The sequence below is a fragment of the Sebastes umbrosus genome, chromosome 10 (assembly GCF_015220745.1).
Source record: "Sebastes umbrosus isolate fSebUmb1 chromosome 10, fSebUmb1.pri, whole genome shotgun sequence".
Classification (NCBI taxonomy): domain Eukaryota; kingdom Metazoa; phylum Chordata; class Actinopteri; order Perciformes; family Sebastidae; genus Sebastes; species Sebastes umbrosus.
In genome coordinates this window covers 19,164,465-19,419,904 of record NC_051278.1, presented here as the reverse complement: position 1 = coordinate 19,419,904, position 255,440 = coordinate 19,164,465, and the positions used below count along the sequence as shown (strand labels likewise).

The following is a 255,440-nucleotide window of genomic DNA, read 5'->3' as shown; positions in this document are numbered from 1 at the left end:
CTTCATGAGAAAGCAACAGTCAGTCTGATCCTATCTATCTATCTATCTATCTATCTATCTATCTATCTATCTATCTATCTATCTATCTAATTAAGATTTTGCACTGGTGGGGGCTGTTCTGTATGGAGGACGGAACCTAAATAATTAAATAAATAAATAAATAAATAATTAAATAAATAAATGTAGCAAAGATAATATTACAAATAAATGTAGCCATTAATTAATTGATAAAATGTGACATAAATTGATATTTCTGTTTAAATTTGCTTCTTTATTTTTTATCTTTGTATTTATGTATTTATTATATATATATATATATATATATATTAAAAAATAAATGCATAAATAAATGTATGAATAAATAAATAAATTTTATATATATATATATATATATATATATATAATAAATAAATGCATTTAAATATATATATATATATATATAAATTATAAAATGCATTTATTTATTCATACATTTATTTATGCATTTATTTTTTTTATTTTATATTTATTTTTCAATGTAAGTATATATGTATGTATGCATTTATTGTAAATCCAAAATTAATTACAAAAAATAATGAATTCAAATTAATCTATCCATCTCTCTATCTCACGCAGAGAAAGATGGTGAGTCATGGGTGAGTAACCTCCAGGAAACATGGCAGAGAGGTGTTAGATCCCCTCACACACACACACACATGCCACCTGACTGGAAAACGACTACATGTCGTCCGCAGAGTTTCTCGACACGTTTGTGTAAACTCATTATTGTAGAGAGAACTAATTAGCGCTATCCCTGCCTGTTCCAAAAGTCCGCCCACAGCCTTATCTAGACAGGTTTCTTAAAGGTCGTGTTCGTGAAATCATATTTCATGTCAAAGTGAGTGCCTGCCATTTTCCAAACGGTTCTTCTCGATGCACGTGTAACAGTGTCGCAACAGGGCAGCAGCCACAGTGTAAATAGAAACATACAGACTGTGGTTAATCATTGTACATCATCGAGAATCAGTTCCTTTCTTTGACATAAATACATAACCACCCAAACAAAAAAAACATCATGTCGATAAAAGTGGCTTTTATGTGATTTCACTCTTTCCAAAAGTGGATGATTGCGTTGCGCACAATGGTGCATCATCCCACAGGTGACGCCTCATGACACGACGCTGACCTTCCAAGGCAAAATATCAAACGAAAACCATAAATATAATCATTACCTCGGTGTTGCTTAGCCCACTGATTACAGCGCAATGACATGCCGTAGAGGTGTGTGTGTGAGAGTGAGTGTGCAGGGGTGAGAGCTTGATTGAAAGAGTGTGGGCTGAGAATGTCATAACCTTGCACACATAGGATGGGTGGAGACTCCAGACATTGTGGAGACAGAGGTTGTAAACTTGGGAAAGTCATTTATCACAAACACCATTGTTAGTCCACTTTTATAGTATATTTCAGTTGAGTAATGCTTTACAATATCACTCTGAGAAACCATACGTCTCAGTGCTTACGGGGATTACAAGTGATGAAAAACTGTAAAACACAGTTTAAACCGTCAGTATACTTACTCAGCAATTACAGTTATTTCCTGTCTTCATGTTGGGATGACTGATCAAGGCTACGAGCTGAAACGTGTTGGTCTCACAATACACTAAAGTTGTTTTGACCATTTACAATGAGGCCATGTCCCTTCTCCAGGCACCATGCATCTCTTGTTTTTATCAAACGAACTGTACTCTAAACACAACAGTGAATATTATTCTGAATAAAACATTTTCTTCACTTGTTCTTGGAGCAGTCAGGGCATTGAAACAAGGCAATAGCCTATAAATACCTGGCTCACATCTGTTTACTCAAGCACTGTACTCAAGTCCAAGTTTGAGGTACTTGTATGTTACTTGAGTATTTCCATTTTGTTCTACCTTTTACTTTTACTCCACTACATTTTCGAAGCAAATGCACTTTTTACTCCACTGCATTTATCTGACAGCTTTAGTTTAGTTTAGTTTGTTAGTTAGTTTAGTTACCTTGCAGATTTAAATTATTACTAAGGCTGTCAATCGATTAAAAATATTTAATTCTAATTAATCGCATGATTGTCCACAGTTAATTGTGATTAATCACAAATTAACCACAATTTTTTTTATCTGTTCAAAATGTACCATAAAGGGAGATCTTTCAAGTATTTAATACTCTTATTAACATGGGAGTGGGCAAATATGCTTGCTTTATGAAAATGTATGTATATATTTATTATTATGAATCGATTAACAACACAAAACAATGACAAAGATTGTCCGGAAACCCTCACAGGTACTGCATTTAGCATAAAAATATGCTCAAATCATAACATGGCAAACTGCAGGCCAACAGGCAACAACAGCTGTCAGTGTGTCAGTGTGCTGACTTGACTATGACTTGCCCCAAACTGCTTGTGATTATCATAAAGTGGGCATGTCTGTAAAGGGGAGACTCGTGGGTACCCAGAGAACCCATTTTCATCCACATATATTGAGGTCAAAGGTCAAGGGACCCCTTTGAAAATGGCCATGACAGTTTTTCCACCAATACCAATTTACCAATGGATTCCTTAGGTTTTCTTGTTTCATATGGTACCAGCATCTTCACTCTAGCTTTAAAACTCAGTCCGCTACAACCTAAAAAATTGCAAGTTGCGTTAATGTGTTAAAGAAATTAGTGGCGTTAAAATGAATTTGCATGAACGCATTATTATAACGTTAACTTTGACAGCCCTAATATGAATGCATTCATAGTTTAATCCAATAAAATAGCCTAATATATGATTCTGAAAAGAGCCATTCTGCAAAATAAGCACTTTTACTTTTGGTAACACTGTGATTTTATGTACAGTAAGTGAATGATCTGAGTATTTCTATTTTTTGCTTGTTTTACTGTAAAAAAAAACCTTTATGGGACTCTATGATATCCTGATAAGAAGTTCATTTATATTGCACTTCATCGTTCTGTCTCCATTGAGTTCAGCAGCTGAGCTGCTTTCATTGGCAGGCTGCAGTGAATCCATATATTGCAATGGCAGGAGGTGACCAAATCAATTGCACTCACTACAAATTATAACAATCAAATCACAATGTTAGCCAGTATTGCTGCCTATTTTCCCCCACGTGTGACACTCAATCTGTCTATCTGTCTGTCTGTCTGTCCACTGATCGGGCTTCTCCTGCAGCTCAGCTCTCGACTCTACTGATGTTTTCTATTGTGCAACTTCTCCACAGGTGTCTCTGTTCTGTAGAAATCATTAGAAGTTTTACCTTCAGGCATGGGAGAGAGCAGAGCTGCCAGTCGGGCCTGTTTCATTCTCCATCACTTGCTCATTACACACACACACACACACACACACACACACACGCCGCTGCTCCACCACACACAGTCAGAGGCAGGAATAATATTTTCACAGAAAGCTCCTTGCAGCTCTGCAGATGGAATAACATGCCACTATTTTTGCCAAACGGCCTCTTCCTGGAGGTAGCTGTTTGCGTAAGTCAGTCCTGGTTTTAGGAGGTCAGTCCGTTATGGAGCATGTCATCAATAAGGCGCAACAATAATTCAATTATACAGTCTCACTCTGGTGCTCGGACCAATTATAATCCATTTACCCACAGTGGATGATCAATGAGCTGATGGTTAGAGCGACTTTGATGTGTCTGAGAGAATTATGATTTGCTGCCCTCTCCTGCTTTATCTTCACATTACATCTATAGTTCAATGTATTCTGATATGTAACACAGACAGGCCCTTCTCTGTGGATACAGCATAGAGCCATCAATTACAACATTATTGCCTTCACTAATGGCTTTGACTACAGTAACAATTTCCCTGAAACTGATCATATTATCTTCACTCCAACAGTTATTGGCTTTGCCTTTTACGTAATCTAAAGATTGATGGAAAAAGCATTACGAGGTCTTCAAGAACCCAAGTGAACAAACCCAGAGGGAATGAGTGAAATGTATCCTAAAGGTGCTGTGAGCTCCTGCAGCACATTTCCTTCAGATAAGTATCGTAGCCTATATTTGTTTGTTATTGTTTTATTGTTCCTGTTTTTTTTCATGCAGCTGGTTTTATGTTTTATGGTGCTTTTATGCCGTGTGTTTTGTTATTGTGCTGTTACTTTTATCATTTTTATAACACAATTTGTTTCTGTAAGCTGAGCCACAACCCTGTTAATGAGGCTGCTGATATAAATTAATTAAGGCTGTCAATGTTAACGTGATAACAAGGCGTTAATGCAAAATTGTTTTAACGCCACTAATTTCTTGAACGCATTAACACAATTGAACTTTTTCAGAGGTTATAGCGGGCTCAGTTTTAAAGCTAGAGTGAAGATACTGGCATCATATGAAACTAAAAAGCCTACGGAATCCATTGGTACCAACCATATCATACTAGCTTGTGTGCGTGAAGGAGGTTAAATAACGCTGCAAACTTGCGCTAAATTTTGGCGAGGAAAAACTGTCATGGCCATTTTCAAAGGGGTCCCTTGACCTCTGACCTCAAGATATGTGAATGCAATGGGTTGTATGGGTACCCATGAGTCTCCCCTTTACAGACATGCCCACTTTATGATAATCACATGCAGTTTGGGGCAAGTCATAGTCAAGTCAGCACACTGACACACTGACAGCTGTTGTTGCCTGTTAGGCTGCAGTTTGCCATGTTATGATTTGAGCATATTTTTTATGCTAAATGCAGTACCTGTGAGGGTTTCTGGACAATATTTGTCATTGTTTTGTGTTGTTAATTGATTTCCAATAATAAATATATACATACATTTGCATAAAGCAAACATATGTGTCCACTTCCATGTTGATAAGAGTATTAAATACTTGACAAATCTCCCTTTAAGATACATTTTGAACAGATAAAAAATGTGTGATTAATTTGCGATTAATCGCGATTAATCATGGACATCATGTGATTAATCACGGTTAAATATTTTTATTTTGATAGCCCTAAAATGAATACAATTACTAAATTACTTATTGTCCCTTTAAACATTACATTAAATTTCATACTGAAAACTCATTTGGCTGCTTTGTGACTGTCAGGCATGGGGTTTGCTACTGATTATATTTCTCACCTGTTAATCGCACAGCAGCCTCAGTATGGCCTGATATCTTCCGATAGGTCTCTATTAGTAATTTCCATGTTGCGGCTAAAAGCCAGGAGGCCTTTTGTAATCATGTCGCGTCAACTCCTTTTTAATCTTATTTATTTATTTTTCATTAAACTTTATCTCTTTTATGTTCTTTTGTACAGCAACTTTGTAATATGTTTTTGAAAAGTGCTATATAAATAAAGTTATTAGTGTAATTATTACTAACAACAGTATGTTGTGTTTGTTGGTTTCTTCTTTTTAGCATTCTCTACAAATGGCCTGAGGCTGGTGTGGGGATGGTGGTCTTGGGTTTGAAGCTGGAAGGGGAAATGTCCCAGTCCGCTTTGAAAGATTGAGTGTGAAATTTTGCAGATGCCATTAGGAGCACCGGAGGACACAGAGGCCCATCATTATTTTCAGATTACCTGTCTCATGTACTGTCAGGATATAGTGACTGTTTTATAAACTTTTAAAAATCATATTTGCTCTAATGCTTCCTGCTACTGCTTTAATGGGGTCTTAATTTCTAGTTGGTGTGGGTTTATTTGTTGTTTTTGGCCTTGGAGACCCTGACACCTTATTTGCTTCTGTGATTTTCTTTGTTAATCATTTTTATGTTAATAAATATCACCCTTTGTTACACTCAAAGTCAGTCCCATCATTTTCCAAAGGTGGGGTAAACTTTGTTACACCTTGTGTTCCCCTATAGACATCATGTTAAGGTTGTAACACATGGCATTTAAATTAAGGATTTCAGTGAAACACTACTATTAACATTAAATCTTATAATAAATGAAGAGAAACATTTGTGATGTTTTGTTTGTCATTATTTAGATCAGGCTCACCCATGTTGGCATCAACAATGGACTTTCTCCATGCTGTTTCTCCATGCAATGTAAGTCCAACACATGAAACGCTCTCCATAATCACCATGCATCTGAGCAGGACAGGTGTACCAAACCAGGAACATTTATTAGATACTGTGTGTGCAAAATAGTGCCAAATATATACAGAGCTTTAAGTAGAGGTGGGTGAGAGGTGAAACGCTGACAAGGTTCACACATAACTTTTTTCAGCCACATATAGCTCAGGTGTAGCATTGTCAGCTTTTCAAACCAAATACTCACAGGGAAGCAGAGTGTATTCACACACTTCACAACATCAGTCCTTCATCAGAAGAGTAGAAGCTGAGGCTGAATGCACAAGTGACAGAGGGAGCTGTACATAGCAGAGTCGGTCATAATTATTCAGTTCATAGGTTAAACGAGGTGAGAAATGGCACGAAGACCCAGCCCTATCATTAAGTGTAGCAGGTTGGCCGAGTTAACTGACAGGTTTGGCCCCTTCAGTGCTGAAGGCAAAATGTCAGCACAATCAGAGGTTTAAACACCAGATGGGCTTTTTGCCAGGCCAACGTACGACTTTTTAATAGCAGCTGAACACGGTATACTACTTTCACACAGTTTTGCATTTTTTATGTACAAGTGGATAATTTAGTCCAATAAGGGACAGTATACGAAAGTTACCAAGGGGTGATGGGGGTCAGAAAAGGGGGATTTGGTATTTTATTTTTGCTGATGCGTTTGCAGTTTAACTTTTTTTGGGAGAGTGTGGGAGCATCTGTTATGTTTTTGGGCCTCATGCAGCAACACTCTCTTAAATTTCTCTTATATTTTCTCTTAACTGTCTGTTAAGAGAAAAAATAAGAAGTAAACTCTTACCCAGGTGTGCTGAATGATGAATCTCACTTGATCAGAAATTGGAGGCGTGTGGTCGATTGTTTATTATTAGCATAGGTAAGGCCCCTTTAAATACTATATAAGGCAGATGTTGTGCTATATGCAAATACTCTGGCACATGCCCAAGAATTGGAGACATGCCACCAAAGAAAGGCTGTAAGAAGAACTTCAACAGCAGTGAAATTGAGGTACTGTTAAATAAACTTAAACAAAGTAAACGTGATTTTCCAGAGTATCAGTACTGGTGTTACAGGAAAATCAACAAGCATCTGATGGTACATGTCCACAGCCTCCGTCCTTTCCACGCTTTCCATTCATTTTCTGTGTAAGTAGCCATGCAATGCATTCTGGTAGCGTGGCGACACTATTCGAGAGACAGGGCGTCACATTGGCCGCTCCTCATTTGCATAAAGTTGAGGGCTAGGATACTTTATGCAAATCAGGGGCGTCCGGCGCTACACGTCGCCTCTGGAAACTCCTTAGAAACTAAGAGTTGTCGATCCAAAATAAAGACTCAGCAACTGCATGGCTTATTTCTCGCATAAATTGTTTTCAGAAACACATTTCGGTGAGCTGTTTTTGTGATATAAGAGAAGAAAGTTTCCAAATGAGTCGCCATGTTGGTTCCGGTTTGAAAGCTGGGGGCAGCAGCAGCCCACGAGAGAAAGCGTTTGTCCAATCTGTGTCTTGTGGCAGCCCATCAAGCGTCCAATGGGAAGCGAGGCGATCACGATAGAAAACGCCCCTAAGAGCAGTATGTAAGCCATTCAGAAGCTGAACGCAGTAGGGTTTTATAGTCTTAATTGGGATCAACGGCTCAATAGTCCAATCATTATAATTGCCCTAAAACATATAATAATCTAAATTTGACAAATTGATATTCATGTGTTTTTTTTGTGTTCTTCAAATTTAAAACTTACGTTTCCTTACGTTGGATGAATAGTTTGTGGACTTTGAAAACAAGATGTTTTTTTCTTATCTTGTAAGATTGCTCTCGACCACTAGTAAAATGCTCTCTTACCTAAGAGAATAGCAAAAACAAGAAAACATTGGCAAATCCCAGAAATCGATGGGAACTAACAAAATAAGAACAAATCGTGGATACGAACAAAAATAAGAGGAAATTTGTTTGTATATCGCTTCCTGCCTGAGGCCCAATGGATCATAAAAATGTGTTTTGCGAAATGCAGAGAACAACCGTCAATACTATTATATTATTTTGAGATTTTAGGGGCGAGGGTGGTGTAGATGTAGGATTGTTTTAGAAAGTCAAACATAAAGTTCAGCTTCCCTTCGTACCCCAATAATTCTCTTACAGTCCCTACAGGACATGAGTGTCTTTGCTGAATTGAAAGCTAATGTGGAGAAATCATGTATTGCACAGAAAAGTACCATGATGCATATTTGACACTGCCTTCCTCGTGACTTCCAATCATTTTTCTACAGAGTAATAAGCTTCTCCAAATCTCCGCTGGAGCACCCACACGTGGCGAGCTTTAATGAAGACACATTTACACGACAACCTTGTACAACTCATCACCACACACATTGTTTAGAAAGTTATTTGGTCCAGCGTACACCAGTTATTTTACACACATTGTTCCATCCAACGGTAACATTACATGCACATACACACATCCTTCTGGCGCTTCTGTGAAACTAGATAACACTTAAGTACTCGACATCCTGCAGCCACTGTTACAAACCAGAATTGTATGAAGTGAATTAGTTCTACCACTTTGCTTTTGGTGCCTGGTAACATTAATATTTGTGACATTTTTATCCGTGAACTATATGACCCTGGTGTTCACTATTTGGTTGCTGAGCTCCCAACAACAACAACAAATCTAACTCTACTATTACTTGTACAGTGGTTTGATAGCACCTGATAAGGTTATAGAAGTCCATTTAGTGTATTATTTCAGTAAGTGAATATATCATACAGCAGTTAGTTATGAAACCCTGAGGTCAGCCATTTAGATTCTTAATCACATCCACAGTTAATGAGATTATTAAATATCTTTACTCACTCTTATGACAACAGTCTCACTCAACACAGACAGACTGTACAGAGATGGCACATACAGCACACCACATACATCGTATAAACCACTGCATTTGGTTACCACAGTGAGGGTGATTTATTTCACGGCATCTTCTTGCAAGTTTTTGACAAGTGATTTAAGGATCATCATCTGTCTGACAAAGCTGGATGAAAGACAAAAATATTTCTGTCACAGCGGTTGCACAGCACCTCGCGCCTTCCATCTGTCTCTGTTTACTCCCATTTGCACATCTGACATAAACGAATGAGCATAAATGAAAGATATCAGACGTGTCTGCTATTTGTAAAGGGAGACAAGGTGGAACATGGGGAGAAAAAACATCCATGCTGTTGTAACAAGACCCATCAAAGTGACATTTCTCTTCTGATTTTCATACTATTATTTGTTTTAAGGCCATATTTGGCGATGGGATGTTCTGATGTTCTTGCCTCTTTTCCTCCAAGATACAAACTAGGTTACCCATGTAAACAAAACATCCATCACTGGGATCTGCTGTCATCTTGTTTATCATTATCATGTTTTGTTTGGATTTGGTGTTTGAGATGTGTTAAAAACTCACATTAAAGGGACAGTGATTTGGCAGCATCTAGTGGTGTGGTTGCAGATTGCAACCAACTGAATACTCCTCCGCTCACTCCTCACTTTCCAAGACTGCGGTAACGTGAGCCACCGAGTGCAAAACCGTGGTAACGCCGTTTGCCTAAGGCCATCCTTACCATAATAACACTAATTTAGGAGCAACGGAAATCAGATAGCGGCTGGCGGCTCCGTGGTTTTGCACTCTGCGGCTCACGTTAGCGTAGTTTCACAAGCGTGTCGGAGAACTACAGCGGGCTTCAGGTAACCTGGATGTAGTGTTGACTCCAGTGGCACCACTTGTGTGAAAATGTGTTACTTGAGGTGAACCATTACAGCAACAGGACAAGGGCATAGGGCTGCATGAAACATTTGCAGCTACTAAAACTCTACTGTGGAGATTTATTTCTCTAGTTTCTATTATTCACACCATGCAGGACAGGATTTTACCATATTCATTTTTAAAATCTGTTCTAATCGTTCACACCAACTCCGTTTCAATACATCGACAACACCAAACCTCTGCAATGAAAATGAGTGTAAAAAAGGCACTATAGAAATATCTGATTCATGGCTGATCAATAGAGCCGGCTGGACGGAATAATTACTTTAGAGATCAACCTGAGAATTTAAAACGTAGCCATGTTTTTGATCTATATGGGCTTAACCCTCTTCTGAACTAAATGAACAAAAGCATCATAGGGGAGGATCCTGGGCCCTTCTCTTCTGATAGATGATAAGAAGGAGACGACGTGAAGCTGCTCAGCTCTCAGGCTGCATTTGGGGTGATAACGTGACCACATGGGCGGAAAGACTTCAAATACTACCCATTTTTCTCCCACTCCCACTCATATGCTGTATAATTTGTTGCCAAGTAACAATTCCTGGTGCATAATTCCTTCTCATTTCGGGTCTGAGCCGATCAATATAAGCACTACCTCTGTGGATGTCACACACATCCTTGATGATCTTGCCTCAGTCCACCATGAGCTGCAGATTGAATGCCCCATTTACAAATGCAGCTCATTTTTATACACGCCGGACACACTATAAAGGCTAAATTCAACCATCGGATACTCCCTAAGATGCTTCACCATTTTGGGGTTATATTGCTTTAAAGAGCTGGACTTTTTTGTTCTCACCCTGCCTCGTCTATTTCTGCTTCAGTTGGTGATGATTGCATCCATACCCCTTACTCAGACCACAACATGCCTTGCAGGCCTTCTGAGGTCAGTCTCGGTGGAGAAATTCCTCTGCCCTGTATGCGATGGATTTTTCTCCCCGTATGATGGTGGAATGAAATGAAAGCTCCTCTTTGTTTTTTTATTTTACTTTCTTTCTCATTGATCATTGATTTAGGAAGCTAAAATGATTCTTATATCAAATATCACTGAATTTGCACTGGAAATATGTCAGTGTAACATCATGCTTAGCCAGTTATTAAAGGTGCAATGTGTAACATGTAGCCACCTGGCCCAAAGAAATAGGGGTCAGCATTTCACTACTACTATCATGACGGAGTATTAGGGCCACATTGAGGGAAAAAAATAAAAGATTTCGAGAATAAAGTCATAGGTTTATGAGAAAAAAGTCGTAATATTATGAGAATAAAGTCATTATATTATAAAGTAGAAATTTTACGTGTTATTTTTGAGGGGAAATAGAGCAGCGTGCCACCTGTATGAAAATGAGAAACGTGGAGCATCTTGTGAAGTTATAGTTTAGTTTCACAAATAAGAAAGAACCACATGGACCTGGGGGAAATAGCTTCTTTTCTGGAGGAGGAAATTACTTTTTTTCTCGTAAAGTTATGACTTTATTCTCGTAGTATTACGACGTTTTGACAGACCTTCAGTTAGCTGCTACAGCTACAGCAGCTTACTACAAGTGGTATAACAAGACAGGATGGGCCGGGGCTAGCTGGTTAGCGTGCTCATTTCAGTAGATATCGCTGCAACACAGTACATAGACGTCTCTGACATAACTTCATCACTGTAACCTCCTCACATTCTGTTGTTCATTTTTTTATGTTTTAAACCAAAATTCTGGCCAGATCTTACACATTGCACCTTTCATGGGAATACGAAAAACACACCATCAAACAAGAATCGCACTGTGTGATATGGACTAGTTTTTCTGTAAAGAGCAACCTAACACCGTCTTGAAATGTTGTGTTTTCTGGCCTCCATGGGCTAACATCTCACCTTGCTGCAGTGATGTAGAAGTGTACTCCAGGGTGTGTCAGTACACTGTGAGCACACTTCTGACCACACTGAAATCCACTGCTATTCAGTGAGGTATTGCATTACTGTTTTAACTGTTTTAAGAGTTTTTTTCAAGAGTGCGGATATTTCTTTTAATCACCAATATGGGACATATGCAATCTAACGGGCAGGATGGGTTTGCTGTACTTCATTTCAATATTACAACCATGTCATTTTTATACTAAACGTGTGTGTAATTTGTCGACATCGAACATTAAAATCACGAGTTGACAATTACACAACATGACGGGGTGCCTCCTAAGATTAACAGTGTTACTTCGAGGTGAACAGTGATAAGACGCATGACGACAAGTGCCACAATGACAACAAAGATGCTTTGGATTAGTGAAAAAGTAAAAAAAAAAATCACAATCTTGAGTCTCAGTGATTATGGACATACACTCAGTACAGTAATTTGTAAACAAAATATACACATACATACTGTACCTTGTTCTCTAAATCTACAGTGGAAATCTTTTCTGTTTTGGTTATTTTCCATCTTAATTTCATTGGCTTATTTTTATATAATCCATTTCATTTATCTACGTATATTTACAGAACTTATTTTTTTTTTTTCTGAGAGCAGTTTATACTATCATTGGGTTCAAAACTAAAAGGATTATCTAGTAAACACGTTGCTAACTTTACAACTCTCCTCAAAGTGCGAGACTGCGATGGGAGAAAGTGCATGAGTCCTGCCAGCGAATCCCTCCACAACCAGCGTAAAGAACCATCATCTTACTGTAATATGTATTCACACATCAAACCATGCTGATTGAGCAAGCACACATCAAAACCTTTCACTTAGAATCTTCATAATTCCGGCATGACAACATCATATGGACTGCATAACATGTTAAGCAAAGCAAAGTGGACTGTAGAGTCCTCATTAAAGCTACAGACAGCAGTGTGGTGTAGTGATATAGTCTGGAGACAGTAAGTGCATTTTAATCAGATAAACGCTCGCCTCTCCACTCACACTTCAGTTGGCTGGACACGAGGTGGAACGTCTAAATCTGTTACTTGGCAAGAAATGTGCCACTGGAAGACAACAACATGTATCCTTGCTTCCATTTCAGAAGTTATTAGAGGATTTTTCTTAAAAACACATACAATAGAAAGTATATCCACAGGTATTATTACTTGCAAATAAATAGTATAACTATCGATATAAATTTATAATTGTTATTATTAAATTATGTGCCACTTTCTGGACTTCCTGATGAGATTTGGGCACCAATTTGAAGTCACAGCCCGAAAGCCGTCCATCTACATTAAGATTTGTTGCAACATTTGGTTTTCTGGGATATCGTATAAGCCACAAGAGATTCAGTTTTTACTTCCAGTATCTAAATCTTGCCAAGCAATATTATCCAAACCCCTGCCCACTTGCCTAGATTGTACTCATTGCTTAGCAACACCGGCTTACTTAACATTCAATCAAGGAGAACTTGTTGTGCCCTGCAAAGCACAGTTAACTACATGAGTGATAAAACAAATAAGATGAGTTTATCCGCCTTTGAAAGTGTTGGTAGTACAAAGTAGGCTGCAGATTTGATGGCATTTATTGTTAGATTTTTTTGTTAAAGACCCTGAAAACCTATTTCTCAATCTGTTTCTTTCTATGAGGGATGTGATCCTGCACGAGCACAACGTTTTCTGCCAAAGTTTCGGTGCAATCAATTGCAATTCATCATCAACTGTTTTATCTTAATTCAATTAGGATCAAACAGTTGTGGGGTCGTTACTTTATGTTGTCAATCAAATCAAAGGATCAAGCCACACCCACACAGTCCTGATGACGCAGATTAGCTGAGATTTTAAATGTTAACCTCTTAAAGGTCTTGTTGATAACATTTTAATGTAAACATTTTTTTTTTTTTAAAGTAATACATCCACAGAGCTTTTCGCAAGATGCCAAATAAAAGTATGGCTTTTCCTGAAAAAAATGATTATGACTGCGAATTAATCATTTTAAACATTTAGGCTTGTCCAAAATGAATGTTTTGTTTATCTCTGTGGAAGATATCTGATGTTTGGTTCCCACTTCTAACAAGGCTTTTAGTCAATAGTAAAACGACGCTGGTATCACGTGGTGTCTCTGTGTCGTCAGTTATTGTGGAAAAAACAGATAAACGGCTGAGATTGACAGTAAGTGCCCGGCAACGACTTGTTGTGAAGTGAATACAATGGAACAGGGGGAGGGAGAATGTGACATCTAGTGGCTGAAAGTTATCAATAGCACCTTTAATAATTAATAAATAAAACCGAAGAATGTTTTTTCCTCCCAAACTTTAATAGTTGCCTTTTTATATTATGTATATATATATATATATATATACATAATACTAAATTCAATATTGGAAACCACATTTTCAGGGGCTTTAAAAAAATCCAAGTCTGTTGTTTCAGCTGATTATAAATCTTATGATAATGTAATTGTAATAAGGTCATTAAATAGGCGTTATCGGTGGTTATTAGCTCCATAGATATGGGTCAGTAGGGCCCTGCTACACCCAATATTATCATCTATTCACATGGTCAATCACCGAAAGAAGGTATAAAAGAAGACAACAGCAGCCTCTAGCGACCTTAGTAATTATGACAGGAGCAGAAGGGGAAGTCAGGCGCTGTATGACACAAATTAGACCATGGACCCCCATCTGATAAGATTTTTGCTTTTAGATGTTTTATTACAGAAAGTGTATATTTTAAGCCGGAAAAAAAATGTTTTTGTTGCCTAAACCTAAAGAAGCTGTTTTGTTTGTGTTCAAAAGATAACGTTTAATTCAGTTTTACGTGTTAGAACATGTTGCTTTTAAGTTTCGCTTTCACTTTTACAATGTAGAAGGCGTAGTAGGCCCCTTCTGACCCACATCTGTGGTGCTTATAGCGTCCAATAACGCCTATTTAATGGCCTGATAACAGTCGGATCTGGTGTTTTTTTTAACATATTGTCTATGCTCTTTTGAAGTGGGAGGCTGGGAATTTGTGGCACACTGCTGTGTGTGGCTTTACGTCAACTGACAGTCTTCCTCTAGCGAGTACCGTATGCAGCAACACGACACATCTGGGTCACAATAGCCGTACATTTACATCCTCAGGCTCAATGTCGCGCTCACAAATGGCAGTTCCACTTGCTAAATACATATACACACACACACACACACGCGCGCACAAAAAAAAGTTTCAAAACCCAGCCGGACCAGAAATCATTTTCACACCGAACAAGAGAACATCACAATCCAGATTCTTTATGCATGCAGCGTGTGAACACACCATTGTCCTGGTTTACTAAGCTTTTGTTACAGGATCACAGGTGGCTTTGCAGAGTGTAAATATCGAGCTACGTGTAACCTTTTAGCCTGACGAGTACATGTTTTAACACTCACACGGGAGATTCAGGCTCATATCGATAACTTCACGCTTTGATAAGACTTGAAGGTGACATCATTTAAGGGCGAATTCGTCCCGGTTTCATTATTCCCGCCTGCATCTCTGCTTGTGAAATAGCTCCTGCTGACAAATCCTTAGTAAATCTGTGTGGTTAAAAGTTGCAGTTGAGGCATGTGAAGCGTCCCATGGCTCATGATTCTCTATTGTGAAGAGTGCAGTCGTGTGTTAACGAATATTTACAGTACCACAGACAACAACTAGAGGAAGAGAGACTTGGCAATGCTTCAGTACTATCACATAGACACAGACTGCGGAGTCTGTAATGAAGTGTAAATGTACGTGGGGGGATTGTGTTTGTGTTTGTGTGTGTTTTTCTTGTGCACTCCTGCTGTCCTCCTCCTCCTCACTGTGTGGGGGAGCAGTCGTCTAAATCCAGCAGCTCTTTGACCAGTCTCTCTCCAAACTGCGCTCGGCTGTAGCGTTTGACCGTGTAGGCGTCAGACATCTTGTAGAGGATGTACGCGTTGTTGATGGCGATGCTGATGCTCAACCAGAACACCTGCTGCCAGGTCTTGTTGGGTTTATGGAAGATAAAGTACCTGTTGGAGAAAAAGAGCTACTTACTCCAGGGTTTCTATTCAAAGATGTTCTACTATATGAATGAATAACTCCATTCTAAATAATATGCTTTAAAGCGATTCTGTGTACATTTTTGCTAAACATCATGTGAACATGTGATCAAAAACAGGATAATGGCAAATTCTCGCGAGTCACTACTTTAAAGACATCCTCTTTCGGCTGGAATGGATTGATTTGTAGTCTCGCCTATTTTTTACGTGTGTCGTGTACGATTCACAGCAAGACAGTGAAAATGAGCTTTTGACTGTATATTGACATCATACCAACAACATTACTTCAGTTTCAATGTCTAGACATCTGTAGAATATGTCACAGACAGTGAAAAAAGTAAATATTTATTTTTAACTCGGTACTTCCTGTTTCTGTTTCAGAATAAAAGCCCTCAAGTGTTTTTCTGTGGACAGAGTCCCTTCATTTGCTGACACAAAGCTTTTATTCTGAAATATTTCCTGGACAGTGTTGTGGAAAATGCAGAATGTTGAACGGCTCCATAAACTAAAAGAGTACCTGCTTTTAACTGTGGATTGTTATTATTATTATTTACAAATAAGTAAACGCTACTGAACCTTGTTCTGTCTAAAATAAATACGAATGACATTTATAATAAAATGAAATGGCCATTATGAACTCAATGTAGAAAGAAAGAATGAAATGGCTGGCAGCAGAAGCGCTGTCGGTGTGAACACCACAGGAGAGAGAGAATCAGCAGTTGCACCAAATCGGAGGAAAATGGAAAGAATGAATGGTATTTTTGCTTGAAAGATGCGATAAATTGATTATCAAAATGTTGTTTCTGTAAATCAACTAATCGATTAATTGACTCATAATTTGAGCGCTAGCTTGAATAGTCAAGAAATGATCAGAGGGAGGGAACGATTCTCCCAAATTTTTGTTAAAATATAGGATGTTTCTCTACATTGAGTGTCTGTTAGTCACCATAAGCCAATGGTCATACCAGACCAGGTAAGGATGTATCTGTTGCTTTAAAGCCAGAATATGTCATGTTACGTCTAAAATAGGACTGATTCAGGCAAGAAGCAGGTTAAAGACTACATAGTTATTGTATCATCTTGAATCGACTTGCTAAGTCGTACATACTTGCTGTACTTGTCGTCATATTTGCAGATGTAGCTGAGGTGCGCCGCAAAGGCCTCAACAGCCAGGGGACATGGGATCTCGCCACTTTTCCTCTTAATGATGATACCTGCCACAAAAACACACACAGACACACACACCACAAAATGAGAGACATACAGCAGTGATCCCAGTGAAGGGAATCATTTTCTCCAGACTCTGTGGTCAACAACCAGACAAGGGAGAGGAAAAGAAGCGCTCCTTTACACGAGGGAGGCTGCCCAGGTGTGCCTCGTCACTATTTCTGTTTTTAGCTGGTGTCTTCATTCTTTGCTCACTGCAGAGCTGCTTTATTTAATGGGCCTTTTTCACAGCAGGAAATGCAACTAATAACATTAACGATGGTTTCGCTTCATTGGAGTCCCAGTGAGCTGTGACAGTGAGCCAGCATGCACAATAACAGGTAGGCTATATGTAAATGTAAATGCAGCCATCATTAATGTGTGTAACTAATAACATTTCCTACATAACTGGTTGAACACTCCACTTTCTGGACTGTCATTGGTCTTTGCTTCAGTTTCTTAAACAAGAAAAAACAACTCAGATGTTCTGGGAACCTTAAAGGTGCAGTGTGTAGGATTTAGAAATCTAGCGGTGAGGTTGCATATTGCAACCAACTGAAACTTCTCCCGTGTGCCAAGCATGTTGGAGAACTACGGTGGCCAACACGAATGAAAACGTAAATGGCCCTATCTAAAGCCAGAGTTTGGTTTGTCCGTTCTGGGCTACTGTAGAAACATGGCATGAAGAAGACCCGCTCCCTTATGTAGATATAAACGGCTCATTCTAAGGTAACGAAAATACAACGATTCTTATTTTCAGGTGATTATACACCAAAGAAAACATACTTATTAATATGATATACCATTTATGCTAATAGATCCCTGGAAATGCTACACACTGTACCTTTAAATTTCTCCATAACTGTCTAGAAAAAAACACCTCCTGAGTAGATGCAGAATTATGCTTCACTTCTTATCACCTAGTTAAAATAGCAGTGAATAAATCTAGACTCATTATCATCATGATTATTATCATCGTTATCGTACAAAACGCTTGCTGATTACTCTTGTGGTAAAAACCAAACTTTGAAGATGTAGTCCTTGTGAGTGTGAAATAAAACTACAGATTTTATAAACAGCAATATTTCTATACATACATTGGTTAATGTAGGTAGGAGATAAAAATAAAATTGAAACATCTCCTCAATGGTGCCGTTACACCACGTTGTTTCAAATCAGATTTATCATTCATCATCATGTAGACATTTCTTAAGTTGCCATTGAGTTAATCATATAATATAATCACTAATCATGATAGGGTTTTATTGTATGTCTCATTATAAGAACAAAAAGTTGTAGTTGTTGATGGGATTGGCAACTTTTGCTCTCCTTTTTGTACAGAGTGAAAAACACTTGCAACCAAACACACACATGCCCACGCACACACAGAGGGGAGAGAAGATCAATATTGCATAATAACAGTTAAACTGATCCGGGGCTTCGCTCACACACTCTTCATTCAAAGAGCTCAAACACACTGCAGCGCTGCAACTGAGTATAAAACCTAACAAAACGGTTTCAGGGAGAGTGGATTACGCCATAAGAGGAGGGGGAATACCATGATCCTGTCGCCTCTTGGAAATGGATTATCATGGATTAGAACCTCTCATTGATTTTTCCTGACACGAATGCTTAACGATGTGTCAATTTCACCCTATGGTGACTAAAGCAAATTTTTTCACTGACATTACGGCATATTTGTGGTTTCCTACAACTATAAATACTATTTGTGCAGTAATGCATATTGTGTGTACCGTCTCCCGTCAGTGCTAAAATTCTAAAAATATTTATAATTCAAATCTAGTTTTAGAGTTTTAGTCCTGGGTGCAGCAGAGCACTGTTTACCTTGTTTTGTTGGGGAGTAACCGTTGGTGAGGAACCGGAAGTGTCCCTTGTTGTACCAGCTGATCAGTGACATGGTGCCTTTCATCATCACTCGTGATTGGCCGCGCTGCGCTGGCGTGGAGCTGCAGACCAGCATATTTTGCGGTAATCCTGTACAGTCGCTCTTCCTGGTGCTCAACAGACCACAACAGTAGATATCTGAGGAGGGATAAATAAAAACACATGTTAACATTTATATAAATAACTCCGCAACAGTCTTCTAGTATATACACTCATTGTGAGAAATATACTGTACAGACACTTATTTACTATAGATAGACTACTAACTAGAGATTAACTGATTAGTAGATTAATTGATGTTGTCGACTGACAAAATTAACTATTTTGATTATTAGTTAATCATTCAAGTTGTTGTCTTTTTTAATGCAAGGATTTCCTGGTTGCAGCTTCTCAAATATGAATATTTGCTGGGTTTCTAAGTCTTCCATGATATTAAAGCTGCAGTCGGTCTTTTTGAGCAAATATGAAAAAAGCTACTGTCACTATATCCTGACAGTAAGACAGAAAGTTTGTGACCCGGCCGCCCTGTTGAAAACAGTCAAGCCAATACCAAGCACCGCCCACCGACCGGAGCAAACTTTCTCATTTTACAGCTAAACAGTACACTACAAGATGTTTCTGAAAACAATTTACGTGAGAAATAGGCATTACAGTAACAGAATATTGATTCATTAACTCAAATAACCTTTTGTTATATTAAGTCAAAGTTACCGTCTGCAGTTTTAAACTAAATCTTTTGCACTGTTGGTCAAACAAAACAAGACATCTGAATATGTCAATTGCAATGGGTATTTTTTACTATTATAATCAACAGAAAATAACCAACAGATTAATCAAAGTTAGGTGCAGGCCTATTAACATAAATGACATAAAGCACCTAGCTGAAACGATGAGCCAATTATTCAGTTGATCGACAAACAATTAGACAATTATAAAAATAATTGCAGATTATTTTTTTAATAACTTATGATAATTTTTATTTAAGTTATTTTTTAAGCAAAAATCCCCCCGGTTCCAGCTTCTCAAATGGGAGTATTTGTTGATTTTCTTTTTCTTATGTGATTGTAAATTGAATACATTTGGGTCAGCTTGGGCTTTAGGAAATTGCGATGGCCATTTTTTCCCCCGTGTTCTGATATTTCATAGAACAAACGATTATTTGAAACTTGAATTGCAGTAACTCCTGAGCATTTATTGTGCTTTTCATGCATTCTGCTTCTGAGTTGAACCAAAACTCAGAGAACAAACTACTGTAGACTGTTTATCTCTCTCACAGCTGTACCACTCCTTCTCTTCTGCTCATGCCATCTCTGTTTTTCCACCCATTCAACTTCTTAATTTCTTACATGGATGAGCAGCGGCGAAACAATCATGTGGCTGAGTGCTGCTGATTTGTTAATGTTCTCTATTTGGAGAATGATTTCTATCTGTGTAGTACATGTATGTATGTGTGTGTGAGTCCACAGTAAGTGCTGCTGAGGTAATTAACTCGACAAATTAATCCAGTATGATAAAATTGAAAGAAAAATGTTGGACAATGCCTTCACAAGCATAGAGTTTTTTTTCTCAGCTGAATGCCTCATGGTGGCTGCGCCCAATTAGGATGACAGAATATTGATTATATCTCCGGACTGCGGCTCTGCCCGGTTGAGTTTAAAATGTCTCTCCTGTTATTGTTTAGTGAAAGAGTGATGACGAGAATGTAAAAACTTTTCAATTACCAAGTCGTGCTGATGAAATCGTCAAATAAGTCTGATCTGTTTTGCTGAATATTTGTTCTCTTCACTGATTCGCTCATTTTTACCCTTTTATGGCACGATGACATTGTCCCACATTTGTTATTATTACGGAAGAAAAAAACAGGTCACTGAAGAGAATGCAAATGTGACTCACCCTAACCACAACAGGATTATGCTTTCATAACAAAAGATGACTTTTGGTATAATGAGCATGAAAATCACTACATTCAATTTTGTGACTATTTCACAAACTGCTGTGCGACTGGGCTGCACATATTGAGAATATGGCGTGTCAGCTATTACAGTAACCGTAAGACAAAAAACCCTGTTTGGATTCAGAAGTTGTAGTTGTCAGGTGTTACAGTAAGTGGTCGTGTTTCTTTTAAGGGTCCACTTTATATTGATTTTTTTGAGCTGTGACAAGGCTAACCACTCCCCGCTGCATCTTCCATGATGTATGGTGCAAGTCAAAAGACAATTAAGTCTACTGCAGTAAGGACAGTGAGGACAGATGAAGATTAATCATTCTAGCAGCATACTGTAGTGCTGTCAAGTCTCATTTGAAGGTGAAATGCAACAGACTGTCTTCCTTCTTTGTGCTGCTTAGCCTGGAGACGCAACACGACGAAAAACAAATAAACAAATAAAAAATGCAAAGAGGGAGAGAGATGAGGAGAGAGACGACAATCTGTACACCAAAGCAGAAAAGGGAGAAGATGAAAGATGCCAGAGGAGGAGCAGGACCAATAGATACGATATATCTGCTGTTACAAGTTGTTTGTGTACCTTGTTTGCTGAATTCGGTGAAGAGGCTGAGGCTCGTGATGGACGGCCCGGTGAAGATGATGGTGTTCTTGCCGGAGATGTTCTGGCAGAGCTGTTTGGCCACAAGGCTGTGGAGCTGAGGCTTGTTCTTCAAGGTGGCCAGACTGTCTGTACCTTCCTTCAGATGGACTGAGATCTGCAGTGCGGGGGGAAAGAGACAGGACATAAAAGAGAATATAGAACCAGCAAACTTGATTTCAGCTTTAAGTACCATTTTATTGTCCTCTATAGGTTAGAAAATCCTGCAGCTACTACTGTATATAAGTCTTAACCCTCTGTAAGGCTGCAGTTTTCATTTTACAACATTGTGCGATGGAACAAACAGCATGTTGACAATTTTGTTAATCTTAAAAGGGGAACACCACCTAAATTAAGAATTCAAATATGTTATTTCCACGGCCTAGGAAAGTTCAATCAATATGTGTGAACATGAGCTGCTCTCTCCCAAAGCCAGAAACCAGAGAAGTCTCAAACTTGTGATGCCATCGGGTATAACATCTGGAGCTGCTCCATAGACAATGAATGGGAGACTGATTTTGTTTGTTTTATTTTTTATACCCAAATGAGCTTTATTCTATTGTAGTTCTCAGTTGTGAAACAGAAAATGTTCCCATATACTCATTTCCCTGGGTGCTCTCAGTATTATCTAGAACATCTTTCCCCATTCATTCTCTATGGAGCAGCTCCACCCGATGACATCACAAAGTTGAGTTTTAGCAATCTAGTTTTTGGATTTGGGAGAGAGTTGTTCAGGTTTACTAATATTTTTTGGACTGCCTTAGACCATAGGAATAACATTTATGAATTTTGAAAATGGGCGTAGTTCCCCTTTAAAGTCTCACCAGTAGGCTAATACCTTGTTCTGAGGTAGCGCTGGAGAAAAGGCCAAAGAGTTGCTGAAATCAAAATCTACTTGGATTCATGACTGCGTTTGGGAGATTTCATAGTGATATGCTGATATAATTTATGGGAAATAAGCGAGGTTCATATATACTGGAATTTTCCTTTAAGGCAGCAAACATAAAGTGCAACATCCCCAGTTTAAGTCCGAACGGAAACCATTGATTCATGTCATCCCCCCTTTCTTTCTCTCCTCTCATTTTGTGTCATCTCTCTGCTGTTGATGATCTCATAAAGGCATTAAATGCCTCAAAAAATACAGTTAAAACTAGAATTACCGCCTCACAGTTGTATGCCTCCGCCCACCAGTCAAGTTGCAGTTTACATCCATGTCTGTTCAAAATGTCATCACTACATCAGTTTATCTTGTTAGACATTTGTGTGAAATTGTCATAATTAGGATATGAATTATTGAGTTATGGCAAAAAATGTTTTTTGTGTGGTCACAGTGACTTTGACCTTTGACAACCAAAATTGAATCAGGTCATCCTTGAATCATAGTGGATGTTTGTGCCAAATTTGAAGAAATAAGCTCAAGGTGTTCCTGAGATATCTCTTTCATGAGAATGGGTCGGATGTAAGGTCGCAGTGACCTTGACCTTTGACCACCAATATCGAATAAGTTCATCCTTGAGTACAAGTGGCCGAATTTAAAAAAAAATCCCTCCAGACGTTTCTGGTATATCCCATTCACAAGAATGCAACAGATGTACGTACGTACAGACAGATGGACGACTGGACAACCCGAAAACATAATGCCTCTGGCCATTGCCATGGCTATCGCCGGTGGCGCGGAGGCATGAAAACTTACATTTTGGCCTGATGGTGTATAAGAAGAAAGCTCATAAAGTGTCTAAAATTAAAATAATTCATCCTCTGGAGCACATGAATGTGCTCAGTAAATGTTATGGTAATCTGTCATATAAGTTTTGAAACTTTAAGTTAGGCCCTAACTTTTGAAAATTTCCCAAACTCTCTTCAAACTGTTTGCGGATGGCAGAGTTGTTTTAGGAGCGCCCACTGGGGCTGAGAATATGAATATTTCATGACAATCTGGCCAGCAGTTGTAGAGATATGTTGCTCTGGATCAAGGCAGACTGAGCTGTGCTTCTTACAGCTCAACACACTGGTACATGGTGCCCCTGCAGATGCAAGTCTCTTCTTCAAAATATGAAGAAGAGCTTCCAAAGAAAGACATTATCAAATATATAGACACAGAAATGTACAGCCACAAACAGTCAAGTGTACTTCTTGCGAGCCGAATGGCATTAGCCTGATTAGCCAGCATCTACGTCAGGCCTTTAGCTATTACACTAAGTGGTCAGTCCATGGCTCCGTGTGTTTGTGTGCGCTGGCTAATGGAATCTCATCGATTCACTCCATTAACTCGTTTTATTTCTTAGATTTTTTTTTCTCTCTCCCTCGACACAATTCATTTAAAGAGAGAAGATCTCAAAGCAGACACACATCGGCGGACTGGTAAAGGTCGAGTGACTGCCAAATGGCCACCAGTCAGTGTGAATGCTAATGCTCATTTGTTAAATGGATGGGATAATGGGAAATGGCTTTAAATAATGGAGATGCTTCTCGCGCACAGCTCGTTTTACACAGGAGATTTGGGATTATGAGAAAAAATTATGAATTTATGTTATTTTTTTTGATTTGATATAAAGCATTGATAACAAAAAGAGAGAGAAAAAGGCAAATTAAAATTCTGATTGTGGTTGGTCCTCTCTCGACTAATGTAGTAATTCTGGACTACATCCAGGCTAAAGAAGGAAACTTCCCCTGCAGCGTTGTTTTAATATGCCTGAGATCTATTTATGGATTCTCTGCAGTGAAAAGCCTTTTCTTTACAATGTTGTATTATTGTATTGCTGTACTTCCTGCTTCCAAAAGCCTGGTAAAGTTTGTCATTGGGCAGGTCATTCTCAAACCTCAACAAGAAATGCTAGTATGTTATATACTGTGCTGGACCAGGTGTTTCTGTTAAAGAATTAAAGATTAAAAGATCTCTTCCCATTGTGCCTCCAATGCAATTGATGGGGAACAAAAATCCACAGTCTTTAGTCTGTGTAAAACTTAATTAAAAAGTGTATCTTTAGTTAAAATGAGGCTTCAGCAGTCTGAGACTAGAATGGATGAGATTAGACTATTCAAGTGGTTATCTTTCAAAGCTACAGCCTTTTTAATACAAAAGACACCCTCCACTGCAGCTCAACGCAGAAACCAAACAGGGATTTTTGTTCCAAAAAGACTGTAACTCTAGAAGATAACCACTTGAATTGACTAAACTTAGAGTGCTGAGGTCTCATAATAGCTAAATCTATTTTTCAAAAAACAAGAACTGTGGATTTTGTCTCCCATCACATTAAAAGTACATTAGGAAGGGATCTATTAAGGGCCAGTATGAACACGAGGAATGATAACAGCGAACAAAACCTGTTTCAATGTTCATATGGACACCTTACTATTGTTATAAAATAGACTTGAATTGTCAACTGACAGTATCCTTTAAGGTTAGGGTTAGCCATGTACTACATGATGTAGTTATGATTATTAAAGAGTTGGTTTACCCAAATTGAAAAAACAAACAAACACCACACACCACACATCACACCACAGACTGTATATAAAGATGGATGACATGACAGCTCCCTAAAAGTGACGCCAAAACATCTCGATCGCCCCCTGGTGGCTGGCTGCAGTATAGCTCATAAATCCCGCCCTCTCCATGTTAGCGGATGGGACAAACTAAAAAGTCAAAGTACACGTCAGATACATTTTTCCCAAAGATGATTTCTGTCATTTTAGGTAGCTCTTATCACGCTGATGTATGTCCAAGAGTTCATTTTTCTGATAAGTTTGGTTTAATTTAGTTATTTGATGCTATAAAAAGGGGATAAGACATCATGATTGACAGCTGCTCTGAGTGAAGTAGTCACGCAGCCGGAGACTCGGGAATTGCAAGAGGGAGGACATGTAACTTCAACTTTCCATAACTGTCACAAGTGTGTAATAGAGCATGTGTCCATTGGATCATAAATGTAGTTATAGAGATAGAGGCCACTGTTTCTGGAAAGACATGTTGAATTTTTGATGTAACATTTCATTGCTGTGAGCACCACAAACACAATTCCCTTCACCTTCATTGTATTGGTGTAGAGGTAGAAATTTCAGAGACTGATATCTCAAAACCTGGACAAATAAAACCAGAAGCATTTGTTAAAAAAGTCTAGCTGCATAGCTAGATACCACTGGAGGTAAATGCATTATGGCAGTGAAGGTCTTTTTCAGTAAAGCAGTGCAAACGTTTGTGTGTGTGCCTGCATGTGTGCGAGTCCTGCAAGATATTTATACAGTGATAAAAAAATCAATTTAACATCCTACTTTCTGGAGGAAAAATAAGTGCTTTCACTATACAAGCTTGGCATCCTGCTTCACAAATACTGGATAGTAGTTAGGAAGTTAGGAGGTTGCCTCCATCACTTGTCACCAATTTTAACAATACAGAATAAACTCTGTATATAACATCTTGCAGTTGTGGTTTTTAATGTTTTCTTCCTCCTCTGGTAATGGTATGGTTTGGTCAGGTCTGTCAGTCCTCCTGCAGTCCCTGGCATCAGTTAAATGGTGGTGTTACATAAGCAACCGGCGTAGGAGTGGAAGGTTGCGGTAAGGGCAAGGTTGTTAGTGAGCAGAGCAGCCCTGCCTGCCAGATCTAATCTTGAGCCAGCAGCTATTCAAATCTAAAAGGGAAATATGACAGCCAATATTTTTTCCCAGAAGGTATTTCTCATCTCAAGAGGAGTATGATCTGTTTTTAAAAATCAAACTTTGCGTTTTTATGCCCGCAAATGTGATTTTATTCTTCGTATTGCTGGCAAGTAATTGGTTGAATGCAAAATGATGCAACATCGACAACCAGAGAATGAGATTTGGTGAAGAAGATCAAAGTCTCTGGTGTTTTCAAGAGAGGCGTTTTGACTTCAGGCTGACTGAAGACTTTTTCTTGCATTTTTGATGTACAATATTAGATTTCTGCCATGAAGTTTGAAAGCAGCAAAATAAAATACCTTCAAAGCAAACACACAAACTCTCTCATCTCTTCACTCTCTCTTGCATCTTTTTCACACTCAAATCAGCAGGGCCAGCTCTAGCCCTTTTGGTGCCCTAGGCAAAATTCGGATTTGGAGCACTATTCGGAACCCTAACCATAGCCCCGTATACCGCAACACACATCAGACATCACAATGACAAAAATTAAGGTTTTTATTTCCATACATAACTGTATTTATTATAATATAAATAAACAGATGGTCCCTGATATTGTTGGCTAAAAAAAGGTTAAGTCAGTTTTACTACAATTTATACTTTTATTAATAAATAAGTGCGGCCGGGCGGATGAAAAAGTGTGAGAAAGAGAGTTACAGGGGTGAAAAGTGTGTTTCTTTCTTTCTTCGTCATTTGTTACCTCAATGCAGAAAATGAAGAAGGGTGCCCACCAGCATTTTATTTATTTATTTTATTTATTATTAATTATAAACTATTCCGATTTCTGAATCCTGAGCACACTGTATGAGTATTGCTTGCTGCTACTGTACCTGACAGATGAATCCGGTGGAGGTGCACTGTCGAACCCAGAGGCTGAACTTCCTCTTCTTCCTCTTCCTCAGCTCTCTTTCCGTACAGGTGGTGATGAACACCGGATCCTCGTCTATCAATGGCTCATGAAGAACCTGGAGACACACGGGCGATGTTAGTGTACACGTGAGTTTGTCTTGGTGGATTTTTATATAACCGTGTCACAAGTAAAGTACACAATGAGTTCCTGGAATAATAGCTGGCCTTGAGGAGGGAGATAAAAAAGCCTTTCTGTGCGAGGCATCAGAACGAGGTTGTGGATGATGTAACATTACAGCTAAGGGTTAGAGAGACAAGGCAGCCAATCGAAGATCCTCACAAGTCTTGTATGTGTATGAATACGATACTGTAGAGAGAAAAAAACACTGTTCAGAAACACTCAACTGTGCAGATCTGTCTGCAAAACCCTTCGGAAGAATGCCTTTCACTTGTTCTAATTGTTGCGTTTGTTATTCCCTTCTCTATTTCTTTCCATCTGTCTGTCTACATCTTTCTTTCCATAACCACTAAAAACCCAAATGAACAAAGCAAAGACAGTTCTTTTAATGGGGGGGAAAAACTCAAAGAAGTTGTCAGTGGTTCTGCTGTCTGCTAAGCATGGTGAGAATTGATGCTTTTATATACGATGGGAAATAAACACATCATTACTTCCATCTGGTCGGAGAAACAGAACACTGAGAGCTAGCTTCAGCAGGAGCTTTGTTCCTTCTGCAATAGCAGCCCTGAACAATCTGCCTCACTGACACTATTGTGAACTGGGATGAAATGAGAGCATTCATGAAGAATTTGTGAACTACTTATGTGTTATCTAATCTGTATATCTGTACGGGCTTTGTGCTGCTACTGTATGTGTATATTTGTATGTTTCTGTGTACTGGCTGTGGAAACAAATATCCCTTTTGGGACAAATAATCTTAGTATATTCTCCACCTTTAAAGCTGCAGTCGGGAACTTTGAGCAAATATGATAAAAAGTCTTAGGTTTATGAGCCTCTACCAAACGGTAGAAATGTTAATTTACAGTAAAAGTACACTTTTAACAATCTGCATTTATTTGTTTTGCCTATAAAACTGCAGTCTGTAACTTTGAACAAATATAATAAAATAGATATTTTTTATAAAATGGTCACTATATCCTGACAGTAGTGCATGAGACAGGTAATCTGTGAAAAAATCAGGTTCCTCTGCCTCCTCCTAGTGCTCCTAATGACAATTGCAAGATTTCGACGTGCCAGAAGAAAAACAAAAATCAGAGTTAAGGAGTCTCTAAAGCAGCGGTCAATCACTGCTCACGAAACTGGCGAACTCTGGTCAAAATATCGAACTAGGCAGCGATGATCAAATATGACTCAAGATTCTGTTGCTGTAATGCCTATTTCTCGCCTCAAATGTTTTCTGAAACATCTTGTAGTGTACTGTTTAGCTGTAAAATGAGAAAGTTTGTGACCCGACTGCCATGTTAAAAACATGCAACATGCAACACCGCCCAGCAGCCTGAGCACATTTTCTCATTTTATAGCTAAACAGTACACTAAAATATGTTCCTAAAAACATTTAAGACGAGAAATAGGCATTACAGTAACAGAATCTTGATTCATATTTGAGTTCACGAGTTTTGTGAGCAGTGACTGACAGCATCCCAAAGACTCCTCGGCTCTGATTGGTTGTTTTCCTTCAGGAGCAGTAAGATCTTGCTAATGCCATTAGGAGCACCGGAGGACACAGAGGAACATGATTTTTTTTCCACAGATTATCTGTCTCATGCACTACTGTCAGGATATAGCGACAGTTTTATAAAAATAACTTTCTATCATACTTGCTCAAAGTTACCGACTGCAGTTTTAAAACAAATACTCCAGAGTAAAGCTGAAACGATTAGTCAATTAATCGATTAGTCGATCGTCAGAAAATTAATCTGCTACAATTTTGATAATCAAGTAATCGTAATTAAAGCAAAAATTACAAAAAATAATCACGTTCCAACAGTTTTCCTTTGTTTCCTATAATAATAAACTGAATATTGTTGCGAAAAAAGTCACTACTGCCACTTGAAGGAATGTCAAGGTATATTTCAAAAGTAGGGGGAACTGTGCCATCTTTCTCATGTGCATTTATTATTTTCCGGGTCTGCTCACTGTCTCTAAATAGTTAGGATGGGTCAGATCAGATACTGAGGATGAATTTCCCAACGGGGATTAAAGAAAGTATTAAAAACTGGCACACATTTACAAATCCAAACACACACAAACAGAGGCATTAACTGCACACACACACAAAACCAAACATCATCGAACCCTTCCTAAGAGTACAATACACAAGCGCGGTACACCTAAAACCTGGCCAAATATTTCCCAGAGATGCTCTCAACCACACAACAAATATTTGCATTTCAAATGTCTCTCGGCTCTCCCTTCCTCCGGCGTCTTCCCCGCCTCCTCCTCCTCCCGCTCCGTCAGGATTTGACTAAAGCTGAGTTGAGCAGTGACCAACAGCTCTCTGCTGCTCTACGACAAAGAGCAACAAGTCATTTCCAAGTCAAATATGGAGTTATGGATTATACAAGTGGAAAATTAATGAGGCTATCTAGCCTCTGGATGGATGACATCACCAAAACCACCGTGGCCTTTTAAGAGATATCTCATCCTGTAGCTGCCACATTAAAACAGCGGTTAGCTACTGCAGCACGTTTCTAATGGTGACCAGATATTTCTGTGCACCTTATCGTAACAGCTGAGAACAAGGTGGTTACATTTGCACGCTTCAAGTTAATCATTTGCACGGGTTCACTAATCCTGTATTGGACAAAGAAAGGAGGAAAATCCATCCATCTACTTGCTGTCTTGCAGTGGATGTTCTGTGAGGACTGCGACAAATGCTCTCAGAGATTTTACACTTGCAAATCAATACAAAGCAGTGTCAACAGATCATCAGCGACTGCAAAACTGCCAGACTTGACACAGAAAATGTGAAGCGTCGCTGTCAAAAGGAGCCGGCATAACATGCTGATATTCAGCAGTGATGTTGTTCACACACGCACACGCATCATGTTGAATAATGCTAAGTGGTAGAAAAATCCAGGTCACACAGACTCAGTAGAGAAATATCCTGTATTCGAATAAAAATGTTTAGGAGCAGTTCCCTCTCTTTGTTAATTTCTTGTCAATTAAAAATAGAGCTGAATTGATTTGTTAATTAATTGATTAGTTGATGCAGAAATTTATTTAAGCAAAAAGATTATTTATTTAAGCAAAAATGCAGCAAATTTTCTTGTTCCAGCCTCTAAAACGGAGGACACCAGGGGGTCACAGAGGCACATGATTTTTTTCAGATTACCTGTCTCATGCATTACTGTCAGGAAATAGTTTTATTTTTATAAAAATGACTTTTTTAAATCACATTTGCTCCAATTCTACCTACTGCAGCTTTAAATGTGCAGATTACTTTCCATTGTCTGTGGAGCAACAGTTTCAGTCTGTGCCACTCTCACTATCTGGGCCCATTCTCTGCCCCTGGCACCGAAAACCAAGAGATAAAACAAACTGGCCTAGATACACATGCACTGCTAATAACGCACACATACGCTGTCTGACAGCCGGTTGGTCCTCATCGTCTCAGTTTAGTTGTTTTGATGCCTAAGTGGATAGAGAGCACTAATGTGAAACCCTTAATTACTTCACAATGAAATAAATTCATCAACGTATTTTGACGTATAAATGAATGAGATGTGGATGTGATATGAGGAGGAGGGGGGTTGCTGTTGCTGTTAAGAGCCCATATTCCTAAATGCATCACAGCACTGACATCATCTTTCACAATGAAGATGATGTTATAGCACTCATACCGCAGAAAATCAATCTAATCAACTACTTCCCAGAAATTCATTAATTTTTAAGAGCTTGACAGCCAACCCGGGTGCCCTCCTCCTTACCAGATGACATGATAACACGTTGCCAATTGAGAAAAGCCCTTCGATGAAGTGGTAGCAATCCTATGTCCTGACTTTTATGGCAACCATTTTCACGAGTCAGTGGTAAGTAAAAATGTAATAACTTGGGACATTTAGGAGCAAATGACATGCTATGATCTCTTTCGCTTCTGTGAATTGCCAGAATACTCTTCTATTAAAGGGATAGTTTGGGTGTTTTGAAGTGGTTTTGTATGAGGTACTTATCAATAGTCAGTGTCTAACCTACAGTAGATGACGGTCGGCACACCCCCAGCTTGGAGAAGCAGACGGGAGTATCGGCACAGGAGCAAAGCAATGTACTGTGTGGACGGGGCCGGCAGCATAACGTATATTAGCCACATAAAAGAAAGGCCCACCTAAAAAAAATCAATATCCATGTAATTGTATGCTATATTTAGAATATTTTCCCCACTTTATCTTGCTGTCAGACATCCCTTTCCAATGGGGAACTGAACTGAAAATTAAACTTATCTCTCCAAAGCCACCAGACTCCGTTGCGAAAAACAGTATAGATAAGTTTCACTTTCAGTTCAGTTCCACGTCAGAAAATATTCTAAATATATTAAACATAGCGTAAACTTAAACTGATTTGATTTTTTTTTAGGTGGGCCTGTCTTTTAGGTGGCTCAAATAAGTTTTGCTGCCGATCCCGTCCACAGCAGTACATTGCTTTGCTCCTGTGCTGGTACTCCTGTCTGTTTCTCCAATCTGGGGGCGTGCCGACCGCCATCTACTGTAGGTAATACACTGACTATATACTCATACAACCCCACTTCAAAACTTTCCATTTAATTACACACATTTTAAGCTTGGTTTTCATCAGGTTGAAGTAAACAAGGTTGAGTGATTGCTACTTTCTCTCTTTGCTCAAGAAGCGCGCATTTCTTTGTATTGTTTTCTTACAGTAATCAAGTTGAACAGAAGCATAGGAGTTTCTACTTCAATCAGGTTGTGTATTCACTGCTTCTTAAGATTCTGTAGTGCTGCTGTTCCATCTAAAGAAGGAAGTGAAGCAGGAGTTGAATAAACTCCAGCTTGCCTAAAATAGAGTAGCAAGACTGGCGCTCCACTGCCCCAGTTGCATAAATGTGGCTCTAATGCATACAGTGCAACTGAAAACAAGTTGAAGTGAGGCCTCCCCTGAGGGGAAGTCTGTTAAAAATGACTGCCTTACCCAAATACTTGCTGTGTAGACGGTTTTAAAACTGAGACTCCTTGCAGAAGCTACTTAGTTGGTTCACTTATTTTACAAGGTAACTAGAGAACTCCTTAGCTTCTGTTTTAATTAATCCTGCATGTATAAAAATATACCTTAGAGTGAAACCTACACTGATAACCAGAAAATAGTAATTAAATTAATTTTGCATCTCTTATGTCTTACATTTACACTTAAAATGTCTCTGAATATTTTGTCTACTTTTTGCCAACCTCTAGAAGTTTCCTACATTTCTTGGAATAGGCCTACTCTGTATTATTGAGAGATAATGAAAGGTATAATGCTGTACTGTTCAATCTCGCTGACCCATGACAGACAATGAAATTCTGGGTATCTCGGCTAATAAAAAGTATAATGTTCAAATATATTAATATATACATACATTTGCATAAGGCAGCATATTTGCCCACATATTGATAAGAGTATTAAATACTTGACAAATCTCCCTTTAAGGTTAATTTTGAACAGATAAAAAAAGTGCGATTAATCATGATCAAATATTTTAATGGATTGACAGCCCCAGTAGGCCTATATACTGTATATGCGGAATGTAGCACCTAGCTGTCAAAAGATATATAAGATGCTTTAGGGAGACCCAGGCCTGCAGGAGAGTGCACACACCTGTGTCTGTGAAGGTCTGAAGGTGCAGCTGAACGACTGCTGCAGCGAGTCCAGGAAGGGCTGGATCTTGTACAGGCCCTGGTTGCTTCCCTGTGATGGCCGGAACGCCACGATGTGGAAGTACTTGAGGATCTTCTCGAAGCGCGCCTGGCTCATCTTTAAGGCGATGCTCCGGTTGCTGAAGAAGCCCGAGCTCCAGATGCTGAGCACCGACTCACAGCGGTGCACACTGGTGGAGGTGACAAAACCCAGGAAGGCCTTCATCTCCTGGGTCGTGACGGGACGCCAGCCTTCGTCTGAGCCAAAGCGCTCCTGGAACTTCTTGGCGTACATGTTGGTCTGGGTGACCATGTTTTGGATGCAATTGTCCGGGACGAAGAGCTGGAAGAAGTCCAAGGCTGTGGAGGTGGCCGGCATCTTCTGAGCAGGGCCTGAATCAGGACAAGAAGGGGAAAAAAAAGATTATGATAGAGGAAAACAGACAGTTTGACAGATAAAGAGTCCCAATTGGGTTGACTCAGAGACACAACTATCACTTAATCATAGTTTTTAAACTTTGGCACCATGCCTACAACTTGATTGACTTATTAAAAGCTTTCTCGTTTGACACTGTAAGACACGATAAAATTAGATTTTGTGGAGCTGTCACTGTCAAGGCTGTGTGGGATGCACACAAACAGTTTCTTGCTTACATAAACTACATTGTCATCTCATAAGAAGAGAGGACACAGCAACAGAGAGAACATCCATAAGGTGCTTTTACATGGCATTATATCGTCAGAAGAATATACTACATCCACATCTAATCGCTGTGCTTTTCTCATGAGCCACAGAAGCCTTTGGTGTGAATGTCACAAGCCCAGGGCAGCGGTTAGATCATTTACACAATATGACAGCTGCCGCACTGTGACCCGTGTCACAGCGTGGCGTTTCTACGCTTTGCCGAAGGTTTCAGTGTCTCGTCGCTTTAGTGTTATGGCAGGCAATAAGTCAAAATCATGTTCTGATCTGATAGTCAGGTCAGAAGGGAGCCATGAATGAAAGGTGTCTGAAGTCACACTGTCAGTAAAGCATGAGCTTATGAGAGATGGGTTAAACAGCAATGTTTGCCTTTTCTTTTTTTTTTAAAACCAAATATGGATACACCTAAACCTGCTGATTTGCCAACACACATAGAGTATGCATGTAACATACCTTAAAGTAATGGATAACAGTTAAATGTGTGCTAAATTCCAAATTCAGAGCATTAATATAGCAGCAAACAACTACTTGCTGATCTAAAGATATAGAGTAAAGTCATCCTGAGCAGAGAATGAAGTCAACCTTCCTCTGTGCGCGTGCATGTTAGTGCATGTGAGTCCCTGAGTCAAAGAGTAGAGATGCAAAAAGATGAAACTCAGGTGTTTTTTTTTTTTAAATTGACTTTCACTTCTTGGCAATATACATCCTGATCCAAGGCGTCATCACGGAAGCTTAGCCAAAGAACGTATATTGCCAAGAAGTGAAAGTCAATTGTTTGTTCCATTGCAACATCAGCGCCCAGCAGCAAAGCTACGTTTCTGCCATTTTGGACTGAAAGCGACTACCAGACGCCAGTAAAACGTCCGGCTAAAAAGTGTGGTACAAAAGTAAAACAAAATTATTTCAATGCTATTGTCATAGTCAATGGAAATGGCCTGTGTTGAACAATCAAATATTATAAATATAATAAGCATTTTCAGTCCAAAATTGCAACAGCGGCTGTCGTAAAAAAAACACCAGAGTTTTGTCTCTCTGCCACCGGCTGAGTTGCGCCATGTTGAGAGCCTTACGGAGGCAATCCTTCAATCATAGATACGTCTGAATTTCGAATTTAGCACCTTTAAAATAGTTATCTTAAGGTAAAGGATAAATAGTTAGCTTAAGCTAATGGAGAAACAGTCAAATAATTAGCTGAAAGTAATAGATAAAGTATTAGCTTAAAGTTACGGATAAACAATGAATTATTAAGCTTAACATAATAAACAGAAAATAAGATTAGTTACTAGCATAAAGTAATGGATACACAGTGAAATAGTTAAAAGTAATGATAAATGGTGAAATAGTTGCAAATAATTATAATAGGCTAAATATTTGACTAAGTAGTGGATAGAATGTTAATATAGATAGATAGCTAAAATTAATGGATGAATGGTTGACATAAATGGCAGCGTCAATAAAGGGGTACCTTAGTTCACCTGACGGGTTCGGGAGTAAAACTGACAAAAAAATTTGGGAACCACTGGTCTGACCAACCTATACAGCTATTTTCCCTCTTTCATTTATTGTAATTTACTAGTTTACTGAGAGGAAGGTGACATTTACCTTCCATTTAAAAGTGCTCTGCGCATCAGCTTTTAGGTGTTGAATTGAAGCCACACAATCAATACACAATGCAAAGCCTGGCTTGACGTGTTTGCTTTAGTGAATTAGAGATTTTCTATAAGGTTGTTGGATCCGTGAGAGGGAATTTGGATGTCGAGCAGAACAACTTCAGGCTAAATTGAACAGCATGATCTCATTATCTCTGAACAGACTAGAACAAGGTTTTCCCTCTCTCTCTCTCTCTCTCCAGTCCTGAGTGGCTGCAACCACAATAGTGAAGGACTTTTGCTTCAGTCTTTTAATGCTGAGTTAAAGATAACATGTACAAACCTAAATGGTGCACTATTCAAGCATCATGTGGAGGAGAACAGGAAAAATAGACAGAGTACAAGCACGCCCACAAAGCTGATGCTCGCGGCCAAGACAGCAGAAGTAGCCGCCGGGCACGGCTCGAAATTCACTCATTTGCATTCCATTAGACTTGAAAGCTGAACGCAAAATCCAGCATGACTTCCTCGGAGCGAGCCACTCCTCCATAAAACCATCAGACATTCAGATGCAAGGTCCACTGAGGCAAAATGACTCACCTAATCTCATCTCAGTAGTAAGCCAAAAATACAACCTGGGGAAGAACTCATCATTTTTTATGGAAAATGGAATTGTTTCAATCTATTTTCTACGTAGTTCTTCTTTATACATCCCTGCCAGCTGATTTACAGTCCAGCCTACATCATGCTGATAAAACTGGAGCAAACATTTACATAATTCTTCTTTCAGACTAATATTAGCTAATGTTTCTCTGCAAGGGAACCTTTGAAATATCAATTTCACACATTACACATTACAAAACTCCACCTACGTTGCACCTACAGACGGAAGTATAATCCCTCATGATTATCAGCTGTTGTATTTCTACTGGCGGGAGACAAACATCTGTCTGCTGTAGCTTTTATAGCCATGGATTTAAGAATGAGAGATTACTGTGTAGCTGGGGTGGATAAACCCTTCATATAGACCAAACATGCTTTAAACTCAGCTTTTAGCGGAAATGACAGAAAGAGCACATGAGTTTTTTGAGAGCGATTTCTGATTATTTTCTCAGACAAATCCCAGCTGTGTCTGGGTAATATACTGAAATGAATACCACGATATTAATGGGGATTTTTTATGTCAATATACAGTATATTATATTTAGAGTGTAGGCCAAATTACATATACAATTATGTGTTCACTGCTGTGTATTAAATCAGAAAGAAATCTTCATGTGTGAAACAAAGACTAACTCATTGTGTTAAATAGTCAATGTGATCATATCAGTCCAATTTTCTTCTGTATTCTACAGTACTATAATGATTTAAGAGCATCCATTTTTTCTATGAAATAGCTCAACAAAACCATGAAATATTTTTTGTGCACAGATGATTAAAAAAAATGTAATTGTTGTGTTGCTGTGTTAACGTTGGCTAACTTAGTTCAAAAGCCTGGTAAAGAAGACAAGACGGCTTATTTAATCAGCATTTATTCTAATTCATCTAGTATTATACATTACAGTACATGTATTGTCAGCTATTATATACTGTATATATACAGTATATATATATATATATATATATATATATATACACACACGTGTATATACAGTATATACATATATACATATATGTATGTATATATGTATATATCATGCTATATATCATGCTATATATATGCTATTATGCTATATATATATATAAATATATAAATGCAAATTTCACTTTGTCTGTGTAAGTGTACGTTTTTTCCCCCCAACTGGCTCTGCAATGGTCGGAGGGAACATGCAGACAGCACAGTCAGAACTACAGGGTCAGGCAGGCAAACTGACATATGGAGAGTACGAGTAATCTACTGGACATGAATAAATAGCTCTTTAATTCCCTTCAACATCACGATAAAATGGTTATATAATCTGAGATGTGGATGTATGCTTCATAATCCTCGGCTTGGTCTTTGCCACAACCCCTCACACTGCAGGGGAAACAGTCCCTCGCTGAGATGAACATAACACATCACCTATAAACCCCAAACTTGGGTAAACCACATTTTCATGCAAGCAAACAACTCAGCGTGGTTTTAAACTTCTGCTACCGGTTCCAAACCAAGGAGGAGTTGCTGCTGTAACAGTAAACAAACGCAGAACACAAACCACTTGGAGGTCTTTGAGAGTTTGCATATGGTTGACTCGATGCTTTCTGACGGTGGCTGATAATTTATGTACGGGGTGCACAGTCTCAAAGGAGAGGAGCTGTCACATCGGCACTCTGTCTGTGTCAGCACCGTCACAGCTAGACAGTAAGACACACTGGAGACAGACAGAGAAATGGACAGGGAGACAGACAGGAAGGAAGGTGAGAAAAAGACAGCCGGACAGTTGTGCATATAGAGAAATCCTAACGTATGATAAAAATATCACTGATGATCCACAATGGGCTGACTTAGTGGCTTCAGCAGCTTCCCATCTCATGCCATTAAAATCGGTGGAGAAACATATTTATGTAGATATGCTGATGCAGTAAATCTTCACTATTCGGGCCGATAAAATCCGAGTACGCTCTTGGTCACTTGAGATCTGAAGTGTGATTATGCTCCCTGGCAGACTTGCTTCCATCAGGCAGCTCTTAATCATCTCAACCCTGATGCAAGATGGCGGGACCACACCCACACTGGCTGCGCTTGTGCAAACAGATACTAACTGTATCTTTACAAACCAGACCAGACTGTACAAAAGCAGACAGACACACCTGCTGCCTCCCAAGCTTAGGTCAACATAGCAAAAAAAAAAAAAAAAACGTCAGGATTGAGCTGGATGTGCAGAGAGTACAGAACATTGTGTGACCTCGCCAAAGAACCTCTTATGGCGCCCAAACTCAGCGCAGATTTGGTTCAGATTATTTTGGATAAGTGAAATAGACACCACTCCATATATGAGCCCCGTCTCACAAAGCAGGATTACTGAAGTTAGCTGGATAACCAGGCCGGCTGGAAACCTTTCAAATCTGGAACATGGACAGAAGGAAACAGAGCTGTTCCGGGTTTTGTTTGGTGTCCAGCTCGGTAATCCAGCTTTCTGGGAGAAGCCAATACCACCACCTTCAATTTGGGTGCCATACCAACAGCAGACACAAAAGACTTTTATCTCATGATCATATCAGGTCTTTAATTTTTAATTGGAAATCAATAAACAACACAAAACAATGACAAATATTGTCCAGAAACCCTCACAGGTACTGCATTTAACATAAAAAATATGCTCAAATCATAACATGGCGAACTCAAGCCCAACAGGGAACAACAGCTGTCAGTGTGTCAATGTGCTGACTTGACTATGACTTGCCCCAAACTGCATGTGATTATCATAAAGTGGGCATGTCTGTGAAGGGGAGACTCGTGGGTACCCATAAAACCCATTTTCATTCACATATCTTGAGGTCAGAGGTCAAGGGACCCCTTTGAAAATGGCCATGCCAGTTTTTCCTCGCCAAAATTTAGCATTATTTAGCGTCCTTGGTGACAAGCTCATATAACAGTATGTAGTTTGGTACCAATTGATTCCTCGGGTTTTCTAGTTTGATACGATGCCAGTATCTTCACTCCAGCTTTAAAAACTGAGCCCGCTACAACCCTAAAAATCGCAAGTTGAGTTAATGCGTTAAAGAAATTAGTGCCGTTAAAACAAATTTGCATCAACGCGTTATTATCACATTAACATTGACAGCCCTAATTTATGCATTTGCAATATGAATGTTCCAATGTGCGTTTCTCTATTATGAGACATAACAGCCATATGCTGGTTCACCTCCCAGGGTGCCACAGTGCAACACATGTCACAGGATGGATACAGCCAGGATGGCATCGCTGTGATGCTTCAGCTGAGGCAGAAGAGATGGGAGAGAGGAGGACAAATCCAAACGAAGCCTGACAGAAGGCGCTGCACCATAAACCCAGACCCCCACTCCCTGATGCATGCTAGTACTTAGTGATAGATAAATGGATAAAAACTGTTCCGTAGAAGAGACAGACGTTGCATGTACATGCTGTCTAGCAGCGGGGGTTTTAAACAGAAAGAGATGCTTGCTTTGGGGCATTTTATCACAAAGATATATGAGACAAAGAAAGACTGTGAGTGCACAGTGCTGTTTCACTGTCACGACTCACACACACACACACACACATTCAAAGAGAAAGTGTGCAGCCAGAATCCTTGCGCTTGTATCTTGTGCTAATAAAAGTTATGAGTTCTGGTGGTGCAGGAGGACAAAGGCCAGCATCACAGTACACCATGCTTTATGTAATGTGTGTGTGCATATGTGTGTGCATATGTGTGAGGGGAGACATCATGCTGCCCTGCCCTGCCCTGCCCTGAAACATGAACACACACACACACAGGACAGCATGTGTACCACAGCACCAAGGGGTGAATATCAAAGGCTTTTTGCCATTAACTTAATACAGCAATTAATGATGCAGTGACATGTGGTTCTCTAGCTGCCACTCACTCACTGGCTGGGATACAAAATGACACAAAGCATCCACTTGTTTCCAAAGCAATAGGCTTTTTGTGTGCAGACTGAGAGCCATGCACAGAAATGGCCTATAACCTGACCAGTGAAAACACATGAACTGCACTATTTCTTGTTATTGAATTGTTATGTTTGTTTTATGTCTGCAACCGTGTAACTGTGGTGCTGCCTATCTTTTTTTTTTTTTTTTTTTGTTATTTTTTGGGGTGATTTTTTTAAGTATTTTATTGATAGGACAGTGGATAGAGTGTTGGAAAGGGGGAGAGAGAGAAATGACATGCAGAAAGGACCACAGGCCGGATTCGAACCCAGGTCCACCGCTGCTAGGACTGAGCCTTGGCGATACATGGGCGCTCGCTCTACCGACTGAGCTAACCAGCCGCCCGTGCTGCCTATCTTGGCCAGGACACTCTTGGAAAAGCGATTTTTAATCTCAATGAGTTTTTTTTTTTTTTTTTACTCCTGGTTAAATAAAAAATGAAAATAAAAAAAATGTCTGTGTCTTCCATTCAATCACACACTTGCACATAATGACCTTAATCACGCATAGTCGTGCACCGTGCATCACTATATCTCTCACCATATGTCTCTTTGAACGGTGGCACCGTGACATCCTGCAGCGTCTCCGTCCAGCCCTCCTCCTCTGCCTGGCTCCGGGACAGAGAGCCAGGTGGACCGGTTCCGCCAAAGCCTCCGCCACCTCCTCCTGATCCCGCACGGTGCCCGCTGCCCTCCTTATCGCCTCTCTTCTGGTGGAGATGCTGCTGCTGCTGCTGCTGCTGCTCATCCACCTCGGCTATGTAGTTGTCTGAGTCTGAGTCTCCGGAGGTGCTGTAGAAGGGGTTATCGCTGCTGTCGTCTCCGGACTCGCCGAACACGTCGTCGGATATCTGCAGGCTCTCGTACCGGGAGCGGGCCGCTTCCAGGAGAGACAGCGCCTTCCGCCCGCACTCCGCCATCTCTCTCTCTCTCTCTCTCTCTCTCCTCCTCCCTCTTTCTCACCCTTTCCACTACGGCTTCAGTACCCCCTGGTCACGATCTTGCAAGAGCAGCTACACCTTCTTCCTCCTATATGATGAGTTATGTCCCCGCAGTGCCAGCCATCCATCCAGGCTGTGATGCTGATGCAGGAGGAGCGCCGGCGTGTTGGATCCGGTGGTTGGAGAGCTGTCCGCTTCAAGGGTACTGAAATGTTTACGCCCCCCCTGCGCACTACATGGGCAAAGTGTTGGCACAAGCAGCATCCGGGTTGAAAAGACCAGTGATTTCTATTCCACAATGAGAGGAAAATCATGGAGAGAATAGAGAGAGTATAGTGGCTGCTGATGCATCACCTGACACCCCTGTTATCCAATAAGATGCTCATCCAAACTTAGAGAGGATGATGGGAGCTGGTGGAGCTTTTAAATGTGGAAAAATTATGCTGATTAATGGTAATATAATGTTAGAATAAAAAATGCTGGACACAGGAAGTGATAGCATGTTCACCCTAAAAAGCAATAAAATCTAAATCATAAAACATAAGCCTAATCAGAATCAGAATCGTGTTTATTGCCAGGTGTAAGAGGTATACACTAGGAATTTGCTCTGGTTTTGTTGGTGCAAATAAACAGTATAATAACAAAAGAATAGATAAAAACGTTAGAATAAAATAAGAATTAAAAAATTTAATTTCTACCAATATACAATATACAAAATAAGATGCTCATCCAAACTTAAGGAGGATGATGGGAGCTGCTGGAGCTTTTAAATGTGGAAAAATTATGCTGATTAATGGTAATATAATGTTAGAATAAAAAATGCTGGACACAGGAAGTGATAGCATGTTCACCCTAAAAAGCAATAAAATCTAAATCATAAAACATAAGCCTAATCAGAATCAGAATGGTGTTTATTGCCAGGTGTAAGAGGTATACACTAGGAATTTGCTCTGGTTTTGTTGGTGCAAATAAACAGTATAATAAGAAAAGAATAGGTAAAAACGTTAGAATAAAATAAGAATTAAAAAATTGAATTTCTACCAATATACAATATACAAAATAAGATGCTCATCCAAACTTAAAGAGGAGCGGCTGATGGTGATGGGAGCTTGTTGTAGCTTAAATGTGGAAAAATTATGCTGATTAATGGTAATATAATGTTAGAATAAAAAATGCTGGACACAGGAAGTGATAGCATGTTCACCCTAAAAAGCAATACAATCTAAATCATAAAACATAAGCCTAATCAGAATCAGAATGGTGTTTATTGCCAGGTGTAAGAGGTATACACTAGGAATTTGCTTTGGTTTTGTTGGTGCAAATAAACAGTATAATAACAAAAGAATAGATAAAAACGTTAGAATAAAATAAGAATTAAAAAATTTAATTTCTACCAATATACAATATACAAAATAAGATGCTCATCCAAACTTAAAGAGGAGCGGCTGATGGTGATGGGAGCTTGTTGTAGCTTAAATGTGGAAAAATTATGCTGATTAATGGTAATATAATGTTAGAATAAAAAATGCTGGACACAGGAAGTGATAGCATGTTCACCCTAAAAAGCAATAAAATCTAAATCATAAAACATAAGCCTAATCAGAATCAGAATCGTGTTTATTGCCAGGTGTAAGAGGTATGCACTAGGAATTTGCTCTGGTTTTGTTGGTGCAAATAAACAGTATAATAACAAAAGAATAGATAAAAACGTTAGAATAAAATAAGAATTAAAAAATTGAATTTCTACCAATATACAATATACAAAATAAGATGCTCATCCAAACTTAAGAGAGGAGAGGCTGATGGGAGCTGCTGGAGCTTTTAAATGCAGAAAAATTATGCTGATTAATGGTAATATAATATTAGAATAAAAAATGCTGGACACAGGAAATGATAGTATGGTAGGATAGAGGTAATGGAAAAAAAATGTTTACCCTAAAAAGCAATAAAATCAATATATCAATATTCTATGTTTTTTCAGGATGCTATAATAATCACCACCATATCACCCATTTACAAATTTTAAAGGTCCCATATTGTAAAAAGTGAGATTTTTTTCATGTCTTTTACATTATAAAGCAGGTTTAAGTGCTCTTATAAACACTGTTAAACTATCAAAACGCTCAATATACGGAGAAATACACTACACACACAGCCTGTATTCAGAAATTGTGCGTTTGAAACAAGCCGTTAGGATTACCGTCCATTTGATGATGAGAGAGTATAGTGGCTGCTGATGCATCACCTGACACCCCTGTCATCCAATAAGATGCTCATCCAAACTTAAAGAGGAGCGGCTGATGGTGATGGGAGCTTGTTGTAGCTTAAATGTGGAAAAATTATGCTGATTAATGGTAATATAATATTAGAATAAAAAATGCTGGACACAGGAAATGATAGCATATGGCAGGATCGAAGTTATGATAATAAAATGTTAATAAAACATAAAACTAATCCTGCCTATTTTTTTTCAGGATGCTATAATAATCATCACCATCACCATCATATACATTGTGATCTGTGGTACCAAAAAGGCATGATATTGAGTAGATTAGACATAGAAAATGTGTGGCAACAAAGTGACAATCAATATTATTGAATAGATTCAAGCAACAATGTGTGAAAATATTAGTAGATATAATGTATTTTATTTAGTGAATCCAAATAATTTTTATCCAAATAATTAGTAAATATAAATCAATTTCTCCAAAATAATTTGTAAATATGAATCAATTTTACCCTGATATTCAATAAATCTAAATCAATTTCACCCAGATAATTAATAAATCTAAATCAATTTCACCCGATAATTAATAAATATAAATTCATTTCACCAAGATAAATAATTAATATAAATCAATTTCACCCAGATAATTAATAAATATAAATCAATTTCACGAAGATATTCTGTAAATATAAATCAGTTTTCCTTGGGAAATTAATTTGTATTTACTAATTATTTTTGTTTAAATGTAATTAATTTATTCAGTACTTTTTAATCAAATTTGTAGCAGTAAAATCTATTCAAATATATTACGTGTCACTTTGTTGCCTTAATTTTTTTAAGTAACCATTGGTCACATTTTTTAGGGTGTATTTACAAATTTTAAGAAATATTTTGCACACTGAGTCTTCACAAACACCTGCCATATTAAAACAAATAATCACAGGGTCTATTTAATAGCTGATCGGAGCTTTTGATGCTGCAGTATCACAAGATCTTCCTTAGCAGATAACATTTGCTCAGTTGTCATGGATCTTGACATGGATTTTTTAGGTCTATTTGACTCATTTTCAACTTGATTTCCCTAGGTCAAGAATGAACTTTCAGTGTCAACTTTTAAGCCAACAGGGGCGAGAGGTCCTTAAAGTCCTGAGATAAATAAAAAAAAAATGAAAATCTACTATACCACGACAACTGCACAAACTCAATCTGCTGGTGAAATTCATATGATAGGCCTACAATCAAAAGCTCCAGAAGAGCAATCGAATGGACCTTGTGGCGAGATTGTTTTGTCAACTATCCAAGGTCGAGAATGAACTTTCAGTCTCGACCTTTGTTATTGCTTGTCATTTTTTTCAGGTGTTTACTTTTGCAAATTTATTTTCACTGATTAGGCCCAGAGACCTTTATTTGTTGGACAGAGATTAAAGGGACTATTTGTAACTTTCAGAAATGCTTCTTAACAGCGACACCTGTGGCCGTGAAATCAACGAAAGTCAGCGTCGGGCTTGCGCTTGCTCGCTCTCAATATACCTGAACGAGCATCACTCAAAACAGTGAGGCGACACACGTCAGCTAAAAGCACAATATCACTCTATATTTCAGCTGCTTGGCAGTAATGTTAGCTGACCAGACGAAGTTCTCTCCATGAATCACTGCTGATCCTAGTGTTGGCATTTCCTGCCTAAGTGCAGGCTGAGGCAGCGGGGCTCTGCAGCGTGTCTCCCTGCTCTCTCCGCCCGCAGCCGGAGAGAGCAGAGGAGACACCGGCACCCGGTCGGTAACGAGAAGACAACGTAAATCTCTGTAGAGCTCCGTCACTTCACAAGACACGGAAAACCTCTGTTGGTCTGGAGGAGCTGCAGCAGTTATTTCTGCACAAACGTCCACTGTACATTCACTAGATATTCTCAGAGCTAAACTAACTCTTCTGCAGTGTGTAGTGAATGCACGTTCACGTCTAGAGGTGGAGCGAGCTGAGCTGTCTGAGTGAAGGCGAGCAGGCAGAGGAGGAGTGTACAGCGGCTACACGCGAACGCGCATATGCGAGCGCGCATGTGTGACGACCCGCTACATTTATGCGCGTACAAAGTTACAAATAGTCCCTTTAACATGTTGTTTTGGAGGCCCTAAACAATCCTCACACTTCTCTCTCAAAAAACAAAGCGGGTATACTGTATAGCCTATAACAAGCTACAAGGTCATAATATTACGAAAATAAAGTCATAACTTTACGAGAATAAAAGTTGTTATATAACGAGAAAAAAAGAAAATAACACGTAAAATGACTACTTTATAATATTATGACTTTATTATCATAATAATACTTTTTTTTCTCGTAAACCTATGACTTTATTCTCATAATATTATGTCTTTTTTCTCGTTTGCAGTACATTTACATATTCCTGCCTCTAGAGGGCGGTGTAGTATCACTGGAACCTGGCTAGTGGTCTTCTTCGTTGGTGCTCGTGCCATGTTTGCGGAAGTCTGGCAGCAGCAGCAGCAGCTAAACTAAACTAGCTCAGCTGGAGGCTTCTGACTTTATCTGTGTTTTATAATCCAACATGAATCTACCAAAGGGACCAGACTCTCTGTGCTTCGACAAGGATGTTTTTATGAAGGTAAGACAGTCTGTAGTTAACTCGACTTTCTCTCTCTCCATGTTCTGGGTGTTATCTCAATGTGTCTGTATGCTTCTGGTCTGTCTCTCTCTCTCTCTCTCTCTCTGTCTGCAGGATGATTTTGTCTGATCTTGTTGTCTCTCTCTCTCTCTCTCTGCCTACAGGATGATTTTGACGTGGACCAGTTCGTGGCTGAGTGTAGGAAGCAGGTCCAGCTGGAGGAGATGAGGGAGGACCTGGAGCTCTACTATAAGCTGCTGAAGACAGCCATGGTGGAGCTCATCAACAAGGACTATGCTGACTTTGTTAACCTCTCCACCAACCTGGTCAGTTCTTCCACCAGCAGCTTCTAGTCAACAGGGGAGGGTATTAATAAATCAATGTCCAGGTCTATTAAGAAATATGATCCTATAATGTCTAAAAGGCAAGCTTGAACTTTAACTGTCATGATGAGTATCAGCTAAAATATTTAGTTGTATGCTCTGGTCATTGCTTTTAGTTGATATAAAGAAATTGTAGTGCAGTAAACCACAGCAATACTATTTTTTTCTTAAAGGTCCTATATTGTAAAAAGTGAGATTTTCATGTCATTTTTATTATAAAGCAGGTTTAAGTGCTTTATAAATACTGTTAAACTATCAAAATGCTCAATATACGGAGAAATACACACAGCCCGTATTCAGAAATTGTGAGTTTGAAACAAGCCGTTAGGATTTCCTGTCCATTTGTGATGTCACAAATATACAATATATATATATAGATCATTTGACAGTTTTAAACGTAAACATTCTAAATGTGTCCCAGTTTATTTCCTGTTGCAGTGTATGTAAATAACATCAACTGACAAGAAGTAAACGTGGACCCAAACTGTTGCTTAGCAACGCAATTCCGTTGAAATGCACTAAAACGGAGCGTTTCAGACAGAGGGTAAATACAGGTATATTCAGGCCGACAGTATGAGGAAAATAACGTTGTTTTTTTTAACATTACAGCATGTAAACATGTTCTAGTAGAAACATAAAATACAAGTATGAACCTGAAAATGAGCACGATATGGGACCTTTAATTTGCGTGTGTATCTCCAGTTTGGAGAAGCAGGTGGAAAATACAGGCACAGGAGCTAAGCAATGTACTGCTGTGGTCGGGGGCAGCAGCAAAGCATATTTTAGCCAAGTCCACCTAAAAGATCAGTATCAGTTTAAGTGTACGCTACATTTAGAATATTTTCCCTTGCTTTACCTTGCTGTCAGACAGCCCTCTCTGATGGGAAACTGAAGCCGTAATATCCATCTGTGCTCTCTTCCAAGCCACCAGACTCCTTTGACAAAACAATAATTTTACCTCGCAGAACACAGGAGTCGCTGCCTCGATCGGTTAGTTTGTATTTGTTATTGTGTGATTTTCATGTTTTAAAGGAATAATTCGGATTCACCAAAGTCACACAATAATAAAAACAAACTAGAGACCATCTTGCGATGGGCTCACACCCGCCGCAACGTCCACTTTTTACCCCCCTACTTCCGGCACTCTTGCTCGGACCACACCCATCTTCAAACTCAACCTTCATTTTGATCTAAACTACACGCCTGTAAAGTTTCGTGACAGCATGTCACGTGGTTGTGACGCTATCGAGGTGACAAAATCTGTCCGCAGACAGAAAAATATAAACACCTGGCAACTCACACACAGACCCACAAGGTGAAAACAAAACCAGCGTCGCTGTCACGGCTGGTAACTGACCGATCGAGGCAGCGATAGACTAGCAACTTCCTGAGTGTTCTGCGAGGAAGAATTACTGTTTTTGTCAAAGGCGTCTCGTGACTTTGAAGAGAGCATAGATAACCACTTCAGTTCCCCGTCGGAAAGGGCTGTCTGACGGCAAGGTGAAAATATTCTAAATGTAGCGTACACTTAAACGGATATCGATGTTTTTTAAGTGGGCCTTTCTTTTAGGTGGCTACAATATGTTTTGCTGCTGCCCCCATCCACAGCAGTACATTGCTTTGCTGCTGTGCTGGTAATCCTGTTTGCTTCTCCAAACTGGGGGCGTGCCGACCGTCATCTATTGTAGGTAATACACTGACTATGGATAAGTCTCTCATACAACCCCACTTCAAAACATCCAAACTATCCTTTTAATGTGCTCTTGAAAAATGGAAGGGAGCACACCACATAGTTTTCATTTTTATAAGTAATCTGATAGTGTGAGATTAGACTGTTTCTAATCTCAGACCTCTGCTCCGCTGTCTCAGGTGGGGATGGACAAAGCCCTCAATCAGCTTTCTGTGCCGTTGGGACAGTTACGAGAGGAGGTTATGGTATGTATTCTGATTGTATATACTGTAAGCATTGATGAATTACTGCCACAGAGGGTTCATGCATGTTTCATGCTGTTATCTATTGCAGAGTCTGCGGTCCTGTGTGAGTGAGGTGATTCAGGCTATAGACAACCAGCTAACCAAACAGGAAGATCTGCAGAAAAAAAAGGTTTGGCTCTTCTTCTTCCTGTCTGAATTTGTCATATTTTGTATTCATCATTAAATATATTTTATAATCACCAGGCTTTACAATACTCTGTGACAGTCTAGCATGGCAGGTCCAGGCCAAATTGTGAACGTAATGTCGCTTTGACGAGCTATGTTTGGTGCCATAGAGATGATTAACCTGTTTTTAAATGATTTTTATAGCTATACTAGTTTTCTAACATTTAATGAAGAAGATAATGTGCAAAAAGTAGACAGTTGTGGGACGATCTCATTTAATTATCATCTTCCTTTTATTGTCCCATCCATCAGGTGTGTGTATTGAGGCTGATTCAGGTGGTTCGCTCAGTGGAGAAGATCGAAAAGATCCTCCACTCGCAGAACTCCAAGGAATCCAACTCCCTAGAAACCAGCAGGTGGGAAACTGACACGCTAACAAACCCACTGGCACAACTTGGTAGATAACTTAGTTGAATGTGGGCAGGTTATTTACCAAGTAATATTTGCATTTCAACATTCGGCCTAACCAGGTATCACAAATAGGATGTCTATCAATAGAGAAATAATAAGGAAGAGAAGGTCCTGGTTACAAATTTGTGTGTCCATTGTTTTTGGAGCTGCAGTGTGAAAAGCCATATTTCTATTTTGTAATCTTGAGCACACCAGAGGGTCAAATATTTTGAGCTTGATCCTGCAGGGATGTAGTATTAAGCCTTTGTGTCTGACGTCATGTCCGTCTGTCTGTGTACAGTCCCTTGTTAGCAGGTCAGATCCTGGAGAGGATTGCTACAGAATTCAACCAGCTGCAGTTCCACGCTGTGCAGAGCAAAGGCATGCCCCTACTGGACAAAGTCAGACCTGTAAGTGTTAATGGGTTCAATCAATCAGTCAGATAACTGGTAAATTAATAGCCACTCAGTTAATGAGTCAGTTTGTCTGTCTGGCTGCTCTTCTGTCAGTCCATCAGTCCTGTAATTAATTGACAAAGATAATCAGCTTCTGTGCAGTCTTTCTGGTAAGAGACAGAAAAGATCTCCAAAATAATTGATCCTAGTTTTCACATTGATTCCCTCTCGGTCTTTGTGTTTGCTGGAATATACTCCGTTGGGATATTTCTGATACTTGGTTGTGTCCTCTGCCAGCGCATCGCCGGGATCACCTCCATGCTGCAGCAGTCTCTGGAGGGCGTGCTGATCGAGGGTCTGCAAACAACCAATGTGGACATGGTGCGTCACTGCCTGAGGACGTACGCCACCATAGACAAGACTCGAGATGCTGAAGCCCTGGTAGGACAGGTGCTGGTCAAGCCATACATGGACCAGGTAAACACGTACCACACATATTTTAATAAACTGTAGATCCAAGAAAATGTCTGCTTTTTTTGAAGACATTAATTGATAATTTTGACAGAATATCCTCTCCTCTACTTTCCTTGTTTTAGGTGATAGTAGAAGAGGTGGTGAAGTCCAGTCCGAATGGCCTCCAGCTGATGTACTCTAGACTGTTGGAGTTTGTTCCTCATCATTGTAGACTGCTTAGAGAGGTGACTGGAGGAGCCATATCCAGGTATTCATATTATCATGGAGGCAAATTCATCTAAAGTTAATAAATAATTGCAAGTTGTGTTAATGCATTTAAGAAATTAGTGGCATTAAAATTAATTTGCGTTAACGCATTTTTATCGCGTTAACTTTGACATCCTAACATATTTTGAATGTGCTGATGTTCCCTCTCTCCTCAGTGACAAAGCTGACATAGTGCCAGGTTATGACTTCCTGGTGAACTCTGTGTGGCCAGAGATGATCAAAGGGATAGAGGAGAGGTTGGCCTACCTCTTCAACCCTGGAAACCCGGACATATTCTTCGAGGTACAGCCAGAGTGACACAGTTGGCATGTGTATGCATTCACTTAGTAAAAGTTGAGTAGTTTCACCCGTGTGTGTTTTCTGTTGACTCTTTATCTTCTTTTCTAGCGTTACAGCGCGAGTATGGAGTTTGCGCGGAGGTTTGAGCGTCAGTGCAGCTCGCAGGCCAGTGTGAAGAGACTGAGAGTGCACCCCTCATATACCAGCTTCAACAACAAATGGAACCTGCCTGTCTACTTTCAACTACGGTGCATATTACCTCAATATGATCTATACTCTAGATACTCCAGCCTATAGATTACACCCCCCTCATTGTGCCCGTTTGTCAATCTTCCTCCCGCCCCGACAAACACGCACATACACTGTAAAGATCAGGACATGTGACCTCATTTCACAACACAAACCTGCACAGTTTGGGTTTTTCTAGAAAGTCCATAATTTCCAACGCACACAGTGCAGTTTCAAGTCATAAGCACGTGCATATCAGAATTGATTAAGCTGATAACACATTGATTGTTTTGCCTTGTTTTTCCAGATACAAGGAGATAGCAGGGACTCTGGAGAACGCCATCAGTGATGGACTTGTGGCAGCACCAGGTAGGCATTTATTTATTATGAACGCCAGTGTTTACCTAATACTTAACCCGCACTAACTATGTGTCTGTTCATGTCCAGCTGGCAGTGTGTACCACCTGCAGGTATCTGAGGTGTTGTGGTCCTGCCTAATGAGATGTTGGTCAGACAAAGTCTACCTGTCACCTCTGGCTCATCGTTTCTGGAAGCTCACGTTGCAGCTCTACGCACGATATGCCAAGTTTCTTGACGAGGTAAACTTAAAATAAACCAGTGAAGGACTGTAATGATTTAAAGATCATTTTTAACAGCAGTAATTCCAACAAAGAAGTATGTAAATGAATAGCCACGCTACCATGACTTGCTCTTGTTTCTCATCTTGATCGGTGTCCGCACAGGTGTTGACGAAGACTCCAGCCCCTGAAGTGACTAAAGAGCCAATCAGGCCTCTGCCGAGCTCGGCCTCCTCCACCTCCAGCCGAACGTCAATGGATGAGGGCGGCAGTGAGAGTGGGAGTCCTGCCACCCTGTCCACCAAACAGCTGGTTTACATTGCAGCCGACATCCAAAAGCTGCAGGAGCAGGTGCACACACACAAACTAAATACATATATTTACATATGTTGTTCCAATTTTCTTACATCTATTACATTTTATACTTAAGGGGTTAACCACGTCCCTTTTTGATCATTTTTTCTAATGGTTTCCACTTGATTGTTTCCACACTGACAGCTTGCTCGTCTTTCTCTTAGATACCAGAGTTGTCAGAAATGGTCAGACAGCGATTAGAAGCCATCGGATTCAAAAACTTTGCTATTGTGGAAGGTAAGCTGGAAGTCATTTTAGCTTTTCTCTTCCTTCACAGTGTTTGCTTGATCTTACTCTGCAATGTTTTGACAGGAAATGAGTAAGAGGGAGGATTTCATGACAGTAGTATTTAACACCTGAAGCATTGAATGTTTCTCTGAACAGAAACTGTAATATTAGTGGAACTCCAATCATTTTGCAGGAGCTTTTGTTATTGGAAGGGATTATTGCACTATATCTGCTGTGGTCTTATTTTTATGGAAAACATGCCAAGAGACACAGAGCAATGAACACATAAATGCCAGTGATCACTGACATTTAAAAATGGAACCATTCAATCCCCAACAGGCTTTTTGAGCATGACATCTTCAAAGACAACATCTCAGTCACGGAATCGAATCGTTCCTTGACTCTTGGCTTCCGCGCTCTCTGCCCCCGGCTTTAGCACCAGGCTAACTCAGACCGTGTGTTTACTTTTGCATTTACTAGTGCTCTCTTCTGTTTCAGATGCTCTGACGGACTCCAGGACTTGCCTGTCAAGTAGCGTTCCCACTCTGAATACCCGGATGACCCAGCATCTGACTGAACGCAGTTGCCGCTTCCTGAAGAGCGCCTCTGAGGTTCCTCGACTCTACCGCAGGACTAATAAGGTCAGTGAAGCTGCAAACATGCACACGTACGTGTTTCTCCTATTTTTCATTATATAATACATATAATATTATACTCTCGTAACATATCTTGGAGGACACATTGGGAGCTCTTGGAGGGCTAATACACTTGGAGCCGTGTTGTGGCATCTAAATAGTTTTTACTGATGGAAATACAATAATTAAAGGTCAGAATTTAACCATTTGAAATGCATTGACTGGCCAGAATTTGATGATAATCAAGTCATGATTCATGTTAACACATAAATGGCATTCAATTTCAACATTATTATTCACTCTAACACAGCATACTAGTGAACTAAATGATGCTTCAGTATAAGGCTGGGCACATTTTAAAGAGATTTCTTGTATGTGAAGCACATCATTGAACTTAAATGTTCATAACTGACCTTGGAAATGGCAGTTTTACAAGAAAAGTCAAGGTCCACTTACTGGACTTCCTGTCCAGTTAGTTGAACTTGTGGCAAGAATTTATTGTCAACCCGTTGAACCGCCAACATTCAATTACCCACTCGAACCGCCAGGGGGGGAATTTGTTCCCCCTGCAGCAACAGATGCAAAGATGTAATTTCATGGAGCAGTTAAGTTGTTCATTTTCATCTTTCTCTTTAAATAATAAGTAAGACTTAACAAAATAACTATTTAAAATTCAGTTTATAGGGTATATCAATTTTAAAATTGCTTTAGGCTGCTTCATTACAGAATGAAAAGGAATAGTTTACATTTTAAAATTCATCAATAAACTGTAGGCTACAACAAACAAACAAACAAAAAAATTAATACATTTAAATAATGTAATTATGTAGAAGAAGGACATTAGGTCTCCGTAAATGTTCAAAACAAATTTTGGATAATAACGTGTTTTAGTTACGCTGGGAATAAAGGAACAGAGTGCTTGTTATTTATTAATTTTTATAATTGCTTTACCTCATTAAACTGTAAGCTACAACAAATAATAAACAACAAAATTAATAACAGAATAAAACAAATTTTGGATAATAAAGTGCTGTTTTATACTGGGAATAAAGAAACAGAGAAACGCTCTGTTTCTCTCTCTCATGCACACAGTGAGTGGTGGTGCTGTTGTGACAGAAAGGTTTGGACATCTTCAATATGAACGCTGAACGTCAAATTCAGTTTTCTACCAACAGCAATCCTTAGCACAAGCAAATTAAAACATGTACTGTACCTTTACTACCAACGTGTTTAGGATCTGCCGGTGCGGGCCTCCGCCTACATGGACAACGCCTTACGCCCGTTACATCAGTTGCTGACTGACTCAACGGGGCTGGTCACCCCCTCTACGGCACAAGAGTGGCTGCGAGTTGCACTGTCTGACTGCACACAGAGGTAAGATGCACACACCTGCTAACATAAATAGACCCAGATACATTACCAGTGTTTGAAGAATTAAAAAGTATGGCCTATGACGTTTACAGGATAAAGACTATTTCTTTCTGAGAGTTGTATTTATTTCATTTTACAAATCTTTCCAGCTGCAACCCACAAAGTTTGTTTCCCACTTTCATTCTCCATCTTGTTCAGGTACTATGAGACCATCTCAGAGGTGCTGAGCTCAGTGAGAAAGATGGAGGAGAGTCTGAAGCGATTGAAACAAGCCAGAAAAGGTGCGAGCACGACTACCACGGCAGGAGCAAACGGTGCACCCACAGATGACAGCAAGATCCGACTTCAACTGGCACTGGATGTGGAATACTTGGGGGAACAGGTAGGTGGCGTTCGACGAGTGTTCAAACACATGCAGACGTGTGTGGAGAGACACATACTTAAACATAGGGATGGGTATCATTAGGATTTTATGGATACTACTACTCTTATTGATACTCCATATCGGTTCGGTTCTTTATCAATACTCTTATCAGTTCTTTTTCATTACTAAATAATTGCTTTTTGTATATGTGTGTGTTCGGTACCCATCCTTTCTTAAACATGTGACAAACCATGCTCAAACAAACTGTAGACAAACACTGCTGAAGTAACTGCAACTAAATTTCAGTGTCATCTGAAATGCTTTGATTATCCTCCCTTACACTGCTCTGTACTGTTGTATGTCTCAGATCCAGAAGATGGGTCTTCAGCCAAGTGACATCTCCATGTTCTCCGCTCTGATGGACTTGGTGAGGGAGGCCCGAGAGCTCGCTGAACAGAACCAGTAAAATGTTGACTCCATAGAAAGTGAAACCCATTAACATGCTGCATTGCCTGAAGACTTGTGAAGGAAAAATAAACACGTCATGGCCTGGTAACAGTTTATAATAATTAAGAACCAACACTACTGGAATCCTTTTGTACAAAAACATCTCCATTTAATGCAGACTTTAAAGGTGCAATGTGTAACATGTAGCCACCTGCTCCAAAGAAATAGGGGGCAGCATTTCACCTCTACTACTGATTCCATTCAATCTGAATTTACAGTCATCAGTTATTAAAAAAACTGCTGAAACAGCAGAGAAATTACAGCGTGAGTGAGACTGGATCATTATTGGTTCTGCTGTCGGCAATGTGAATAAAAGGGACTGCATGGCACTATGTACAGGAAATGTTTTCCACAAAATGAGTGATACCTGATGCTGGTGATGTGCACTGATCTATAGAAAATTATTTTACAGTTCATTATATGTGTTGGGCCAGAATGTGGCACAACAAGAGTATCAAATCTGAGTTGTGAAGAGAGAATGTCAATCAAACAATATTGGTCTAATTTCAGCTACTTGGTGAAGGATTCATGTCAAATAAAGAAGTCTGTTAGTGTGTAACATGTACATTTTTGTTGAAATCAAAGTTGTATAATATAATTAACATAATTAACTCTCGAATAAAAAAAAGAACCTTTGATACAGTCTTGAATTTGTGTTTTAATATAAGGTCATTAGCTAGCTACAGGTTTGCACTGCATCCGTCTTTTCCCCTCGACTACCAACAAATGCTACAGATTGATGAACCACAAATATTTCTAAATCCAAGTCAACTGTGGTGTTTGAAAACTGAAATTAAGCCTTGAATAACTGGTTTTAGATTTTTGTTCCTCAGGTCATCAAAAGCAAGACCCCACTGACACTTGTAAAAAAAGTCATAGTATACTATGTCGAAAAAATAATAAAAATCATGGTATAGTATATCGAAAAAAATAAAAAAGGCATAATATAGTTTATTGAAAAAATAGCAAAAAGTCATAGTTTTATCATAGTCATAATCATCCCAAAAAGTCCCAAAGTCATAGTTTGCCAAAAAAATAAGTCATAATATAGTATGTCGAAAAAATAAAAAAAGTTATAGTATGTTGAAAAAATAAAAAAAGTCATAGAATAGTATGTCAAAACAAAATTATAGTATGTCAAAAAATTTCATGAAAAAAATTCATACTATAGTATGTCGAAAAATTTGACATGATATACTATGATTTTTTTTCATTAAATTTTTCTACATTCTATATTATCATTTTTTTCATGACATTTTTTGAAACACTACCATAACATTTTTTCATTAAATTTTTCGACATACTAAACTATAACTTTTTTTCATGACATTTTTCGACATATATATATATATATATATATGTATATATATATATATATATATATATATATATATTTATATAGTCACACATTTAAACTTGAGCACTAAGTACAGAGACAAACAGAACATTATTTTTATCCATTTGGCATGTCTCTGCTGCCCTCTGGTGTTTGAAGAGTAATGTGCTCCCAATGCTCTAGAAATTGATTTTTTTGTTGTTGTCATTTTAAGTGTCCCTGTCCAACATCAAAGGTCTGTTTGAAGGATACCAGTTGTGAATTATCTTATGGGGTTTCAGTTTTTTTTTCCAATACCTCATTCAGTCTGTACCAATGAATACTTACTATTGTCTCCTGTAGCCAGAAATGAGAGAAGGACTTGTTATCCTCCTAATCCTCTGTGGTATCATGTTCATTTGCAGGTCCATTCAGAATAAATCAGGAAAAGATGGATGTGAGAATATCCAGGCCTTTTTTCTGCTTTGAAACAATTCTCTGTTCAATTCATTAACATTTGAGTAGGTCCAGGCTGTACATACACCACAACTTATTTGATTTATAGCTTAAGATAGAAGTTGTTCATATTAACAAAATACTAATAGGACTGCCCTGGACCACAAAAACAACATATGTGAATTGTCAAATACACTGCCGTTCTTTAACTGATGGATGACTGGAAACAGTGAAACCTGATGTCCTCTAACTAAATACAATTACTCAAAGCAGTATCTAAGTACAATTTCAAGGCACTTGTACTATTTGAACTTGAGTATTTTCATTTTATGCTACTTAATACCTCTACCTAACCACATTTCAGAGGCAAATAGTGCACATTTTATACCACTACATTAATTTGACGGATATAGTACAAGTAGAATAAAACATAATACGAGTTACTATGTAGATTAAGATTTCATGCACAAAACACATGATCATCTTTTAAAAGAGGATGTATTATCATAGATCAAACTAACAGTATATAAAGAAGCAAATATTAGCTTCACCTCAACAAACTATAACATCAAGATATTGCTAAAATGTTGTATTAGTAACATTAAAATAGTAAAATATATATATTATAGAATAGCACTCTTAAAAACCCCGAGGCCTGTGGGATTGCGGGCGACCCGACCTACTTCACTGTCTAGAAAACTAGAAAAAATAAGCGATCCATTGGTAACATCCATGCCGTGCTAGCTTGTCAGGAAGGAGGCTAAATAATGCTCCAAAGTTGGGCTAAATTTTGGCAAGGAAAAACTGGCATTGAGATTTTCAAAGGGGTCCCTTGACCTCTGACCTCAAGATATGTGAATGAAACTTAGTTCTATGGCTACCCACAAATCTTCCCTTTACAGACATGCCCACTTTATGATAATCACGCGCAGTTTTGGGCAGTTTTTGAATGAAGTGAATAGGATAAACGGCTACAGATAATGGATGGATATTTATTTCTGATTTATGGATAGAATAGACACAGTGCTGAGCTGCATCTCAAATCAATCTTCAGGTTCCCAGCTTTCAGGTGATGTACACAACTTCTATTTGACATCTACTGCTGACCTACTACAACAAGATAAAGTAATATATTAAGTTGCTTGCTGGTCAAAGATGCGACTTTATTAAATATGCATTCCATCATTTCTGTTGCACTTTGGAACGTCCATCTCAAGAAATGATCCTCTGGTGATGAAGCTATTCACTCTGTTTGTAGATCACAATGTATGTCTTCCCACAACATCCTAGTGGTAAAACAAGGAAAAGGAAAGCAGCAGCAGGTAAGAAAGAGTCACGATTCTCTGAGTCCAGTGTCACAGTACAGTATGTGCAATATAACATGTACCGTCTTATGGCCTTGCTTGCTTTCTCTCTGTCTAGCACCATGTTGATGTTCTTTTCCAGATCCTGGAGGGGAAAAATACAGAGTAAAAAACATGACCCACTATTACATAGCAGGACATGCATTTAAAATCTGTAATATTTAAAAATGACGATATGGTAGGAAAGAGGTCAGACTCCCTTGCCTTGTTGGTGGTCTGCAGACGGTCATTTGAGACTATCAGTCTCACTATCTCTGCCTGGAAGCAAACAAAAAAAAAATGCAGGCATATGCATATTTAGCAATCACACTTCCTGCTTTCATTTTATTTATGAAAGAGTGTAAAATTGATGCTCAATCTGACGCAACAGTCAAGCTGTGCTGTTCATAAACTTGTGAGGAACAGGGCACAATATACGAGTATGAGCACACAGTTTATCTCTAAGCACCTTTAGGTCTTTGATGCATCCTTCAGTGGCCGTGATTGTATCAGAGGACACCAGCTTCTCCTTAATCTCCTCCTCCAGCTGTTGGATCTCCCGCCACGTGTTCAACACCTCCAGCCCCTTGGATTGGACACTGTCGGTGTGGCTGACGGCAGTTCCTCTGTCCTGCAGCCCTGACAGGGATGTATCTGTCCAAACACAGAAGAGCCTAGTATGAATGTACTATATGATGTATATGTACTTATACATACACAACCCTGCAGGCATTATAAAGTCACAGCTGACTCACTGAAACTACAAAACTGTCTTTATGCCTGTTGGCATGACAAAACATTATTTGTTCAGGCTGTCCATATCAGAGACACAGGACAGTTAAAAGTTAGCATGTGCTGCTGCCTGTGGGGGAATATACAGCAAATGCTTAGAAGTGGTTTACCAATGATTAGATCTACCAGGGTAGTCTTGAGACTTACTCTTCATGTCGCTGTCCTCTGGGCCTGTGATAGCTGGAACATTCTGTGATTCATTTTGGACTCTGAGGGTAAAAAGAAACAAACATGCTGAATATAATGAGACAGTACATAATTATATATACTTTTGTTTTGGTAGACAGATCCTTGCAGTACTGTTTATTCTCCTCCTGAGCTCTTCTGGCCTCCTGCTCCAGCCTGAAAACCTCTTTTACAGCATCTTCCAACTCCATTTGCTTTACTTTGCTACTGCCAAGATCTTTGAGTGAAGTGTCCAGCGACTGTAACAGAACAACAACAAAAACATATTAACACTTGTATTGTTTATGACAAATGCAAAAGACGCTCGAGAGAAATGCTTGTTCTGTGACTAAGTGATTATGACTGCAAAATGATTTGAGGCTCCAAGACAAACAACTCTCTGACCCCACAAACATATTGTGCAATGTCAAAAATACATGAAGTTATACTCTGAAAAAAGATCCCATTGCCAGCAGCCCAGAGGTCAGTTTCTAATGGACAAATACCATGAATATGAATGACAGGAACTGTGACAAGAGTTACTTTTGACCCTTTGAACTGTGACTTAACTATGTAGTGTTACATTACAAAGACTTTGTAAATTCAACTTTGCGCTAATGTTTCTCCTTTTAGAAGATGGAGACATTCTTACACAGTATGAAAAGCAATTTCCAGACTTTGAAAGTGCCTGAGCTTGATAATCCATCACAGTAAACATGAAGCCATTACTGTATGTTAAGCTCGCTGGTAATCAGCTGACACAAACAGAAGGGGAGTCGATGTTTTTGACAGGAAATGAGGCCAGAAAGTCACATCCATGTCTCAGATTATCTTCTTCTTATAGGTCTTGTGTATTTATTTGAATACATAATGAGCAGTGTGCTTTACCACGTCATGTAGTAATGGTTGAGAAGCCATCAAGTGGTTGACATACAAATCGTAATCTGTCTGGAAGAAAAAAGAAAACGTTATTTCAATCTTTGCACTTTTTTTTTAATGTATCTTTGTAGATGAAATTAAAACTGAAATAGTAGAAATAATAATATACTTTGATTTACTGCTCATGGGTTCGTCACACTATTTTAACCTACACAAGTGTGAGGAAACGCCAACTCTCTCACTATCTAGCCTTTTGTTAAGAAAGGTGGATCACACAGTTTTCTTTGTCTTCTTTATAGTTAAATAATACATTGACAAAGAATTGTACTCAGCATTAGAGTTAAGTTTATTTCTTAAAAATGTATGAAATGACATGCTGTAATAAAAATCATGACCTGTCAAAGTTTGAGGCCTTTCAGGAAGATTTTGAGTCCTTTGTGGAATCCATCTTGAGCTTAAAAACGGAGCGCACCTCAACAGTAGCTCTCTCATGTGGTGTGTGAATAGGCGGATTCTCAGGTTTGATTGGATATTGACTGTGTGATGAAATTATAGCTAATTAAGCTAAATGCTGGATTATGTACAAATAATTTGTTTCTTTTGAATGTACCGTATTTATGTCAATATACTGTAGGATTTATTGAGGCCTAGTTGGTAGAGTTAGTAAAGAAAACATTGCTGTCAACTCTCCGTTTTAAAGTTCTCACCTGATAGGCCAGTTTGAACTGGAAGGGAGGGCTCTCAGGTTATATCTTTTTTCAAAGAGCAGCACCAGAGCAGTTGTGAGCTTTGTGAAGACAGAGGATTTTTCCCTCCTTGTATTTTTCCTTTGTTTCATGTTTTTTGAGACTGAAAATAAAAGTCTGCCTTATTTTTTCCGCACACTTCCCTGCCAGCGCGATGTTTTGTCTTCCCTAACATCTCACCTTGCTATCCTGCACCTCACCTTACAACAACAAGCTTGCATTACAGCTGATGGTGGAAACTGTTGATATTTATTATAAACGTCTATCATACATATCCAGCTACTGTGTGTTAAATAATACACATTTTCCAAGTTACTGTAATATTTTAGCTACTGTTAAATCATTTGTACATATTGTGTTTGTGTCCTCGTACACGATAATCAAAAGTACTCATTCCTGTAGTTTTATGCTGTCGAATAATAAACCAGCGATTTCGGCTGCATGACAACCTCACTGTTCGCTCATTACAACAAATGATTGTCAAGCAATTATCGGTTTAATTTCTATTTTGTTATATATATATAATAGTGCAATGCAAAATTATGAACATGCAAAGCAGTTTTACTGACAGCATGAGCAAAGCTATGTACAAAAAAGAAACTCGAATGACCCTGAAACTTATGAATGAGCAGCAATGCAACCGTTGACCTCTGATGACCTGCCCCCAGACGCATCATGACCAGGTTCCAGCGGTTGCTCTACTTCCGCTCGCTACACCAGGGACTCACTCTCTTGGCTCTAATAGAACTGAAATGCGTCTGACGGCACATGCTAAAAATGTGCTAGTGGGTACAGAGGAAATGGAAAAACCTTAATTTCCCTCAGGATGCGTCCAAATACTGGTGAGCCTTCACATACATCATCAAAGACGTCACTGAACACCGCAAGGCGGTCTCTGCTGGGCCAGCTTTGCGCTGACAACCTCCTCAGCTCCTGGGTACGACAGGATCACACAAAACGTTAGATGTGAGTGAGAGTCTGTAAAATTGACATGTAAGAAAGACAATGTATAAAAAAAAAAAAGTGCAATTACATTGTCATGGTTTTTGTGGCCATTCTCACCTTTTGTAGTTTCCTCTCGTGCATTTCAGCAACATCAACTATGATTTGCCTGCCAAACCGTTGTTTCATCTTTAGCTGGCCTTCAGTATTCAGGCCTTTCTGGTCAGAATACTGCTTCCCCTCCGGATCAGATGGAGAGTCGGACTTTTTCTGGGCGAAGGCTCTCGGCTGGGCCGGCAGAGAGTTTGAGGACTGGTTAACTATCTTAGGTAGACTCATACCTTCAGGTTCGTCTGCATATGATGAGCAATCTGCAGCCTGATCTTGTCTTGACCTTGACCTTGAGACTTCAGACTCTCTTATCCGTGTCTGCCGGGGTGTCAGAGGGTTCGTGGTGTCTTCTAGGCTCTGAGGCATCCCCCAGAAAGACTGCTTTGTCTCCTCGTGAGGCTGACTCTGGTTCAGGCTGCGGGGCCCAAGATGACCTGAAGAGTAGGTCTCGATATCAGCCCTCTGACCTGCTTCAGCAGCCTGCAGCAGCCTGTGGATGTCACTCCTAAAGCACACAGACGTTGGCCTACTACTGCTGGACATGGCTATGACGGCACAAAAGAAATCATTGTAAAGTTTGTTGAAAGACACACAAGGTGACAATACATGTTCTATATTAAGCAGCAGAATATAAATAAATAAATATAACCCAAAATGACATTGAATTTCTATAAACTGCATTTACTTAGTTAGCGCTTTTATCCAAGGTGCTTCACAATTAGATAGATAAATAGATATATAGTAACTTTATTGATCCCGAGGGAAATACAAGTTTCCTGCAAAACATGTTAGTAAAAAGGCAGTAAAAAAGTTAGTAGTACAAAGTACAAAAAAATATACCAGATATAAAAATACAAGGTGATGAAGAAAACTGTTAAAACTGAATATAGTGCAGCTGTGTATCACAGCTGTGATACACGACTATTAAAAAAGTGAGAATAGTGCAGAAGAGATTGTTAAAAAGTGAATATAGTGCAGAACAGACTGTTAAAAAGTGAATATAGTGCAGAAGAGATTGTTAAAAAGTGAATATAGTGCAGAACAGACTGTAAAAAAGTGAATATAGTGCAGAAGAGACTGTTAAAAAGTGAATATAGTGCAGAAGAGATTGTTAAAAAGTGAATATAGTGCAGAAGAGACTGTTAAAAAGTGAATATAGTGCAGAACAGACTGTTAAAAAGTGAATATAGTGCAGAAGAGACTGTAAAAAAGTGAATATAGTGCAGAACAGACTGTAAAAAAGTGAATATAGTGCAGAAGAGATTGTTAAAAAGTGAGAATAGTGCAGAAGAGACTGTTAAAAAGTGAGAATAGTGCAGAAGAGACTGTTAAAAGTGAGAATAGTGCAGAAGAGACTGTTAAAAGTGAGTATAGTGCAGAAGAGACTGTTAAAAGTGAGAATAGTGCAGAAGAGACTGTTAAAAGTGAGTATAGTGCAGAAGAGACTGTTAAAAGTGAGTATAGTGCAGAAGAGATTGTTAAAAGTGAGTGTAGTGCAGAAGAGACTGTTAAAAGTGAATATAGTGCAGAAGAGACTGTTAAAAAGTGAGTATAGTGCATTATTATCTGTCCTGCAGACCGCCCTCCTTTGTCCCTAGAGATTAGGCCTAAATAGCATGAAATAGGTGAATAACAATGAACTCAGCAATATCTGAATAAGACTTTCCTGAAAAGAAAAACTGAGGTAAAGTAACATCAAACTAATATTATTCTTAATCCTAAAATCAGATTGCCACACTCAAGAGTCTTTGTGTCTAACAGTGCTTGATATTTAGCTTTTACATTATTTTAAAATATTGCTAAAAAGCTGTTTAAACTTGTGAACACAGCAGACATACAGAAAACCCTAAATAATAACCCACCTTGTTATTGTAGGTCTACTTTTGTGCAGTCACCACAAAAAACAAACTTTCTTCCTGACCACAATAGTCTCTTCTTGACTCGGTTGCCAAGGAGACCGACGCGCGTAATGCCTGCGTTGCGTTCAATGTCTTGATAATAATCGTACCCATGAGCTTTGAGGTGCTAGGTCTCATTTAGAGGCATAATGAGGCAAATAGGTGAAGTTAAAGGGTAGTAGGCCTATACAGTGAATATAGTACTCAAACTTTTACATTTGACACATTGTACGCTGCACGTTAAAGTCCATGTTTACAGAAAGCCAAGCATAAATAGATACGATGTAATACCTCAATCATATATCTTATACTGTATATATCCTAATATGCCTTGTACAAAGTATTTCCTTTTATAATTGTAATATAACTTATTATTTTTAATGGAGCTTCCCAGCAAAAAGCATTTCACACCATTTTACCTGTATTACCGGCGTGACAATAAACATCTTGAATCTTGAATTAAAATGATAAGCATTGAAATATTCGGGAATTAGCTTGCTAAGTCATAAAACAGTTGTGCCCCATTCATAAAAATTATGAAAATAATGTTTTGTCTTTCAATTATTTGAAATGAAAATATTAATCCTTGCAATTGATTACAAAGATGAAAGAATTCAACCAATCAGAGGAGGTGGAGTTAATTTTGAAATCCATAGTTTTCAAGTAGGAGTATTATCAACCGATAAGTTATTCACTTAGTTTCCATGTTTCCTTCCTCTGTTTTTTTTTCCTCTTGCAAACTGTCAATATATTAAGTACAAGTAGGCCTATAAACCAAGTGTACTTAGACTTTTCTGTATACTTTTCAGTATAAGCCAAGTATACTTATGTATACTTTTGTCAAGTATATCTTTGATAAGTACATAAAAAGTAAACTGAAAGTATACTTTTTTTTAAATTTAAAAATTCTATTAGCACATAAACTTCTTCTTGGTAAAGATGTAAAGATTCATTACAAAGCAGGGGCGGATTGGAATATTTGGAGGCCATGAACAGAGGCAAGCAATTGGACTTTCCTGAATCCCAAATCCCAACTCATGTGAGCCCATCTTTTCCATAACCCCATTCCACTTTATTTTGCTACCCTATTCATTACCTTAAATTCTTTACCAAGGTAAAAAATAAACTCCAACAAATCCCCCCTCTGTTTTTTTTTTATTTTGACATTTCAAAGTTTCCTGGGGACTGCCACAAATCCTTGCACTCAGTAACCCAATTACCAGACAAATCGTGTAAATTTGGTTATTGGGGAAATGTGGTTAATGCAAAACTCCTGTAAATGCTTTAATCAAACTATTATCTTAATCTGGTTATTCACTGTAATTGGGCTTTTGTGTGCAAGTAAACACACAGTAGTGAGTCTAATCTACAGAGCGAAAGAGAAGGAGGAGAAATGAGGAGAGTGAAACTCGGCCTCGGGGCAGGAACGGCCAGAATAGGAAAGCACCCAGATGGCAAAGCTGAGCATGAGGGAAGAGAAAGTGTAACATGTTATGCTTCATTGAAACGAATACGGCTATGCAATGGAGTTTGTATATATTTAAATTCTCGTGTCCAGTAGCGTTTGATGCAACGATGTTGAATAAAATGCAGTAGAGGATGGAAGATCAATTTATAAGAACTGGCACCGACACTGTGCAGCAAACTTTTTCATTGATGAGATCCTATATTCAAAGACAACAATATCCACCATATACAATTTTAAGGTATGTTTCATGTAGGCTACCCCTCAGATCCAAGCAAACTCAGAAATACAGTAGGCTACAGTGCAGCAGGGATTTCTGAGAAAATCGTTCCGCTGCATTTCCGTTGATCATAAGATAGAACAGGATGGCAGCAGTATTACTGTATTTCCTGAAGCAATGAATGGATAAACTAGAATTACTTTGTGGTTGTACGCCTCCGCCAACCAGTCAAGTTGCAGTTTACATCCATTTCTGTCCAAAATGTCATCACTTCATCACTTTATTTTCTTACTTTAGACATTTGTGTGAAATTGTCATAATTAGCATATGAAATCTTCATTATGGCCAAAAATGTCTTTCGTGAGGTCACAGTGACCTTTAACCTTTGACCACCAAAATCGAACCAGCTCATCCTTGAGTCAAAGAAGACGCTTGTGCCAAATTTTTAAGAAATTCCCTCCCGGCGTTGAGATATCCCATTCACAAGAATGGGCCACACATGAGGTCAAAGTGACCTTTAACCTTCAAAATCTAATCAGTTCATCCTTGAGTCCAAGTGGATGCTTGTGCCAAATTTGAAGAAATTCGCTCAAGGTGAGATATCACGTTCACGTGAATGGAATGAACGGATGGATGGACGGACAACCCAAAAACGAAATGTGTGCTATCACCAGCACGGAAGCATAATATAAAGAGTTATTAAGTACTAATAATGGAGGCTAAAAATGGGGCCAAAGTCATATTACAAATTTCTCAGATGATATTACATTATTGTATATTTTTTTAAAATGGGGTGGTGCTGATTTTCAACAACTACTCTGCATGTACAACATTCAGCACAGACTCAATATGTACAGTAGACTGCAGTCTTCTCAGTTTGTCCAACAAGAAATTAAGGGAGGATGTTCTCACTATTGTCAGTGATTTAAAGATCCCAATTCATATTTATATTTTGACTTTCATAAAAATGTATAAATAATTGACCTTGACTTATCTCTGTAATAATTAAACAAATGGACCTGATTAAGTGCAATAACGTGTATGCATCAACAGTAAAATAAATAGGTAATTCAAGCAGGAAATAAAGGATGATCTGGCACAGAGATGTATTTTTCAGGTATTTAATAAAAGTCATTTGGGCTACTGCTCTTACGTTTACAGTTGAGACATTCCGCAATTATGCTGGGTAACAGTAACATGTCTAGACCGTTTTGTTTATCTTAATGTTTACTTTGTACAAAACAAAAAGGCCAACATTATTTTTCTTTGTATAAAAAATATAAGTTAATTTAAATTTAACTCTAATTAAGAAAATAACAATAGTAATAATAGCAATAATAATAATCATCAATAATAATAATAATGGTAAAGATCATAAGCTAAACATAGTGCAGACAATGGTATATAACTGGTGCTGAAAAGTAGAAGGGACAGTGCAGTGTTATGGACTTAACCATGTTCTCAGGTGGGGTCGGGGTGGGGAAAGAGACAGTCAAAAGCTTTCTCTCACTCTCTCTACCACACATGCATACACACACACACGCACACAGTGTACACACCCAGTCTGAAAGTGCACAACCGCCATTCAGTTTAGCGCCATCAATCAGAGCATACAGTACATCTCAGTCTGTACAAACTAATTCCTAGATTGCACACAGTATACACCTATTACCGTATATGCAAAATTATATATAAACTTCAGTTTAGGTGCATGCTAACTTGTTGCTCTTGGTTGAAGCTTACTGGAAGCAATTCTGAAAAGTAAGACAGAGCACATCATGGAAATTGATGGCGCACTGAAACACAGGCCGCCACCGAGGATCTGCAATCAACAAAACATTCATCAAAATGTACATTCACACCATTGGGGGGGCCACAGTACCAGTTGTAAAACAAATTATTTGAGCGGTAATTTCAGTCTTGGAGGGACAATGTCCACTGGAATGACAGTTTCAGACAAAAAGAAATTGTCTTTTGGAAGATCTCGGAAACTCATTTTAAAGAGTCCAAATGTACCTCCTTGCATGGCGTAAAGGGGGATGATTTATTCCCTGCCACAGGCCATGGATAAGAGGGGAACTTCTGTTACACAACTGCAAAAAGTCAACCAAACATTCTTGAGTTGCAATCCCAGAGATAGACATATGATGCACTTTAGCTAAACAGGTTTGACATTATGGGAAAATATGACGCTGACCATTGTTGAGACTTCTCTTGAGCTGCTGTGCCCGGCATCAACAGCAAAAAGTGTTCAGTGTCATAAATGTTTCACCCTATACGGCTTTAAACCATAGACCGTATATAAAGATGGACGACACGACAGCTCCCCAAAAGTGAAGCCAAAACATCTTGATCGCCCCCTGGTGGCTGGCTGCAGTATAGATCATAAGTCCCGCCCCTAAGTAAAAAGTCAAAGTTCACGTCAAATAAATTTTTCCCAAAGATGGTTTCTGTCATTTTAGGTAGTTCTTATCACGCTGATGTATGTTCAAGTGTTGGTGAGACGTCATGATTGACAGCTGTGAGTCCCTCTCGCTGACCAGCTGTAGCGGTGCTCGGCTCGTGATTGGTTCTGCGATACAGCGGATCCACCGCCCGATCACTACTGCATAGACTCTGGCTCCAAATGACTTCATAATCTCAAGATGGCAGCTCCAATATCGGGATATTTTGGCTTCACTTCTGTACAGTTTGAGGAAGTGGAGATGCGTCGTCCATCTTTATATAAAGTCTATGCATTGAACCTGCGAGGATACCCGTCCATGTCAAAATTAGACCGTATAGTCTACGACTCATTCCACCCCTCACCCTATATTTAATTTATACCTCAATAATTCATCTATGCCTTAACCATGTGATATAAATTAGGATGCTGTCTAGACATTACATAAGGTAGTCAACATGTAAAAAGTTTGCTGTGTCACTGCAAACAAAGAAATCTTTAGAGAGTCCACTGGGACACTTAACCAACTTGTGCAGTATCCTCATTTTACTTGTGTTTTATTCATGGTTGTAGAAATTATTACTGATTAATGAGGAGAAACCAGATTGTTGTGTAAAATAATTCATGATGTGATAGTGGCGTGAAAAATGTTATGAAAATTCAATAGTATGCAGGCTTACGATACAATAAGCATGCATACTACTATACTATAACTGATGCTATTTGTGCATCTTCTTGTGACCTGCAAACTTAATTACTGCTGGCCTGGGGTCAGATCCTGTTAATCAGAAAGTAGATGTACTATGCAGCAGGTTCCTAAATGCCAGGAGGGGCCAGGGGCAGTGCTGCGGGGGTCCACTTCAGGGAGAAACATTGTGACTCTCTTGTGACTGTGTTCACAAGTGTCGACATTATCTAACTCTCTCTCGTCACAGTTCATCCACATTTTGTAGAACATGCTGCGGGGGGATTTCTCCACGTAGAATAGGCTGTATGTCTTTATTCAAGTACTGCAAAGGATTTTTGCTCAAAAAGTAATAAAAAAACATTCCGACTTCCACCTTCTCAGTAAGGTGGCATTAAACCATACATCTGCTCTACACATTCCTTCTGTCTCTGGAAATACCTTGCTGAAGTAGTGTCGCCTACGATAAACCTACCACAGAAGGCAAACAGTACCATTTCAAAAAAAGCCTGAACCAACAAGATTTCACATGTCTAGCCTGTGAAAGGTTCAGAGTAAGGCCTCTGCAAATACAAGACCATGAAAGAATCAGCTCATATAAAAAAAAAAAAAAATCATAACATAACATAAAATAGCCAAAATAAAACAACCAAAACAAGTCCATTCTACCAAATGAATTCCCAAGCTGAGTGGATGTAGAGTGACGGGTCGAAGTCCCTCCCCATCGGCTGTCTGTCAGTCTCTGGGATCGGTGAAACTGTCAGTGTTGACACCTCCGTCACCCAATGAGGTAACTGTGTGTTTTCAAAGTCAAGTCGCCTTTAGCTGATCCGTCTCCTGCTTACACAGGATGTGGGTTCCCCCCCCTCCTACCTAGTTCTAGGTCTGTGGCAGGATTCTAGTTGTATTCCTTTGGTGGGCCAGCAACCCCTTTGGTAGTCAGTTGTCAACCTTGACAGGGCCTGAATCACACGGTCGGTTGGGCACTACGTCCTGTGCTTCTCCCCGTGTTATCTTCTCCCACTGGCCCAGGTTATCCCTGCAAACACAATATATCTCTATCAGATTCAGACTCTGCATGTTGAAGGTTTACAATCAGGGCTGTGCTACTAATGCAGACATTTAATTTCTTAAAGGTGCTTAATACAAAATTTAGAGCATATCTATTGCCTCCACACGCTCTCAACATGGCGACGGAGGGTGGTTGCTACACTTCCGCAACGTCTTATTAGCTGTTTCTGCTGTATGAGCGCAGTACGGCAAGCTCACATGCACAAACATGCACCAAAAGGCATTCGTGACCGACCCGGCTATGTCAACAAAGCACAGAGACACACAACGCAGAGGGAGAGTGACTTCATTCTCTGCTCAGGTAGACATTACTCCACTTTATCTTTACATAGCAAATAGTTGTTTGCTGCTATAATAATGCTCTGGATATTGTATAGAGCAGGGGTTCTCTAACTTTTTGGGGCCAGGAACCCCTTACAGGGGAGAACATTTTCCAAGGATCCCCCTCATAATCTTAACACCGTTTAAGCATATGCTTACTAACATTTATACTCTTAGATGACATTGGAACTATTTATATTTTCAAACTTTTCAACCTAAATACCTCAGGCATGCTTCAAAGTGATAAACAGAAACATATATTAATTTAAATTATTTTAATACCACTTATATGCTTTTAATCGGAGGGTCATTTTATTTAAATTGCATTGTACTCAAACTTGACAGCCTACATTTCAAGTCATTGATCTTAAAAAGTTTCAGAAAATGAACAGTAGCAAGACTGGCATAGTTCTAATAAACCCAGCTATTTAAATTTACCAGTCTAAAGCTGACTTTCAGTAAGTGCTTCAACTTAAAAAATAATGAACTTATTGCTGAGTGTCACAATCATATACGAGTTTCTATTTGCCCAAAGCTAACGTGGGTGGGAGAAATGGACACAATATCCTTGTTTTATTGGTGCAAATGGTCCCCATCTGTAGATATACACTTTTTAATGATACAGCACAATTTTGTAATTTATAGCAAATTGTTTCGCGGAGCCCCTGACAGAGTGCCACAGACCCCACTTTGAGAATCACTGATATAGAGCACCTTTAATGCAAAAACATGGCTTAGAATCTGAAATAAGCGGATAAAATCATGTCAGCATGAATCAAAGACATTAAAAAACGTCATCGATAATAGGACAAATTATTTATGACAGTTATTTCAAACAAATGAATGAATGTAATCATATTTGTTTGTTGTTAAAATGACAATTAGATTAGCTAGTAATGGCCTTTTGATTTGATAAAGCTATCATCAGATGTATATTTGTTACTCATCCAGAGCTGTCAATCTGGAGTTGCCTTGTTTGAGTGAAAATTAAATGTACTACTGTAGCTACTGATGGGGCTAACTACTGTAGCTGGCACACACACACACACACACACACAAACACACACACACACACCAGTATAACACTTTGCTGCCACAAGGTGGTGCATCTGATGTTAATAATGGTATGGACATAATATTGTTAGAGACAGTCAGAACTTTAAAACAGATAGCTGAAATTACGCAACTGTAGCAATAATATTAAGACAGAAAGATCAGAATACCAGAATATAAAATTATTGTTCTGAAGAGATCCATATTAAATGTCAACAACAATACAAAAGCTGTATTAAACCAAACTGTATTAAACAACTAAACATAATTAATTTGTATTGGCAATTTATTCAAGAGAAAAATGTCAGGAATGATGCTAAAATTAACAAATGGTCAAACGCATGTCACCACAGCAAGTGTGATTCATTAGTCATCTGCAGTAGCGGTCCTATCAGGTCTTGTTGTCATAAAGGTAACCTCTCCCCCCTGCGCTATAATCAAGCCTGACACACGGGTGCAGAAAGTGCTGCCCTTTGCTACCGTTCACTTAGCCAGCCTGATACAGTTTACACGTCTGTGGCAGATCCCACAACAAGCAGCCGGGCTCCGCAGGGTCTAGGCCCGCTGCCCACCCAGGGCCCGGTGCTGACGTACAACCGGGGCTTAAATATTACACTGCTCACTTTGTTTGCATTCCCCGCTGATCAAGGTCACAAAGTTTTAAAGACCAGCGGGTTACCCCAGAGGGGCAGGCAAATGGACCATATGATCCTGTTCAACAAGCAAAAATCATACATATAAATACATTCATACACTCTTATTGAATGTGAAAAGCAGACACACATACACACACACTGATGCACCGTGGAAGAACAACCATGTCCTGTTAGTGCACTGCATTCTGTATTGAAATGTATCTATCTGAATATTTTTTTTCAGAAAGTTCTAGCACAAGTTATTTTAATCCAAATCAGTGCAGTAGCATGTGTGTTTTGTTTTTTCCTTGGAACTGTTGGAATGTGCACCTATACACACACACTCCTTATCACCTCTAATCTTATTTGTCTGGCCAACTGCTGCTAGTCAGACGAGGCCAGCACACACGTCACTTGTTGCACTTCAAGCTGTCAGCACATTTATTGGCCGTATCAGATGTGAAATCGGCATGACAATATTGTGTGAAGTAACTTTTTGATTGTTTTGTGTTTTTGACCTATTTCACAAAAAAAAGTATGAATTAAAACACCTACAATTATTTAGTTATTTAATATTTTGTTGCTAAATACATACCCTAGATACATTCTCTGTCACCTCAAAAGCTTAGTTTTTTGTCAAGGATGAGACTTTCCCTCATACTTTAAAACTGTAGCTTTGAATACTTACTTGCAGGCTCTTAGAAGAGGACTGGACGGAGGGAATAGCTCCGATAGTGTCGTGTAACATGGAACCGCAACAGCATTGTAGAATCCCACCTTAAAAAGGACAAAAACTATAATTACGGCTATCGCCGGTGCAGAGGCATAAAAACCCCAAACAGAAAAATTAACCAACAAAACAGAAATAATTAGGCAACAGAAGCAAGTTTGTATAGAGTCTGTACTAACATTTTCACAAATGTCATACATACATTAAAGTGGCAGTAGGCAGTATATTTTTGGCATCATTGGGCAAAAAATCCATAATAACCTTTCAGTATCTTTGATTTAAAGTAATTATTTAAACTTTAAGTCAACTACTGTACTAGTAACCCTACTTGAGCGAAACTTCAAACTTTTTGAGTGTGTGTAAAGTAGAGGGTGAGCCCGGTTAGAGACTCGTGAGTAAAAGTGCTGGTCTTACTTGTCCTTGGGGAACCTCGTCCTTCTTGTCTCTGTCCATCATGGGGATCGGCTGCAACCCAATCTTCTTCATCTCATCTCCCTGTGGAGGAACAAAATAAGGAGAGAAATTGCCTTTTATTTTTGCATACTGTGGCAAATCTTCTCACCACTAGACTGCACTATTTAGCACTTTACAAGTAGGACAGCTAGGTGTAGCAGCATTTCCAAGTATTAATAGAGTTCTGTTATACTGGAGGCACTAAATGACACTACAATTGTTTAAACTCCAGCAGTATCCCATTGTACCTCAGCCCAGAACTCAGCATAGATGTCGTTGGCTGTGAGTCGTGTGATTTGCCATTGCTTGGTTACAGAACACAGGTCACATGCTGTCATCATCAGACCAATCACACGGTCCCTGGAGGGGAGCAAAGCCTTGTTATAGCCATGAGGAAGAACTCAATGTGCCATTTATGAGAGCACCAGGTCCATGTGTGATGCTATGAGACCTGACCTGTGTAAGTGGTTGTCCAAGTCCAGCGCACTCGAGGTCAGCAGCTCCGACAGCTGCTGGTGGTTGTTGAAGTACAGGGCGAGATCCGTGGCGATGATGGCCTTACGGATGATCTCCAACACCTGCTCGTACTCGCTGGAATTCAGGTTGGAGAAAATATTGTGCCCTTCCAGCTATGAGAAACAAAGAGATCAATAAAAAAGCAAAAGCTCCACTTATGAGGCGTTCAGCTCAGCTAGACCACAACAGGTTGTAATCTCACGTTCATCTCAGCTCCACGCAGATCCTGGACGTTACAGAAGAGGACACTCAGAACTAAATCATATGATCAATAGATCTGTAATTGACAGATTGTGTGTGTTTGTGCGTGTGTGTGTGTGTGTGTGTGTGTAAGCATTAGATTTCTAGAAATTACATGTAAATGTAAGTTTCAAGGCCTTTCTGTGTGGAGTTTGCATGTGCTCCGCGTGTTTGAGTGGGTTTCTTCTGGGTTCTCTGGTTTCCTCCCACCATCAAAACATGTATCCCCCTCCCAGGCGCTGTAAATGAGGGGGTTGCATCAGGAAGGGCATCCAGTATAAAACCTATGCCAAATCAAATATATGGATCATAAAATCAGATCTCAGAAGACCCCTAACGGGAGCAGCCAAAAGACGAACAACATATGTAGATTTAAAGGAACAAGATGTAAGACTAACAGCTAGCGTTTTAAAGGGGTAACAGCAGTCCAAATTCAAAACATTGGAGCCGTGGCCTGTCCGCTCCTCCGGTGTGACTGATAGCAGTTAGCTAAAATTTTCGCAATTTGAGGGTTACCTTCTAGACAGGACCGCATTAGTCTCTGGCCAGCAGCAGAAGATGGAATCACTTCACCGGCTGTTCGTCTCAAATACTCTTGACTCTGCCTTGATAACCCAGCTGCACACGGACCACAGAGAGATGTGCCGAGGCTTTTCAGGTCGGGTTGAATCTAACCTGATGTTATCTCTGTTGATCCAGTTCATTTGCTTGCTTCCATGGCTGCAGAAGACTGTGTTAGCATGCCGATTTGTTTCATACGTGGCAACGGGGTGTTGATATGGGCAGTGGACGGGATCACACCGACCAAAAAAAAAACAGACGTTGTGGACGTAAATTTCAAAGAAGAACATAATGGTAGTATGTACCAGTATTTAGATTTAGCATGTTTCCTTAATCTCTGATGACATACCATGGTCATTCTATGATTTATTTCAGTAAATCTATTACATATTGGTCATTAATGTGAAAACTATCTGTTTTTCTTACAGAGAAAAAACTGCGATTGAACAAATAAAAAACAAAAAATGAAAGAGGTTGATTTTAATCTGCGTTATTTTAGTCTCTAAAAGTCATTTCTAAGGTAACTATGAGGTTTTGAAGCATTGTGTGTTTTTTCAAAATTTGAAGGCATTGTTTTACTATGTTTTAAGTGGCCAATCTTTCTTTTATGGTGACCTGCTATTGGCTTTGCTGATGGCGTTAGTCCACGTATGGCATCATTTTTGACATCCTCCCGTTGATACTGTATGTTGTATTATTTGGTCATTTCTGTGATTCTTTTGCATGTGGTATTCCCATTCATTTGCCCACCTTGTCTGCAAGTCTTTAGATATGCTGATATGCTTAAATAATGAAAAGGTCAAACATGTTATGTAAGGCACATCATTTCATAATAAATAGTAGAATTTAAACGACGATAAATTAATAAAAAAAACGTTGACTTGTTGAGTTAAGTTCTGCATAGTGGAGCTCTACCTGTAGGATGGAGACGGTCTGAGAAAAGTGGTGTTGCTCCATGGTGGAGGAGGAGTACAGAGCAGCAAGCGGATGGTCAAACTTCTGCAGGTATGTGTTGCTGTACCCCCGATGGTCCAGATCATGGCACAGGCAGGCGATCAACAGACCCTTCTTCTGTAGACCAGAGTGGAAAAACAAACCTTAAAACCCAAAAGGAACCCCAGATCTTGTTTTTATTTATTTTCGTCTTGGAGCAGTACAACCCAGATATCCCAATAAGGAGCAAACCTCTAGCTCTGTGAACATCCCAGTGGTTTTCTGTAGGATGGCGTACATACAGTGTACCACCGTCACTGCGTGCTTCCAGTTGTGGTAGGGCACACGCCGGTAGTTCTTCCGTACAGACATGGTGAACCGACACAGCTTCTCCAGCTCAAAGCTGCCCACGGAAAGAACAACAATGAATCAACCGGAGCTTTGATGAAGACACTGACATTGTCATGGCCCAGTGTGTGACACCTTACCTGGTCTTTCCACAGGAGTTATGAACCATGTAGATAAAGACAGCAGGCCAGATCTCCTCAAAGGGATTAATGTCAAAGTGGAACCTGGAGGAGGGAGGACAAGATGGGAGGAGAGTCTTAAATTAGCATGTGCAGAGGGATAGATGAGGGGACTTGTGAGGTCTGGGTGTATTAAACTGACCCCTTTCTGTACTGTGTACCCCCCCCCTCCCATCTTGCAAAGCTTCTGGACTCTGTCATCGTCACTTTCCCTGACATGTGGCTGTAGACCAACCACCCTGACAGCAGAGATAATGCCCAAAACCTGAACCTGAAAGGGCACTCACATTTCAATCTCTTTATAAATGGGTGCAGGGAGGTTGAGCTGGGTAAGGGTCTTCCATTCCTCCGATGTGCAGATGCTGTGATAAGACAGTTTTTCCATCGTCACTCTGTAAATGCATTCAGAGTGCCGGATCCTGTGGTACATCTGCAGCGACACACAGAACAGGAATTAGCCTTTAAAATGTTGAAAGATAAACTATAAACACCAGGAGAATATCTTATATCTTTGTCGAATTCTTTAAGTATCACAGTTGGATTTTCCAAAAGGGGTCGGACAAAGTTAAATTATCCGCAACAGTCCCGTATCATATTTTATCCGTCTCCAAAAAGTGTCTCCACATCTGGTTTGTATCCCTGTCCCCTTCCCAGACAGACTGGAATAAGACAGGTACAGGCGCCAAGCCTCACACCTTCCACCATAAATCAGCATAAATCAGGAGGCGACCCAAGTGAGTTTCCTAGAGACGCGAGGCATAAATTACAGCTAAACATAAATCCAGTGTCAGTGGACGGATGCAGACTGCTTGTCTTAAAATATTAACACGCCTCATCAATTTTAAAACCAACTGTGTGACGCTGCTCCTGCGTAAGTTTGTCGCACGAGATGACGGTGAGCCAGGCCCCACAGAGAGGAGAGGCTCTGACAGACGGACCACACAACGCAGGCTTCCACAGTTGATTCATGAAATGTCTGTGTGTTCCATGTAAGGGATAACCATCACTGCCAAAAAGACACGCTTTTATTCATATTTTGGAGCAATGCACACTTTAAATAGAAGCTGTTGGCACTATCCTTGTCAACCTTGGATAAAAAATGACTGACAAATAGGGAAACCCGCAGCCTAGTAACAGCTGAAATGAGCCTTCCAGCTACAGTATGAATTTAGGGCAGTGATGAGGCCACTACGTCAAAGGTGCAGTTTTCTGAAAAAAAAAACCCGACAAAAAAACAATCAAGTATTCATGGCCATGAAGTATTATATAATCTACCAACACTACAAGAGATAAAGAGCAGGCTTGTGCAGACAGATATAAAGAGGATGGATTATATTTTTGCTGTTGGAGATATATCCGTTAGTCGTTTAAATATTTGAAGACAAATTCACTGTACTCACATTTGCACAGTGTAAGGCCAGAGCACAAAAGACAGCAAACATCTTAAAGTTGTTCTCATCTGTTTTAGTGAAGGCACTTCCGCTTAGCTTGTTCACCATCTGCACCACGCCTATAACGGTCCCCCTGCTCACGATGGGCATGCACAGGATGTTCCGCGTGGTGTAGCCGGTTTTGAGGTCCACCTCTCTGTTAAGGAAGACGTACAAAAGTATGTTCATTCAAGAATTCATTTAAGTGAGTTTATAATGTGAACTATACAGTAGGGATGCACTGATACCGATATCGGGCCGATACTGACTCAAATAGTTGGATTGGGATCTATTCAATCCAATTCTATGTTTATTTACTATATACATTATAGACTGGAACTTTAATTCCTGTTTAAGTTTTGACCAATTTGTTGCTACATTGAAAAGGTTCACACTTAAGTTGTAAATCCTGTTAATTTAAAAGATTTTTTTACCAAGTTGCTGGTGTACAATATATTATTTTAAAGGCTCAGTGTGTAGGATCTGGCGGTATCTAGCGTTGTGGTGAGAAGATTGCAACAAACTGAAGCCTCTCCCGTGTGTTTAGTGTTGGAGAGCTACGGTGGCCAACGCGAAAATGTGAATGACCCTCTCTAGAGCTAGTTAGAGCAAAACCAGTGCGTAGAGTGTGTGTGTATGTGGGAAGTGAGTGGTGAAGCAAGAGAGAGAGAGCGGCGGCGACGGGGGCGAGTAACGTTATCGACTCCACCCCAAGCAGAAAAAGTTAACAGAGTTTGGTTTGTCTGTTCTGGGCTACTGTTGAAACTGTTGGACATATAAAAGGCTCATTCTAAGGTAACAAAAACACAACGATTCTTATTATCAGGTATACACTAAAGAAAACAATAATAGCATATTCCATTTCTGCCAATAGATCCCCTTAAATGTTACACACTGGTCCCTTAATAGAAAAAAATTCAATAAATGTGTATTTATTTGTTACATTTTGTTTTATAAAGTTAAGAAAGCAATGTGTAAGTGAAGCCTGATGTTGCCTAACACATAAAGAATAATCCCAGTCACTTCCACACAGTGAGGTATACTGATTATTAATTAAACACTGTTATCGGATTGGTACTCGGTATCGGCCGATACCCAAAGCCCAGGTATCACTATTGGTATTGGGACTGAAAAAGTCGGAATCGGTGCATCCCTACCATATAGTAGAAGTGCAGCATGTTTAGGTCTTAACTCCTTGTGTACACCGAAGGCCTCTATAATGAGTATGAGTATTACTACATTGTTTTTATCCTAAATACAGGAGAATAAGAAGACAGTTTATAGCTTCAAGACCATTAATAAGATTGTCGATAATCATATATGATGATAAACATGAGTCAAAATTATTCATCGCAGAGTCTGTTGGAGTTTACCGGTTGAACCGGGGGTCTGCATAGGCATCTGGGATATTTAAGACTTCCCCTGTCTGAGCCACTTGGCCAGCTATTCCCTTCTCTATAGAAAACCTACAGGGAGAGAAGAGAGGAGAAGAGTTAGCTTTGTGGACGACATTTCAAGGCTTCTCAGTCTGTCGGTGCTGGGTGGATGGGTGAAAATCAATAATAAATCAATGATATGAAAATCCATGTGAGAACCTGATTTTACAAATGCAATTTACAGCTCAAATAGCACGTAGATGAACAATTTTTATTCAGAGGGTAAAAATGATGATGCTCCATTGCAATGGTACAAAATCTAGTTAAAGTAATTACATTTTTCCCCTGCTTTTCTATTGACTTTCTATAAGTGGAATCATTTCTTTCTGAGCTTTCTTTGTCACAAGAGGACCTTGTTTACTGTTCACTATGGTGAGCAATGCAGGAAACACTTTTGGATGTGGTGTGGAGACAAAAAAGAAAACATTTGAAAATTAGTTTCAAGTGTTCTCCTTCAAAATAAACTTCTCAATGAAAATCTGTATAGATTAAAAACTGAGACTTATATCAAACATATATTTAGAGAAAAGGGTAAATCTTACACACCTAATTTCTTTGGTTTTCCTAAAGACAGGTTTGCCTTCTTTCTCTTCCCCGATATCGAACAGGTCAGAGTATAGTTCTTTGTTGTTGTGATCTACCTGGAAGAGTGCACACCTGTCCGCATTCACCAGGTTTTTTGCATATATCTGCAAAACAACACCAGGGACATAACTTTATTAGCCACACTGAAAAAAACATGAAAACGCACCTCCAAATGAATTAAATCAGATACATCGCTGCAGTTTTAATTGTTTCTTTTTGATGGAACAGTTAAATGTAGAGAATTCAAAGAAACACACACACAGTAAAACTACAGGTCATTACAATTCATTCCAGTGTTTGAACCTGATGACTTGAATGACCTGAGATGACACCACAGTCACAAGGCAACAAAGTACATACAAACAGAGAGGTGGGGTTTAGTAGGAAAACAGGAAAATCATGTTTTACACTCAACCAGATCACATTTGTTTTAGAATATTGCAAGCTGAAAAACTATTTTAGGTTGAGTCAAGTCTAAACATGTATTTAGTATGTTTTAACTGATAATAAATGAGAAGTAGTGTTACTATTATTATCATATATTATTAATGCCAACAAACGTATTGACAGGAAATATTAGCAGCCTGTGTGTATTTGTATCACAGCAGCATTACTACTCTATTTAAACACACATAACACACACTCCCAGGATGTGTAGCCTTGAAGACAATGTGAATGAACACATACTTGCAGAAATCACACTCACCATAATATGTTCAAGTAGAGAATCTATTGCCACAATGTTATCAAAGTATGTTCTGTGCGAAAAGAAGAAATGGCGCATTGAGATGTTGACAAATGGGAAGCTCTGATGACGTTCACATTCAAGACATGAAAGCTAAGAAGTTGCCTAAAATGCAGTAATTTCTTTCCTTTGTGTGAGCAAAAAGTTGTATTTAACGTTTGACCTGACATGAGAAAAGATGCTAACTCACTTTACTCACTTATTTTATTTTGTTAACATGGTGTAAATACACTTTTAATATGTTTTCATCAGCATTATTTTAGTGTTAGGTGTACTGTCCCAAAAGCAGTTCTTACTTTGACACATCTAGTAGGAAGTCATTGAGCTCAGTCTGTTTGGCGAGGCCTCTGCACACCTAGAAACAAAGAAAAATAGGTCACGACCCGACACCCAGACGTATCACACATTTCTCAGAGAGCAGATGCAGCATCCTGCTTGTACTGTCAACAAACCCACTTGCTGTATACACACTTGGCTGTGGGCCACCTTTCATGAGTTTCAGTAACAACAGAGAGTGTTTTTGCAGCGAGTAGCTAACCCAGGAGCGCAGTGTGCTGCAGCGCTGCACCGCTCACTGAGGCTCAGAGGTCCACCGTGGCCAGCGCTGCAGTGGGACACTGCTTCTCTGAGGTGTTATGCTATCTGTTCTTATAAAAACAGCGCTCGAGCGTAATGACGTCCTCGGGGAGCTGTTTGTTGAATCTGTGGCTTAGTTGATTGGACTGGGCCCAGTGACAACCCAGTTCCTGTACACAGTGGATTTCCCCATTAAAAACACCGACGCAGAACCAGAACAAACAAAGTCATCCAAGATCATAATAAGCGGGACAGGTAGGTGTCTCCTTGTTCCTCCCAGACAAGTCTTTAGTGAAATGTTACAGTACAGTTTGCTCACCTGTACTTGATGAATGGCAACTGATGCCCACGCTAAATTAGCTGTTGCAACCTGGAAGAGAAAGTGAAGATTAGCTCCAAAGAACTGCAGAAAAAAAACAATAATATCAAAAAGTTATCACACATTTACAAGGTTTAATCAGTTCTTATCACAGTTCCTCTTTTGTTTATTTCAACATGATTATCTGTTCTGCACATCAGGCAGTCTCATAATCATAGAAGAGCCAGTTTGTCTACAGATTCAGAGACACTCACACCTGCAACACTGCTGCATCTGCACGTTTAGTATTGCAGATTAAAATTTAAGATGCACTAATAGATGGTTTTATCTGAAAAAGGGGCTCAAATGACTATGTGTATTGTGACGGGCGTTGCTCTAAGTAACAAACCAACAGGGAATTATTGCATGACTCTGCAGTTCCCCTCAGCTCTGCAGAGAGTTTTAACGTCTTTCAGCTCATTGTTTTGTTTTTTACGACCTGCAACTTTAACGTTTTGGTTCACCCTCACCGCTCTTATCAATCTCTTTTCCAGCAGCTGTTTCAACACAGTGGAACATTTACAATCTAAAGAGCTACATTATTCCTAGACCAAACCAGAGCTACAAGTAAAGTGAATATTGGACTATTGGACTCATCAGGTGGTTAGAAACACAACTTCAAACTAACTAAATGTTGCTCTGCGTCTGCTGGATGTGTAAGTAAGCAACTGTTTGCTTCATGTGAGCCATATCACCTTAAAAGGTGATGAAATGTCAGTGTTGTGCTTGTTGTGCTGCCTGATGCAGGTTTGAATAAAATTAAAGGGTAACTTTAGTATTTTTTAACCTGGTTTTGCTGACTGACTAATAGGGATGAAAAACTCTGAAATTTGTCCAGTATTGAGGGAGAGCGCTGTAGACAGCAGCTGCTTATGGGCTGCAATGTGGTGCTATTGGGGCAAGCTGGCACCATCATTTACGTCCACTAAAGTAATTGTTTTTGCCACTGACAGGCTCTGATTGTTATTATAAGTGTCTGACATTATGGAAAGAGTCTCGCTCAAGGAGAAGTCTTGTTCTGAAATCTGGCGAGGCGACGTGTTGCCGGAAGACGACGGTGGAATAGTGGAATACGTCCATGGTGGAAATCTGAGTGCCAGCCGGCCAGAGTTTGTTGTGTAGGAGTACAGAAAGCGTAGCTTAGTGTTTTCTCAAATGTTTTCAGTGTCATGGCGGAATATGTAGATGATTTCTACAATGTGGACGAGGTCTTTGAATTCAATGGCTGCCCGTATTTATTTGAGCCAGAGTACACGTATATTCAGATGTCACAATGAGACTTCTCCTCGAGCGGGACAAGCCGAAGGTAAGGAACATTTTTTATTTCTCTGTAGGGTCTTTTTAATAATGTTGTCAGACACTTATTATAACAATCTGAGCCTGTCAGTGGCAAAAACAAGCACTTTTAGTGAACAAAACGTGATATTGACGCTGTTCACTTGCCCTTCTCAGCTCGTTTCACAGCTCCCCGTAACAGCGTAAACCCTCAATACTGGACCAATTAAAAAAATTGTTGTCCCCATTAGTCCCCAAAAACAGGGGCAATCAGGATTGGTTGAAAAATACTGAAGTTACCCTTTAAATAAAATGTCACAAATTATTCTCAAATCAGTTATACCTACTGTATTCCGCTTCCCAATAGTGAATTAATTATAAATAAATAAATAAGATGTTTTTATAAAATAAAGTACAAATCTGAGAATCGTTATGTAATGGATGTATGGAAAGTTTTGAATTTCAAATGTGAATCTTCAAAGCTTATTCACTGTGACTACTGTATACTGTCGGCTATTTGCCATTTTACTGAATGTATTTCATTAGCAACTAATAGAAGGTGCTTGGAGACAAAAATACAGCATCATTAAGTATTTTACACAATCAACTGAACCCCACAAGTCTAATAGAGATCTTATACAGATCCAGATTAAGGTGAATACCAGGCTAACTGTAGTTCTGTGAGCCTTGCTCCAGCCTCCCACTCTTGGTGTGTTTTGTCTGGGTCAGACTGACCTCCTGGTGGCTGAGGTTGAAGGGCTCCTTGCCCCACTGCCGATGCAGCTCCAGGATGGCAATGAGGTCCCCGATGGCAGTGATGATGGGGAGGCACAGGACAGAGTGAACATGGATCCCTGAGTCCTGCCCTGTGCCGTCGGGGAAGCGCTCGTCCTGCAAAAAACACAGATCAGTGAAGGTCACTATCACCTGAAAGTGCACACAGTAGTTTAGCAAAAGGAGGTCAGTGTAGCTGTTACATCAACTGATGGAGATGATGATGGAGACAAATCCTAACATTTGACCCTCAGCAGAAAATTCAAAAGATTCAAATTGAAATTCAAAGTATATTTACATTTTCTTTTTAATTTTTTAGCATGAAGGTGCATCAAACCAGAGGCCTGTACTATGAAGCCAGTTCAACATACCCAGGGTGTCTTTTCGTTATCTGGTTTAAATAACCCAAACAACAATGATCCCACTAAGCGGTCCTACGAGGGTGGTTATCAACTCGGCAAGTCAGCCCAGGGTTTCTCAATCTGGCTATGAGCGTGTTCACATAAAAGGGGCGGTGTTTGTAGCATATGACCAATCACGAACACGGACAAGTCTACTGTCAGCAGAGCGGCACATTTTAAAAAGGAAGAGCAAACTATAATATTAGACAAATGCAAAGAAGTTAAAACATAATCCAAGCTAAAAGTAACACAGCTGAAGCTGCCAAAAAAATTGCCGATGTGTGAATGCATAAATTAACAGACTTATTATATCAATGCCCCATCTAGAGCATGATAGATCTGACTATAATTATGTATTTCATTAAATGAATACGATGCTTGTCGAATAGAATAGAAGAGCAGAAGAAGCTTCATTATTCCCATTTGGGATACTGTGGCATGTACGACAATTTAACCTTCTTTCAGCTCCCCGACCCCGGCGGTGTGAAACAGATATGGGAGCAAATAAAAAATAAATATAAAAATGTAATTCAAAACAGTAGGCAGGCTTACCTTCATATCTAATAATCACCCACATCATTAAACTGTGTTGCTTTTAGCCTGGATTATGACTTCAAGTTCTTCGTATTTGTGTAATATTATCTTACGATCCTGGCACCGAGCTCTGATTGGTCAGTAGGCGCTGCTCCGGAGCTGGTTAGGTGTTCAATATCAGTTACCATGGCGATCTCCCCCGGTAGTGAACCATTGTCGTAGGACTGAAAAACCCAGGGTTAAACCTGAAGTTACCTCGCTACACCAAATAGTACAGGCCTCAACATATAATGAAATTACATAGAGGGCATAAAGAGATCTGTAATCAAACATCACAGCTATGCAGTGAAATGTTAGATGGGTAAATCTGTTACTGGTTGTGAGAAAACAGCCTCACCCCCATGATGTCCTCTACTAGCAGTGTTTTGTGAGTCTTGGCAACATGAGCGGCAATGGTTGTCCCAAATGCGATGGGGCCGGAGGGGATGAGGCTTGGAGGGCCATCCTTGGCCCCCGTTGGAGTGAACATACATAAACTCTAATGAGAAGCATAGATGAGAACAGAGAGGGAGACAAAAAGGGCGGAGGAAAAAAATGTCAATTACATGAACACAACTGCATTAGTGTATAAAAGCAAATGTCCTCTGCACCTACATTGTTGCATTCTCCCAAGAAGTAAAGTGCAAATCCATCAGCTTTAGTTGCTGTAGAAATAAGAGACACACAGGTTAAATGTGCTTTAAATACAGATGGACAGTGACGGTAACAACTGACATTAATGTATGTCCCTGTTACAATCTCTCATATAGATGTGTCCAACAATAAATGGCAGGTATACCCGAGAGGAAAAGTCTACTAAGGACATAACAGACTGGTTACAATCTAATAACAATCTATTAACAATGTCCTACATCCAGTTCATCTCATTCCCAGTCCTCCTTTCACACTCATATATAGGTCATGTTATCATACAATGTGACAACAGGGAGACATCAGTGAATACACGGGTGATCAAGAAGTTAATGAGTGGTGTGGTTTGGGTGAAATGATCCTTTAAACTCTAGTGTATTTATAAAATGCAACACATCAGACTTTGTGACTTTGAACTAAAATACTAGGAAATTGAATCATCATCTAATATTTATAAAGAATGTGTTTATTGCAGAAAATTGTACTTGTTTTATCATATGATTCAATTTTCTAGTTTTCTAGACCCTTTAGTCACTAATTAGATTTTTTAATTTACGAATATTCTTTACTGCTTATGTATTTATTATTTTCATTGGAGCAGAATATCGGTGGAGTTCACCACAGCAGGCGATTCAAATGGTGTCAGAAAACTACATGCGGTAGTTGCTTTAGGGCACCAGTGTGACATGACCTGAAGCTGAGGATCATGTCTACTTTTACCTGTTTTGATGATGTTGCACAACTCATAGAGCAGGAGTTTGTTGTCTCCTCCAGCGTCCAGGCGCTGCACCATGTAGCTGTTGAGTTCGTACACCACACCCTGCATATTTGTGTCCTGGTACTGCTGGACACAAGACGGACAGATATTGCAACTCCACAGCTTTGCATAAACACTGAGATTGAATTTCAACATTCAGCAAGAGCTACGACAGAGAAAAAACGTGACAACAACCTGCAATCTGTACTGCACCCGGTCTAATGTTACTGCAGCAGAAAGCCACTAAATCAAATGGGAAGATTTATTTTTTTTGAATGAAAGAGGATTATCTTCTTGCCATTCACAAAGACAGAGCCATTCATCACAACATTACCCTCCACCCCACCGTTACACTCCCCTTCACTGTTGCATTCTAGCCCAGGGATCCCCCCGCAGTCCCGAGAGGAGGCCACCGGAGCCCCACCGCTCTGATTAAAGCCCTGGCAAGCTCCGCTGCTCAGCCTCAGCTTAAAAGTGTGGTTACGTAAGAGGCAGACCTCCTGCCTTGTGCGAGGCCAGAGAGCCGTCTATTTCTGCGCCTGCAGAGAGGGTGAGGGCAGGACGGCAGGGAGAGTGGCGTACTAGAAAGCCGCCCCCACGGGGCGCCTTCTATCCTCCCACATCCTGTTTGCACAGACATATGGATGACGCACTGAGGGGTCGAGTGGCCCTCGTTTTTTTTTTTTCTCTGCGTGTGAAGTTCCTCTCCCCAGCTCCAGGGCCCTGCTGTGGGCACTGACACCCGGCCTCCTCGGGGGCATGGTGGTGTGAAGATGAAAAAGGTGTGAACAGACGTATGTGGAGCACAGGGGATCTACTCTTTGCCATAATTTGCTGTCCCACACACGACATGATGAGTTTACAACGCAGCAAAAAACATTCATGTTGTTTCTTATTATTCTTGTTAACCATCTATTCGATGCTGCTGACCTGAATGCTCACAGAGCCTGGCCCTTTTCTGGACAACTCCAATGTTAACATCACAAGCTGTGCCGCATCATACGGAAGAATGCACAGGTATGAATTTGTAAACTATTTTCATGCTTTTTATATGAGACAAAGTCACTGATCTAAAGAAAGTAAGCACAAGGACAAACCAAACTGTTGTTAAAGAGCATAGTTTATGTGCACCTTAATGAAGCTTAGTGAAGGGGAATTTTGTCACGATCCCCTTAAGCCAATCATATAATTTCCGTCAAAGACTGTTCTCCTCCCTGCTGTCATTTTAGTACGAATGGACACGGCCCTCCTCTACCTCATTCACTTCTAGTCTTCATCAGTGCCCAAGGTTCCTTCCACAGCCATCACTCTTTACCTCTTCACCCCCACCACTACCAGTGTCTACACTCCATTAGGGGAATATGCCTGTACTAACGTTGGCATCACTAACCCCCTTAATATGACTACGTCACGATGGGGTCTAATCGCCAAAGACTCTCAACAATAAATGTATTTGTTCACTCTAAATGAAGTCTCTCCTGATTGAAATGAAGTAAACCAGGAAACGTTTGCAGCTAGTGAGGAAGGACAGTATTGAGTTCTGTGAGTTCTTGAATTAGCTCAGCCATACTGTCCATTCTTGAATAAGAACTCAATTAGTCACTAAGGTTAGCTTTGGGATTTGGGGGGGCATGGTATTAAAATAATAATATATCTACAGTGTGTGAGGCTATTGAAAGAAGCTTCATGTGCCAGGTCACATAAATATAATATTAAGCAAAAACCTACCCTGCTGACTTCTTTAGCTGATGTGTCATCTGTAAAGAGAAAAATCACAATGTTAAAAAATGACTTGAAACAAAATTAGATTCTATTTTTGGATCAGATCTGATATTATTAACAGGTGAACGAAACATGAAGAATCAGGTGGTGTATAAAATTAGACTTTTTGCTTTTGCCATTGTAGCTACCCAGATAGTTCTGCAGGGTTTAACGACACCATAGATTAAAACTAGATGACGTAACTTTTGAAAGATAAAATAAAACAGTTTTCATTGCACAAATGAAAACATGAATGCATAAGCAATAAAATACATCCTTGTAGTATTCAATATACTCAGGTATTTTGCCATTAAATTATTTGGTCTGGAATGACCATACAGTCTATGGGTTTGACCAGTAGCTTATGCTGGCTAATGTTATCATACTTTAGATATTGATATCGATAGATTGCAGCCTAACTGAGTCCGTTCATAGATCTGAGGACTCTTTTACCTGTTGTTACACCATGTTCTTATGTTCATTTACAATTAATTATCACTTGTGGCCATGTATGGAGGACGGAACCTGCCTAGATAAAAAAATAAATAAATAAATGACACGATAAATAAATAAATTTGCCATTAAATGTACCCAAAAATATTAAAAATACAGTAAATGTAGGCTTGATAAAATGGGATATAAAATTATATTTTAATATAGCTTATTTATTTATATAATTACCTTTGTTTTAATTTCCCTATCTATCTACTTTTCCATTTAATTCTCCCTTGTATTAATTATAGGCAAAAAGTTGACCTCATGACACACGTTGAATGACAGTCCACTCATTTGCATAAAGAAGCAGAAATGTATGAAGAAAAGAATACAGAAATAAATAAGTTTGGGGGAAAATGCAAAGGGAAAATCATGCAGTAATAAAAATATATAAATATATAAATAAATGCATGAATAAATACATAAATATAATAATTAATAAATAAATGCAAATTTAAATAAATAAATAGAAGGGAAAATTAAATACAGTATATAGATAGGGGAATTAAGACAATTTAAGTTAAATAAATAAAGAAGCAATTTAAAACAGAAATATCAATTTGAAATGTCACATTTTATCAATTAATTAATGTCTACATTTGTTTTTGATATTATTTTTTGGTACATTTAATGGTATATTTATTTATTCATCGAGTCATTAATTTAATTATTTTTGATGTGACTGCCGTGAAAACTCTCTCCATTTTCACAGCCCCTGCCAATGTGCCACTGAGCAAAATACTTCATCAAATGGTTAAATGCCAAAAGGTAAATCTGTGTAACTATGCAAATGTAGAGGCTGTCATTGCTGAAAAAGGGCATACATGCACAATCAACTTTGTCTGCATTAAAAAGCTGGAAAGCAACGCAGAAATCTGGCTCGGACATTCAAACGAATGTTGGGTGGATACTCTGCAGTAAGACACAACACCATAAGCAGCAAGTAAGCGAAACCATATGTTGTCCTCACAACAGTAGTCAGGTGAATGGTAAATGAGGACATGCAAAAAAAAAGATGCAGTATATGAAGCATTAATGTAGGACTACATCATGTATAAATTATGTATGAATATATCTACTTTTGATCCCAGGAGACATAGGTTTAAATTATGTTCCTTTTAAATCAGAATTAAGAGACGTATTAATCTAACTTGACAAGTGCAAAATGTTGTGGCCTCGAGTGCAAATTCCTGGTGTGATTTCAGGCTCTTGGAGAGACAGTAGACATATGAGTATTTTCTTTGGACACTGAAGTATGTGATAATAATGAAAGATTCAGCCAAACATAACAGTTTCTGGACTTATAGTCTTGGCGTGCTACTTGGGATGAAAATAAAACCATTCACACCGCCACAAGCGGTTCTTCATTACACAAGGGGTCATCAACAGCATATGAGAACAGTAACTGCTCTGATCTCTTTGGTAACGTTTCATGTGATCAAACCATGCAAAAAGCTGGGCTGACTGAGGTGCTGACTCGAGCTGGTCCTCTTTTGAAACGAACATGTGAAGAAAGAAATTACAGCCAGCTACATTGTTTGTTGTTTTAAACATTCCTCCACTATGCTATGAGTTTCCTAACTTAGCCATGAGAGCTATTTTAGAGTGATCCCCTGGCCGGGCGTGACGTCAATCAGAGGACAGAGAGCTGCACTTGAAAAAGACTTCAAACCCCTTTGAAAAAAAGGAGAAATACAGGCTGAATCTTTTTTTATAATGACTGTTGAGGCCAAGAGTATTTGGACATGAAGTCCTGTGAAGGACACATTTTACAAATACAGTGTGCCTATTACCTGTTAGAGAGTAGTCTACCTTTTATATACTACTAGAGAGTGGCCTCATACCACCTGTGTTAACACTATGATAGTCATTGATGTTGCTAAAAATGCGAGAAAACAACCTAATCATACTCTACCCTTAATTCAATACATGAAATGAATGTAACAGGAGATGCCATGTATGGTGACTATGAATAACAGACAAATTACATTAGCCACATTTTGCTCCCTTTAAACGCTTTTCTTTGATGTATCAATTTGATGTTGTGTAGTGTAATGTAATGTGGTATATGATGTGTACATAGTGTAGGCTAGCATGTACAGTATAGTGTTGAATGATATGTGAGATAGTGAATGTGAGTATGAATGGTTGTTTGTCTCTATGGATCAGCTGGGTGTAGGGTGTACCCCGCCTTCGCCCAAAGTCAGTTTGATAGCAACATGTGCAGATGCCTGGGTAACTGCAAGCTATGAGCGGCATTAAACTGTTTTTTTCCCCCCTCCGTGACCTGAACTCTCAGCTCTCAGACCCCTCCTCACCTACTCGGCTGTCAAAAGAACAACCACCTCTCTCCTCGCCCAAAGCAGGATTGCACACTGGTGAGGAGGAGAGGGGGCCGGATTTGTCAGGCCTGACGGTTCAAAACCAAATGCAAGCAGACAAAAACACAAACACCCAGGTCGACAGGTGATGCAGCTGCAGAAACTGCAAACATATAAGATGTTGTGTAACTATAGTGTTACCCACGATGAATTAATTTTAAGTAACAGAAGTGCAGTTCTTGTTGGGTGATGTTGACCCTTGTATATTGTGAAGCGCAGAAGTTTTCACCGCCCTGCCTGTTGATATAGGCCGCCGTAATGCGGTTGTTGATTCTCACCAACATATCATTGCCACTTAAAGGGACAGTGTGTAAGGTTTGGTGGCATCTAATGGTGTGGTTGCAGATTGCAACCAACTGAGAACCCCTTCGCTCACTCCTCCCTTTCCAAGACTGAGGTAACGTGAGCTGCCAAGTGCAAAACCATGGTAACACCGTTACATCCTTACTATAATAACACTACTTTAGGAGCAACGGAAGTCAAACGGCAGCTGGCGGTACCACGATTTTGCACTCTGTGGATCACGTTACCGCAGTTTCACTAGCTTCGGAGAACTATGGTAGCTTTCAGGTAACGTAAAAACGTAAAAGTCTCTCTCTAGAGCCAGTGTTTGGTTTGTCCATTCTGAGCTACTGTAGAAATATGGCAGAGCAACATGGTGGACTCCGTGAAGAGGACCCTCTCCCTATGTAGATGAATTATAAACGACTCATTCTAAGCTAACGAAAACACAGCAATTCTTAGTTTCAGGTGATTACACACTAATGAAAACATAGTTATGAATATTATATTCCATCTCTGCTAATATATCCCCTGAAATGTTTCACACTGTAACAATATTGTAAGGTGTTGTGACTCTAGCACCAATGATACAGCACATCATATCAGCAAAATAGTATGGTGATCTTACAAATAAAATTCTGTTGTGCAAATGAATGATTCCACAAAGACGCTACAAAATCAGTCTGCTATAATGCACAAGAGTGGAACACAATCCAATGCATTGTACATCAGTTTAATTGTGTTATATATCTGATTTTGCATTAATTTTGCAAAAATCAGATATTGGACAAATATTATTAGCAATATTTCAATCATATCACTCAGTCCTTTCCCATTCCCAGAGGTATTACCGCTGCCAGGGCATGTGGGTTCCCCCCAGTACTCAAAGTCCCTCCTGGAGGAATGATGCACCAGCCACTCTTTGTGGTGTTGCAGGTACAATTACAGTCTGGCAAACCACCTCTGCTGGCATCTCATGTGTAGCAGTCCCAGTGGAACCACAGGGTGAGCACTGTGTCCGCACACTGAAAATATAGGAGCCAAAAAGGAAACAGGAAGCGGTTGTACTCGCAGGATACACCCCCGGTAAGGTGAAATGCAGAATCGTCCTGCGCCTGGGAACCACAGAGATATGAAAGCAAGTGCCCTTTAAATCTGTTGTGCTGAACCAGTTGCCTGGTTGGACCGGTTCCAGCAGTTTCTTTAAAGAAAGCATGCTGCATGGCTTGCATATTCCTGGTTTTCCTAGAAACCAGAAAATAGCTTCAATGTACTGTGATGTATGTTTGGCTATATGCTCTTGTTTCTTGCTGATGAAAAGTGGGTGAGAAAATGTGTGTGGACTGTTCTGTTTTGTACGGCCAGCACATATCACATAAAATAGGCTCCAAATATATAAAACTGACAATTTGCCTGTCCGGTTTTGCAACAATAACACATTTGTTTCATCAGGTGTGTGTCTGGGGATTCACCCTAATGATACAGCTACCCCCTAGGGCTGAGAAAGAAGGTATGTGTACGCGTGTGTGCAAGTCTGTGTGTTTTATCACCATACCATGTGGTCAGTCATCAGAGCAGGGACAGAGACCAGTAGCCTGTTCTAATGCCATCCCATATTTACAGGGACCTGCTGTTGCTTTGAGTAAACACAGGACGTTCTTAGAAAACACACTGCCAGCTCACTAAGCAGTGAACACTAAACACATCTGAGCCTGAACAGACCTCTTCTAGTAGCTTCATCACTCCATTCAAACTTTTCCTGAACCTGAACGACCTCAGTCTAAGTGTTTGTCAGGTGTGCAGCGCTGGGATCAGTTGTGGATATTTGCTACTCTGCCGTGTAAACCAATGCTTAGTTGGTAAGGTTGCTTTTGTTGATAAGGTCAACACATACTGTACTGTACTGTACTGTACTGTACTGTACTGTACTGTACGTCCTGATTCTGTTTTGTTCCCTACAATCCTACATAAAATGTTAAGAATAATAACATTGACATATTTTGTTAACAGCATGAGAGCGGCGGCATGGTTACTATAGTTAATCGCAAATCATAATTTGATATTTTTGTGCATACTATTAGGGTTTTTTGTTAACATCAAGTATTATGTTTCTAGTAGTAGGATAGTAGGATATCGGGCCGATACTGAATCTAATAGCAGGATCGGGTATCGGTGACAGTAAACAATGTTTAAGTCAAGCCAGATGTTGCCTTACACATAAAAGAATGATCCCAGTCACTTCCACACAGTGAGGCATACAGCTTATTCATTAAACACTGGCATCGGATCGGTACTCAGTATCAGCCGATACCCAAAGCCAAAGACTGAAAAAGTTGGATCGGTGCATCCCTAGTTTCTAGTTTCACAAAAAGACCTGTTGTGGTACATTAGTTGTTCTCAAATAATTTGCACATATTGATTTCATGGTGAAAGCTTTTGCGTCAGTGTGGGACATTTAGTGCAGCAGACCAAAAACAAACAAACACAGCACCCCCATTAGTTGCTGCAAACTTCTGTAAACCAATAAAATCATCATTCTGCAACAAGGAGTCAATCAGACAGTTTATATATCCAGGACAGAATCAAACTACAAAGAATTGTAGAATATTTTGAACAGATAAATGCTCTGTCATCTCTTAACAAATTGCTTGATCAGATATCAGTCTGACACGTTGTTTCTACTGCAAATCACTTTGTACATCAGACTAAAATGTCCTAATCTCAACAAAGCATAGCATACAGAGACAAATTCTACTTGGGTTAATAGTCTACTGATAATTTACTCAAACAATTATATGAAAACATCCACTGCTGCGGACGAGGTGTGGAGTAGTATCTGCTACATCGCAGTGGTGTGATGTGGTTGTAAGAAAGAAAAAAAAATCTACTGCTGTTACGTTGATATATACTTGATAAATTCAAAAGGGGAGACACAGCTAACTTAACTCTGCACCTTAATTCAAGTACATACACACCAACACATAAAGCCTGCAGTACACAAGCAAGCACAAAGGTCTCTGGTGAACTGTTTGATGAGACAAGGTGAGAAATGATCTGGAGCAGCACCCAGAACAGCAGCCCTGGGCTGAGGCCTTTCACTGGGGAAAAATCCCTCAGTCAGCTAGGTCTAATGTGCACGATACTCGATGGGCGCTGTATTGATCTGCCGCCACAGATACACAGCCTCCCACAGGACTGTCAGCTAGCAGTGACTCAGCGGTCAATGTGTGTCGACCTAGTGGCCGTCCTGCATCAACCTGCTCCAAAAACAGCAGTTTTCTTCATCCTCCCTTTATCACACTACAAGGCCAGACACTCACTCACACGTCTTCCACAAAGTTCCCCATTACTAATCAGACAGGCGGTCCGACATGTCAGGGATGTACAGCTTTTGAATGATTTTCTGATCATGAATACTGACACATTTTGTTCAGATCGGTGCCGAACTGATTCGTCGATTTATCTACAGAAACAATCAATAATTGATTAATCACTTATGTTATTTGTCAACCAAAAATTCCAAATATCTTCTGTTTGCAGCCTCTCAAATGTGAGTGTGTGCTCCCTTTCCCTGTTTTATATAATACAAAATTAGGAATTAAATTGAATATCTTAAGGATTTGGGCTGCTTGGACAAAACCAGTCATGCTGGGCTATGGAAACATGAAATGGTTACTATTCACATTTTGTTAATCAAATGATTGATCAAAAGAACACACAATCAGCAATGAAAAAAATTGTTAGTTGCAGTCATAGTTCAGATATAAGTTCAGATATATCTGGGGGAGTAAACAGGTTTTTTTGAATGCAGTGAAAAATTCGTTTTTGAAAGGCTAAACTCCAACAAATATGGATTGAAGCAGAATATTGTCTTAGATAAAAATATGTTGTGAATTCTATAAATGATAACATCTATCTTTTTTTCAATACATTTTGACTGTTGGACTGAGGACTGCAACAATTAACGTTACGGGGCGATCGAGAGCTGAGCGCCACGTCGCTCGCTATATGTGTTTGAGAGAGATAGAGGGAAGAAAAGATAGACGGTGATAAACTTTTATAATAATTATTACACCGCACACCGGGTTTGTGAGGCGCATTCCTAACCGGGCGAACGGAGCGGACTCTGGGGACATATTTATTTAAGAGTAGGGATGTTAATAATGAACCGTTTAACCGTTAACCGACATTAAGCATTTTAACCGATTAACGCTAACGGTTAAAAGGTTAAAAGAAATATTAATAATTAATTAAAATGCTGAGCGGCTCAGAGGAGCGGCTCGTCACTTTAAGGAGAAAAGCTGGTCCACCTTAAGAGCCCACGTTAAGAGGCGGTGCTGGAGTTGCAGGATACAGGAAGTTGGCGTATATCTTGTCGGTTAACGGTTAGTAATCGGTTAACGAGGGGTCGGTTTAAACTTAGACTAGTAGACTAGTCTAAGTTTAAACTTCTGTTTAAATGTCAGGGAAATGAGTCGTTCATCATCCCTAACATAGACACTGTGTGTCTGTGTGGGTGCATCGCAGAAGGCATAGATGAGTAACGAGGGGCCTCTGGATGGGACCAGCAGACGCTTTGGGATTTATTAATTACCCCATGACAGCGTGTGGTGTGAAGTAAACATTGCCAGTGGGACGTTGGTCAAGAGAGGTGTGATGGTCAAATGACATCAGTGGGGATCTGGGAAATCGTGTTCTGCTCACTGTGTTCAGTAACGGGCTGCTGTAAGAGCGATCTGCTCTGTAACACTGGGACAAACCAACATCTGCCTTGAAAGCCTAATCTTTAAACATAAACACAACTGTATCAAGCAATATAGCAACAAACAATAATACAAAAAACTGTAATTCCAAAATTGTAATTCAGTTATTATGACGAGGCACTTTTGTGATATTCCCACACAGATTCAATGCAAAATCAAGTGTGCAAATGTGAAGGCTTTTTCTGGAATCACAGACACAACCTCTGCACAGACACACACTCACACACTCTTGCGTGTACAAACAAACTGATTTATGTAATCCAATGTAGCCCATCACATGATAAGTGAGAACGGGACTGGCTGCAGGGACTGCTTCCTGGAAGCAGCGGTTATCTCAGTGAGGATCACATGATGACAGGTCCTGCTGCTGCTGCTGCTGCAGCACTCAAAAAGAATATCAGATCAATCTGATCTCTTAAAAAGTGTCACTTAAAAACATAGAAATACATCTTTAGAATAAATGAGCTACTCCTATCAGTACAAATATATACAGGAGAGGTCCAGCTTCTTTAAAACAAGCGGATAAATGTGTCAAATAAATCTACAAGTCAGATTCCTGCCATAATCCCAAAACAGTGACCATTCACCTTTTGTGATGAACCAGAAATGAAACAGTATTTGTCAGTTTGAGTGGATTCAGCCAATGAGAGGCTTCCAAGCGGTACCTAGTGTCCGCTAACAGTGATCGAACAGAGAAAGAGGACTTGTGCAGTGATATTACTGATGTGATGTAAAGATCAACCCAGAGAGATACATGTAACAAGGGCTGTCCTCCACAAAATAAATTCTTAGTCGACTAACACTCATACGATTTCGTTGACTAATCGATTAGTTGATTTAATCGACAGATCTGTGAAACTGAGAATCACACAAAAGCACCACTTTAAATGAGAGATGTGCTCAGAAGTTTCTTGGAAAATATGTCATTCAACATGAAAAAACAACTACTCAACTAAGGAAATCTTAGTTGACGAAAACCAAAACGTCTATGGCTGCAACTCACGATATTTTCATTGTCGATTATTTTCACGATTAATCGATTAGTTGTTTGGTCTATAAAATGTCAGAAAATGGTGAAAATGTCTATCAGTGTTTCCCAAAGTCCAAGATGATGTCACATTTGAGAAGCTGGAATCAGAGAAGATTTACTTTTTTTCTCAAAAAATTACTCCAACCGATTAATCGATTATCTAAATAGTTGGAGATTCATTTAATAGTTGACAACTAATCGATTAATCGTCACAGCTCTATAATAGGGGACAGCCCTACATGCAACATAATGAGAGAGCTGTCAGGCTGATTGCTTATGTTTTCACTCCGAGTTCGGTCGCCTCTCGTACGGCTCAAGAGCCCAACTGCACGGAGTGGCTAAATATTGTGCCTGCATTTTGTCAAGTAGTATAACAACTTGGTTAAGACAAACTCAGCAACCCCAGTGTGAGTCTGGGGTGGTCAAGACAGAATAAATATACAAAGTCATTTTAACTGCATGGTGTAAAACTGCACTCAACACCAAGTCAACAAAATTTAGTAAGGAAATGCATTCAACATGTTTGTTAGACCTCTAGGATACAAACATTGCTTTTTAGTGAGAAACACTGAATAAACTGTAACCTTGTTTGTTTAGAAGAAAAATCCACAGGAAAGGAGTACGCCACCAATCTTAACATGTCTCTCTTTTAACATTGTCGGACTCAAAATGGAAGGTTTATCAGAAAAAAAAAAGATCAAAATTGATGAAGCGTAACCAGAGATATCGTCTTTTTTATTCCATGCATTCTTCTTCCTTGTCAAAACCTGGCGCCTACATTACCCACAACGCAACTCAACCGCCGCCTATTAGCTAGTAGGTGCTAATATAGCCTCGAGCTGCAAGCCTCATGCAGAGATGAGGTGCAGGCAAGCTCACTTCTTTCCAACTCCACACCCCCAGATTCCCCCAGACTGACTCAAGTGACATCATTTGAGGCGATTTATCAGACTTCACACAGCTCCCTCTGGAGCCACAAAAGGCTTTCTTCACATATGCAGTCATATGTTGTTTTACATATTAGGATTAATATGGTCTCTGTCAGCCTTTCATTGACAGGGTTTCTTTGAGTGCTAAAGTCTAGATGCTGATAGCAGAGCAGTATATTGCATAGCAACTTGTGACCTACATTAATCAGAAAGTAATGGCAGCCTACTTAATGAGAACTACAGGTAGTTGGTCAAATTTGGCAAATGGCAAAGCTTAACACATGTCTGCATTTCAACATTGAAACACTGCAGTTCATCCCTGATATTCTCTCTGCCACTGCATAAGAAATGTTGTTATAGCTGAAACTGTGTGTCCTCATCCTATACATTGAGGTGGGCAACCACTTTACCAGGAGCTTGATAGTGTGTACCTGTTTGCATTACTGTCAGACACACTTTCCAACACATTTCATTGCACTCTAGACAGTCAACTGTTAAATCTGAAATTTGCTTGAAACATGCAATCCATCATAATGAACATCACGTCTGCTTTTTTTTTTGTTTTTTTGTCAAAGAGATGTTATGGCTGAGTGGTAATGCAGTTCAGACTTTTCAAATCAATCAGCACTTGTGAGTTTCTGCGCACTGATAACTTTAACGTTGTTCACTGCGATGGGCAACCTGACCTGAGGGAGTCCGGTGCAAGTCCCTGCAAGTTGATTTTCCGACTCTACTGAAATGTAGGGGTGTAAGAAAATATCGAAAATATCGAATATCGCCATACTTTTTGTGATACTGTATCGATTCTCCAAAACACTGTATTGATTTTTAATGAATAGTTTACATGCAAAGATTAACTCAGTCAATACTTTATTTCATTTGCAAAGAGATGCTCCCTCTCAAAGTAGTGCTATGATGTTGGATGTTACAGGGACTGTGATAAACGCAGATCCCGCTGTTCTGATTGAATAAAAAAGCAAACTTTTTTTACTCAAATTGTATGCATATGATGGTGCGTTCTTTATACTATGACAGTTTTCCTAAAATTAGATTTAAAAAATTGCAATTATATCGCCTAGCTTACAGTATCGCAATATATTGTATCCTGCATAAAAACAGTCAGCTGTCATGTAAGTATGTGTAATTTGTAGTAAACAAAATGGTTTACATGGTACTTTAAATTCTTCAGTCTTTGCAAAGCATGGGAAAACTTGACCTTTACACTGAGGGAATTTAGTTTTATGACTCACATTATAACTGAAAACTGATGAAATACACAAACAATAAGCCGAAAGTCTTTCTCATGTCGGCTCTGTGGTGGAGTTTTGTGAGTCAGTGTTCTGCTTTGCATGGGCTTCACCTGCTCTGACCTGAAATATGTGGGTTAAATTAGTTCCTAGTTGGCGCCAGCAAGAATGATTAACATGAGGGCCTCTATTTTGTACCTGTTAACCTAAACACACACACACACACACACACACACACATACTGTATACAGGAAACGGTTTCAAATGCAGGCTCAGACTTGTGAAATCGACATCCCTGCATGGCAGCAATGAACGCAACTGTCTGCAGACCTCATGTAGAAAGCAGCTCCAAAATGTGACAAATCCATCCTTCGCCAGTTTCCCCATTTCACTTCAACACACCCACACCCTGAGCCAGCGCAACCCCCCCCCGCACCACCACCACCACCACCACCGCCATCCCTACCCCTCCCCTGGGCCCCCTTCAGCCGGCTGCATGTCTCTGGAGGTCGCCTCTGACGTCAGCAGCTCGACTGGGCAGAGTGCCAGCCCTGTGGGCCCTTGATGGATGCGGTTGGTCTGAGAAACAGTCTGCTGTGTGTGGAGCGCACGGAACAGACTCAACTCGGCCCGCTCAAACACATCTAATGACCCGTAAACACCCGACAGGCCCGTTGCCTCTCCCTCTCTTCTGTCTATCACACACACACACTGACGATTAAAGGAGACACATGTGAAGATGAGTGATTTGTACTGCAAACGGCCGGGATAATAAATACAACCCGCAGAGGCACACTCTGGGTCTTTAAGAGAAAAAGGTTTTATTCAGCGCAATAAAAGCAAATGACGGACATGGCTGCAGCCTGTATTTGTGGTTGACTAGTCGGGAACGCATATAACGGGATTATGTGTGCTAAAAAGTACAAACATTTAACAAAATCAAAATATCACAGAAATTACAACTGTGCGTCAATATCCTGGAATCCGCTGATCCAATCATTATGTCACAGCGATCCAGAGAGCTTCAGCATGTGTGTGTGTGTGTTTCCATGTTTGTCCCTGCTGTGTGTGTGCGTGTGTGTGGGAGTGGGTATACCTGCAGGCCTGCTGCCGGTCTTCCTCTTCAGCCATCTGTCCAACGTCTCTGCGCTCACACTCTCCAACACAAAGTCGTCCAGCATCTGCGGGTGCAGCGAGAGGTAGGCCTTCACTTTCTCATCTGTCAAGCCTGGAAAACACAGAAATAAAACTTATTTTAGCTCACGCACTGCACAGCCTAGACTAAGCAAAATGTGAAAATAAAAAAAATATTCTGGGAGATGGTGCACAAAATAATGCTAGAAAAGTATGGAGGAGAGAAACATAAAAGATATAAGAGGATGGAAACGTCATATTACACGCTGCCAAAGGCCCACGGTGATCCAGACAGACACCCAAACAAATGCACAGACTAGAAACAGCCGAAGGTCGTCTCGTTCTCTTTACTGCGAGGTGAGAGCAGCAGCAGCAGCGCCTATGTTCCAGCTAAAGCTGTCAGATAGCCGGGTTAGCTCGCTTATGTTTACTGTAAAGCTGTGTCTCCAGGGATAGGAGCCCCCAACAGAGGCAGCAGGATAAAGGAGGACTCGATTGTGCTTAATAGGCAATTAGGTTCTTGAGAGCTCGCTAAGTGCTGCTGTTTACTGTCTTTGTTGTCAGGGAAAAAAGCCATTTGCCAGACCATCGTTGAGGGAAAGTTGTTTTTAATACACCCGCTGGCGTCTGAGAGGCCGTCATGATGCACTAGGAAACCATCATGTTTGGGTCACTTGCGCAAATGGAGTGTGTGTCTAAAACAAAGACCTGTAGCTGTCTAAATTCAGCAGTGAGACGTCATCGCCTCATGAGACCGGGAACTCAACGCTGACACGAAATGCAACCGAAAGTAGTTATTCCTGGAGAAGAAAAACAAGTCCTATGGCCGTACTAAATTTACATTTTATGGTTATTGCACACAGTAGTTATATCTGTTATCAGATAAGAGTAGTAAGCAGGCCGTTGATTTCAGACAGCCCTGATGGTTTTCATTTCACTTTCTCACAAAATGTGTTTTTATCAGCAGCATCTGTGTAGACTCCCTTCAAGTATGAATCACAGGAGGACAAGCAGCTGGAAGGCAGGTGTTCTGCCGTCAGACCATAGACTGTATAAGAAGTGGACGTAGCCACAGTGATGTCACCCACTGGATTGTGGACTGCCGTTTTGAAGCCTTGAGTTCGGCATTTTTGCCGTCGCCATGTTGTTTTTTTGCAACCAGAGGTGACACGAGAGGGTGGAGCTAAGTGCAACCAAATGCTGAAAAAGATATTTTCAGGTGACCAAAAAGGTTATACTTAACTTTCATGAACTGAAAACACATTGTGAAAGTCAAAGAAGCCTGCTTTATGGTCTATTTGACTCTAAATGGGACCATAATTTACTAAACGAACACCACGCTGTATTGAAGAAGACTTGAAACTAGCGATTGAGACCATAAACTCATGTTTACAATGTTTACTGAGATAATAAATAAAGTGAGAAGTAGGCTCATTTTCTCATAGACTTCTATACAATCAGACTTTTTTTTGCAACCAGAGGAGTCGCCCCCTGCTGTCTATTAGAAAGAATGCAAGTTTAAGGTACTTCGGCATTGGCTTCACTTCTCAGACCCGTACGTTGCCCACTGCGTCAGCCACACAAACATGCAAACACACTGCACGAAAATATTACAAAGTGGTGCGTCTATCTAAAATCCTGATATCAGGGTGGTGAATGGCTACAGACTTGTGGGCAACAGAACTGTACGTGGAGGGTGGCACTGTTGTGCCAGATGACAAAATAAAACCAGATGGTGGAGTGAGAAGCATCCACTTCAGCTGCAGGTAACTCTTGTATGTCTATGTATGTTAAAAATTTGTATTTGAGGAATAACTTTTAATTTGAATTTAATTTTAGAATCAAAGTGCTCCCGAGTCTGGTAAACAGTCTGAGCAGCTACCCGCGACCTTTGATCTACTCTCCCAGAACAAATAATTTGATCTGCAGTTACGATGGATCATCTGCTCAGTGTGTGAGTGTGTGTAGGTCGAGCAGGCTTGTGGTTGCAGGCAAATAAGGCAAACAGAGGTGGGGGTAAGTTTGGGGGGTGGAGGACGCTGCGGTCTGACGCTATCCAGACACGAGACACAGATCTTCAGGAGCGGAGCGCCTCACGGGACTCCTGGCCAGCTCTGACGCACATCGGCAGAATACGGCTTAATAAATCAGAGAAAGTTAAGGGGGTGGTGGATGGAGCTGCAGGGGACAGAGAGACACACAGAGGAGTAAAATGGGAGCGCTGCAAATACCCTTACGACTTTGTCCTATTTGAAACAAAGAAGGCACTGTGATTAGTGACACTAAAAAAATAAAAACACAAGGAGGCTGTATCATTTTATGAATACAGGTTTTGTGTTGAGAATTTATTTAGCTATCATATGTGTGAGCACAAGAACAGAAATAGTCAAATGTCCTATTACCATGGGGCAAAAACAAATTGCAGTGATTAGAATTTTACAGTGGGCATATAACGGTTGCTAAAATGGTGTTTTGGGTACATCAAGGGAGTTGGTGAAGCCTCAGGGCGCTTTCACAAGCTGTAGTCTGCTTGGCTAGTCCCAATCAGAGTAAAAATGATACATTTGGTTCGTTTTTTATTTAGTATGGTTCGGTTTCACAGTGCACAAATTGAAGTGGACCAAATAGAAAATAATAATTTGCTGAGGGGCTTGTACGAAGAAGCAAATTTGTCTTTTTCGTCTCAAGAGCTGCCACTTCTATGAAGGGAATCGTAGACTTTGACTCGGCACTGATCTACTGTGCGCACGAATCCCTTCTCCTCCAGTTTATCTCGAATGACTTCACAAACGTCACTATTTTTGTTGACATTATTTATCATATTCTGTATGTTCTCTTCAGTCCTGAGGTCAAGCAAACATCAGAGGTCAGTCCTCTCCCACTCTGTAACCTGTCGTTTACCTGTGTCCATCTCAGCTAATGCCCGTGCAGGCAGTCTGCGTTTTGGTTTGCTTGGAAACGGTCCGATACCAACTCTCGCAAGCGGTCTCGGACCGGTTGTTTTGTTCTGCACCAGCGTATGTTTAGTGCATTCACAACTGTCCAAACAAATCGCACCAGAGTTCGATTAAAACAGACTAAATGTTGGCTTGTGAGTGCGCCCTTATTGGTAAAGAAAGAGCAAACCATGGCTCTCTAGAACAGCCACTGTTCATTTCTGACCCCTGACTCAACCCTTAACTTTTGCTTCAGCTGATGGACTTTTGAAAAGTACAATAATGTGGAATGAAAGCATGACCACATTTTAGTTTTTACTAACATTCATTTACTATCTGTCAGCTAATCAGTATCAGGCCAATAATTGCTTAAGGCTGGCCATAATCAATATTTTTGTTATCCGTTTGTTATATATCACATAAAATGACCGAAATCAACAAAGTGTTAGTCCATGCCCATTTGAATATATGCTTTCATTCAAATAAAAAAAATAAAATAAAAAAGGCTAAATCATTTCCTAAAACAGCTGAGCATTTTAGTTTTGATCATACAGGATTCAAACAGGAGTAAATACTGCATTTGTTGGGGACTATTTTCAGCTGCGGATTAATACATATTTGGTGCTCTTGTGGTTATTTCAGGTAGCAAGACATTTGGTTGGTTTTGGTCTTTTCACTGTATTTTCTGACAATATGAAAAATCACCAGACATATCCTACTAAACCATGTTATGATGATCCAATGTAATACAATATCACGATGATGCATTAACGGAAGCATGTGCATACGACAGGAAAGCCTTCGAGGGTCGACTTCCTCTTGAACAAATGTAAGAGCAAAGCAGTTTGAAAATCAGTGTTACATATTTTCAACAAGTGAGTGCAGACAGTTTTAAACAGTATCGGTACAGATACTGATAAAGCTGTGTCTGCATCTGCTCTAAGCATCACAGTTAGTTCAGGTGGCAACTAGAAACAATAAGTATTTATCTGTATCAGTTTAGAAGAAGAAAATCACTGGTTATTGTAAAAAGTCAAAGAATGACCGGTTGACCCACTATATTGCAGCATGATGGTGATCGATGGCACTTTTTGTCCCGCTAAAATCCTGCGTCTTTCTGACGACCTTACAAATTTCCCCTCTGATTCCTTTCTGAAGTCTTTTCGAGCCACAGCTCAACCTAATGTGACCGCAGTGACACTCAGAGCTGTGGGATATGCGTCAGTGTCCTGGGCCTGCGACTACGACGGCTAATCAAAGGTGCAGCCAGATCTGTCCCACATGCTGTGGTCCAGAATGGACTGGGAACCACATGTGCTCACTCAATCAGGAGAGAGAGAGAGAGACTGCTGTGGTAGAAGAAGCAAACGCTTGGTCACTGGTTTGACCAGAGTGTTTTTTTCTTTTACCTCAGAAAAATGTTCCTTCCCTCTGGGGCCAACGCTGCTGAAGACAATGGCGTCATCAAGATAAGATAACACAATGTCTGACACGCTGAACATAAACAAAAAAAATCCCCATCATCTAACAGGCTCTTTTTTAGATTCGTTCCATTTTCAAATTTTCCGAAATCTTGAGCCAATCCATGAACTAACTTTCAGTTTTGTCTTCCCATGTTTACATCGTTAAATTGTCTCTATACTGTAGGCTGTGCAAAGGCTGCAGCAGGGGATAAACGCCATTTACTTAAAATGATTACGCTTAAACAGTGGTGGAAGAGGTATTCAGATAATGTACTTAAGTATTAATGTAAAAATACACACAAATAAAAGTCTTGCATTCAAATCCTAGTGAAGTAAAAGGTACAAAAGTAGTATCAACAAAATGTACTAAAAGCATCAAAAGTAAAAGTACTCTGTAGAAAAAAAGTCCCCTGTGACATGTGATATATTAGAATATATATTTTTGATTGTTAATACCGATACATTGATGACTAAGTAGCATTTTACTGTTGTTGCTTGTGGAAATGGAGCTAGTTTATGTACTTTATATACAGTAGTTTAGTCCAGTGGTTCCCAACCTAGGGGTCAGGATCCCTCCAAAGGTCAAGAGATAAATCTGGAAGGTTACGAGATGATTAATAGGGTAGGAAAGAAAGTTTTGCTTTACAAATTTTTGTATTCATAATTTGGACGTTTCTCTAAATGTTTTTGGTGAAAAATTGGGCCCTGAATGGCTATTAAAATGAAAACATCTGTCACAAGCTAAAAAGGTTGGGAACCACTGGTTTAGTCTTTCACAATGTGTTGTACTTTTTTTAATATACAATCTTTATTTGCTGTCAGATAAATGCAGTGGAGTAAAATGTACAATATCTCCCTCTGAAATGTAGTGGTGTAAAAGTATAGCATAAAGTAGAAATACTTGTGTTATGTAGAAGTAGCATAAAATTATACTTAAATACAGTACTTGAGTAAATGTACTTCCCACCTCTGTGCTTAAATGAGTGAAAATGAAGGCGCCCATTCAGACAAATGTATAGGCGGGAAGCAGATTGTTGCGCAGCATGTTTGTGAGCGGCTGAAGCCCAGTTGGCAGAGATTTTGGTGCCTGACTCAGACTTGGGCTTCCTGTGTAAAAACTGAAGCCTGAGTTCATGTTCAGTGAGCTATTGTTGCATAACACTTATCTTGACTACAGCACAGCACAGCGCAGCACACCACACCCTGGGACTGGGAAGGGAAGGCCAAACCAGTCACAGTCTGTCTGGGTCTCTACACTCTCAGTGTGAACGGGGAATGTGTTTACAGCCAGCCTGGGCTGGGTATCTATATATTGTGTCTGCAACAGTTTGTGGTATTTATGTGGAATTTCAGGCATCAAGCATGGTCTGATTTCATATGGAAAAGTAAAATTCTTGTAGAGATGCTGTAAACTGTAAGTAATTCATTCCATCCATATAATAAAATGTGTTTTCAATAAATATTCTTTCATGCTTTGCAGTAAAAAAGCAACTTTAAAGTATTGAAACACGCACCAGCATTGAAATCTGATGCTGAGTCAGTTGCGGTGAGATGTCATATATGAGTTGCAACGAGTCTGTATAATATCTAACGAAAGGTTATTCCTCATTTTTCGTGCGTTTTCCTACGAATGTCCAGCAACACGTGACACACGTGTCAATTTTCACTCCAGTCTTTTCAGAATAGACTTCAGTCTTCACAGGAAACACCTTGGTTAGGTTTAGACAACAGACTTAGGTTTAGGAAAAGATCATGGTTTGGGTTAAAATAACTCCAGAAGTGCGTTCCTTAAGTACGGACGTTACGTGACAAATAAATCAACGTTGACTTCTGGTTTCACACGGGGTACAAACACCAGTCTCCTGGGCGTACCACCCATCCACCCAGACCTCCTCCCTACATGGCATTTGTCCCTCTTTATACTTCCTGGTTCATAATTACATGGATTACATACAAATTGATTTCATGGGATATATACGAATTACAGTGCATTACTTTTCGTAGGTATAGCTAGGAATGGTGTATGAAAACAGCCTGATGAGTCACAAGTCATACTAAAACAGGTCAACATTTATCAGTGACACACGAGAGGGAAAGCATCAGAAAGAGTATTTCTGATGCTGCATCTCTTCATAGGAAGCTCCTTCAGAGAATAGGAAAAAAAAGAAACTCCTGTGAAGCAAGGCCTTGTTTCTCTGTCTGTATCCATTTCACAATTTACATTTTGTTTGATTTAAACCTCTCTCATCACTTCAGTCTTCATCTGAGAGCTGAGGAACAGGGATGGACATCCTCAACTGCTGATCAACTCCCTCTTTACTTCTTTTTAACTTGATTCTATTTTAAATTCTGAATTCCTCAATATAAGTGTCTGTGATGAGAGAAAAACCATCCACATATCACAAGGTATGCTCTGTAAATCCCATAAAGGTTGCACTGTAATTTAGGTGAATGTAACTTGATGACGCGAAGACAGAAGCCTTAGCCTTCCACTGCAAAAAAAATTAATGCTCCGTCCACGATAGGTCCGTTTTTAAAGGGATAATCCGTCAAATTATTTTGTTGATTCATCAAATAAACATTTAGTCAATAAAATGGCAGTAAATAGTGGATCTCCAGTGGTTGAACTTCTAACCTTGTTGCAGTGATGCGCAGGTGTACACCAGGACACTGTGACATCAGTGGTGAGTGTGGTTACAGGTGGAACAGCCTGGTGTTGAGTAACTCTTTAAACAGTTATGGTAATGGTGATCATATTTGTTGTCCAACTTCCAATTACCTCCGTAAAATGGTTAGTTTGAGGTGTGAGGGTAGAGATGGTTAACTTTAGGGTCAGAGATGGTTTGGTAGGTGAAGCTTGTTGGGTGCAATAGGCACATTACACACCTTGGGGGCTATTTAACGTCTCAGTTAATAGAAAATTGATGAGGCAGTTGGAAGGAAGGTGGATACTGTAGTCGAGAGTGAGGTGTGACTTCATTTGACCTGAGCTGTTATTTGGGTTACCGGTATTTTGTGCAGAAAAAAGGGATATAAATATGTAGATTTACAGCAAGAATTAGACAAAAGTGCAATGTAAGGTTGCAAATCCCTGGAGGGACTGCCAAAGGAAAGTATTGCTTTAATTGAAACAATAAACTCACATATGCAGATAAAGGGGCATTTTAAGAGCTGCTAAAAACAACAGCCAACTCCTCCTTATCTCCATCACTCATCTCTATTTCCCATGAAGCAGTCAGCCTGTGTGAAGGCGCCTGAACAGAAGTGAACATGTGTCTTCAGCGCTCCTGTCAGGCGATGCCGGGCGGCGATGTCAATGGCAGAGGTCGACCCCAGCGGCGGCGCTGATGTTTAGCGAGCAAGATGTTCCTCCCCGGCAACACATGGATGAAAAATGCACACGAGAGAAAAAGGGAAAAGACCACTTCTCTTGAAGCGCACTCCTTCTGGCAGAGAGTCAAGGGCAAACTGCCAAGGTACTACTTTTCACTTTCCTGACATGAGGCTGAGGCAGGAAAGGGGAGGGAGGGGAGGGGGAGTGCGTGCGTCAGCAGGTCCGCCTGGGACTCCCTTTGCCAGGAGGTGGGAAGAGCATGTGGTTCTTATCTTATCTCTGGGAGGGCTGCAGCCCAGCGTCCAACACTGACATTCAGTGAGCGGCAAAGAGGAGAAAAAGATGAAAACGCTTTGACTCCTTTCCCAATGCTCACCTCACTTATTCATTGGGCTTGTGCCGCTGAACCCGAGTATGTACATATGCAGGGGAACACACACACACACACACACACACACACACACATATACATATATATTCTCACACGCCCCACATTCCACAGCAACCAAGGGTGAGGTGACCGGTGCGGCTAAATCAATAGTCAGTCAGTGAAAAGGTGTCAAATTAAGAAAACGCTGTTTCACCCTGAACTTCAACTGCAGTCCGATCACTTCCAGAGACACGCCCCCGCATGGCGAAAACAAACATCGCTGCACAAACATGCAAGCTCACACCTCACACTCAAGAGAGAGAGAGGGAGAGAGAGAGGTGGAGATTTCCATGGAAATGTAATTTGCATTATTTCCACTTCCATGGTCCAGGTCATTAGACGTAAAGGGTAAGGGCTATAAATGGCAAACTGAGATGTAGATAAGGCATGTCCCTTGATCCACGGCCTAATAGTGTCGTCACAGGCAAGCGGCAACACTCTCTGACTGCAGTTACAGACACACAGCAGGTCAACCTTCACCTTCAACTCAACTCAAAACTTTCTTGTGCATTCCCCGAACGACAGCCAGTCGGTGGTCGATCACATAGCCTTAACAGTAAAGCTGGAGTTAACATCCCACCCTAACTGGTGGTTTGATGTAGCGCTGCCTCCGTTCCCCCCCTAGAGCCACATCAGTGATCAGGGGTCATGTTCCCTCCGCTCCACATCTGGACTGATGCTGAACTCTGCAGCCGCTCTGCAGAGGGGCCAACAGGGACCCGGTAATGAGAACCACAGATCTGTGCATCTTCTCCAGCGCCCTGCTCTTTTATGAGCCTTGACACGAGGACAAGTTGTAAAGAAATCTACACGCATGTGGCCTTTTCCCATCCCCTCAGATACCAACCCACGACAAGCTGACGAGGGGTCAACGGACGCCTCGAGGAGAATGTCATCTGTTTCGCCGCTCAGATCGTGCACTGTGCCCTGGCACCGATCCAGTCCTGCACAGATCTTGATATATTAAAAAAAAATGGGTTCAAACTGCATAACAAGCTAATTTTCTTTGGCTTGAAATTCCTGAGAGTTTAAATAAACACTCAAGACAAATCACAAAGAGAGACCGTTTAGCATCTGGAATTATTTAGCCATTCAAATTTCAATGAAGCTTTAATTTTCATATTAAATCATATTTAACACTATATGTATATATTCAGTGACTGTGCCGAGAGGAGTCCTCGCAGTGAGAGAGAAGGCATGCGGTGGGGCAGGAAATGTCCAGCGTGAACACTTCCTGCCTGACAATGCAGCCTTCTTCACCGAGTTAAGCAATTCGTCGACAACCAATTGGGTTTGAAAATGCCTGAGAGATCACATTAGGGCTGACCCTGGCTGACCTACGAATCTGACCACAGCTATCCACAAACAATACAAACGCTTCTATATTTCCCCGCAACGTGAGGCTACAAACAGCTATTTATAATATCCCCAGGACTAACTCATTGCTCAGTTAGAATCACATGAGCAACCAGAAAGTGAATGAGCCAACACGTCGTCTTACAAACTGGCGTCTGTTGGACAGTCCAGCAACCAGAAAGGACAAACAATGACGAATTAACAGTTGCCAGGGAACAAAATAGAACTTTTTAACACAAAAAGTCTGCGTGAACAGTGCTATGAAAACAGAAATACATGTGTGCGTTCATGTGTGAATGAAATGTAATCAAATTATTCTCTGATCCCAGACCAATCACAGGGAAACATGCAGTGAGAAGGCAAACAGTGTGTCAAATTAATCCTACATTTAATCTAGATTAATTGACAGCTGTACAGTGCAACATTTAATGTGAGCTATGATACTCACATAATGACAATTATAGCAAAAGTAGAAGCAGGCAGTCAATGTTGAACCTTTTCTCTGGTTAACATATTTGTGAACGACTTGTTTATAGAATTAAAAAAACAGTATAAGACAGTTGAATATTCAGTCAGACGCATCTACTGTTGTTTTGTGAGTTTGGAAGCTTTGTGAAATCTCAAATTCTTCTCCTTTTTTGGTCAGTCCGAGGGCGGGATACCTACATACTGTACCTCAATAATACATTCCACGACTGCAGTTTACTGCTATGTGTGTATTTTGGCGTCACTCAGTATCCCAGGCCCCAAACTGCTAACTTGTTATTACAGGGTTGCCACTAAAGGTCACTTGAGGTGCCACTTAAACAGCTGGAGCCACTGACGGAGTTATTCATGTGGGCATACAGACAGTGTAAGTTACAATCACAGAGATTATAAATGACAATAACTCCTAAAGTAGAACTTCCCACAGCAATATTACAAAAATAAAAAAACAGATAAAAGCACGTACATGCTAAAAAATATTAAGTAATAATAAGTATATCATGTCACCCGATGTATTTTATTTAGTTTAGTTATTTAGTTTTATTTCTCTTTTGTTTGTTTCCGTTTGTCTTGTCAAATTTCACCTGTTTTGTCTTGCTTCACTAAATAAAATAAAAATTAAAAATAAATAAAATAATAAGTATATTATATGTGAATATTTACTGAAAATTACAAATGCATTCACTTAACTTTCTGAATATTTTTGTTATGCAGGCACTAATCATTTCAATATATTTACTTATTTTTTTTTAATAAAAATAATAATAAAAAAAACTGTGGATGGTACCTGCCTCTGACAATAAGAAAATATCTAAAATTAAGCAAAAGTTTCAAGTTTCAAGTTTATTTGTCATATGCATTTAAAAGTACAGTGTACAGTGAAATGCAATGAAATGCATTTTACCCAGGCTCTCTCTCAGCCCTGAAAATCTATAAATAGTACACAAGATAATTAAATAAATAACAGCTGACATAAAAGCCATAATGATTTTTTTGTAGGACTCTAAACATTTATCAAAGCTATGGAATAAGAAACCTGTATAACTTATATGGATATATAACTAGCTTTAGAATATATATATATATATATATGCATATATATATATATATATATAGTATTATTTATTTATATTATATATAAAGTATTGCAATAAATATGAAAAATATTTTTTGGTATAATTATAATAATAAACTAATTTCTATTAACCCTGAACCACAGCCCTGAACTCAAATTTCTACAGGAATATATATATATATATTTTAATTTTATTGTAAGTTAAACTGTATGTACACTGTCTATAATCACTCCGGTTCAAGCTGCAGACTTCTCCTCTCTTTTTGATGTCATGTTCGTTTTTATTGCAGCACTGCTGACTGTCCTCTCCATCATAGACCAAGCCAGCTCATCATAAACCAGCTCGATATTTTATTATAACGGATTGTAGAAACGCACGCTACATTTTCCAAATCCTGCCCGGTCCCCCCTTTCAATGAAGTCCCCACCCATCCAGATCAGCCATCAATCTGTCATTCATAAAGTTGGGTATAGACACATGGGCACATAACGCACCGCCTGCAGGACTTGTGCATAAAAAAAACAGTTTTTCATTTTTGTTTCACTCTTTAAACACTGTTAGTCAAAAAAACACCTACTTGCACCCAGGAAACAGTCCGTTAACCTTCTGAAACAGCTTGTTGAAGACGGACCATCTTCCATGTCGGGATAGTGAGCGCACAATGAGAGAGAGGAGCTCCGGAGATAAGTGCGCCTCTTGCAGCTGCAACTACTGGTGCGTCTCGGGCACAAAAAAACAACAAAAACAAAAAAAACTATTCCAGTACATGCGTTGATGTGATGGTGATGGTGTCCTCAATGCGTTTGGTGTGTGTGTGTGTGTGTGTGTGTGTGTGTGTGTGCACGGTTTAGTGTGGTGCTGCCCCCCCCTCCTCCTCCTCCACCTCCAGCGCTATGACCGAGCACCGCTGGCCGAGGTGTAGCTACAGTCGGCCCGCCTCCTCGGCGTGGTGGCTCCGCTGTGGATGTGCAGCAGCAGCAGCAGCAGCAGCAGACTGGAGGAGCGGAGAGCACGGAGCATAGAGACACGGGGGTAAACACACACACACACACACACACTCAGAGAGAGAGAGAGGAAGACAGGAGCGCAACTGTGTCAAGTCAGCCACAACTATCTAGCACGACTTCTGCTCTAGTTTTCAAAATAAAAGCCACATTGCATGATTATGTAGGGTGCCTTCAGAATCAGAATCAGAAGCAGCATCAGAATCGTGTTTATTGCCAGGTGTAAGAGGTATACACTAGGAATTTGCTTTGGTTTTGTTGGTGCAAATAAGCAGTATAATAACAAAAGAATAGATAAAAACGTTAGACTAAAATAAGAATACAAAAAAAATTGAAATTCTACCAATATACAATATACAAAATAAGCTATAAACAAAATAAAACAGATAGTGCAAATATTTCTTGTTAGGAATACTGAACATAATGTTTTGTCAATAATTTAAGTAGTTTTGACAATAATTTTCAAGAATTTCCTCTAAACAGAGTTTGATGCATATGGCTAACTTGGCCTTTATGCACAATCTTGATGTGAGATATCAAACTGCAAACATTCATAAATACACCACGACAGAGCGTGTGTCTCATCTTCAAAAAAAAAAAGTCACTGATTACCAATATTTCCAAAGATTTCATCCACTAAGTTTTTTTTCTATACACCAATCTCTTATTTTGAAGGGTAAATCGTGTTTATTTCCGGTGTTTTGACGCACTTGACGCGTCTGGTGAGCGCACTCTTGACGCTGTTGAACTGCTGTTCCTGTTCCTGACTTTGGCTGCTGCGTAAAAGGAGGCCGAGCCGAGCCATGCGCAATGCCCCAGAGCTCTCCAGAGACACGCGGCTGCTGTTTCTCTGATCCACGGCTCAGTGGTCAAGGATGAGACGACAGACAGACCTCCACATTTACAGCATGGCAGGACAAAATTAATGGAGCGTCATGCAATGCAATGCATGCATGCAATGCCTAAAATAGGTCCAGCAGTGTTTAAAAGCATCTTGCTGCATCTTGCAGACAGAGCCAATTAGCAAGACACTGAATTCCCTCCAGGTGCAGAGTAGACCTTGACCTATGACCTCCTCAGGAGAGTTAAAAATAGGGATCTGCAGAGTTAAGTTGGTTAATACCAAACTAAAACTGTGTGCACCTTCATTCAGAAGAACAGTCTTTCATAGTTAAAAAAGAGATCTGTCTGGTAAAAATTAATTTAGATTTGAACAAACTTTCATTATGATGCAGCAAAAGAAAAGCATATTTAACATACAGAACACTCAAACAATGTGTGCATGTGTGAGAGTGAGCGAGCGAGCGAGCGAGCAGGGACAGTCTAAAGTTTAGACTCTAAACTTTGAACATGCCGAGGTCTAATTCGTGTCTTATCTATCTTGAGCTTTTACGTAAGGTTCTTTTGTGATAAGTAAATGAGATTTGTCTTTCTGACTTTTTCTGGACCACCGTTGATATTTCAGCCCCCTGACTTCAAATATCTGCAGAGACTTGCATTCACTACAGGAATGCATTCAATTGATTTATTTCACCGGGCGCACATTTACATAAATTATAATTGTAAATATCGCCTTGAATTGGCACGATGAAATAAATCAATGTAGTCTGTTCCTTCAGCAAAAAGCCCAACTCTGCAAATGACTGCAAAATCTGCACATCTGCAGTGCAACTGAAATATTTAGACCAGAGAGTTATAATCCTATATACTAATAATATCAAATCCTATAATGATAATGATAGAAAATAACCTAATTAACCTCAAATGCAGGTCAACCAGATGATACATTCTGCACTGACTGGAGAAAAAACAATGGGAGCTGAATACACAGATGCACAATTGTAAGAATGCTGAACAATCGTTTGGTTTCTACAATTAAGACAGAATTACCCCCCTCTTTTTTTGTTATTTTCAGATTCACATGTTAGTCAGAGGATTTCCTGTAACAGTTTGAACCGCCTCTGACGTCTTTAAGGCCACACTTAGTTCCTGTTAACTGTACAGTTCTTTTGCTTTAAAGCTAGCCACGCAATGCATCACCACTGCTGTTTATATTTCCACTAATAATGTCCATGAGAAAAAGAGACACATTTACAGGAAGTTGGTAGAGAAAAACAATCCTGACGGGGAACACATTTTTTGTCATAAATTGCAAAACTACACATAATATACAGACTACATAAAGATCTTAGTTCAGATTAGTGAATGATTCCTGTTTAAAAAGCTAATCTGTTTTGTTTCTGTGCGAATAGTTTAAGTGAGGATCCCACATCAAGTTCCAAATGAAGTGCGCTCCCTATCTCCGCGACCTTTGTTAGATGTGTGCTTGTGTTATCAGCGCTCACAGTGCACCTCAACAGCTCTGAGTCTGCAACATGATACGGCATACGGCGTGCCAGACTCCCTCATGGCCGCAGCGTATACTGATCATATCGGCAGAGAGACAGAGAGAGAGAGAGGTGTGGGAGCTGTGGTGGGTTGCGTCAGCACGCGTGCTATCAATCACCGGCATTCCTACACTCTCGAGCAGCTGGTCCATTCAGAGGTCACGTATAACATAATGGATTCTCTCTGACACACTCTGTCGCTTTTCCCTCCATTTTCAGCCCGATGAGAAAAGCCCTTAAATGAGGAATGCATCTTACAGAGACACGTCTGTTTATTTCACATGCTGCCTTTTGATTATGTGAAGAGTAATATTATTGCAATAAAGCATGCATCTAGTAATATTTTCTAACGCACAAGAATTTGGGAGGTTGAATGCTGAAGGGAAGTCAATTCAGCCATTTAGGTGAAATAAAACAATTAACACGCAACACATTGTCAGCCTTTCGTTGGAGGATAGATACACATTTGAATCTGATGAATTCACATTTTCGTTCATGCCTGTTAATCAGAGAGCTCCTTCAGCCCCTTCAGGGCTCACCTCTGTGCATCCTTCCTGCACTTCAAGTAGCTTATGCATGGAAATTTAAGATGGAAAACAAATGCTTTCAAACATTCACAGTAAAAGTTCATGACTGGAAGTTCATGAGCTTATGTGAGACGGTTATGGATGAGGAACTTATAGGGAAATGCGGTAGATCACAAGGGCCGCCACAACTCTGCCTGTGACCCACCAGTAAACCCTTCTGATCCAGCAACCATTTTAACGTTTAAATGATTATTATTACATAACAGGAAGTGAACTGACCGGCTTGACCTGAATCAAACTGATATTTCAACTATGTTTAGATTGGTCCAATTGGTATGAAATAGAAACATAAATTGCACTAAAGTATTGGTTTTATCTACACAGAAAGTTGTATTTTTGCACACAGTGGCGTAAAATGGTATTCTGTTTGAATGTATATGAAACACAGGAGTCTTATCTTTCAAAATGGCACAGAAGCAACAGAATGATCCAAGCAAATCTTGAGCCGTCACATGTTGCCTGTACTATTTTAAGTACACAAAGCAAGCTGCGTTTTGTTAGGGACACACTGTTGGTTGCTGGGAGCCGCTTGGCATCTCTGGCGGGCAAGTTGACGGACTAGTTTATCAACTCGCTGTGACCCTTTGACCCTGACATTTTACGATTTTGATGAATGCATTTCTAATTACTTTTCATTTCACAATGTGATGATAATGTAGTCCCACTGGAACATTCAGTTGTATAGCTTCTCTATTGATGGTAACACAATTTAGTATGTTGCTCCTGACAGTAAAAGTAAAAAGTCTTGCATTGTTACTCAAGTAAAAGTTTGTGTTATTATCAAAATGTATGTAAAGCATGGACCATGGAAGGGACCATAATTTCAAGGCACGTGGAGGGGGTGGGGGGCATATGCATTGAAACAGACACAGACCTATATTACTGATGTATGAGTAGTTAGTAACGTTACAGAGCACTTTTTTTAGTGCGACACCGACACCAAGGCCATGCACCAGGATGAAGAGGGGGCTGTTAAAAATGAATAAAATTAAATTTATTGATTTAACCATGCAATAGCCTCAGAAAGGTTAAGTAACTAAAAAAACATGAGAATACTGTTTGAAAATTAAAGAATACATTTATTAATCAGAGCACTTGTATGAGAACGTAGCACTAGCAGAGCGCTAACTTAGATACAAGATTAAATCAGCAGGGGGAGGCGCGTGGAAACAGCTGTTTGCTGTTTGTTGTTTGCTGTTTGCAGCTTTTTCTTGCTCTCTTTACAACCACGCAAAGCAACATGATGTGTTCCGTCAGTCTATCTGCCTGTCCATCTCCTTCGCTCCATTTCAGTACTACGTTCGGCGCCGTAAATGTCAAATTGCATTGTAGCAGTCAGTGGGAGTGGGTGACGCTAACAATATCGTTTAGCTCTTTTAAAGTACAATTTTTTCAGAAAAAACAGCAATACAATTCAGGCTTTTATTCCTAAAAATATAAAATCAGACTCCAAAAGTCACCCGGGCCGCGGCCCCCCCCCTCCCTGACCCTGCTGCTTCCGCGGCCTATGAAAAGGATCAAAGGGTTTATTATCACTGATGCAAATTGCAAAGTAGCATTTTACTGTTGCAGCTGCTTGAGGGCTGCAACTAATAATTATTTTCATTAAAGATTTCTTTGCTCATATACTTGATGAGAGCACAAAGTGAAATCTTCAAATTGTTTTCTCCAACCAAGCTGCAATTGTTTCAAGTGTAATTGTATTTACTGTTGGGTCATTTTATCTATAACAGTGCATCATATCATATTTTATAAGCTCATCATATGTTTTGTATGTAAAACCTTAAATTGCAATGAAACTAATAACTATAGCTGTCAAATACTTGGAGTAAAAAGCGCAATATTTCCCTTTGAAATAATAATAAAAATAATACATTTTATTTGTAACGCACTTTACATTTGAAACAAACCTCAAAGTGCTACAAGGTAAAAGCAGGTACAAATTTAGTCAAAATGTAGTCCAGTAGAAGAATAATGTAGAATTTGGAGTCCCTTAAATTTGTACTTAAAGTAAAGTACTTGAGTAAATGTACTTTGTTACAGTCCACTATTGATCCCTGTTGATTGTGCTACATTGAGGATAATGTAAAAATGATATATTTACAGAAGAGGGCAGACAGACAGGTCAACAGATACATTTTGTGGCTAAATCTGCGTCACGGTATCTTTTTTTATTTATTTGGATACTGTTGGAATAAAAGCACCACAGACCCAATCAAACCTCAAAATGTCCGCCAGCCAGGACTCTCTCTGGCTTGATCTGTATCAATCTGGACAGGCAGTGCGCACTCTTTTCTCTGTCAACAATATCCTGCCACCAAATCCCATATCCATCTGTGAATGGATAGCATGTGCGTTAAAGAGAAATTTATGGAAATCAAAAAGGTGATGATGAAAGAAGCTGAAATCTCATGTGTCTTAATATGGCATGTGTGTGTGTGTGTGTGTGTGTGTGTCACATGCAGAAGGTTCCTATATGGCTGCTGCTTTACTATCGTCCGCTGGGGGATCAACAGCTGACCTATAAGAGTGAAGTGGTCGGCAGCCATGCTTAGCTGTTCCCCCCCTCTCTCTGCCGTTTTCAGCAAACATCCTCCTCGCGACTATACGGCCTCTGTCTCCTAACGTAAGAGCTGCACATCTTCAGACGTGTGTGCGCTTGTTCACACACAGCCTCACCCCCCTACCCCCACATTACAGACCTCATCCACTTAAGCACATTTCTGATTCAAGGCACTGTACAAGCTTTTTGCACTCTGCACACACACACACGCCCCAGATGTAAGTGAAACATTTACAGATCACATGCGAGCACACACAAGCATGAACACATATACACACAGGAGCACAGTTACATCCACGAAGGCACACACACACACACACATCACATGCGGCAGACACACACCACAGAGACTTCCAGTCCCCTCCCCCCCAACTGAATAGTCTGTTCTGACAATCCACAGGACAGCCGGAGCATTGACGTCAGAGGCAGGCCCATGAAAATACAGGGTCCCTGGGGGGCTGAGGGAGTTATGCACATCTTCACAGTTTGGCTCGCAACTAGTTCAACAACCAATGAGCATATTACTGCCTCTGTTTACTCTTATTGGAAAATGCAATAATGAAAAAAAAGGAGTTCCACATTTACACAAAGCCTGGCATGCGCAAATTTGCATGCGACTGCAATGCGGATCGTCTGAAACGTGACGTCAATGGACGTCATTGCACTGTGATCCATTAGGACAAATGTGAGATAGGTGCATAATTTAGGTTAATGGAAATGCAGCATATCGTCGCCTGCCCTCAGTCCTCTTAATAATTTCCATTTTGAACAACTGCCGTCAGATTGTGGTATATTAGAAGCACCCAGAGGAAAGGTTTGTTGCTCGCTCAGACGTCCTCACGATCCCAGGAGAGAAGATGACATCTTTGTTTACCGCTCAATGTTCTGAACATCTTTCTGTTTTTTATTTTCTTCTTCTAAGACATCATTAGGACATGCGATTCATTGATCTCATTGTTCTCTCCTGTTCTCCTTCTCTCACCTTTTCTGAGATTGTCTCTGGCACATTATGTAACATTGTTCATATTTGTCTGTATAACCACATACAGTATGTGTTACTGTGGCAAAAAGAAATTATCCTACACAAATTCGAATTTAATCTCGGTCTGTATCGGTAGAAAGCCCTATAGATTATATGAGGCAATGTTAGTGATACAGTTACTGGATCATTACATTAAAGGAGTATGTATGTTTAGGTGTGTGTTTAGATTTCACAAAAACAAGAAGAAGAAATAGCAGGGGATAAATATAGATTAAATATTGTTATATTTTGAAAACAGTCATAATAAATAAAAGTACTCAAATTAGTTAATGTCGCAAAATACAACGAGTTCTTCCATTGGACATACTTTGTAGCAGGTTTTATACTGTACATTTGGATTTCCAAAATGAATAATGAGATAATAAAATATTAAAAAGTTGAATTTCTCACTGAACTCACTCTGATTTAGAAAACACAATTGGCCATATAACGTTTGCTGCATTTAACCAATTAAATAAAATTAAAAATAATCAGCATGGTCATTAAATTGCTGTGATGTGAAAAGTCATCATATCAACCTGCTGTCGCTGTCGATTCTCACGGAAAATGGCAACCAAGACCAAAATGGAGAACACAAGAGGAAGCATGAAGGCTTTTCTCGGCATTACATGTCTCCGGAGATTATTCCTCACTCAGCCTGTCTGGGTGCATAATATATAATTGGTGTGATGTCACCACAATGCATCAAAGTCTTGGCTTTCATATACAGCCAGCCACTTGCTGAGAAAGTCCATCCAGAGGGGTTGGATTATCAAAATCATGACCATAATCTTTATTGCCTGGTCAAATGGATCTGATCTGGGTCCACTATGAATATACAAGAGGTTTAGCGTCCATAATGCTTCTGACTCATGGACTGTATAAAAGAAGTGGACGTATTCACAGTGACGTCACCCATTGGTTTGTGGACTACGGTGTTAAAGCCTTGAGTTCAGAATTTTTGGCCATCGCCTTCTTGGTTATTTGCAACCAGAAGTGACACGAGAGGTTGGAGCTAAGCACAACCTAACGCTGAATAAGAAATTTTTAGGCACCCAAAATGTTATAATTAACTTTCATGAACTGAAAACATACTGTGAAAGGGTTAAAGTTGTAAGACGAAAACACAGACAACTCCCAGATCGGACAATGCCGTGGTAGCGACCTGTCAATCACAAGGTAGCCACGCCCTAAAGCATCCCCTGCTTTATGGTCTATTTGACTCTAAATGGGGCCATAATTTACTAAACGAACATCATGCTGCATTGAAGAAGACTTGAAACCAGAGATTGAGACCATAAACTCACGTTTACAATGTTTACTGAGGTAATAAATCAAGTGAGAAGTAGGCTCATTTTCTCATAGACTTCTATACAATCAGACTTCTTTTTGCAACCAGAGGAGTCGCCCCCTGCTGGCTGTTAGAAAGAATGCAAGTTTAAGGCACTTCCGCATTGACTTCACTTTTCAGACTGAACTGACAACAGTGAGGAGAGAGGAAGGTGAGTAGAGCAAGTAGAGGTTGGTCTCAGACTCTCAGTTGACTTGACCTGTATTTCATATATATGTCCTCTAAAGTGTGAACATTTGTTGGGTTGAACCAGATGATTTTGTGTTAAACCAGATGATTCTTGGAATCTTTCTATTGCCCAACAGAAGCTTTGATGGTTTCCTCCTGTTGCAATAAAGTTGAATCTGGATCCAAGCTCTCAATGAGATCCAAATGTACATGTTTGTAAGTGATGCTCCACCCCGCTCCCAAATCCTAATGAGAAATTGGCCAAAATAACAAATTCTGTATAGTAGCTGCTTTGAGTTTGCTAGCTCGCGGGAGTCTGAGCTTCTCAGCGGACATGTAGGCCTGAGCGCACAGTTTGTGGCCTGTCACATGTTCTGACTCATCTGTATCCTGGAGGACTTCCTTCCACATGGGAAACATAGAGTCTAGTTCAATGGAACCATTAAAGACTGTGTTTTTGCCGGCATTGCTGCATCAGTGTGTAGATTACACAGCAGGGATTACATTTGGTGTCCCCAAGGGCCCAAGGGCAAGTGTCCACCAATAAAACTTGGCTCTTCAGCTGCCTGCATGTCCCTCCAGAAGAGGTGCAGCACTGGCTTGTCAACAGGAAACGGGCTGATCTGGGGAAGGTTGCCTTTTATGGACTCCCTGACAGTAACAGTGTGTTCATGGAACCTGAGGAGGATGATGGGCCTAACTTTCACTTGGGGTGGAGCTGGTTAAATGACTGATTTCTGGCCTCTACACATCCAGCGTCTCCAGTGTGACAACAAACCTCTTGCTGGGAACTGTGTTGCCCTGACAGCAATAGCGTGAAGATTGGCTGTCAGGGTCCCAAAAAATGACAGAGCCTCTATCTACCAATGGTGCTCCAGAGTTTAAGGACAAGGAATGATGAAACGGTGTGACTGGTCAGTAGGCAGGATGTAGACCGACTAACTGGATAATCTAACCCAATTTGGTGCAGGCCATATACAGTAAATACCATTTAGTCTAGACATTTTATTAGTGTCCCTTCTAGAGACAGTTTGTTAAACTGATCTTTCTGAAAGGCCATACTGTAAAGTGATGATACTGAGTTATCTTATTTGTATTCTGATGGTTAAGTCAAGTCTGACATCTGGTCAAGACCCCAAAAACCATCAATGGTTCAGTCAGTCAAGCCACTTGTCATTGCACAATATAATCCCTAGTATGGTGAATGATCATGTCCACTGCTCTAGCGACTCTTACTGGTTGGTCTTGGGACCCGCACAGCTTTGAAGCTCCATCAATTTAAATCTAAAGCAAGGAATATCTGTCTGTGTCCTTTGCATATCTCAAGAACCACTCATCCGATCTACTTCACATTTGGCGGGTGCATTGCTGGGGACCAAAGGACGTGCAGTGTCGAAGTTGGTGCAATTTCAACACGCGACACGTTTAGTATTATTAAACTTTGAATAAACAAGCGATAGCGCTCTGTGCATCAGCGGGGGCAGGGTTTCAGGGCTCTGCGTATAGCATGTCAGCCGCAGCGGGCCTTTACAGTTCACTTTTGCTGCTAGATGCTGGATATACTAACGTTACAACCTAACTCTTCTTCACTTCCCTTGAGTCAACGAGCGATGAGCGGTTCACGACAACGCTGCATGGTTAGAAAAGTGGTTTCTATAAAGGCTAGGAAAAATAGCAAATAAAAGTAGACGTACTGTAACCGAGTAATTACTGTACTGTGAAGCACCAGACGAATGACACCTCTGATAAAAATGTTTCATTAATGCCAGTTCTATCAGCAAATTCTGAATGATTAGTTATGTATTCCCTGCAGGGAGAGTCTCATATCATTTCTCATTTATCTACATGGAGGTCAAAGGTCAGGGCAAACTGTAGCGCCCCTGGAAGCTGACGGGTATTCTTGTGCATGAAGGTCACTCTAGACAGTAAACGTAGAGGTTTGTAAGGCAACACTTGGAGCAGCATAGCTTACTCTGACTGCAAAAATGAAGTGTTGAATGAAGTCAGAGCAGTGCCAGAATTCCTCCGCCTAAATTCACAGCATCAGACACACTGTTAGCAGACAATGTGGACAGCTGTGCTACAACTGTGGCTAAATGGTATCGTGCTAAATGGCTTGTACAGTATAAAAATACAGTTCTTATTCTTCTTATTAAGGAGAGACTGATAAAAAATATAATGTGTTTTTTAGTTTCCCTTCCTATATTACAATTTACACCTTTGAGATCGGATTACATTCTTTTAAGTTATTTAATTTTCAATTATTTTAGTTTATTAATAAATTTGTCAACAGAAAAACTGTAAATGAGACCTAGAGGGAAAGCTTGTTCACTACGTGATTGCGCTTAACAGAACTACAGTGTGCAGTCGGTGGACAAAATGTTACGACGTGATCCATGCTGAACATATTTTATTGCACATTTCAACGGTTTTAATGCAGCAGTTGACTGAAACAGTGGAAGCCGTCGTCTGCTCTTGTGCCACATGCTGACAAATTTAATGTGACCATATAACACCTCTAATGCTCTCAGTGGCTCGCCATGATTTAGACCTCATCACACTGCACAATTAAATTAAAAAAGGAGAGAGGATTAACGTGGGGTAATATGGCGAGAAATAAAATGAAAGAAAAGGTTTCTATCAATGCACGAGAGAGAAAACAGAGAAAGCACAAAGCGCACAACGGTGCAGATATGTGATGTGGAGCGCTACAGTAGGAGGAGGGAGCTGCAGAAAGCACATGAATCAAAAAAAAACAAAAAACATTTAAATGGGTGAGAGAAAAAAAAAACGTGATGAAAGAAGTGAGCGGTGGGAGGGAGGGGGGTTGGTGCGTGTATCTGCGTCAGAGCTGGAGCCAATGAAGTCAGAGATGGGGCAGGCTCGAGCAGGAGATGCTGTTACTGCCACTCACAGCACCCACCTGGGCCTCATGTCCTCTACGACGTCACAGAGCTGGCACACATTATGCCTGCCTGAACGTTTACCACATGCACACACACACACACACACACATACACGGTTAGATGTAATTTATGTGCATTAAACCCATACAGTACTGCACCATTCAATGACATTTAATAGTGCACCAGCAGACGTGTATTTTATTATATTATACCACAATCACACAAATACAGTGCTGAAAAAGGAGGAAGCTTTTTACATGTTCTCACAAAGCAACAGCTTAGCATACATTATTCTTTGCATCTTATACAGCATTAAGGTAATGTTCATGTATTTACGTAAATGCAGCATATATCATAGCTGATGCAACTGCCGATTTTTCCAGAGTAACCAAATGGCTTTCAGTATCAAAGGATGCATAGCTAATAAACCCGCCCAGAATTATATTATACATTATATTTAATGCTATATTATTATAGCATTAAATAGTATTTAATAGCTCTGAAGTGTACTTTAACATTAAGGGATTAATTAGGGATTTTTCTTTCTATTCTATTCTTTCTATTCTTTCTATAAAATCCTAAAGAATGTAGTTTTGAGCAAATAAACAGAATTTTCTTTCACAAATTCAGAAATAAATTCATAAAAATATATATTCAGCCTTTTTTCTCTCTGACGCACACACACAGTCCGATATTTACACCGACACACACACACACACACTCACACACACACACTCATGCATCTCTCACACATACAGATCCTGGTTATTTAGATTAGCGGACAGTGTTTCCTGTTGGCACCACTTCTGACCTAGATTATCACATCTGTAATTCTAGAGGATGACTATGATGATGATGATGAGCATGTGGTCAGAGGTCTGTGCAGGCGAAAGAAAAAAACAAAACAAACAGTGCTCATTTTGCTTTGCTGACGTCACTCGGCCATGTGAAACGCTTCACTGTGCAATCTTGTAAAACTGCATGCAAAACAGGAGGTCAGATGTGTCTCCTCAGATGTGCACGAGAGAGCGAGCACGTGTGATCACGTGTTGAGCACACATACATGTATAAAAAAAATATATCGTCTTAATAGACTAAACTAAAAATGAGAATGTAAAAACATATTGTTTCATTTTCAGAGAAATTTTGCTTTCCACCGCAGGTCTGCTGGCTGGCGTGATGATTTTTATCAACATGTGGGCTAAAATGTGGTTCAGATTTAGGGTTTTTCTGTGTCTCTCTGACACTGTTAGAGCAACGAGAGCAGCAGCTGCAGCTCTGCTAGAGAGAGTCACATCCTATAGATGTGATGACGTAAGCAGGAGACATGAGCCATGACCTCATCAGCTGCCCATCAAACCAGTGGTGGGGTGTAACTGAATACACTTAACCAAGTCCCGTACTTGAGTACAATTTTGAGGTGACTGTGCTTTACTTTGGTATTTTCCATTATATAATATTGTACTTTTCACTCTACTACATACAGTGTATATGACAGCTTTAGTTACTTTGCAGATTCAGATTGGTAATAAAAAATATAATCAACTAATACATTATAATTATTTGTTATAGATTACACTCCCATGCAGTATGTAAAGTTGAAATTACTTAATACTAAAAATGCTATGCGGGACTGCCCTAATATATATAAAAATATATATATATATATATAAAGATAAATACAAAAACAGCAATATCTGTCTGAGAATAACTAATAACAATTAATGTTTAATATGAATAATAAATAATGTTGTGAGATTATTTCTTATTTCATGGGGTATTTTGGGATTCATACATTATTATTATATACCTATATATGAAAAATTAAAAAAGAAATGAAGCATTCAAATAGTGATTTGGAGGTTGAATACCATGGCAATGGTCAAAGCTTCATTCGGGTCAGCCCTAATAAATATATAATATATAATATATATATAATATAATATATAACATTTTATATATATATATATGTATATATATATATATATATATTTTTTTTTTTCTGAAATGACCCATTCTGCATAATGAGTACTTTTACTTTTGGTACTTAAAGTATATATTGATGCTAATATTTATGCACTTTTACTTATTTATGATTTTAAATGCAGGACTTTTACTTGTAACAGAGTACTTAAAAAAACTTTAAACTTTTATTAGAATCATCATATAGCTACATACAGGTACATACATGAAATGTGACCTCTGCATTTGATCCATCCTAAACATTTAGGAGCAGTGGGCTGCTGTAAAACGCCCAGGGAGCAACTTGGGATTCAGTGTCTCGCTCGAGGACACTTTGACTTTTAAACTGTGGTATTACTACTTTTATATACTCAAGCAAAGGATCTGATTACTTCTTCCACTGCTGCATCAAACCATCACTCCGCTCTCTACCTCATACACACACACACACACACAATGATGAGTTCCTTCTGGCTTTACAAAAGGTAAACACCCTCCCTCAGTAAAACGATGCATGGCTGAGAAGCCAACAACGTCCTGGTCCAACGTAAGCCTTTTAACCACCAAACACACAGATCGGATCGTTACTTACAGCTGAGTGATGTCACACAGCTTGTCAGAGTGTATTTCTTGCGTGACGCTGTACGGTGTGTATACAGTGAGGCGCTGCCGACTGACTGTTTGACTCTGCTCCTTGTGCAAGCATTACACATGGACACACCAAGAGGAAATTATCTTTAACACCACAACACGGCTCACAACATTTAAAAAATAATAATATATATATATATATATATATATATATATATATATATATATATATATATATATAATTTACCCAAAACCTGCCTGATGTGCTTTTGTCATAAGGACAAAGAAGAAGAATTATTACTTCTAATTGCATTGTTATACAAAATATGCAAACATCGTGTTTTTCATGTAAAAATAATGATCAAATATTTAATTTTTTTTTTTTACTTTTATTTTTGTTCAGTCCCATTCAGTACTAACAGCAACTACATGATAAAGAGGCACATTGACTGATGCAAGAATAAAACAATGAAATGTAGCTGGACTTTATTGTTAATTTGTTTAGGTTGATATGAATCAATTTTGTGACTTGAAAAAATAAACACTTTAAAAAAAGAGAAAGAAAGAGAGCTCCATATTGAGCTCAAAGATTCTGGGGAGTGGCTGGGGGGGACGAGTGGTAGCTGGCCGCCTGCAGCCCTCATCAGAAGCCAAACACAGTCAGTATGATCATAGGTGAGAAATATGGGTGCTGACGTACAGGCCTGTCAATCTCTCTGCACAGCAGACATCAGGAGGCCAAGACGGCCGAGCAGCCAGACGTCAGGTCTGCCTGTTTACTGATAACACATGGACACAATCCATTCATGAACTAAACACACTTACGCGCACACTCTAGCCTCGTCTAACCCTGAAACTATAGCATTTTTTCTGATTTATTGTAGTTTAGAATCCAATTGTTCTACAAGGAGAAGCCTTAACCTTGTTCAGCACTGCAGTCCAATTGAAACAGTAAATACTGAAAACCAATAACCTCAATGTTTAATTAACAACAATGATTCTATTGATTAAACAATAGAATGGATTTTTTTTTCTGCCTTCTGCTAGTTCATATAAAAAACGGCGCCATTGAAACATCTTTTGATATTAGAGGATCATATAAATCTATAATTTTGTGGAACTTTTAAAAGGTGATTACCAAGTCTGCAAATAATAATAATAATTTTAAAGAAAAGCATCTTCATGCAGAGTTATGGTTGTCTGCTCCGTGGTGAATTTCTCTGATGCTGCTCCCTGCTGTTCATCTTTATACTTTAGCTCCACCTAGTGTCTGTCCGTCTGTCTGTCTGTCTGAGGACGCTGATGTAGACATCTTAAAGCTATTGTCAAATTACAGAGAGGGCAAAGGTCAACATTTGGTATAAATGTAAAAAATGTAACAAATATGATGAAATGAAGACTTTTTATCCTTTGATCCTGATCTTTGTGTGCACTACTGTGACCTGCAATACACCTTAAGACCACTAAGTGGTATTCTTGTAATAGTTGAGCTTGTTCCAAACAGTCTGCAGCTACGGCCCTCATAGACTGACGCTGCGTCGTCTCCAGAGAACAACGCAGACGAGAATATTCATGAGGATATGTGAGCGTTTGAATGTGTGTTGCATGTGGTTTACACACTAAGTGCTCTTTGGTGTCACGAGAGTGCTGCACTTGCACAGTCTTTCAGCATCGTGGGCACAAAGCCAAGCTAAAGACACACACATGGTGCACCGCTGGAAAGCCATGACGGTGTGTGACGTTGAGCTGCTCCTCACTTTAATCTATGAGGACAAACCAATCCACGAGATCTGGAACTATTCTCTCAACAGTCTGAATTCAAAATGAAAGAGAAACTCTAGCTGGCATTTCCTGCGTCGATCTTCTGTCTCATAGGAACAAGGCCTTTTTTGTTCCTGTGAGTGGAGACCTTTTTGTAATGTTCTTCTTGACGTATTGTCTAAGAGGTGGGAGCACCATCATTGTTACTGTGGAGAAGATCTATGGCAATTATTTGCTCTAATGGGTCTGATGCAGGAAAACAAAGAAGACAGTAAAATTGTTATGCTTCAACCCATCATATAAACTTACTTTTTTTTTTTTTTAATTCTCCTGGTTTTATTAAAGCGGTGTGTAAAGTGTTATATTGATGCATATTTCAGTAATTTTTATAGCTATACTTGAGCTGTTTCATAGACTTTTTGTTTGTTTTGTTCAAACTTGTATTGTGCTCGTTATGTCCTATACTATTCGTATAAATGTGCATATTAATAGCACATCCAATGATATGAAAAACCTCAAAGCTGCACGAAAATCAATATCTTTATCAGAGCTGTTTTTCTACAGCAGCGTATTGCTGCCGCGCCAGTAGGGCTGGGCGATATGTCCAAAATATTCTACCATGATATAAGTCATTTCATATCTCGATAATGATATGTATCACGATATAGCATGTTTTGTGTTAATTCAATAAATAAATAGTCTATATGAAATTTAAAAAATCCTATTTTTGTATATTCCTGTGTGAATTAAATAATTGACAAATGAAGTACTGAATATTTTCTAATTTTAAGAACTTAAATGCAAAGTGAACATAAGAGTTTTAAGTAAAATTATAGAGAAAAAAAGGCCCAGTATTGCGATAGAAACAATATCGAAAAACATTTAAGATAGATATTTTTATATTGTTTTGATATCGTCATATTGCCCAGCCCTGCACTCCAGAAAAAGAAAAACGGATCACATTATCATGAAAATGATATTCTTATAACAAGATATTTTCACCCTATTTTGACATACAAACTAATACAGTTATAACATAATCTTTTCTTATTATAATGTGAACAGCAAAATGCTCAGATAAAGACAAAGTTAGAGACCAGCTAGTGAAGACAGTGGAGCATTTAACTGCTGAGGAGTCGGTGGAGACCCAAATAGAACAAAAAGGAGAAGTATATTGGATTTACATTCACAGGGTTGCCAGAAACATGACTCCAAATGAATGCTAATATTGCTGCGTATCTGCTGGAAGTGTAAACAGGAAACAGTTTGCTTTCATTTTTGCCAAATGGGTCAATGTTGTGTTTACAGGTTGCACCCACTGATGCTGCATTGAATTAGCCAAGCAGTTTACTGTAGTTAAGAACACAGATACATCTTATCATTTTATTATTTGTAGGATGGCTTTATTTAAATAATAATAAAAAAAACACTACTGGATATCTCAATATTTCTTAAAATTTCCAGTGTATTAATGTGCATAAAAGCAGAGCGTCTAGTCTATATTCCTACATTCTGTATTACCTTAATGCTTGTTACAGCTCAACTTTCTCACAGCGCCATTCGCCAGGATCAATGAGAAAAAAACTAATTTAGCAATACATTCAGACATGAAGGTTCATGCCTAGCTTTGTATCTTACTCATCACTCACAAAGCTGAAGGCCTGTTGACCAGCGGTGGTGGTGGTGGTGGTGGTTGGTGGGCAGGGGGCTGGACGGAGCACCCAGGAGCGGCCCTGTAATCGACAGGTCCAGGCTGCACACACCAAGAGGCAAGACAAAAAATGCTTTGTGGTCCTGATATGAATCTCAATGCCCCTGTTTCTACACCTCCCCTCCTGGCCTTGCCGGGGATATCTGAGCGAACAAAAACGATCTCCATGAGAAAATACGAGCTCAAGCCCTCAGAGGCCACAGTGAATGGAGCAGCGACAGTAGCAGCGCCATAGTGACTGGTTTCCAGATTTGGTTCATGATGCACAAATATATCATGGATTTATTGTATTTCTCTGCTTTTTGTAACAGTAGCTATTCACAACTATATCACAATACTGTTCACTTATGCACTACTGCCTGATTTTTTTAGTAAGAAGTTACAGTTTATTCTCTGGTTCCTTCATAAATCACTCCTTAGAGTGTATAATAACTTGGTTTAAAATCTTCATTTGCTATGACAGTGTGCTGTACAACATAGCGCTGCCATCCTGCATCAAAGCATGCAGACTCTCGAGTGGGAGGAGTTCAGTGGGTGTTTGTACCCCCTAAGTAGTCACAGATGCCAGGCACAGTCGGGGATGGAAGCGCCCAGCTCTCCTTCCATGTTAAGCAAGGGAAACTCTCATTTGGGCATGCACCCAAAAGGATACAGAGCCAAAGACTGTGATGCAAACAGGTCACGTCTCCAGTGAAAACAAACAAGTCTGCCGGCCTGAGGAAGCCATAGTGTTTACCGTAAATCCTGCACTGCATCTAGGAGTTTATATTGAGGTCTTAAAGGGTTGGGTCAGATCCACAAAAGTTACATAATAACACAAACAAACTAACCGGTCGAGGCAGCGGTAGACCAGCAACTCCTGTGTTCTGTGAGGTAAAATTTTGTCAAAGGAGTCTGGTGGCTTTGAAAAGAGCAGAGATATCGGCTTCAGTTCACCGTCAGAAAGGGCTGTCTGATGGCAAGATATTCTAAATATAGCGAACACTTAAACTGATATTGTTTTTTTTTTAGGTGGGTTATTTTTTAGGTGGCTAAAACACATTTTGCTGCTGGATGGGGCACCAGTACATTGCTTTCCTTCCGTGCCGGTACTCCTGCCTGCTTCTCCAAACTGGGGGCGTGCCGATCGTCATCTACTATAGGTAATACACCGGCAATGGATGAGTACCTCATACAACCCTAATTCAAAAATCCCTTTAAAGTGTCAATTCACTCAACTTACAAAAAGCTTATACTCCAGTGGTAACCATGCAGATGAATGTGATTTGATTTGTCCAGGTATCAAGATTTCTGCCTCCACCCTAATGCAATGGTGGTAAATACAATTTTGTTCTTGGTGCTGACAGTGTTGAAAAATTACATTAAAAATGTCTTTTTTAGAATAAATGCTTCTCCACAGACGTCACTGCTAACAGTGTTTAATGGACCTACTTTCTACCAAAGAACTAGTCTTTATGAAAACTCTTGTTCTTTGGACACTTGACACTGTTTCTGGAAAGACATGTTGCAAATAACATTTCTAGAAATCATTTTTCAACGCTTTAAGCAAAACAAACTGAACTCCATTGACCTCTGTTGTGTTAGAGTGAAGGCAGAGGTCACAGAGATGGATATCTCAAAACCGGGAAGGTAAAAGCATAACCATCAGCATGCCTTGGTGTTTATTACCAGTGGTAAGTTTTTTTGTAATGTGGGTGAACTGATCCTTTTATGAGTCAAATTTTTAAGGCGTCATGTGGCACAAAACAAGAGTAAATTCAGTAATTTTCAGAGATGACTGATCTAGTCTTAGAAAGAGATGAAAAGTAAAAGACAAACAGAAATGTATGCTTAATTAGGGATATGTATTTTCCAAATCTACAAATGACACATTCAGTGATGCAAAGGAAACAGCCCACACGTCTAGTCCTCATGTTTCCATTGCTACAGGATTATTCATGCAAGCACGCACGACTCTCTGCTTGAAGGTGATGCGGTTCTTGGCCTTGAACTTACAACCCATGTCATGTGTTCTCCAGCATAATAGCAGCCACACTGACGATCGAGGTATTTCAAAAGCTGCCTCCTGAAAAAGAGAGTTGTGTTGACTATTGCTACTCAAAGCCAATGAGTGATTGCTACACTGGGTAAAAAACTAGTTTGGACGCGTGCACTCAACACAAACAACCTCTGTTGCTTCTCTAGTAATATAACAATACAACAAACAATAACGTGTGCATGGCTACACGGTCATAAACTGTGTGCTCATCCCGATCTCCAATCACTACACACACTAACTGTAGCAAACTGGGTTGTTACAGCTAAGGACGCTTTGAGATTAAACACCCAGAAGTGGAAGGATTAATCCAGTCATGGGGATGATCTCAGTGATTTAGTGAAAAAAATATAAATGTGGGCAAATTGTTGCTAATCTTCAGGTGGTAAATAAAAGCCAGTATAAACAAAAATCAGTCCTGTTTTTTAGACATGTAATGCTTTACTTTCCTCAAATCTGTGTAGTTGATAACGTTGGTTCTACTTCCAGGTGTTTAATCTCAAAGCGACCTGAGCTGTAACAACACAGTTTGTTACAGTTATTGGCTTCGTTTAGTGTCTGTTACCTGATGCAGACAGCAGTAAGTAAGCAGCTGTGTAAAATAACACTTTTTTACTCAACGCAGGAGCCACATCCATCAATGAGAGCCAATCAGTGGCCAATGCCTCCTGGACTAGAGCCTCTGTATGAGGTGACTTCTAACATTTCTTGTTGGAAAATTTGTCAAATGACTATAAAGAGACACAAAACAGTTTTGCGCCTCTTTCAGTCTGGGTGTCTTCTTGCTCCTATGTAGGAGGGGTGGGAGGTCTTTTACATGTCTGTGTCTATTGACTCATAATTTGTGACTGCAGGCTTTTTGGAGTTACAAATAACAGCTTGTAGGAGCTATTTATTTGTTGTTTCAAAAGTAGTATTGTTTGATATATTATTCTAGATGTTTACTTTATTTGGACTCATTTTTTAATAGTGTTTTCTTTTGCTAGTTATTTGTTTAGTTTAATTATTTTCTTGTTTAGTAGCCTATATTTAGTTTGTTGCATAATTAGTATTTTGTTTTCTTTTGTTCATGAATTGGGTAAAACTGTGGGTACCCGTGGTTATATAGGTAGATAAGCAGGTAGGACCAGCATGCACCTGAGTGGACTTATGTTTTATTGTTTTTTGTTGTTTTTTGATAAATAAATCATCAGAAACACACATTTTGCATGGACAATGGACTCTTTTGCCTGCGTAAACCACATACCCCATGGTGCGTCAGTGGCCCTCTGATTTAAGTTTGATTTTGATTTTTCCGACAAAATGACCACTACACAGCTATTTATTGATATTGTCTGATATTAGAATATATTCATTTAGCATCCATTTATTACACTGACTAACAATGTAACTATTATTAATGTTCAGTTTATTATTGCCAATCATGGCTCTGCTTTTATTTAAAGAAAATGTGTTATTTTATTTTGCTGAATTTACCAATGGATAATGAACATGGAGTGGTTGTTCTGTGCTGCTGGGTTGCTATTTGTATCCACAGTATTTAGCAACAGTTTATTTTTATTCTCTCTGTGCACAAAAGTTAACCCATTAGCATGCCGGGCCTCTGGGTGCACACCAGAGACACCATGATGGTATCCCTCTGAACTCACACAATACATATCAATAAATCAACCCCACCTTTACAACTGGACTGGATATAGTAATCTAGGTGAACCACCATTCATAATGTGTATGATGCAGTTTCTGAATCATCAGGTACAGACAGCCATATACTATACCCACCAAGCTTCTACGACTAATGCCACAGTTTCTATACGTCCTTCATGTAGCTGAGAATGAAAGTCTGTTCTGCAACCAAACCTGATGTCACACAAATGTGACTCCACTGAGGACTGATGAGAGATTATAAAGAAGTAATCCGCAGCAACACACAAGATTGTTTTCTAGGGATCAGAGTACTTATTTTAGTGGAGAGGTGATTGCATGGCAACATGTCACTGTGCAGGTTTAATACTGTATGGGTTAAATGAGTTAACACAGCAGCTGTAGTGGCTGTGCATGACCCAAGTGCCTCTGACTTAGAAATAAATATGTGGTTCCTTCTCAGAAATGGTCTCGTATTTTTGTATTATTATTGGGGTTTTTTTTGTTGTTTGTTTTTTTGTTTTTTGTTATGTTTTTTTTTTTTTTAACTCTACTTTTTCTTTTTGTCATTATTATTATCGTTATTTCTTTTCTTGGTTTTGATGTGGTTTTGAATGTTGAGGTTGTTTTCTCTAAGTGTACTTGATGGGTTTGTCTGTAAACTCATCTACTTAAAAGTTAGTTTATAGACTGTTGTAATTACAAACAGTTGATTGCATATATGAAAACAACCTTGAAAAAAGGGAAAAAATAAAGTATTAAAAAAAAAAAAAAAAAAAATGGTCTGTAAAAATATGAAGTCATCAAACAGTCCCTGAAGACAACACATGGCTGCACAGTTCAACTAGTACTTATTTTAGTGGAGAGGTGATTGCATGGCAACACGTCACTGTATACAGGTTTAATACTGTAATACTGGGTTAAATGAGTTAACACAGCAGCTATAGTGGCTGTGCATGACCCAAATGCCTCTGACTTAGAAATAAATATGTGGTTCCTATTCAGAAATGGTCTGTAAGTCACCAAACAGTCCCTGAAGACAACACATGGCTGCACAGTTCAACTTTGGCTCCTACCTTGGTCGCTGCTGCATCCTGCAGGAGGAGATCCCTCAAAGTCCTGCAGGTCGTCAGGACTTTTCCTTTTCTTCGACATTTGCTGCTCCCCTATTCGAGTGATGGATCTATCCACCAGCTGAATCGATATCTGCTGATAACGTGAGACACCTTCAACCGGCAGGATATACACAAACACATACAACAGTCTGTGGAGGGGAGAGGAGGCAGGAGAAGAAGAGAAATGCGAATCAATCTCAGTCCCATTCATTCAGATCCCTTTTTCTCTATTATGCCCTCTTTCTTTGCAGCGTGCTGTGTGCGCAAAGTTACCATGTGGTGGCCAGCAGCCGAGCACCTGGAGACGCAGCGAGGCATGGAGAGGTATGGAGATGGTAATCCAAGATGCGTCTCCTGTCTGCAGGACAAGTCTGGAGCTTATTTCTCTCTTGACAAAATGAGAAATATTTGTAGATGAAGTGTCGATCACGTGCGTCCTGGATTATGCTCAGATGGAAGTTACGCACTGGAGAGGCAACTTGTTGATCCGCGTCTTAAGGTGAGCTGCAAGGTGCTGGTTGCTTTTCTTTAAATATCAATTCTCAACGTTGCATGAGGTGTTTTTTTTGCTTGAATGGTGCCTCGGCGGCGACGTCACACTACAAGTCTAATCAGGCATGGGTGACGCACAACAGACCGACACAACAGGAACTCTTGGGTATCTTGGAGAGCAGAGAGTATAGAGGCCAATGTAAACGGAGATTATCTTCTGCGCGCTGAAGTGCGCCAAAGCGCGCGTCCATTTGGCAACATTTGAGCTGCGCACTAAGTAGAAAACGACGCTCTCCGGCTGCAGCAACATCTGTGAAGGAGGAGGAGGAGGAGAGGATTCCTCACACTGTATACTACGACAGCCTACCTTCTTCTCTTCTACAACATCATCATCAGTCCAGCAGCGACGAGGAGGAGACAATAACACTCTGTTTGTCTGTGACGCTTCTTCTTGCGCAAAACCGCCTAATCCAGAGTGTGCCAGAGTGACATAAATGGAACAATCAGGCATTGTGTTCATGTAAAATTAGATTTTTTTTTTTTTTTGTCTGTGCAACAGGATCCACTTTTATGCCTCAACTCAAGCCTATAGGACAATTGAAAACACCGATAATCAAAAAGGTGGCACATCATAACTTCTTACTTCATATATCACTCCGCACAATCTTAATCATCTCAATCACCAAAAGCCAAATTATATAGTTCCAGATTTAATTTAAGGAACAGAATACAATATGTGTATACTGTATACTAAAATAAGTCTTTACAAAAATAAATCTAATCTTACATTATGATCACCAGTCTTTGCGTTTCACATCAGTGTGCGTGGAGCCACACAGAGCAATTTGAGAATAAGATGTGTGAATAAATGCAGCAGGAGAGGCGTGTTGGTGATGGTGTTGCGCGTATATAGGTTACTATAGAGAGGAGGCAATGACGCCACCAGTCTGGCTTTTACAAATTGCTTGATGGTAGTTTCCCCCTCCGGTCGACTCAGAGAATAAAAAAAAACAGCCCTCTTTCACTATAACAAAACAACTGTGCGCATTCAAGAGATATCCACTTGGATAAAACTGCACAGAGTTTCTCAGATTATGACTTTCACATATTCATTTTCCTTTTCACAGATGGATGCCTGACACCAGTTGAGCAACTCCTCCTCCTCTCTCCTCCTCCTCCTCTTTCTCCTTTCTCCTTTCTCCTTTCTCCTCCTCCTCCTCCTCTCTCCTCTTCCTCTTTCTCCTTTCTCCTCCTCCTCCTCCTCCTCCTCTCTCCTCCTCCTCCTCTTCTCTCCTCTCTCCTCCTCCTCTTCTCTCCTCTCTCCTCCCCCTCCCCTTCCTCTCTCCTCTCTCCTCCTCTTCCTCCTCTCTCCTCCTCTCTCCTCTTCCTCTCTCCTCCTCCTCCTCCTCTCTCCTCCTCTCTCCTCCTTCTCCTCCTCTCCCCTCTCTCCTCCTCCTCCTCCTCTCTCCTACTCTCTCCTCTCTCCTCCTTCTCCTCCTCCTGTCTCCTCCTCCTCCTCTTCTCTCCTCTCTCCTCCTCCTCCTCCTCCTCCTCCTCCTCCTCCTCCTCCTCTCTCCTCCTCCTCCTCCTCTCTCCTCCTCTCTCCTCCTCCTCCTCCTCCTCTCTCCTCCTCCTCTCTCCTCCTCCTCCTCCTCCTCTCTCCTCCTCTCTCCTCCTTCTCCTCCTCTCCCCTCTCTCCTACTCTCTCCTCTCTCCTCCTCCTCCTCCTCTATCCTCCTCCTCCTCCTCCTCTCTCCTCCTCTCTCCTCCTTCTCCTCCTCCTCCTCTCTCCTACTCTCTCCTCTCTCCTCCTCCTCCTCCTCTCTCCTCCTCCTCCTCCTGTCTCCTCCTCCTCTTCTCTCTTCTCTCCTCTCTCCTCCTCCTCCTCCTCTCTCCTCCTCCTCCTCCTCCTCTCTCCTCTTCTCTCCTCCTCCTCCTCCTCCTCCTCTCTCCTCCTCCTCCTCCTCCTCTCTCCTCTTCTCTCCTCCTCTCTCCTCCTCCTTCTCTCTCCTCCTCTCTCCTCTCTCCTCTTTCTCCTCCTCTCCCCTCTCTCCTCCTCCTCCTCTCTCCTCTTCTCTCCTCCTCCTCCTCCTCCTCCTCCTCCTCCTCCTCTCTCCTCATCCTCCTCTCTCTCTCCTCCTCCTCCTCCTCTCTCCTCCTCCTCCTCCTCCTCCACCTCTCTCCTCTTCTCTCCTCCTCCTCCTCCTCCTCCTCCTCTCTCCTCCTCCTCCTCCTCCTCCTCTCTCCTCTCTCCTCTCTCCTCTCTCCTCCTCCTCCTCCTCCTCCTCTTCCTCCTCCTCCTCCTCCTCCTCTCTTCATTCTCTCATATGCTGATTTATTAATGAACACTCTCGGGTCAGTGGGATCATATTTCATTTACTACATCTGGTTTAGATTTCCAGGTTCAGCACCTTTATACTGTTCCTTCTCCAAAATGTGTCACTTGGATGTCAGGCCAAATAGTTTAGAAATAATTTTTTTCTGTGCGTCTATATGCGCAGAGAGCTACCGTTGCATTCATGCCAATGACGCTGGTATTTCGTGGTATTTTCTGAAGGCAAACACGCCTCCCTCTCTCTCTCTCTCTCTCTCTGGCTCTCCCCCCCTCCCATCCCTCATTCACTGCAGCTACTGACGTCAAGACATGCTTGCGTCAATGCTCCCTGCTTTGACAGAGCTTTTTTTTCATTGGGATCATAATGGGATTATTAGGCTTAGAGAAATACCCTGCCTTCATGGCTTTTTAGATTCTTTTTTTGATAGATGTCCCATTATCTTTTTCTCGCTTTTATACATAATTCCTTATTATAAGAACAGGACATATAATTGGCTCTTAAAGGAAAATCACAAGCTGAATGATTGTATATCATTCTACAATGCATTGATGCTTTTTTCCTTCAATTCCTCTATTACATTTGTTTATAACAGACATAAACCTTGAAAGAACCTTATAAAAACACCAAGACAAATAGTGTTTATGGGCATGAATCTGCACAAAAAATATATTTTTTTGGTGTTATCCTGTCTGTTTTGATTGATTTGACACTGATATGCATTACAGTAATACTTAAAGCCATTGGACACACACAATAGTATACACACATGGTGTAACCGTAGAGACAGAGGCCATTTCATCCACTAGTGAGATGCAGTTGTGTATTCGATTTAGCGGATTAGATGTCTGTTCCTTCCTGTCAGTCTGTGGTTGCTACTTGTACAAGGGGGAGGATGTCATGATGTCCTTATACACTGACCTTGATCTTCTGGGCTGAATGGGCTCTTGTGCCTGTTGACTGGCCTCGCTTCCCTTCAGCCACAATGCCTTTCTTTACACTTTCTCAGCTCAACCGCTCTGCGCTTTGTGTCACTCTGCATCTTAATATTCAAACACCATGTGTACTATGCACATATTACTGTTGTTGAATATTCTTTTTTAAGTAACTATGCTTTATTGTTCACCTAAAAAATCAGCTTAATTAAGCACAAATGCAAACTAAAAGATGAAACAAAAGGTCATAATTTCACAATAAAATCTGCAGTTACACAAATGGAGGTGAATGAAATCTTGTATACACACTGACAGATTTTTTTTTTTTTATGACATTTTAAAGGACAATGGTTGTTTTGTACTTTATGACTTGGATTGTTGCCCTGACCTCGAGAGCGACATTTCGATCTAATATGCATGTTATTTTCCAATGTTTACTGAAAAGCTCATCCACAGCTAACACATGTTCAGTAGCAAAAAAATCAGGAAGGTCTGATGAAATACGTAAAGGTAGTGCTTCATTCCTACAGCTCACATTAGCTGGATGAGGTCAATAGCTGCACAGCTGTTTCCTGTTTGCTGACATTGGCTATGTATTCAAAGTGTGAATCCAAACTATAGCAAACATCTGACAATCTGATTCTTTGGGTTATCTGACTTCCTGTCACGCAGAAGAAGTTCTTGCGTCAAGAATCTGTCCCCCCCATGCCCCATCCCACCTGTCAATCAATCACGCGTTTTAAATATCAGTATGATCCACGATTAGACTGTTATCAGGTCATTAAATGTACGTTATCAGTGGTTATAAGCCTCATAGATGTGTGTCAGTGGGGGCCTGCTACATCTACTAGTAGGTTTTATTATCCATCCACATAATCGATCACCAAAAGTAGAAATAAAAGAAGACGACAGTGACCTCTATCGACCGTAGTAATTATGACAAGAGCAAAAGCGGCAGTATAGACAGCATTGAACTCCATATGGGGTGGAGGTCGGGGACAATGGATGGGCTTTCACCCAGGAGGCTGGGGTTTGTATCCCATGTGAAACCAACAACATGTAGTTGTCTTTGGGTTCACAAGTTTCACTTTCACTTTTGAAATGTAGTTATTATAAGCCAAAACACAATGTTTTTCCCTGAACTTAACTAAGTCGTTTTGTTGCCCAAATATAAAGAAGTAACAGTTTTGTTGCCTAAACCTAAAAAAGCTTTTTTTTATTGTGTTAACATTTCATGCAGTTTTACAACGTGTTAGAACATGTTGGTTTTAAAGGTCCAGTGTGTAGGATCTGGCGGTATCTAACGGTGAGTTGAGATTGCAACCAACTGAAGCCTCTCCCGTGTGAGAGCTACAGTGGCCGATGCAAAAACACGAATGGCTCGCTCTAGAGCCATTTGGAGCAGAGCCAGTGCGTAAAGTGTGTGTATACGTGGGAAGTGAGTGGTGAAGCAAGAGAGAGAGAGCGGCGGCGACAGGCGCAAGTAATGTTAATGACTCCGACCCAAGCAGAAAAAGTTAACAGAGTTTGGTTTGTCCCTTCTGGGATACTGTACAAACATGGCACTGTGACATGGCATACTCTGTGGAGAGGGCACCCGCTTTCTATGTAGATATAAACGTCTCATTATAAGGTAACGAAAACACACCGAAGTGAATATACAGAAAACATACTTTTGAAATGATATTCCATTTCTGCCAATAGATCCTTTAAGTTTCGCTTTCACTTTTACAACGTAGTAGGCGTAGTAGGTCCCTACTGACCCACATCTATGGGGCTTATAGCAACCGATAACGCACCCTTAATGGCCTGATAACGGTCTAGTCGGGTGGCATCCTGGTGGGCTTCATCATTAGTACAATTGAGTCTACGAACAGGAAGGAGACTACCTCATATCATTATTACCTGTTTGATAAAAGGATTACCTGTAAATAACTGAGATCATGGATTCATTACTCTACAAACTTACCTGATCATCACCACTCGAGGTCATATGAGGTACACCATCAGCAACACATGAACATCTCCGGCATGATGTCCTTCCTGTGGCAGTATGTATCGTCTGTGGAGACAGAAGTTAACAGCAAATTAGGAATTGTCCACAATGTATAAGTAATTATTTTGAACATTTCATCCAGTTTACTATAAAAATCTTTATAAGGAGGATGCTTGTGAGCCCTCACTGCAAAGACGGGAAGCTGGTCTGATGGGTTCAGAGACTACCCTTCACTGAATTTAGCCTTTATTGCAGCACTTTGTTTCTAGCTGAGTACAATCCACATTTAAAGTTCCCCCGTTAAACACATTGTTATGTTTAGATGTAGTTTATAGGTGGTTAAGCTTAGCGTTAGGTCTGTGGTTGTGTTCAGGATCGCCAATTGTTGTGAAAGAGGTGGTCTGATTCTTTTCTGGTGGTATAACTTCTGAAGCTTCTCACGTGATATTGCAGATGTGGTGGCCCAGATCCAAAGTGGAGGGTTGTGAGTGCCCCTAAAGGAAAAGGTGAGTTTTCTTCAGGTTTGTCTTGTTGGTTTTGGTCAATGAGATCTGAACATGATTAGAACATGTTGTTGGTCGCCAATTGCAAATTTGTAGTTAAAGATGTTAAAATATTCCTGTGAAACCATTTTTATTTTGAAAACCTTTGAATATGTGCCAAAGGTTTCAGTTCAATAATGTGGGTCAAACATGAAAAAACACATGTCGCAAGGTAATTTTCATGTCATGCCAGTACTAACAAGACTTAATACATTTTTCTCACCTAATTAACAACATGCATGACTGGGCTTGCACTATGACAGGATGGTGTTAAACAGCTCTGCGCATACTTAAAAGGGGGATAGAACAGAGTTCAGTTCTGCAATTTTAATAATGAAAACACTATTAATCTAATTTATCCTTGACTAAAGGCCTCAAGTGATAGTCCAATGCAAATATTTTTGTAGGTGGACATTTAATACATTCTATTAACTTTATTTGAAATTCTATTTATGATCAAAATGTTTCAAATACGTCCGGAACGGATGGTTGAATCACAAGGACGCAAAAGCTTTTAGCAGTATTTCATATGACATAAATAGAACAGCTATGTGATTCAGTGCGATTTAGCTTTACTGAATCACTGGAACATGCAGATACTGAAGTGTCATTTGTCGAAGGTGTGAAAAACATGTTTTATCCAACTTTGAAGTAAAATATAAAGAACCTTAGAGTGTTTAACCAAGTGGTTAAACGGAGTATGATATAAGTTGGTACACAACGCTCACAAGATCCCTGACACAGGAGACAATCATAAAGTCAACAATATATTTTAGGAGCTGACTGCCCTCATGTCAGGGAGATGTGAATGGAAACAGAGTGAGAGGGCTAAAAGTTGAGTGTTGGTTTCTGGGGTTTCTCACGTGTTGGACATCTGCACACTGTCTATACAGTCCCAGCAGCCAAAACCCTCCTTCAGATGTACCTGGATGTAATTCCTCACCCTTGTATGAAAAACACTCATTCTCTACTCTCAAAAAGGGAGCAGGAGGATTTGAGTTTTTAAGCTAACGTCACAAATTTGAACTCTATACAAAAATTGTAATCGATGTTGAAATAACAAACACTGAACAACCCTAATCAAATGTTTCTTTGTCATTTTCTCGTATGAATGAATATTAAGATCAAACATGTTGACAGTAGTGTGTTTTTGGAAAGTCAAGTTCATTTTAGGTGCATTTTCTAATTATGTTCTATTTGTTTTGTTCTTTTTCAGCAGCTGCAGCACCAGTACAGCTCATTTTTATCACAGCCTTACTACTGTTCAACATGAAGAAAGACAAAACTAACAAACACACATAGGAAGGCAGGAATTGGGATTTTGGGATGAGTTTTGGAGAATTTTTAAGAGTGGGCCTTTAATATTTTTTTGGGGGGGTATAGGTTAATTATTCAACAAAACAGGTGCTTTTGACTGAACACCCCGTGATTTCTGTAGAAATGATTTGAAATGAAGATTTTATCCAGAACCACAAATGAGATTGGAATTAGACCACTGACCCAATTTTCTTTCCCTAGGAACCAAAGAACGGTCAAATCCAACTGTCCCCCATGTTGCTGGCGACCTCCATTAATCTACAGAAACCCTGGAGGTCCCTGGACCGGACCACTTGTGTAGATTATAATTTAAAAAATGCTCACAGGAGGATAGTACATAGCCAGTATATAAGGTTGAAATAAATGGGGCAGACATCTGGTTCCATCTCATTTAAATCACTCACTTCTAATGTTATCAGCTTGTCACTGTGAGCACAGTGGATGCATTTGGACACCTTAAACAACAAGAGCAGTGTAGTGTGCAATGAGCAACAGGAAGTAAAGCACATTCAAGTCTTTATTGTCATGTAGATGGCCTCAAAAACAGCCACTTGAGAGACCATGACATGTTTTCTTTAATGATATGGAAAGTTGTGTATCGTCTGCATAGCAGAATATTGACATTAGATGTTTTTCATTTCATTTTTAAAAACATCTGGAACATAATATCTCAAACGGTGTCATTGTGGTACAAAAAGTCATTTATCTATTTACATGGTAAACCTCAATTGTGTTTTCATTTACACTATAAATAATGTTTAAAATCATTTAACATTTTTCAACTGTACATTGTTGTTTTGCTGTGAATATCATGGAGCTACTGTATTTGCTTAATATAAGCAGGTTAGAATGGATTTGGGTTCACAAACATTAAAATACATGTGTTTTTCTGGTTTGCTGAACAAAAACATTTGCTGAATTCAAGGGGAAAGTCAACCAAAAATAAAACATATTCATTTAGGTTGGTTTTTTTTTAGTTAAAAACAAATAGAAACATTGATTTTTTGAGACCAAAGCACATTTTGAAGGGTTACTTGAAGAACTCAAAGTCTCTGTAGATTCCTATTAGTACCAATTAAGTAGTGAAGAATTCTTTCTTAATTAATTCAGGGTTAATTCAAGTGCCCCTAACCTGAAAACAGTCTTTTGCCTGTGAAATGTGATTTGGAAACAAACAAAACCTTTTTAATTCGGGGTTGATTTTTCTCTTAAGTCGCAGCAGATCAAACATCCTGCAGACATCATTTCATGACCGAATCTGTCCAAGCTTTCAGAGACACATCCATCAGAGGGACGGAGGGGTCACAGGAGTCCAGGCTGAAGGCAGTCGCCCGTGTGGAGAGGCGTCGTACTGAGCTGTGTCGTGCACCTCTGTGGCTGTGCTGCTGTCGTACATGGGAGAGCCAGAGGAGGGCACTGTGACTGAGTGAGACAGGCCGGGGTAGTGGCTGCCGGACCCTCGGAGGAACTGGGAGCTCAGGCTGCTGTTCATCCCCCCGTTCTGGGACACGGGAGTCAGGGGCGAGTTACTCACAGACCACGGGCTGTTGTACTGACTGTACAGACACATGGATAGAAAACTTCTCTTCTTAGGATGTTTTAGATCATGCAAAAGTTCAAGAAACGGTATCCATAAATGATATTTTTTGTGTGAGATATATGAATTAGTTACAGAATCTTCAGTCAATGTTTCCATAAAGTGCAGTGAAAAAGACAACATGGAAAGCCAAATTAAAATGAGATCACATAGGTGGAGAATTAAAAAGAAATGCACATATCAGACAATAGATTGCATTATGCTCTATTAAGGATTTTAAATTTAACAGCAAAAAAATGATCACAGTAGTGAATTAATATGGTTTATCTGACGGAGAAGGTCACAACTGATAAAAGAAATGATGAAACTCCTGTTAATCTATTTTTAACTTGTGAAGAAACCTTGAAATTTTGTAAAGGGTCTCAGTCTTTAGTTTTGTTTTCCAAAGTCAACTCCTCTTTAGCCTCTGAGATACATAGCTATTTTTCTTTTTTTAAGCAGAAATAGATTTTGTGCACAACTCTGCTTAAAAACAAAATGTGCATAAAACTCTTGGACTCATATAGTTATTTTTTCCACAAACATCTTATATATAACCAAGTTTATTTCATATTTTGGCTCATATATGTTTGTACTTTGTACAGTTGTTCTGTTTTGCAATAAAAAGAAGCTGAAAAGGAAAATATTCATGGAGAGACGGACACTGCTTTCACAAGTTATATGCCAGAACTATGTGCCTAAAATTAAAAGCATCCCAAGTTATTGTTTTCTAATTAGTTATTTTCTTTGATCATCTTCTTTGTGTTTGCAAGTCGTATTGATATGTGCTCAGGTGGTGCAATAAAAATAAAAAAAGAAGAACTACACAAACCTAGAGTTGGTACCAGAGGTGGAATTGTGTGCCATGGGCATCATGCTGGAGTGTGATGGCATCTGTAGACTGGACCAGTTATCGTGGCTCGAGAGCATCGACAGACAGGCTGACGAGTTATCGGAGTAACCGACTACAACACAAACAGACACTGGGGTTTAGCAGGTACACAGGTGATTTCAAATATATTTGTCAGAAATCATGTTATCATTAAGCTTGTTGTTTTCTCAGTATGATTCAAGACTTTCTGTCCCTCTGATATCAGTATGACAGTTAAAGGTGTGAATATTCCCTCCATACATTCCTCGTCTGAAACCCAACCATTTACGGCTCTGTGGCTCCACTCAACACAAAAGCCAGAGGAATGCAAAACATCCCGCGCTCAGCAACATTTGTTTGAGCTTCTTGTTAATAGCCGGTGGAGGAAGTGGTGTAATTCCTGGATGTTTGACAGTAAAGGGTGGAAGGAGGATACTCACTGGGCGAGTTGGTACGATGGACGTATGGACTGGCGTAGGGGGAAGAGCGGTGGTTCCTCAGGGTGGAGTAGCGTTCACAGCCGTGGGATGGCGAGAGGGAGATGGGACTCCCAAACTGGCTGTGAGGACTGGCAGGAGGGCAGAGAGGACCTGAGCCTGGAATAAACCAACCACCTACTGGCTCCACGGATGAGAAGAGACGTGATGAAACCATACGAGCACCATATGACCTCCAAAGTGTGACATGAAATCAGAAAAAATAATACTTACATTGAGAGTAAGTCGACTGCTGGTTTTCAATGGCATCTTCTCTTATGTCTCTGAGATCAGTTCTGAAAAAAAAATGAAATTACTGATTATATATTTTACACAATGATTTTTTTCAGTATTATATTTATTGTTTTTTTTTTATTTCATTTTGAAACAACAGAACAAACATTCACAAACGTCCCAAATAATAACATTCTTGGTACAAAGAAACTTAATAAACCTAATATTAATATAAAATAAGCCAGTATAGATACAGGAAAAACATATTATATACAAAAAATAGATATATAAGTAAAACGAATATACACAAGTAAAATAAATAAAATTTAAAACAATAAAATAAAATAAAATCTATTTATATATACATATATATACTGTATACATATATACATACATACACATATACGCACAAGCAGTATGTACACATACAAAAACGCATATACATATAATCATTTAAAAAAGAAAATCAGTGTACAATTCAGTCATCATCATATTCTATCTCCCTATTCACAATCATCCTGCTCCAGCAATGATACAAATTACAAGCTACCTTGGAGTGACATTTTACACAATGTTAAACTAAACCTTTACACATCTTAAAGACATCAATACAGTGTTGAAATGTGAAAACAATGTGTATTCTTACCTATCCTTTGCATCTAGGAAAGCCTTGGCAAAAGGGTTGTGCTTTATTTTAAGAGCAGTTACCTAAAATCCAAACATAAATGACAAAAAATAATCAGGACATAGAAAAAGAAAAGACATACTAAATGCCGTGCAAGTAACACTTTTGCTGGGTTAATTTTTAGTAATATAACTTTTAAATCTTTTTTATACATATTTAAAAAAAATATTTCATTGCCAACCTCTTCGTTTTGGTACGCTGTTACTGCAATGAACTGCGTTTCAGGGAAAGAGTGGCTGGTGATCCTCCTCGGGCCTCCAACCCGCACTATATGGGTGCGTGGCTCGTACTTGTGTAAGGAATTTAACATTATCTGGAAAAACAACAGATCAACAGGAAGCTGGTTAATTCATATGCCAGAGTTATAATTTTCACATGTATTTTATTTGTATTATTATTCTGAAATTAAAGGGACTGTTTGTAGCTTCTGTTCAGACCGCTCCTCTGCCTGCTTGTCTTCACTCACACAACGAGTGCATTCTCGCTCCACCTCACGTTCATGCGCGCTCACTACACACTGCAGAAGAGTTCGTAGCTCTGAGAATATCTAGTGAATGTATAGTGGACGTTTGTGCTGAAATAAATGCTGCAGCTCCTCCGGACCAACAGAGGTTTCCCGTGTCTTGTGAAGTGACGGGGCTCCGCAGTGAGAAACGTTGTCGTCTCCAACCGGGTGCCGGCGTCTTCCCTGTTCCCTCCGGCCGCGGTGGGAGACGATAACGTTACTCGCTGCGGAGCCCCGCTGCCTCAGCCCCGGAGGCTGAAGCAGGAAAAGCCAACATTAGTATCAGCAGTGATTCATGGAGAGACCTTCATCTGGTCAGCTAACATTACTGCCAAGCAGGTGAAATATAGAGTGATATTGTGGTTTTAGCTGACGTGTGTCGCCTCACTGTTTTGAGCGATGCCCGTTCATGTCTATTTACAGCGAGCAAGCGCGAGCCCGACCCTGACTTTTGTTGACTTAACGGCCAAAGGTGTCGCTGTTAACAAGCATTTCTGAAAGTTACAAATAGTCCCTTTAAAGCATGGGATTTGGAAAAAGAACATGAAAAAGACTGAACTGTTTTATCTGGACAAAACAACAACAAAGAAAGTACAATATCGAGCATCTTCTCCTTTACCTGACCTCCTCCGTTGAGTTTATTGGTGAGTTTGACTTTACTAAAGGAGACTGGAGCTTTCATCCAGTGCGCACCGAAGTTTGGAGAGTCCGGGTGAATGTACACACAGCTGGGAGTCTGAGGTTCAGGTTTGCCACCAGGGATCCACTCTCCGTTCACATATTTCCACCTGTGGTTGTCTGCAGATACGAAGTCCAGCAAAATAGAATACATGGCGTTGGGGTCCAGTCCAGACACGTTCACTTTCATCACTGGAAACATGCGCCTTGATAAGAAAAACAAAACAAAACAATGATAAAAATCAGTGGCGGCTGGTGGAAATTTTTCTTGGCCACATCCAATCAATTTCAGCAAACATCCCGGTATGATTTAATGCAAAAACAAAGTAAAGGTATCAAAAGCACATTACTACTTTAAATAATTAACAATTGCTTTATTCCATCAGGAAGATTAAATAATACTTTTAAAAAACACAACAGTATAAAATGTACTCAGTGGTGGAATGTAACTAAGTACTTAAATACAATTTTGAGGTGCTTCTACTTTACTTGAGTATTTCCATGTTCTGCTACTTTCTACTTCTACTCAACTACATCTCAGAGGGAAATATTAGACTTTTTTTACTCCACTACATTTATCTGACAACTTTAGTTACTTTACAGATTCGGATTATTAATACAAAATATAATCACATTACAACCAAATTACACATGTTACTGGGTGCATTCCATATTTAAAACACAAATATTGACAATTTTTATTATTATTATTAGTAGTAGTATTAGTAGTAGTAGTAGTACTAGTAGTAATACACTGTTAAGAATTTCCCAGTAAAATAACAGTAAAGAGCTGGCAGCAGGGTTGCCTTTATGTTACTGTAAAATTAACATTATTATACTGTCCCTGAAATTTACAGCTTTGTACTGTTAATGAAAAATACAGTTTGAACTTTTTTTTTAAATTAATTTCACAGTATTTTACAGTTAATTTACTGTTTAAAGATACATTATATAGCTGTTTTCCACCTTTATTTTACATTATCTTACTGATTTGTTTTAATGCACTATTTAGGTCGTATTCTTTTTACATACATTTTAATAAACAGTATTTTTTGCCTAGATGAATAGACTTAGCAGGTTACAGACATAGGAATAGTCACACTAGATACAATTAAAGGCACTTGTTAGGAAAAAGGCTATAATGGACTTGTTGACAATTTTCCCAAAATGTCTGTCTCTAGCTGGCTACAAGCACAGAATGCAAACCAGAACAACATGTGAGTGAAGAACAATAAAGCTAATTCACTGATTTTACAATCATGTACAATGTATAAGCCTCACATGTGCAGATCAGGTCCCAGAATTAAGAAAACACTGCATGAAAGTGTTACTGATGATACTTTAGACAGTTGATCAGCAGTAAAGTGCTAAATGTTTTTTAAGAATGCATTATAGTTCAGTTAAAAAACGGCCTATGAGCGTAATTTAACAGGTTTTCTTTTGTATTAACAGTAAAGCACTGTTTTTAGCAATAACAGGTTAATACTGTTGAAATCCTGCTGTAAATTAACAGCAATTATTTACAGTGTAGTAGTTTTTTGTGTATAAAATAAGTATTAATATTCAAAAGTGCTGTATTTTATCTGATTGTTTTGCAATTTTAAGCTCACCTGCCATTCTTTGTAACTATCATTTCATTCGTCAGATCCTTAAATTGCTGCCAAAGCTGGTTCTCATCCAGGGACACCTTCAGCTCTTTCTCCGTAGGGTCTCCCTTCTCGCTGCCGGCCTGCTGCTCACTCTGCACGGCACTGAGGAGGTGCTCCACCCGGCTCTGACTGGCTCCTGTGGCCATCCTGTCCAACAGCTCCAGGGCTGAATAAATGTGCTAATCTTACTAGTCTTACTGGAAAAAACAAACTAAATGTCTTTCCTCTTCTTGTGCATGCAGTTATCTGCTGAACTTCATGAACAGCTCCTTCATATATAGGCCCAAGAGAAGCTCAGGCTGGGTGTTTGGAGCAGAGGCGGTTGGCTCATCTCCTCTTTGATCTTTGCGGGCTTGCCACTGATTGGCTGGGAGAGGTCATATCATTGAGGTCCACACACTGTAAAAAAAACAACATTTCTTTTCAAGAAATTTTACATTTTTTGTCTGTATTTCAAAATGACAGAAAAAAATGTAAAAATGACATGTTTCATTTGTGATTTATATGTAAATGGTCTTAAAGTTACAGTATTTTTTGTAATCACAATCGTAATTATCTGTGTTTAAGCTTTTCTTGACCATTTTTAAAGATAATTATTCTGTTTTTTAGATGTTTATGACTCTATTTTAACAATTAATTTATGTTAGAAGAAAAGGATTTCATGGAATTCTAAAAATATTTCTTGTAAAAATACAGATTTTTTTTGCAAAACTTCTGAGTTAATGTAAATTTGGGCTTTTGCAACGTAAAATTACATGTTTCATCTGTGATTTATATGTAAATGGTCTTAGATTTACGGTGTATGATTATTCTAACAATAAATATATGTTAAAAGTAAAATATTTCTTGTAATATTACAGTAATAATTTTAAAGTAATTTTTTTTTTACAGTTTATTTATGTTAATTAACGGACAGTATTTTTCCGGGGTTTTTTTAACAGACATTTTCTGGCGCCCCTGCTGCCGGAAAATTTCCGTTATTTTACACTTTTTGTTTTTACAGTGCAGGATGACAGAGGTTTTTTTTGTTTGTTTTTTTAAACAAATTCAAATCTACAAACAACAAGTTGCATACAGAACAAGAACAAATAAAATATGTAAAATTATACATGAAAATAATAATAAATTAAATTAAGGGCTATGGGGCTGTACCTGTAATTCATATTATTCTATTATGCTAAGAAGTTTCAATGCATTTTTGTTTTTCATGACTTTAAGGGCTTTTATGTAAGAAAGAAACTCAGAATGAAACACATTAAACCTATAGGTTTCACTACTTGGATTTGTGCAAATAAAATTTTCCAAGAATGAGAATGTTATTCACCAGAAAGTCATCTTTGTTATTGTCCATGACATGTCCATAATCAATGTCCTTTTGAGAGAAGTTTCCCAGATGAGAAACTTTTGGGAAAAGCCAGTCATGTATATCAGAAGCCATAAAGCTCCAGAATACATACAATGAAAAAAAAAATGATCAGTAGTTTCAGTATCATCACAAAAAACACAGTCATTGGTTTCAATTCCAAATCGTTGTCGCAACAAATCACTGGATGGATACACTACGTTTAATATTTTAAAATGGATTTCTTTTGCTTTGGGAGTTATGGGGAATTTTAGATATTTAGTTCGTAACCAGGATGACAGAGTTTTGAATAAAGCAGTTTAACCTACTTTATTACATCAATCTGCAAACATTGACACTTAGATCAAAGCCACACCTGCAGAAACCAAACCACTGTGGGGGCCACTGACCATGGTTGGTCTTCAGCCCCTGAAGGATCACATTTTTTATCAGGATTTGTTGAACTTTTTATGAGAAATGTTGCCTTAATTGCTATGATAAAAAAATGTCAAATTCTTTAGGAAATTTTCAAGAAAACTGGAAGCTTTTCAGTCCTGTGTTTGTGGGTTACCACTGTTCCAATTAGGGGGTGACAGGAGAAATTTTTAATAAATAAACACTAACAAATAGATGAAAAAAATCACACTCAAGTGAAACAACCTCATCCTTAATAATTGTATTTCAAACTTTTGAATTGTCACTTAATAGAAAACAACTGCATCAACATCACACACCAATTCTTATCACAACTCAAATAGTTGAATGCTATTCTATTATAACGTTTATTTCAGAAAACCTACACATGTATAATGACTTTACCGAATATATAACTAAAAAATAACTGACATATTAAAATGATTTAATGATTAATACAAAATATAATATAGTATTGTTGATATGTATTGTTATATGACAGTATACAAATATATAATAATGGTTAACTTGTGTGACATGGAATAAACACATGGTTGTAATGTAAAAAAAAAAAAGTAAAATGTATCTTTCACATATTTGAGACATTAATGCATCCATAAACTGTACATACATTACAGATAATTTGCTATAAAGAAATGCTATGGTGGTGATATCTTCAGTGATCTGTGTTTTCTGTATAGTTCCTCCATAGCTTGAACCCACAGTCAATTATCTAAAGAGAGAATAAAAATGTATATTTAAAAAAAACAAAAAAACAAGCTTTACATAAATGAATCAATCTGAGAAATTATTATACCGCTACGTGCTTTTGATGACACACATCTTCAATGGATAAGGGATCAGGTGTTTTACGGCAGCATACTGCTGCGTCCCAAACCAGATGGCTGCCAAGAAAACACAATGCCAAGTGACAGTCAGTCTTTTGTCTCCAACTAACAAATTAAATAAATATGATGCATGTTTGTTTTCATGCACCTGGCCGAGGTCATTCTGCTCGGCTGCTCGGGACATGAGGGTCGGCCATCCCGGACACTTTTTGGCCTCGTCTTCCTTTGTTTGGAGTCAATCCCTGGAAGAATCTATGGAAGAACAAGGACGCTGATAACTTAATTCACAAAACACATAAAGTCATTTACATCCAGGCATGTGGTACCGCAGTGTCATGCTCACAAATAACTACTGTATTCTGGTCTTTTTATGCGGTGTGACCTGTTGCCATGGTGGCTTCCAAAGGGGAAAAAAACACAAACGTTAAAGGTGTGTGGCAGCTACATGTTAGCTTCCATAGAGCTCTGTGGTGTTGTGTTGTGTTGTGGCTGGTTTGTGTTACTAACCAAATCTCGGTTGCCTCGCTCCTCCTGCCAGCACAGTGAGTCTGCCTCCCTGTCCAGCAGTCTGGACCAGAGTTCACAGCAAGCAGAGAAAAACAAACCTCACTCAGTTTAAAGAGCAGTTGAAAGACGCTTCAGATCTCCTCATTGGTTTCTGAATGACAGTGCATCATTTCCTTTATGTTTCTGCCTGTTTGCTGAATGACCAACCTTTGGGATGCAGCCATGTTGGTCAAACAAAGATCATGCATTTGTCTCAGCTGACTCAAGTAAATCTCCGCTTTCCTGCTCTTCTCAGGAATCCCAGGGATAATCTGTGATTGAGAGAAAGTAGTAAACATGAGTGCTTCTCCTCTGTTGTAACTAAAAGAGGCAACAGTAACGGCTGACCTACCAAATCAGGCATCTTGCTCTGGAAGCTCCTCATAAAGTTAGGCTGCAGGGTTGCAAATGTGGGGGCTTTCATCTGTGGGTGGCACATATTACATTCATCTATCATTTCCTTGTCCATTAATCATTTTGTAATATAAAAAGAGACGTCCCCTTGTATACGAGCTGAGGTAAGTATGGTGTAAAAGGTGTCATAGCCAGTGTCATTTCCCACAGTCCTGGTGTCCCGTTTGGCGCCTCTCTCTCCTCCTCCAACACCCCACCCAGCGCTAACTGTCACACCAGGCCACTTCCTGGTGTGGGCCTGCAGCGCTGTGAATTCATGTTATTGATCTATATGGTGCTATAGAGATCAACCCCAGCCCATTCATCTACAGTATGTGTCCTCAAAGGATAAGATGCAGGTGCAACTCAAATAAACTTTCCATTCAAGTCTGCATTTACATTGCTTCTTTTTAAAGCTTAAATAACTATAACAGTGTTTTTTGCATGTTTGATCCCATTTACTACAAATCATTTCACTTTACTGTGTTGTATACTGGATTAAAAATGATGGCATTCCCCCTCCAGGACACCACTGATATCCATTTGACCCAGTATGCTATGAAAATCTATTTTATGAGGCACAAACTTGCTAAAGTTATGATGTTACTATCAACATCTTCTTTAATTGTACTTATAGTTTGGCATTGCTGTGTGATAGTGTAGTTTATTTGACAAAAATGTAAACTTCTATTCAATAACAAAGTTTTAAGTCTCGCTGATTTTAATATTGAAATAAATGGAAGCCATGTGACCACCTTCATGTTGTGAAAAAAACATTGAAATATCTAAAGCACTTTGGAAAAACAGTCACATAAACTATAGAATTTGTAGTAAATGGGCTAAAGATGCTGAAACACTGGTATTATCCTTTAATACATTCTCATTCATTTATCACAGTGGATTAAATAATTGAAGAACATGACAATATAATGTAATATGATTCAACCAAAAACAAAAGTATGACCTCAAAAATTACCATAGAGTTGAATTATTACTACTCATACTGTGCAATATAATATTTTCAGGTGGAGTTTAATTTCATTCTCACTATGCAATATCATTTTCCACTTGTGCAATTTTGTTAATAGTCTGTTTATTGTCAAGACTGTATATACTGCTCCTATTTTTATACTTCCTTCTATTTAAATGGTTCATATTTTGTTATACTTTGTTTAGCTCTTTTTTACTGTGTTAGCTGATGCATCTTGTTTTTTGCACTATCCCCTTTTGCTGCTGTACACTGCAAATTTCCCCACTGCAGGACTAATAAAGGAATATCTTATCTTATCTTAACACCTCACTGACACTGTTTTATAAAGTTAGAAAGGAACATAGTTGTATCCCTTCTCTGTACATATTAATGTGAGGTAAACAAGAAAGTTAAGTGTTCCCACACATACTGTAAGTGCCTCACAAACACTCAAAGCCTGAATCCTGGATCGACACCCCTAAGGATGTCAACAGGGGTGGCAGGCCTCTCCGGCAGCGGAGGATCTGAGGTGTCAGCCTGGAGCTGCGGTGAGTAATGTTCCTGCATGCCTGCTGGCTTTCACTGGTCCTGTCTGACCACTGTTTGCTCTCCCTCCGGTCAGGCTCGTCCTCTGTTTGCTCAGGTCCGTTTTGACACAGAGGTGAGAAAAAAATGAGTCCTGCGTGTTTGTTCGTATATGCTCGTCTCAGCACCTGAACATAACCTCATTCTCCAAGGTTCTCACTTTTCTGAGTCTCTTCTCCGGCCTCTCTCCTGATCTCTGATATCACTGTAAAGATTTGAAATAATGTTCTCTAGGCCTCTATCACCTCTTAATTTATTTTTCTGCCTCCTTTAAAAATCGCTAAAATGTCATATTAGAAGCATTAAACTTAAAGCCAGGGTTGGTAATCTTAAGAAACTAGCAAGAGTATGCTACATTTTTTAAAAATGATCAAACCGATAATGACTCAGCTCAGTGTTACCAACTCTTTTTCCATGAAAGTAGCTAGCAGCACTATAGCTCCAAACGTCCCTAAAACTAGCGAGAAAGTCGCCAAGTCGGCAACACTGACAGCCCGTCCCTTCAGGCCTCCCTCCAAAGCCACTCCCCCAAAATTATCATAATGAACGCAAACATATCATAATGAATGTGAACGGCAAACATAGCTATTGTCAGTACCCACAGCTGTCAAGCTATAGCAGCTTGTGGAAGACTCTGGTGACGCACAATGAGTGCATGCAGGCAGGCAGGTAGCCGTCCAATCATATCATTCAGGCCGAATTAAAGGATTGGACAGGTTTATTACAGTCCTGCAACAGCCACAGATACCAGATTGTTTTATTTTTTTCGTCAGAGCATTTGATTTATTGATCGCTGTCAGGATTCAATTAATTTCTAAAGATTTTTTTTAAAGAATTTCAACACATATAACAAAATATGTTTTTGAAGAAGATTACCAACCCTAGCTTTAAGCAAGTCTTCTGTTCGCTCTTTGGGTAACAGCTCGGTGAGCCTTTTCCGTAACACAAGCTACAACCATACTCTGATTTACTGCCTAAATATTTAAAAGAATAGTTATGTTAGTTAGATGTGAATAGTTAGATTTGAAGATATATACCACTCTCTGACAAAGCGGTAGTCTATCAATCTTCTCATCTAACTCTCAGCAAGAGAGCAAATAAGTGTATTTCCCAACATGTGAAAACTAATACTTTAAAGGTCTTACTGATAACATTTTTATGTAGACGAATATTAAAAAACAAAACAAAAAAAAATATCCATTGAGCAAAAAAGTATGGCTTTTCTGAAAAACAAAACAAAAAATATTGTAATTGTGAATTAATCATTTAAAAAAATTTGGCGGGTCCAAAATGAATGTTTTGTTTATATCTGTGAAAGATATCTGACGGTTCCCACTTCTAAAAAGGCTTGTGAGCCAATAGTAAAACAACGTTGGTATCACGTGGTATTTCTGGGTCGTCAGTTAGTGTGGTAAATACAGATAAATGGCTGAGATTGACGGTAAGTGCCTGGCAACGACTTGTTGTGAAGTAAATCTAATTGAACCGGGGAGGGAGAATGCAGCATCTAGTGGCTGAATGTTATCAATGTTATCAATAGCACCTTTGATATTGTGTTTAAGTGTACTGTGTTTCTTACATATGGTGAGAGAAAATAGAGGAACTGAAAAGGGAGCTGGATGCAAAGAGAATGAAAATATATTATCAAGCCCACAGTGATGTGTGTAACTGTTGAGTGTTTTTCTATCAGTGTGGGTTGTTGGTTTGAGGAGGCAGTTGTGTGATCACTGCTCCAGGTGCGTTTGCCTCTCACTGCCCTTGTTAAGTGGGATTACTGCCCCTGTGGTTTTGACACTAACCTTGGGAAACATTTGCTCAGTTTCATCCTTCTCCTGGCTGCCACCGACTATCAGCTCCGCCGAACTCTCCCTTGAACCAGACCCTTGCTCTAATAACCTACACACACACACATATTAAACAAATATTACATTTTACAGTTGGAAGAAAAAAGGGCCATCAACAGGAAACCATAAATCCTCAATTTAACCTAATGGATAATGATTGAGGATATTTATCGTCGGGTCAACTTGCTGTGATGTCCGACCTGCACACAAATGTCAGGTTGTTAATATATTCCTAATGGTGTGCTACTTCTCAAGAGTAGCACATAGTGTGGTGCAGCTCACACCCAATAACACTGCGCACTCAGGTGACAACACACTTTGTCTGCTGGGTGCAAACTGGCTCCAGGGAGGACTCCTGAGCAAGGCAGCGTTTACTCACAGCACAGTGCAGCAGGTAACAGATCTATACAAACACAGCAGGAGCTGCAGGTGGAGGAATGAGGATGTGGATCATATATGTACAATATTAGTGCTGACATGGTGGCAGATGACACTGCAGAAGCTTGAAAAACTAATTCAAAATGTTTCCTAGCAGGATGCTACAAAATAAGAAGCAACCAGACCTCTGTCTTATGTACATTTTCCACTCATTGAAGTCAATTTATAGTAATAGACGTGGTATGTTCTGGTCAATCTAATTTTGTAGACCTGTGAAATTCAACATGTTGAAGAGACCATGACCAGATGGCCACAAAGATAGCAAATTACAGCCTCAACTGTTCAATAAATCATAGCAGCTAATAATAAACGTATAAATAGCCACAAAGCAGGACAGATTGGATGAATTGGCTCATTACTTAAAAGCACAAACAAGGACTCCATATTGGCTTCAGCTCTAATTGCTTTTATTTTGGGTATTTCTTATGGATGTGGGGAATGTGCCTGTGGCACAGTCGGGTTGGGGGGCGTAGGGGTGGCGCTGTCTTGCCATGTTTGTCTGTAGAGCGGTGAGATTTCACACCGATGGAGGACCTGTCAACGCTAACCTTCACTCGCCTTCTTACCGAGCTCCTAATGTCCCCAAGCCAGCGTGCTGTTTGACGGTGGAAGCCTCGTGCTAACATCATACATGCTCCTACTAAACAGAGTTCAGCCCTAATTAACAAGGGTGACACTGTTCTGTTATACATTCACAACATGTAAACACAAAGGACACTGAGGTGGATGTGAGCAGGTGTAAAAATGTATCTGAACAACGTGCCTCTGAGATCACTTTCTTTATGTTAAAAGCAAAAACACCGGCAAAGTATCATTTGTGAAATTTGCATTTCAGCACTTGCATGAATCTCCAGTTGTTGAGTGTTATGTTATAAAGAGACAACTGCAGAGATTAGGGGAAAAGGGAAGCTTTTGAGAGCTTTCTTATGTGGAATATACTTCAAAGTGCTTTCAATGTGTCTTTTTGCTCATGACCACTCAAGGCCACTTCAAAAATAAGTAAAAAAAAAGGAATACAAGCTGGGAAATTAGAATTAGAAATTAGAAATTAGCTGGGAAAACTAATTTTGAGGTATATGTCACTAGTATTAGGAAGTGCTGTATGCTCAAAAGTAGTATTTTTTCACTTAGCAAGATATTCAAAATACATTGATTAAAAATAAGTCCCTATATCTCACTGAAATGTTACTTGTTGGTTGATTGGGTCTTAGGTGTTATGAGATACTTTGACTAATAATTAGACAATTATACTTGGTAAGATTTTGTGTTTTTGCAGTAACTTAAAACAGAAAAGGCAACATTTTCTGACATAACTTTGCGTAACTTCACTGCTGAAATGTATGATTTGAAATACTCGAAATAGTTGAACAAGGTTGAAATAGTGAAGTCGTAGTTGAAGTGGCAGTCGATCTACAGTTACAGAAAAAAACTGTTAAAATGGATGTGCTGAAAGAAGCTTAAGTTTCAGTTTAAGTCTAAGCGCTGAATGAAGTTGAAGAATCAATTCAAGTGTAAATGCAAAGTGAAGTCAAAGTGCTAAAAGGAATTGAAAAGATTAACCACTGTAAGAAGTTGAAATGTCAGTTGATATAAGGTGACAAATTTAACTGGAAGCATCAGTTGAAATGGAAGTCCTGAAAAACATTAGTGGCGGTTCAAACGTATAAACTGAAAGACGATGTCAGTTTAACTGTCAGCTGAAGAGTAAGCAAACTCTTCAATAAAGTTTCTTAAAACTGAAGCGTAATGCTCGTATAACTAGTGATGAGTGGAACCACAATACAAAGTCTAACAGGCTCTCAGATAATCTCTGCCACTTCTTCGTTAAATGGAGATCTGTTTGCCTGGAAGCCCAAACTGGAAACTCTCCAAACAGTTCAACATCTGCTCGCAGTGCTGGCATGAAGTGACACCACTGGCCCAATTGCTATATCTCTTTTGTGGTGGACATAATTACGACATTTTCCCCTGGACGATGTTTGTCAGAGTCAAAGCGACCGTCCGAGGAGGTGAGTCTCCACAACAGCGGGGTCAGATTGTGTTTGGTCATCTCACTTGTACGTGAGTAATCAGCTCTCTCTTCCAGGAGGGTCCATGCTAAACAAGCCTCCAGTGGAGTCGGTGTTTGTTCTTAAAGGCAGCGCAAACACAGATCCAGAGTGCTCACAGTTTTAGACCAGAGGCCTCAACAGCTGAGCACCATCTCCCTGCCGGGCCCACCACCAACAACACCACCAGCTGTATCTTTGACACATAAAACCTTGAATATACAGAATATACTGCAAGTCTTAGTATATTGTTATACGTTTATATTGTTACAATGTTTCATGTTATAACGTTTCATGTATGTTATAACAATTAGTTATCATGTTTTAACATGAAAAGTTTCATGTTATAACAAGATACTGATCCATTTTTGTTTTTTTCTGGAGTGGCAGTAATACGCTGCCGTAAGAAAGCAAATAGGCTTATGTCCCAAACTGTCAAACTATTGCTTTAAAAGTACTGAATGTTGCAGGTTTTATAATGAAAGCAGCTGAGATAATTAATCGAAAATAATAATTAGGCAGGGGTCAATACTCAAGCAAATTTAAAACAAATTCAGACTTATTACAGTGTAGGTAGTGTCCACCTGGAGTGGTCCTCATGTCCTCTATCTTCAGCGGTGCAGGGATGTTTTTCTGATGTCTTGTGTTGAGTCATCAAATCAGCTGCAGGTCTGCTCTCCAGCACTGTTAACATTGCACATGCAAAGTCATATCTACTGCTTTTTTTCCAAAATAGATATATAAAGAAGGTTTTGATATGAATCTGTTACTCAACTCCTTATCCTGACATCCTCCAAGACTTTATGTAACTGTGATGGGTGACGGTTATACGTGATGCACCTATAAAAGTCCTCCAAGTCATGGTGGGTTTTCAGGTGTCCACGCTCAGCTAACTGCTTCTGGAGGTCAAATATCTCAGAAAAGACACAGTGACAGAAAACTATGATGACTGTCACGGTGAGGGATGAAATATAAATCAATGACAGAGTGGATTAAAGTCAGGTGTTTCAGTGCTGGGGGCAAAACCTACCAGGTAATAGCTGGTTTTTGGGAGGGACTTCAGGTAGGAGTCATTGTGCTGCAGCTTGGAGAAGGACAATTTCTTTTGTCTCTGCAGAAGAAAAGAGGAGGCAGACAGTCAGAGGAGGACAGAGACGGAGAGCTGTGGGAATAAAGATTTAAAGTGAGCCTCCCTTGTTTCAGGGGCTGGGAAACAGAGTACACAGAACAAATGAGAAGTAAACACGCAGCCACAGGAAGCCATTAACAGCAGCACGGACCAATTAGGCCTCAGCAGGTGTCCTTGCCTTTGCCTGCTTTGGTCCTGCCTCACCTCTGTGTCTGTGACAGAGTCTCTCGATCTGGGAGCTGAGGAAACAACGGGTAGTTTCATTTGCTCAGCAATTTGAAGCAAAGGAGTCCTACTGGAGGGCCTCTATAGTCCTTTATTGTGCTCTTTTTGTCTCCTCCCCACCAAGTGCAAGTCATTAGAGAGGACAATTACAACCTCCTAAAGAAGCTCCTCTTTTACATGAGGGGAAGATAAGACAGGATCTCTCTCATGTTAGACCCCCTCTATGCAGGCACTCTCTAAAGCTTATTGCTCTTTTCACACCCTGTCAGAGTAGAGACGAGACAGTCAAAATCAAAGTCAATCAGAGCAGCTACGGCAGAGGGAGAGTTAGACACAAGAACAGGAAACTACATGTTAGAAAAAAAAGAAAAAACATAAAAGGAAAAAGAAGTGAAAGAATGTTAATTTGAGTTTTAAACAACTTAATACCTCATTGTGAAATGTCACCATTACTAAAACCTTATTGTTGATATTTAAATACCTCTGGAATCATAGCATTGACATATTTTACTTTGAAAATCAACTTTCTAATTTTGTGGTTTGAATTTGCACTTTCAAATTTCCAGAGGGTACATTGTATGGAGGACGGAACCTGCCAAAATAAAAATTAATAATAATTAAATGATTCGATAAATAAATATATATGTCACTAAATGTAGCAAAAAATAGTATTAAAAATAAATGTAGCCATTAATTAACTAATAAAAATGTGTCGTGGATTGATATTTATGATTTAATGTGCTTCTTAATTTATTACATTAACATTACATTACCCTTTATTTATTCATACATTTGTATTAATTCCCATATTATTTACTCTTCTATTTATTTTACCTTTTATTTATGTATCTATTTTTATTAATTTTTAAATGTATTTATTTATTTTATTTTATTTTTTATTTTGGCAGGTTTCGTCCTCCATAACTTTCAGGTGGTGCAATTTCAAAACGTGATTTTTCAGTATTTTCAAGGGTTCACCAATTAAGAGAGAAAATTAAAATGTCCAATTTTCAAAAAGCGATTTATAACGCCACTATAACTGATATTTTTATAATGAGAATGTATCAAATGACAATGTGAAGACAATGTGACAATATAAAAAGGGGTCACTTTTAGTGATGAATTTTTTGAAATGGCAAGACAAAATTACTTAATTCAAACAGTGTAATCTCAAATAAGATGGTTTTCAAAATAAAATATTTCAATGCTATAAACTCAGTGTTTTTTTTACATTTCAACATTAATTATTCCATAGTTATTAATTTCCACTATTAGGTATTCTGCTGTTTTAATTATTACGGCCTTTCTTTGCTTCCATAGATTTGATTAAATGCTCAAACATCACTTGCAAATTATTAGTTTCATCTGCAGCAAGTTATCATTTGAATAAATTATAACAATAGTTGCTACGGAAGTCACATTCATCAACAGTGTTACTGTGCAGGACTTAAAAACTCACAGGATTAAGTTGTAAACAGGAGCTGCATTTGTTTTAATGATATGCATGTTACTTGAGGAATAAAAGAGAAAGTGGAGGTGTTGTAGAGAAAACAGGGAGGCTTTGATTTACATGGTTGTGTATTTGAGCCCAGACACAGTGGTAGGCAAACAGCGGCCTGCGGGTCATATCAGGCCCTCCAGCAGAACACAGGCCCCCCGATGAAAGCTGAAGTTTTGACTTTTATCGTTTACATCAAAACTTTTCCTCCCGAAGATACAAACTCATGAAAATCCCAATAAATATGACCTTGTTACACCTACTACTGCCCCCCACATGAAGAGAGACATGCAAACCACAACTCTGCGCCTGGCTATTTAAACAGAGCATGCCCTGAGATAAAGTCTCAAAACAAACAATTTTATAAATACATTTTATTCTTAAATTAATGAAAAATAAAGAAACAAACAAATGTTGAAAATGTGGATGGATGTAATCACTGACCCCTGGTTGTAGTGTATGTAGAACAGCTATTCTCAACCACTGGGCCGGGGCCTACTGGTGGGCCTCAGAGCGCCATTTAGTGGGCCGCGGAGGTACTGTAAATGGTAAGATTAACCTCTTAGAAGTCCGACAGCCGCTATTCTGTTTTCAGAGGTCGTAGTGGGCTCACTACTAAACCTAAGGAATCCATTGGTCCTAACCATGTCATGCTAGGTTGTCGGGAAGAGCGCTAAATTACGCTCCAATGTTACGCTAAATTTTGGCAAGGAAAAACTGGCATGGCCATTTTCATAGGGGTCCCTTAAAAATGGGTTCAATTGGTGCCCACAAGTCTCAACTTTGACAGAAAATGGAGCGGTTTTTGAAACGAAAAAGTGATGTTGGCGACAAGTGCAGCAGTAAAAGCTCAAAGCGTGTGGTAGCCCAGTTTCTCATTTATTTGGGAAGTGGTCCTTGGAAATTTTCTAACAATCAGAAGTGGGCCTCAAGTTAAAAAAGGTTGAGAACCCCTGATGTAGAAAAACAGGAAATATAGTCAAGACTGGAAAGCTAATTAATTTCATATCAGATTGTTTTGGGTATTTTGGTTGATTGTAAATTTGTTAAGGATGTTACAGATTTGCACCATAAAGTACAATATCAACTAATACTTGAAGAAGGGCTCTGTGTCAAAATCTTAATATTAAGACTTGTATTATTTTTATTTTTATATTGTGCTCATATAGTCAATATTTCTAAATTAATGTGTTTAATGAAATTACCACAAACTAATTTAGACCCAGAATCTTGGGTCAAGCAGATCAACACGTGGCCCTGAAGCTGATTTCTGCCACCTCAAGTTGAAGTAGGTAGTAATGGTGTGACACACTCTGCAGGCAACCAATAGAAACAACAAACTGGGATAAAAGTTCAACACGGTTGGAGGATTTCAGGGGCAGCAACGATTAAGGTATTGGATATTATGAGTTTAAAATATCAAAAAAAGATAATATAAGTTGTGAAACCATTAAATGTGAATGTCAGACAGATTTTGACCTCTGCAATTCATGCACATGACTCACAAGACAAAACCCTCAGTTTTGACATTAAGATTTAATGATTTACCTGCTTAGTTTCAGTCTGTGACTTTGCTCTGGCTGTCTCGTCTCTCTGCTGCTGCAGCAGTAGTCTCTGTGAGTGGACCTTGTCTTTGAGCAGGGCAGCATAGCGGCTGCACAGAGCATCCCGGAGATGGTGCATGTTCCTGTAGGCCTCTAGATGGAGCTGGAGGACAAACAAAGACACTAACTGAAGGGGAAATGAGGTAAAAGGAAGCATCACTTTAGTATGGAGGCAGAGAGCAGAGCTTCAGTAATGACTACAGATGATGAAATGATTGATTACTGATCAAAAAGCAGTGGATATTTCTTTATACAATGTTCTCTCAGTACATTGTTGTGTCTTCTCTGCTGATGACTGGCAGCATAACAAGTGTCTTTATGACTATGAAAGTGTGTTAAACATTTTATTAGTATTTATCAACCTGCTCGAGGTGAGCATGACGCCGGGCCTTGGCCTCTTGGTCCGGGTCTGGACCTTTCTCCTGCATTCCCTTCCTCCTCCTCCTCCGAGGCTCAGCTCTGACTTCATCCCCTGCCTATCAACAGTGAAAACCCAATTTAGATGCTGTGGGAGTGAATCAGTCAGCTTGCCTGAAGATTAAAAAAAAAGAATGCATTTTTGGTAATCCCTCTCGTCTGCCAAAAGCAACCTCCCACACAACAGCCTGACATTGTGTTCCTGCAATACCCAGCTAAAAAAGAAAAAGCAGATACGCAGGAGGAATATGCCCACCTCCTCTCCTACAAAGCATCACCTTATTTCCTGCATTTCTCTAGAAATCTATTTTGTAAGGCTGTGATCTGCCCTAAGCAACGGTGTCCTTATTTAATCCTTATTTAAGACTGATACCCAACAGATGTTGCAGAGGTTTTAGAGACAGATTTCAACTAATACGTCCGAGGCAAAATGTTGTCTTATCCCAGAGTATAAAGAGAAAATATAAGATGAATGCAAAATGTGGAGCATGTTATCAAAGAATGCAAGGCTAATGGGAGTTAACAGCATGCATGCCAAAGCAGATTAACTACACAGAAATACACGCTCCCTGTTATAACCCTTAAATGAAGAATGAAACATGCTTGAGCTTTTTATGGGAGGACTGCACTCTCTGATCTAAAGTCTTCTCTCTGAGGTCAGCCTGTCTCTGGGAAATGCCTTGTTCCTGCCACTGAATGACCACATTACTGAAGTTTTATGGGCTGAGTCTGGTCAGGAAGTGTCTGCTTTGTCTTTTCTCACAAGAAGCTGCTGGAAACGTGGGATTTATCAGTTCCGTTGCCACAGCGATGCTGTCGTGGCAGAGCCAAAAGGGACCTGCCGTTCTTTTTTTTGCTCTCACTGCTGTGTGCAAAGTGTCAGTGACGGGGCGAAGGCAGCGTCCATCTGCGCTCCCTGCCACGATAAATCAGTGGAGGATAATGCAGCTGTCCTGCTGTACCACGTCACCCTGCTAGACAGTGATCAGGACACTGCAGAGAGGTGGACAGAAGCCTGCAGCCGGATCCATAGAGAGAGAAGGGAAGAGACATTGCAGACAGAAATAGAAAAGCCATTACATGTTTCAGGTGTAAACAGTTTGTGGGCAGAGGATGAAAAGACAGAGCTGAAAAGAGAGACCTTGAGTTCGGATAAAGTGTTTCCACTTGTAACCAAGCCGACCATCTCAACTTGTTGCCAGCTCTTTAAATTCTACTTTTCCCTATTGAACACAAGTATTTGAGCTACTTCAGACGTAATAATGCAGCTCTCACCCCCAGGACAGACACGGCTCATGAATAGCTCGGCTTCAGGCCTCTAGACAGCAGTGAATACCAGAGAGGGGCACATAAACAAGGCCACAATTGAAAAGACACAATAGGAGGAGGATTACACAACATTCGGTCACCGAGCCAGTAGATAATATCATCACCGGAGCCACGGAGAACCCAGCGGGTCTTGGTACGCACTGTACTGTATTGGCTTGGCCATGATCTCAGACAATAATGCCACTTAATGACACTGAATGGGAACATCTATTCAGGACGAGATGCTTCATTCTGGCAGTTTGTTTGTTTACTCACATGACAAGTGAGAAATCTGTAATGTCATGTACTGGACCACAAGAAACACTTGTTCTTGACACCTGATTCATTCCTGAATAAAATGTAATTTAACAGGATAACAGCAGGATAAAATAGGAAACTCCCAGTGCTGATGAGTGGGTTATTTAAAGTACCTTTCTGACATCAACAGGTAAGAAGTGTGTATCCCGAATAGAGGGCAGAGCGCTGGATTGATGAGGGCACCCAGGTCTCATGGCAAATCCACTACTGAGGTAATCTTTAGAGAAAAGATCGTTGGCATCAAATCCCAAATAATATCAAACGACAATATTACCTAAGGATTTAAGTCATTTAAAAAAAATAGCTTACCAGTTGTTGGTGTGTGGGCTTTTCGAACACACTGTAAAGTCTGATTGTCCAACTTGAGGCTTTAAAGTGCACCACACACCGAATAAAACTCTGGTTACCAAGTTACAGAGAACAATGGGAACGAGTTAAACCTTATTGCAGGGACACACACACATTTTAAATATGTTTGTGACCCTGCATGAAGATGTAATTTGTGTCCAAGGCTGTTGTGGTTTCCTTTAAAAAGTTTCCCTTGACTGGTTTAACAGCCAATACAATAAAACACAGGCAGCTCAAGAGAACCAACAAAGGCTTAATTTCTCTGTAACTCTGGTTTATTGCATTTTGTTTTTGGTTCGTTTCTAAGCCCTCAATTGGTCCCTGACCAGCTGTTTCTCCCTGAGCAGTAATATAAAGTTAATTATAGAATTAAAACATGGTTATTTGTAGCTCAGTAAGAACCACAAGAGCATGGGAATGTCAGGATTAAGCCCTCATTTCAAATGTTGCAAACCGTATAGCTCTGGCACGTTTTATGAAATTATCTCCCAGATATTTACTTTTTATCATTAGCTACATGTGTAATATAACAAAAGTAAAGACTTGGAGGTAATTTCCTGAAGGGATCATGCACCTGGGCCCCACAGACACACTGGTCAACCCTGCTTAACAGGAAATCTAAGAGGCTTAGTACACTAATGCCCAAATGGCCTCAGGTAGCAACAGTGGCAACAAAAGATCCTTTAACATTAAGTCTGGAGAAGTGGCCAGAAGTGTAAAAGAAATCTAAACGACTGCAATTCAGCATCATGTAACATAATTATTCAGGAGGCACAACATAAATGAGCTTTTTAAAAGACACTTGTGTAATTTAAACATTTTTTACTTCAAATGGCATAAAATCATCAAGCTGAGAAAACAGTACAAATATTTAGTCAATATTAAATACTGTACATCGCTGATAAATCCCTACAAAGGATATAAGCCTCTTATTAGAGGAAAAATAAACAGTCCAGTTTGGTTTCATTATATATAAAACCCTGTTGTTGACGGTGCATTGTTCTCCAACACAAAGGAAACAGGTTCGGCGTCGCTTTTACGCAAAACCCCTCTGCCAATCCACTGAAAACAAAACCCCATGTGCAAAGGACGACAATATTAAAGTATTCAGTTGAAACTTTAACCAAACATTGAACAGGCATTAAACTGGCAAAGCAAACGTCCCTGTGAACCATAAGAAGCACTGTTGGCTGCAATCAAAAGCTTTAAAATCATATTTTTTTGATGAGGAGAGTGAAAGTCAAATGTCCTCTTATTCCAATTTACTTTTCATTTTTCTTCAATGAGTGCCATTTTTGTGACACTATAATAAATAACTCAAACAAATTGACATTCCTTATGGAGTGGATTTTCTTTCTCCCCTCTCATTTGCAAATTTTACAAGACTCAAATTTTAAGATGGCATTGCAGGAGGCCTACACACTTTTCCATGAGTCCATCATCATCATCTCTCCAAGTCTGCTGTTCAAAAAATGTATTCCAATTTACTCATCTATTTTTCATTTTCTTCAATGGAGTGCCATTTTTTGTGACACTTGTTTTAGTAAATAACTCAAACACAATTGACATTCCTTATGGAGTGGATTTTCTCCCCTCTCAAATTGTACAAGACTCAAATTTAAGATGGCATTGCACATCGGTGCACACTTTTCCATGAGTCCATCATCATCTCTCCAAGTCTTACTGTTCAAAAAAAACAAACTATCAAAAAGTCAGGGTGTCAGCAGCCTTTAAGTGCAGAAAGTTTGTCCACTTTTCCCAAAGCAGCTGCGTTTTCCACCCCTTTGAGCCACTCTTTACATTTCCTCACAACAGTCTCGTCCACGTCTCCGTCCTCCTCTTCGTACTCCACGTCGTCGTACTTGTACTGATCGTTCAACAGAGAGATCTTAACGATGGCTGTGATGTCCTGCTCGGCGCTCTCCTGCTTGGCTCCTGCAGCAGAAGGAGCGCTCGCTTTGGTCGCTCCTTGGTGCGTCTTTTTGATGGATGGAAAGACGCGCCTGGAGTGGCGAAAGTCCGCAGACGCGCAACACTTCTGCTGCTTTGCCATCATCTGCTTTTCCAGATTTCGTTTTTGGATGACGAGAATGGCTTCAGGGGTGAGACTGAGGGTGAACTGGATCTTCCCTTCCTCTTTGTGGAGGTGTCTGGATGAGTCCATGGAGCTGGAGCGCCTGACTCCTTCGGATGGATCCTGAGGTTTGGGTATGGACAGCCAGGAGGAGCTTTTTCCCTGGGTCTCCTGACCGACACCTGCCTTCTGAGGGGGGCTTTTACTCTTGTCTTTTCGACCCAAATTCCTTAAATTCGCTGCTGTCCAAGAAGAGGACTGTTTTTCCTTCTCCGACCCTCCTTTCTCTCCTTTGCTGGTGATCTCAGTGTGAGGAGGAGGCACTGCCATGGCTTTCTTTTTCCCGAATAGATCCCTGCCTGGAGAGGAGATCCGCTGGTGGAGGCTGATGGGCGGAAAAGGCATTTTTGTGAAGGTGATCAGGATAGAAAAACGTGCAAAAAGTGCAGATGATGATGAGGAAGCCCTGCGCAATTATTCAACAGCATTATCCAACACAGCGAGGTGCAGAGAGAGAAAGACAGAGAGAGAGAGAGAGAGAGAGAGAGGCTGTTGTAGTGCACCTGTTGTCCTGCACTGACTGGAGTTCAACTGGTGTACAGACACACCACACGGCCTGCTGGCTGCTTTATGATGGAGCAGGCAGGAAGGAAGGCGTGGTCAGGACAAGCACCAAACAAAGCCAGGAAAAAAAAAAAAACTGTGGTGGGTGATGTCATTTCATAATTTCCCAATAACTTCCTGAAGCGATGAGATGACATCCAGCTCATGTTTCCTCCTCATCTTTTTTCTCACAGCGCCTCTCTGCTGGTTTACAGTCATTGGAAAACATCGGTAATTAATCAGCCTGAAAAATGTTAATCATCTTCTGCAGAATTATGATGTAGTGAGTAAACCCAGATGGATATATTTCTAACTTAACAGTGACATCCGAACAGTGGATTGCATATATGAAAACAGCCGTGAAAAAAGGGAAAAAATAAAGTATAAAAAATAAATAAAAGTGACATCTGGTTTTCTCAAATGTGACTCACTTTTTGTCTATTTTAAAGAATTACATTTCTAACTTTAAACAGACAAATTCATTGGAAATAAAGCAGAGAATACTGCATCTTTTTAAAGGTTCTCTATCCAGTGGTTCCCAAAGTGGGGTCCGGGGACCTCGAGTGGTCCATGAGTTGGTTCCATGGGGTCCCTAGCAAAAAGGGGAATAATTAATTTTCACTATAATTCCATCCTTTAAGGGACTGTATGTACCTTCTTACACGTATAAATCACCCGGGTCGGTGTCCGATGCGAGCTCACATGTGGCTACGCCGTTCAGGCAAGACTCCAACACAAACTACATGGAAGCACCAAAACCGCAAAGTTATATCTAGTGAAGCCCGTCTATCAAAACATTGGAAATCAGCCTGAAAAATGTTAATCATCTTCTGCAGAATTATGGTGTAGTGAGATATATTTCTATAACTTAAAAGTGACATCTGGTTTTTCTGAAATGTGATTTTAAAGAATTACATTTCTAACTTTAAACAGACAAATTCATTGGAAATGAAGCAGAGAGAATACCGCATCTTCTTAAAAGGTTCTCTATCCAGTGGTTCCCAAAGTGGGGTCCGGGGACCCCCGTGGTCCTTGAGTTGGTTCAAGACGGTCCCCAGCAAAAATGGGTATAATTAATTTTCACTATAATCCCATCCATAAGTAATACAATCTTCCTCGCGTCCAGCCATCTTCGAAATCACGTCTTTCCAGTGGTTGGAACAGGCGAGCGCATCGGCTTTTGGTTCGGCCAGGTCATCTTTGGTACATTGTGGAGCTTGGCTACATCTCATGATGTGTGCCATGGTGTGGGATTCGCCACATACACATGCACAGTAACACAATGATCAGATGGGGGACCATAGGACACAATCTTATCAAATGGGGGTCTGCGGTCTAATATGTGTCAGTTCCCACTTCCGTGGGTTGGGACGGCGTTATCAGTGGTAACCGTCGTATGAGCCACACAGTGTAGAGCGGCGGCGATTAGCTAGCCAATGGGGCAAAACAGAGACTCCCATGCAATAAAATGCACACAGGGCCGGCCCAGCTATGTAAACAAAGAACAGAGAATAAACTCGGATTACAACACACACAGAGGGCGAGATACTTCATTCTCTGCTCAGGTAGACATTACTCCTCTATATCTTTACATAGCAAATAGATGTTTGTGGCTATATTAATGCTCTGGATATCACATAGAGCTCCTTTAAAACACTGCTAATTTTCTCCTATAGCATACAGTATGTTACTACAAAAATGCACCTCAACCTATGCATACTTCCTCTGTAACTCACATTCTTCAGTTAAAGTCCTGCTATAGCTGTGAACATACCTCCGTATACCTTCTGTGTATAGGGTCATAAAGATACTGTTTGGTCCTCGGTGCTGTAAGATAACCCCGTCTGTCCTTGAACAAACAAAACATGTCACTGGCACAATCCCTTCAGTCAGTCGATATAGGCTCAAATATCAATTAACTGATGTATATAGATGGTCTGCCGTTGTTCTGTCAGCCATGCAGCCTATGAAAGACATCCAAAGGAATGCACAAATAGTATACAATATTGATTTCTCCTTTTTTCTGCTGTTATCTGCACTTTCACGCAGACAGTTCCACAATTGATCCCGTGTGATTTTGTTTCCCTCAGTGTAGGGTGTAAGAGAAAACCAGTACTTCCTTCCAAATCTATCGTTTATTTGATATTGCCTGAGGATGTTGAGATTTTACAGTTTTTTAATCATTATTTAGTAGCTCTGGTGATTACCATATCAATATGAGGAATTTAAGCAAAAGAAATAATTTACATTATAGTGTACAAAAGAAAAGACAGGAAATAACATTGAATGTGTGTAACAATTGGCACATGGCGGGTCTTGAGTTGTGTTTCTGTAACTGAATATTTTGCAAAAAAACCAAAAATCAATTTAGGCCAACAGTCCACTGACTCACCCTCGGAATATAAAAAACATGGCATGGAGTGTTATTTATTCATTTTACGAGATGAGCTGGACCATTAAACTGAAGGGGAGTTGTTTTTTGGTTTTATTTTGGTGGTTGTTGTTGTGGCGAGGGATCCCTCTCCTCTCTGACATAACAGTGGATTAGATGTAATAAAAAGGAAACAGTTGGGAGACTAACAGATTGCTGAGGTCAGGCTACTTCCCCTTCATCCCCAAACTTCGCCGTAATCCAAAAATAGCGGGTAAAGAAAACCGATCACAAAAACAACCACTCTCCCTTCACTCAACAGAGTCATTTTATCCCTAAGATTAATTGCTTAAGGATTTGCTGGGTCTCTGCCAGGTTAGTTAAACGACTAGTACTGAGGGAGGGGAGATTTTGTCCATGCTAATCCACCACCAACACGTAACATTATACAAGCGTCTAATGAAACTATGTGGGGGCTGCACAACAGGAAGTGCAATGCTGTTATTTAGTTGCATCAAGCAGAAGAGAAAACCTGGAGGCATGTTTGTAAAACCTTGAGCAAATCCTGCAGCTAATACACAACATAAACAGGATGCGCTGGGACTTTTCTATATTAATTATTGCTATTCATGCCGTTTAAAATCATTTTGTCCACAATATTGTAAGAGATCCATGACTGACTGCCTGTCCAAGGTAATCTATAAAATAAAAGAAACACATCTCATCAGGATAATGTGAACATCTGCACCACACATGGGGGGAAGGCTGAGGTTACGAATCTTCTGGAGGAGGTTGTCATGACAACCACATCCTCAAAGGCTACGCCATCATGCCGAAGCAATATAGGGACCTCGATGCAAGCTATTCTGGGTTATTAGGTCACATCAAAATCACAATGCTCAGAAAAGCGTAATTAACGGGGCCCTTGCTACATCTGGCAGGAAATCAAATTTAAAAGAGGAGAAGCAATTTTAATGCAATTTGATGAGCTGAGGGAGGCAGGTGTGCTCAAACAGACACGCAGACCAACAGGAGACAGGAGCAGATTTTTTTTTAATCCATTTAGCTGGAAAGACCTCAAAAGAGCTGTGGATATCATATATTCCAGTGCATTATCAGTGAAGCAGTGCCTAAATTGCCCAAGGGAAAAGAATCATATATAAACATGGAATAGCATCTGAGAGCCTGTTTATACATCAGTGCCTCATACAGAAAACAGAAAGACAATCTGCTTTAATAATGCTTTGTTTGCAAGAAGTCAGAGCACCACTTCAAAACCCAGAAGCAAAAGGTTCAAGATGTAGATATGTATATACTGTAAAGGCACACATTCATACTGAAAAGGTACTTGAGTTGTAAATTATAGCAAAGTCAAAATAATTTCCCTGCACTTCAATGGTTTAAAATCCTCAGAAAACATTGGAATATCTTTAAATATATTAAGCGTTAAAGGCACTCATTTCTCTCACATCAAAAGCAAAAGGTGTTATAATCTGATTATAGTTTTAGACTTTCAGCTAGACTTAAAAAAGCGAGGATTCACAGTACGAAACAAGCCATAGTAAAAATCTGGAGATATAGTGTGTATAAACAACATAGATGCATATTTTACAGAGCCACTGTTCTTACAGTTTGCATATTAGGACCAGTCTTCACACAAATTGTGGGCTTAAGGAGTCCTAACTCAGACAGGTTGTGAAGCATTTCATCACAGCATCCCTGTAGAGAAAAAAAACAGAGAAAATGTATAAATAAAAGCCAGAATTATAATTAATAAAATAAAGAAAAGAAAATGGGACAAAAAGGAATGTTGTTTTAAAATAAATAAATAAAGTGGAGGCAAAATGTTGTCATGCGTACAAAATTAAAAGCGACAAAAAAAGCACTTGCATCCTTTGTTACTCTGATTTGGGTGGGGCTCGTCATGAATAAGTGAGTGTGTTTTGGCGGGGAAGCACCACATGTGCAGAGTGATGGGGGCTCCCTTTCTCCAGGTACTCTGTGTTGAGGGATGATGCAATACGAGCGATCACCATGGAAACCACAGATCGTCGTTTCCCCCACACACCGTTTGCTCTTGCCATCGGTGTGTTGCTATGCAGACTTCGCCTCCAGCCACGGTGAAATTTCGGCGGAGGAGGTGTGAAACCAGTCAAGGTTAAAAGGAGAAGGGGGGATCATAAGCAGTCTGAGAGGGAGGAGGGGAGGTCGGCGGACAGACGGGAGACTCGCTCCTTTAAATGCTCTGGTTCATCCCTTCTGATGTATAAACAAAAACACCAGAATCCTCATGTTCTTCCTCCCAAACAGCCTTGTTTTTTTTTTTTTATAATCACTTGACGCTTGATTCAGTTTTGCTTTCTTAAAAACTGCATGAATAAATGATTTGATGAGACTTTCCCCCCATTTCTGATTAAATATCAGAGCAACAGTAGCCTTAAAGCACTGTGGGAAGTGCACATGCGGCAGGTTTCAGTACCTTGGTTTGAGAGGTTATAAATAGGCAACAAGATAAAATACATTAAAGGATCAAGTCCATTAGCCATGTGGTGTTGTGGCTAGCCAGGTATCACTGTTTATTTGCCCACAGACCGGAATAGGGAGAGACTGCAGTCTAATGCTGTTTAATGCTCCACTCAGAGTAATCAAAATATACTCCTCTCTAACACTAGGCAAACAATAAAGAGATAAATGATCAAATCTAAATTAAATGAAAAATGGATTAAAGTAAGAAGCTTAATAAGAGAGGACAATAATGTGTTGACAAAAATGTACAAAATATAATAACAAAGCAGTAACAAATAAGTGATCATCAGGATTGGAATAGTAAGCTCCAAGTCTAGCAGTTAAATTTGCATTTCTCTCTATAGGAATTTAGTTTTTGGGAAGGGTGGCACGGGGAAAACGTCTTTGTCCCAGCTTTGTATTGTTGTTAGCATTCGGGTTGGGGGAGGGGGAACTCTGGGTGGTTATGGGACGTCTCTCAGCTGTCAGCGTGGATTATAGGGTCGCCCAAATACACAAGGCACTTAGTGGGGGTCTGCACGGGGGTCCTGGACTTCTCACCAAATGAGACATAACCCCGCTTACAGCTGGACTGACAAAACAACATCACACCTCACGTTCAGCTAGGGGGAAAGCATTTAGGTGGTACAACATATGGGACAATTTGTGAACATCTGAGTATAGGGGAGTATTTTCTCTCAATTTAAATTCTTCACTGTGCTGTTCTTTGAAGAAATTACAAAATCAATTGCCGTAAGATTTCAAAGCTCTATAATGCGCATTATCTACAATAAAGACAAAGCAAGTAACCTGATATTGTTTTTATCCTCTTCTCTTATGCAGGGCGGCCTATTTGGATCTTGATCTAATCAAAATGTTGCACTGTGCTTTAACCCTATAGAGCTTAACATAAGCTCATCACAACTAATATAAAAGCTACATTGGGAGAGAAATATTTTGGTAAATCTGGCTGAAAGAGCATTATTCCACAAGGATTGATATCATTTAGATATTATGGATGAGGCAAATAGCGTCACGAGGCTAAAGCACAGATGAGTGTGAAACAACAAGCTGCCATTTGCTTGACACTAAGTGCCTGCACTATTCGTAGGGGGGGATTAGAGCCATATGGTGGAGGCAAACAGTGTTTGGAGGTAAATGAAAACATGTTTTCATTGAAGGGTCAGTCCCAGAATTCTGGCAGTAAAGGTTGTAGACAGGGCATTGTTGAGATATAAATAGTAGCTCTTATAGATTCAGTAAGCAACACATACAGCTGAAAATAACATAAAGGACAGATGCATATCACCTCAAGGTCAATGCAGACAAAACATAAATGATATAATCACGTTGTCTTACCTGGCAAATGGAATGTAAGAGATGCTATACCTGAAAAAGGAAAAAACAATACATCAGGATCTGGATCTAACATATTATGAGACTTAGCAAGTCAAACTAAACCCAGGCTGAAGAAAGACATTCTTAAAATACATTACCATTAGTACTGATTTCACATTATGTGATGAACGTAATGTTTCCCTTAGATGACTTCAAAGTTGGATTTTGTTTTCCACGCTGTACGGCCACATTAGTGAAATATTTGAAGCAAAGTGGTCATTTTTCAAAAGGTTCATCTTTCATAGACAGTTCAGGATGTCTTGTAGATTACTGTCAACACATTTCCTGTAATTCAACAAGGATTTGGCATCAGTGGAAATCCCAGGATCTTTACTTAAACGTTCCAGTGTGTTTTAATAACACTGGGCTCGTTTTTTGGGCGGAAGAAGTGTCTTTGCTGAGACTCCGTATGGAGCACACACTTTCACTTTCAGTTTTTAGTGTCCGTCGTCCGACTATGTATTGATAACACGGCACTGATACGCAAAAATGAACTAAATAGGTTTTATTTCTGTAAAAAAAAAGCAAAACCATGGTGTGGGTAAGTAATATAATAGGTATGTACCCGACCACCGTGTAACACCGGTAACACCGATCACCACGGCTAGTCTACTCTGAAAACAAACTAAAACTAAACTAAAATTAAATAAAAATTCAAAACTATTATAACCTTGGTCTGCACATCATGTGTTTAATGATGTGATGTCTAAGAGATTAAAGATTAAAAGTATAAAAAAAAAAAAACGCCGCAAAGAACACAGGACCTAAAGTATATTTAGGTTTTATTAGCAGCATAATAATAGCTTTTCCGATGAGCAACACACCAATATGTAAAACATGCGTTCAAACGCTCCATCAAGCAGTAATCATTGGACTAAAGGGTCTTTGATGTCGCTCAGCGAGGGGATTAACCAAACGTGATTGTGAATGAATTGGATTCACTGTAATCTTTGCGCTAATGATTGCAGACAGATTGGTTGCCAAACAACAAAAACACGATACCCTGTCCTGGAAATGATTCAGCTTAAGTTTAGCTCCTGATCAAACACCTAATATCTTTAAAATATGTGAGGAATCTGGTACAGCAGTTGAATGATTAACTACAGACCAAGTCTGAGCATGACTGCCATCTTATTTGACCACCAGTTAGAAGGAAACGCTCTTCTTTGAGGTTGAGCAGAGCTGTAATAATTACTATAAGTACTGTACACGTTTATAAAGTGAATGTTCTGAATCTCCCACTTCCTGCGATGCTTTATATTGAGTCAGTGTCAGTCAGTAGTGCTTCACCGTCATATGGTCACTTCACAGATCTCAGCCTGAGGACTGGACTTTGCCCTCCGCTGTGTGTGGATCAGTGGCGACGTCTTATTACAGAACCACCTTCACACAGACGTCTGAGTGCCTGCGTGGGAGCGCACTATGCCCCCCAGTCTGTTAAGAATGAGCACGATATGTGTGACTTGTGGTTGCCATGGTGATGCCTCCGAGAACGCAGGCAGAGCGGAAGTGAATGTACAACGTGTAGGTGCAAAAGCAGTCTGGTTATGAGGCTGACACAGTCCTGCTCAGTGATGCAAGGAAATTGTCTGTTCCCTTCCCCCTGAGCTGCTGGGGGGGGGGGTTGAGTTTCTGTACATTTTCACACCCGGAAAGTCTTTTGTGTTACTGCTGTGCAAATATGTTTAAATTAATGAACATACAAGTGCCGACATGCCCATACACATTACTCACAGCAGGTCTTAACCCCACTGACCTTATTATTATATGTAGTCTTTCCTCAATCTTCTGCAGGATTCAGAAAGCCAAATTTAAAACTAGAATGAACACTAGGGCTGCAACTAACAATTATTTATGTTATCGATTCAGTCCAATATTTGATGTTTAATAGACTGATTGTTTAGTCTACAAATTATCAGAAAACAGTAAAAAAAAAAAAAAACAGAGGTAGCTGGCAGGGACTTTGTGTTGTGTGTAAACAACACAGACGGTAACACCTCCCGTCTGTTTCTACGTCTGCAAGTGTGTCCAAGCTGATCCTGGCACTGCTTCTTCCTCAATAGGCCAAACATATACTGACCTACTGTACCATGGCACCTGGCAACCTACCTGCCAGTCCTCTTGCAACGTGACTCAACAGGTATGTCAAGTGGATGTCACTGACTGCTCTGGGAAACTAGGGCAAACCAATGCAGTCACAGTTTCTGTATTACCTTATATGGGCATCTTATTATTGTTATATGACACTTATATGGTATGACATTTATAGTTGAGTTAAAAAAGCTTGAACCACCCTGAAAAGATATGTTGCTCTGAAACAGTTCAGGTAGAGTGTGGTTGAATGTGCAGTGTGAAAATGATCGTTGAAGTTTAAAGGTGCTAAATGCGAGATTGGGAGCATTTCTATTGCCTCTGCACAGCTGATATTTCTGCTCTGGTGATCGTATAGAGAACCTTTAACCATTCATAGATTTAGCTGCACACGTGCCAATAGCAGTAAGTCAGCTTAAAGCAACAGCAGTGTGATTAACTCAACTCACGGACATTTACTGCAAGGCAAACCAGCTGGGGCAAAGTTTTCCATCGCGGAAAGACTGCTTCTTCTGAGTAGGTGTGTGAGTGATGAGTAAATAAAGTGCCAACTGTCACACAGTGTAGAGAGATAGCTGGTCACACTTACCATGTCATTGCCAAAAACTGCATAATACAGAAGATGATAGCCAGCCCTCTTTTATGCCACTGTAACAGAAAACACAAAACCGTTATTCTAATAAATAATTCAAACAATAAAGACTGTAACTGGCTTTAAAAACTATGTACCGGATTTTATCTACTTACCCAAAACACTGCACAAAGAGTTAAGACAAGGCAGAGCTGGCGGGAAGAAGAAAGAAATTGTTATCTTCTTGTACGCTTGCAGAATGACGTTTGCTATCCGACATTTGATTTTCTTTCAGTATTTCACAGAAAATGTTAAATTCTAATAGATTAACAACAACAAAAAGCCACTAAATCACTAAAACATCAACAGTGTCAAGCTGAAATGTGTTTTCAAGATAAGTTACTTTATCCTCGCAATCCTTTAAGATCAGAAAATGGGATCTTTAATTGAACCCGGCCTTCTGATCCAAAGTCAGAAGGCTACAGACCTTATACTCCCTTGAGAGTAAGAGAAATCAGACACTGTAAATGCATTATGGCCTCATGTCAAGGAGGAATCAGAGAGAAAATTACATTTAACACCTTCGGTAACAAGGTATGGACTGCTTTCCAATGTACAGTAAGATAAAACATGAAGATCCAGTGAAGCATGTGGCTCAACTTCAGGTCCAAAGTAACACGTGGTATTTACCAGCATAACAATGGTGGCTATCAGTCTTTTTGGTTCAAACATGCGCTTCAGCTGTTTTAGTGGTCCCATTAGGAAGCAGGTGCTTTAGAGGAACAAAAAAGAAACAGACAAATTAATAACACTTTTTAAACGTTGGCAAAAAGGAACGTTGACGTCGTTTAAAAGGTTAATCCATGAAATTATTGCGATCATGTTTTGTCTTCATGTCAGGTGCTAAGCATTCATCACCGTGGTGTATTTGCATTGCTCTTTCCAGAGATAACCCGTTAAACAGTGCAGCCAAGGCTGTGTGACTTTGTCTGTTCAGCATGGTGGATGTTGTGGAAAATGATAGTTACCAAGGTTATGTATTCAAAATAGCTTTTGTGTTCTTTCAGTAACACTTTTGAAAATGATGAACTGTACAAATAGCGTCTGGGTGGGTGAGCCATGACAGACAAAATACACACACATTTTGTTATACCTCCATATCTATTCAATATTTTGGGTTGAAAATCTGTGTTTATTTCATAATTTTAACATCAGAAAATGAATAATCTGCATATAAACATTGTGGATTTCAGAGTAGTCTTCATACCGTATGTGCATACACACACAAGCAAATCTTTTCCGAGTGACATCAGAACTGTGTCGCCACCATAATCAAATTTACACTAAATGTTGTAATTATAAGGGGGTAAATATTTCATGCCCAACACCACGATGACACATTCAAAACCTCCTACATGATGCATGTGTGACGTCAGTAAATGTAACGAGACAAAAGGCTTTCCCCGCTGACGAGGCACGCAGCTCTGGGCTCAGCTGAGCTGAGTGGGTAGACGGAGTCTGTGTAGCGTCACATCTGCTAGATGAGACATCAGAGTAGTCTGTGTTGACGCAGGCTGCTAGTCTGCTGAGAGGGATGGACGCTTTTTATCTGCTCAGTATGAAAGACACTAATATCCACGCACATGATGCCACAGCTGAATAGGGAGCAGAATGATAGCAATGTTAATGTCTGGAGAATCTGTCTAGGAAAGTAGCTTTGATAAAACAGTGGAAGTTGTCAGTTTATGTCTGATATAAAGCTAAATTATTTCTGGTTACAAAAGAAAAAATAAAATAGAAAAGACACCCTTTACCAGCCTGCCGTGGTAGAAATATGTACAAAATGAAATTTATCATATTGAAATGACTTTTTCAAAGCCAAACGCTTTTATTGCTTGTTGATTGGGGCTCATATTATTGACTAAGAAAAAAATATATACTGTATTTGAGATATGTTTATTGTTTTGTTATTACAACATTTGAATGCAACTCCTCAAGACCATGACTATTTTTTGACATAACCTTCCACTACTGAAATTAGGTAACCAATGGACTCCGTGTAATCTTGTTGCATTCAAAGTCACATACAGTTGAAACTTACATTAAGCTCCTTAAAATATGGCACTGTGTTGCTTTGGGTCGGTAACCTGGGCTATGAAAGCTGAAGGTGACCCAGTTTCTTGACGCATCTAAACCTTCTGGACATATGATACCTGAAAATAGAGACTGCACTGTCTTAAAAAAAATCCCTCATCAATGGTTCACTGTCAAAGAAGTCAAAGACATCATGATTAGATTTAGCCCTTGGATCATCTAGTCTAAATAATCCATAATGACATTGAAAACTTCAGTAGGCCGCTGATTTCTAGTGATGGAAGATAAAATTCTAATATTACTTAGCCGTGACATTAAGATAAGTATAAACAATAAGGGTAAGTCAGCGTGTATATGTCAGTGTAGCGGTACCAGCATTATTACAGCGTTATTAGAGCGCACAGCCAGATCCTACAAATACTAGCTGAATTAATGTCACACTACAAAAAGGAAACTTTTAGTTTTTCCGAGTTACAAGTTTGGTTTTGTGAAAATTAGAATAATGTAAAAAGAAAGATTAGCTATTGCCTGTGTGAGGGCACTGTAATGACAGAATTGAAAGTATGGCGTCCTGTTACTGGGAAGGAATTAACCTTGTATGCTCCTATGCAAATATTAATACGAGAGCAAACACTAATGTCTGGGCTACTTGTAGAGACAGGTAGCAAAACAAACAGGAGACGCAGACAGCGCTGTTCCCACTGACCATTTTCTCTTTATCCCTAATCATTTCCTACTGACTTTCAAGCGACATACAATTAAGCGCTGGAGAATTAAGGGCTGCAGAATAAATCATATAATAATAAAGATCACGATTATGAAACTAAATAAGGTGCAATATTAATCCTTTGCAATTAGAGTGCTTGCTCTGATCAAATTGTACAATCCCTATTCCCAGGTAAGCTTGCCTAACCAATTCTTGTTATGCATGTAGACTACACCTTTATCAAAGATATTTTATATTCAGGTTTACTAAGTGCCATGTGATTGCAAAGGCAGTTTTCTGTTAATTTAGATTGTAGTAAATACTACACATTTATAATTATACTAATGCTAATCTGATTAAATAATGGAGATTATTATTTTATCTATAATCCTATAGTCTGGAGCAGAACCAGTAGTAATATATATCATATAAATCAGAATGATAACATCTCATGGTTCCTCAGGCACTGTACTCCAAACTCATAGCAACAGGTGATGAGTGCACAGAGGGCAAGATGGCAAATTATAGGCATGATTACAGATGATGTGTCTTCTTTATAAACAGACTATGTGCAAAACTTGAAGAAATGTGTAGCTGTGCCACGGATGACTGTAACAGAGTAGACATCAGGCAAAATAATTTCAGAGTGTATGAGACTGATGCTCAACATTAGTTGTATTCCTGGCAGTGCGCCATACTGGTGAGGGAAGACATTACAATTCTTTGACCTGCCAGTTTGAGCTGGACTGAAGACCCTTACCTGGAAAGAGCTGCGATGTTGCCTACGGTGTAGAAGACGGCAAAAAGCTTGATTCCATTTGGAAGAAACAGCAATGCTGAACCCTGATAAAAAACAGCAAAATAGTCTCTGTCAGCTACACAGGATAATGTCACCACACTTTAATACAGGGCTAAATGCCAAGTAGATAAATTAATCCTGGACTTTAATGAGATTGAAGGCTCACATCTTGTGTTATTTTTTTCTTGGAACAAACAAAACAGACAAAAACATCGAGGACTACTGCGGGCTGTCTTATGGTTTTACTGAAACACGATGGGCTCCCCCTAGTGCCAAAATACCATGAGACTTTGTTTAAGAACGGCTGCCTGAGTGGTATTATAATCCACATGCATGTTCATTATTTGGATCACTTTCAGTGACGAGGACTGGTGAAAGCAAAAGCAAAAGAAGAGATCTCATAGTTGTTTCTTTAATTTCTCCGAGACACAAATGAGATATTCTAAACACTAAAGTGAGGCTTTTTCTCCTACTTCTCAAATTCAAATCAGGAGAAAGAAATCACGTATAATATCATCTATGTCTTACTCTGATCAAAACAAGAGCTCTCTAAATGATCTAAAATGAGTATGATTCAAGTCTCCTGAACATGGGACCATGACATCAGAGAAAAAGCTAAAAGAAAACTCAATTAGGACTTCTAGGATCTCATGATTCTTCTCAAATGTTTCAGTTTGCTCAGTGACCTCACTTCACCCACTTAGTACCCTCAGGAGAAATAACAGCATATAAGCCCATCTAACTGATCAAAAGAAGAGATCTCTAATGAAGCTTTCACAAGCCAACATTTAGTCCATTTTAATCGAACTCTGATGCGATTCAACCTCTTGGGGGGATGTGAACGCAGTAATTGTACTCTGGTGTAGACCAAAACAACCGGACCGAGACTGCTTGCGAGAGGTGGTCTCAGACCGTTTCGAAGCGAACCAAAACGCAGGCTGCCTTTGCGGGCATTTCTCGAGATGGACACAGGTGAACGACAAATTAACATGATTCGGAGAGGACTGACCTGCACCTTGTCCAATATTTGCTTGATATCCGTGTCGTAAAGAACATACAGAATATGATAAATAAAGTCCACAAAAATAGTGGTGTTTATAAAGTCATTGGACATAAACTGGAGGAGAAGTGTAGAGTCAAAGTGAAAACACTTTGACAGCAATATATCAAAGTCTGTGATTCCCTGCATTAAAGTGGCAGTTCGAGACGATATACATTTTTTATTTGGTCCGCTTTATTTTGTGCACTGTGAAACGGAACCACACTAAATAGAAACCAAAAGTATCAATTTCCCTCTGATTTGGACTAGCCAAATGGACTATGGCTTGTGAAAGCGCCCTAAATTATCTTAAATATGTGTAATTTAAGTCTCCTGAACATGGATCAGAGAAAGCTCCAAGGAAACTCAGCTATGCATTTCACCATGGGAAGGATGACATCTAGAGAACACTGTTATGAATTAAGCCTTTAAGAAGATGCAGTAACTAACATTTTACGTAAGCGTTATCATTTATTGGGGGCTGTATGGATATTCAAATAACCTGCAGCTAATAACTGCATCTCATAGAAGGAGCAAATTCTGGACATTGCTTATTATTACAGAAAAAGGAGCATGGGGCACCGCTGTGGCTTTGGGGTAAAAGGTTGAGTGTTTTATAATGTATGAATGGAAGAGAAATTAAGAGACTTTAACCTCTTTTACCCGATGAACCCGGTACCGAGTTCGGCTGAGCTGTGCGTTAAAACACTGTCTTTTAAAAACTTCATAAAATGCTGAGGTGGTCTTTTTTCCGAATTGTTTCTAAAAGACAAGGCCTTAACGCTACTAAAACATTTTGTCGAAACAATGTTTGTTTGGCAATGATTTCAATATTTTAGTTACAAAATCAATGTATGAATTGATGCACACATCAATTTTACTTTATAATATTTTTGACCGTTTTTATATTGAATGTACAACACTTGACTTTGGATTATTTTTATCTTACTTACATTGTTATTGATCTTATTTGTTATTATCTAAGATTTACTAGATCATATTTCATTATTATAATAAAACTATTCCATTTGGAGTCAAAATTATACAATTTAGTTGTTTTTTATTGATTTTATACTGTGCACAATGGTAGAATCTGATGATGCACAGGGTAAATGTTATGGCCAAAGGCTCCATTGTGTGCACATAGCCTCTTGTAGTGGATATCAGTATTATTTTATAGCCAGATTCCCTTTCAAGAGGTAGAAAACTATTTGGCACACTTTGGTGGCCAAATGGAAAGTCCACCTGGTCCTATTCTAACTAAAACCTTTTGCAGAATCCATGTGCTTTGTGTTATTTATATCTGCTTTGGCACAGTTGTAGTCAAGGAGTTGCTGAAATAATTCCGTGGCATCTCTGTGCATGGCATCATTGCTATAATGGTGTTATCATCTGTCTTATCTAGAAAACATTTTAGGCGAGAATAAAAATGTACATTTTTCCTTTGTTTCAGCACAATTTACCCAGGCATAGTAACAGTCACAATGTTACTTACACTGGGGATGAATTATCTGTCCATAGAGACCAAGATCATGCATATAGACCTAGTAGTTGTGGAGATATTCTTGATTTATTTTGGGGATGTATGTCTAGACCAGGGGTGCACACACTTTTTCAGCATGCGAGCTACTTATAAAATGACCAAGTCAAAATGATCTACCTACTATAAAAATGCAAAACATATATTTATTTATAAATATATTGAGTATTCTTTATATGTACAATATATGTTGGTGTACCTTGCATAACTGCATGAACCCATATTGTACAATATAACTCTGTACATTTTGTCATTACCTTACTCTGATGACTTGCACTGAATGGAATCAGCCAGGGATGCATAGTCCGGACAGTAGCTGCTGATAGCCAGCCTCAAGCACACTTCCAAATGATCATCAGTCAAGGTGGAACGGTATTTGGACTTAATAATCTTCATGTGGGAAAAGGCTGACTCGCATAAATAAGTGGAGCCGAATAATGCAGTCAAGGAGGTAGCACATTTCCTCATGTTGGGGTACTTTTCCTCTGTGAGTAAGTTCCAGAACTTTTTTTTTTTTTTTAAAGCCATGCGATCTACCCACACTACCTTTGCGATCGACCGGTAGATCGCGATCGACGTATTGGGCACCCCTGGTCTAGACGAACCACACCTTCCTAGGGCTGAAGAGGTTAAGATTTACGTAATGTTTGACAGATGCGCAGCAATATCTCAACTGTGAATTTCACCACCCGGGCCTACACGGGTTCTGTTAGGGCGGCTCTGTCAGCGTGAATTATCACAATGTGGTGGCTTCAATGTGTTATCAGCCTGTGACAAGACTTCCTGATATTTGAACTGCAAACTACACTACAAACTTTCAGCTCTTTCCTGACAGCAAGCAACCTTTATGTGGTAATAAAGTAAATGGGTCAATCACTTGAATGTGCAAGTGCAAGAGAAGAGGAATTTGTCTTGATGGTATTTGCTCTGAACCATGTTAACTAGATAGTTTTATAGTGCCTTCAAACCAAACATAGCACAAGAGAAAACTAACTTGTGACCATTGCTAATAGCATTAATGGGTGTTATGTACGCTCTGCGTGCTATGCATTCCTAATGTCAGTATACACAGTCAGACAGAACATAAAAGAAGCCTTTTTCAACATGAAAAGGAAGAGACACTCACGAGTATTGAGCACAGGATGCCTCCAGCAAAGCATATGACGAACCATTTCACCCTGGTGCTGTAGCTGAGAGTGCTGGCATCAAGGACCTGGTGAGAACAATGGGAGGATGTCACAAGACAGACCTATAATGACCCGCAGTAAGACCCACAGGCTCTCTCTCTCTCTACTGATGATTTAACCATGGAGCCAAGTAGATAAACACCCTGCTAACAGTATTATCTTAAAACACACACACACAGCACAGGACATTAAACTCAGTACACACTGAAAGTAGGCAAATTAACTAATAAAACCACACTACGAAACCCATCTGGGGTCACATGATAGAGTAGCAAACTGTACAGTAAAATCTGCAAAGATATGCAGAATTGCAAGCATGGCAGACTCTGGTGTGTGCCATGGTGAAACTTTAACTTTGCAACACGTTAAAAAAGTACATGCAAGTATTATGAAAACACATTGTTCAAGTCAGCACCTTACCCCATTTCCTCCTCATCGGGAATGCGTGTTAAAAAAGTGTAAATAAACAAACAATACAATTTGATTAAATGCTGTCAGAAGAATATGATAGCAAGCTTTATTTTATCTATGCTAAAAGACACATCATAATGAAACTGCTATGTTTGGATATGTGCAATAACATGCTGATCACTCTGTGCAATAATTATCTGATGCTGTGCAATAATTATATAATTATCTGAAAGACACTTTGTGCAATAATTATCTGATGCTGTGCAATAATTATATAATTATCTGAAAAACACTTTGTGCAATAATCTGGCAAAACTGTCATCTCATCAATATACATATTGTATTTTTATATTTTATATTGTATTATCTTTTATATATTTATATATATATATATATATATATATATATATCTTTTTTGTATTGTATTATCTTTTCATTAGCACCTATGGGATTGTCACAATCTAATACTACACAATGACAATAAAGGGTTATTATATATATCTTGTCCTAATTGTTTTATTATCACTATTATGTAGTCATATTATTTCTTTATATTAATGTTTTCTCTAGGTGGAGGCTTCAGATAAGCCCAGTGATTTTTTTTTTTACTCTTCCTGCATTGTATATTATTATTCATTTATTTATTTTGTTATGTTGTATAGTCTTTAATTGTGCAAAACAAATAAACAAACTGTTATACAGTAAATTAGCTAACTAGACTACAGAGCTAGAATAAACAGAGTTTGTGCTACTAATGCTCACTAAACTCTAAAGAAAACCACTTTAACATTAGTATCAGTGAGTCTCAGACAGGAAGCACAGTTTGTACTCATTAAACCAAACACAGCGTTAGCATTAGCATTAGCATTAGCATTAGCGTTAGCAGCCTGTCAGCTGTCACACAGTAGTAAAGCTAGGCTAGGCTAGGCTAGGCTAGGCTAGGCTAACGTTACCGTGTCAGTGAGTCCCAGCTCTTCATTCTCCTCTTGTCCGCTCAACACACGACGAAGCTTGTCCATCTCTAGACGCTGTTATCTACTCTATATCCCCCCTTAACTCTACGTCTGTCTGTTTAATGTGTGAGAGTTTGGTTTCGGTGGCAGTAGTTTGACTTCCTGCCTCCCTGAAGAAGAGCTGACCTGGAGTCGGTTTGTTCTCAGTCAGTGTCGAACAGAGTCTGTAGTCACGTGCTCACATAACAGACCGCAGATCAGCTTGTGACGTCAACAAACTTCCGCGACAACAACTTGTTGCTGCGTTTAAGTGCTGTCGGAAATAACGCTATTACACTTAGTGATGGGAATCCCGGCTCTTTTTAGGGAGTCAGATTATTTGGCTCAGCTCACCAAAGAAGAGCCGGCGCTTTCGGCTCCCAAACGGCTCTTCATTTTACCACTTCTGCCTTTTTATAATTCAGCCAAAGTTAGCGCTGTTTTAACCTATTTATTTATTTAGCGAATGCAAAGTCCTTGAGCCATGCAGTTGCCTCCTGGTCTGCTGTATGGAGGGTGACTAACCCTCCTTTTAGACTGGTGAGTGGGCAAGCTTCAATGATGTGTTCCATTGTTTGCACCTCTCCACAGGCACACAATGGGCTTGGGCTGCTGCCCCATTTGTGAAGGCTGGCCAAGCAGGGGCCATGTCCGGACCTGAATCTATTAAGAGTTGACCACTGTATCCTTGGCAGGTTGGTGCCAGGGACCTGTTGGGTGGGGTCTGACACCAGATGTTTGTTTGGGACATCCTTGGACTCCCATTCCTTTTCCCAAGCTGATTGGGTGGTGAAGTCGGCTGGTGGGGTATTCTTCCATATCGGTCGTTTAGATGGAAGACGGGCAGTGGGTGGGTTGAAGATGTCTGCATGGATTGGTAGATGGGGAGAGTCTTCGACCTTTTGAAGCATCCTTTGAGTAGATGCTACTCGCCGGATATGTGGGGGGGTTATATTGGATAGGACAGGGAGCCAGGGGAGTGGTGTTGAACGAATAGTCCCGCTTATGATTCGCATGGTTGTGTTGAGCTGGGTGTCCACATGGTGTGTATGGGGTGACCTGGACCAAACAGGGGCACAGTATTCGGCTGCAGAGTAAGCAAGGGCCAGTGCCTATGACCTATGATTAGTATGTGTGCACTAGGGGTGTGACGAAATATCGTGCCACGAAATATCGCGATATAAAAACGTGACGATATGCATCGTCGAGACGAAAAACTGGATCGCAATATCAGGGCATAATAGGTACTACGTACATATGGGGCTCCGGGGCTGAAGCTGCAGCCTCTCGGGGTACAACTCATGCGCAGTCAAATCTGGTCTGCCCTCGCCGAAATTGAACCAATCAATCGTAATGCACGGCCGCAGCTCCTGTGTCGGAGCTCCACACACATCAACACACAGCGCAGTCAGTGAACAGCTGATCAGAGAGGCCACGGTGGCGAGACAAGCAGACGCTACGCTCGTTGCTAAGTGCAATAAAACTTTGCAAGTGTAAAGCAAAGATATTATTAGTTATTACACCTGTTCAACAAGCATAAACACGATGAAGCGGTTAAACATGGAGGAAAGCAACGTTTCGAACTGCTTTGTCCGCTGTCTCTCATCCATCGCTGCTGTTTACACAAGCACAGCGCGTTATAATATCGTATCAAGATCATGAACCCAATATCGTGTATCGTATCATATCGTGAGCTGAGTGAATCGTCACAACCTTAGTGTGCACATATATCACTTAAATGATTCAATATAATTATACTAAACCTTGTAATTTCCAGAATACCATAATTTTACATGCTGCTTCGTTTCCGACTGTCACTCATCTTGTCTGCTATTCACGCACCGCACCGCACTCCTCTCTCTCTTTCTCTCCTCCTCTCCTCCGGCTCTGTACATGTAGACCGTCAGCGTGTCACACCCTGCACCCACCGCCCCTCCTTGCTTGATGGTATGATCCTTGTTGTCATCACCTGATTGGTCGCACGGACGTCTTTAACACAACATTCAGTCACAGTCAGTGCATGGAGTGCCCGTGGCGCGGAGAAGATCATCCTATCATTCTGCCTTGAATCAATAAAAAAAAAAAGAAAAAGAAAACGGCTCTCGGATGGGAGCCAGCTCTTATCGTTCACTTAAAAGAGCCGGCTCCTTGAACCGGCTCGTTCGTGACCGACACATCACTAGCTCTCACTGTTGATACTGTAATATGATGGGACATGATACTTCATGTTTTTATTTTTATTTTTATTTTATTTTTTTATATATATACATTTAATATTTGATATTGCAATATATTGTTGTTAATTGTTTTTTATTTGTTTGTTTGTTTTATTGACACAACAAACATAAATTATTTCCCTATTGTTTTCTACCATTTCCATGTTCTTTTTAAATATCTATATATTGTAATTTGCTTAATGTATTGCATATGTGTGTATATATATGTTTTTGTTTTTATTTTGTTCTTTTTTTATTATTATTGAATTGAGGCTTTGGCAATATTGTTCACCTAACATACCAATAAAGCATATTGAATTGAATTGATGGCATTTCGGGTGTGGTTGGTTGTTGGTGCTTTATAATATAGGTTAAAAACCAAAACAGGGACACACTCATTGATTTAAATTATATATACATTTTACGTACTTTCTTTAGACATGAACAGACAAATAAGTAAAAATAGTGTTTATTTCCACTGTTTTATGCTTTTTGCTGTTGGTTTTCTCCTGCTTTTATCGCCATCTAGTGGAGGTGCAACGACAAGGCAAGAAACACTTGGCACTGTCAGCACAGTGGGCTACTTGATGTCATGATGTCATGACCATGCTTGGTAGTTTTACTATCTTATCTTGTGCAGACTGCAGAGAATGTTTTGACTAATTCAATGCATAACTTTATCATTAGCTTACCCATGTTAAAAGACAGCTACTGCATGTTAAACAAAATTATATTTAATGCATTTTGAAGGGGAAAAAGATGAAAATTGTACACTAATTAATTATTGAACCAAATTATTTTACCTTTTTTCAACTTAAATTGATCAGATAATTCCTCAAAGGCTTATGTCTACACATTTAACCGTTTGGCATGTCACCCTATTGGAAATGAAACAAAGTTTTGTTGTTTGTTTCCATCAATCCTGTAGGCCTAAGTGCCATGTCTTCAATTTCAGAATGGAATAAAGTCTTTCAGCATGATGTGTGTTAAAGGATTATGCTTTGTGTCAAGGCTATATAATGTTGCCTTGCCCTTATCAACAACATAACCGGTGCCAAACTAGATACAGTTATGTGAGGCTTTTGACTTTGGGTCACAGTGTTCTCCTGAGGGACATAGTCATTGACATGGCTTTTTATGAGTATGCCAGCAGGAGTCTTCATTTTAATTATCCTTAAATGCACAGCAATTACAGACAGAAAGGGTGGCACCGAAAACACAACAAATACAAATTATTCTGACAATCCTCCTCAGCAAAGGGTGATCGGAAATCACAGATTATATGAGCCTTAAAAGGTTTGCTGTGTATTTGCAGACATGAACAGCAGACTATTAAAACTGAGCTACTAAACATCTCACAGCTTGCGAATTCACAGAAAACGTGAAACAGTATCTTTAAATACATTTTTTTTTTTTAAAAGGAAAACTTCCATTCTCAGACTCAACAGTGAGATAATCTTTCTAACTCTTATAATAAGCGTAGTGCACATTAAACATCCTGAAGACTGATCCTTATCTATCACCTTTGGAGCTGTTCACTGATGTTTCTTGTTCTTGGGTTTGAATACCTTCACGAACAGTTATGAAAGGTGTAAGCTAGTATCTAAATATTTATGAGCTGTTAAGGAACACATTAAGGTCTAAAGATGTAACCTTCAAGAAATAATAACAAAATCAAAGTTAGATACCAGCATGCATGGAACATGCAAATATTTTGCCCTTGTCTCTAGTAAAATTGAAGCACCTCCTGTCTACATGTTGAAGTGTCCTTGGGCAGGACACTGAGCCTCAAATTGCTCCTGATGGTCAGATCAGCACCTTGCAAGGGAGCTTCCTGCCATTAGTGTGTGCATGAATGATTAAATGAGAGGCAAATTATGAAGCATTTTGGATAAAAGTGATGTAAATGCAACCATTTATATTTAGTGGCTCAGTGGTACCTCACTTTTCAAGCAGGTGACCCAGTACAGTACAGTACAGTACAAAGGGTGCAGGGCATTATTTCAAAATGCCAAAAATCAGTAAGATAATGTAAAAGAAAGGTGGAAAAACAGCTATATAATGTATCTTTAAACAGTAAATTAACTGTAAAATACTGTGAAATTAATAAAAAAAAACAGTATTTTTCATTAACAGTACAAAGCTGTAAATTTCAGCGAAAGTATAATAATGTTAATTTTACAGTAACATCAAGGCAACCCTGCTGCCAGTTCTTTACTGTTATTTTACTGGGAAATTCTTAACAGTGCATTGTTGTGAATACATCATAAAGCTCAGAGGAGTCACTTGATAAGAGGTCGAGCAAACCAAGTGGTGGAGATTCCCTCTGCATTGGTTAAAGGATGACAATCTGCTGCAGCTAGAAGAGACTTTAAGGAAGGGCAACATATCTAAACGAGCAGCATTCAGAGGACATCTGTGTGTTTTCCAGACAACACAACAATGTGGGCATCTCTGCCAGCTAGGCTCTTCTTGTTCCTCTCTGTTTTATTCCTCTATGGATGCAAGTGCGCTTCTGGTTTCGCCTGTCCGAGGATCTGCCGCTGTTTCTACAACACAATCCGGTGTAACAATGTGACAGAGATGTCAGCTCAGACGACCGACCACAGAGACAAAAGACTGTAAGTTGCATGACATGATACATTGAAGTTAATTGAAGAGTGTCTGTCTTGACTGATCGGCCTATCTTTGTTAATTTGGCACTATGATTATAACAATTATAATGCATTTATGTCTGTTTATTTGTGCAACTAACTCCCCTGATAAAGCCAATGCCAAGACTGTTCTGTGCGTAATTACGCATGGAGCGAGGACGCGCCTGGAATGCACGCGCTTGGTTACATACTTATTAAAGTGACTATTACTTATCTCACATGTTTTAATATTTTTGCTCATTTCATTTCATTTCACTTTTCACTTGGTTCAATAAAGTCTTTTTATTGGTATTCTGTACAAAATCCAATAAATAATTGTATAAACAAATTATACCCCCATCATCCCTATAACAATATAACTGCACCATTAAATAAGCAGAATTAATTTCATAAACAATTACATTTATACATATAGATGAATTAAATCCGATAGCAACATAAATAAAACATATACCAAACAAAAAAATAATTAAAAAAAGGAAGGAAAGGACCAAAAGAAATCCAGAAAAATAAGTAAATTAAAAATAATAATAAATAAATAAATAAAAAAAGGAAATTAAATTAAAAACAAAAACAAATGTAAGTTGTGAATTGTATGTAATATGGGGTCAGCAGTTTAAAACTTCAATGTCAATGGTATCCATTTTTTCTATATAGATTAAAAAGGGTCTCCATATAGCATAGAATTTCTGAGCACACCCTCTTGAAGTATAGCAAATCTTCTCCAATACCAGATGATGTATGAGATCTTTAAACCACATCCTAAACACATGTTTTAATATTTGATTAGATCATATTTTTTATAATTTGTTGTGATGTAATCGTTTTGAATCGCTTCTATTCTGGCACAAGTTATTTGGGAGTCAAAGCACTCTGTCATACAGTAACCTTTAACGAGCGCTAACTGTACTTGGTTAATTTGTTGGAACATTTTCTAAGCTCTTCTTCCAAAAAAGTAGCACTGTGTTGGAGCAGTAACTCAGAAGGTAGTTTGCCACCTATAAAGCAAATTCTGATGTCAGTTTTGACACTAGTAGCCTTTCATCACAACTCAGCCATTACATTTACATTTACAGTCATCTATCAAATAAGATGAGGTCTATAGTGTCTATTCGGGAAGCCCTAATTCATGTAGTCTAAATGTAGTCCTAAACCATTTTACTTGCAAATTCTTTTCTGCCAACACACTGGGGAGGCACTCCAATAAATTGCTCCTAATGTTGAGATATTATTTGTTTCTTGTCATGTTCTGATTTAGTTTATTTTCTAAAGACACACATTTACCCTGTCATTATAAATGTATATATACTGTAGGCCCAGTATATAGTCAAGTTGTTTGGCCAGTGTAGTAACTGTTAGCCATTATTCTTTAGCCATTGATGTACACCTTGTTGTAAATTCATTATAACAACATTCAAATAATAAAATATGGATTGACCTACTGTATATTGCAGACCAAAGGACATCTGAGTAATGTTGATATTTCCTAGTTCATGCTTTACCTCATTTAGTGAAAATTACCACAGCACATCACACTCTATTGTTGAGAAACAGAGGGCCCTGCATGTGTGCAACTTAATTACCTGTGAAGAAAATGTCAAGTTGATCTCACGAGGTCAAGTACACAGTGCATGCTAAATCACAGAGCCTTGAGTCTCTCCTGATAAGTGTCCATAAACACCAAGGCCAGCGGCTTCATGCATGTGTCAAACACCGCCAGCACCCTTACTGTACATTCGCACTCCAGGGACTTTGGGATTTGTCAAATGATGAAATTAACAGTATGTCAAAGTGTTTTTTTCATTTGTTTATAATGTTAACTGTATGTGACAGTTGGAAGGGATCAAGTGAAACGGTTGATGATTGGTTGGATGGATAAAACATGTGATGTATGGCAGTGTGAAACACAGTGAGAACCCACAACTTAAATGTCATTTTATATAGGCTGAAACTTAACTTAACCTGGAAGTCATAAAATTGATTTCAAAGTGAATACAGTTTATAGTTTATATATAGTTTGCCTCCAAAAATATTCACCATTCACCATTCAGATCACTTCACACTCAAAATGTCTTTTATTATTAGATATTTTGAAATTAAATGTGGATCTCCATGTTCTTTTTTCAGGTTGTTCTATCACTTGACTTTGCACACTATTTCAAGCCATTCTTTTGAGGGTTTGAAAGGAGTCCAGAGGATGTAAGTATCAATTTCCCCCCACTGACAAACTCTAACTTAATTAATCTGACATTTTGTCATAGAACTGCAGTTATATCCCTAACTTTATATTGTATTTGTGGCAACACTCATGACATGACCCCTTCACAAAAAGAAGTCAAGGTGTCCCTTCAAACAGCAATCCGCCTTTTTTTCAGTGTCACATGCTGTAAAGGTACATTTGTGTTCTTTGGATGGACTTAATTGCTTTGTTTCTGCTCTATATACTCAGTGAGATTACTCAGAGTATAACCCTGGAAACCATTGAGGCTTTAGCGTTTAATAACCTTTCCAACCTCTCTGAAATGTGAGTCTTTTTTCTATGATTTTTGTAATCAAAAACAGTAATGGTTAGCGTAATGCAGTAACTTGTGTTTTATAATTTTGCTTTGCAGCTCAATCCAGAACACCAGGAGTCTGATGCGCATTGGCAGAAGGACATTTAACAACCTCCCCAAACTACATTACCTGTGAGAGACCTCAAAATATACAATTTAAATGTATATATTTATTTAATTTAAGATTGAAAGGTTTGTTTTCAAAACAGACATTTCTGTCAATTTAAATCAGACACACACTAACATAAACTGCACTTATAATATCTTTTTCATTGTATTAGATACTCTCCAGGAGCAATCGATTCACATTAAAAGACACATTGTTGTTTTTTCCTTTGCATTAACAGAAGCATCTCAAATACTGGGATAACCATTTTTCCTGACTTTACATCCATCAATTCTCTTGAATCAGAGTTTATCTTGTAAGTACATCTGTCCTTAAAGTCTTAGATGGCAAAACAAAAAGCACCATACACAAAATCACATTGCATTGCTATGAACTGTCGTGCTATTGCAGGGATATCTGTGACAACCTGTATCTAGTGGAAATACCTCCAAATGCTTTCACTGGAATGACAAAAGAATACGTCACAATGTGAGTGATGCAAGAAATTCATTCTTAATTGCTTTACACTGTCAGTTATAGACTCACCTGTAGTCATAACAATCTTGTGATTGCAGGAACCTGTACAACAACGGCATCAGAGAAATACACGACCACGCCTTCAACGGGACAAAGATAGATAAACTGTAATGTAAACTGAATGATGTAAGTTGAGTTTCTGTTCTCACACCATTAAGCTTTTGCTCCATTGCCCTGCGTTTTATAATTTCAGGGTATTAAAGAATAATCGGAACCTCAGAGTGATCCACAGAGATGCTTTCAAAGGAGCCATGGGCCCTGGAGTTTTGTAAGTGATATTTTAAAACCTCCTGAAAGTCACTTAATGCAAAATGTATAGATTTATTTTGGGGGCGGCAGAGGGAAGAGGTCAAAATGACCATTCAATTTGCAGACTAGCTTTTAATGTCTTGATAGATCCATTGCTTGAATTCTGTGTTGAGACTTGAGAGATGGTAAACAAGATAATGCTTCATGCCGTACATTTCTGAGGAGTTTTCCATCATTGAAAGAAATGACTTCTTGTGTGTAATATAGGCTACTAATATAATAACAGTGGGTTATATTTTACTGATGACATACTTGCAAAAGTATCAGCTGACTGAGTGAAGGCTAGGCTTGTGATTTACTTTATCCTCAGTGTATGACCAGCACAATGGTCACAAAGAGGCCTTCACATCCCCGTGCCAGTCTTACAGTTCATTGTTGTGTTATGTTGTCTTGTCTGTTATTTCACAGGGACGTGTCTGCAACAGCTCTCGCAAAGTTACCGCCACAGGGACTGGAGTCAGTCCTGGTGCTGTTAGCTCAATCAGCGTACGCCTTGAAGAGTCTGCCTCCTCTGCAGGGACTGTGGAGCCTACGAGAGGCCCACCTCACCTACAACAACCACTGCTGCGCTCTGCTGAGCTGGAACACCCACAGGTGAATTACACTGGGCCTTTTTAAAGGTCGATCAAAAGTAAACTCTGCCCCACTGCTGTTCCAGTGTACAACAAAATGTGTTTGTGTGTCCCATATGTGTCAAACAATGCTAATCAGGCAGTATTAAAGCGGTGGTGACATATTATTTGAATGAGTCTTTACATGATTTCCTTCCATTTCTCCAGGGACTTTCCCATTAATTCTGCATGGAATAATGGCTCTACATATTGTGATGAGAGTGACCCATCAGCAAGGTAAAACTTCATTATGCTTCCCTGTCTGTAATCTACTTCTGTACTGGTTAAATTAAAACCTGGTTGTTAATGAAAGGCTTTATTGGCAGCACCGTTGATTTCAAATGACAAACCAATCCATCGGTCTCATTGTTTAAAGAGGACCTAATATTTTTATTTTCAGGTGCATACTTGTATTTTGGGTTTCTACTAGAACATGTTTACAGCTTTAATGTTCAACAAACGCTTTATTTTCTCATACCGGCTGTACTACAGCATCTCTTTTCACCCTCAAAAAAGCCCAGTCTGCTCTGATTGGTCAGCTGGTCCATGTTGTGATTGGTCAACCGAACCAAACTCTTCGGACTCCGCTCAAGCTCCCCTCCAACTAGCTTTGTTTGAGGGTGTGCCAAACTAACCGCTAGGCAAGTATTATGCAAATGTGTTACTTGGTGACATCACCACGTTACGGAAGAAAAGGCAGGCACACTAAAGGAGAGGGAAAAGCACGAAAGCATGATAGGTCCTCTTTGAGTGCAATGACAATATCTTTCTGTTTGACTTCTGATGAAGAAACAGGAATGATTTCCTCTCCTTTCTTTCTTCTCCTTTGAAAACAGGGTCCAGCGTGTCATCGGAGGCTCAGCAGACAACACCCTAGTTATGGATATGCCAGTTTTCTCAGACGTTGATCTGCTTGTGGAGGACGAAGTCTTCGGAAACGTGAATTTCCATTATCCGGAGCTGGACGCCTGTCAGACCAGACCAGCTTTGGTTTGCACGCCTGAAGCAGATGCTTTCAATCCCTGTGAGGACATAGCGGGATTCAGTTTTCTCAGAGTTGCCATTTGGTTCATCAACATACTGGCCATCACAGGTAACCTGACGGTGCTCCTGGTCTTCTTCACCAGCCGGAACAAGCTGACGGTGCCTCGCTTCCTCATGTGACACCTGGCTCTTGCAGACCTCTGCATTGGGGTCTACCTTCTGATGATCGCTACCGTCGACTTGCGCACACGCGGTCACTACAGTCAGCATGCCATCGAATGGCAGACAGGGCCTGGCTGTAGTGCTGCAGGCTTCCTGTCTGTGTTCGGTGGGGAGCTGTCAGTCTACACACTCTGCAGCATCACCCTGGAGCGCTGGCACACCATCACCAACGCTATGCAGGTAGAGCGCCATCTGGTGCTCACACAGGCGGCGAGTATAATGGCGGCCGGCTGGCTCATCTGTCTGGGGATGGGGATGCTGCCCCTGGTCGGCGTGAGCAGTTACACCAAAGTCAGCATGTGCTTACCCATGGACATCGAGACACCTCTGGCTCAGGCCTTCATCATAATCATCCTGCTCTTCAATGTAGCCGCCTTTGTCGTCGTGTGTGTTTCTTACGTGCTGATCTATCTGGCTGTAAAGAATCCTGACATCCCCGGAAGAAGTGCAGACACCAAGATTGCAAAGCGCATGGCCGTGCTCATCTTCACTGATTTTCTCTGCATGGTGCCCATCTCCTTCTTTGCCATCTCTGCTGCATTCAAGGTTCCCCTCATCACAGTCACCAACTCCAAGATCCTGCTGGTCCTCTTCTTTCCCATCAACTCTTGTGCCAACCCTTTCCTGTACACTATCTTCACCAAGGCTTTCAGGAAGGACGCGTATCAGCTCATGAGCGCCATGGGCTGCTGTAAAAGAAAGGCCAGTGTTTATCGCATGAAGGAGGTCTACTGCTGCGAAAATGCAGTCAGGAGCAACTTGGGATCCAATAATAAAGGATCCGGCACAGGAATGAGGCTGGCTGACATGCCACAAGAGAGCCATGACATGTTGACTGGTCATAACAGGAAAATGACTAATAGTAGGCCTATAACTAATAACATTGATGGTGGATCTGTTGAGGAATGAGTCCTAAAACCGGGAAATGAGTGCATATTTGTACTTCCAGTACCCTCGTCTCAAATTCGTTTTTTTTTTAATGGGTTTTTGGTTAGATGCCTGATATAAGGTCTGTGGTTAACACAAGCTCAAGAGATTTTAACGTTTTGTTCTACGATATAAAATACATCAGTAAATATCCTACTCGTGAATTTTGAAACCTCTTAAAAAAGGCGGTTGCTAACAAGTGGCTGAATGAGACTACAAAACGTCATCATGACGACTCGTCCTCCTTTACTGCCTCGTTGTGTGTACTTGTGTTCGTGCGACTTGGTGTAGTTCGTTTTTAGCCTAACTTTAGCTTTTTACTTCTGGAGATTGCATTCACACTTCAAAAATCATAAAAGTGGTGTTCGTTTGTGGAGATTATCTTGCTGAACAAAACTTGTAAGTATCATAAACGTATGTTTGCCACAGAGCTTATTTTCTCCAATAATCCAAAACCATATGGAAAAATCCCATTGGCTTTTTATTGATGGAACCAGGGCGATGCTAACCTCCTGGTTGGCCTACAAAAATACGTCATCCCTGTAGCACTCTATTAAGTGTCCCAGTAAGACATGCCAGTGAGCCCTAAAGCCGGTAAACCTAAATGGAATGGAGCCAACATTCATGATATTGGTCTCATCTAGGGTGACCGGGTGTCCAAGTTGACCCGCGTCCCACATATTGAGACGATGTCCCACATTTTCATTGGCACTAGTTTTCAAAAGTCAAACCACTGCAGGACAGACACTTTTTTTAAAATCTGGCTTTCATCCAATGACTGTGAAGAAAGATACAACATGAAGTGACACAGTACGTGTGAGTCTCACAAGAAACGTGTGGCTCAACAAGAGATGTGCCGATCTATGGATGCATTCAGGCAAAGCATATAGAGATGTTACCAGGTAGGTAAGGGGTAGAATAGATAGACATTATATCAAACTTTAAGACTACCTCTCAGCATTGGCAATTTGTTCCACATTGTCCCACACAAACATACTCTTGGTCCCACATTTCATTTGTTGGGCTATAACAAAAGAGCCAAGGGTATATCACAGTAAACAAAAATATCAAAACCTATACATATAGGCCTGTTGAGTGTCTTAATAGCCTTGTTCTTGATCAAATTAGAAAGTGGTTTCACATATTGCTCAACATTCTTCAAGAAAACAACAAAATATGGTATTAAATGTTACAGTTATATTTACGAATAAAAGAAAAATCATATCAAATTTATTATAAGAAAATATTGTTGTTTTTTGAAGAAACCAAACACCACATTTTCCCATAATAATGTCTTTAAACAAACCATTTATTTATTTATTTAAGATAAATTGTTTGGTTCATTCTGAGGTTGGGTACATTGACTTAAATGAAGAGTGTCTATAGCCATGGTTAATATGGAAAGTTGTACAGTAGTTGACCACGTGGTGGAGTAGTTGGACAGAGCCACCAGGGTTTTTTGTTGTTCTTCTAATGATTTTTGAGATTGTGTTATTGAATATAAAATGTAGCCTATTATTAGATATTGTGCTAGTCTATATGTTGTTAGACTACATACATGTGCATAATGCTTGTTGTAAGATAACATGGTAATGTTTGTAATATTTCTCTGTCTTAAAGAAAGACTTTCAAAATAAAAGCCCCAACTGATTTGCTGCCATGGCTCTTCTAGTATTTTTTATATGTTGAGCCCATTTACTCCAAATTTCACAGATTTGTAATTTCACAGCCAGCCATTATTCAAAGCCTGCTGCAGTGCTATAGACTTTTAATGTGTTTTTTTCTTCCCTCCATCACTTTCCCCATGGCATTACAGTAAATTTTCTGTATATATATATTTTTTTTTTCAACATATTGTTATTATTTTCAGAACAGAAGGCTCACAGCAATGTTATGTTCAACAGTTAATAGGCTGTATTTTATATTTATTGAATATAAAATACAGCCTATTATTATATATTGTGCTAGTCTATATGTGTTGTTAGACTACATACATGTGCATAATGCTTGTTGTCAGATAATATTTGTAAGGTAATATTTCTCTGTCTTAAAAAAAAGAGAATAAGAAAAAAAAGGTATATTGGGGAAAAATAAAAAATATATAAACTTGTGTAAAATTGCAAGAGTTTTGTTGAGTATCTGTGCCTCTGTTGTCGAAATAAAAAACAAAACAAAAAAGTCATAGTACAGCATGTCGTCAAAATAAAAGTCATAATATAGTATGTCGAAAAAAATCATAGTATAGAATGTCGAAAACTTTTTCAAAAATTATAGTATAGTAAGTCGAAAAAATAAAGTCATAGAATGGTATGTTGAAAAAAAGTCATAGTATAGTATGGTGAACATTTTGTAAAGTCATAATATAGTATGTCAAATTAAAAAAACAAAAAACAGTTTGTAGAAGAAATAAAAAAATGTCATAGTATGTAGTAGTATGTTGAAAAAAAGTCATATAGTACGTCGAAATGTTTTTAAAGTCAGCCTCTGTTGTTTCACTGCTGTATTTTGGTTGTTTTCAGTGTTTCGGTGTATTTCCACACTCAGTCCCGCCTTCATGGGATCCCTCCTGTGACGTGGAGAAAAGTTCACTTTTTTTTTTCTCTCTCCAGCTGAATTGTGATCAACAAGTCCTGAGTCTTCACACGTTGAGGCCACTCTAGTGGGTGATGTTGGTTGTTGTGGGAATTAAATTGTCCCGCACAATCCTCTTAGAATAAACTGCGTCTCCAGCTGTTGCGGGGCAGAGAAGCAGCAGTGAGGAGCTGCTCGGACAGGTCATCATGGCAAAGCAGTCAGCTCCAGGCTGGTTTGGAGTTTTTCTCTCGACAACGACCATAGCCATTCTTGTGTGGAGTCCGGTCAGCGGTGAGTTGTTTATTGTTTGTCGGAGATTTGTGTTTTCCTGCACTCACTTCATGCCCCTTAATGTGGCATCTAACTGGGTCTAATGTGCAGCAGCAGCTCTCCTCTCTGCAGCTGCAAGACATTTAAATACTCATTTAAATGTGCATATTACTAGCTTATTTTTAATTATAGTAATATAAACTGTGGCTCACTCGGTTGTGGACTGGAATGCTGACAGATAACACTTCAAAATAAGCCATAAATGCTAAAAAAAACAAAAAACATTTGAAAACATTCACAGAATAAATTTTTTTTTTATTATTATTATTATTATTTATTTATTTATTTTTAAGTTGTGACCCTAATTTCAATATTCATGCCATTTTAGAAATATATATTGATTTATAAAATTAAATCTAAATTTTCTTTTTTTTTTAAATAGAAAAACAGATATTAGTGCTCAAACTAACTGATTAGTGACTTTTTTTTTAATTATAGTAATAAACTGTGGCTTACTCGGTTGTGGACTGGAATGCTGACAGATAACACTTAAAAATAAGCCATAAATGCTGAAAAACATTTGAAAACATTCACAGAATAAACTGCTTTTTCATTGTTATTATTATTTATTTTAAGTTGTGACCTAATTTCAATATTCATGCCATTTTAGAAATATATATCGATTTATAAAATTAAATTAAAATTCTTTTTTTTACAATAACTGATATTAGTGCTCAAACTAACTGATCAGTGATGACAGAAATATATATTTTTATGAATTATTTTGTATTGAAATAAGTATGAACATTAGTTTATCAAATAGATAGGATCTATATTAAATTACAGAATTATTATTTTTTTTGTTTTATTTTACTTTTTCATCAACAACATAACTTTGCAATCCATTCAGTATTGCCATCTATTTTTGATAATCTATTCATCTTTAAAGTCATTTTTAGGCACAAAGTCCAAAAAAATCATTCTCAAATGGTGATTTTTTTCTCTATTTTATATCATCTTAATAGGAATATTATTTAGTTCCAAGCTATTGGTTGAGCAAAAGCAGCAATTTGACTATATTCTAACATTTTACAATGATTATAATGATTAATTGTTTATTTGAAAAAATAATAGACATAAATCTCTTGTGAAATAATTCGTTGCAGCCCTAAAACTGTCAAACACTCATGATGTTTGAGTTCCACTTTATTTATGGTGGTTTCGTGAACATTTTGGATGTAAACGCATGCCCAGTTCTTTCACTTTGGGTGCCAAATCTTTGATGCTTATCATGTCGGGTAGAACAGATTGTGCTGACCTGAACATCTCCCTCTGCAAAACAGCTCAGCATCCCAGAGGCAGCTTCCACCGCCCAACCAGAACCTCTGAGCCTATTGTGATACCGGGCCATGTTTCAAGGGTTTATCTGAGCCCCGATCAGCTCAAACGGCTGCACTTCAAGCCCACTGTAGGCTCCATCCAGCTGTCAGAGGGCCATGAGGCTAAATTCAACTGCTCCATCGACATCCCCGATGCCAGGATGGAGCCCACCATCCTCTGGCTGAAGAACGGCCTGGACCTGGCGGAAAACATCCAGGTGGTGATCAACGAGCTCCAGACTGTCACAGACGGGGTCATAACGCTCCTCTCCACTGTCAGGTACAGTATGTAACACATGGAGGTGATAAATAGTGTGAAGGGTTGATTACACAGATTGACAAGTGTCCTCTTGTGCCTTATTACAGCATGAATCATGTGCAGCGAGTGGATGCTGGGGAGTATCGCTGCAGACTGCAGATCAGCACCAGAACGGTAGAGTCTCAGTCGATCACCATTGAGGTGGAAGGTGAGTTTCAACAGAATTGTTCGCTTCTCAGGGCGTCCACATTTTACATGACACATCTTTAATGTGTCTGTAGGTCTACCGACGTTTATCCATCAACCAGAGGACACGAACGTGACAAGAAACACACGTTTCGTGCTGTCATGCGAGGCGGTAGGACCTCCGGACCCTGTTCAGATCCGCTGGCTCCGCGATGGATTACCTGATAGTGTCTATCATAACTCTTCCAGCAGCTTCTCCGTGTCAGGTGAGATCCAGACCACACAGTCGCTTTCTCACACATACACAGAATATGTGTTTCACAGTGATCTACTTAATAACAGGTATACACATTCCCTTTTGTTGCCTGTTCCGGCTGAGGAGGCCTCTAAACAGAGGTGTAATTTATTTTCTGTTCTCGTCGTCCAGTGAATGATCAGAATATGCCTCGACACAACTCTGAATGACGCCTTGAATCAGATGTGCTGACATAAAGATTTGTTCCCTTATCAGTCTGAAATGTGTCAGAGGATCTGGGGAATTCATTTCATTTAAAAGTACTCCTTAAAAGTCTGTTTCATCTGTGTCAAATCATTGAAAGTGTTCTTTAATCAAACATTTTTTTTACTAGAAGAACTTCTGGCTTGTATAAAAAAGTCTTTCATAGTAGAAAGAACACACAAGCTACAGCTCATTAAACCAATTCATTAGTTTCACTTTGGTTAACTTCCTCCCATGATTGAATGTGGAAACATTCAGACGTAAAGGGACATTTCGCTCTCTGATAACGGTGACGAAGTGTGGAGCAGGTCTTACTCAGCTATCCTCACTTTGTCGTTGGTTTCTATTCTGCCTCGTCTCTGCTGCCTCAGCGTCTGTACTCTGCTTACTGCAATGAGATTTATAACCACGGTCGCTCGGTGTCACTGGGGTCTCCTGCTGCACCGCTGAATGGTTAACAGCGGTCATTCACGCATGGTCTGTGCTGTATACTGAAGACAATGCTGTCTGATTGAAGCAATGCAGTTTGACATTTTGGGGAATTTATTCACTCTCTTGCCGAGAGTTAGATGAGAAGTTTGATACATCACTCTCATGTGTCTGTATGGCAAATATGTAGCTGGAGCCAGCAGCCGGTTAGCCTAGCTTAGCATAAAGACTGGGAACGGGGGGAAACAGCTAGCCTGGCTCCGTCCAAAGGTAATAAAATTGGGACCAGTTGCCAGGTAACCAGGACAGAAGACTCCAGGAATTTACTGGTCACGGCAAAGAACTAGTCCAGCATGTAACCACTTAACAGAATCATTGTTTTGCACTCCAGTTTTTGTACGGATAAGTGACCTTTAAGGGGCTGAAAGGTGGATTTTGTTTCCTTTGAACACAGCTAGGCTCGACATGTCCCCCCGTTTCCAGTCTTTTTTCCAAGCTAAGCGAACTGGCTGCTAGCTCTAGCCTTACATTTAACAATCTTCTCTTCTAACTTTCGGCAAAAAAAGCATATAAGCGTATTTCCCAACATTTTGAACTGTTGCTTTTAAAAGAAGGCTGCAACTATAACAATTATTTTCATTGTTGGTTCCATAAAATGTCATAAAATAGTTAGAAAAATACCCATCACAATTCCCCAAAGCCCAATTGACATATTCAAATCTCTTGCTTTGCCCGATCAACCCAAATATATTTAGTTTAATAACATAGAAGAATAAGAAAATCAACAAATATTCACATTTGAGAAGCAGAAACCAGGGAATGTTTGGCATTTTTACTAAACATTAACATTTACATTTAAGTTAATACCTATGTAAACATGATTCATTTTCATGAATATGCTAGATATAAAAGTCAAGACTAGATATAAGAAGATCAGCTCATGTTTGAGTTTTAATTTCATGTTATACTCTAAGATAAATATGGAAATTATACAGCCTTCTTTTCGACGTGGACTCTCCCTTTATGGCCTCAGCTGCTCTGTTCTTAAAAGAAAACATTTGTTATTAGAAGCATAACCTTTCTGCTCTCTATGCTCCAACCCTTCATTTTCAGCTTGCCGCAGGCTATAAGCACTCCTGCTGCAGCGAATGAGTGGAGATACAGACCGAAGCTGAGGGGTTAAGGTTCAGAGCTGGTGCAAGGGCCTGGGCAGTAAGGGGATGGGGGGCTGCACAGGGAGTGAGTTCGGGGGTTGGCTCCGGGGACAAAGACCTCATTCACGGGACGGCCCACTTTACCCAGCAGGGAGGGGCTGGACACAGAGGCTGGCAGGCTGCAGGCTACCAGAGCTCTCTACAGGACCAAATATTGGCACAACTACACAGTGTAAACCCACTCTCCTGCACCATATACGCATGCTATGAGTCCAGGGGCCCTTTTTACACGACAGCTTGGATCCCATGATATTATCAGAGTGCTTTTGTTTTGGTGAAATGGTGCATGATTTTATTTTTGCAAGTCGTGAGCACGCACTTTAACAGTTAGATTGCTTGAACTCGGGGCATTATACCTTCTTAAAGAGATAGAGAAGTTGATGGAGATTTAATTTAGGCTACGTTTACCACCCGAATATAAAAATGGAAAAATAACGACATCTCAGGCAGCTCAGTAAGCCGGAGAGCTCCCCTCCATAATTTGTGATGTTTCCATTTGAGTTGCCAACCCATCTATTTTTATTACATTGTTGCTTTTTGTTTTCATTTACTTGCCAAGTACAGTGAAAGCAGAAATGCGAGTGCTTGATCTTTACTCATTTCCTTTTCCAAAAAATGATATGACTTAAGAAGAATTTGTGTCTTTAATGAGCCATGAGCTGATATGATTGACGCTCTGCCGTAGATGCTGGGTGGAGAGTCAATTTATGAAACCACTCCTGCAGCATAATCCACTCCTCTGTTGTCATATATTATAGCACAGTATTATGGAAACACTCATTGTTTCACCAAAATACTGTTAAATACATGCAAACACAAGCTTCCATGTTGCCCTGTAACACTCCTCAAAGCTCTTTTAGAAGTTGCTTGGATCATACGTCCATATATACTGTACGGTATGGACAGCGCGGAAGTGTATTATGCTAAACGTGTAATTGGAGAAGTTTCTGTGGACATTATGATACTTTTATCCACCAGGAAAACTTTGTAATCCATCATAGCCACCGCAAACTGCTGAACTTTTAAGACTCAAAAGATAGATTTTGGGAATATCACTTTAAAGTTTGTCCCTTTGCTCTTTGGTGAAATTATAAAAGAATGATCAGTTTCATTCGGATCGACAGACAAACCTGCTCAGAGCCCACATTGCACCGACCATCTGTTTGACGTTCAGGTTGAAATGAGGCATGTGGTGGTTACATTTGCACAGCTTGGCTGGAAATGTGCTGACGTATTTGTTTCTCTCAGAACTTAAACATCAGGTTTGATCCACTCGGTACAAAGTTTATTTTAGATGGGGTTTTTTTTTCACGTGAACAAAAGTATGAATGATCCAATCCGACCTATTTTAAGTCAGGCTCTATCTTTGTGCAAACAAACGCACTGTAGTCAGGGTTTGTGTGAAAAGTGAAGCACTCTTTCTTTACCCTGGTGCTCCCGAGCAGACGAAGGCAAACTAAAGAGGACGTGAGATTCTACAGAAAGTAAACAAAACAGCCTAAGTTGGTTCCAGTTATCTCTCGCAGGCTGTTCTGTGATCAGCTTTTGTGGAAAGGTTTCAGAGTGAGAGAGAGAGACACTGGAAAACAGAGCACAAAAGGGACATTATTTAGCAGCTGTCCCCGTCCTATTCGAACTGGGCAGATCTGTGGCTGTTGAAAGACGGGGGAATTGTGCGTCCGGGAAAAGAGACCCAGCAAAAGCATTGTTACCACATCACACTGGAGAGGCTCCATTTGAGCTCACTGCATGTGGTGCTACTGTGTGAACTTTTGAGGTATAAAGACGTGAGTCCTCCCCATATGAGTTGTTTTGTATCAGTTTCGCTTCTCTATCGAGGCTGACATGGCACTTTTTGCCCCAGATTCAACTTTGACACCTAATCTGGCAGTTTGTCCAAACAAAGAACCTGACCACAATGTGTCTGTTTGGCTTGAACTTAAGGTTTTTCCCAGTATTGAAGTGCAATAACACCATTAACCGAATATTCTGCTTGACCTTGACGATTGGTTGTTTTGAATTCATACAGCATTGAAGTGCTACATTATCCCTTCGAATGTGTCAATTGCAGGTGTGGACAAGTACACCCGGTTCAGCTGCGAAGCTTACAACAAGAAGGGTGTCACCACCTCCAGAGAAGCAAATATCAACATCAAAGGTAAAACTGGGACTTTTTAGGGGGCTGTTAGACATTCCTAGAGGTTTACATGCTCTGCAAGCTGATCATATGCTATATGCCTCTGCGTTAGGGGGTTAATAAGGGGTTTTCTTTATGGTGTTTTGTAGTGCTTCCCGGCCCTGTGTCTGATTTAACTGTGACGGAGAGGCAGTCCAATAAGATGATGTTGAGCTGGAGCCCCGGATACGATGGTTTCTCACCACTGACTAAATGCCACATCAGGGTAAGCCCTGCATCTGCACACACACAGTGCTGTCGCTTAACATCTTCAGATTGATCCTCACACGTTCTTTGTTCCATCTAAGGTCAAAGAGGTGAGTCGGAGGAAAGGGGAAGTGATGACCACCAGGTTCATCAATGTCACAGCGCCCCCTTTCCAGTGCGAAGTCCCCGGGCTGCAGGCCATGACGTGGTACAACGTGAGCGTTTCCTGCAGCAATGAGGTGGGAGCCTCTCCTGTCACCATGTGGATCCAGAGCAACACCACAGAGGGAGGTGTGTGAGTACTTAATAAAGAACCTTGGAACGGTTTGCACGTTGAATTTTGTTGCCAGTTGGTGATACACCAGCAGATATGTGGCTGCAACACGGAAAAAATGATCCGATATCTAATTAAATCCATTCCACGTGTTTCATAACACACATTTCTGGCTGTTTGAATTCACAAGGCTGAGACTGTATTTGCCATAAAAACTACCTTGTGTATTCACTTTTGCTCCTGCCGTCTCATCATAGTAGCTTCCTGTTTAGGTTTGAGGAACGCAGCACTATGTAATTAGCCTTCATCCAAAATGGGCTTAATGTAAGCCTCCTTGTAGTAGCAGCATATAACTGGAATTTACGAAAGTTGCACAACTACCTGCTCTGCTCGTGGCAAGCCTCCTTCAGAAGATTTGTCATATCCAGTACAATCTCTGGTGTTTTCCTGAAGGGTCACATAGGAAATAGGAATGGTCTCACTGAGAAAACAGAACGTTCTAACTGGGTGGAGCTGCTTGCAACTTCCTTCCTAAAGCCACCGCAGGGGATATTTTAGTTGAAAGATATGATACGCCGTGCCAGGAAGTGACCACATACCAAACTGTAATCAAAGATTTCAATGGAAGCCTTTCTCTTTTCCATTTTTGTTTCATAGATTGCCATTTCATATGGAAGTTTTTTTATTTTTACCTCTCTTGACGATGTCTCAATCCCTCTGTTTCCCATTTCTTGTCACACTCTCAGTGCCGTCAGTTTATCCCCGAAATGTCACCGCACAACTAAATGAGTCGTGGCTGGTGATCAGGTGGAAACCTCCCCCAGACGATAAGATAAACGGCATCCTGCGTGGCTATGATGTCATTGTCCGACACGGCACACAAGTGAATAAGGTGAGCTTGCCGACAACACGGTAATTTAAAGATTTAGCCTGAATAATGTTTTATTGAGTTTTTCCTTGTTTATGTATCAGTCACAATAACTTAGATTATTAGCAAAATATAAATTGGAGAACAGAAAGTTAGGAGCATTTAGGCTACTACACATACTGGAGACACAGGCAAATTGATTATGTTAGTAAGTAAACGCTTTCATATTTCCGTTTTTTTATAGACATACATATCCACATACATAAGCTACATGTACACATATGCTGTATATATATATATGTATATATACAAACACACATATACCTTGTTATATTAACTTACATACACACATGCAGTATGTAGAAAACCAAAACATGACTTATCATAAATTTAGTTATACTGATTATATATAGTTAAACTGCATCTGGCACTGCTTCTAACATCATTTATTACACGGCTTTGTTGAATACTTGTTTCTGATCGGTCAATCACAGCGTTATATGGTCTGTTATTTCTTTATAGCAGACCGTTGCAGTTCTGATGTTAGACTATGGTGGGCTGTTTTTGTGTCAAATTATTAATTTCTTAAGTAAGTAGCCATGTAATAAGCAGGATAATGTACAGCTAGCGGGTCATTGTTCTGGAATAAACCCCTTCAGGGTGACAATGACCATCTCGCTGTACATTACCCCTTACATCTACGTATGTCCAGTACAGATATTAAAGTATATGTGCACCTTCACTTACGTACAGTGCATATTCTCCCTTATATAAATACTGTATATTGTATATTATGAGCAATAGTTATGCTATTGTTCATGGTGTTATCTTTGAGGGTTTTTTTTAGTGAAAGCTGATGTTTTTTTTTACATTTCTGATAAGAATGACTCACGTATGACAAATTTGAAAAGAATGAGCCTCGCATATCAGGAATGTTTGATCCTCCCTTTGCCCTGCCTGCTGAACTATTATCCTCTGAACACCAGTTTTTCCATTCTTCTCAAGAACCAACAAGGCAGGGAAAGTCATTTACGAGAAGTGCCTTTTTTCTAGATACACTCTCTAAGAAATAGCACCATTTATTATAATAACAACATCTTTTGTATACATCAACCGTTCGGTGCATTGTTCCATGATGCTATTTGTGCATTGTCGACAATGCTTCTCTGGTACAATAGTGTGTTTCCCGTCCTTCCTGTCTGTGTCGTAGTTAAAGGAAGCTGATGGTGTGAAAACTGGCGATCTGTGTTTTTCTTTGCTCAGCATGTGGCTTTGAGTCATCACAGAGTCAATGGGATATGAATACAACGGGATGTGCACTAAAGGTCTAAATATCGTTATGCGTTGTCCAGTCAGTTGGTGACGTCATTAAACAAAGGCTTCGTGACGGTAGCAGTGACTGGACATTGTTTAATCCTCAGTCCCACCTGGCCCTAAAACCACCTCATAGTGAATAGTTCAGATAAACTAATTATCTTTAAATAAAAGGAATAAACTTGCTGGTGCCATCATCTTCTTTTGAATCCGAGGTTGATTCCCAAAATTTGTTGACGATTTTCTGTTGCAAGAACATTTAACCACATGTTGCCCTCTGTTTGGTGCCACAGACGTGATGGGCCATTAATCATGGGTTCAGCGTTCCCAGTCCGACCGTCAGCACATTGGCAAAGCAGAGGAACCCCACCGTGTGGTGTTGTGAAATACAATGCTATGTCTGTCACATGTTCCCTCCTCGTTGCAGCACATGAGCTTATCCAGAAAGTTAGTCTCCTTCCCTTTTTTTGCAGGCAGTTTCATTATATATGATTATCTCCAGTGTGGGATTTTCCATTAAGGTTTCATACTACAAGTGAAAACAGATTTAAGGAAGTTTTTAATTGCATTTTCTGTTTGTTGTAGTACACTAAGTGGAAATGAGGAAAAAAAGGAGAAATGATGAAGTTGTTGACCTGGATTTGAGATGTTGCACAAAATGTACAAGATGTTCCTTAGCATGCTGTTCCACCGGAGTGTCTCCAAAATATTATCTCTTTTCCTGCTTCTCTTTCAGTTTAATGACTTGCCTACTTACTGTTAGCTTGTGACCTACAGTATGTTCTTCTAACAACAGGTTGAACTCCACAAAGATAATGATTAACCTTCAAAATGTAATTATTACACTAGACCCATTTAAATTGCCTCTGTTGTTGTTGTTACGCTGTGTGTGATTTCAGATCCACAGCTACACCACCGAGGCCTTTGTCGATGTGCAGGAATTCAACACGACCTACAGTGTGGAGGTGGCTGCATGCACACAGGCAGGGAGCGGCATGGTCAGCCCACGAGTCTGGCTGTTTGTGCCAGAGGACAGTAAGCCGCTCTATTTATTTATCTCATCCACTGGGAACAGTTCACTATATAATCTGGCCAACATAGTTCAGCTGATGTATTGTACTCTACTAGAACTACATTACTGCCCTATAGATACAAGGCCTATTAAGGGTTTATACAGTATCTTTAGCCACACTAGCAGCGTGGCTGTAGAGATGGATGTCTTGGAGGTCCAGATTGAAATGTCAACAACTGCCATTGCCATGAAACTTGTTACGCACACTCCTGGTGCCCTGAGAATGAATTGTAATAAGGTTGATTCCCTGACCTTTCGTCAGGTCAAAATATCCCAAAATTTGGTTTATGGCTAAATACCAGGAAAACTAATGGCATTCAGCTGCAGCTGTGGAGCCTGAATGTTCGTATTGTTCGGATAATTGTAGCCTACTTATATAACATTGAATCTAATATGATTTTACTGATGAGGGAAAAAAACGAGGGCCTGCCGAACTCTGCAGAAATTCATGTATTTGGTCTCATTTATAAATTATTTAGCATGTGTATATGTTTTCAATAACACATGCATAAAACAAAGTTGTGATTTATCAAATGTAGATCTCTTGAAAAATCGCTGGTTTACTTATTCAAGATAAGGTGACATGGTCAGGAACATTCACAAATTCGCTCTTCTCACAATTTAGGCCTATTCTGAATTAGATCAAGATGGTTTGCCATTTTTAAAAAGTGGATCCCCAGAAAAAAAGTTTGGGAAACAATGCTGTAGACTATTGTTTAAGTTGAAGCTTTAGTCGTATTTAAGAGAGAATGATAAAACTTGATAAGGCGGGATTATCTTGGACATTTTCTGAAAGATAGTTTGAAAACTAGTTAATTGTTTTCAAGGTGTAATTTAATAATAAACAGCAGAAAATACAAAATACATGAAACTTGCTGATGGTTACTCATTGGGTTCAATCACACATCTTTATTGACTCCCATTGAAACGACTTATCTATGGACGTGTTGCTGTAATCTTAATTTGGGGTAAAGAATAAACAATTATGAGCTGACGTAACATGCTACAATTTAGGACTGCAACTATTGATTATTTTCATTAGCAATTAATCTGCAGATTATTTTCTAGATAAATTGATTAATCATTTTGTCTGTAAAATGTCAGAGAGTAGTAGAAAATATCCATTTCAGTTTCTCAAAGTCCAAGTTGATGTGTTTAAATGTCTTGTTTTGTCAGTCCAAAACCTAAAGGCATTCAGTTTAATATGATATAAAACAGAGAAAAGCAGGAAATCTCCATATTTGAGAGGCTGAAAACGGAATTTTCTGCTATTTTTGCATGAAAATGAGTCCAACGATTAATCAATTATCAAAATAGTTGCCGATTATGTTTCCGTCGATCGACTAATCGATTAGTCGACTAATCGTTGCAGCTCTACTACAATGCTACCATTAGGCGATTTAGATCCTGAATATTAGATTTTTTTTGGATATCCCATTTGCTTAACTGTAATTGTGCTTATCATTTCTTCTTCCTGTCTCAGAATCAGAGGTGCCCCCGTCGTCCAGCCCTGAAGCCAGGGTACCAGACTCGGTCTATGTGGTGCTTGGCGTGGTGTGTGGCTTCTGTCTTCTGCTGCTTCTCCTCTGGGGCGCTATCTGTGTTCACAACAGGACGTCTGACTCCTGGTTTGGGTATGCTGACAATCTTCTGTGCACACATGGTGTTAATTCAACCTTGCTCCATGTTTGGTTGTCTCATCTTTGCAGTTGTTACGGATCACTGTATTTGTTGTCTGCATGGCTGGTCTCTGCTTTACAAACATAAAAGATGTAATTTTGTTTTTGGCTCCTGGGGGATGTAATATTTCTTTAGTGGTACACTGTAGTAGGACTTGAGAAACTGAACACTTCCTGACTCTGTTCATAAACTGACTTTGCTTCCTCTTAATCATAATTGTCTGCACCTGTGGACTGATATAACTGTGCAGCTGGAGAGACGGACAACAAGCAGCTGATAATTCCCTGGGATTCCTTATTATGAAGTCTGTGACTCAGTCTTGCCACTCAGGATATGGATAGGAATGTGTCACAGGCTGCCGCTCAGATAGGAAAACAGTGTGTGACCTCAGTGTCAGGAAAGCAACAACTCAGAGAGGGTTTCCTCACTGTGACCAGTTGAACGTCAGCCTGTGTGTGCACGATTACTGAGCTATAATGACAATAGTGAGAGAATTAGCTCACTGTTTTTTTCTTTTTCCCTGTCCCCCCCTGCAGGCGGGTGTTTGGAGGTGGAGAAAAGCCGCAGCCTTTTGTGCAGTACAAACCCCACAGATCCTACAACCGATCAGTCATAGGAATCACACGTATGTTGTTGAACATTACTGTGGAAAATTAACATGTGTGCAGAGATTTATGTTGTCCTGCTGAAGGCACACAATAACTTGAGTGGGTCCTGTTTGCAGTTGGGAACCTCGGTGTCAGTGAAGAACTGCAGGCCAAACTTGAGGACGTGATGGTCATGAGGAGCTTGCTCTCCATAGGGAAGGTTCTCGGAGAGGGTGAGTGAGCAGTTTCATTTTGCTTAATACCACAACTAGATTAATACAGATGATAACATCTTCTCAAAGCCTACACATGCTGGATACTGTCTACATTGGAGCACTGAGATTTATTACAAATTGTAAAGCCCTTACGCACCATTGCTCTTTGTATGCTCGGGTAGGATGGTCTGCCTTGTCCACCTGTAGACTGAACCACCATATTCTTATGTATAAGACTATTCTTGGTCTGCTTCCATCTTACCTACAGACCTACATCGTTCAAAAAAGTACAGGAAGTTACTGTCTTCGCTCCCAGGAATTAACTGTCCCCAAAGTCCGTACTGAACTGAGAAAAAAAGCATTCAAGTATGCTGCTTCCTCTTCTTGGAATCAGTTACAATATGACCTGAATCTTCGAGAGCTGGTCTGACTGATTGTCTTTAAAGTGCTTGGAAGAAAGCACATCTGGCTGTAGATGTTTTGAATGCTGATGAATGTTTTTTCAATACCTATTATTCTGTATTTTGCTCTTTTGTCTTCGTTTTAAATTGTTATGTTTGTTTTATATCTGCAACCGTGTAACTGTGCTGCTGCCTATCTTGGCCAGGACACTCTTGGAAAAGAGATTTTGTAATCTCGATGAGTTTTTACTCCCGGTTGAATAAAGGTTAAATGAAATAAATGAACACATACTGTGTGCCAAGTATTAAGGATTTCATTTGATTAGGTGAATTTGGCTCCGTGGTGGAGGGACATTTACGACAACCGGACGGAACATCAGAAAAAGTTGCTGTGAAGACGATGAAACGTGAGCTTTCTATTACTAAAAGACATCATTTAGTCAACTATAAACTACAAAACCAGTAGAAACAAAGGATAATTTCTCTCTTTTTTTCAAACAGTGGATAGCTTCTCTCAAAGGGAGATTGAAGAGTTCCTGAACGAGGCGGCCTGCATGAAAGATTTCAACCACCCTAACGTCATCAGGCTGCTCGGTACGAGTGACGTATAATCCCACTGCTCTGTTCTGTGCTCCATTTTCATTTGCACATCCTTACATTATTTCTGTGTTTTCTTATTTAGGTGTGTGCTTGGAAGTAGGCTTAGGAAATTTTGCCAAGCCCATGGTCATCCTGCCTTTCATGAAATATGGAGATCTTCATAGCTTCCTTCTTCGCTCACGTCTGAGAGAGTGTCCAGTGGTACGATCTCTCAGCCAAACACAGAAATAACATATTCCAGCTCATACAATATATTATTAGACTATAATTGTTATTGTGTGTCTGTTTTTTCCACAGTTCTTGCCCACTCATACACTCCTTAAGTTCATGGTTGACATTGCTTCGGGTATGGAGTATCTCAGTTGTCGTAACTTTCTGCATCGTGACCTGGCGGCTCGCAACTGCATGTAGGTTGAAAATACGAAACTTCTTTTTTTCAGTTTGCTACTTTAGGAGGCTTATGTGATTTTCTGTTCCCGTTTATTCTCAAGTCAATTCCTTATCTGTTTTACAGGCTGCGTGATGACATGACAGTGTGTGTAGCAGACTTTGGGTTATCTAAGAAGATCTACAGTGGGGATTATTACAGGCAGGGCAGAATAGCCAAAATGCCTGTAAAATGGATTGCTGTAGAGAGTCTGGCAGACAGAGTTTTTACTGTAAAGAGTGACGTGGTAAGTACTTACATCTGCTCATGTCTCTTCCAGTAACATCAGTCACACCTATGTACTGTCACTAAAAGAAGAACTGACCCCTCGTCTGCACTCTCTGTTTTTCTCATGACTGTCGGTTGAACTGCAAATGAATTGTAAATGACAAAGCCAGTCAGTTGAATTTACCCACAACTAATTACTCAGCATTCCTTTTAAGGATGTGGTTACGTTTTTCTCACGTCATTTATCAGTGTGTGGTAATTTTAGGATTTTTCAATTTTTCCCAGCTTTTGAAATTTTAGTCAGATGACAAACAGATTATATCATAAGCTATATTTTGTGTTGTTTGCAAAAAGGCAGACTTGATGCAGCTGAATGGGGAAAAGATTATCCATATTGTAACATAAAAATGAAAACTGTAAATGAAGAGGCTAAATATATTAAAAATTCCCAGTTTTGTAGTGGACTGCAAATACAATTGTAGATTATCCTTTTGAAATCATTTTCAGCACAATTTAAATTAAGTAATAGTACTTCTAGATAGTAGAGAAAACTGTTTTTCACATGATGAAATATCATCTGAAGATATTATTCTGTGTCATGCAGTGGGCATTCGGCGTCACCATGTGGGAGATCGCTACGCGAGGCATGACGCCGTACCCTGGCATCCAGAACCATGAAATTTACGACTACCTTCTGGAAGGACAGAGACTGAAGCAGCCAGCAGACTGTTTGGATGCGCTGTGAGTGTCGTCTCTTCTTGACACAAGTGTTGACTTTGGGTTTGAGGGTGTTGGAGGCAGTGGTGGAAGAAGTACTCAGATCCTTTTTTTTAAATAATAATACACTCTGAAACTACTCTGTTGAAAGTAAAAGTCCTGCGTTCAAATTTCGACTTGAGTAATAGTATTACCAGCAAAATGCACTTAAAGTATCAAAAGTAAAAGTACTCACTATGCAAAATGGTCCCTTTCAGTGTTTAATTATGGAGCCTCCAAGGTCTGCAAATATTATATATTTTTTGAATCTTATGCACACAAGATAAATTATTGTGTGCTACAAGATAAAAAAAATATTTTGGGGGGACTTCAGGGACTCTCCCAGGGTTGTGGGCCTTTAATCCATAAAAATGCATCATATTTATAAAGCTGTAAAATAAATGAAGTGAAGTAAAAAGTACAATATTTACATCTGAGATTTAGTGGAGTAGAAGTATAAAGTAGCAGAAAATAGAAATAGTCAAGTAAAGTATAAGTACCTCAATATTGTACTTAAGTACTTGAGTAAATGTACTTATTATTACATTCCACCACTGGTTTGAGGTGACCATGGCTAACATCCAGTCCAGCAAACAAAAGTAGTCTCAAAAAACTTTCTTTATTCACCACTGCCATGTGCAGTGAAAGTAGAAACTGAATCTACAACTTACAAATGTGTTTTTCAAAGTTGAGGTTTTACTGATATGAATGTCTCTATCCCCAACAAAGTATCATTAAAAAAGTATCAAGATTTATGAAATGAGTTATTTCCTTTTATTTACCTGCGTCTAGGTACGAGCTGATGTACAGCTGCTGGAGGGCCGATCCGCTGGACCGACCTGTCTTTCCCCAGCTGCGAGAAATGTTGGAAAAGCTCACAGAGAAGTTCCCGGAGTCTTTCAGCAAGGACGATATCATCTATATTAACACCAGCTTTCCTGAAGAGGACCTTGATGGAGAAACACTCGCACCTGCAGTCCATCCTCTGTTCAACTCGTCACCTTCCTGCAGCCATCAGGCGGCAGAAAATGCAGTGGTCACTGCGGACATTCACGGGAGTCTGGAGGAGGACGAGGAGGACGAGGAGGACGATGATCGTTATGTGGTGGTGATCTCCACCGATCCTTCCCTGAGATCTCCTGCAGCGGACACTCCTCTTTTGTCAAGAGATGCTTTAAGTCAAGCAAGCAGAGACACGGTTACTGATGTGATGAGTGTGGATCGCAGCTCAAGTGACACTTCTTTGCTGCTGTAAAGGTCGGTACCCAGCAGATCAAAACTGTAATAAAAACTGGTTCATCAGTACTAAACCGTATGCCTCATTGCACTGCGAGCACCTTGACATTTCCTGATGTGGACTTTCTGTCGTATTGTTATATAAGCAGTTTATGCTTCAGCCTACATGTCAGTGTTAGGAATGTTGTCAATGTTCCATAAGCTTAAGATACACTGAACTGTGAAATTGTTTTACTGTATTGACTTTTGTGTTGCAATGTAAATATAGAAATGTACAGAACATTTGTAAAGTGATCTTATATACTGTAAAAACAAATACATGATTCATAGATTTCTTCAAAACTCTATTAAAATGAAATACATTTTGCCAAGATTCGCAGATTTCCTCACATTTGTAACAGTGTTGATACAATCAAAAACTAGGACCATACTATACTCAGTGATAGAGTGCCTAGTAATATGCAAGTGCAGGAGATGCTGTAAATTGTCTTGTATTTTTATAGCAAGGTGCTTCATTGGAATTTCATAGATCATTATTGACAATAACTATACAATGAATCTATATCTATATCTATGTAATGCACAATATGTATGGGTATATACATGTTAAGTATGTAGGTAGTAGCTTTTAGACCTTTTCAAACTTGACAACACAAACTTTCTAAATGTGTCCCTTTGTATTTCCTGTTGCAGTAGCTGACAGGAAGTAATCTGGGACCAAGGTTATTGCCGTAGCAACAGAGTGGCAATGAAAAGGTCTATGAGTAAAGTAGACATAAGTAGCATTTTGTAGATACACTACAATAGAGTCAAAAGCATAACATTGTAACAAAATGGACAAATTCGACTGCTATCAGGCCATTAAATAGGTGTTATCAGTCGCTATAAGCAGATGTGGGTCAGTAGGGGCATACTACGCCTACTACATTGTAAAAGCAAAACGTTCTAACAAAACTGAATGAAACGTCACGTTCTGAACACAAACAAAAAGGCTTCTTTAGGTTTAGGCAAGAAAACTACAACTACTTTAGGTTTAGGCAACAACACTACAACTTATTTAGGTTTAGGCAAGAAAAAACAGGTTTAGGCAGTAAAACTACAACTTATTTAGGTTTAGGCAAGAAAAAACAGGTTTAGGCAAGAAAACTACAACTTCTTTAGGTTTAGGCAAGAAAAAACAGGTTTAGGCAAGAAAACTACAACTTCTTTAGGTTTAGGCAAGAAAAACAGGTTTAGGCAATAAAACCACAACTTCTTTAGATTTAGGCAAGAAAAAACAGGTTTAGGCAACAAAACTACAACTTCTTTAGGTTTAGGCAAGAAAAAACAGGTTTAGGCAATAAAACTACAACTTCTTTAGGTTTAGGCAAGAAAAAACAGGTTTAGGCAACAAAACTACAACTTCTTTAGGTTTAGGCAAGAAAAAACAGGTTTAGGCAATAAAACTACAACTTATTTAGATTTAGGCAAGAAAAAACAGTTAGGGTTAGGTAACAAAACTACAACTTATTTAGGTTTTGGCAAGAAAAAACAGGTTTAGGCAATAAAACTACAACTTATTTAGGTTTAGGCAAGAAAAAACAGTTAGGGTTAGGCAACAAAACCACAATTTATTTTGGTTTAGGCAAGAAAAAACAGGTTTAGGCAACAAAACTACAACTTATTTAGGTTTTGGCAAGAAAAAACAGGTTTAGGCAATAAAACTACAACTTATTTAGGTTTAGGCAAGAAAAAACAGTTAGGGTTAGGCAACAAAACCATAATTTATTTTGGTTTAGGCAAGAAAAAACAGGTTTAGGCAACAAAACTACAACTTATTTAGGTTTTGGCAAGAAAAAACAGGTTTAGGCAATAAAACTACAACTTATGTAGGTTTAGGCAAGAAAAAACAGGTTTAGGCAATAAAACTACAACTTCTTTAGGTTTAGGCAAGAAAAAACAGGTTTAGGCAATAAAACTACAACTTATTTAGATTTAGGCAAGAAAAAACAGTTAGGGTTAGGTAACAAAACTACAACTTATTTAGGTTTTGGCAAGAAAAAACAGGTTTAGGCAATAAAACTACAACTTATTTAGGTTTAGGCAAGAAAAAACAGTTAGGGTTTGGCAACAAAACCACAATTTATTTTGGTTTAGGCAAGAAAAAACAGGTTTAGGCAACAAAACTACAACTTATTTAGGTTTTGGCAAGAAAAAACAGGTTTAGGCAATAAAACTACAACTTATTTAGGTTTAGGCAAGAAAAAACAGTTAGGGTTAGGCAACAAAACCATAATTTATTTTGGTTTAGGCAAGAAAAAACAGGTTTAGGCAACAAAACTACAACTTATTTAGGTTTTGGCAAGAAAAAACAGGTTTAGGCAATAAAACTACAACTTATGTAGGTTTAGGCAAGAAAAAACAGGTTTAGGCAACAACACTACAACTTATTTAGGTTTTGGCAAGAAAAAACAGGTTTAGGCAATAAAACTACAACTTCTTTAGGTTTAGGCAACAAAACAACAACAACACACGTATTGGATCTCAACCCAACAAAGCATCTGAACAGTGTTAGCAGAAGCTTTTGCTAACTTGGATAGTTCGGTAAAGTGTGAAAGATATTCACAGATTCAAACTTCCCGGATCAATAACTCACAAGAGAAACATAGTTAAAACACCAACGATGTATTCATGCAACATATCCATCTTCTCTTATAGTAGCTATGTGTGAAGTTCAGCTGTTCACCCTTCTGTCTGCAGAAGTACAAAGGTGTTACTGAACAGGAAGTGTCACACTGATAGTCCTCCCCCTCCTCCTCCTCCTGCTGCTGTGGTCCACAGCTCCTCCTGCAGGAGGAAGAGTTGTTCACACCCCAATACCGACATGGCTGCTGCGGTCAGGATGAGGACGTGGAGCTGTCCCACCACAGCAGCTTTATACCTATGGAGCTTCCTCTTTCTACTTCTACTCAGCACCATAACCTCGGTCTGTGCAGCGCCGGAGACCGGCCTCTGGGAGATCACAGTAGTCAATGTGAGTGATGATCTAAACCGGAAACACTGTTAATGACTGACACACATGCTAGCAGCTAGTGTTAGCAGCTACATTAGCCTTGTTATTGTGCTCTCTATCAGCTGTGAGTGTGTAGACAGCCGTGTAATCTGGCTTAGTTTAATAGTTAATGAACACTCTTGACTGTGACTTACTGTCTTTAACAGATTAGGATAATAAAGTGTGTCTACCGAGAGAGCAATGTGTGTTGTAAAGCTAATTAGCATTGTGGCTAACAAGCAGTTCAAGTTAGACAGCTGTCTGAAGACTCCCTGCTGTTTAGCTGAGAAACCATCATATATATATATTATATATAAGCCTATATATATATATATATATTTATAATATATATAATATAAATATATATATATAATATATTTATAATATATATATAATATGTATTATATTTATTATATGTATTATTATTATTATTATTATATTATATATTTATAATATATATATTAGCCATAATATATATATATTTATAATATAAATATAAATATAATATATGTATATATATTATATTTATAATATAAATATATATATATAATAAATATTTATAATATATATATTATGTATTATATTTATTATATTATTATTATTATTATTATATTATATATTTATAATATATATATATTAGCTATAATATATATATATTTGTCTTATGGTCCTTTATCACCAACCTCTAACACATCACTGCTGTAATATGGCTAGGTGATATAACACACCCTGAAGGTTGATTTACAGTCTTGTACAGTGGAGTCCCTCCTCTTGTTTACCAGTACAGTTACAGTTCATAGACTTTATTTATTTATTTATTTATTTATTTGCACATATATAAAACTGCACAAAATCCAGTCAATGGAAAAAAAAAAAATATCAAGAAATGTGTCAGGAGAGGTCAAGGAGCCACAGGCTTATACAAAGAACCCCCCCAACCGTAGGAGAGAAAAAAAACAATGACAAAAGAGGAAGAAAGATCTAAACTAACATAATTTTAAAAATACAACAAAAGTTAAACAACAACAAGAAGTACACAAAATGCTTATGGTCCTTTTATCACCAACCTTTAACACATCACTGCTGTTAAACAGCCAGGTGATATAACACACCCTAATGGTTGATTTACAGTCTTGTACAGTGGAGTCCGTCCTCTTGTTTATCAGTGTGTTTCAGTTCCCAGACTCAATCCCAGGACAACTAGAAAGCCTTGATCAATAATTTAAACAACTGAGACGTTTCAGATTCCCTCTGTTGTTGCATCTGTCTCTATATCTAGTTGCAGTATTAGGTGTGCTAAAAGAGGCAGGGATGCAATACCTGGAAGAGAGGTCACCAAATCTGTTACAGACCACATACAGACAGACATATATAGATATAAACTGGGGAAAAAAAGTTCAGAAACTTGTGTTTGGTGGATTATTTCTCTGTTGTTACGATGCTAATTGGCATTGTATTTTACATCGTTGGAAAGCCTGTTTCTTTACCTTCACAATGTTGTCCAACTTGTAAGGATCATGCATTTGTGGGATGAGCAGCACAGCTGATTATGTGGGTAGCGCCCAAGAAAAATTTGCCCAAATTCTCTGCCAATGGTAAACAGTGTATTCTCCTGTTGGTATTGACTCTTGTTTTGAGTTCTTTGGTGGATTGAATGATTGAACTCTCTATCAGTAACAAGAAACAAACAAGACATATTGGCAATTTTACACTTTATTAATTTAATACGGGGTCAGGAGCCTCAGTATCGGGTGAAAGATCCATACGCATCCACAACAGCCTGGCACCTAAATGATGAATCAGTTCAAACCAATTATATATTGCTCTGGAAGAAAATATAATCCATTTGTTGCACTCCAGCTCACAAACTTTATTTATCCATCCCGCAGACTTCAAGACCACTGCTGTTAAAGAAATCCATGTATAAAGACACCAACATTGAAATGAAAGGTGAGACGTGGAAAATATGCTCATGATGACCCATCACAAAATGTGTCCCTTGTTTTTTTTTTATCATCACTTGTGTCTTCATCTTTTAGTTGTGCATTTTGGCTGTCCTGAGGCGGTGAACTTCACTATTCGCTGGTATTTAAAATACTACCCCTGTCACAATGAATTCAACAATATTGAAGTAAGTACAGATGTCATACAAATCTATCAGACAAGTCTATCCAGACTTCTGAGTTGTGACTGTCCTTGTCTGTAGGAAATGTATGGGAGAACACCGCTGAGTCGTGGAGAGGGCCTGGACCCAAATCCCCTCGGACAAGGAGAGTACATCGAACACAAACACGCTCCCATACCATGTATCAGTGGACGCAAACCCTTTCCAATGTTCCAAGTAGGTTTGTCACAGCATAGTTACACACACACTTCGCATCATGGCATTTATTATCTATCAAAATGCGGTAACTGTGTGTGTTTTTTTCAGAAAGCCAAGGCAGAGCCCCATCCAGTCAAACCACCTGTTGAGGGTGCAGTGTCTGTAAGAAAACATAAATGCTCTTTGATTTTAATAGAATAATGTAAGATAAAGTTAGCAAAGATTTAAGTATAATCTCCCAGAAAAGTAACAGAATAAACATAATCGGCCAGTATTCATTGTCTTTAACTATCGAAGTGTTTTGTTTATGTTTAAATGGTTTTCACATATAGTATATAGTATTAAACGAATTTTAAAAAATAGTGATGTATCACTTTTGTAATACTGCAGGATAAAAAGGAAACCAGATGGATTACTGAGGAGTACAACAGTAGCAGCACCGCGAACAGCAGCAGTGTAAATATCCATGACAACGTGATAGCCACCACGTGGAAGGACGGGCCTTACCTGCTGGTTGTTAAGATTGTGGCCAGTAAACCGGAAGCCAACTGGAATTTAACAGGTGAGCTTTTTTTTAAACAGATAATTACATCATGAGCAACTAATATACTGTGTGACTGGCATGGAGGAACTTTAACACCCTGCGTTATTACGCGTCATGGAAACGGTTGGTGGTGCATTACAGTGCAGAATTGACTTCCCTGATCAGCAACTGGCTCATAAATGCGAAGCTGTTTTGCAGCCGACACCGAAATGTCACATTTCAAAACTTGTCACCATCACAAACAAATAATAATGTTAATGTGTTGTGCTCATTTATCTAAAGTCTGTTTTTTTTGTTTTTCCAGTTAATGTGATGATGAAAGGCAGCCATGGCTACATTTCTATCACAGAATGGCCTCTCATGATTGTAAGTAGATGATTTAAGGGATCGTTATAATGAAGGGTTGTATTTTACTGTTTTGGGGTTTTGTGGTTTTTAAATGACAGAGTCAAAAGATTTGTCCACTGATTTAAAGGGACAGTTCACCTAAAACCTAATAAAACATCCAGTTGGAGCTCTGTTCAGCCCAGTACAATCCACTCCAGGGAATTGAGCAGATTCATAAACTCAACAACGACATTTGACTTTAGCAAATCACGCTGAAGCTGAAAGAGCAGACTGTACTATGAAGAAGAAAAAAAAAATGTTTTTGGATGATCTGTTCTGTAATTTTCTTTTTCGGTCTCTAGCTAATGAAGAACAACTGCTCCCACATGTGTTTCCCTGTCTGTTTTGTAGTTCTACATGGTGATGTGCATAGTGTACATCCTGTACGCCCTGCTGTGGTTTATCTGGGCAGCGTGCTACTGGAAGGATCTGCTGAGGATCCAGTTCTGGATAGCGGGGGTCATATTTCTCGGGATGGTGGAGAAGGCCGTCTTCTGTGCCGAATATGAAAACACCAATACTAACGGCTCTGCTTGTGAGTGTCCACAGATCACCTTTTTCATGTGAGGTAGTAAGATGTTTGGTGAATATACGTTTTGTTTTTTTTCCCCTTCAGCTCCAGGCTTGTTGATCTTTGCCGAGCTGGTCTCTGCCCTCAAAAGGACTTTGGCTCGATTGCTCGTCATCATCGTCAGCCTTGGCTATGGCATTGTAAAGTATGTCAACATCTATTTGAACACACACAGCTACTTGTTTGTTGATACAATAATTTAGTTTTTTTTCAAACAAAATCATTTTCTTTGTTTCTATTGTTTTAGGCCTCGACTGGGGCAAGTGATGCACAGAGTTGTGGGGCTCGGCATCCTCTACTTTTCCTTTGCGAGCATTGAAGGTGTCCTGAGGATTACTGGGGTGAGTAAAAGATCAGTGCATGCAGATGTCAACAATAACAGATGACATACAGAAGTTAAAATTCAAATTGCTTATTTGATTTGATCAACAGTCGTAAAAACCTCCGAGATATTAACAACAATTTGAATCGGAGGAAAGCAAACAAATCCTCAAAAACTGTCTAACCTGCTAGTGTTATAATGACAAACAACTGTTCAATGATCAAAACGGAAGAATCTGATGATCAGTGAGTCGACTCATTGTTTCGCCACTGCTTGATTGTTTATATCCTGATGTTAAAACTAATTAAGAATTAGCAGCACAGTATTAAAGCTCTGTGGTTTTGTTGTCAGATTGTGTTTTTGAAGTAAAACTGACATCGCAATTTGTGTATTTTCTTGATTTGTCGGGGGGCTAAAAATGAAGGGTCGAGACAATGGCCCCGCTCTCATTACAGCTATTGTTCTGGCTGTGCTTGACTCCTGCGCCATCTGGTTCATATCCTTCCAGTGTACTCCTCAGCGGCACCATTAATCACTAGTTATTATACCCTCATGTGACAACAACGTGGATGTATTTGTTAATTAGAAGTGATTTTGACCTTTCTCGCCTTTTTGGGTTGGATGTTTTGGGATTTTTCTTCTTTGCACTATGGTGAATGGTTCTATTTTTTTACTGGCCGTGCTGCCTTTTTATTTCCCATCCTATCCATATCTTTCTCCTCTTCCTCGTTTCCTCTGGTCCTGCTCTGTCCTTCCCTTCTAGGCAAAAGACTCTGACTTGGCCCTGCTGGCCAACATTCCCCTGGCTCTGCTAGACTCCTCTCTATGCTGGTGGATATCCTTTTGTGCACCCACAACCTTCCCCCTGTGTGGTTCCTCCCTCTGCTCCTCCTCACCTCCTGCACATGAGCCCAAATTAGAGCAGGAGAGGTTTATCTGCAACTGTCGTCTTCCTTTACCAGATAATAAGCAGTGAAAGAGCACTTGAAGTACAAGTTGGCAGAGAGACATACAGCAACATACAGCATTCATCATTCATTTGCTACTGAAATGTATAACAACTCTTTTTGTTTCTGGTTGATGGTTTAACTGCTCTTATAATCTTCCATTCTCACTGCTTCTTTTCTTGCACAATCAATGACATTTTGCCATGTTTCCATTAATGAACAGTCTTGATCTGAATTGGTAGAAGTGATTGATTTGCATGCCCACCCACCTTTACAGGTGGCCCTGTCTAAAAAACTCTATAAATATGGGTACATTTTCTGCAACATCAATTTAGAAATTGTTAATGAAAAACTCCAGGAGTTGTTAAAGGGATAGTTCCCACTGTTGACAAATTTATATATATTTATATATATATTTATTTATATATATATATATATATATATATATATATATATATATATATATATACAACAACTTATGTTGAATACACCTGTGAAGGTGGAAGGAATTCTATGAATTGGCCAATAAAATACAAATAAAAGACGTATAATTCGAATCCTATTTATATATATTTCAGTTGTCCACATTATTAGGTACACTCAGTTAGGTCTGGGTGGACTAGATAGTGGTACGTTTAGCCTGTTAACTTCCTGTTCGACCTTTTTCTAAAGAAAAGGCCACATTTACACTGTTAACTTCCTGTTCCACCTTATTCTTAAGAAAAAGACTTCTACGAAACCTGAGTAACACCAGAGTGCCAGAATTGTGCAACATAGGCTGTTTCTGACATCAACCACATTCATTTGCCGAGTTACAGTGTGTAAGTGAAGTTACCACTTTGTTTTATTTACATGTGACTCAGTGTCTGGAGGAAAGACTTAGTATAGACTCATATGTAGAAGTTATAAGGGCCCATTGATTCAATTGTAATATAGTTTCTATGTAATGTCTGCCACATGTTATGTATACCTTGACTGCCACTAACATCTTTGTCAGCCTGGCACAAACCATCAAGACTCTGAAGCTGAGGAGAAACCCCGTCAAGTTGTCTCTCTACAGGCACTTTACAAACACGCTCATATTTGCCGTCATTGGTAAGTGGTACACTCGCAATCATAATACTCAGTCTCTGCCAGTGTTCATGAGTTATTTGTATTTTCATCCATATAAAACCTGTAAAAACAGAAGTCCAGATTCGAAACAGAATAAAAGTTGTGCCCCTTTCTCCCTCAGCTTCCATCATTTTCATGGGTTGGATAGCAAAGAAATTCCGGCTAGCAGATTGCCAGTCTGTGAGTACGGTGTTGACACTTTCATCAGTAGTAGCATTAAAAAGAAATGCAATTACATTATTGATAATTGGAGCTGTTTTTGTGTAAAGGATTGGATTGAGCTGTGGGTGGAAGATGCTTTCTGGAGGTTCTTGTTTTCCGTCATTCTGTTCGTCATCATGTTTTTATGGAGACCTTCTGCAAACAACCAAAGGCGAGTAGTACATTAGGACTGTTGACGTCAACAACATGAGCTGGACTGGACACTTTTTTTCTGAACTTTATTAATCACTTAATTTCACATGTCCACAGGTATGCTTTCACACCTCTCATGGATGACTCTGACGATGAGGAGATTGAGGAGTTCCTTGCCTCTACACACCTTGGTACGGTTACATTTCGGGAGCGTTTCTTTTACCCAGAACACTGCAAAACATCTGGAGTGTGTAATAGTGTTGTTATATTTATTTTTCTTTCCTGTGTTTTTTTTCTTCACAGCTGATGGCATAAAGTTGAGAGCAACGAAAAGTGAGACGAATGGCACCATGAAGCCTGCAGAAACCAACCCGGCGGTCAGTAACACAACCGCACACTTGTTTTGGAGTATTTCTGTGTTGATTAGTGGAATTCAGTGTGGAAATGCAGCCGTACAAGTGTGACATGTTTCAGCAGATGGCAGTATTTACTTTTTTTCTATCCTCCTTTTTTTTTTTTTTGACTTGTCCAGGAGGAAGACTTGAAGTGGGTGGAGGATAACATTCCTAGCTCTCTTACTGATGTGTAAGCATCCTATCAAATTTATATTTATTAATCCTGCAAGGTGTTTTCATAGAAGACATTTGTGATTCTAACAGAGTCTCTCTTTGTTCCTGTTTGTCACTGCAGTGCGCTACCAATCCTGCTCGACTCAGATGAGGTATGAATTACTTACTAAATGACTTGCTACTTGTTTCTTTAAGCAGAGACAGCTGTTCTAGATATGTGGAGATGAGTAAGAGGGAAACAGTAAGAGGGAAAGCGTTGCTTGATAATGTGAGGGGCTCATTGTGGAGTTACTGTATTAGTAACAATGTGGGGACTGACTTCAGGACACAGTGGACCCATGGTGAATTCTTTTGGGGCATTTAGGCGCATTTTTTTTATTCATACCTACATTGAAATCAAGCACCTACTAACTGACTGCTCGCTAAACCCCTCCCCCAAACAGGGATTGTCCAATCATAGCTTAGCAACCGTAACTAGGCACAGCAGGTATGTCACGCTTTGGATTTCTTCACATGTGAAACGTGAGAGCAATGCTCTGCATTTAAAGAGTAACTGCAACCAGTCTAACAATTTGGCTTTCCCTGCCAACTAGTGGTGATATCATGATTTTATCACAGCCACAGCATTGTAGCACTTCCGGTTCCCTCGGCTCTAAGTCAATGGGTTTTTTGAATGGGTTTTTGGTTAGATGCCTGAAATAAGGTCTGTGGTTAACACAAGCTTAAGAGATTTTAACGTTTTGTTCTACGATATAAAATTCATCAGTAAATATCCCACTCTGGAATTTTGAAGCTTTTATGTGTCTTGACAATGGCAGTTGCTAACAAGTGGCTAAATCAGACTACTAAACGTCATCACGTCGACTCGTCCTCCTTTACAGCCTCGTGTATACTCGCGCTCATGCGCACCGTGTTGTAGTTCGTTTATAGCCTAACGTTAGCTTTTTTACTTCTGGCGATTGCATTTACGCTTCAAAAATCATAAGAGTGGTGTTCATTTGTGAAAATGATCTTACGGAACAAAACGTGTAATTATCATAAACGTGTGTTTGCCACAGAGTTTATTTTCGGCGATAATCCAAAACCCAATGGAAAAATCGCATTGGTTTTTGTCGAGGGAACCAGGGCGATGCTAACTTCCTGGTTGGGCAACAAAAATATCATGTCATGTCATCCCTGCAGCACTCTATAGTACCACGCGATATGACAACTGGGTGCGATCATGAGTACATGTAGGTAGCTAGCTAAAGCTGATAAAATCTGCCAGTGGTCGACAGTCGCTGGTTAGAATTGAGAAGCCTGCTTTTGTCTACCACTGTCTGAAATTAGGAACCCATTGTTTAAAAAATTACTAAGATTTTTGGGTGGTACAGTTGCCACTGTTATTGTGAACTGCACATGTGCTCTGCCACAATGGAAAGCTTGAGGAGGCGTAGAAGCAGCAACTAAGGGGAGGTGAGGCTCAGTGAACAGTTCATTGCGTCTGAATAATAGCATGCAATAACATTGGTTTTCAGGAGGTTTCTGTCTGAAACTGGAAAGTAAAACTTAATAGCCTGGACAAAAATGTTTAGTTTGTATTTTCACGTTATTTTTGCAGGAAATCATGACGACCAGATATGAGATGTCAAAGCTGGAGTGAGGCAAAACCTTTCCAGCGATGGAGGGAGAACATAGCAGCTATCCCTGACTCTGCGTCTGCAGCAGGGTCTTCTCCAGGAAGGATTTCCAGTAGGGGTGGTGGTGGAGAAGTGCCATTTAGTTTGTCAGGGCACCTTCCCGTACGGCTTCTACTTCGCAGGGTGTTGCAGGTCACAGTTTAATGGGGAGCTCTGCTCATTTCCTCACGTCTTAAGAGCAAAGGACTCTATCGGAGGTAAACTGTCTTTTCACTGACCAACTGGTTCACTATTTCATTGATTATGATCAGTTTTTGAGCCTTTCTTTCCAAAGAGAATGTTTCATTTTATATTAAGTGCTGTATTTATTTCTGTTTATGTTCATGTGAATTTATTTTATCAGAGAATTAAGAACAGTGGGCCTCATGCATGAACATACTCTCAAATGAAGTGTCTTTTTTTGCGGGCATCTAGATGTTATTGGTTGGTTGTAATAAAATAAGATGCTTATTTATGATGGGGAAAATGATCAGTAATTAACACCAAGAATGATTTATCTAAGTTATTTTTTACAGCCAGGGGAGAGACAGAAAAATTTTACTTCCATGTGTTTATTAATTCCAACAGATTCTTTTCTTTATATATAAATGTATGATTGTCCATTTCGGTTAACAGTATGTATTTTTCATGTGACTGCACGTCTGAAGCACACTTCTTTTTTTTGTTTTTTTGCCAACATTAAAATCTGAAAATTCAAACACACTGACTTTGAATAGAACATTTTGCTCTTATGCACTTTGAAGATTACAGCTTTGCCTACATGTAGTTTCTTTTATGAGGCCTAATCTGTTCAGGTTATTGAAATCAATATGTAGGAAAGTGTCGCTCATGTCTCCGGCATCCTCAGTATTGGTGTGTGAATGAGAGTGAGGGGGATGAAGAAGCACAAACGATTTGAATTTAAATGTAAATGGGTTAGAACTGGGGGGTTTGCAGTCATGTTTTGAATCTGCTGTATGTGTATGTGTGTGTGGGGGGGTGGGCAGGTTTTTGTGTGTTCTGAAATAAGGAGCAATATACTGTATGTCAATATGGAGTTAAATAATGTCATTATTTATTTGTGTTTCAAAGTGTACTTATAAGTTGTTAAAAGTGTGTCCGCCCATGTTTACTCTCAAGTGTGTTTACAATGCGTGCTTCCATTTATTTAATGCACAGCTCGTTTCTTATTGCTTTGCATTGTTTTACTTTCTTTGCTGATAAAAAGTCATTGTGATGGTTTCACAGACATCTTAATAATATTCATGTTCTGTTAAATAAGTCTTTTTTTTTCTTCTGAAAACGGCTGTCCCGGTGTGTTTTTTTTGTCTGTTGGAACACTGTCATTGTCTTCATGTGTGATGTCTTAAGTAAATGTAACAGCAGGACCATCCCATATTATGACACATTATTATACAGTTATGTGGTTAGCATAAGCAAAAGCTGATCACTTGGGTTTATAATGTCACTGTTCCGTTTTTGTATTGGTTGGAAACCTGGAATGATTGTGCTTATGATGGCACGCTGTCCTCCTGTTATATAAAACTGCAGACACCTGCAGTGGACCTTGATTATTTGTACAGATGGGTATTGGCTGATTCCTGTTATTGCATAATTCCACAGGTGGAGAGGAGAGGTGTCTGGATAATATGACTCCTCTTATTTTATTTTATTTTTTCATAGGTGTCACGATAACCTGGGCTTAAACTTTTTCGAACCAGCAGTTTTCGTCTCTTTCTTCCTTCTCAGGAAGTGTGTACACTTAAGATTAAATATTAATCGAAAACAGGAGAATGTTTTTTTTTTCCTCGTCTATGATTTTCAGTATTCATTTGGTAATAAAAAATACGTATTTTACTACGGTTGTGATTTTGCTGCGTTAGTTGAAATCTCTTACTAAATACCAAGAGGAAATAGGAGAAGAAACTGGTGAGTGAATGGCCTATTGTGAGGAAAATGGTGATGAATGATAATGAAATGCAGACTGAAATCCTGAAAGGAGAGTTTGAATGAAGCCCAGTGGATGAAAATATAAACCCTGAAGTTTTCTCTCAAGTCATTAGCCCTCAATAGGCTTGTGGCCAAGAAGGCTGAAACAAACAACCCAATGTATTTGTCGTGTTGACATTACAATTTGTTTTATGGAGTCCAAACTGGTTAACCCTTTTGAAATTAAAGTGCCATTTACAGTATCCAACATGGACATCATTTTATACCAGGTGTTGGGCTTGTTTGTACCCTTTTCCATTAAAGAAAAATGCTAAGAAGTAGGCCTCTGTTGTAGTATTTGGGTCTAAAATACCTCAGCTGCAACTATTCAATTATGAAATCACCAATAAAACCATCATGATCTCTCTGTGGAGCCAAGCAGGAAAACATGGCCTCATTTTGAGAAAAGCCCCGTTGGCCCCAGAGCCAGAGAGACCTGGTTCCTCCATCTGAGCAACCTGCTACAGCAATTCATTCATTTTTACAACACTTTTCTTGTCGATCCATCATACACAGTACGCTTTGTGCTGATAATAAGACTGCATCAGTGATATTTGTCTCAATCATAAAAACTGTCATTATTTTATGGCCTGTTATGGCAGATTATATAGGCCACTTCAAAGTCAGAGACAAAAGCAAAGAGACCTTCATTCTGCTTTCCTATCACTCACATATTCCTGCATTTCTTCCAAACATTTATCCCACGTGAAAGATGATCCACAGGCGACCTCTCCCCTCTCCTGGATCATAAAAGTACAGCAAAATTCCTCTACAGTGCCTTTCATTCTGCACTAACCCACCAGCAACGCACGTGCCTCTTTTCTGTTTTGATGGAGATCCATAGATTTATAGAGTTTCTGCTGTTTCACTTCAAAATGACTTATGGTTTTGTGCCAAAAGAGGATTAAGGAGTATACTGTATACTAGGGGTGTAGGAAATTAAGAGTATCACGATATTATGTTTTGTGATACTGTATTGATTCTGTGATAAATGCACATGCAGATCCCACTGATCTGATTACATAAAAAAGTACATTTTTGTTATTCAAAATCATAATACATCGCCTTGCTTAACCCCTGTATCATGATACATATCATATCACCAGATTATTGCCAATACACAGCCCTACTGTATACTGTATAGTAGCTTGTGAATTTGCTTGAACTTAATTGTGCCTATTTCAACCAGCAGTTCAGCAATGACAATTACCAATGCACAGGAAACTTGCATTGGTTAAGGGGAACAGATAGATCCTTACCAACACCAAAGACAGAGGACAATGAATTTAACAGTACGGCATCACTTCTTAAAGGGGAACTATGCCCATTTTCAAAATTCAAACATGTTATTCCTATGGTCTAAGACAGTCCAAAAATAAATAATAAAATATTAGTAAACATGAACAACTCCCTCCCAAATCCAAAAAGTAGAGTGCTAAAACTCAAATTTGTGATGTCATAGGGTATAAAGTGAGGAACTGCTCCATAGACTATGAATAGGGAGAGATGTTATAGATGACGCTGAGAGCACCCAGGGGAATGATCTGAGTATATGGAGACATTTTCTGTTTCACAACTGACAACACTACAACAGAATAAAGCTCATTTGGGTACAATGGAGCAGCTCCAGATGTTATACCCCATGACATCACAAGTTTGAGATTTACTTCTTCTGGTCTCTGGCTTTGAGAGGGAGTAGCTCATGTTCACAAATATTGGTTGAACTTTACTAGGCCATGGGAATAACATATTGGAATTCTTAATTTGGGTGGTGTTCCCCTTTAAAGTGTCAAAACCACATTATAAGCTTCATCTAATTTGTATTTACTGCATGCCACGGTGTCCTTGTGTGTATCTAATGTATTATTTTGTCCATCCCCTATGAATTTTGCATTAAAATCACCATAAGCACTAAGAGGAAGACACAACAGAGCACCAAATTCACCATGTGTCTGTGACTCTGACGTAAAACCAGTGTAAACCCCTCTGTGCTGGCTTTGCCTCAAGGCCCTTACTGTATATTTTCTATCATTACTCTCTAGCAAATGGCTTGTGTTATGCAGCTCAGCAGCTCTCTGCAAATTGTCTCTGGCAATATGTCCTTCCGCCTGAGAATGGAGGAAACATGTGAACATCAAACAGCCCGAGCACAAGCGCTGGAAACAAAGGCTGCAATGTGAGCCCTGCTGGTACGGTTACTGAAGGAAATTACGCCTGCCATTAAGGCACATTGTCGTTTTTCAGAGCAGTGTGTACCGTTGTCGGGGCATGTGTTTTGATTCTCACCATCCACTCCCTCCTGGAAGCATGCAGCTCCTCTGGCTCATTTTATTGCAATAAAGTAAACCCCTGGATGGAGACGTGAGAGGAGGACAGAGTGAAGAGAACACATGTGGTGAACATTAGTCTCTTCTTTCTCTAACAAGTAGACACACTGAGATATGTTTTCATAATGTGACAGTTGCTGTTCCTTGAATTGAAGTCAAATAGAAATACTGTTAAACTCCTTTTGTTTTTGAGACATGTGGGAAATGCTGCTTTGACTTGTATCGTCTGTGAACTTCTGCCCCAGGGGTTATATTATAAAACACACATTCCTCCTCTCTAACCTTTCATCCATTCAGCCAGAGAAACCTTTTAGCCATCCAGCGTTCATTCATCAACTATGCGTTGGTTTGAATTTCGCTCATTAAAACGCACTCATAAAGGATGTACTGTAGAATGAAAACAAGCACCGCCACAAGGACATTTAATAGCACGCTGCTCAGCGTCAAGTGAGGTAATTCTAACAAATACTGAAATGTTAGACCGACTTTATTTCAGTTATGTATAGAGACAATTAAAATTCCAGATAAATTGTGTAGTGCATTTGCAAGCTTGCCAAATCGTCTTTGATTTTTAGAATATAATGATTTCTGGGTAACATACAGAATATGAGTAATAGAAGAAATATGCCCAGGTACATCTACTGTTTAAAAAAAAACTCCCTTAGTATAGCAGATGGTGCCTTAAACAAGGCAAGCTAGTACAAAAAACAAAACAAATATACAGTATATGATGGAAGATAAACGTTGCGTACACTATGTTACAATGTAAAAACCAGCAATAATATTTCCAATAAATTAGAGCCACAAGGGCCCTAATGTCTTATAGGGATTTATCATCAGTAAAGCGAGGGCAGTGCATCAGCCCCGGGGCCGGACCCTGAGCTACAGACATGATCTACAATGGACATAAAAATACAAACATAAAGCAACAGAAATGACAAAAACAGCCATCCCTTCCGACCCATTCATGCCTTGTTTAGCTATCATGCATTCACGCTCAGTCAAACATCAGTCAAAGCTCATACTGACACTACTTAAAGAAGCATCTATGATGTGTTTTGCCGTATATTATTAATAATATAACTGTTAAATATTGGCTTGTCACTCTTTTGGTAATTTGGCCACTGAACAAAATGCTGGCCTGCCTCAGACAAATGAGTTTCCGATAGGGGATGAAGAAACTGTATCAGTAAACTCAGTGCCCATTCTTCCTCTTCACCTTTCTGTCTCTAATCTTCCTCCTTCAGCCAGCTCGCCCTCAGAAGTTGTGAGGTGAAACCAGGATGTTAACCCTGGCCACATGCTTGGCCTGAAAGGTGCGCTCGCTGTACTCGGACATGTCCACGTCGACGCTGATCTCCTGCGGCCCGCGCAGCTGCTGGACCAGTATCAGCTCGCCGGTCTGCCTGTCTGAACGCTGCATGACGAAGATGCCCCGGGAGTTTCCGCCCACTATGCCGAAGCGCAGGCTGTCCGGCCCGGTGCGCCCAGGGGCGGCGGCGGTCGCCATGCGGAAAAGCGTTGCGGGAGTCTTCAGGTTGGAGCTCAGAGACAGGTAGTGGAAGGACACGGTCTTGGGAGCCAGGTGGCAGGAGCGGCTGTCCATGGGGCAGGGGTTTCTCTCACACTGACTGCAGGACAGAAATGCAGCAAATATTAAGCACAACGTGGTACATGTTTTCCATTCTCTGTGTGTTTTGTCACTGAGAAAACAATTACATAATTAATCCATCCCTGTGGGAAAGTGTTTAGAACTGGTTCTTTGTGACTTAAGAGAAGTGACACACATGCATACAGTACATATGAGGTCATGTGCCCTGCAGTCTTGGAATCGTAGCAAGCTGTGAACTTTTTTTCTGTGCAGTACTTCCAAACTTCCATCTCTGTTCACTACAATCTCAAAACCTGCATAACATTTTTATGTAGTATGACATGGAGACACAGCTACTGCCTTACTCGATTCCCTGTTTTCCCAAACATTTATTCATCCCCTTTGCTTGGCAGCGGAGCAGTATTTCACCACATTGATGGTTCAGTAGAAGCAAACAGAGTTTTGTTTCAGGCTCTTAAATGAGGCAGCTTGCTGATGACGGGCAACTAGGGAGATGGAAGCTGTAATGTCTCCAAACATTTGGCCGGGACACAGACGCTCTACATGATTTTTAAGAAGAAAAAAACGTCATCTAGCTAAGTTCTGCTGAGCATGCATGTTCTTTGTCAGGAACGATTTGCTTCACTGTGATACAGCTATAACCACAACTCTTATGTTTTATTGTCATCATTTCTATTGGTTATGAAAACATTGTACTCATTAAAGTAAGATCGGGGAGCGTCTGGTGGCATCATCACTACAACAAGGTCAGAATCTCGACCAGTCAGACGATCAGGTTTTAAACAAGAGTTAACAGTTTAGCCAGATTATCTAAACCACTTTATTTGATGGTAAATCTGAAAAGTGAGTGCACCCAAAATGTTTGTAATAATCTCTCGTTGCACAGGAATACTGTGAGCACACAACTACAGCAATTACAGAAGGTCAAAGCAGAAGCAGGAGGTTGGTTAGTAAACTATGATGGATGTTTATAGCGGTTGTAGTAATGGTAATCATCTGCAGCCTTTGATTTCTTCTCCAAAAAAAGTTTGGTTAACTTGGCAGTTAGTGGCGTTGCAGCGTCGCCAGATCTCAGCAGTTACCATGGAGAGCTGAACGTTATTTCTGCCAATAGCAATGATGGCCAAAACTAAGTCCCAAATTGTATGAAACGTGAATTTCCCTTTACGTAGTTCTGCTGGAGAACACTGAGGCTGCAACACCTTGCTCACCTCTTCAATGACAGTTTATACATGTATTTTAATTGCGCATGCTGGTTCACTGGCATGGATTACTGGCACACCTGAACGCAGCAATGATCCATTATATTTCTGTTTTTCTTGCTATTCAAAGTGTAAATGTCCGCCAGGAGCCCATTACTGTCTCACAGTTGGGTCTGATTTAGTATGCACAGGGTCATTTAAAAGTTGACGACAATTTCCTGCTGGCACGTGGAAGATGTGATCCTGGTTTATGTTTTTTCTACAGCTTTTCACTGACAAAACAAATGACTAAGAAAGCAAAATGGTTACATTGGGGTGTATCCGCTTACAAGGGAGATGTCTTGACGTAGCTGATGTTTCCATGAGAACGGGGACACTCTGGGTTGACACACTGAAAGCCTCCCCCCGTGTTGATACACGTTGTCCCTCGGCTACAGTTGTGCTGCTGGCTTAAACATTCGTCCACATCTGGAAGACAAAACAGCGGAGGCATGTAAGAATGAGAAGCGGGGAGAGAAACTTGCCAGACTGACTCGCTGCTTCCTGGTTACCACAGTCTGAGCAGGGGGTGCTGTGCTGTGATTGTTTATTTGGCTTTTTTAGTTTAGTCTCTCAAAACGCCTCATGCACCAACGATCCCTTCTGCTGGGAAAGGGTGAGGTCACTCATTCCACTGGCAAGCATTGTAAGCTTCAGGGGTGCAAATGAAAGTGGTAACGGGGTTTGGGGCCGACAGACACCTCTGCGGAAACAAAAAAGCTCCGCCGCTAAAGGCCCCTCGTCTTTTTTAAGTCACAGGTATTCCTCTCTGGAGCTGCATACCCAGGGAAGATCTGCAGCCAGGGCTCTGTGAATGAGCCTTTGTCCTCTGTTCCCTCTTGTCACTCACCCTCACAGCTCCGCCCGTCTGGGAGCAACTTGTAGCCGCTGGGGCAAGAGCAGTGGTACGAGCCCGGGACATTCACGCACTCGTGGACGCACAGCTTCCTTCCTTGGTCCAGCTGGTAAAATTCACACTCATTTACATCTGTCAAGAGACAGACAAAGAAATGTTAAACATGCATCACATGACCAGGCAATTGTGCACGTAAGAGTAACTAGGAAGGAGGAGATGTTTGGGATATATATAATTATATACCTCATACAATTTACAGCACACTCTAAGGAATCAGTTTTGTTTCTGTCTCTCAGGTTTTCGTCTGTATTTAGGTCCCTTAGTTTAGCCTTTTGAGCAATCTCGGAACCCATCGGCTATCGGTCTGACAATGGATAAGCTAGAAAATGCTCATTTCAAAATGTTACTCAACCAATTACATCTTAAAAGCAACTGAACTGTGACCTAAATGAATGCTAATCAGCTTGCGGCCTCTCGAGAGGATTATTTTGTTTGTCACAGACTGGCTCCACAGATTACTCTCATTTGTAACCATATTAATCACCAGAGGAGTAAAAGATTTGGGTATTCTGGATCTTTTCAGCTGGTAAGTCCCTATATCGTCTGCTATTTGTCCTGCTGAGACGTCGTCGTTGAGCTGCTCTGTAGCTGACCTTGCTTCCCCATGAGGAGGAGCAGCAAAAGGAGAATTTCCCAACAGGGATCAATTAAGTAGCACGTAATTACAGCTCACCCTGACAGATACTGTTGTCAGAGGTGCCACTCATGTGGAAGCCTGCATCACAGCTGCAGTGTTGGGCTTGGTTCACTTGGGCACAGCGAGGTCTCCGGCTGAATGCTGGATCATTCATAACACTCCACTCAGGTGGTGCTGCATTAGGGGAGAAAATATTAAAGTTGAAGACCTGTGCTAACATTTGATCTGGAGCTGAACACATTGTAAACATGTACAGTATCTCAGTCTTGTCTTGACTGACATGCAAATACAAACTAAACAAAGTTGTGTGTGGTACCGACCTGTCTGTGTTTGGTGCTGACAGTGAGAGCCACTCCAGTTCTGGGGGCAGGTGCATTTGTACTGGTTAACACCATCCACACAGGTACCTCCATTTTGGCAGGGATTACTTGCACACTCACTTATATCTGTATAGGAGAGAATTATCACTTTGGTCAGCTTGTTGAGAAAGCTTCTTCTGAACCTCTTGTCAGTTTTCTACCTTTGACACTGTTTTAACAGTTATAATCTGTGAAAATACCTTTTATAATATTTGCCTTAGGTTGAAGGTGTCTATGTATGCAGCTGTGTAAAGTGGTGGAAGGTTTATCCAGCTATCTTTACAACCAGTATCAGTGTGCTTCTGTCAACCTTGACAAAATAAAGAAGACTAGGTGCTTTAAATGGGTTTCAGAATAAAATATACAGAACAATTCAACACAATGGTTGATTGACATCATCTGCAGCGCAATTTATTAAACAGCATAAGGAAAAGTGATGGTACAGGCCACACAGACCTACCCCACTCTAACAGACTAAGCTCAAAGAGTAAACAGAAAATGGTGAGCGAATCATGCAGATAGGTTCACGTGGTATCTTCTGCCAATTCACACACCTCTACACAGCTAGACCAAGCAACATAATAAAGCTCTCACAACGAGACAATGAGTCAGCATCTGAAAATTGCCAACCAGGACTAGATATCGGCTTCACACACCTGATCCTCATCAGGAACAATTAGGTTCCCACAGCTGCTCCTCCTCAGAGATAATGAACACAACCAGCCCAGAGAGTGGCAAGTGGCCCTCACTATACTTCAGAATGAGAAACTGGTAATGTCATTATGGGTACAATATGTCAACAGTAAGTCAGTAGTAGTAGTTATCGTGATGAAATCTAATGGGGATCATTTTTAAAGAGCAATTCAATAAAATCCATCTGCACCTTCAAAGTTTAAATTGTTGGTGTAAGTCTAGCCTACTATGTTTTACTCCTATCTTTATTAGGAGCATTGTGAAACACATAAGAATAAAGGCAGAAATGCTTTTGTTGTTTTGAACATGTGAACATTTTTCCTTTCTGCAAAACAAACACTTGCCAAGTACCTCACGTCTCAATAACTTCCCATAAAAGATTCTTAGCAATTCTACTCACGTTTTCATGCACACTTCATTCAAACTTCTTTACAAGTGATTTTATGACCTCCACCCACCTGAGCATGTGCAAATTGGTATAAATGCCTTTGCTTTGACTGTGAAAAAGAGTACAGTACTGGAGACATCTCAGTATTTATAAAGTACAGATCCATTCTTTCATCCACCAATGTTAAGTCTTGTTGTCTTATTTGTGGCATATAGATTAGTTAATCATCAAACGGTGGCCATGAAGATGATATAAAAGGTAGGAAAAATAGTACATCATGCCTTATGATCTTTGTTTCTGTAGTTGGCTCTTAGAGTTGTGCAGATGTTCAAATTATGAAGCAGTCTGTGCTCTCTGAGCCCACAGTATACTGGATGACAACCAATCCCTTTAATGTTTATTTGGCTTCCCCAGGGGCCACCACAGGACCATAACATGAAAAGGCCCACTTCACTCTGCTAGATATTTTTAAACTCTTCTTTACTTTAAAGTTTTCACACTCTGTCAATACTGCTTCTTAAGCATGACTAAATTTAGACCTCTTATGCCGGGGCTGAAAAACATGAACAGGGATAATACTGTGCAGAGTCGAGCCTTCTTGTGTTGTTTTAACCATGAATGTCAATAAACGTATGCACATGTTCAACTGAGCGCACCACTTGGAATTTTTGGAAGAGTGCCACCAGCACAGGCTGAGGGGGCAATCAATAGCATGCTTAGCATACTTCTGTGCTATCAGACCGTGGTGTGGGTATAATGTCTGGACCTAACCCCGTCCAGAGGGACTGCTGTCAAAGAACCACGGAAACATGAGTAAGAGAGGTAGGGTTTATCTTACAGTAGCCCAACCACTGTTGTTCACGAGGAGTAGAAACCTGGAGGATAAGGCACCCCACAGTGGAATGCAGTACAGGTGTTTTTTCTGTGTTCAGAGACATTTAATGCCATTTTAACGAGGGCTTCATTCAGTACGCCGAGGAGCTCCAGCCACTCTAAAGAATGCCTCTTTTCTTTGCCTGTTATCTGTGTGTGTGTGTGTGTGTGTGTGTGTGTGTGTGTGTGTTTGGCTTCTGGGCTGCTGTCTCTTTCAGCCTGGCATTCAGACACCGCTGAGCCAAGGTCGCCTTAAATTGGTGTGGGGATTTCTGCTCAACAGTGAATAATGCACAGACATAGTGGTTCCTGGCCCAAAACATTCCACCAAATCAGAAAAGTAGTGTATGTGTGTGGGAGAAAGAAAAAGCTCCTAATCCTGTGATGAAACTATGTTTTCATCACAGACACTAACTGAGGTGAGACTGCATTCCTCACCTGAATCAAATGTAACACTGGTCTCACACATGTCTAATAAAGTAGGATTTGTGACAAGGGGAATAGGCCTGGAATTCCCGTATCTCTCGCTCACCTTTACAGATAGCACTGACGCCAGTCCAGGTGCCGTTGTCCCGGCAGACACGCATGGCGGAGCCGACGAGATGGTAGCCCTGGGAACAAGTGAAATGGACCTCATGTCCAACGAAATACTTTGAGCCAAACTTGGTTCCGTGAGCGGGGGCTTCCAGGGAGGGGCAGGTGGTGGGAGCTGTGGGAGAGAGAGAAAGAGAGAACACGAGAGGAAGGCTGGTCACATGTGGAGTAAGCCTCCAGACATCCTCTGGCATTCTCTGCCTGGGGATATACACGTGTCACTGGGCAGCGCAGAGGCTTCAGAGGAGAGGAAGGTTCAAATGCCTCATTTATAGTCAACCAGCACAACACCGGCCATTTCTATGAGTCACAATTTCACTAGCAGCCAAAAGTTATACTATGTTGCATGCTCTGGAAAGTTTAAGGCTTGTATAACATAGAACGTAATTACATTACATAACATTGTGAATGTATTTCATGTTTGACTTTAATGACAATTTCTGCTTCAACCCACTAGGAGAAAATGTTTCCTATTCTTTCAACCTCAAGTGAAAACCACTGTCAAAACAAACAATTTATAATGTATGTCCAGCTTGTGTTTGTAGTGTAATGAAAGCTCTTTTTCTGACCACTTTGAGCATGATGGCACAGGGGTATGAAAGATAACTGTGTGTAATGTGTGTTTTGCATGCATTGTATAGGAAAGCATGTACTGTAGAATAGGCTAACCAAGCTTGCACAACATTATTTGGATGACATTATCATCAAATTAGTTCACTAATTCATTTATTGTAACTATATCTGAATCAAAATGTATTTCATTTTTATTGAAATGTGGATTTGGCGATTTTGTTCCTGATCTGAGCATTTAAAGCTAGCAGTGCAATAATTTCACTTTTGTCTTTTCATTTTGTTGAGCCTTTATTGGTGTAAATGTAAAACATCAGCTTCCTCCTGTCCTGCCAAGTACTCTCCAGAGTTATGGACTGCACTCGTCCATCACTAACAAATTGGCCTCAGTGTCTGCTGCCAAACAACACAATTCCACAAATCCACTTCCCCTGTCAAGTACCCAGCTCTGTAACTGAGATGGCCTTGCACTGTTGGATGAATACATAATCCCATAATAGAAGAAGCCATATCTGGCTCTCTATTGTCAAAAGAAAACAACTGAAGATCAACTTCAAACAATTGAATGTTCCCAAAATGTTGTAAATTTGATACTTTGGATCTTCTGTTGCCTTTAAAGGAACAATCATTCACTGAGTTACTGAACAAAACCTCAGTCATAACATAATGTGAAACTTTATGGATTGTCAATTAAATAGTGACTCATTCAGTGAAACTCTTTCTGTGAAAATGAATGCGTAGAATAATCCAAAGCCAATTTATAGTTACAGCCAACCATATACTGTGTGTTTACAGGCTCAGTGGAGTAAATATAGACATCTATTCTGTATTTTTAGCAGCCTATCATCATGGTATGTTGATTTTACAGCATACACCTAAAGAATGTGTATTAAGTCATGACTATAAAATCAAATTCGTACAGTTACTCATCATAAAATAATATCAGAATGGCATTCACCTGATAATTAAAAATCAACAATTAGTCAACTTTAAATCACCTGATTAATTTGAGTCAATAGTTAATCAGTTGTATTAAATTGTAAACTTGACGAATTCTACAATAGCCGTTTTTAAGACACAAACAGACACACATAAATACCTAAAATAAATCAAAGTATTTGTCCCTGTCTTATGCCATATGGTCAAATAAGCAGAAGATGGTAGACTACATGTAAAAAAAAACAAAAAAACAATCGTGCTTCCTTAGCTTTTAAACAAACAGTAACTTATTCATTCATTCATTTATTTACCTGAGCAGTTAGACATATGCTTAAAATGATATCTTTACCAAATTCCATTATCCAGTTTATTGTAAAATGGAAGAATGTAACAATTTCTGTTTTACAGTGTAAAAATGAATTCATACATACAGGATGTGTGTAACATTATGGCGACATTATGTACATCCATGCATAGCTCTGCCACACCTCAACATGTGTAGAGGTCTCATCAGCCAGGACAAGTGAGTGAGCTGGATTTAATAATTATCAACTACTGTATGTAATAACAAGCTGATGAAGATTATGATTGAAGAGACAGAGAAGATATTTTGACAAGTGACAGTGGGGAAAGCACAGATGTACTTTATGAATGATGGCTGAATTCCATTTAGCTGCCTCAGTCTCAGGGTTTTTTGGTATTGCACGCTGCCATGACTTACTGGGACACTTGAATAGAACAGAGCCATTCATGTTATTAGTTACACCTGTGCTTTTCCTGCTATGACAAGTCAAAATGTGTGATGAGAGAAGGGGCCTTTAAAGATGAAAATAATGATGGGGGATATGATGACTACGGTGGTGGTGTGCGTTGTTATCTGCTTGTTACTCACCAGCTGACTGGTCAGCTTGAGGTAACTTGGAGACGGAGTTCTGAAGCGTTGCCAGCTTTGACTTCATGATCCTGAGGCCCTCCGTAAATCGCATCTCCTGACCTTTCAGAAACTTCTCCATTTGACGAAGCACCCCCACCACCTGGTGCTTATCCATGCACGTCTGCGAACAAAGCACGAGCACTATGAGCAGAATATAAACGAGCCTTGGCAAAAACATTTCAAAATGCAATGACTTTCCAACAAGAACGCGAGCACAGGAATAAAGGTTACCTCACTTTAACGGTCATAAAATATAGAACATGAGCCGTGAATAAACATTAATGTGCAGCTGTGGAGCATGATGTAATTGAAACTAAACCTGTTGGTGGGCACATGGTTGTTATGGATACAAAGAGTTTTTCATTGATATTAAAATACATTATGTAACACGTTTTTACTGTACTTGCATGATGCAGCCACCATGATTTATTTTATTCTAAACTCTATTTGCTCTCCACTATTTTCCATTAGACCTCATTGCACTCACATGTGAGGCAGTATAGGCCCAGCATCTCTCTTCTTCTCTCCCTCACCCCGTCCCACGTACTATCAAAACTATCTAGTGGCAGACACAGCTGGACAAAAGCTGTCTGGCAGATGTCAGTGGGACATAAGTCCAAAACGCTGTTCCTCTGTATATTTTGCATGGCCGTAGGAAGGAAGGCACATGCTCGTTGGATAATCCTGAATGGGCAGACTCAAAATAGCATGGGTGCCACTAGCAGTTACTTGAGGGAGAAAGCTTGTCAAGCCAATACAAAGTTCCTCAGACAAAGTGCCTCTAATCCTTTCAAGAGGGTTTATTAATCACATGCTCATTGGAACAATTTCTCTGTGCAGCATACCTTACATTCCTGCACTGGCATTTGGAGGGCCCTGTACAATAACAACTAGCTTTAATACATTAAAATTCAACACGCACATAGTTTGGACCTGTGCAGTAAGTGCTCCTTTCACCTGCCTCAGGCAAAGGGGAAATGCCAACAGCTGACAAGACATGAGAGGATTCATTTCCGGATGCTACGAGGAAAGTTTTTAGGAAAAGCCAAAAGTTTCGTGTAACTTCTCCAGTGGAAATTACAGACTGTGATCACAAACACTGCAAAAAACACAATCACAATAAGCTGGATAAAGTTCTGAATCAGAATAAAACACAATTATATTATTGGTTGGGGTTAAGATATTAAAGGTGTTATTGATAACATTGATAACATTTAGCCAGTAGATGTCACATCCTCCCTCTTCTGTTCCATTGCATTTACTTCACAACATGTGGTTGCCATGCACTTATGGTGCCTTCAAAGGGTCAGGGTTAGGGCAAAGGAGGCTCTCGGGAAGTGATGACGTAAATTACTGCTCAGTGCGGATACATATTACTGTTTATTCACACAAAAGTATGTCGAACGATAGTACACCTGTTGAGTATGTAGTGCATAGTATGCGATTTCGGACAAAGCCTAACTGACGACCCAGAGATACCACGTGATACCAACGTCGTTATACTATTGGCCCACAAGCCTTGTTAGAAGTGGGAACAAACATCAGATATGAACAACAGAGATAAACATAACATAACAACGCACTTTTATTCCTTGGCTTTTGGCTCGGCATGAGAGTTGACTATTTTAATCGTTTTTTCCTTTCCTATTGGTCTTAATGCTTTTATTATTTTAATGTCCTGTTGGTTTTAAGTTGGTCTTAATGTTTTAATGTGTTGTTTTTAATGTATAATTGTACAGCACTTTGGTCAACTTTTGTTGTTTTTAAATGTGCTTTATAAATAAATTTGGATTGGATGGTTTGGATTGGAACATTCATTTTGGACCCACCGATTTTTTTTTTAAATGATTAATTCACAATCATAATACCATACTTTTATTCGGCACCTTTCTAAAAGCTCTGTGGATGTATTATTATTATTATTTCATTTTCTTGAAACATTCTTCTAAATAAAAATGTTATCAATAAGACCTTTAAAATTGATTATTTTTCGTCAAATTTATATTTCCCTAATATGGTTGGCTCAGATTTTGAGATTTGATATCCTGTAGGTCCTAACACACTTTATTAAACCTAGTTTGATCAGATCTTCTTGATTTGTGGCATAAACTAATGTAAATAAAGTGAATTGCTCTTACCTGAACGGCAGCATGACCACCCTGGATAGCTGTCAAACACAGCAAAAGCAAACACCTGCGTTGAAAAGACAGAGCCATCTCTGAGAGTTCAGTAATAATAAAGTAATACTGCTCCCTGTTGTTGATGTTCTCCAAGATTTAGAAAGCTTCTTTTTTTATAGTACTTCGATAAAATCCCCCCAAATAGTTATCTCTTATGAAGGTCCGTCCCCGGGTTTGAGGAGTTTGAAGGATGCTCATCAGGTGTCTGAGGACAGAGATGCGCTCCCGTCTCTTTATCTGAGCTCTGGAGAGTTCAGCCTCTTAGCTCTGCACGCCACCTTGGTTTCCTGCAGCAGGAATCCCTCCCACACACATACTCCCTAACATGTTTTTTCTCTTATACATCTCTCTCTTACTTTCATGGGAAGTTCACATCAATATAAAAGTGTGCAATCTAGCACACGAATATGGCCTTTATTATGTTTGTTTACTCGGCCATTAGGGGTGAAATTGTTTGTTTCTATTTCCTTACAAACTCCACGGCCTATCGAAAGAGGTTAGGACACAGGTCTTGACAGTTGTTTACTGCGCATGCGCAATGTAACAAGAGCTGCGTTACTATTGGCTCAATTATGGTGAGTGCAGACTGCGCATGTCTCGTATGCGTAGATGACTTCTCCTCTTTTAACCATCCTTGACAAACTCAAGGGGTCTCTTCAGAATAAATTGAATATTATGACGTCCAACTGCTAACTGATAGCTAACGCTAAGTAAAAAAGTTAGTAGTGCAAAGTACAAAGTACAAAATAAATATACCAGATATAAAAATACAAGGAGATGAAGAAAACTGTTAAAAGTGAATATAGTGCAGAAGAGATTGTTAAAAAGTGAATATAGTGCAGAATAGACTGTTAAAAGTGAGTATAGTGCAGAAGAGACTGTTAAAAGTGAATATAGTGCAGAAGAGACTGTTAAAAGTGAGTATAGTGCAGAAGAGACTGTTAAAAATGAGTATAGTGCAGAAGACTGTTAAAAGTGAATATAGTGCAGAAGAGACTGTTAAAAGTGAACATGGTGCAGAAGAGACTTAAAAGTGAATATAGTGCAGAAGAGACTGTTAAAAGTGAACATGGTGCAGAAGAGACTTAAAAGTGAATATAGTGCAGAAGAGACTGTTAAAAAATGAACATGGTGCAGAAGAGACTTAAAAGTGAATATAGTGCAGAAGAGACTGTTAAAAGTGAACATGGTGCAGAAGAGACTTAAAAGTGAATATAGTGCAGAAGAGACTGTTAAAAAGTGAATATAGTGCAGAAGAGACTGTTAAAAGTGAATATAGTGCAGAAGACTGTTAAAAGTGAATATAGTGCAGAAGAGACTGTTAAAAGTGAACATGGTGCAGAAGAGACTTAAAAGTGAATATAGTGCAGAAGAGACTGTTAAAAGTGAACATGGTGCAGAAGAGACTTAAAAGTGAATATAGTGCAGAAGAGACTGTTAAAAAATGAACATGGTGCAGAAGAGACTTAAAAGTGAATATAGTGCAGAAGAGACTGTTAAAAGTGAACATGGTGCAGAAGAGACTTAAAAGTGAATATAGTGCAGAAGAGACTGTTAAAAAGTGAATATAGTGCAGAAGAGACTGTTAAAAGTGAATATAGTGCAGAAGAGACTTAAAAGTGAATATAGTGCAGAAGAGACTGTTAAAAAATGAACATGGTGCAGAAGAGACTTAAAAGTGAATATAGTGCAGAAGAGACTGTTAAAAGTGAACATGGTGCAGAAGAGACTTAAAAGTGAATATAGTGCAGAAGAGACTGTTAAAAAGTGAATATAGTGCAGAAGAGACTGTTAAAAGTGAATATAGTGCAGAAGAGACTGTTAAAAGTGAATATAGTGCAGAAGACTGTTATAAAGTGAGTATAGTGCAGAAGAGACTGTTAAAAGTGAATATAGTGCAGAAGACTGTTATAAAGTGAGTATAGTGCAGAAGAGACTGTTAAAAGTGAACATGGTGCAGAAGAGACTTAAAAGTGAATATAGTGCAGAAGAGACTGTTAAAAGTGAACATGGTGCAGAAGAGACTTAAAAGTGAATATAGTGCAGAAGAGACTGTTAAAAGTGAACATGGTGCAGAAGAGACTTAAAAGTGAATATAGTGCAGAAGAGACTGTTAAAAGTGAACATGGTGCAGAAGAGACTTAAAAGTGAATATAGTGCAGAAGAGACTGTTAAAAAGTGAATATAGTGCAGAAGAGACTGTTAAAAGTGAGTATAGTGCAGAAGAGACTGTTAAAAGTGAATATAGTGCAGAAGAGACTTAAAAGTGAATATAGTGCAGAAGAGACTGTTAAAAAGTGAATATAGTGCAGAAGAGACTGTTAAAAGTGAATATAGTGCAGAAGAGACTGTTAAAAGTGAGTATAGTGCAGAAGAGACTGTTAAAAGTGAATATAGTGCAGAAGAGACTGTTAAAAGTGAGTATAGTGCAGAAGAGACTGTTAAAAGTGAATATAGTGCAGAAGAGACTGTTAAAAGTGAGTATAGTGCAGAAGAGACTGTTAAAAGTGAATATAGTGCAGAATAGACTGTTAAAAGTGAGTATAGTGCAGAAGAGACTGTTAAAAGTGAATATAGTGCAGAATAGACTGTTAAAAGTGAATATAGTGCAGAAGAGACTGTTAAAAGTGAACATAGTGCAGAAGAGACTTAAAAGTGAATATAGTGCAAAAGAGACTGTTAAAAGTGAGTATAGTGCAGAAGACTGTTAAAAGTGAGTATAGTGCAGAAGACTGTTAAAAGTGAGTATAGTGCATTATTATCCATCCTGCAGACCTGATAGCTAATGCTAACCATTAGCTGATAGCTAACTAATGCTAACTGTTAAGGCTACATTATTGTGTAGAAGTACATTATAAGGAACAACACTCATTTTGAGCCTATTGTTAATGGTACTAAACATTTTACTCACTTACGTATGGAAAGCCGTTTGTTAGTCACTGTTTTTCAGCAACTAGTGGACTTTTTTGTCCCTTTCTAGTTAACTAGTAAACATTTTGAGCTGCACTAGTTAACTAGTAAGGTCAAAAAGCTTTAACTAGTTACTAGTGGACATTTTGGTCCTCACTAATTAACTAGTGCAGAAAATTGTAGGTCACTAGTTAACTAGTAAGGGCCAAAATGTCCAATAGTAACACTAGTTGTTGTCTTTTTGACCTTACTAGTTAACTAGTGCAGCTCAAAATGTTCACTAGTTAACGAGTGAAGGTCTTTTTGACCTTACTTGTTAACTTGTGGCTCTTTTTGGCCCACATTAGTTTACTAGTTAGGTAAAAAAAAAAAAGACTTTCACTAGTTAACTAGTGGACATTTTGGACCTCACTAGTTAACTAGTGCAGGAAATTGTAGGTGACTAGTTAACTAGTGAGGTGAATATGTCCTTTACTAGTTAACATATCAAAGCTTTTGCAGCTTACTAGTTAACTAGTAAGACTCTCAGTGTTACTAGTTCTGTCCAGAGGTCCACTAGTGTGTCAAAAAGCTGACTAGTTGGGACTTTGGTCCTACTAGTGTGGTGCACAGTCTGACTAGTAAGGCTTCTGTTGGAACTAGTTGGATAAAAGTCCACTAGTTGTTGAAAAACAGTGACTAGTAAGAGTTTTTGTCCAACTAGTGCTGACAAAGACCGAACTAGTGACGTCTGATATCAAAGATATGGAATAAATGCTCAAACGGCTCTCCATTATTTCCATAGTAACGGAACGATGTTACCGTTGCACAAAGCAGGTATTTATAGTGTCTTTGTCTCGTGGAGTCGGAGCTACACCTGCTGGGCAACGACAGCAACTGCAACGAGCGCGTGAAGCCGATCTCACCCAACGGTCATATTGACAAAGGACAAAACTGTGTGCGTCATACACACTTCATAGTGTTGCAGATGTTGAAAAAAAAATAAACTGACGTTGCTTTCAACCAATCAGAATCAAGGCTCTTGTTTTCACTAACCAATCACTGAGGAGGATTTGTTACAATCAAGTTCGGTAGCCCCGCAGAGGACTATATATATATATAAACGGTTGGAGGAATATATGATCTAGGAATGTAGCTGCAGCAGAAAAACCTCAGAAGCCATTTGAGATGAAGTCCACTGGTTGAGAAAAGAAAAGCCCTCATGAAGATGCTGAAATCAACGAACATGGTTACATTTCTGTCTCCCGTCTCCTCTATTTCACCATGGCAGCTGTCAACCGACGGGGACATTAGCAAAGCGGGGTATCAAGCAGAGTTAAAACGTCATTGATTATGATGATGAAAGAGGAGGAAGAGAGAGAGTGTGTTGTTTACTATGTAACACCGTGAGTCTTTTTCTCCAGCGTCTCTCACAACCCAACGACTGAGTTAACTTCACAGAGAAAGGAGGCAGCTCCAGCTTTTCCAAATGGCTTCTGTGAGCCTTGTTTCCAGTCCCCCAGCCCCTGTTGTTCTTGACAAAAACACCACAGACTCTGAGCTTGCAGGGGATGAAAGGTCGAGTAACATTCTTATGCTTAATACGCATCATCTGTGCCTTTCAGTGCTGTGGGGGTCTACATGCTTGTGTTACTGTATTATTATTATTTTAACCATGAAATTGCAGGGTATATAGGGTCCCCACTACAACAAAAATCTTTTGCATGCTTTTGGTGCAGTTGCAGTCCAAATAAATAGTCTTAGATTTCCCATCACTTGATCATTTTTCATGCAAGATAGCTGCATCGTTTGTGTTGTTGTGGTGGTGGTGGTGCTTGGGGATGAATTCATGGCTTCATTGTTGCCATCTGCAGGAGACTATGCAAATGACTCTGGTGTGAAATGCCACCACGCCCATCATCCTCGTACTGGAGGCTACTACTCCTCCTACTGGGCACCTGGCAGTACTGCTGAGAGAGACTGGGTTCACACAGGGGGGGTTGAGAGATTATAATGCTTCTGCTGGATACAGGCCATGCCCTTGTGGTTGGTTTGTAGTCCTTACAGGGGGCTGTCAGACCATGTAAACAAAGAGGCACATGCAGGTGTCAAATCAAAGATTTCACCAGGTGATTTCACTGTTCAAGCAAAGAAGAAGATGTAGTGTTTGGTTGGAACAAAAGCAGGTGTATTCTCAGCTGTTGAAGGCCCTGTTTCACACTTTACAAGTCTCACTCTGTGCATATGTTTTTCCACATACATGGATAGTTTACTGCTTCTGCTGGATACAGGCCATGTCCTTGTGGTTGGTTTGTAGTCCTTACAGGGGGCTGTCAGACCATGTGAAACAAAGAGGGACATGAAGGTGTCAAATCAAAGATTTCACCAGGTGATTTCACTGTCTAACAAGTTCAAGCAAAGAAGAAGATGTAGTGTTTGGTTGGAACAGAAGCAGGTGTATTCTCAGCTGTTGAAGGCCCTGTTTCACACTTTACAAGCCTCACTCTGTGCATATGTTTTTCCACATACATGGATAGTTTACTGCTTCTGCTGGATACAGGCCATGTCCTTGTGATTGGTTTGTAGTCCTTACAGGGGCTGTCAGACCATGTGAAACAAAGAGGGACATGAAGGTGTCAAATCAAAGATTTCACCAGGTGATTTCACTGTCTAACAAGTTCAAGCAAAGAAGAAGATGTAGTGTTTGGTTGGAACAAAAGCAGGTGTATTCTCAGCTGTTGAAGGCCCTGTTTTACACCTTACAAGCCTCACTCTGTGCATATGTTTTTCCACGTACATGGATAGTCTACTGCTTCTTAAAATGGGTCTGAAAAGTCATGACGTATTCCAATAGGGACTTCAGATATGATTGTAAGTGCTCAGTAAGGATGATTGTGGTTTTATTGCACCTTGTGGTGTTCCTGTAATTACGGTATCAATGAGAGATTATAATGCTTCTGCTGGATACAGGCCATGTCCTTCTGATTGGTTTGTAGTCCTTACAGGGGCTGTCAGACCATGTGAAACAAAGAAGGACATGCAGGTGTCAAATCAGAGATTTCACCAGGTGATTTCACTGTCTAACAAGTTTTAAGCAAAGAAGAAGAAACAGCTGGTGTAGTGTTTGGTTGGAACAAAAGCAGGTGTATTCTCAGCTGTTGAAGGCTGACAAGCCTCACTCTGTGCATATGTTTTTCCACGTACATGGATAGTCTACTGCTTTTAGTTCTTAAAATGGGTCTGAAAAGTCATGACGTATTCCCAATAGGGACTTCAGATGTGATTGTAAGAGCTCAAGTAAGGATGATTGTGGTTTTATTGCACCTTGTGGTGTTCCTGTAATTACGGTTTCACTGGAAAATACATTTTTCTATATACGTTGAATAGTTATGCTGGGATATTTTAAAGTATTTTAAGAAATACAATAAAGTAGAGTTAAAGATATATCACTGCTGTGCAAATTGAAAGTGAAATATGTGTTGTGCAAATTGGAGCAGAATGTGCTTTGTGCATTGCCACTCACTCTTATACCATCATGGGGTCATGGTTGCAGCAAAGTAAAAGCCCAAACTCTGCCAAAATTATGCTCACTTACTGATCAGAACAGTAATAGACGTTATTGTCTTTAAACATTAACTTCACTGTGTTCCACTGCCCAGCATTGGACACACTGCAAAGATTTCCTGCCTATTAGATATTTACATTCCTTGTTATTATTCCTTTGGGACGCTCCTACAGGAGTGCTCAGGCCTCTCAGCCAGATAGCTTTTGTTGACATTCCATCAAAATGTTTGCTTTTTTGCTATTTAAATAAGAATTGTTTACCTTTATATAACAGTAATAACGGACCTTTGTCATAAATTTATATATGTGACTCATCTCTGACTGCAGGTTGTCGTTAAATATATGAACTAACGTTTCCATGGATGTTACTCAACCTGAGGTTGAATTTAATTTGGCTTTCATGAAATAAATTCTCACTGGTTCACAGGAAATCAACTGTTAGCTTTGAGTTATTGACCGGATGCTTTAGCACAGGAAAGGCTTCGGGCGTATTGGAAACTGTCTGGAATGATATTTAGTACTTTGCTCCAAATGAAGGGAAAAGACATTATGACAGTTTTATTGTAATTTAATTTCCATCTCTTATTAAATCACTACAGCAGGTGATTCTGGATTATGGTTTCGCTCGTGATGTGAAAAACATTTGAGTTATGCCTGAGGCTGACAAATACAGTATATAAACCCTTATACTTATAATGACTGTTTTCCTGTTTTTAGAGAGGATGGTGAACTGGAAGATGGAGAAATAGACGACGAAGGGATTGGAATTGAAGAGGAAAACAAAGAGGCTCCAGAGGTGAATGAAGACAAAGAGAAGGAAAAGGAAAAAGAAAAAGTTAAAGAGAAGGAAGAGAAGACTCACAGGCACTCCAGGAAAAGATACAAGAAGACCAGAGAGAAGAGGAGGTCCAAAAGGAGGAGGCGTGACAGACAGAAGGTAAGATGCTATAATACTTGAGTGAAGGCATGAATGTGAACTACTTTTAATAACTCAAAATGAATTTGAATGTTTTTCCTTTGTTCCCTCTCCTCAGCACCACTCCCCTTCCAGCAGCTCCAGCTCGGACAGTTATGACTCTGACTACGACCGACCAGAAAGGCCTAAAAACCGGAAGAGCCAGGGATCTGATGGCCCGTCCTCTCAGGTGAGTTTACCACCGCTGGCATGCTGACGGTAAACATTCATAAAAGGCATCATTGTGTGACATTTTTCTCTTTGGTCGGTTGACTCGCCAGCATGGACGGGATTCAAAGGGAGGCCACGGCAACTCACAGAAGTCCCCGCCGCACAAGAGCAGCGATTTTGACAAATACAGCGACTACAGTGATGACAAATACGACTACGATGAAGAGGAGGAGGATTACGAAGATGACATGTCCGAGTATCCAAAAGAATCGATATCCCAGAGTCGGGGAAAGGGACGCCACGTGAAGAGAGGAAGCATGAGAGGGATGAAACAGCAGCAGTGTATGAATGCTTTTTTCAAATTCATCATTCATGTAGTAATTTATCTAGATTTACTGTGAATGATAAAGTTTTTTTGTGTTTTATGTTTGATCATTTTCAGTTGGGCAAAGAGGAAGAGGCAGAGGGAGCGGACCAGGAAGAGGACGGGGGATGCTCTACAAGAACAAGAAGCTGAAGGGCAAACCCTGGGGAGGACGTGGGCGAGGTCGAGGAGGAGACCAGGGCATGGACGACATGGTACCGGTAAGTGTGCCCCTGAAAATTCAACCATATTTCTTTATATTATTTTAGTAGAATATAATACTCTACTGCCTGAGCCACAGCAGCCCCCCTAATAATTACATTACTATTATATTGGTCATGGAGAATCAAGCTAAAGTATTGTATATACTTTTAGTGTCTACAAAACAATTTAATATGTGTAGCAGTTGGTGATATAGAAGACAGGAACTGAACCCAAACCCAGACAGTAGAGGAGGCTGCAGAATGATTTCATTGATTTATTGTGAAAATGGCTTACACGCTTTGGACACATGTCCAAATGCAGGTAGTGGCAGCCAGGTAACACGTAGCAGTAGCAGGTAGGCAACAAGAAGTCCAAAACACCAGGAACACTAAACACTGGAAAAACAAAACCATTACGAAGAACAGGCTGGAAAACTAAGCACAAGGTACGAAGACAAACTAGCAATGAAACAGGGGAAACACACAGACTAAATACACAAGGAGAGCAGGGTGATTAGGCACAGGTGGACCAAATCAGGGCAAAAGTAAAAAAAAAAACTACAAAATAAAACAGGAAACAGACTAAATATATAATAATTTGTTATTCATTCATTCATTCATTCATTCATATAAATGCATACATGAGACAAGGAAAAACACAGCAAATGGAAAACCCCAAACAAAACCTCTAGATAGATGATCACATAAAACCAAAGCCAGGTAAACAAATAAAACTAAAAGATTATAATGCCAGATAGTCTAAACTAGCTCTGGACACAGAGATGAATATTACAATATGCATTTTTTTTTTAGAAACCTGAACAACAATTAAAAGTAAAAAGGTCAGTCTTGTGTTTTGTTTCAGCTTTTGACTGTCCTGTTCAGCTTTTGTATGTTGTTGTTTATTTTGTGTCCCAGGAAGGAAAAAACTCTTCCGGTTTTCAGAAGAAACGGCCGATAATGAGCAAAGAGTTCATCAATCAGCACACAGTTGAACACAACGGCAGATACATCTGCAAGTATTTCCTGGAGGGTCGATGCATCAAGGTATAGTAGTGCTAATGTTGTTTTACTTGCTATAACAATGTACACTGAAATATTTTTAAAAGCATAAACACTTTCCTACCTGAAAGATTTTTTTTGTCTTCATACAGGGAGAACAGTGCAAGTTTGAACATGAGCTCGTCGTACCCGATAAGAAAAAGGAACTTTGTAAATTTTACCTCCAAGGATACTGCAGTAAAGGAGATAATTGCATTTACATGCACAATATCCTTCACTAATGACAACAAGTGTTTTTAATTACATTTGTGTAATTGCATTGCATTATTACCTTTTTAATTAGTCTTATTCCTTAACCTGTGATTGCACATGAATACCCGTGCAAGTTCTTTCATACCGGAGCCAAATGTTATCAAGGGGACAACTGCAAATTCTCCCACGAGGCTTTGTGCGACGTGACTAAAGAGTTGCTTGATAAGGTAAAGGAAAAAGTGTTTTTTCAACTCTTCTATACCAAAGAGATTCTCAGTTCTAATGGTCAACAACTGTTTAATTTCTGACTTCATTTATCAGATAATTAACACTGAGGAGGAGAACGCCCGCGAGGACGAGATGGAGCTTGAGGATCTGAGAAAGCAGGGTATCGCCCCGCTTCCGAAGCCTCCTCCTGGGGTGGGGTTGCTTCCCACTCCTGGTCAGAGCAGTCCTACAGATGGGGCGTCTGGCCAAGCAGGGAAGAAGATCCCCTCCCTGTTTGAAATCAAGGTTCAACCGACTGTAGACTTGGCACAAAAAATTGCTCTGAGGTAACCAAAATCATCTGTAATCAAACTCAAACCAAACTCTAAAGAGCGTCTTCTCACCCTAATTGTGCACATTATTTTTCAGCGGATCCAACTTCTCCCAGAATCAAGGTGAAGACACCGATGAGTTCGGTGGAGGCTCGGAGGACACGCAGAGTGGAGGTATGGTGCCTTCAGGGCCCTCTGGTCCTCCTATTCCTCCCCCTGGATCACCACCTCCCATGGGTCACCCCGCCGGACCGCCCATGCCACAGAGCCCCCCAGGACAGCACCCACCACACGGGTTTCCAATGCCGCCACCAATCCCCCCCCCTGGTCATCCCCCACCCTTCCTCGGAAACCGACCCAATATCAACCCTCAGATGAACATGCAGATGCCTCCGTTCCCTCCTGTACCAGATCTACAGATGCTGCAGAATCTCTTCCCTTTTCCATCGTTGGGTCAGAACCCGGTAGAGTTCTTCAGCAGCTTCCTCCGAAACCAGGCCATGGCTCCACAAGGAGGTCAGGTTTTATATTAATATCATTATCCAATAGGCTAATTATCTTTTAACCGTTTAACTGAAATTGCAAAATTGTTGTTTTATTTTCAATGTAGTAGACCCTGGTGTGGCCTTCATGCAGAATCTCCAGCAGCAGGTGGGTGCAGAGTCACAGCTGCAGTCTTTACCACCAGAAGTACAGAAGGCCATCTTTTTACACCTGACACAGCAGCAACAAGAGTCACATCCAAAGGGAAATGAGCCACAGAGAGCAGAGGGACAGGATGATAACAATGCAAACAGAGGTAAGTGCCCATGGGCATGAAGCGGAATTAATTTAGATAAAATAAAACCTAAAATCCCCTCAGAAATGGAGCACAAACTGAAGTAGATAGACCTGTATTACCAAGGAAAATTATCCAAACACCTCAGTGAACGAACATGCTCTGAGAGAAAACACATTTAAATATGATTTCAGGGCTCTCAACTAACTTTTGACACCATCCTCCTGGAACCGTCCCGAAATATAACCTAAGCCATCCCGAAATGAATACAGACCGTCCCAAATTTAAAATCTTTGTTTTTCTGCATTATCGTTAGTTAATCATTCAAAGTGATGTTTAACATAAATCTAACATCAAAAGTTATTTGTTTATATTTGTTCATAAATTTATAATTTATCCAAAACGTTTTTTTTTTTTTTATTTAAAAAGTAATCGTTTTGTTTTGTTTTGTTTTATTTATAGTTTGCATGTTTGTTTTGATTTTGATGTCAACAATGTAGCTAAGTTAAATAAAAATATTTTGTATGTGTAAAAAGTAGCATTTGGTCAAGGATAACAAGATATTTTGCATATGGGCCCCAAAAAAGCTAGATGACATCCTTAAGCCCTGATGGTCTAATCTTTTCTTTAACAGATGAAACTACAAACTGGTACTCAAGCGATGAGGAGGATGGAAGCTGTGTTACCTCCATCCTTAAATCTCTCAAGAAGCACAGCGAGATGCAGCAGTCCCAGTCCAAGCCCCCCCAGGCCGCCCTATTGGCTCCAGCGCTGGGTGACCCTCGGCTCGGGAAGGAGAGGGCCACGCCCAGCGACCCCCGCGTGAAGATGGACCCGCGACAGCGACCCACGGATGTGAAAAAGGAGCCCGACGGAGCTGCAGACCCACGGTTCTCCAGAGACCCCAGGAAGATGAGACCGATGGAGCCGAGTTCCTACCGCCAGCAGAGCCACTCCGTTCCTAAGAAGCTTCCTACAGGAGATGAGGATGATGAAGGAGAGCGGGAGCTCAGGGACAAAGCAGTTCTCATCCCTCTAGAGGCCGGACCTGATATGGTGCTGCGCGACCCTCGTTGCCAGTTAAAGCAGTTTAGCCACATCCGGGTGGACATCCTGCTCCAGCAGCCAGCCTTCGCTCAGACAGTGGTGTGGGGCCCAGAGGACCTCATCCCTTCCCTGGTGCCCAAACAGGAACTCTCCATCAACCTGCCTCTCCCTCCCCTAATAGCAGACGCTCAGATGAACCGAACAAGCCTGCCTGACCACCCCCCCGTCTCCAGCCCTCCGTCGATCGACCCCAGACTGGTAGCTGCACGTTTGAAGGAACGTATGAGTCGATTACCCTCCGGATCTTTAGAGTCTCGATCCGCCGCTGAAAGACCCGTAGATCCGCGTCAGCATAAGACTCTGGACCCCAGACTCAAGCGTACAGTAAGCCTGGACTCCAAGCTGTTGGGTCAGAAAGTGCCCTCCTCTGGGGGAGGAGTTGTGGACCCCAGGCTGCAGAAGGCCACTGCTAGCTCCTCTCCTCACGTTGTCCAAACGAAACCAGAGCCTGAGAGGCTGCCACCTTATGCCCCTCGTCTGGCATCCTCTGGTGGAGGGCTAGAGAGCCCCACCACAATCCTCGGGGGCATCAGTCTGTACGATCCTCGCGCTCAAACCGAGCAGGCTCAGAAGGAGCAAGCAGAGCCTCCAAAAAAGATTCTGAAACTCCTCGCTAAGAAAGACAATACGCCACCGCTCTCACCAACCCAACGAAGTGGCTCTTCTTCCGAAGAGGCCAAAAGCACAGACGCTGCCTCAGATCAGCCTCCGCCTTCCAGTTCTCCCACCGTGCCTCCCGCCTCACCCGTCAAACCCCCCGCAGTTCATAACCTCCCCATCCAGGCACTGGCCGGGCTGATCCGACCCCAGTACACTGACCCCAGGCAGGCCAAACCGGGAGGACAGGCCTCTGCAGGAGCACAAGAAGAGGCAGAAGACAAGAAGCAAGAGGAGAAGAAGCAAGAGGAGAAGAAGCAAGAGGACAAGAAGGAGCAGGAGAAGGAGCAAGAAGAACCAAAAAAGGACGATCCAGACGACGAGGCAGACGACAGGACGCTTAAAGACGTGTTCAAGACTTTTGATCCCACTGCTTCCCCTTTCTGCCAGTAAAACACCCCGGTGTGGAAACGTATAAATGTCACAGAAGATTTGTATTTTGATGAGGTCTATTAATCTTTATTTAGCTTTACATGAACCTATTTATTTCTGTATATAAACGATCCTGTATAGAATCACATACTATCTAGTGCACCACACAGTTGTCAGTATGGAGATGATGCTATTGTGCACAGACACAAGTGTATAGTTACTTTTGACATAATCAGATTAATGCTGTGTTTTTAAAAGTGTGTATGTTAAAGCCACACAGGTGTTTTCAGTTAATCCTGACTGTGTGGGCGTGTTTAGACTGTAATTGATTGACACTTTCTCCTGTTAGCTTCGTTGCACCTGTTAGGGCGGGACAAATTACACCTGTATCATTTCTTATTGGTAGATGGTAGATTTGTGACCTCATAAATCCCCATCAAAGCTCCTGAGCTGAGGTCTACTCAGCCAGAATGACTGAAAACGCCTGTGTAGGTGTATCTTTTTATCATTGTGTAATTTTCATGTACGTTTTAAACAATCAGAAAAAAGAATATTATGTTAACTTGTATAGCTTTCAGTAAGGACTGACCCATATGGGTTCATTCCAGGCATTACACCCTGTACAATAGATCATCCACTCACTACATGCAGAGAGATGAGGCTAAATAATGGATCAAACAATGACTGTAAGAACTCCCTTGATATTTTTTTGTATTTCTTTATTTATTTCAAGACACTTTTTTTATATTATGATATATTTCGGTTTATGTTCACTTTTATGATAAGGGATTTTTTTCAACAGATGTTTTCTTGAATATTTACTCTCTTTTTTTACCACACACCCTGATATGATTTTGTGATTTGTCAACCTCTGACATGATCAGGTCAGATAAACATATGAGTTCCCTGCTTAGCTAAGAAGAAAAGTGGGTAACACTTAATTTTACAGGTCTGAAAAATATCATATTAATTGCTGATAATTAGCAAGTAACCTCTTTGGAATTACTGCCAAATTACCCAAATATTTACCTCAAAATTGATAGAAAATTACTTTATTATAAACATTATTTAATAATGATATGCTAAAATAGCATATAGTTGCTGGAAATGCATTAAATAAATTACCAGCTATTGGGAAATAGCGGAATATAATTATTAATATATTTAATTAGTATAATAATGTTTATAATAAAGTCATTTTCTATACATTTTGAGGTAAATATTGGGGTAATTTGGCAGTATTTCCAAAGAAATTTCAAATAGGTTACTTGCTAATTATCACCTAATTACCATGAAATTTGCAGACCTGTAAAATGAAGTGTTACCTTTTTCATTTTATAAATGCTTTGAGGATGTAAAGTTACTGTTATAGGCTTTTCTATCTTGTTAACCTAGCAGTAATGACACTTAATTGAGTAAATTAATGTCATTCCTCACACACTCACAGCTGACAAGCTTGTAAATAGCAGGTAAAC

General features: G+C 39.6%; 12 protein-coding genes and 2 long non-coding RNA genes across 20 annotated transcripts; 6 read left to right on the top strand and 8 right to left on the bottom strand.

Moving 5' to 3' along the window:
* Positions 1-15,008: 15,008 nt before the first annotated feature.
* Positions 15,009-41,149, bottom strand: pgbd5 (piggyBac transposable element derived 5). Its single transcript, XM_037783302.1, has 7 exons — positions 40,297-41,149; positions 32,818-33,248; positions 26,975-27,109; positions 21,432-21,606; positions 18,847-19,044; positions 16,904-17,009; positions 15,009-15,765 (listed from the first exon to the last, which is right to left on the bottom strand). The coding sequence occupies exons 1-7, from the start codon at positions 40,673-40,675 to the stop codon at positions 15,570-15,572; spliced, it is 1,620 nt and encodes a 539-aa protein (XP_037639230.1). The 5' UTR covers positions 40,676-41,149; the 3' UTR covers positions 15,009-15,569.
* Positions 17,147-39,886, top strand: LOC119496181. Its single transcript, XR_005208660.1, has 3 exons — positions 17,147-17,342; positions 27,047-27,140; positions 38,968-39,886. It is a non-coding gene; the product is annotated as an uncharacterized LOC119496181 (long non-coding RNA).
* A 4,225-nt stretch (positions 41,150-45,374) lies between the features above and the next one.
* Positions 45,375-54,792, top strand: cog2 (component of oligomeric golgi complex 2). The gene is made up of 18 exons (XM_037783182.1): positions 45,375-45,541; positions 45,706-45,867; positions 47,794-47,859; positions 47,948-48,028; positions 48,337-48,440; positions 48,776-48,884; positions 49,167-49,346; positions 49,466-49,590; positions 49,766-49,892; positions 49,998-50,137; positions 50,425-50,486; positions 50,565-50,716; positions 50,861-51,046; positions 51,214-51,286; positions 51,776-51,918; positions 53,147-53,286; positions 53,482-53,665; positions 54,015-54,792. Exons 1-18 carry the CDS (start codon positions 45,485-45,487, stop codon positions 54,111-54,113), a joined length of 2,190 nt encoding a protein of 729 aa, XP_037639110.1. The 5' UTR covers positions 45,375-45,484; the 3' UTR covers positions 54,114-54,792.
* A 2,275-nt stretch (positions 54,793-57,067) lies between these two features.
* LOC119495800 (uncharacterized protein C6orf118-like) lies at positions 57,068-62,870 on the bottom strand. The gene is made up of 10 exons (XM_037782601.1): positions 62,766-62,870; positions 60,913-61,448; positions 60,661-60,783; positions 59,114-59,173; positions 58,361-58,485; positions 58,208-58,269; positions 57,738-57,922; positions 57,494-57,547; positions 57,313-57,374; positions 57,068-57,211 (listed from the first exon to the last, which is right to left on the bottom strand). Exons 2-10 carry the CDS (start codon positions 61,444-61,446, stop codon positions 57,169-57,171), a joined length of 1,248 nt encoding a protein of 415 aa, XP_037638529.1. The 5' UTR covers positions 61,447-61,448; positions 62,766-62,870; the 3' UTR covers positions 57,068-57,168.
* Positions 62,871-66,947: 4,077 nt separating this feature from the next.
* pde10a (phosphodiesterase 10A) lies at positions 66,948-133,786 on the bottom strand. 6 transcript variants are annotated; one of them, XM_037782594.1, is made up of 22 exons: positions 132,086-133,786; positions 98,200-98,331; positions 85,944-85,972; positions 84,179-84,302; positions 83,423-83,472; positions 83,166-83,306; positions 81,795-81,950; positions 79,746-79,796; positions 79,147-79,205; positions 78,812-78,863; positions 78,067-78,209; positions 77,458-77,550; positions 76,055-76,241; positions 74,942-75,084; positions 74,616-74,699; positions 74,380-74,530; positions 74,110-74,265; positions 72,334-72,506; positions 72,126-72,237; positions 71,839-71,919; positions 71,383-71,471; positions 66,948-68,653 (listed from the first exon to the last, which is right to left on the bottom strand). In XM_037782594.1, the coding sequence occupies exons 1-22, from the start codon at positions 132,333-132,335 to the stop codon at positions 68,554-68,556; spliced, it is 2,556 nt and encodes an 851-aa protein (XP_037638522.1). In that variant the 5' UTR covers positions 132,336-133,786; the 3' UTR covers positions 66,948-68,553. The 6 variants fall into 6 exon arrangements, with proteins under 6 accessions (XP_037638522.1, XP_037638524.1, XP_037638523.1 ...); XM_037782596.1 differs by having other exon boundaries at positions 72,334-72,503; XM_037782595.1 differs by having other exon boundaries at positions 84,179-84,299; positions 132,086-133,785.
* A 6,469-nt stretch (positions 133,787-140,255) lies between these two features.
* On the bottom strand, positions 140,256-146,737 carry tbxtb (T-box transcription factor Tb). Its single transcript, XM_037782600.1, has 8 exons — positions 146,375-146,737; positions 144,706-144,970; positions 143,763-143,894; positions 143,543-143,604; positions 142,897-142,958; positions 142,627-142,803; positions 142,148-142,280; positions 140,256-141,295 (listed from the first exon to the last, which is right to left on the bottom strand). Exons 1-8 carry the CDS (start codon positions 146,557-146,559, stop codon positions 141,025-141,027), a joined length of 1,287 nt encoding a protein of 428 aa, XP_037638528.1. The 5' UTR covers positions 146,560-146,737; the 3' UTR covers positions 140,256-141,024.
* A 1,255-nt stretch (positions 146,738-147,992) lies between these two features.
* LOC119496073 lies at positions 147,993-149,580 on the bottom strand. Its single transcript, XR_005208627.1, has 4 exons — positions 149,525-149,580; positions 149,166-149,269; positions 148,987-149,074; positions 147,993-148,902 (listed from the first exon to the last, which is right to left on the bottom strand). It is a non-coding gene; the product is annotated as an uncharacterized LOC119496073 (long non-coding RNA).
* A 13,891-nt stretch (positions 149,581-163,471) lies between these two features.
* Positions 163,472-165,353, bottom strand: prr18 (proline rich 18). The gene has a single exon (XM_037781315.1). It carries the CDS (start codon positions 165,165-165,167, stop codon positions 164,409-164,411), a length of 759 nt encoding a protein of 252 aa, XP_037637243.1. The 5' UTR covers positions 165,168-165,353; the 3' UTR covers positions 163,472-164,408.
* A 3,417-nt stretch (positions 165,354-168,770) lies between these two features.
* On the bottom strand, positions 168,771-183,344 carry sft2d1 (SFT2 domain containing 1). The gene is made up of 8 exons (XM_037782778.1): positions 183,031-183,344; positions 181,606-181,692; positions 177,862-177,944; positions 174,992-175,073; positions 174,478-174,513; positions 174,320-174,378; positions 171,601-171,630; positions 168,771-169,455 (listed from the first exon to the last, which is right to left on the bottom strand). Exons 1-8 carry the CDS (start codon positions 183,094-183,096, stop codon positions 169,416-169,418), a joined length of 483 nt encoding a protein of 160 aa, XP_037638706.1. The 5' UTR covers positions 183,097-183,344; the 3' UTR covers positions 168,771-169,415.
* A 4,210-nt stretch (positions 183,345-187,554) lies between these two features.
* lhcgr (luteinizing hormone/choriogonadotropin receptor) lies at positions 187,555-194,641 on the top strand. The gene is given in 11 exon segments (XM_037781316.1): positions 187,555-187,906; positions 190,067-190,138; positions 190,389-190,463; positions 190,552-190,626; positions 190,842-190,916; positions 191,012-191,089; positions 191,176-191,244; positions 191,331-191,405; positions 191,855-192,040; positions 192,226-192,294; positions 192,894-194,641. Coding segments are annotated over 11 exon segments (2,232 nt in total). The 5' UTR covers positions 187,555-187,727; the 3' UTR covers positions 194,173-194,641.
* A 2,142-nt stretch (positions 194,642-196,783) lies between these two features.
* Positions 196,784-213,414, top strand: mertka (c-mer proto-oncogene tyrosine kinase a). Its single transcript, XM_037782873.1, has 19 exons — positions 196,784-197,055; positions 198,378-198,693; positions 198,780-198,880; positions 198,954-199,124; positions 203,072-203,158; positions 203,287-203,402; positions 203,485-203,674; positions 204,404-204,549; positions 206,739-206,874; positions 208,395-208,545; positions 209,128-209,216; positions 209,316-209,411; positions 210,121-210,201; positions 210,296-210,388; positions 210,477-210,595; positions 210,692-210,801; positions 210,909-211,068; positions 211,654-211,790; positions 212,598-213,414. The coding sequence occupies exons 1-19, from the start codon at positions 196,971-196,973 to the stop codon at positions 213,058-213,060; spliced, it is 2,847 nt and encodes a 948-aa protein (XP_037638801.1). The 5' UTR covers positions 196,784-196,970; the 3' UTR covers positions 213,061-213,414.
* A 2,411-nt stretch (positions 213,415-215,825) lies between these two features.
* tmem87b (transmembrane protein 87B) lies at positions 215,826-226,163 on the top strand. Its single transcript, XM_037782700.1, has 19 exons — positions 215,826-216,054; positions 217,962-218,022; positions 218,112-218,203; positions 218,279-218,413; positions 218,504-218,557; positions 218,786-218,957; positions 219,244-219,305; positions 219,678-219,861; positions 219,943-220,042; positions 220,145-220,238; positions 220,983-221,054; positions 222,153-222,261; positions 222,401-222,459; positions 222,549-222,652; positions 222,751-222,824; positions 222,937-223,010; positions 223,166-223,218; positions 223,324-223,354; positions 224,803-226,163. Exons 1-19 carry the CDS (start codon positions 215,905-215,907, stop codon positions 224,842-224,844), a joined length of 1,722 nt encoding a protein of 573 aa, XP_037638628.1. The 5' UTR covers positions 215,826-215,904; the 3' UTR covers positions 224,845-226,163.
* A 3,082-nt stretch (positions 226,164-229,245) lies between these two features.
* LOC119495837 (fibulin-7) lies at positions 229,246-241,445 on the bottom strand. Its single transcript, XM_037782701.1, has 8 exons — positions 241,071-241,445; positions 238,891-239,053; positions 236,428-236,604; positions 233,903-234,028; positions 233,619-233,756; positions 232,880-233,017; positions 232,320-232,458; positions 229,246-230,807 (listed from the first exon to the last, which is right to left on the bottom strand). Exons 1-8 carry the CDS (start codon positions 241,146-241,148, stop codon positions 230,435-230,437), a joined length of 1,332 nt encoding a protein of 443 aa, XP_037638629.1. The 5' UTR covers positions 241,149-241,445; the 3' UTR covers positions 229,246-230,434.
* A 3,649-nt stretch (positions 241,446-245,094) lies between these two features.
* On the top strand, positions 245,095-254,976 carry LOC119496109 (zinc finger CCCH domain-containing protein 6). 2 transcript variants are annotated; one of them, XM_037783191.1, is made up of 12 exons: positions 245,095-245,579; positions 248,283-248,502; positions 248,600-248,710; positions 248,802-249,033; positions 249,134-249,276; positions 250,177-250,305; positions 250,413-250,527; positions 250,630-250,739; positions 250,834-251,066; positions 251,149-251,567; positions 251,665-251,850; positions 252,464-254,976. In XM_037783191.1, the coding sequence occupies exons 1-12, from the start codon at positions 245,491-245,493 to the stop codon at positions 253,984-253,986; spliced, it is 3,510 nt and encodes a 1,169-aa protein (XP_037639119.1). In that variant the 5' UTR covers positions 245,095-245,490; the 3' UTR covers positions 253,987-254,976. The 2 variants fall into 2 exon arrangements, with proteins under 2 accessions (XP_037639119.1, XP_037639118.1); XM_037783190.1 differs by having other exon boundaries at positions 251,662-251,850.
* Positions 254,977-255,440: the final 464 nt, after the last annotated feature.

Coding starts and splice junctions, on each gene's coding strand:
- pgbd5 (XM_037783302.1), bottom strand. CDS start 40,675: ATGGCGGAGTGCGGGCGGAAGGCGCTGTCTCTCCTGGAAGCGGCCCGC. Junction 21,607..26,974: donor CCACCGGATTCATCTGTCAG/GTACAGTAGCAG, acceptor CCCGCACTGCAG/ATCTCAGTCCATCTGAAGGA. Junction 19,045..21,431: donor CACCGAATTCAGCAAACAAG/GTACACAAACAA, acceptor ATCCCTCCTCAG/ATATCTACTGTTGTGGTCTG.
- cog2 (XM_037783182.1), top strand. CDS start 45,485: ATGAATCTACCAAAGGGACCAGACTCTCTGTGCTTCGACAAGGATGTT. Junction 49,347..49,465: donor TCAAGCCATACATGGACCAG/GTAAACACGTAC, acceptor TCCTTGTTTTAG/GTGATAGTAGAAGAGGTGGT. Junction 50,487..50,564: donor TGGACTTGTGGCAGCACCAG/GTAGGCATTTAT, acceptor GTTCATGTCCAG/CTGGCAGTGTGTACCACCTG.
- LOC119495800 (XM_037782601.1), bottom strand. CDS start 61,446: ATGTCCAGCAGTAGTAGGCCAACGTCTGTGTGCTTTAGGAGTGACATC. Junction 58,270..58,360: donor GCTCAGGAGGAGAATAAACA/GTACTGCAAGGA, acceptor TTTTACCCTCAG/AGTCCAAAATGAATCACAGA. Junction 57,548..57,737: donor GATGCATCAAAGACCTAAAG/GTGCTTAGAGAT, acceptor GTTTGCTTCCAG/GCAGAGATAGTGAGACTGAT.
- pde10a (XM_037782594.1), bottom strand. CDS start 132,335: ATGAATGGGACTGAGATTGATTCGCATTTCTCTTCTTCTCCTGCCTCC. Junction 75,085..76,054: donor TGGCCTTACACTGTGCAAAT/GTGAGTACAGTG, acceptor GTGTCGCTGCAG/ATGTACCACAGGATCCGGCA. Junction 74,700..74,941: donor ATTTATAAAGAGATTGAAAT/GTGAGTGCCCTT, acceptor TCCCTCCTCCAG/GTTCCACTTTGACATTAATC.
- tbxtb (XM_037782600.1), bottom strand. CDS start 146,559: ATGGCCACAGGAGCCAGTCAGAGCCGGGTGGAGCACCTCCTCAGTGCC. Junction 143,605..143,762: donor CAGCGTACCAAAACGAAGAG/GTTGGCAATGAA, acceptor TTTGGATTTTAG/GTAACTGCTCTTAAAATAAA. Junction 141,296..142,147: donor ACCTCTGGTACCAACTCTAG/GTTTGTGTAGTT, acceptor GTGTCTGTACAG/TCAGTACAACAGCCCGTGGT.
- prr18 (XM_037781315.1), bottom strand. CDS start 165,167: ATGCCTTTTCCGCCCATCAGCCTCCACCAGCGGATCTCCTCTCCAGGC.
- sft2d1 (XM_037782778.1), bottom strand. CDS start 183,096: ATGGACAAGCTTCGTCGTGTGTTGAGCGGACAAGAGGAGAATGAAGAG. Junction 177,945..181,605: donor GCATCCTGTGCTCAATACTC/GTGAGTGTCTCT, acceptor GTTTTTTATCAG/GGTTCAGCATTGCTGTTTCT. Junction 175,074..177,861: donor AACATCGCAGCTCTTTCCAG/GTAAGGGTCTTC, acceptor GTTCCTCTAAAG/CACCTGCTTCCTAATGGGAC.
- mertka (XM_037782873.1), top strand. CDS start 196,971: ATGGCAAAGCAGTCAGCTCCAGGCTGGTTTGGAGTTTTTCTCTCGACA. Junction 209,412..210,120: donor AGGGAAGGTTCTCGGAGAGG/GTGAGTGAGCAG, acceptor TCATTTGATTAG/GTGAATTTGGCTCCGTGGTG. Junction 211,791..212,597: donor GCAGACTGTTTGGATGCGCT/GTGAGTGTCGTC, acceptor ACCTGCGTCTAG/GTACGAGCTGATGTACAGCT.
- tmem87b (XM_037782700.1), top strand. CDS start 215,905: ATGGCTGCTGCGGTCAGGATGAGGACGTGGAGCTGTCCCACCACAGCA. Junction 219,306..219,677: donor CAGAATGGCCTCTCATGATT/GTAAGTAGATGA, acceptor TCTGTTTTGTAG/TTCTACATGGTGATGTGCAT. Junction 222,653..222,750: donor CCTTCTGCAAACAACCAAAG/GCGAGTAGTACA, acceptor ACATGTCCACAG/GTATGCTTTCACACCTCTCA.
- LOC119495837 (XM_037782701.1), bottom strand. CDS start 241,148: ATGGCTCTGTCTTTTCAACGCAGGTGTTTGCTTTTGCTGTGTTTGACA. Junction 239,054..241,070: donor GTGGTCATGCTGCCGTTCAG/GTAAGAGCAATT, acceptor CTTTGTTCGCAG/ACGTGCATGGATAAGCACCA. Junction 233,018..233,618: donor TGACAACAGTATCTGTCAGG/GTGAGCTGTAAT, acceptor GTCTCTTGACAG/ATGTAAATGAGTGTGAATTT.
- LOC119496109 (XM_037783190.1), top strand. CDS start 245,491: ATGGCTTCTGTGAGCCTTGTTTCCAGTCCCCCAGCCCCTGTTGTTCTT. Junction 249,034..249,133: donor AGGGATGAAACAGCAGCAGT/GTATGAATGCTT, acceptor GATCATTTTCAG/TTGGGCAAAGAGGAAGAGGC. Junction 251,851..252,463: donor TGATAACAATGCAAACAGAG/GTAAGTGCCCAT, acceptor TTTCTTTAACAG/ATGAAACTACAAACTGGTAC.